This window comes from Anguilla rostrata, chromosome 7 (assembly GCF_018555375.3).
Source record: "Anguilla rostrata isolate EN2019 chromosome 7, ASM1855537v3, whole genome shotgun sequence".
NCBI lineage: Eukaryota > Metazoa > Chordata > Actinopteri > Anguilliformes > Anguillidae > Anguilla > Anguilla rostrata.
The window spans coordinates 42,688,096-42,909,820 of record NC_057939.1 but is presented as its reverse complement, the minus strand read 5'-3'; the positions used below and the strand labels follow the sequence as shown (position 1 = coordinate 42,909,820).

Below are 221,725 nucleotides of genomic sequence, written 5' to 3'. Positions count from 1 at the left end.
CCTGTGTCAGCCTCCTAATTACACCGTGCGTGGCTTGGAACCCCTCGACACGGCTCTCCACAGGCGGGAGGACCAGAAGTGAGGCGTGCTGATGGATGACTGGGGCCGCTGAACACCGCCGGGACGCCTTTAATCCATTAACGTTCTCCCTGAACATTTTCTTTTATGCACACAAATAAACAGCTGTGAATGTTCTAAAGGGTTCTTGCCTTGCTGTATTTTAATTGCTATATCTGTAAGACTGAAAAAAGATGTCACCTGTAGCGCCGGTTTCAGCTGAGCCGTGCATGACTTGGCCAGTTGTTTGTGTGGGACTTTGGTCAGGGAGTGGTTAACTGTATATCCATATAAGAAACACACGAATATGTGGCTGTTTTAAGGTTTAGAAGAGATTTATTTTTTTACACACAGGGAGAAGGTATTCATTCCCATCAGGTGCCTATTTTCACAATGTTTTTGAATAATGATGGCAGTGCTTGTGTTTTTTTGAGACTTTTCAAATCTTTCATTCAGAACATCAAATCTGACCTTTAGAAGTTATTTTTTATAATGCCAGAATCTACAATGTTTATTTATGCTTCTCTAATGACTACATACTGGCTGTCCATTTGCTAATTATTGAAATAAATCATACTTAATTAGCGAATCCACCATTTTGTCTCAAACAGCATAAACAGGCCATTTCAATAAAAACAAAAATGGGCACAGGATTTTGAAGGGGACAAACTACCTTTGTCAGGAAAAATGTAACGCTGTGTAAGCAGTAATGTAAGCCTGGGGAGTCCTTGCGTGGTTGTGTTTGTTTTCATTTTGTCTGCCTTTTTTTTTCTCTCAGAAGTGAAAACTGGGGCATGAGATCATTCCCGCAGATCATATGGATAACGCTTTGCTGTTCTGCACTAAAGGGCAGGGAGGCCCGCTCCATGCGTTAATATGCCTTCTCCGAGCTCTGTGGCAAAGCCATGGCTAATGGATTGGGCGAGGCGTGCGTGAGCCTCTCAAAACGAGGTGACGTTGGGAGTGCGGAGAGTTCCCGTGCTCGTGCCGCTGACCGCCGAGCGATACCCGACTGCTTTTCAAAGGCAGTTGGCGAGAGGGGGGTCCTGGGACCAGACGCACGGGGCCCCTGGCCCCTGGCCCCTGGCCCGGTATCCGGTTATTCCCCCGGGAATCGGGGGTTGGCCGTCGCCGTGACCGATGGGCCCTGCCGGGGGCCCCTCCTGGCCTCGGTGTGGGGTACGGCTCCCAGCAGGAGGAGGGTCTGTCTGCGCTGGAAAGGGTCGCGGGGCGACACGGGGAGCGCCGTGATTTACGCCGGGCCCCTCGTCTGCACCTCGCCGGCCCTGCGGAGCGAGACCACCGAATATGAAAGCAAACCGCAAGCCCCCCCTGTCTGGGAGCACCTGGGGGGGGGGGGGGTTGCAGGGTCAGATTGGGTCACTGCTACACCGTCTACACTGAGACACCCCCTTCTTCAGCAGTGAACGAGAAATATACCTTCAGATCATACCAAACTTGTAGCTATTACCTTCTCACTGTTCTACATTTATACAAGCTTTGATACAGCCCAGTGACCAAAAGCCAGAATCAGAATCTAGATGTTTAGAGGGGTGGAAATCTAGGTCGAGAGGCGTTTGGTATAAATGGACTAGATTAACCCCAAATATAGCTTAGGTTTTACCCGAGCCTTGCTACCTCCTATTTGGCTAGAACACTTTTCAACCACATATAGCCAGGTTCCGCATATAGCCAGGTTTTCGCCGAGATGGCATCTCACTGACAATGTGCTACTTGTACGAAACTGCTTCTCGGACCAGCATACATTTGGATGGCATAAAGCGGGGAGGTCCATTCTCTAAGTTTTGGAAGGACACTGGGTTTGGCTGTGCTGTATAGTGCGTCATTGGCACACTGCATCTGGAAGCTCCGGATGGCCCCTGGCGGCAGTTTGAGTTATTCTTCCAGGGGAAGCATACAAAAGGCCAAGTGCGGAATTCCGTCTGAGACGTGACCCTCGGTAACCCCGTGTCCCGCCGAATCGGACTGCATTTCGCTCCGGACCGGATTCTGCCTTTCGCGGTGCCCGGCCAGCCGGCCCGTTGGCCCGCGAACCGGCCAAGAACCCCAGGTGCGGCCCTAATCCCAGAGCCTGTGACCGGTGAAATGTTTTCAGTTAGCCAGGGCTAATGAGATTCAGGAGTCTGGAGTCTTTGATGGTCCTATTACCCCTTGCTTCACAGGGAGCTTTCAGAGTGAGGTATCAAACAATTAGGCCCCAGCCACAGATGTTGAGAGAACGCTGGGGCTTTCCTGTCCTGGTTTACACACTAATGGCTCCAATCTCCATGTGGCCCTCAGTTTCTCCGCTCAACATATCCACAGGCAGCAGATGCATATGGACTGCATTAATTGCTAATGTGAATATGATATATCCTGTCCTTTGAGGAGCCGATGGCCCATCGGATAAGGCTCCGCGGACTGAAAGCGGTTTATTATTAAGGTGTAAGATTAGCGCGAGTGTCAGCAAGTTACGGCCCCCTTATCGCCACGGTCTTTTAAACAGGAGGCTGAGTTACAGGCACGCACTGTTTTTCAGACTTAAGTTTTCAGCGAAAGTTTTCTGCCAGAGACATTCTGTCAACATGTTGTTCATACAGCACACAAGGAAAATTATTATCAACTGCAAATATGGAATGTCAGGGTATACACATAGCAATGTTTTTTTGTTTAGAACGATGTTGCAGTTCTGACCGGCCTGAACTTGCTCAATGAGCTGTTTGTTGTTAAGATACAAAAAGATGTATGTTTTAATCTACAGAACAGAATTTTTGTATTTTTTTGCGCTTTTTTTGCTTCTTTTTTGCCTGGTGAGTGACCCTGTGATACCCAGACCTCTCCAGGAAGTCTCACATATGCATAACCACACTGGACCTTCTCTGGCCATTTGGCTCCCTGCCAAGCGGGCAGACACAGTGGGGGAGCGACCCCTACCCTCCCACCCCCCAGCAGTGAGCTGAGAGGAGCTGGAGGTCACTGTCTGCCTGTCACTCAGAAACACATCGCCACCCCACCCCCGCCCCCCCAGACTTAATTTCCTATGACTTTACCCACTCTCACCCACATGCCCGTTCTCAGGGGGACACCAGCAGTAACGAGACTTTTACTGTCACTCAGTGTCAATCTCCCACCAGGCTTTGACAGGGAGCAGACTACTGTTTGTCCTGGCGCTTCCCCTACCGTGAAGCTTTAATTCCACCAGACCTCTTCTGTCTCAGCCCAAGTACTATCCCATGTGGAACTACTGCCACTATCCTGTTGCCTCTGCTCACATACCACTTCAACTCATTCACAACATCAACGTCTGGCTTGCCGACCTCCCTTAACATTCTTATGCCTGACCTTTCCTCATCTCCCTCCACTGGCTTCCATTTTGCTAACGGTGCAGCACTCTGTATTAGTGCATCAGATACGAAAATAAATAAGATGGTGAATATCATAATTTCTGGCAGTTTTCTTAAGGCGATGCTTCACTCCATTGTATTCAAAGAAGAAAAAAGTGGATTTACAGGTATAATATGTGCAGAAGCAGTTACAATCAATAAGTAGACCAAAAGGAACACAATGGGAAAGAGGGCTTTTTCTGGAATGTAAATTGATATATATCTCCAAACCATAAGGTTTTCTTCAGCCTATTCCAGTGAGTTAAACTAATGACTCATTGTCTTAGACAGCCTTAAAAGTAAATCTGACAGATTTAAAAGATCCATATGCATTCCAGTTGACCTACTTTGGAACTTTTCTGCTGCCAAAAATAAATAAATAAATAAATAAAAATAACTACAGCGGAAAGTAAAAAAAATAATAAAATGAAATCTGCATGGAATTAAATTGTTATTGTTAGTTTTTTTAAAATATAAAACCTATGATTATGTTTTTTCCATATGAATAATAATTTCAGGTATTTACAGGATTTTGTGATGATGACAATATCATGTCACTGACCATTGCAGATATAGGTGAAAACTGCTCAATCTATGATCCAGTCAAGGTCAAAGTTCAAAGCAATTAAGCAATTTAATGTTCTTCTCAGGCACATAGTGATCAGATTGATCCTCTGTTATAGGCTCCCTATGTCTAATGATAGCATATGTACTTTGTTACCAAATTGAAAAATGGGTACACAAATCCTAAAAACAAAAAAGAATGGTTTGAGTTGATTTTCTGTATCTGATTTCATGTACTGTACTGACAGGGCTCTTCAGTTCATAATTCCATGATATCTAGCTCACCAGTGGGAAAGGGGTTTAGGTATAGCATGTACTGAAATGTAGTATATCAATTACTGAGGTTCATAAGGCTTTATTTAAATGAATTTGTCAGATCTACACATCAAATGGAGTCCTCTGTGTTTTACGTGATCATAGTCTTTTTTCCATTGTAACAGCTGAAGGCTGTAGCTTGCTGTTTTTTTTTATTTATTGGGGGTGGGTGATGTCTGTTTTTCTGTATGTCACATCTAGCAATTCATCTGAGGTTTGTAAAAGCATTCCTGCCTTGGCAAAGAGTGCAACGGATGCCGTGTTATAGTTCAGCATGACATGTTCAGCACGGACTGGGTGTGGACTACATGGGTCATCCAGGGTCACTTCACAACCCCCCCGGTCACCTTGGCCTAAATTGAGCACTTTCTTTCAAGCCTTGCCTTCCCGAATGCAGGGCCACTCGAGATCGTATTTCATAGCAGTTTTCATTGAATCAGATGGCTCGAGGCGACAGTATATGGCTACAGTCATTTCGGCAGACAGCTGGAGCCGTTGGTTCCACCGCACAGAAATGTTCGCTCGTGTCTTTCCATGGCATGCAATCATTTGTTCTACGAAATGAAACAATATTCAGCAAAAAAAACAAAAATGCTGAACTGAGTTGGTTATCAAAGCAACCAATCTTAAAAAACAACGAAACTAAAAAACAAGGAAGCTTGTTTTTCCTTCATACTATGTAGTACTCTACCTATTTCAAGCACTCTGCCAAGAAAGCAGACTCCAGATCTCAGTGTTGATAATTTATCTATTGTATATGTGCAATGTTTCATTTTGGGATTATTTAGAGAGAGAAAAAAGTGCTGTAATATTGTTATCTTCTAAATTTTAAATAGAAAATATGCAGCAGGTTTCAAAAGTTTGAACATGATTCAGACTTCAGAGATATAAATAGCTAACAGCAAGGGAGAAATAGACATTGAAGATTGTATTCTGTATAATCTATTTACTGCAAACAGTCTGTATTTCCATAAATGTCAGTATTTAAGCAAACTTTTCTTCTGTTGTAATATTAAAGGCTGACAATCCCCGGTGGCCAAGCTCCAGCGGTACAATTTACCCCATTCATTTAGCATACACAAAGCCTTCTGCACCACACAGACATAGAGGCTCAGTCACTAGCACATGGTACAAAATGCTAAATTCACAAATCAATCCATAATTATATTTTTTTAATGAATTCATATTGGAAGTCTCTGCATTTACAAAAATACCTTTGAACTGACTGATTGGTGGGTATGATTATTGAATGATTGATTCATTGGCTCATTTACCGAATTTCCATAGAGCAAAGGGCAAAACAGAATTACAATGTATTCAACGTGGCCAGCTTGTCCCAGAAATACTTAACTTTGCTTTAATGAAGGCAGTCCATTCTGCAAATGCGTATGGGAGAATAGTCAAGTAGAATAGTTAAAACTAAAATAGGCGGAATCAGGCAACACAGTACAGATCGTGGCACCTGGAGCCACAGGAAACCTGGAAGCACTGAGTGTCTAACGTATACCGTTGGTTTGGTACTGTTTTGACCAGTCAGTCGAGCTTTGCAGTTGTCATGTCTGAAGGCAACAAAGACACAGACCTATTTTTCTGCTTGTTAAAGAGAAAGGAAACGCTCATGCTTGGCAGCATTTATTTTGATGGAAAAACGCCACTGGCAAACAAAGAAATAATGGAAATTCAAAACAGATCATATCGCGGGTGGAAGTCACCCTAACCGCACAGCAACAACCAAAGGAAAAAAAAAAGAATAAATAAATAAATAAACATAAGCAAGTATACCTATTTTGTTCTCAAGTTGTTTTCAACTTCAGAGTTCATGCAGCTGATTTTTAAATGCGCCAAGCCTGGTCCTGGTCTTACTGTATGCAATTTAAGAAAGAAAGCAATGCTTGTTTACAATGTGCGATTCAAAGTGAATGAGAAAGGGAGTTTTGTGGACCTTGGTCATGCTTGTCATTTGATAAGCTCTGTTCTAACCATAAAGCTGATCCAAGTGGACAAAACCAAAATAATGCATTATAGATGATCATGTGCAATTGGTTGGGACTTGAGAAACTGACAAGTAAATGCAAAAAAATAAATATAAAAAACCAATGCCACGCATATTGACATAAAGTAATAAATCACTGTTTGCCTCCTTACACTGCAGCGGTAGTCGAACAGGAACTCTAAACTTTGCCTAATTTATTGCTCTTTACTTGACTTTTGTCCTCGCATTTTATTGGGAATTTTAAAGTGATTTACGCAGAACGAGTTTGCCATGAGGCATGTTTTAAATGCACAGGTTCTCTCTGCTGGAGGTGGACGAAGTGGACATGATTTGTGCATTGAGCTCACTCCAAATGAACCAAATGCCATTCTTGTTCCATTGCATGTTTATCATTGTGCGGCATAATTACCGAACGTCAAAGGGACAAACAGGAAGAGGAAGTGCAAGACTGCCACACCACAAAGACACTGTGCACATCCACTGTCCTCTCTGTGAAGGGAAGCATCTTGTTAGGTCATTATTTTTTCTTCAACTTCTCAAGAAACAACTGGGAAGGAAAGGTCGCTGAAGGTGGGTATCATTTGGAGTAGACAACAGAAGCAGACCTAGGGTGGGTCCATCCTGCACGGTGCAGACGATCTGGACATGATGATTGACAGGTGGTGATCGCGGTCTTCAGAAACAATGGGTGCATCCATGCGCATGCATGCGTGTGCTGGCCAGAATTGTCTCACTCCACCCCCCCACCCCCAATCATTGAGGCAGATATGCTATAAGAATGGAGGTATTTCATACATTACAAAGTTAGGGTAATCTATTTGACTATCCTGAGCTTTAATTAGGCAAATAGGTTCTAGATGGCATGAGCGTCCATTGAAATGTCAGAGAGAGGACAGCAATCGATGTTAACGAGCTCATTAGGATCTGTATTTTTCTGTTCACTTCACTGTGTTTTTTCAACCATATACCTCTGCTCTGCTGGGGCCCCCTATGTCTCAAAGGCCTTCACGTCTTCAATAGTCAACTACTTTTTTATTATCTCATTCTGTTTAATCTTCTGCTTCTGACGGTAATTAGTTATTTAATTGACTAATACATTGTTAGCTGGCCTCAAGGGTGTACGCTCTGGGCTTCAAATTAAATTCAGGAGTCGTTTCTCTCTGCATCCAGCTGAAAACCTTTACAGATTTCAAAACAAAAATAAAACATAGAATGACGTGCAAATGTTCAGACCTTCTGAATGGTTTGAGAAATGGGTCACGAACCAGCTGAGCTGTCCCATAAGGCAAATTTGGAGTCATCCTAACATGACTGCTTTGTAGATCAGCATTGTCATGGATGGTTGTGAAAGAGATACATGTTGAACATAATTATGTACAAACACAAATAATTTCCCTAGCACTTGTTCCTTTCTGTATATAGATTATTAACTGCCACCATTATTAACTGGTACTGGTACTTAACTTCATCTTGACTATGTGTGTGGATCCCTAATGATAATTTAGCCCAGGTAATAATGTCTTTACTGAAATTTCATAAAATTGGTTCTATGGTTCATGCCTGCATTGTGTGGCCTACTTTGATGGTCAATGGAGAACAAAAAAACTATTATTCTTGACATGTGCATTACTGTAAATTACAGAGTGCATATGCATTTGTTAAAATGAGCTCTAAAGAACAACAAAAGTGGCTCTGAGCAGATGCAAACTGAATGTACCCCCAGTGTTCCCCTGTAGACTCCGGTTCTCTCACTGATTGGTTGTGACATTGTCGCCAGCCCAACTTCTCAACAAAGTGAAAAAGTCACTTGCCTGGAGTTGCAACCCCAGTCACACAATCTGCATGCTATTTTCACACATAAGCCTAATGGAAACCGGCTGCCCGTATGACGATTGTGGAGAACCGTTTATAAACCACGCTTTGTGCGTCTGACAGTAGAATTATTTTTCAGCTTTTGTCAGTTGCGTAGCTTTGTGGTCCAGACAGCCATCATTCTTCGTTCGAAAAAAAAAGAAAAAAAAACATTTTCTCTGAGACAGAGCGCTTGGTGACACAATATACCACAGGAAGGAGGCTGTTTAAAAGGCACAGCACATAAGCAATCTTCTAGTGAGATGTTTGTTTCACCTTTGTTCAGCTGGTCATATGTTATAAGTTCAAGAGTATAACATGATAATGGTGAGATCTAAGCAGTTTCAATGTATTGGGAGGGGGGTGGGGGGGCAATGTAGTATAATTGTAAGGAGCAGTGTAGTACAGTGTAGTGTAATGGGTAAGGAGTTGGTCTGGTAACCTAGAGGTTTGATTCCCTAGTAGGACACTGTACCCTTGAGCAAGGTACTTAAGCAGGATTACTTCAGTGTATATCCAGCTGTATAACTGGATACAATGTGAATGTAAAAAAAAAAAAAAAAGAGTTGTGTGAGTCGCTCTGGATAAGTGTGTCTGCTAAATGCCTGTAATGTAATGGGCAATATTTTATCTACAAGAATGGACTGAATAGAAATTACCATAGAAAAAAAAACTGAAATCACCATTTGTAAACATATCCCTTTAATACATTGCTGATAGTGTGATCTGTAGTCATTCTTCCTCACTGGAGGGACTGGCAGCTGTATACACTTTGTGCACCAAGCAAGCACTTTTTAAAAAGTGAGGTTCATTTTACTTTCAAACTAGGTCTAGCATTTTCACATTTATGACTGAAAACATCAGGCACAAGATGGCCCCCTGTTCTTCACAATCAACGTTGCATATTTCTTATCTCTGAAATTTTGAGGTCCTCTAGCGATTCCTCAGTGTGAGTTCCTTGATGCTCAGTGCTGTTTCATTTACAAAAAAGAAAGATATTTGGTGTCTGCATGTAATATACTGTAGGTCCATCAAAGCTGAATAAACAGCAACAATATTCTATCTGCTTTGACTTTCTTACCCTCTGTATCTGCAGACTAACAAGGCTGCGGCTTGGCTAACATCTGCGGATTATCTGTCAGCATCCCGTCAACAGTCGCTTCCATTCAGTGGATAAGCTTGGCAACACTTACAACCGCAGCCCACACTAAAGGAAGGACTTCTTTCTTTGGTTTTGTGAGAGAGAATAATGTCTACATTAAACCCAATAGTTCCACTAAGCTTTTTTTCTGACATGGGAGAAAGAGGCCAATTGGTGTCTCTGACAAGAAGCATTCGGCTGTTGCGGGCACTGGATTTCAACCAGCGTAATTAAACGGTGACACCCACGCTCGCAGCCAAAAGAAACTGCTGTTTATTCCATTCGATTCGACAGTGTGCATCACTCTCTTTTTGTCACTGGGGCTAAATTTCACCATATGGTTATTTCATCCTGAACAGCCGCTGTTGAAAGACTCTACCCTAATTATGATAAATGAATTGAGTGAATGAGATCATTAATATGGCCATAAAACAATCTTATATGTTAACGTAGTGCATCCTTGCAGACTGTGGTGAAATGTCCTTAGACTTGTAAAGGCTTTCTTTGTCTTATGTTTTGGTATTTTACACACAGGAAATCAACACATTTTTCAGTCATGGAAACCACAAGTGTCCTGTGATACTAATGATAAAATGAATTTAAGGAATTTGCACTGATGAGCACTTATGTGTATGTGCGTGTGCACGTGCGTGTGTGTGTGTGCATGCGTGCGTGCGTGCATGGTATTATTTATATGTGAGAAGAAAGAGAACCACACATATCCAAAAATCATATTCTTTTTAAACTGCCCCAAGGAATGCAAGCAACATGTTAAGGCATTAATCAGGGTCAGAGGTGAACACATTAATGATGATTAAACACTCGCTGGTGATTCATACTCAATGACCTACATTACCTGCAGACAACAACAGCTCAGTTTTAATGGAAAAGAGGCAACAGCACTTTCTCCAGTGAGGTTTATTTATTCAGGTGTACTTGCAATCAGAATGTTTCTTTAAATATAGGCTAGTGGGTATCATATCTATACCACCATCATAAATTAACACCATGGTAAGAAAAACACTAGATACATAGCATGGTGTTTAAGAGGTAGACCCATGCAATTTCCCAAGGTGTTTTATTTGGCCCTTTACAGTTAAAGAAATAGATCTGATTTCTCAGCTCTGTGTTTTCCTCGTGCGAGTACTCCCAAAGGATTTCTTCGACAAATGGGCCGTTCAGCCCCGGGATACTATGTTCACAGGGCTGCTGGTTAAATTTGTTATTGGTATAAGCGTTGATTAATTTTTAAAAATCCGATTTGGAAATTTAAATAGGAAACCTGGTCTCGCGACAAAATGCAAACGTTGAAGAACATCAGCGCTATATTAAATGATTCCTGAATAGCCTGAAGTATTTACAACACTTCAAATATTTTCAAGATGTCTAAGGCATGCAATAAATGTAGGCATTATTGTGAACCTGGCAACACTAACGTGTAGGTATGCTACTGTTTAGTGGAAAGGAAAATAAACTTATTTTCACAGCCCTTTCAACATCCTATGTTTTATTATATATGATACACACTGTTATGTACAAATGAGAAATTCATATTTTGAAGTGTATTATATTTTATAAAGCTAGTTTAAAAGACGGAACAGTCACGATCAGTTAAAATATGGCACACTGTTTCTATAGAATCAAGATCACTTCATCAGCCAGAGAACCAGATTTACCCTCAGCGATGACTCGACATGGAAGAATTTGAAACTACACTGTTCCGTCTACCTGGGGAAATTTGGCGAAAGACCATAAATCTCTCATTAATTTAATTCCCAATTAAGCGTGAAACGCTGCGTGTTTACATGAATGAGCACATGCAGAGTTAACCACAGAGCTTTAGCTTTAATCCCATATGCATCGTGCTTAAACATGGAAATTGGCGATATTCTCTGATCATGCAAATAAGTAAAATTCAGAGCGTAAGGTGAAAGATATGATGAACAACAATTTAGATCTTTATTATTTTGTCACAGAGCAATGTCCTGTGTTAAATAAACTCTATAAGAGTACTGTGGATGAATCTAATCGGGACAATATGCACCCTGTAAGGGATCATTTAACACCGAACATACTGTATAGAATTATGTGGATTTTGAGGGCATCGTGCAAATGAAGACCAGTAGGAATTTCAGATTCTGAAACATAGGGACTTACCTGAGAGATAGACAAGTGGGCAAAAACTTATGTTTCTTAATATAACTTAATTGAAGCTCGAGTTATTCGTCGTGCTGGTCCATGTTTCCAACATATTGCATCATATGAATTCCGCATAGTTCATGTCACCATTATTTTAATTAATTTAATTAGTGTAGCCTAATCCGCTTGGATTGTCACATTATTTTACAGCATGTAAAACGTGCGTGATACACATTAGTTAATATATAAATAGCCGTACATTATTAAATCAAAACATTTATGAATTACATTAAACTGAATCATCTGGAAAATTCTGTTAGCCAGTTTTATGGGTCGTTTATTTATTTGTTTCTTATTTTATCAGGCGAAAACATTTTTAGAGACCGTGTGAGATTATTCACGAGTATGGTGCTCTGGCTCTTGGGGCTGGTGCGAAGTAGCCTACAGTACCTGATTTTGCCTGAGATGATCCAATTAAATTGGACCAATCAAACGTGGCCTCTGAGTGGAACTCCTCCCTACTTCATGTAGAGTAAAAGAGACGTTCGGACAGTCCGCATCCGTAGCTGTTCTCAACGTAAAGGAACGCTATTTATGAAGACGAAACTTTCTATGGATGCCGTCAAAATAACACTATAGATGGGTTGTTAGACTTGCGTAAAAAGTAAACTATCAGGACAATTGCAATTTTTGATTATCAACATTATTAGTATCTTCATTTAGGTGACTTGCAATGAAGCGTGCCACATTCATAATATTTGCACTGGCATTACCTGGATGCCTGGAAGCGATTCATGGGATATACTCATTTGGTCAGTCCGAGTTATTTTACAAAAAGAACAACTGCAAACCCATCCCTGCAACTCTTCTGCTCTGTCACGATATAGAGTACACTGAGATGAGACTCCCTAACCTTCTTGGACACGAGACAATGAAAGAAGTGCTCCAGCAAGCATCCTCGTGGATTCCTCTGGTCCAGAAACAGTGTCACCCCGACACCAGGAAGTTCCTGTGCTCCCTGTTTGCTCCAGTGTGCCTGGACGATTTGGACGAGCCCATTCAACCATGCAGGTCGCTGTGCGAGACGGTCAAGCAGAGCTGTGCCCCGGTGATGTCGGCTTTTGGCTTCCCGTGGCCGGACATGCTGGACTGTAATCGCTTCCCACTGGATAATGATCTGTGCATCCCGCCAGCCAGCATAGATAATTTTGTGCCAGTTACCAGAGAAGGTAAAGTATTTGTTCCTCTCCGGAAAAGGCAGATATTGGTCCCATTATGCGATGCAATTAATAATCTGTGCTGTGTGCGAAAATAGTAATAAGCGTTATTTATAGGCCATGTCATAAACGTTGTTTATACGTCAGACTTGTTCATTTATTACTGTACCTCGCTCACCTGTTTGTCATTATATTTCCCATAACCAACGCATACAGCTAGACAGAAACATATAGTTATTTGCAAATAGCTTTGTTAATTATGCAGCAATTACTACTGTGTGTTTGGTATATTCGTTTTACTATGTTATATAAATTCTAAAAAGTATTCACAGTCAATATATTCGTTTACGTGCAACTCCATAATTAATAGAAATTGCTTTCTATTTCAGTGCCTAAGGTGTGTGACGCGTGCAGAGAGAAAGAGGAGAATGACAACGAAATTGTTGACAACCTTTGTAAAAATGACTTTGGTGAGATTTTATTTCTTGATAGTCAAAATTATTTTAATGACTCACTTTGCATGCATCATTTCGTGTCTCTTGGCAGACCTTTATCAATCTTTTGTACCTGTGGGGATGGAAAATGCTGTGGACTTCATATCATACAACCTAATAATGCAAAACAGATTTTCACTATGTTTTCCATTATGTACATATTTTAATATTCCTTAAGCCACCCAGTGGACCTATCCATAAAAATATATTCTTTTCATAAAGAAATGCCAGTTTATAATGTATAGAATAGAGAAATGTATTAATAATCAACAAAGGTTACTTTCTAAATTTTAAGATCAAAGGCTATGTACAGTATATTGCTCTTCTGTATTGCCTGTGTAAACACTGAGCCCGACTTTCCACTGAGGTTATCTGGCATTTATTCTGTTACTAAATGACCAGGTCATTGAAGGTGACCTTGTTATTGATATTGTGTAAGGGGATGATTTGAACCAACTGCCTTTTGGTAGCCTGGCTTTGTGTTTCCTATCATTTGCACTGAGCTGGTTCACTGGCAGTGCCCCCACCTTCAGTGTCTGACCTTCTCTTCATTTTTAATGAGAAGCACAGCCCACGGATCTGAGACCATGTGGTGTCTCTGGCTTACACGTGTTGTTGACTCTGCAGCGCTGAAGATCAAGGTGAAGGAGATCTCCTACATGAACGGAGACACCAAGATCGTCCCGGAGACCAAGAGCAAGACCATCTACAAGCTGAACGGCGTGACGGAGCGGGACCTGAGGAAGACGGTGCTCTGGCTGAAGGACGGCCTGCAGTGCACCTGCGACGAGATGAACGACATCCACGCCGCCTACCTGGTGATGGGCCAGAAGATGGGGGGGAACCTGGTCATCACCTCCCTGAAGCGGTGGCAACGCGGGCAGAGGGAGTTCAAGAGGATCTCGCGCAGCATCCGCAAGCTGCAGTGCTGATCAGGGCCCCTGCCCGCCTACCGCCCGACGCATATCGTTACCCCACCCCCCCCCCCCCCCCTTAGCACCGCAGGCCTTTCCACACCACGCACAACCCGCCAACAAAGTGCGTGACTCGAGAAGCCCGGGAGAATTTTTTTTTAAAAGGTTGAATTTCTAAAAGCTGCTTTTTATTCAGCGATGGAGGATAAAAGAGCTTTGGTTTTGTATCTTTAAGTTTCCATTCTGTCTGCAAAAGTGTCAGATTTCTCATATTAATGCAGCTATATTACTTTCTTGATAGAGCATGAATTAACCATGGTGCAATTGAGCCAGCAAAGATCTTTCACTCCAACTTTACGTACACAAAATCTATATTTTTTACATAAATATTTGCAAATATGAAATTCTTGTTTTTTTGTTGTTGATTTTCTGTCATAATACTGAATTTTTTATTGATGCAACACTTTTTATATGAACAACAGTAACTGTAAAAGCTATGCTTTGTATAAACATTTTAATAGCACTGATGATGTAATAAAAGGGTGAATCATTGGTTGTATTGTTGTGCACTGGCTCGTAGCTTAGCAATAGATTTTTTTACCAGTTAGCGCTTAACATGTGTGTTAAATCAGATTTAAATATATTTGAATGTTTAATATGAGATTACTTACCCTTGGTTTGCAGTCATTGATACATTGAGTAACAAATTTCATATAGTGCTACACTTTCATGTCTAAGAAACAAATTGGTTTAACACAATAAATGCCAGCATGTTGATTAAATGTATTACCATTCTTTCTTAAAACACATTACTCAAAGATCAAGAAAAAGCACATTTTGCCTGGATGGTTTTTTTTCTTTCAATTTCCTGTTTCAATATATAATTCAACCTGTTATGCATTTATGAATCATTTGAAAATATGTCAGTTTGTAATATAATGCTTTATGTATTACTCTGTAAATATTCTGAAAAACATCTTAAATGTGTAAATACCTGTTCTAAACAATTTACATATGTAATTGTTTTAAGGATCCTATTGTTCCCGCAGGAATTAATAACCTTGGACTGTGGCCATTAGGACCAAATGCTCCTTTTGTATTCTGGTTGAGGCTGTTGGCCTGTCTACTGCCAAAATAAGGCTCAAACTGAATATTTTGTCGTAACATTATGTCATTTTATACTTTGTAATTTTATATAATATCCATAAGTTTTCCCTTCCTTTCCTCTTCCTCGTTCTTTGTACAAGTATATGATACAATCTAAATAAATGTATGTGGATTAATGTGTCTTTAATGTACGTCTAAAATGAAAACATGTAACAGGATTCCTAATTCATAGTATGTCATCTAGTGGTAAAACTGGGTAGTGCAAGCCAGGGACATTATGAAATGGTTCCATTTCATTTCACTATGTTTATATACAGTGCATATATATATATATATACGCACATATTTGCTATCATTTATTTTCATTTGAGGGGCTCAAGAGTTACAGAAATGTGAAATAATCTCCCACACACTGCAGCCTGTGAAGGGGCTGAGGGAAGATACAACAATTGTTTCAAGACACAGCAGGTGTATGCACAAAATGAAATGATCAAAAAGTATGTGACTCACAATGTCAATGGAAACTGTAAGTGACAATGTAGAAAATTTAGCAAAAGCAACAGAACAGTAGCATTTCCCTTCTCAATTCCCTTTGGCTTATATCTAATCAATCAAATCAACAAACCCGCTCGGTTGAATTACAGTCAAGAAACATTATCTACACACCATGAAAGACTCAGCAACAAGCAAAAGCAACAAGGGTCTCCTGTACCTCCCACACTCCTGCAGGCACAAGATCAAAATCAAAATGAACACACTCATACAACACTGGTGAAACTACATATACAAGTTGTTTCAGTTCACAATAGCAGAATATCTATTGCATTTTCTGATCACGATTTCAGTCAAATTTTTACATTTTGTAAAGGTCATGGCAAATAAAATAAAATCCTGCCTTTAATCTGTTATTTATGTGAATGTCATTCCTAGTCCCTATGTTGGCACTAAGCCAACCCCAAACTCTCTCCCTGGTGTGTAGTGTCATCCCTGATGTCCTGTCTCTGCCCCTTAATATGCTATAAGGATGACACTACACAGAGCATCTGTCTAACATATTGTGAGTACGGCCTTTATTTGACAATGTTTGTTAGCCAACCGCCAAAAAAACAAAAACTCAAAGAAGAATTTCGAAATGAAATTAAAGGGGAGACTCCTGAAAACAGGATATGATTTGCATCCAGGATTCTTCAGCTTGAAGAAGTATAGGGTAGCCTACATGTTCTCCAAAATTAATTGGTGGTGGTGTAGGTTTCTGTAAATTCACAGTTTTTGTTTCCTGTGGATGTGATCAGCTGTTCGCTAATGTTGGTTTCCAATCGCTTTGACGGAGGTGTAATGAACAGGGCAGTCAGCTGATGAAACTGAGATGATAGGATTCCCATGCATTCCGTGAAACAAGTTTACATACAAATGTACAGACACCATCCATGTTTTTGTACACACTAATCAAAACTTTCAGAAACGTGAGAGATAATGGGTTAAACGAGTGAAGAGGCAAGCAGTGCGATTTAAAGCAATTTTTGTGGACCTCAGCTTGACAAAGTAAAGTCAGCGTTCACGTGGGCATGCTTTACGGTAGTTACGTTAAACTCCTAACACAGCTCAGTAAAAAAGAATCCCATTACGTTTAGAGCGCCACGTACATTCGTGAATAGTAGTTTTCTTGAAGGATGAATCAGCTGGCCGGTGTACGTAGACTACTGGAAGAAGAGGCATGGCTGCAGGACAGGCTCAGGTAGCAAGCTAGCTAGCTACCTCTTACAAATTGTTATTGAGCAGGCATACAATAACACAAGTGGGCGTTGATATATTGGTTGGTTTGCGCATTTAGTTATGTTTTTAGTGCATGCGTTGTAACGTCTGGTGTACGATCCTTAACCCTTGCCCTCTCTGCAAACGTGGCTTGCAGACAAGGGACTGTGTTAGCATGCATGGTACACAGCTAGCCAGTGTGGTATCGAAATAACTGCATGAAGAAAATACATATGGCTACGCACAAAGGCATGTCTCTGTTATGAAATAAACCGAGGGCTACTCAAACATTATACATCGACCGGAGAAGTCCGGGCGAATTTATGTAACCTTCCTCAGTTATGGTCAGGAATATTAACTAATGTTAGTGCTTTGAAACAGTCGTGACACATGTGTGGTTTGATTTCGTGAAGTGTGGTTTGATTTCGTGAAGGGGTTGCTTAACATCTGCTGGTTGGTTGTTATAGGGGTTCGTTTGATTAAGATGGGCCCTAGTTAGGTTGCTCGATATCTGTAACTTAATTAAATAGCCGAGGTTTATTTGTGATTGCTTCATGCTTTTCAGTACTTGACAATCTTGAAAAAGATCTGAATTGTACTAGCTTTAGCGGTGTTTGCTAACTTGTCATTGAGTTACACATGAGACCTCCACAATCGCTGAATTCGAAAATGGGAGAAAAAAGTCAAATTCTTGTTTCGTACACGTGAACATCATTTTTTAATAATAGTCTTTAAAGTATGATCAGTTATGTCCTGGGAAATATGAAACTCAGAAATGCTGTATGCTACTAACGTCAGTCTATTGATTATGTAATTGATTTTCTAGTCTCTCTCAAATGGTATGATTGGTTGTATGGAACAGCCATCGCTATTGATCATTGTATCGCTGGCCAACTGATATGCAATTCTTAAAGTTGAAAAAAAAAAAAAAAACATTCCGTGGTTGATACAAATACTGTGCTGTCAGTGTTGATTTTAGGGGGCGTGGTATACTAAACTGTGTAGGTAGGCAGGGTAGACGTTTGTTAATTGTTTCTTGCATCTTGGAAATATTAAATTCGACTTTTTAATGCTTGCATGATAGCCTAAATAAATTCTTTTGGCAAGCTCATCAGCACGTCCAGTGTTTCACCAAGGCCAACTGGAAGCTCCCCAATAGTTTGTGCGAGTTTCCTTTTCCCAAAACACATTTATACCAAAATATAGTTTTTTACCATTTACTGTTGTCAGGGTGGGAAGTGGAGTGAAAATTGACACTGTCTTAGATTTTATTAATGATAGTGTTTTTTTTTTCATTGGTCACTGCTCCAAGGTTACAAAGTTATGAGTGTCAAATATCAGAAACATCTGAGAGGTCAAGGTTAAAAATTGTCCAATTTCCCCAGAACAACCTGTCAGTTTTAATTTGTTGTGGAGCATGATCTGGGATGCCAAGGAACACACTGTGCCGGAATGCTGTGATTTCTGTACTTGTTCTTTCCTTGATTTTAGCTTTTCTTTTTCCTTCAGCAGGGTGATCTTTTGAATATGAACCACAGAGAAAACTGGAAGTAAGTACTGTATTTTATGAAGCATTCAGCTTTAGAAAATCCTGTCTTCTGTCTGGTCATATGCATTTGTTGTGTTATCAAAGTTTGTCATAAGGCTATCCACCAGAACATTTCTCATGCTAAATCATTCAATTATAACGTTCTGTCTTCATCCCATTCCTCACTCTGTTTGCTTTAAAATGTTCATTGCCCATTCCAGTTTCCAGTAACATAAATCTAAAGAAAAACACATTTTCAATATTCAAAAATGCCAAGATACTCATACACACAAAGCACTGTTCAGAAGTCATTCATTCAAACTTGCAAAATGTAGGCCTGCCATTAAAAGCGTTGAAATCAAAATCAGGCCATGTTACAAGAAACAATATTGGCTGTCAAACTGTATTCCAAAACTGTGCTACCCAATGTTTCCTAAATGATTCAAAGTAATTTGGCCCAGGGGTTTAAAAAAAAAAATCTTATCATCTTAAGAGAACTTGTAACTTGGCACCATCCCAATAAGTATGTGTCTTTTTAACTTTTTTTTTTATAGCTGTGAACATTAAAGTCCCCTGTTTATTGTATTTACCATAACCCTCCTGAGTTTCTCTCTGGCAAAATAGAATAAATATTTATGTCCGAGGAAGACAGGAAGCTTCAGAGTTTTTTTTCCCCTCCATGATTCCAGTTGAAATTGTCGGTCCCAATATGAGCTCATTGATAAGGTGAGGAAAGGGCCACTCCTCTGTAGTCCTCCAGTGACTCCATTCTCCTTCCCAGGGTGCAGCATGAGAAGCTCCACGTTAAGCATCGCGGTCACGAGGCCATGCACGCGGAGATGGTCCTCATTCTCATCGCCACCCTGCTGGTGGCGCAGATCGTCCTGGTGCAGTGGAAGCAGAGGCACTGCAGGTCCTACAACGTAAGTATAGTGGAGCTGGACTTGGGTTCGATTCCCAGGCTGGCTGTGGTCCTGTTTTTTTCCTTTCAGCAAGGTGCTTAATCCATATTGGTATATGTGTGTTTGTACAAATGGGCAATCTGTTAATATATGAATAGGTCCATCTTGAGGAATGTAATATTGGTACTCATAGCGTCTAATTTTTTGAGTTACTCATTGTTTTCTGTGCAGACTTCACTTTACAGAATGTCAAAAATAATTTAATAGCTTGGCCTTGTCAGCATAAAGAAAGATGAGTGTCGATTGTTTTTACTGTAAGTGCCTCTCAAATCAAAACGTCTCCTTCTATTCCTCTGTATTATACAGTATTGCAGTGCATATCTGTTTGTTGGCTCAATTCCACTGTTATTCTGAATTTAGACTCCTGCCAGAATTCTGCCCTTCTATCCCAGCAGTCTTTGTGGCTAAATTAGTCTTGCTCTTCTGCAAGGAGACAAAGGTTTAGAATACATTGTTTTCTCACTATTGTTGCACTTATTGTGCAATTAAGGATCCATTGGTTTTTTCATGCAGTTCGTGCTTGTCTGGATTGCCCTGAACTGGCGAAGTTGGTAGACAACATTGCCGTGGCTAGACAGTATACAGTTTATGGAGCCACAGGTTTAGGTCTACCTTTTCATATTGCTTAGCCTACTGGGGCACAAATAGATTTGCATAATGACAGATGTTTCAAGAATTCGAAAACATTGAAACATTAGCGCCGCATTTTCACTGATGCTGGAGTTTTTCTCTGTAATACTTCTTTCATTTTAGCTTTAAATTTGGGCAGAGGATGGTTGCTGATTGTGTCTCTAACATGCTCCTGATCTTTGCTTTGGCAGCTGGTCACCCTGGTACAAATGTGGGTGGTCCCTCTGTATTTCACTATAAAGCTGTACTGGTGGCGCTTTCTCTCCACGTGGGGGATGTTCTCCGTCATAACCAGCTACGTCATCTTCAGGGCCACCCGTAAGCCCCTCTCTGGCAGGACCCCTCGGTAGGTACTCTGCAGAAGTCCAAGTTACTCCTTCCCCTACGTCTCTGAGGCATTAACACAGAACCCAGGGTGGATGGACATACCAAGTGGTTTCATTTCAACACTGTTTGGACCTGTATGCTAGATGTGTCCAACTAAACCTTTGGTTTAATTCAGATTCTGACTACAAATGACTTTGCATTATTGTTTTTACCAACATTAATCATATTATTAAATGACAGTCATTTTTGGCACATTTCAGAGAAATAACAAAGTCCAGATACATTTCCTATTTTTCAATCAATACCTGGTGTGAATAATCTCCTAGTACAGTAGTAGTGTACAGGGTTACGGGTTTGAACCCCATGTGGAAAGCTCAATGCGTACATGTTAAAGGTGTATTGCATATAATGCTAAATTCAAGCCCATATCCTGAACAAAAGGACATGTTGGACTGAATGGCAAAATCCTAGCTGCATGTTTTTTTATGTTGATGCCTTGTACACTTCCATTTCTTTTTCAGGATGGTATACAAGTGGTTCCTCCTCATATACAAACTGAGTTATGCAGTTGGTGTCGTTGGATACCTGGCAATTATGTTCACAATGTTTGGGTTCAATGTGTTCTTCAGGTAGGAAAATTTCTTCTTTAATGGAAACTGTGTTAAGTGCCATATTTCAGAGAATAAGGATATTAACCTAACCGTTGTTCTTCTGTTGTTACACGGAGATAAGATCAGTTACACGTAAGTACAATCTTAGTCATATAATAATGGGGGAAAAATGATAATGTTCTGCCTGTTTTTTTTAGTTTTAAGGATCACATGAGTTTCTGCTCTTCAGTCCATGCACTGCTTCCTCTCTGGTGGTTTCTCTTTAAGAGAGCAAGCCTTGTTTGCCCACAGGATTAAAGCAGAGGATTCAATGGACGTGGGCGTGATTATGCTGTTTTATGGCCTGTACTACGGGGTCATGGGCCGGGACTTTGCCGAGATATGCTCGGATTACATGGCCTCGACTATCGGTGTAAGTGACCCACTTGACCCCTGAATGTGTTACGTACCATAACCGCAAGAGGAAGGCCGGGTCGATGGTGAAATATTGCTTTTATTGTTTCAGTATTACAATGTCGGGGGCATGCCTTCTAGAAGCCTCCGCGATGACATATGTGCTGTGTGCGGGCAGAAGATCTTCGTGGATGTGGACGAGGAAGGGATTATTGAAGACACATATCAGCTATCTTGCAACCACATGTATCCTTCTACCCTTCTGTCTCTGTGTGGAAGTGACGAGATGTGCAAGATCATTCAATATGTGTTAGGGTGGAACAGTTGTATGCACGTCTTTATCATACTGTCCCATATAGTGTCAAAGTATTTTCTTTGATATATACAGTATGTAATATTGCATATATTTTTGTAGCTTTTCAGGTTTTGTGCATGTCATAATATTAAGGTATGGCTCTCTGTCTCTCTCACTCACATTCTCTCTCTCACACACACACACACACACATATGTAATGTACTGTACATGCTCACTTTAACACATTTTCTTGTATATTCCTACATATGTATTTTTCTTTTGTTCCTTCCAGGGAAGTTTGTACTAAAATACACCTTGCATAACTTCATTGTAGAACTGCAGATGGGTCAGAATTGGTCTCCTTTTGCCTCACATTTGTCGTCTTTTAATTAAGTCCATTTCTATGGATCCAGTGACCTGAATTATACGATTATTAAACTTGCACACAGAGGAACTGCTTAGGTGGTGAAAACACAGCTAAAAATAAAGAAGGAGACAATCTCTTCTGTAAGTGTGTCAGAAATTATCCATCTTAGGCAAGACAGTTATAAGTTGCGCCTTAACTCGTCTCATCAACAGATTTCACGAATTCTGTATCCGGGGCTGGTGCATTGTGGGAAAAAAGCAGACCTGCCCCTACTGCAATGAGAAGGTGGACCTGAAGAGAATGCTGAATAATCCGTATCCTTATGTTTTCAACTCATTCTCAACTCCTCTACAAGTAAAGATTCCTTGTTTGTGAATACACATGATTCATAGACATGTGAATCAGGATGGCACATTTAATTATTAATAGTCACTATTTAATAGGGTGTATTTGTTTCCTGTTATGGAATCGTGGCCATTTTATATTTTTTGGAATAGATATTCAGGGTTGAGGGTAGCTTGTCTCTAGTGTTTCTTTTGCGCCTCTACATCTTGAAACCTATGCACTTGTTGTACGTCGCTCTGGATAAGAGCGTCTGCTAAATGCCTGTAATGTAATGTAATGTAATGTCTCTGAATATTCAGATAGTTCCAAAGTATTTATTCTAATTGCTGGCACATATTCACAGTTATCAGTAAATGGAAAGAGTAATTAAGAGACATTTTCCTCCTTAAATCAAGTTACTGCTTGAAAGGTTATGCAAGCTGTGAATTGATAATTAAAACTGAAAAAAGCCTTATTGTTTTGAAAATGGATTCAGTCATGCATTTCAGAAGTAAGAGCTACTTTGAATGTGAGCACCAATATTTGGAAAACTCACTCTGCAGCAGAAACTAATTTGTATGAATTTCCTTTACCATGGAAACCAGCTGGGAACGCACACATATGCTATACGGACAGTTATTGGACTGGCTGCGATACCTTGTTGCTTGGCAGCCTATAATTATTGGCATTGTTCATGGTATTAATTTCTCTTTGGGACTTGAATAGTACTTTGCAGCATTGCGTTTAGATTAATAATTTGCATGTATGTATTATTTGTAAATTCTGTATTTCATCATGTATAGGCAAAGGAAACTTTTATATGTTATAATTTATTGAAAGAAATGGTTTACAGCACTAAAAGCCTTGCAGTTTTGCACCTCACCATCTCCAACGTAAAAAAAAAAAAACTATCTGAACGTAAAACAGTAATTGCTTTGCTCTTTGTACATAAAGTACCCCCCAATTTCACATCTAATGAGATAATTTATTCAATAAAAATCAATATATAGTAGCAGGAAGCAAAGTTACATAAACCTGGATGCTGTTCTATGGCATGCTTCTAGAAAAATTTTCAAGCAGTTGCATTATAAATGCATTCAATGTTTTTTCAATTCAGTTTAATTTTAATTGTGCAGTGCATTTTACAGGGATGATGTCATATGCTTTGCTGGAAAATTGGGAAAGATGCCAGAATTCCATGAAAACTTGCTTGGTCATTACATTTAAAAGAACGTATTGTAATTTTGCTGTAATGTGATATAATGGGCTCATGGAACATTCAGTGGACTGCGACTTAAAATTAAACAAAGATAATACTCTTGTTTGTCAGAATTGCAAGATAGATAAGGAAACATTTTCATTTACAAAATGAATTTAGTAGGAAGTTTCTTTTGCATTACAATTTTGGTTTTGACAAAGGCAGTTGCCAAAGGTCAGTGTTTATTCAACTTCCTGAAATGTATTAACTCATTCATGAAGTTGTTTATCCAAGGACAATGTCAATAAAGTTTAGACCAAATAGAACCAAAAGCTAATAAATTAACGAGAATAAATGATCAATGCAGGTCAAGAATGTGTAAAATGTTCACTGATGTGAATTGCCTGTTGTTATTATAATGAGTAGCACATTTTTCCTCACAGCAAATCATTGCCAAACAGTAAGAATTTAACATAAGGTGCAAACAAAAATTTATATTTGTGTGCAAATTTTATATTTCTTTGCAAACTGTACATTTATGTGCATGTTTCTACTGGAAGATTATTTACAACGGTATTGATTTTTGCAGCCATTTAGCTTGAACTACTCATATTATGGTGTTAAGGAAATCTCATTTTTGATTAACTTACTCTAAATAAATACATTCATACAAATCACAATAAAGAAGTGTTTGAAAGCTAGTTTGAAATATGCATGAAAGGAGGAATACAGCATATACATAAACCTGAAAACCAAAAGGGAACTTGTTTTTAACATTCTAGAGCTAGATTATTGACATTATTGTGTGTATTTTATATTTGGTTGTTTAAAGGACACTTGCTTTATTGCTAATTTTTAACATGTCTTTTTTACAAAACAGGATAACCCATTGGCCACAGGGCAGCCTGAGGGTTGCAATGGTTTATTTTTATAGTGTGGAGTCTTCTAGAAACAAAGATTCTCAAGGGCTCTTTGAGCTTACTTTAACTGTTGAAGTTCCTGTCAGTATTGAATTATGGCCAGGAATCTAGAAATCCTCCAGTTGAGCTTCAGCTGTGTTCCGATGCCGTTGGAAGAAATAAAATGTTTTTCTGATTTGTTTTTCATGTTGTCTCTTCAGTGCTCCTTGGGGTTCTTTTGCCAATAGTCTGCTGGTATTCAGCATAATGACAAACACAATTGCCAAATAAAAGGTTGTTGCAATATATAAGAGTCTGTACAATAATACTATTATGTTTTAAAATTTCACCTCACCCATTGATATACCAACTGACTATTAACTGGGTATTTACATTCCACTCATTAGCATACCGACTTAATATGAATTGGTTTGTTGAAGTAAACCCCTCTCAATGTCTTGCAGTATCCTCCTGCTTGAATGATTCAGAAAATGTACTGGTATTCAAACAAAAGTCAATAATTAAGCCATATTATAACAACGGTGCAATTTCAGATTGAGTACTTGCCCAAAATAAGGCAAACACATTCACATGACATACACATTTTGGAAGTTCTTCCATGGATACAGTAATTTTAACAGCTGTTGACGCCTGTTTCAGGGAATGGTAAGAATCACCTGAATCCAGAATCATTATACAGGGCCGACAAGGTCAGAAGAAGTATCTGGAAAATGTCTCCAAACTTGGTTCAAATCTATTGTTACAGCTTGTTTTAGCAGTATGGGCGCCAGTACATGAATACTAGTGTTACTTGTACTCATACTGCTGTAATGGATTTCAGCAAGTGGACTGTGGAGAGAGCTAATGGAGGTATAACTTTAGTTAGCTTTCAGTCGTCTTCCACGTTCCTCTACAATAGTGTGAGTCTTTGCCCATATTAAGAGAGTAAACACATAAAATAGAATATAGGAAATATATAGGGCTGGAGGAAATGAATAATTATGAATAATGGATTTAAGTTTTAAAAATAAATGTTCAGGTTTCCAATCTCACACAAGTGTCAGCTTTGAAATGATGCCTTTTTTGCTGTTTAATTCTTTATTTATTATGTAAAAATTGGTATCCTTTACAATTATATTTTTAATAGTCGTGTTCCACAGCCACATTTGATTCAGAGGGCAGTGAACCAATGAGGTGAATAATGGGATTTCCTCCAGAGGGAAATAAACAATCACAGTTAAATTGCACAGAAAGGCCACTATCAGCTCTGTGCACTTGCCTCAGAATCACCATGTGCAATCCTGATTCTAACCTCACACAGAGGTGTCACTAGGGTGCGGGTGCGACGCACCGCACCGGTGACCCATCAGAGGTGACCCGAAATACTGCAATAAATTTTTTTGCAGTGTTGTGTAGCGCGTTGAACCCGTAAATCTGATGCAGTTTATTGCTGGTTGATTAATAGCGGTATAAGTGCAGAAGAGGTGTCGTTGAATGCATAACACGCAATTCCTTGCCCCCCCCACTGTCAACAACATTGGGTGACACCAACGGTCGACCGCACCGGGTGTCACCAACCCTAGTGACGCCACTGACCTCACACACACAGTGTAAAAGTTTATGCTGATCCAGGATCTGGTCCTGTCTGTACACATCCAGTAATCACTATGGGAGTGTGTCCCCATCATGAACGTCCCCCCAGAGGTTCATCTTCATAATGGTCATTATGGTCACGACATCCACTCATTTACCCACTTATTGTGAGGTAAGAGGTACTGTGTGAGTCAGGGCTTTTATCTTTTGAACACGGGGACTATTAAAGGCCACATTTTAATGATTACAAACAACTCTATCCTGAAATCAGATGTCTGGCAGCAGTGTTGTATGGGGTATAGTATGTAAAGCGGAAACATACACTTAGAAAATCATGAAACAAATATGAACAAGACAACTCAAACTGGAATAATGTACATTTAAAGATCCGTTTGGAAATCTCCAAATCCAAGCCAAGCTGGGAAAACTGAAGGGAAACTTCTCCAATATTTGCTGCTGGGCATCCAACTGAATTTGCCTCAAATCTGCTACACACCCCAGTTTTCAGTGGACAGAAGACTTTGAGTTACCCTAATAATGACATGTCTAATTATATGTCTTGTGTACAGTTGTTTGTGAAAGTCCAATAAAATCATTCCTATTTTTGTCAATCCTGTTTTTACATTTGCATTTCCATTAATTGAACAGAGATATCACAACCTTTTTTATAGAAGTACCTTTATTAATGTAGTAGGAATGAAATATTTTTATGAAAATTACAAAATAAAACAGGTTCACAATCAAGCAGAGGATATAACAGCAGCTATAGTAAACATCCACATCAATGTTATCTTTGGATTCATGAAGACAACTGCAACTTTAAAAATATTTAATATGATGCTAAAAAAGCTATTATTTGATCCAGTTAAAAGATGCACACAATAAAAATCAGTACACACAGTATCAAATCATATATAGCATGTAGATCTAATGCAATTCAAGTCAATTATGCGGGACCCTATGAGACTGAAGGTCTCAGACCATGGCACATACACCAGAACCCAGGATGGCTAGGATGAGCCACCTTACAGCCCCAACTAATGACACCTGTATGACCCGATAAATGCAAGTCTTTACATGCAAGTGTATTTCTCATTGTGTCAGTAAACATGCTATAGAATGCTATGCTATAAGACAGGAATCCAGAAGCAATAGAAGTGTGGGGAAATTAAGTATGAACGTGATGTCAAAATACAAATAGATAGAAAATAAATAAAATAAAGGTTAGTCTTATGTTATAGCTCTAAACAACACTTCCTTTGTTGACTTTTTGAAAGACACAAGGCTTTTTCAGTGATGCTGCTAGCTTTGACCTCTTCTGAAAACTGATTTTATAGTAGCTATTTTCTCTTTATCACCATTGGCTTTTCTTCATTGTGATATTTTGTGATACTGCTGTGGCTTCTCCCTTTCTCTAACATTCATAGCATGTGAAGTTTTATGTCAGTGGAATGTGTGACTCACTTCAGTTTAATGCTTGACATTTTGCATTAATAATTAAGAGCTTAATACAGACAAGGCCGATTTGGTTATGCCATTTCTGGTTACATACCTTTTGTTGTTGACTGGTCAGTGCTTAACTGTGAAGTTCATATCTCTGAGGTTAAATACTACTTACACAAGTTAAATGAGTCATGTTAGCAAATATAAAAAAGCCATTGAGACTAGTACTTTCTTTTTTTTCCAAAATATTTTTAGTGAAAAGACTAGTACTAGTACTTTCAAAGGCAAGTTATTCGCCTCTCTTAATTGCTACTTTAAGATTGTGCCAGAATAGAGGTCTTTGCTCCTCATCCTCTGGCCACTCCAAATAGGTTCTTGAGTTCATAAATTTACGCAGCTTACAGAACCTCTTTGGAATGGTCTCCTTGGCGATGGGCTCCAGCAGAATCAGGACAGCAGTGTCGTTGTTCTCATCAAACAGGCGAAAGTGGGAGAAATCAAGCTCATACTTGCACCATTCACTGCTGACAAAGTGCCGGGACAGGACAAAGAGAGTGGTGTGGCTTTTCTCCATAGCATTGATAATGTTGTCTACTATCCACTGCCCAGGAAGGAAGTCACGTTTGTGCAGGCAGAGCCGAAATGGCGGATGGGCTCCCTCCAGCTCTGGGACCAGGAACTCCTCAAGCCACTCAGAATCCCTCTCGCTGTAAGAAACAAAAGCATCATAGCAGATGTCGTTGTTTGCATTGACCTTTCGTTTCCTCTTAGCTTGAAGCCAAGCCCAGGTCATCTTTACGTACCAAACAACATGGAGCTTGTAGCAAAGGATCCCACAGATAAGCATTGCCAGAAAGACAATAGTGCACAGTCCAGACACAGCCACCATCATGTGGCACTCAAAGATGGAGAGGTGTGCATCTGCAACCAGCTGTCCTCTCAGAGTAACTGGTGAGTCACACACATAACTCTCAGGTCCATCACCAATCTTGACTAACTGACTGACCTTCTGCTGCATAAAAGCCAAGAATTCACACGAGCACACAAATTTGTTGTAGCCAGCTTCCAGATTTTGCAGGTTCTTATATTCCTTTAAATCATTTGCATCAAACATGTTGAGCACATTTTGTTGGATCAGCAGCAATTCCAGTCTTGGGAACCACCTTCCTGAGGGCAAACTTGTGAACTTGTTGCCTGAGATGTACAGCTCTTTGAGGTACGGTAGTTCTATGTCAAACACAGTCAGGTGATTGCCATTTAAATCTAAGACGTGCAAACTCTTTGGAAGACATTCTGTAATTTTCCCTAATTGGGTCAAGGACAGATTTAAGTATTGCAGACTTGTAGGCCAAGTGCACTCTTCCGGCATGACAGAAAATAGGTTTTGACTTAAATCCAAGGACTCAAGCTTGTTGAGATTGCTGACTAATTGGTTCATAAGAGCAAGAGACTTGAGAGAGTTCTTGCTCACATTAAGAAATCTGAGCTTTAACAATGTACCTCGTCCACCACACATGGACTCTCTCATGGCAAGATCAGTGAGTAAGTTCCCAGTGAAGTCCAGATACTCCAGCTTTTTCAAGAGCTTAGAGGTCGGGCAGGGCATGAGGAAGACTTCGCTGTTAATGATAGAGATGTTTTTGGGGTACTTTAGGATATTAGCAAGGTAAGTTAGAGAACTAAAGGCATAGAAATCTTGAATTGCTAGATTTTTTATGTACAATGTTTCGAGCTTGTCATGACGTGTGGCATTTACCTTGTCCCAAAAGCCACGTCCAAGTAACAGTGAATCCTCAGCCCCAAAAAACATCAATGGAGCATTATCCATTGCTTGCAGGAAGTGAATTATGGCTTCATCAGTTGTTGTCACATTCTTTAAAAGAATCTTCGTCACACCTTTCTTTATAGCTTGAACAAATGGCTGGATTGTGCGATTATTATTTAGCATCACGTCAGCAATAATCAGAAAAGTCTCTGGGCTACAGATATCCCTCAAGATGATTGTCAGAAGACCCAGATCTTTCTGAAATAGATGGTCAAGGCAAAGTGTAAGAGAACCATTGAGTTGGATTTTACTGAGGCTGCCATCCTCATAATGTACCAGGTTGTTGCCTGATAGAACCATCTCATCCAGATCTCTCAAGCCCACCAGGTCATTCTTGCCCATGGAGTAAAACGAGGGATTCCCAAACAGCAAGCTTCTCATCCTCCCCAGCCGGGCAAAAAGGAATCCTGTCCCTAATGTTTGGTAGGTATTTCCTAATAGGTTTAGATGCTGCAGTGAGATAAGCCAGTCAAACCAAGATGAGGATAAACTGCTGAGGCGGTTGTAGGACAGGTCAAGTCTTTCCAGGTTCCCGAGAGAAGAAAAAGCATTTTCGTGAATATCTGCGATCCAGTTACTTTGCAGGTAGAGAGTTTTCAAATGGTTATAGTCATGAAAGTCATTATTGGTTATTTTTTCAATATGGTTGAAGGAAAGATTGAGTCCCAGGGTGTCTTCAGGCACTTTGGGGACCTGAGGAAGGCCTTCATCAGAACAGTCACAAAAGAACTGCTTGTCACATCGCTGGCAATTTTGTCTTTCCAACTGTGTGCTCTGCCTTGTAAGAAGACACCCAAAGAGCAATGCAAATATCAGGGTTCCCATTCTGGAGGAGGAAAAAACCTGTAAAGAAGGCAGTTATGTTTTAGTACCCACAGTGTTGCTTTTCTGTGGAATTTTTATACAAAGCTAAATGTTTATAATAATATGCATAATAATAATTACAGTATAATAAGTTAAAGCATATGCTATGCAATAAAAAGTATGTGTACAGACTAGTTTTGTTAAAATTTGACTTTATAGCAAAGCTATATGTTTTGGCTTTAAAACCAGAAAAAAAAAAAATATATATATATATATATATATATATATATATAAATTAATAATATTGCATGAAAGCTGATGAAATATTGTATGTCAGAAGGAGATCTGGAATCCTTAGAAGGATCATTCACTTTCTGGAGTTTTTAAAAAGTTATTTCAGTTTTAGTGTATGTTTTCAAATGGCTGAGATAGTTTTGTGCACAGTGAAGGACATTTTAGATATTTTAAGAGGTTTCTGATGGGCTAACTGCTTGACAATGGCAGGTATACTGTATATCAGTTGGGGGTTGGTGGTCTAAAGGCAGAGAATACACTTCAAGTAACTTCAACTCAGCTTGTACAACAGTGTTATATTTCCTGAGGCAGTGCGTAAGGTTGTGTGTTCATTTTAGAGTGCTTATTCAATACTATAAATGCTATAAATCAGTTTATATCATGCTGATTTTCTTTCTTTGAGCATAACAATCTCATGTTGCAAGCACAAAAGGAAATAGTTCCATCAAAAAATAATATTAAATGTAGTGTTTTGAAGAATTATTTGGAAACATACATGTGTACAACCTCTCTAAGCATAACATGGCTGTACATTGAAAAAGAAAAAGCATGTGAAGGAAAGCTTTATCATGAAGTTAGTTTGGATAGAGTTAAATATGCCCAGATCACCAACGCAGTATGTAAAATATTAAAGGAAACTATTCGTGTAGTTGAAGATTATTCAAGCGAGAGCTATGCAAATGCAAAAGAGTCCTAAATACCTGCCAGAAATGTGGTTAAAAAAATCTGTGCCATATGCTAATGTAAACTTGCATTTGCAGAAGTGATTGTTCAATATTTTGGGGAACAGCTCATAAGCTTAAGAAATACGTTATTCTATGCTGTGGGGTTACATTCAAGCTCTATGAGACAGAAAATCAATAAACTGAACAATTCAGTAGTTCATCGCTATAAAATTAGTGGAAGAAGATTTTAATTTATTAGACAGTTTGAACAAACGTGTATGGAACAAGAATCCCAGTCGCCACTGTAGAAGGAAATTATTCTGTGGAGAACAACACATCACACAACAACCACAAGAAAAGAAGACAAAGACAGCATTTAGATACTTTCCCTAGAATTATGTTATAACTGTATATATACAAGCCAGCAGCATCTTAGAGGCACTTAAAAACACAAAAATTACACATAAGAAAAATGCAAAAAAGCACGGGAAAAGAGAGCAGAAAACAAAAGATGAACAGAAATCTGCTGTACAGAATTTGCACCGAGTGAACCATTACTTTGCCACATTTCAGTGAGGCATCCACGCTTTTGATATGAGCGATATATACATCTCATACAAAAGGGCCACCTATTAAGTCAAAGGCACTTATACTTAGCGCAGTGATGTGGTCTAGCCTGTATGGAGTCAACCGTGCAATGATGTGGTGCACAGCCAAATTGAATCTAGAGTGCACCAATGCCAGCTGTGGACCTCACAGCCCAGGGTTTCACTTGGCAGACATGACACATTATTGTGCAACAGGAACTATGGCCGATGCCTACCATGTTTAGTCTTGCTGTGAAATAGAGATAATAGTGAACATAAGTGCCAGTTGGCTGCACTTGAGCTGTCCTGAACTCATGTCGCAGTGATGAGATTAAGCTAACAGCTACGGTGTGGCACTCTGAATTAGAAGAATAAAGAAAATGGAATTGAAAAAGCACCCTAATCTGTACTCCTCATCTCCAAAATACTCTGGTTAGAGTGGTGTGAAGGCCCAGAACCTCCCCTCAGTAATAAAGGTCAGTGATTGATAAAGTCTTCTCAGATTTTGAAAAACAGAACTTCATTCCCCTCTACAGTAAAGCAAGGATTACACAACCATATAAATAATTGGTTGAGTAACATATATATGACTTTTTATGTAACAGATTATTAGGTTTATTGTTAGGATTTCGGCTTGAAATACACCAGGCAAATTTGGAAAAATTGAGTAAAATCTAGGCCATGTGAATTTGGCAATTGTGCAAAGTTCAAGTGTTGGCTACAGACATTTGCGTTACTCCTTAGTGAAAATCATTGAATAAGCATTTCTCATCTTCAACCATAGGAATAGTTTAAAATTGTAGTTTGAGTTTTGTACATATGATTTTGGAAGTTCTTGGAAATTTAGTGAACTTGAATTTCTGTTTAAATACTTAAATGTATATTTTATAATACTGTCCAGTCACTGTAACCATGAAGAAAATGAGAAGTTTCAAGACTTGCAAATGAAAGCCATGTTTTTCGTTCCAAAATGTTCCGAAAATTAAGTTTCACCCTGGTTCTGAAGCCTCAATCTCTCACTGTGAAGACAACCACTACCAAAGCAAAGTACAACCACAGTAAAAACAACAAAAATAATTTTGTGCAATTTTTGTTTACCTTCAAGGAGCTCCTCCGTACTGCTTACAGACTGCTTTGTTTCAGGGCTAATGAGGAAGTAAGTGATTGAAGGCAGCTCAGTTTCCGCAAGCAGGAACCTCTGCACTGAATTAAATTCCCCTAAGGGGATCCATTACCACCATCTTCTGCATTTGAGCAAGGAACGCGACACTACTCACATTTTGTTAAAATGAACAGACCTCAAACTCATTTGGTTGAACTTAAATTAAATTCTGCCTCATAAACCCTTTGAAGAGTAGGTTTTATTGAATGTTTATTTTTCTTTTTAATTCTACATCAGTGTTCTGGAACTCTCTTGCTTTCTATCACCAGTAGTGATTGTGACATCAGCATTAGAATGTTCAGTTCAGAACATTCTAATCCCATACAACGTGATCTTGTACCTTTGGTGCCCTCAACTAGATTAACACTTTATAATGATTTAACAGCTATTTAATTACTTCCACACCACTGTTGCCCACTCTAGCCTCTGAAAAACACTCATGAACTGTATAGGAAGGTTAGACATTTTTTAATTATTTCTTGCATCTTGGAAATATTAAACTTGAAATTTTTAAGCTTGCATGATAAATATATTCTTTTGGCAAGCTCATCAGCACATCCAGTGTTTCACCAAGGCCAGCTGGAAGCTCTCCAATAGTTTGTGCCAGTTTTCTTTTGCCAAAACACGTTTTACAGTGAACTGTCAGAAAACTCAAACTATGGTAACTGGCTGGAACAAAATCCAGGACTGGGACTGTGCACCCCCGTTTTAACGAGTCAATCACCCTTTGTAATCGTACCGAAAAATACTAAGATATCTCAGTCTGTAATTTTTTCTAATTTTTAAAAAAGTAGTTTTGATAATTCGATCATTCATTTTGATTTCTTAATTAATTCTTGCAACTAATAAAATACATGCAAATATATCCCATGTACAGCAAGCCTTTGTGATTACAATGAGAGCAAAATATTGTTTTTTTAATTTACTGTTGTCAGTGTGCAAATCTGAAGAAAGACACATTGTCAATGTTCAGAAATGCTAAAATACTCACACGTACACTACAAAGCACTGTCCAAAAGTCATTTATTCAAACTCTCAAAATTTAGGCCTATCATTAAAAGTGTTGATATCAAAATCAGGCCAAGTTACAAGAAATAATATTGGCTGTCAAACTGTATTCCAAAGCAATGCTACCCTATGTTTCCTAAATTATGTCATGTAACGGTCCTGGATTTTTTAAGATGTATCTTATCATTTGAAGAGAACCTGTATAACTTAGGGCCATCACAATAAGGTGTGGCTATAAGTGTCTTTATTAACATTTAAAAAAATAGCCATCATCAGTGCCCCCTGTTGTTTATTGCAGTAACACTCCTGAGTTTCTCTCTGGAAAAATAAGTATAAATAAATATTTTTATCCCAGGAAGACAGGTTTCCATATTACAATGTCGGGGGCATGCCTTCTAGAAGCCTCCGCGATGACTGTGCTGTGCTGTGTGCGGGCAGAAGATCTTCGTGGACGTGGATGAGGAAGGGATTATTGAAGACACATATCAGCTATTGTGCAATCACATGTATCCTTCTACCCTTCTGTCTCTGTGTGGACGAGATGTGCTTGATTATTGTACAATAGGGAAGAACTGCTGTATGCTTGTCTTTTTTTTAATCATACTGTCCCATATGTTGTAACAACATTTTCTTTGATATATACAGTATGTAATATTGCATATATTTATGTAGCTTTTCAGGTTTTGTGCATATCATAATATTAATGTATGGCTCTCTGTTTCTCTCACTCACATTCTCTCTCTCTCTCTGTCTCTCTCTCGCATACACACACACACGAATGTAATGTACTGTACATGCTCACTTTAACACATTTTCTTGTATATTCCTACATATTATGTATTTTTCTTTCGTTCCTTCCAGGGAAGTTTGTACTAAAATACACCTTGCATAACTGCATTGTAGAACTGTAGATGGGTCAGATTTGGTCTCCTTTTGCCTCACTTTTGTCCTCTTTTAATTGAGTCCATTCCCATGGATCCAGTGACCTGAATTATACGATTATTAAATTTGCTCACATGCACACAGAGGAACTGCTTAGGTGATGAAAACTCAGCTAAAAATAAAGTTGACAATCTCTCCTATAACTGTGTCAGAAATGATCCATCTTAGGCAAGACAGTTATAAGTTACCTGCCAGTTGCCCCTTAACTCGTCTCATTAACAGATTCCACAAATTCTGTATCCGGGGCTGGTGCATTGTGGGAAAAAAGCAGACCTGCCCCTACTGCAATGAGAAAGTGGACCTGAAGAGATTGCTGAATAATCCGTATCCTTATGTTTTCAATGGCACTACAAGTAAAGGAATGGGAGTATTTCTAATTCATAGACATGTACCATGAGACAGGACATCTGAACATAAAAGTCATTGTCCAAATGGGACCCCCAATTTCACATCTAAAAAGAGAACTTATTAAATAAATATCAATGCATTGTAGCAGGAATCAACGTTTCATGAGCCTGGATGCGGTTCTACGACATGCTTCTAGTAAATTCTTCAAGCAATTGCGTTAGAAATGCATTCAGAGTTTTTTTAATTCAATTTTAATTGTGTAGTGCTATTTACAGAGATGATGTCATATGCTTTACTGGAAATTTGGAAAATTGGGAAAGATGCCAGAATTCCCTGAAAACTTGCATTGTCATTACATTAAAAAGAATATATTGCAATTTTGCTGTAATGTGACTTAAAATTAAACAAAGATAATGCTTGTCATAATTGCAAGATAAATAGGAAGACATTTTCATTTGCAAAATACATTTAGTATACGTAGGAAGTTTCTTTTGCAATACAATTTTGGTTTTGACAGCAGCACTTGCAGTTAAGGTCAGTGTTTATTCAATGTCCTCTATTGAATAAACTCATTCATGATTTTTTTTATCCAAGGACAATGTCCATAAAGTTTAGACCAAATGGAACCCAAAGCTAATAAATTAAGGACAATAAATTATTTATGCGGGTCAAGAATGTCTAAAATGTTCACTGATGTGAATGACCTGTTATGCCAGTCTCTGAGGATGATTATATTGAGTAGCACATTTTTCCTCAAAGCAAGTCATTTCCAAACAGTAAGAATTTAACCTAAGGTGCAAAACAAATTTATATTAGTGTGCAAATTTTATATTTCTGTGCATGTTACAACTGGAAAATAAATTACAACGGTATTGATTTTTGCAGACATTTAGCTTGAACTACTCGTATTATGGTTAAGAAAATCTTGTTTTTGGTTAACTTACGCTGAACGAATACATTCATACAAATCACAGTAAAGAATTGTTTGAAAGCTAGTGTGAAATATGCATGAAAGGAGGAATACAGCATATATATAAACCTGAAAACCAAACGGGAACTTGTTTTTAACATTCTAGAGCTAGATTATTGACATTATTGTGTGTATTTTATATTTGGTTGTTTAAAGGACACTTGCTTTATTGCTGATTTTTAACATGTCTTTTTTACAAAACAGGATAACCCATTGGCCACAGGGCAGCCTGAGGGCTGCAATGGCTTATTTTTCATATCGTGGAGTCTTCTAGAAACAAAGATTCTCAAGGGCCCTTTGAGCTTACTTTAACTGTTGAAGTTCCTGTCTGTATTGGATTATGGTCAGGAATCTGGAAATCCTCCAGTTGAGCTTCAGCTGTGTTTCGATGCCGTTGGAAGAAATAAAATGTTTTTTTGGTTTGTTTTTCATGTTATCTCTTCAGTGCTCCTTGGGGTTCTTTTGCCAATAGTCTGCTGGTATTCGACATAATGACAAGGATAATTGCCAAATAAAAGGTTGTTGCAATATAAGAGTCTGTATAATAATACTTGGACAGTTATGTTTTAAAATTTCACCTCACCCATTGATATACCAACTGACTATTAACTGGTTAATTACATTGCACTCATTAGCATACCGACTTAATATTAATTGGTTTGTTAAAGTAAACCCCTCTCAATGCCTTGCAATATCGTCCTGCTTGAATGATTTAAAAAATATACTGGTAATCAAACAATACTCAATAATGAAGCCATATAATAACAATGGTGAAATTACTGATTGAGTACTTGCCCAAAAAAGGCAAATCCCAGATATGTGTTAACATAGCATGTTGACAAACACAATTTGGATGTTCTTTCATGGATACAGTAATTCTAACAGGCCTTAAAACCTGATTCAGGGAATGGTAAGAATCACCTGAATCAAGAATCATTATACAGGGCAGACAAGGTCAGAAGAAGTATCTGGAAAAAGTTTCCAAACTTGGTTCTACTCTATTGTTACAGCATGTTTTAGCAGCATGGGTGCCAGTGCATGAATAGAAGTGTTGCTTATACTCATACTGCTGTAAGGGATTTTAGCAAGTGGGCTATGGAGAGAGCTAATGGAGGTATAACTCCTTTTGTTAGTTATCAGTTGTCTTCCATTTTTGCTCTTCAGTAGTGTGAGTCTTTGCCCATCTTAAAAGAGAAAAGCTACAGTCAACACATAAAATAGAATATAGACTGGAGGAAATGAATAATTATGAATAATGGATTTCAGTGCAAAAATGAATGTTCAAGTTTCTAATCTCACACAAGTGTCAACCTTGAAATAATAATAATAATATTTTGTTCTTCATTTGTTTATTATGTAAAAATTAGTATCCTTTTTTTGACACTTTTGATAGTTGTGTTCCAAGCCACGTCACTCATGCCACGTTTGATTTGAATATAATTTCATTTTCTGTAGCTGTCCTCTCTTTCAGAGGCCAGTGAACCGATGACGTGAGTGATGGGATTTCCTCCAGAGGGCAATAAGCAATCAGTTAAGTTGCTCAGAAGGGCCACTATCAGCTCTGTGCGCTTGCCTCAGAATCACCATGTGCAATCCTGATTATAACCTCACGCACATAGTGTAAAGGTTCATGCTGATCCAGGATCAGGTCCTCTGTCTGCACACATCCTGTAATCCCTATGGGAGTGTGTCCCCATCATGAACGTCCCCCCAGAGGTTCCTCTTCATTATGGTCATGACGTCCACTCATTTACACACTTATTGTGACTGTGTAGTCAGATGTATCTTGAGGATATGGCGCTTGAAGATTAGAGAACAATCTATCTGAACATTTGGCGCAAGTGTAGGTAATGTATAAACAAAATATAATCTGTTACATCATGACAATTACAGCACTAGTGGAATCAACTTTGAGATCAATTGAGTTCAATCAAGCCAATGGGAAACAGAAATTCTATTGATCTGACATCAACGGAAATGGATTGCCCAAGCAGCTACCAGTTCAGCAGACGAACTTTGATTGACCCGAATAATTACATGTCTATTACATGTCATGTTGTTTCTGAAAATCCAATACAATCAGTCCTATTTCCACCCATCCTGTTTTTTTCATTTGCATTCATTTTACACAGATATTGAAACCCTTTTACAGTGTTAAGTATCTTTATTAATGTAGTAGGAATTAAAAATGTTAATAAAAATTACAAAATAAAACAGGTTCACAATCAAGCAGAGGATGTAACAGCAGAAATAGTCAACATTCGTATCAATGTTATTTTTGGATTCCGGAAGACAACTGCAACTTTAAAAATATTTTATATGATGTTGAAAAGCTATTATTTGATCCAGTTAAAAGGTACAAATAATGGAAAATAGGGAGCATCAAATCATGTGGCATGTAGATCTAATGCAATGCAAGTCAATTATGCAGGACCCTATTAGACTGAAGGGGCACTGAGGATTTGATACCAGACCATGGAACATGTCCATACACCAAAACCCAGGATGGCTAGGATGAGCCACCTTACAGCCCTAACTAATAACACCTGTATGACCTGATAAATGCAAGTCTTTTCATGCAAGTGAATTTCTCAATGTGTCAGTAAACATGCTATAGAATCTATAAGACAGGAATCCAGAAGCAATAGAAGTGTGGAGAAATTAAGTATGACAGTGATGTCAAAATACGAATAAATACAAAATAGATATGAAGGTTAGTCCCATGTTATAGCTTTAAACATTGGTATTTCTTTATTCACTTTTCTAAAGACAAGACATTTTCAGTGATGCTGCTAGCTTTGACCACTTTTGAAAACTGCAAAAAAATTATGCTACCCCTTTTCTTTACATCACCATTGGCTTTTCTTCATTGTGATATTTTGTGATACTGCTGTGACTTCTCCCTTTCTTTAACATTCATAGCATGTGAAGTTTTATGTCAGTGGAATGTGTGACTCACTTCAGTTTAATGCTTGACATTTTGCATTAATAATTAAGAGCTTAATACTGACAAGGCCTATTTGGTTATGCCATTTCTGGTTACATACCGTATGTTGTTGACTGGTCAATGCTTAACTGTAAAGTTCATGTCTCTGAGGTTAAATTCTACTTACACAAGTTAAATGAGTCATGTTTACAAACAGAAAATAGCCATTGAGACTAGTACTTTCAAAGGCAAGTTAGTCGCCTCTCTTAATTGCTACTTTAAGATTGTGCCAGAATAGAGGTCTTTGCTCCTCATCTTCTGGCCACTCCAAATAGGTTCTTGAGTTCATAAATTTACGCAGCTTACAGAACCTCTTTGGAATGGTTTCCTTGGCGATGGGCTCCAGCAGAATCAGGACAGCAGTGTCGTTATTCTCATCAAATAGGCGAAAGCGGGAGAAATCAAGCTCATACTTGCACCATTCACTGCTGACAAAGTGTCGGGACAGGACAAAGAGAGTGGTGTGGCTTTTCTCCATAGCATTGATAATGTTGTCTACTATCCACTGCCCAGGAAGGAAGTTATGCTTGTGCAGGCAGAGCCGAAATGGCAAATGGGCTCCCTCCAGTTCTGGGACTAGGAACTCCTCAACCCACTCAGAATCCCTCTCGCTGTAAGAAACAAAAGCATCATAGCAGATGTTGTTTGCATTGACCTTTGGTTTCCTCTTAGCTTGAAGCCAAGCCCAGGTCATCTTTACGTACCAAACAACATGGAGCTTGTAGCAAAGGATCCCACAGATGAGCGTTGCCAAAAACACAATACTGCACAGTCCAGACACAGCCACCATCATGTAACACTCAAAGATGGAGAGGTGTGCATCTGCAACCAGCTGTCCTCTTAGAGTAACTGGTGAGTCACACACATAACTCTCAGGTCGATCGCCAATCACGACTAACTGTCTGACCTTCTGCTGCATAAAAGCCAAGAATTCACACGAGCACACAAATTTGTTGTAGCCAGCTTCCAGATTTCGCAGGTTCTTGTACTCCATCAAATCGGTCGCATCAAACATGTTGAGCATGTTTCGCTGGATCAGCAGCAACTCCAGTCTTGGGAACAACCTTCCCGAAGGCAAACTTGTGAACTTGTTGCCTGAGATGTACAGCTCTTTGAGGTAAGGTAGTTCTATGTCAAACACAGTCAGGTGATTGCCATTTAAATCTAAGATGTGCAAACTCTTTGGAAGACATGCTGTAATTTTCCATAATTTGGTCAAGGACAGATTTAAGTATTGCAGACTTGTGGGCCAAGTGCACTCTTTTGGCATGACAGAAAATACATTTTGACTTAAATCCAAGGACTCAAGCTTGTTGAGGTTGCTGACTAATTGGCTCATAAGAGCAAGAGACTTGAGATTATTTTTGCTCACATTAAGAAATCTGAGTTTTAACAACGTACCTCGTCCACCACACATGGCCTCTCTCATGGCAAGATCAGTGAGCAAGTTCCCAGTGAAGTCCAGATACTCCAGCTTTTTCAAAAGCTTAGAGGTCGAGCAGGGCATGCGGAAGACTTCGCTGTTAATGACTGACATATTTTTAGGGTATTTAAGGATATTTTTAAGGTAACTAAGTAAACTAACGTCAAAGAAATCTTGAATTGCTAGATTTTTTATGTACAATGTTTCCAGCTTGTCATGGCGTGTGGCATTTACCTTGTCACAAAAGTCACGTCCAAGAAACAGTGAATCCTCAATCCCTAAAAACGTCAATGGAGCATTATTCATTGCTTGCAAGAAGTAAACTATGGCTTCGTCAATTGCTGTCACATTCTTTAAAAGAATCTTCGTCACACCCTTCTTCGTGGCTTCGACAAATGGCTGGATTGTGCGATTATTATTTAGCATCACCTCAGAAATAATCAGAAAAGTCTCTGGGCTGCAGATATCCCTCAAGATGATTGTCAGAAGACCCAGATCTCCCTGAAATAGACGGCGAAGGCAAAGTGTAAGAGAGCCATTTAGTCGGATTTCACTGAGACTGCCGACCTCATACTGTTTCAGGTGGTTGCCTGATAGAACCATCTCATCCAGATCTCTCAAGCCCACCAGGTCATTCTTACCTATGGAGTAAAAATAGGGACCCCCGAACTGCAAGCTTCTCATCCTCCTCAGCTGGGCAAAAAGGAAACCTGTCCCTAACTTGTGGTAGGTATTGCCTAATAGGTTCAGATGTTGAAGTGAGATAAGCCAGTCAAACCAACATGAGGATAACCTGGTGAGGCGGTTGTAGGACAGGTCAAGTCTTTCCAGGTTCCCGAGAGAAGAAAAAGCATTTTCGTGAATATTTGCGATCCAGTTAATTTGCAGGTAGAGAGTTTTCAAGTGGTTATACTCATGAAAGTCATTTTCGTTTATGATTTCAATATGGTTGAAGGAAAGATTGAGTCCCAGGGTGTCTTCAGGCACTTTGGGGACCTGAGGAAGGCCTTCATCAGAACAGTCACAAAAGAACTGCTTGTCACATCGCTGGCAATTTTGTCTTTCCAGCTGTGAGCTTTGCCTTGTGAGAAAACACCCAATGAGCAATGTAAATATCAGGGTTTCCATTTGGAGGAGGAAAAAACCTGTAAAGAAGGCAGTTATGTATTAGTACCCAGTGTTGCTTTTCTGTGGAATTTTTATACAAAGCTAAATGTTTACAATAATTAAATGAATACTAATAATAGAGTAAGTCTAAGACTTAAGTTGTGCAAGAAAAGTGTATAGTCTAGTTTAGCTAAAATAGACTTTATAGCAAAGCTATATGTTTTGGCTTCAACAAAAATATGAATTAATAATATTGCATAAAAGCTGATGAACTATTGAATGTCAGAAGGAGATCTGGAATCCTTAGAAGGATGGTTCACTTTCTGGATTTAAAAAAATATTATTTCAGTTTTAGCATATGTGTTCAACTGGCTGAGACAGTTTTATGCACAGTGAAGGATATTTTAGATATTTTTAGAAGTTTCTGATGAGCTAACTGCTTGACAATGGCAGGTATACTGTATATAAGTTGGGGATTGGTGGTCTAAAGCCAGAGAATACACTTCAAGTAACTTCAACTCAGCTTGTACAGCAGTGTTATATTGCCTGAGGCATTATTTACGGTTGTACGTTCATTTTAGAGCGCTTATTCAATATAAATGCAATCAGTTTTATGTCTTTCTGATTTTCTTTCTTTGAGCATAACAATCTCATGTTGCAACTACAAAAGGAAATAGTTCCATCCAAAATATGTTAATGTAAACTTGTATTTGCAGAAGTATTTTCAGTATTTTGGGGAACAGGTCATAAACTTAAGCAATATATTATTCTATGCTGTGGAGATAAATTCAAGCTCTATGAGACAGCAAATCAATAAACTGAACAATTCAGTAGTTCATCGCTATAAAATTAGTGGAAGAAGATTTTAATTTATTAGACAGTTTGAACAAACGTGTATGGAACAAGAATCCCAGTCTCCACTGAAGAAGGAAATTATTCTGTGGAGAACAACACATCACACAACAACCACAAGAAAAGAAGACAAAGACAGCATTTAGATACTTTCCCTAGAATTATGTTATAACTGTATATACACAAGCCAGCAGCGCCTTAGAGGAACTTAAAAAACACAAAAATGGCACATAAGAAAAATGCAAAAAAGCACGAGAAAAGAGAGCAGAAACAAAGATGAACAGAAATCTGCTGTACAGAATTTGCACGAGTGAACCATTACTTTGCCACATTTCAGCGAGACGTCCACGCTTTTGATATGAGCGATATATACATCTCATACAAAAGGGCCACCTATTAAGTCAAAGGCACTTATACTTAGCGCAGTGATGTGGTCTAGCCTGTATGGAGTCAACCGTGCAATGATGTGGTGCACAGCCAAATTGAATCTAGAGTGCACCAATGCCAGCTGTGGACCTCACAGCCCAGGGTTTCACTTGGCAGACATGACACATTATTGTGCAACAGGAACTATGGCCGATGCCTACCATGTTTAGTCTTGCTGTGAAATAGAGATAATAGTGAACATAAGTGCCAGTTGGCTGCACTTGAGCTGTCCTGAACTCATGTCGCAGTGATGAGATTAAGCTAACAGCTACGGTGTGGCACTCTGAATTAGAAGAATAAAGAAAATGGAGTTGAAAAAGCACCCTAAACTGTACTCCTCATCTCCAAAATACTCTTGGAGTCGTCCGCTTTAGGATAGAGTTAGAGTGGTGTGAAGGCCCAGAACCTCCCCTCAGTAATAAAGGTCAGTGACTGATAGTCTTCTCAGATTTTGAAAAACAGAACTTCATTCCCCTCTACAGGAAAGCAAGGATTACACAACCATATGAATGGTTGGTTGCGTAACACATATGTGACTTTTTATGTAACAGATGATTAGGTTTAATGTTAGGATTTAGGCTTGAAATACACCAAGCAAATTTGGAAAAATGGAGTAAAATCTAGCGTGTGTGAATTTGGCAATTGTGCAAAGTTCAAGTGTTGGCTACAGACATTTGCGTTACTCCTTAGTGAAAATCATTGAATAAGCATTTCTCATCTTCCAGCATAGGACTGGAGTAGGTCATGTGGGCAGTGCCAGTTGGCCAGTCATTTCATTTAGTCCACACTGCAACTTGACACCTTAATTTTGATTGGTGCATACACGTGTGTCTTTTTTCCCTATCGTACACAGAAAAATGATGCCAAAAGTATTTGTAATTTTGTGTGTCCACAGCTTGAGATTCGTAGTTTAAAATTGTAGTTCGAGTTTTGTACATATGATTTTGGAAGTTCTTGGAAATTTAATGAACTTGAATTTCTGTTTAAATACTTAAATATATATTTTATAATACTGTCCAGTCACTGTAACCATGAAGAAAATGAGAAGTTTCAAGACTTGCAAACGAAAGCCATGTTTTTTGTTCCAAAATGTTCCGAAAATTTCACCCTGGTTCTGAAACCTCAATCTCTCACTGTGAAGACAACCACTACCAAAGCAAAGTACAACCACAGTAAAAACAACAAAAATAATTTTGCACAATTTTCGTTTACCTTCAAGGAGCTCCTCCGTGCTGCTTACAGACTGCTTTGTTTCAGGGCTAATGAGGAAGTAAGTGGCTGAACGCAGCTCAGTTTACGCAAGCAGGAACCTCTGCACTGAATTAAATTCCTCTAAGGGGATCCATTTCCACCATCTTCTGCATTTGAGCAAGGAACGCGACACTACTCACATTTTGTTAAAATGAACAGACCTCAAAGTTGTCACCCAAAGCTTAAACTACAGCATTGCCAGCCAGTTCCAAATTTTGTATATTTGTAATGCGTTTAATGTCCCTGCTCCTCATTCATATATACAGTACAGATCTTGCCTAGTGAAGGTTCATCCCTACCAAGATCAAGCTACAACTTGCTTCTCACCTTCCCATGGTCAATAGCATGGACTGAGAGCCAAAATTCTACAGCATGCATTTTTTCCCATTCTCATCCTTTGAATAACCTTAAAGGGCATGCCAGTCTACATACAAAAAGTATTCCTCAGGATAGACCCAGAATTTACTCCATAATAACAAGGATCTTGCTGGTATTCAAAACTTTTTGAGATAGATTTTAATATATGAGAAATTGACAAAAGTACTGTAGATTGTGTCATTTCGTGAAAGGCACAGAGTACAAAAAATGGGGGAAAAAGTCAAGACTTAAATCTTAAGTCTTGTTATACTTCCAATTTATCCTGCCTGCAATGCCTTAGTGAATTTCTGCTGACCCACTGAAGAATACTAAGAAATGTTCTTAATTTTCATACTTAAGTAAAAATACACAATTTCTAAGAATTTTACTTCAGAACAATCCTTAATTGATTGTAATCCTACCACACTTATAGCCTCATATACAAATGGTTACTCTTACTTCTTAGCAGTAAACATTTACATCAATAACCAATATTCAAACTAGCAGAAATAAAGTTTTCATTACAAATCATTTTTTAAATATCTGCTTTCAGAATAATAAAACTTGTTTTCAGTGACCTGGTATCTATGTTATTTGTACTTATTTTATTTTAAACACTCTTGATTTCCCTCTCATATTATTTAGCAACAGTGCAAACTCACACCCCTGTCCACCCGCTTTTCCATTAGTGGTGAGGAGCTTGATATGACGCAATGTTGTCTGACACATCGGATTTCATCTCATTTGGTTGACCAGTCACTCTGTAACAGTTCATATCCCTTCAACTGTAATGCCGTTTTATTCGACTTGATCTCTCCAGTCTCCAACAATCGACTAACGACACTTATTAAACAGTTCAGACAGACGATGAAAAACCAACATCCTCAAGTACAAAACCATTTATTTTTCCTATAGTTAAATCTGTAAAACATCTATAAAAATATACAATAATGCTCCAACTTTGCACAACATTGAACTTTGGGGGAGGAGACGGAAAGAATAAAAAATAAAACATTCACATTTATTTCCTTTTATTGATAAAAGCACATTCTCGTTTACATATCGGCACAGTATCCGGAGTCGCTGGAGAGCTGGGAGTTTGAACTGCGGTTCGAGGAGGAGTTCCAAATGTCTAAGTTCATGTGGGGGCCGAAGGGGTTGAAGGTGGAGTACTGCTTTGGCCTGTGGGTGCCCCCCGGCTGCCTGCTGACGGAGGCCTGCGGGGGCGGGGGTACGGCGTGGTCCGGCTGGAGGTGGCTCTGGTACGGCTCGCTCTGTGGGGTCCAGATAGAGCCGAACAAGCCGGACATTGGAGACAGGCTTCTGGTGCCAAAGAAGGGCTGGAGGGGGAAGACAAACGCAAGGGAAATATCCCTTTAATCCAGTCCCACTTAAACTAAATTCTGCCTCATAAACCCTTTGAAGAGTAGGTTTTATGGAATGTTTTTTTTTTTTCCTTTTTAATTCAACATCAGTGTTCTGGAACGCTCTTGCTTTCTATCTCCAGTAGTGATTGTGACATCAGCATTAGAATGTTCAGTTCAGAACATTCTAATCCCATACAATGTGATCTTGTACCTTTGGTGTCCTCAACTTGCTTAACATGTTACAATGATTTAATAGCTATTTAATTACTTCCACACCACTGTTGCCCACTCTAGCCTCTGAAAAACACTCGTGAAATCATTTTGTGGTTGATGCACTGATCAGCTTCAATCTGGGAATAAAATGTTCTTAGTACCTGTAGCTTTATTTCAGCCTCAGATGCAAAACTGCATTTAGCAGAAGCCAGACAACATGTGAAACCAGCTGTGACCAAAGGGAAATGACTCAAAAAAAAAGAGACCTCAACACTGCACTTCTTATTTCCACACTCATTGTGGGACAGAAAATAGGTCTTAACCTTTCTACCACAGCGTCCATGCATCCTGCCTCACACAAACATTTGTGCTAAAATGTGGAAGACAGAGAAGAAAAAAGGAAAACTGAAAATGTTCCAGCGTTTCAGTCTACGTGCGATGACTGAAGGCGAATCGCGCTCCTCTGTATGGAACAGAAACAACCAAAAACAACATGGACAAATCTACTGTAGTAGGGTTAGTCACAGCTGAATGGTGCAATATTTGCAGATATCTCAGATATATGTTCTTCAGTTGCCAAGAGGTAAGGGCACAACTGGCCATTCATCTGAAGGATTTTACAGCAAATGGTTTTTCTATCCTAAAGCGGACGACTCCAAGTGAACTTTGAAGATTCTTACTTTTTACTTTATAGCCACACTTTGGATTTTCAACTTATGTCTGAGACATCTTAACTGCAAGTAGACCTGCTCTGAGCTCACCTTGGTGCCCATGGTACCAGTGCTGTCCCACACGGAGGGCATTTCTTGGGCACGATCTTCACTCCAGCAGGACTTGGGGCTGTATGACACATTTGGGTTTTCTTGGCACAGGAAACCATTCTGGAAATCTGAATGTGCTTTGTTCAAAAAAAAAAAAAAAGAAAAGGTTCAATTTCATTAAGTACAGAAATGATCACTTATTACATTACGTTATTTATTTGGCTGACGCTTTTATCTAAAGCAATGTATGATAAGTTCATACCGAAGGTCACTGGAAGAATTACAAACACAAGTCAAATGAAGTACCATTCAGTCTTGAAGTAGCAGCTATCCATAGGCACGAACAAACAGTAAAGCCTGGCCTGTGCCTTAAGGCTAAGTCAGTAAAGATATGGCTTAGTCAGATATAAGACGAAGTCTTAAGCCTAGTCTTAAGTCTGATCACATGTATGATGACACATTCCCGAATGGATTTCTGCCTTACCTCCCAACATGTAGCTGCTCGGCTCACAGTAAGGGTAGGCACTGGTGCACTTGCTGTTAACACTGTTCCAGGGAAAGCTTCAACGACACAAATGAGAGAAAATAATGAAAAAAGGCAAAACAAAGTTTTGATTCCAATTTTTAAAAGAAAGGAACCACTGAAATAAGCGTCCTGAAACGCAGTGCCTGGTGGAGCAGAATGGGATGCTGGGAGATATAGTGTACCTGTGGTAGAAACCTGAGGGGGATCCCGGAGGTAGGAGCGGTAGAGTCTGGGCTGCGTTGTGCCTGAGGTCAGTGTTCAGCGGCACGGAGGGGGGGGCCCACGTCTCTTCTGTCACACACGGCACGCCTGAAAGGAAAACAGGCAAAAAAATCAATTAAAAAATTTAAAGGGATGTCACGCAGTGCACCTGAGGATCCGGAGGCAAGATGGCTGCCCTCACCGAGCGGTCTCTCTCTGCAGGCGGCCATGGCGGCGAAGCTCGGCGCGGAGCCGGGTTCCGGGGCGGGGTCCGGGACTTGGTAGGGGTCCTTCTGGTACAGGTTTTGCATGCTGTGGGAACAGGCGGACAGGCGGTACGGTTACCAAGCGAGGTGCCACCGGAGGGCGCTTTGTGCCAAACGCCGGAGCGGAGCGCTCTCTCCGTCTCCGGGCCGGTAAGCTCACCTCTGGGCCCTGCCGCTACAGGTGGGCGCCAGGTCTCTTTCGATGGGGTACACGATTTGCTGAACACTTTCCCCTGTTGAAAGACAGAAGGAGCTGTTAAGTCTCCGACGCACAGTTTGGAGAGTCGGTTATTGTCCGCAAAGCAACTCCTATGCACTATAAGGAGATTAATGCGGTATGTTTCCTCTATCACAGTTTCCCCACATGACAGCATGAGTTCAACATGAGTTCAGCTCATATGAGGAGGGGTCATGTTCAATCACTATCTCACAGTCGAGCAGACTCTCTTTGAGTTTACATTTAACTCAGTGAAGAATAGGTTTATTGTAATGTTTTTTTTCAAAATTCTAAGTCAGTGTTCTAGAACTTCATTGCTTTCAATCACCAGTAGTGATTGTGACATCAGCATTAGATCGTTCAGTTAAGAACATTCTAATCACTTTAAACCTTAAAGGTTATTTACCACTACTGGTAATTTAAAGCAGTTCTAGAGTTCTAGATCATAGACTTGGTATTTCGAGAAAACAAAACAAACCTACTCTTCAAAGGGTTAAAGGAGGGAAAAAAGTCTATTTTGTGAGGTGCTGCACAGCAGAGGGGCCTACTTTTCTTGGGTGGGGCTGAGGTAGCGCAGGGGGCCCTGGCGCCGTGGTCCTTCTCGCCCTCCAGGCTGCTGGCGCTGCTCCAGCTGCCCCAGCTGCCCCGGCTGCCCCGCCCGGCGGGCGCGCTCCCGGAGGAGCTGCCCGAGTCGGAGCCCGACTCCCACTGCGGCCTGCGCTCCGCGCCCCTCCTCCGCGGCCGGCCCGGGCACGCGCCTGGAGGGAGGGAGGGAGGAGGACAGGCGCTTAGCGCAGGCGTGGCCGACGACGCCGTTCGCCCACCTTCGCCCCGCTCAGCTTCGCCTTCCTCGTCTCTCAGCCACCTGACTCTGTTTGCACGATAGCTTAGCGCCCCGTGGACTTACCGTACAGCACGGCTAACATTTACCATGTACACCGCCAGGCTCAGAGCTTTCGTACACAATTCACATGCAGTCTACCCACACAAGGCATTATGCAGCAGTGCACAAACTTTAGCGCATTAAAACCGCTCTCAAACTTCAAGAAACGGCACAGAAAATATTTGCCCTCTCCACGTTATATATTGAAAAGCACAGTTTTAGAAAGGTTTTTTTTTTTGAGGCGTGTGTTAATAATGCCGCATGTCTGCGTGAATCTTTCCACTCGTTCTGCTGGCCCCAGGCGTTTGAAGAGCGGAGAGCCGAACAGGGTTCACCCACCGTTCTGAAGCTGTGCGGGAGAGCAGTCCTGGTTAGCGCCCGTCGCTAACTTGGGCCCGTCGGCCTTCCTGCTGGAGCAGCGGTTTCGGGATCGGTTGGGGTTCCTGCTCTCCCTCCACTCCAGCGGCCGGTTCTTCTCCGGTAACATCACCACGGTGTGCTCGGGGACACTGGGAAAACCAAGGAAAAGCCATCCTTCTCATGCCGATGATTTAACAGAGATTCGTTGCTAGCTTACCGTGCTAATTTACCAATGCATTACCTACACGGATGCCATTTTAGATTCAATTAAATGATTTTCAATTGTTCCTTTAGATGGCAGTGAGATTTGCAAATCCTTCTGCAGAGAATTAAGGGGTTGAATACATTTCGATTTGTACACTCTGATGCATCCAACGCATTCAATTATGTCTGCCGTGATCTTTGTAGTTTTAATAAAGTTATTATGAACCTCAGGACTTCTGGGAATGGAATAGATGGTGCTACTGTACAAAAAAAAGTCAGTGCAGTCACAGACACTGACTACGAGAAATTATTTACCAAGCCATTCAAATGTACTCATTCACCTCTTACTGTGAATGTTTCCCTGAGAATAAGAAAGTTACTTCCGTACACTTCTAGACAGGGCTGCCCAACCCTTTTCCTTGAAATCTATTGTCCTGTCCAGGTTTTCACTCCAACCCAAACAAAGCACACCTCATTCAACAGCTAGAGATCTCATTGAGATAATTAGTGGAGTCAGGCGTGCCAAATTAGGGTGACCAGGGGAACAGTAGCTCTGCAGGAACAGGGCAGGGCTGACCCGCTTTAAGGTGTGAAACCTACCCAGCCACGCCCTCTTCAGGCTTCCTGCGGTTTTTGTTGCCGCTCTTCTTTCCCTTGTTGTTAGGGGCGGAGTCTCCCAGCTCCACTCTGCCCACGGGCCTCCTCTGAGCTTCGGAGTCCTCCCTCACCTGAGAGCAGACGAGCGCGAACGAGTTAGGCCACACCCTTCAGAACGACTGACACAAACGAGGGGGGCGGAATCACGGGCGGCACTGACCTCCGGCACGGGTCCTTCCCTCTTTTCCGGAAGCTTCCTTTCTGGGAGGCGGGAGAGGGGGCTTCGCAGCCAGGGCGCGGGGGCGTCCTCGCCGGCCGGCCCCGCGGCCCGACCGCACGTTACCGGGCCGACGTCCGGGACCGCCGCCGCCACCGCCGCCTCTTTGGGGAGCGCCGGGCGCGTTTCCACGGGAAACATAACCGCCGGCGGCTCCCCGTCGGACGCGCGGGCCTCTTCTTCAAAACGGACCTCCTTGTCGGGCGGGGTGGGGGGCTCGGCTGCGGCGGGGGGGCCGCCGTCGCCCCCGCTCCCGCAGGGGGCGGGCTCTTCCCTTTCCTCCTCGGCGGCGGCAGCGGCGGCGGCGGCAGCGGGGCTGGCCTTGTACTTGCCGTAGTAAACCGACACCTTGTGCTTCTTCTGAGGCTGCGCGGGGGCGGAGGGGCCCTTCTTCGACGACGCCGACGACGGCGGGGTTCGGGCGGGGCCCCCGGCGACGCTCGGAGACCCCTTTCCCTTGCCTTTGTCCGAGGCGTTGCAGGTGTCGGCGAAGGCTTTGCAGCTGCCTTTCGTTTTGCTGAAACGAAACGAACGAACGAACGAACGAACGTGAGGCGAACACGTCGCTAACCCGGGGACACGCCCGCACAGAAACACCGGCGATATCCACAGCCTCACGTCACGCGCGCCGTGACTAAAATGAAACTAGAATGAACACCCTGCGCTGGGCACTGAAAGCGCCTCACCTCGCGGTGTTGGGGCTGATGGTGTCCACGGAGCCGTTGTCCCGGTGCAGCGGGGGGCTGTGATTGGCTCTGGGGCTCGGGGTGCTGAAGTCCGCCAGGATGTACTGGGCCTGGCGGAAGGCCAGCAAGCAGACGCCGCTCAGGGAGAGACTGTTGGAATAGACCAAAGTGGGAGGGGCTTAAAAAACAGAAGCCACGCCTTTCTTAAAGGGCCGTACGCATCACCGGGAAATGCAGCAATATGTAGAAAGCAGCGAGTACAAAAAGTGGTAAAAATCTGCCTAATTGTCAATGCATGACTGTTGTACTTGTTTGTATGTAGAGGCGCGCTCTCGATTGCAGACAGCTCAATATCTGATAGAGTCCGGAAACCTTGATTAACATTTCTACCATAAGATTCTTGCAATCTGATTGGGTCAACAGATATCTGAGAAAGGACCTGATTGGCTGGAACAGTTTTTAATTTCCCATGAAGTGTACTTCCTTATTAATTTTTTTCCACTTGGCACCCCTAACATCGGTGGTTGACAATAACCATTGGCTTTGCCAATATGGAAATTTGTATTTACTGCATCCCTGTTTTGAAGCCATGGCAACACCTTTGTTTGAACTTAGAGGCCTTGCCTGCCTGCCAACAGAATAGTTTGTTTTGTTATCGAAGAATCCTCAAGCTATGCCAATAGAATAACATGCCCATATCAGTTTGGTTGTACGCCCTTTGATCTGTAACACAAAGCAGAATTTAATCTTTTATTAAGGGAAAGGGTTTATCTGCTGTGTACAGGAGTCAAAATACAGATGCAAACTGGACATACGGTATAATTCAGAATTTTAAGCTCACAGTCCATCCATCATCTATACCCGCTTGTCCAATTCGGGGTTGCGGGGGAGGGGGGGGTGGGTGTGCCTTCGTGCCTTCGGACTGTGGAAGGAAAGCGGACTACCCGGAGGAATTAAGCACAGTCAAAGCTAAAAAGCGTAAAATAAGAAATTTGAGAATCCTCCAGCTTCTTAAACGCTGTATGATGACACCGCGGTCTTCCTATTCGCCACGAGAACGGAAACGGGCGCCTGGGGGGGTGGGGGGGTGGGGGGACTTACCAGGTGAAGACGAGGGTGAAGAGCCAGAAGGCCTCCTCCCAGCTGGGCCCGGGCACCACCTGGGCGCAGAGGGGCAGCATGTGGTGGGGCAGGGTCACGTTGAGGGTGAAGGAGAAGGAGGAGCCGCGCCCCGTCACCAGCGTCAGGTCCCGGATCACCCAGGACGAGGTGAAGTCCGGCGTAAAGCTGGAGACAGGCAGCAGGGGGCAGCACCGAAACGGTCAGCTGACTGCATGTCCGTTAAAGAGTCACCAAGGTACACCGTATCGCACATTTACTTTCCTATGGACCATTTCCATTTTCCACTTTACATTTTTAACCGTTTGAAGAGTAGGTTTTTTTTAGAATGTTTTTTCTTCTTCAAAATTCTAAGTCACTGTCCTAGAATTCCATTGCTTTCAATTGCCAGTCATCATTGTTACATCAGCATTAGGATGTTCAGTTAAGAACACACTATCACATTTTTGTAATCTTACACCTAAAAGGGTAAAAAAGTTTTTTCCCTTTATGATCACTCCCATTTCACAATTGCCTCTTGTACAGTAATCTCCAGTTAGCACTACGCTACTTGCTCTCACAGGAAGCACTGCGTTCTGGTGTTCAGAAACTATTTCCTCACCACAAGCCCTACATGGCGGTTCATTCATTGGACCGTTCATCAAGTCTGGTCGGAATCACTCATTCAAAAGGACTCCATTTGCTTATCGTGAGCTGGTAAATACAGCCATAGTGCCTTTCCCTCAGCACGCAACTAGGAGCCCAACCAGACGAACCACTTCTGTGGAATGATTATTTAACTCCTCTCAATGACATGTTGAATAATATGTTGACTAGGCAACACGTTGATAATGTAATCGCATCTTGTTCACTGAAGTGTTGTAATTCATTTCATTCATTTGCCGCATTATATTAGCACATGAAAGTAATTCACTTGTCCTGATGCATTCATTTTGCAGGAATAATTATACTCTTTAGTGCGATTGCTGGCTGACACAGGCTCACCCTACCCTGGCAGGGGAAAGCCAATCGTGTTCCTCCATTCACAGGTGTCCAATCACAAAGCTCAGACTTGAACTTGGTCCAACAATGTACCAGCCTGTATTTGGTGCCTTTACATTAACACCCAACTAAACGCCTCCAGTGCGGTTTTCTGTGAAATGCTTATTAACACTGTCCAGCAAGCTCCAATTAATGCATTTTATAATAAAGACAGCAACGACAAATCCCTTCAACCACTGCAGACTGATAGGTAGAAAGATTCTGAAAAGCCCACATACGCAATGTTGATTTCTGAAGAGGAGTTGTAGTCCAGCTGGAAGGATCCGCACTCCAGCACCTCGAACCCGAAGCCCTGGCACTTGTAGCCGTTGATGTTCATGGATACGATGGTCAGCGGGAGCTCTCCCGCATTCTCCAGTTTAAAACTCTTTGTGATGGCAAACAGGGGCTTTGCGGGTCTGAGCCCTAAGAAAAGCAATGAGTCACAGTTTTCAGTTCTCCTTAACTTGCCAGGAAGTCTCAACCATACTGGACACTTTTAAGGAAGGAAAGAAAGGAAGTGTAGGGCCACAGTTGCAGTAAAACAAAAAACAAAAGCCTGTTATAAACATTAATGAATACTCTGTGTTTGTGTTACAAACATTAACAAGCACTCTCAGGGTTTGTGTGTTATAAACATTAACAAGCACTCCCAGTGTTTGTGTCTTATAAAAATTAATGACCATTCTCAGTGTTTGTGTGTTATAAACATTAACAAGCACTCTCAGTGTTTATGTGTTACAAACATTAACAAGCATTCTCCGTGTTTGAGCGTTATAAAGTTACGATAACTCTCAGTGTTCGTGTGTTATAAACATGAATGACCACTCTCAGTGTTACCAACGTTAGCAAGCACTCTCAGTGTTTGTATGGAATGAACAGGAAAGAGTGCTTTTAGCATGTCGTCTATGAAATAAAAGAGCGTGATACGGAAAAGCAAACTCTCGGACCTTCTCTCTCACCGTCTCTGCAGTCCATGAGCGTGGACTGGGGCACGCTGAAGCGGAGGGAGGCCCCGCCCCCGGGCAGCTTCCCGCCCACGCGCAGCATCTCCCTGGCCCCGTGGCCCTTCACCGTCACCATGTCCAACACGGTCAGGTTGTTCCTGAAACAGCCGGGGGGGTGCCACACTCAACTATCGACCGCAACGCGAGCTAAACTTAGCTAACAACTGCAAACCAGCGAGTACACGTAAAACTGGAAAACAAAACATTCTACCTTTCAACGAATATGAACATATGAATTCAGTAATTATTGTATTTACAAATACAGGCCACTCAGCTCATAATTATAGCAGGTTCTAAGCTATCTGTGTCCATTAAGTTCTCATCGGTCATTGCCGAGTACATTTTCTTCATAGGATACTATTCTGCTACTCATATACTCATCAAAGGGCCTACTGATTAGATATTAATGTCATAACCAGTTAAGACGACTTCCACAAAAAAAATCCAGATTTGGTAAACACGGTTCCCCTTTCCAAATCTGTGTAATCCCCCATGCCATTTTCATACAACTCTTCTGACATTGTTTCATGTTTCATGGGATGATTGCCTAACCAACAGCTACATTTACCAGACAAGGCTAATGGAACTGACACATTTACCTGATAATGGTAATAGATGTGCCACAGTTAACAAACAAGGGTAATGGATGTGACAGGTTAACCCATTAATGATAATATATGTGGCACATTTACCTGACAAGAGCAAGGGATGTGACAGATTTACCTGATAATGTAACAGATACGCTACATTTACCAGACAAGGGTAATGGATGTGGCAGATTTATCTGATAATGATAATAGACTCGCCACCTCTGCCAGACACGAGTAATGGATGCGGCAGATTTACCTGATGAGGATGAGGGACGTGACGGGCTTGTGCTCGGCCGGGGTGAACAGCACTCTGATCTCCCTGCTTTCCCACGGCCCGAGATGCACCCTCACGGATCCCGGTCCCCTCGCCTTGGCCCCCCTCCGCCCTTCCTGTATTTCAGAAGTGAAAGATTGAGCGCACGAGGGGCTTAAATAGTCTGTACGCCACCGGAGAAACGAGTCACCTCAAACAGACGACGAAACGGGCAGACATTACATTACATTACATTACAGGCATTTAGCAGACACTCTTATCCAGAGCGACTTACACAACTTTTTACATAGCATTTTACATTGTATCCATTTATACAGCTGGATATATACTGAAGCAATTCCAGTTAAGTACCTTGCTCAAGGGTACAACGGCAGTGTCCTTACCCGGGAATCGAACCTGCGACCTTTCGGTTACAAGCCCAGTTCCTTACCCACTGTGCTACACTCCGCTTTCAAAAGAACGATAGCTCGCCATGACCATGACTAAGCATGATAAAGATTATATATTCTTGACTTGGAGGAAGACCATACACCTGTAGTTTAACATGAGACATTTTTTTCCCCCCAAAAAGCAGAGCATGAGGCCGTTGGTGGTGCGTCCAGTTAATGCACTACCCCGAAAGGCAGTGATGTGCTCAGGGTTAGGCATCTGTGACAGAGAGCCTTGTGGAGCTTTAACACTAGCCTTGCACAGGAAGGGAGGGTTTCCAGTCTCTGAATGTAAGGCAGCTTGTGAACTCACCTGAGGCTTTACGGTCTGAAGAGTGAACTCTGCTGTAGAGACATTGACGGAGCGTGGGTTCATCTTAAACCTGTAACAGAGAGAGGACACGTTTATTACGCATGATGTGTGAACCTAAATGGAGGAGATGTATGAATAAAGCTGTGGCACGTCTTGACTGTTCGGACGCCCCCCTTTGGCCCCCACCATTTGGTCAGCAGGTCCAGAGCCTCCAGGGGGGCGGAGTAAGACGAGAGTGGCAGCAGCTCCACGGAAACGGGGGAGGCAGACGGGTTCTTCAGAGTGAAGTACTTTAACTGCGAACAGGACGGACGATAGAACAGTGGTGTCACCTTCAGTCGTCATAGTTATAATTAGCCAGATCACAGTATCTGGCCAGGCACATCATAACCCACTCTACCAGGGGTGTGAAGATGACACGGTCTCTATCTATATCTGTATCTGTTCAACCGGCAATATTGCCTGCACCAGTAGTCGTGTAACTGAGTGTAAACCAGATTCAGAGTCATAGAAGCAGCACTGTTGGCAGTCAGAGTGCACAAAGCCAACAGCAGCGATGACATCCTGCCTGCTCACCTTGCTCTCGTTGACAGGAGTCGCACCGAAGTCCAGAGGAGAGCCGGGATCTGCAGAGAGTCGCGGCCACCTGCAGGGACGGAGCAGCTGTGAGCAGAGCGGCCTGGCACATCTGTGTGTGTGTGTGTGTCTGTATGTGTGAGTGTGTTTGAGTGTGTGCGCGTGTGCATGTGTGTATGTGTATATGTGTGTGTGTGTGTGTGTGTGTGTGTGTGTGTGTGTGTGTGTGTGTGTGTGTGTGTGTGTGTGTGTGTGTGTGTGTGTGTGTGTGTGCCTGTGTGTGTGTGTCTGCGTCTGTGTGCGTATGTCTTACATGCAGGTGTGCTGGTCCTTGCTTTTCCTCCAGTGTGAGTAGAGCTCAGAAGCCAGGGTGCTGTCCACCCTCCAGGCGTCGTCATCCCTGCCTTCCAAGAGGCGGGACTCCTGCCACTGCACACGACCTGCTAGATCCACAACCACAACCACAGCCACGGTTAGCCATGCAGTATGCAGAACCACTGTCTTCCCCCTTTACTTTTCCCAGCCACAACACCAAGATAGATGCGGCATCCCCCGAAGGACATGCCAGAGATAGCCTTTAGCTAGCAGCATTAGCTAGCTAGATAGCCTAGCTCTTGCTTTACATTACATTAACATTACAGGCATTTAGCAGACGCTCTTATCCAGAGCGACGTACAACAAGTGCATTAGTTCAAGGTGCAGAGGTGCAAAAGAAACACACTAGAGTGAAGTAAAGATCGTAGTGCCAGAAGTGACCACATAGATCAGGACTCCAACCCTGTAGAGTAACCTGTTCAGCAAACAAACAAACAATCATGCCAAGTACAAACTAGCACTGAAATCACACTTGCCTAATCAGAATCAGACAAAAACAATCCTGCCAAATAAAAACTAACGTGATCGTATTAGCCTAACTAGGTACATTGAGCTAAACTATAGGCTAGGGAGGGGTGGGGAGAGGTGCAGCCTGAAGAGATGAGTCTTTAGTCTGCGTTTGAAGGTAGTCAGATTCTCTGCTGTTCTGACCGCCACGGGGAGGTCATTCCACCAGCGAGGGACGGGAGCGGGAAGTACAGACACGAAGAGGGGGAGGTGCCAAGCGTCCAGAGGTGGCAGAACGGAGAGGTCTGGCTGGTGTGTAGGGTCTGATGATCCTCTGGATGTATCCTGGTGCTGACCCCTTAGCTGCCTGGTATGCAAGCACCAAGGTCTTAAATTTGATGCGAGCCATAACAGGCAGCCAGTGGAGGTCAGTGAGCAGGGGGGTGACATGGGAATGTCTGGGGAGGTTGTCTGGGGAGGCTTTAGCCGCCACTACATGTATTTCAGAGCCCATTGTGTCCTGCCCTGACTGCAAATGGGCAGTTTAGTTGTGCGTGTGTGCGTGTGTGAATGCACGAACGCGTGAGTGTGCGCGTACGGTCATGTGACTCACCTGTGTCGGACAGTCTGAGCTGACAGGGACTTCCGCATTCCCCGCGAGCCTCAAAGGGCAGGTCACCCTGCAGGAGAGAGAACAGCACACACACTACAGCACCCACAGGGTAGAGAGAGGAGGAAGTACATATACACAAGAGCATCCACGGGGTAGAGAGAAGCAGGCAAGTAGCTCTGACACAGTGTGAATGTTCATACAGTAACAGAGGGAGGACTGGGCCTTTGAGATAAGAGTATGCTGTACTGTGCAGACACAGAGACTACTGCATTTAATATTTATTTCAACATGTGCCTTGAAAATGTAAATGAATATCCGTCATGCCGATATATCCAAATGCGCTGAGCTGAACTGAACCGAGGGTAAGCCTGAACGTGTGGTTGAGAACGTGCTGTACCTTTGAGACGGAGGAGTGCACGCGCAGAGGAATCTCCAGCGACACGCCCAGGTCGGTCAGCAGGACGGCGGTGGTGAGCGCGTTCGCGGGCGCCTTCCCGCCGGCGAGGTGCAGGGAGAGGAGCCTCCAGCAGCCCGAGGGCACGGTCGCCGGGCCGCTGAAATTCACAACCTGGAACAGCCGGGGTCGACAACGCAGTCGGTCAGTCGCCATCGCCCCATTTACACACGCTGTAGACCGCCAGCTGCATTACCAAAGACTGCTGCATTACCAAAGACTGCGTTTTTTTTACTGCTTTTGTTCCCAATTTTGCTTTTCCATCAATCCATCTATCCATCCATCCATCCAACTGCCCATCCATCCATTATCTAATCCACTTATTTCTGGCCGGAGTCACAGGAGGGGCTAGAGTCTATCCCAGCATGCACTGGGCAAGAGGCAGGAATACACCCTGGACAGGTTGCCAATCCATCGCAGGGCCCATACACCATTCACTCACACACTCATACCTAGGGGCAATTTAGACTTTCCTTATTAGCCTGATCTGCGTCTCTTTAGACTTTAGTTTTTGGAGGAAACTGGAGTACCTGGAGGAAAACCACGCAGACACAAGGAGAACATGCAAACTCCACACAGACAGACTGTCGACCGGGATTCAGACTTGGTACCTTTCTTGCTGCGAGGCGACAGTGCTACCCAATGCACCACCGTGTCGCCCCAATTTAGCTTCCCCCCCTCACAAATTTGAAAGACCCCTCCCACCTCTCAATTCAGGAGGGCACACACAACAATACAACCTGAGGCATGTTCACCTTTAACAGACCGTCCATGTCTGGAGAAACCGTAGCGTGATTCACGGTGAAGGCGAAGTCAAAGCCGCTGGTCAGCCACAGATCTGCATAGTTTCCTCCGCTCTGCCTTCGCGTCACGTGGAACGACAAGGGAGGGCTCTTTCCAAATCGCCTGCGAGACCGGAAGAATCAAAACGACATCACTTAATTACCTTTCAGCAGCCTCGGATTTCTGAGAGATGCAAAACAACATGCCGATTCGGCTGTGCTCACTTAAAATACGCAAATTAAAGGAAAGCGGTCCTGTTTGATAGGGCAATTCGCATTTTAATACGAATATCCTGAACAGAGATCAATATCGATTATGCACGCACACACAGTCAGAGCACACGTGCATCAGAACACACGCGCATTTGTCAATTATTTTATCATACTTATTTCAGGCGAAATGACCTGAACGAACAGAACACATGCCTGTGTGTTAAGTCGAAGGCGGGGTAGGTCTTTAAGGTCGATCTGTCCAATACGTGCACGCTGATGCGACTGGAGAACTCCGTCTTACGCTCGGGTAACGATCCTGAAACAAACGGGCAAAAACATCCTTCTTATTGGGGGGGGCTTTAAAAGTCAGAACCTTCTTCAAACATCCAAACATCTCTTCTGGTACACATTGCTTTGTAGCCTGTGTGTGTGTGTGTGTGTGTGGGTCTATGTGTGTGCATGTGTGTCTGTGTGCGTGTGTGTGCCTGTGTGTGTGTGTAAGTGTCAGTGTCTGTGAGTGAGAGAGAGTGTGTGTCTGTGTGTGTCTGTGTGTGTGTGTGCGTCCGTGAGAGTGTGTGTGTGCATGTGTGTCTGGGTGCGTGTGCGTGCCTGTGTGTGTGTGTGCGTGCGTGTGTCGGTGTCTGTGTGTGTGTGGGCGTGTGCGACTGCGTGTGTGTGCGTGTGCGACTGCGTGTGTGTGTGTGTGCGCGTGTGTCAGTGTCTGTGTGTGTGCAAGTGTGCAAGTGCGTGTGTGTGTGTGCGTGTGCGTGTGCGTGTGCGTCTGTGTGTGTGCATGCGTGTGTGTGTGTGAGTAGATGCATTTGGCTGCAGCTCCTCATTTCCTTCATTTTGTTTCTCGGGTCACGTCGCGCGCGGCACAGTGCACTCACCCCTGCACACCAGCGATGCCACCTGCGTGAAGTTGGAGGCCGAGGTGCTCAGCGGGGCTTGGCGAAATTCCACGCTGCCCTCCATTTCTGAAAGCACCTGAACGTCCTGAAATATAACGACAGATTAAAACGGCTGCAGAGGGACTATGTGGAGTTAGGTTTTGAGGCTTCTGGTATTTTCACAAAAACAATCCTTACCTTCACGTATAATTTTTTCCCTCCTGAATTCAACATGTATATATTCATCTTGGGCTCCCCTAAAAACAAACAAGAGAGTTTTGTGAATTTTTTTTTGAAAAAAATGTACAATGAGATGTAGCAGTGTTATCCAAACTCATGTTGTGTGTGACCTGGATTAAAATACAGACAATTACCCCTGCTTAACTGGAGCCTTGCACCTTTGTCAGTGAAATTCCCCAGCGCTGCACAATGCACTATTTTCCAACAAAAGAGAACGCAAAATCTTTAGTTATAACTAACCGTTTGTCAAATGTAACCCAATATCACGATGAGAAGCAACCGGAATGCCGCAAGCAGGATATCAATATCGAACGATTTTCTTTTGAAAAAAAACTTTACCTTACCTTGTTTATAATGCATTAATGAATTCTACACTTGATTCCTTTCCCTGGGTAACATACTCACTGAGTCCTAGGACTCCCCTGTCATAACATCAAAGTCTCTCAATTCCTCTGGCATTCAGCGCCTGCCTCTGTAATCCCCTGTCCTTTCTCCGTTTTGGCAATTTGAACTGTGGAACACTATAGAACCGGTTACACTAGATTTGCTGAGCAATTATCTGCATTCATGAACATTTTAATGAATCGGTCGTATCAGATTCGCAGACGCTGATTGCATTTGACGTATAAACAGTCAACCTGTCATCTCTCCGTGAATTTCACCCATCAGACACTCGATTCAGAATTATCAACTGTTGCGCTGCTTCACACAGCCTGCAGATGGCAGACTATCAACTATGACTTCCAGTCAGTGGCAATGATTGTAGGCCCATACATGCATAAAATAAAAAATAAAAAGAAACAAATAAAGTAATTAATGAATTAATTATGTGTGCATACAGATGCATAGCTCTGCAGTCTTTCAATTAGGAATGCACGAATATGAAGAGTTCTGCCCAACACTGATTCCGATTATTTGGGGGAAACATCGGCCGATGCCGATAGTTTGGGTGGTTCTGCTTCCATAAGTTTTATGAACAATTTAAAATCTTGCCATTCTAATAAACGCTATTTTACTTACGCAACTTTAAAGTAATGCAACAAAGTTAAACATTTATATTTTATGACATTTCTTCACATTCTTCCAACTGGAAGTGCATTTCTGAAATATCAGTGTTTCCCTTAAAATTTTATTTCAGGCCTGGTGGTACTCATTGAAAAACCCCTAACAGACATATGCCAGGTGGCAGTTTGACACGGTCAGAGGGTGCAGCAGGCAGTCTGCAATTCATATTTGCTTCCAAAATTCTGTTTGCTCTGTATATTCGAGGCTTAAATTGATCACAAGGAAAGAATAACTCAATTCACTGTGTTTATTGCATAGAAATAAGCTGTGTAGCCTCAGCCACATTACAGTTAAGACTCCACAACTGCATCCTAAAATTTCTTCTTACTGTGAAGAGTGCCTGACCCACAAGGGTAAAAAAAAAAAATGTTACCATGGCAACACAATTACATCCAGACATTCCAGTTTATATGCTGTCAGTGCATTTAGATCAAACCTTCCGGTGTTGCTTGTGTCAAAAGTGCCACGATGGGCAACAGCATTGGATTCGCTAGCAGTCACATCTGTCCAGAATGTGAACAAGTCAGGGATTCTTCACTGAAAGAAGACATTTTAAAACATTTAACAAAACCGACACAACGCGATAACATTGGGTTGACAGCGCAAACTAACATTCACTTTGCTCAGCAGGAATAAGTGAAGCAAAGTAAAGGGACTGACCACAGTTCAGTGGGACGGCAGCACAGAACACAATGAACTTCATAAGAACACGTTTCTATGCAGTTCACTGATAGAACACTCCGGTGACACTCTTGTTACGTCACGTTTCCCAGGCAACAACACAGCAGAGGTTGACTCATATTTTGGAACAGCGCCCCGCAGAGGCTCCCAAACCAAATGAGTCACTTTCAAATGAGTGCATATTTCACGTTATTTTCAGCATTTTAAAAAAGCATTTTGTTGCCTGGCAGCCCACCAGGTCTGCATAATTATAGGGGAAACACTGAATATGGAAAACAAAGTGCAATTATTTCGTATCTGACAGGCAAATGAAAGCCACCTCTTGAATTACACATAAACAACAGACTATTTTGACTGACAGGACATAACTGGAGCTGACCATCGGCTGCTTTCAAACTATTGGCCAGGCAGCATTATCAGCCAACGACGATCGATGGCTGATCTATTGGAGCATCCCTACTGTCAATATACTGAGACTTGGATTCACAGATGTGTAGAATTATTCCGACTGCATTGAATGTTTTTCAAATTCTCAGACAGAGAGGGTGTTTCAGTTTATAAAGAGGCCAACCCTGTTCCGGAAGGTGCGACCTTATGTTCAGAGGATAATGCTAAAGCTACTGGTAACCTTTAGCAAAGAAGTGTGTAGGTACAAATGTTGGAAGGTACGCTGCTCTATATCTCAACCTGGGCATCATCAGTCAATATCCGCCAGAACTGGACGAAATGGAACAGACGGCTGCAGTGCACGGTCGGGTCCTTGTGGGGAAACGGTGCGTGTGCAGAGCCTGTCGCGCGATGTGCTGTTCGGCACGTCGGCCTGCCCGTGCCCGCGCGCGGTATCGCAAAAAGGTGTCACGCGTGCATTCTGACACAAGCCAGCCTCTGCAGAAGCGACATGTGGTTAAGCAAGAGGTGCACTCACAAACTCACTTAACTCATTCACAGCAGGAGACAGTATTACATCTACTGAACTAAAAAAAAACTCATCATACCATAAATACAAAACTATCAAAATGCATTGAAATATATTTAACATGTTTAAACCTGCGTTTCAATTACAGAAACACCTATATACAATAAAACAACTAATTGTAGCGACTAGAACTCAGAATCCGCTAAACAACAACTTAAATATCAACTAGAACCTCCTCAGATTCAACTGAACTACAACTTAAATAACTGAAAGCCTTGACAGGGACGTAGGGGCAGGGTACACAGTCTCTGCAGGGAACCAACACTCTGCTTCAACGCTGAGGCCGTGAGCGCAGCGAGATTCATACCAGGCCTTAGCGTGCGCGTTCCAGCCCGCTCATGTCCCTGTTGACTAAGACCGGCGAAGGCAGAGCGCGGTACACTCGCCGCCTGCAGCTGTGCTCCACCCTCTGTCAGAGGCCACCTGTACCTGTCCAAACTTGGTATGCAGCGCGGCCCCGCCCTCCCCGGGACCCACGCGCCGGCGAGGCCTACTGACGAGGCCTGCTCAAGTCATGACCGACCCGAATCCCCCGAGAACCCGGTCAGCGCGCGCGACTCTCGAGACTGTTTCTGCACGATGGAATTTAACTGAGCGCGTTGCACTCCGATCATTATCATCAGCCTTTGTACTAGAGGATTGTTTAATGAAGAGAGAGAGAGGGAGAGAGGGAGAGAAAGATAAATAGAGAGAGGGAGAGAGAAAGAGAGGGAGGGAGGGAGAAAGAGAGAGGGAGGGAGAGAAATATAAAGAGAGAGGGAGGGAGGGAGAGAGAGGGAAGGAGGGAAAGAGAGAGAGAGGTAGAAAGGGAGGGAGGGAGGAAGGGAAAGACAGAGAGAGAAAAGGAGGGAAAGACAGAGAGATTTTTTTCTTTGTTCCACTAAACTACCATGGTTATTGTTGTGGCCTGGTGTATGCAATTTTAATTCACAGATCAAACACTGTGCAAAAGAACTGCCACAATATATTTCTACACCAACCTCACACAGACAAAGGGGAACTGGCCTCCAAGACTAAGATATGTTTCATCTTTTACTTTCACAATGATGCAAACCTTTATTAAACTGAAGCTCACATCTACTTCACACAGCCCTCTACACACAAGACAGACTTAAAAAAAGGTTGAAAAACTTTTCTTGAAAATCTCTCTCAAGAGTTTAAAAATTCCCAAATTATAATTTTTCTTATTTCAAAAATTTTCACAGGAAACACAAGGACTTGCCCAGTACAACCGTTTAAAAAGAATTTTGGCAATTTGTAGAAAGGTTATTTGTAACCCTCAAACGAGAAAGTTATTATCTTTCAAATGATTTTTTATGTCACGTCTTCTGACGAATGGCAACGAAGGGAGTACAGAGCGTCCACTTACATAACCTGCTCCGTCCTGATGTTATCTCGAACAGCACCACGATATTCTCGATTACATAAGGCTTGAACCTCTCCAGGCCGGTGTGCTTCTCTCCTCTCTCCGACAGGCTGATCTTCACCACCAGCTTCTCGTCCGTCAGGAGGCAGGAGGAGCCCTGGGAAATAACAGGAAGCCATTCCAGTCATGCGCAAAAAAAGAAGCCGCCCAGAAGCACGGAGCTCCATTAGAGCCGGAATGACTGCCGACTATTCAGCGACTACAGCTGGACACGAAATCCATCTGCTTTTTGGTAAACCCTGCCATGGGAGTTGCTCCTCCAGTCTTTGAAGAGGCTGCGTTACTAGGACAGGGATACTCCAGTTAGACTGGGCAGTCCATCAGTACACCCAACTAAAAAAGACCCAAAAAAAAGGCTTTTGTCCAAAATAGCACAGACGCATTTGACAAGATGGATGCTTTTAACCAAGGGTGTGTGTGTGTGTGTGTGTGTGTGTGTGACTGTGTGTGTGGGCAGGGGGGTTGGCACAGGGTTAGCTGGAGTTCACTTGGGTCTTCTAGTTGTAAAGCTGTTCCTAATTGAAACAGGAGTCCAACGCATTATGACCGAGGGCAAAACTAACCGCTCGGAGCTTCTCCAAACAAGACCATATGGTTTCTGACCACTGCACGCTTGACAAGCGTTCATGTGCCGTGATGACAAGAACCACAGCAGCGTTTTCCACTGAGGTTGTCTGAGGTCAGACATGAGTGTAGCATGGAAACGGCCCATTGCAAATGAAGCACCAAAGCAGTGTCTCTGTTAGACACTGTGAGGATCTCAAACCACGATGCTGCAACAAAAACAATAGTCCTCTTCCACACCTTACAATGCACAATTTTTTTGTGGCATTTAGCATTTAACTGCATTAACATTTTATATTTACGTCCCTGTCGGCTGAACTTTTTCAACGATGTCCAAACCCGTACCTGAGGATGCCCAAAGCTGGTTTTAGGTAGACTACATTCCAGCTGCAGCCCCAGAATAGTCATGTTCGAGGCCTCATCCTGGGGGGAAAAAAAAAAAAACTGTGGATGAGATTTGTGACTGATTATTCTGAAACCTGCACACATAATCTTAAATAAATTGTCTGAATCAATAATCAAATAAAAATATTTAAAAATGTTAATAAAACATTCATCTGTCAAGGACAGAAGATTCACATTTCACAGAAAGGACTGGATTAATGCAGTGCTTTCAGAAATAAACTTGACTCGTATTTGAATGTCAAATTGGTTAGCGTTGCACAACAATATACACTCAATCAGGAACAAGCAAAGACAGAACATCTGAACAGCATTTAAAGCAACTGGAGCTGGACTTATCAGTCTGTACTTGAACAGTGTTCCCAAAACTTTTAAAAGTAAACTGAGATCCACATGCTTTTAAAAGAGAAATGACCTCATCCGAAAAATGTCATCAGAAGTTATCGGCTGGAATCACATTTCTAAAGCTTTGGCAATAAGTAAGTAACCTCAGGAATTCAGAAGAACAGTGGATGGTTAGACAAGAAAAAAAAAAGTCTCATAGTTCATAAACCAACAGAAGTTAGAATCGTAAGCCCTAATATTTATTTATCAGGTTTTATAGCAGTTTCGCAGCTAAATAAACATTCCAACTTGATGCTGACAAATTATATGACAGAAAACCATACAGAACATTTGCCCTAGCTCGCATCTCTGATATAGCTATTTATAGAATTAAAGCCCCACTGTCTTCCTGTAGACAACCTCAGACAAATTTCCCTTTCGCTTACTCCCTTTCTTTTGACTCTTTTATTTTCACTCCTTTGCCTCTGTGAGAGACAGAGAAACCAAGAAAGGAAGAAAAGGTGAGAAAATGAAAGGAGCCAGAAAGTAAAAGACGGAGATGCTGTTTGATATCTGGCAGGGGATAGGAGTTATATGTTGGTGGTGGCAATGAGATACTAGGCCACAAAGAGAAAGATCTGTACTGTAGATTACCCTATAGGCCAGGCAAAGAAATAAATAAAACTGGGATACCTGAGTTTGTGTCAGTTTGATACTCTGTATATGAGGAAATATTAGCTGACTGTGTTTTATCTGTAGGTCCTTGTAGGGTCCATGGTGAACCCCAACTCCAAAAACCTGAAAAATAAAACAAAACTGCTGAGTGAAGTTATTTAAAGAGCTTTGTACTCATTAAATATTTAAAAATAAAATAGGCACTTCACAGCTGGTATTTTATAGCACAAAAACTCCTACAATAAAGGAGAATATTAATATTGAACAAAATAACAGGACATGCATACAAATCTAAAAGCAAAAAGTGATTGTTGTACATATTTATCGTTTAAATAAAAATCTTATTTACAGTTATGTAACGAGCATAGTATCCTGGACCAGCATAAATAATTCTCTCTGTGAGATACGTCCACCTATTCACCTGGCTTTCTCAGGTGAAGTCAGAACTGATAACGTTGGAAATGCATTACTGACCTGGTATGAGAGAACACCATGGGATGATGTATTTATAAATAACGTGTTTTCTACGTTTCCCTCTTCGGTGGGAAGGAATATGAGTTTAAACGAGGCCTTTCCCCGAGGTGGGATAACCTGGACCGAGAAGAGAAACAGTCAGAGAACCAGAAAAAAAAAAACATCCACCCATCAACCCTCCATTTACAAAGACAAATTCACTCCTAAGCCAACAAGAGACAGCAGTTCCACAGGAACTAATTCTGTTCATATTCAGAAAGAAACACATCTGTGACCACAGCATGTAGAGCTGAACCAATTTCTTTGCATGATGGCATTGGCTTTGAATTATATGATATGTAATAGGGCACAGTTATGGCATTTTCCTGGACTCAAGAGCTTGGGTAGCTTTTTAGAAAATTTCGAATTCGTCGTTAATATTCTTAAAAACCATGGTGATGTTATCATGTTCTACGGTGGTACATCTAATTTAATGTAATATATAGATAGCCTACATACATAATTATGTGGTAAACTGTGCGTCAACACTTCAGAAAAAATATGCCGTTTCTCATTTGCATGTGAATATTTTAGGCTTAAAAGCACCACATCCTGTGCTTATTTTCAGCAGTTCATTAAAAGAACCCACGTGGTTATGGTTTTGTGCCGTTTTCATTTTGAAAGTAAACTCAACTGAAACGGAAACTAAATGCTAAACGGCAAATGGAAACCAACTGAAAAAAAAACAGAATGCTTACTCCTCTGGAAGCCAAAATAAATTCTGACATTTAAACACTTGGCACATTCTCCCATTCCACCGAAAGTCTCACACGATGTTCTACAATTGGTTAACGTATAAAAAGTGTCATTCGAGTCATTCAAATGACAGGAACCTGCCGGATGGCTGAGGGCAATCAGAGTGCATTGTGGTTGGGGACTGAACCTGAGACCCTCACAGCCAGCCAAACCCAAAGCATGCAGCGAGAGCCCCCGTGCAGGTACACGGTACTCACCCTTCTGTGAAACGAAGGTATGTGAAAATGCCCGCTGCTCGTGAATATAGACAGCAGCGTGACCGGCTGGTCTTGGCTGGGGTTGTTTATGTATATGGTTTCGGCTCGCGGCAGTCCCAGGGGCCTAAGGACAGAAAAGGCCAGGTCTTTAAGAAGCCGCATCCAAAAAGGGAAAAAATATGTGAGCATTCTGTATTATAGCAGAAAACAGAGCAGAGTTTATTAGTAGCGCTCAGTCTTGGCTACGTAGTACGGTTACACAGTAGATGCCCTCAAATACATGCAACATAAATGCGTATTTACTCAGATGCGTATAAATGCACAGAACAGTACAGACACGGTTTTTTTTTTGCATTTTTACTTCTTCAGACAAAACCACGCTTTCAAGTTCTTTCTTCCACTGGATACGAGGCTTTTATGAACATATCCAAACCTTCCAACAACCCACCCTTCAAGACATCAAGAAGCCTCAAAATTCACTCGGGCAGCATGATGAACATCTGCTAAAAGCTGTAAAAATGGGGCAACGGATACAATGAAAGGGAGGGGGAAATGTAATCCACATGTACTGTGTGCAGACTGCATTCAAGGACACTGGAACCCTGAGCCCTGAACGCTGAAGCAAAGAGGTAGCAGAGCAGCCCAGTACTTCACAGTGCTGTCACTGCACTGACAAAAAGAAGCAACCAACCACACTTCTGGCGACGTGTTAGGCCAATGGCAACTTTGGCCTGCGTTAGACCAGATACCGAAAAAATATCACTGTTTATTTTAGGGAGCCGTATTCAACAGACTCCATCAAAAAAAAAGGATATTAACACTCAGCGCAATTCATTACCTGCGTAAACAAGAAGGAGAATACTGGCCTGGGGTGTGGTTGTTTGGTCAGAGGACTTCTAACTGAATGGCTGTGGGTATGACTCACGCCTGAGCAGATATAATCTGACCCAAATTGCTTCTGAAGATATCCGGCAGTGCACATGAACGACACCAAAACGTCACTTTGGATGCACATGAACTACTACTACTAAAAAACCACTACAGTACCCCTTCCCTTACCAGCATTAATAAACCCAAATTTGACTCTGTGTTCCGTATTGCAGAGTAACCCGCTTAATGTACCAGACGGATTTAAGGCTTAGGCTCCAGCCAAACATGGATAATTCACCTTTCGGAGTCGCCATACTCCGGCTGATGAGGGGGGAAAAAGAGCTCTGGCCATATTTGGCGAAAACCCCGCATCTGCAACGGGCAGCACTCCGCGGCCCTGGTACGCGGAGAGGCGTTTCTTTGTCCCAGCGCCTCGGGACTTAGTTTGTTATCCTTTCTCAATGGAAACTGTTTTCAGAAGCCGGAGCGTACTGCACGCGCTCAGCGCAAGGAACCCGATCTGTTCCAAACAAAGCTGTCCTCCCTAGGTCAGCGGCCCTGAACTACAACAGACGACGTCCACCTGCGTTTTTCCCCCCGCCATCGTAAACACAGCAGAACGGGGGGGGAAAAAAATCCCATCGCAAAAAGAATGTGAATGGCTGTCGAACCACATCACTTGTATTTAATCATGCCCACAGAACAGACAAAGTACTGGAATTAAACTGCCTGCCCACATACTGTAAGAACCACACAATCCCATTACACCTTTAGTCTTCTCCTACACACGTCTTTTGAGAACACCTTTTCATTATCTGCTCCCAAACCGCTGTACCATTCAAACCTCTTAAGGTTTTAGCATGACTCATATTTGCTAAGTCACTGAGGATCATTCCTCTAAAATTCCAAGTTATTGTCAGCTTTACACCTAGTCTTGTTTGATGCAGACCGCGACAACATATATCCCTCCTCCAGGAATGATGAAGCTTGTTAAAATATTGTCGATCCTACAGTAATTAGCTATATAGTGAGCCCCATTATGTTTAGGGCAACTGGGACATATTTCCTTCTTGATTTGGCTCTGTGCTCCACAATCTTAGATTTGTAATCAAACAATTCACATGTGGTTAAAGTGCACACTCAGCTTTTATCATAGGGTATTTTTATATAGTCAGTATCTGTGGCAGCCATACATGCCCAAGCCAAAATACCCCCACCACCATGTTTCACAGATGAAGGTGTGAAGAAAGGTGCTTTGGATCTGCGGTGGTTTCTTTTGGCCTCCATGCTTTGCACCCGCCATCACTCTGACACAAGTGAATCTTGGTCCCATGGGTCCACAAGACCTTTTCCATAACTCTGCAGGCACTTTTAATATTTCATAGCAAAATGTAACCTGGCCATCCTGTTTTTACACCTAAATAGTGGTTTGCATCTTGCAGTGTAGCCTCTGCATTTCTGTTTGTGAAGTCCAGAGCCAATTGGGCATTATCCTGTGGAGCTGCAGGTCGGTTGGCACTTGCATGGACCAGATTGGACACTGAACTGTGGGGCCTTGGACTGGAAAAGCATCTTAACAGAAAGAGTAGTTTTGAAGAGCAGTTTTTTTTGGAATTCTGAAGTCAGTGTTCTAGAACACCAATGCTTTCAAATTACCAGTAGTGATTGTTACATCAGCATTACAATGTTAAGTTAAGAACAGTTTAATCACGTTTCTGAGGTTAAGCAGAAACCCCTATTTGTTCTTTTAAAAGGTAATTATAATTTCTTAAGGGAATATATTATTCCAGACTGTGTTGTTACTGAGATTGACACGGTGAATGGTTGAGGGGAAAAGCGGAGCAGCATTTACTGGATGACAACCGGTAATGAAATCATCATCGTCATTGTTAGCGGCAATGACAGCTGGAACAAAGAGGACGACGTAGGCTGCACTCACTGCGTCCCGAACTCCAGAACGGACGGCTGAAAGCGAAGGGCCCTCCCACTCTCCTGCACATAGAAGGAGCTGAGAAAGAGGAGGGAAGACAATTACCGTCGCGCTTCACACGCAGAACTTCAACTCAGAACTCAAGAGTTCCCCCCAATGGCTTAGCGCTAATGCGCCTTATGTTGTTTAGCAAATAATTACCACCAGTTAGCCACAGTTTATATTTTCAAAATAAAGAAAAGCAATTTTACATTTCACATTTTATTTCATTTTTTGTCCTGTTGTACCAAAAAAGTCCCGAAACCCACAAGTCAAAACCGAGGAATTGTTTTTGCACAGCCAATATTTTTGCGTACCATCACACCCTAGCGGTTGTTGACAAAGAGAAACAGAAGGACAGGAAAGCCAGCGCTTGCCTGGACAATCTCGGAAGGCTAGGCCGGGCCTGCTTATTGTGAATGGATCTTTTGTGTATGCACACTGCACGTCCAGTGACTCGCTACTGCCGATGAAACGGCAGGCCAGGGCGAGCGTTAAAGGCAGTCGTGTCTGCCTCTCTCTCTCTCCGGGTTACCCAAGGCGTAGCACGACCGCCGTTGGCTCTCCGGCCCCGAGGTCGGCCCACGGTGCCAGCCACGCTGCCTTGGCCACTGCCTGCGGCGGTGCCTTAGCTGGCCGCGCCCGGGCCCCGCCCACCTATCTCCAGACGGGCCGGGCCCAGATTATACACCCCGACGGGAGAGCGGCGGATGGCCAGCGGCGGCGGGGGAGGGCGTGGCCCCTTTGTGCCCGTTGCCTTCGCGGGCCTGGAGCCGGTGACGAGGAGCACCGGCCCAAGGCGCGACACGAGCCGCTCCTTTGCACGGCAACCGCCAAAGTGGCGGCAAATTACCGGTACGAGACTGACTGGCCGCCACCGCCACAGGAAGGGAGGTACGAAAAATACCGGAGCGGGCGGTGCTGGGATCACGTTCTAGGTCGATGTTTCCTTCTTCGGCGCTATTATTTGCCGTGAAGGAGACGGCAAATGGGGGGGGTTGGCTCAGCTGGGGCTTGACATCGTATGCTGAATCAGAATGCCTCCACGAAAGCCATTAATCACACGTAAGTCATCAGGCCCCACTGGTCCAATCACAGACACGAGTGGGACATTTGCATACACAGAGCACTTTACAGATTACCCCTACAATTTCTGCGATGACGTCACTCCCCGTTATGTAAATAAGGCTTTCTGGCACTTTCCATGAGTAATATGATATGGGACCGCAGGCGAGTTCGATGTTTTTATACAGCGTTTTCACTCAAAGCACAGAAACTTTAAATTTTTCACAAACCTGCATTGTGCAGGCAGAGGAAGGAACAGTCCTAATCAACACAACTGGGCTAACTAAAGAGGACACGTGTAAATGGACACATCAATGAGCTCTCATAAGGCCTACCAAAAGATCATTCAAAACTGTCATTAATTTGCTGGGAATTCATCTGTACTACGCAGTTTGCTTCGCCGCGCTTCGCCAAGCAGACGCGGCGGTTCGAGGCGGTCGAGCCAACGGATCGGCAAACACCTCCGTCGATCCAAAACAAAGACGCTTCGCGCCAAAAACCTCCGCGGTGATGCAATAGCTGACAGAAGATGAAACGCTCGCACATGTTGCACAGAGAGGTTTATTAATAGCCTGCCATTTCCCATAACAGCATGGGAATGCTTTCGCTGCCACAAAAATTAGCAAGGCACTCTGCAGGCAGCGTTTTTCCCCTGAAAACCTAGGCCTGCTCCAGACATTCACCAGGACACCAAACCACGCAAATAACACACAAAGGCAAATAGCACAATTAGATTACACAGCAATATTACAACCGGCCAGCATACATTTTGGCCAACATGCATTAACAAAAGAGAGAAGGAAATAAGTACAGCAGTTGACTCAGGGATGCCATTATAAACACAGTAAAGAGGAATCTAATGTCATTGATCTAAAACGTAAAATCCAAATGCAAGATCTTGTCTAGTCACATATGCCTGAACATCATAAAAAGGTGATCGTGCCGTCTGGGTAGTGTAGAGGTATAATAACTCGCCTACCACCGCAGAGACCCGGGTTCAATCCCCGGCAGCAGTACTTCCGGCTTGTGTCAGACGTTCCTACGAACACAATTGGCAGTGCTCGCGGGTGGGAAGCTGGTGAGGAAATGAATCCTGATTGTTGCATTAGCGACTCCTACTGGTTGGCCGGGGCGCCTGTTCAGCAGGGAGGGGATCTGGGGAAGACTCCACATGTATCGGAGGAGGCATGTGGTAGTCTACACCCTCCCCAGACCGACAGAGGATAGCGCATTGACCAGGACTGTGATACACACAGGGAAATGGTATAACGACTAAATTTGGGAGAAAATAGCAAAAAAATTATTAAATAAATAAAAATAAATAAATAAGTACATACATAAATAAAAAGGTGACCGATGGGATTATTCATATTGCTTAATGTTGGCTTTACCACAACTTCTGTCGCAGGCTTAGCTCACGTAATGCAACAGCCAACGTGTGGGAAACATTTTCCAAGTCAAATGTAAGCTGGGCACAGTTGGAAGGGAACTCCCACTTGCACCATGAATGCAAAGCTATCCCAGCAGTTCACACTGACTGAACGCTTTTACTTCCAGCTCTGGGAGACTGTATAAAACAGGTAGCTAGCTAAAGCTAATCTGAATACCACTAGGGCTATGCACCAGATTTGCATTCCCTATCTGGCCCAATCCAGTTTCTTATATCATATGTTCTCCGGTGATGTAGAACAACACAAGGCAGGAATGCCTTAGAACAGCCTGCGGGTAAAAGAAGTTGGTCATAACAAAAGTTGAGTGCGTGTTTACTTTTGGTCTTTCAAAACTAGAAATATGTATGGAATGGCACAGTAAGATAGGGCAAACAGACTGCAACCAAACAAAACTGAACTGCCCTCCCCCTGGAAAAAACCTTTTGCCGCAATAGTGGCGCAACTTAGGGGAAATTCAACCTCTAGACGGCCGAGTTGCCGATGCAAGAACCTGGCTTTAGGACACGACTGTAAAAGCAGCGCAGTTGTGATCGGGGATTCGTGCGTGCGGATTCACGAACGAGCGTCGGTGGAGTACTGGAGATGCAGAGATACATAAAGAGCGAGCACGATTCGCGCTTGTGGCTAGGCATTTCCCCGCGCTGTCCCGCTTGAGTGAAAAGCAAAGCTCTCTCTGTCCCTGGCGATCAGAACAACAGAGCGCGGAGGGAGGGGCGCAGCAATGGGGAGGGGAGGGCGGCTGGAATTAGGATGATTCGAAGCGCCCTGACGGAAAGGAGTCCTCCAAAAAACTGCTGGAATTGTGCAGGGACAGGGTGGCCTGGGGTTGGGGGGCCCAGTGCGAGATCTTTCCGTAGGGCCCAAAATCCCTGGTGGAGGCCCTGTACGGAGCTACCTTTCGAGGCCTTGATGTCGATGGTGGTGAGGCTGAGGTGGAACAGGGCCACGGGAGGAGATAGCCTCAAGCTCACCAAGCACTGGAATCCCATGGATTCAGCAGACACGAGAAAACGCGTACGGTTAAATGCAAAAGTTCTGCCACAGTGGCACAATTGTTAGTTGTTTTATTCTCAAGTATAGCTAATTTGTCCCATTACTTTCACTCCCCCCAAAATGGCGGGATTCCAATATGGGTAGAAACACCCTCAAATAAAAGCTGACAGTCTGTACTTTAACCTCATATTCACTTTTTTTTTTTTTTTTAAATCCTGTGTGCTGGAATACAGAGCCAAAACAACAAAAACGGTGTCACTCCCCCAATACTTCTACATTTAACTGTATAAGTGGACATAGCCATTGGACTTGAAATGTCCCTTGGTGTTTGATCATGATTTCAGTTTAAGGCTGTGATCCGGGAGCTTCCTGAAATTCTATCCGCCATTCATAACGCCAACAGGTCAATGGGGTTGCCCAAGTAAAACGCTATGCGCAGTATGTTTTAGTGTTTTTCCCAAGCCTTTTTTTTCCCCACCCGTAAGCCAAGTGGTCTGGCACCTTCTTGGTCGACCTTTGAATATTTCCATTTGGACTGTATTGAATGAGTGCCCCGGAATAAAACACGCATGCAGCAGTTTAAGGCGAGGGCCGGGTGCATACTGAGCAGCAGCGTTCCTGATTTATGGAGTGGCAAGCCGCCGGTGTGGCTCAACGGCACGAGAAACGCTGCCGTCCTCTTTTTCGCGCGGCGCTTCCTAAACGCACGTTTTCCGGAACACTCTCAACTTCGCGGCTCGTGAAAAAGAACAGCCTCTCCCCTTCTTGCGCTCCAATATCACACAAGTCTTTCTTCTAGTGCCTTCTATTCTCCCGAAACTCTTAACTCCGAAGTGCCGTGCCACTTTGTACCGTTAAAATGAGCTGGTTGGATACTGGAGGTGATTAGTCCCGGTTGGGGGGGGGAGGGGGGCGGTGTTGCGCGCGTCTCAACTTGCACTGATAGTTCTGACTCAGCCACCACATTAGAAATTCATCCCACCAGCTTGCAGCGGTGAAAGCAAATCCTTCCTTCTCCCCTGGCTTTCACAGGCCCACATCTTGTCCCAGTGTGCTTTTGCCAGATTAACCCATTGAATTTTTTTTATTTTTATGTTTTTTCAAAATTCAACGCCAGTGTTGTAGAACTCTACTGTTTTTCATCACCAGTGATTGTGACATCAGCAAAAGAATGTTCAGTTAAGAACATTCTAATCAAATATTTTTGCGATATTACACCTTAAATTGTTAAGTGCTGGGTGTTCTCCCACACCTACATAGGCACATCTTTGGCCAAAGTCATCCACAATAAAAGGCCTGCCAGAGGTATGTGGTACACCTGTACTCGAAGCATGCCATCTGCTAAACACCTGGGGGGCTCTGGCCAGTGGAGACAAGCTTATCACTCATCTCAATCTTAATATCATCAAGGCAACGAGCTCTGAATCTGTCCATTAAAGCTACAGCAGGATGCTACTGCGTTCTGGATTGTTCCGAGGAACAGAAACGTTGCTCGACAGCTACGCAGGAATAACAATGAACTGTCATGGGATTACACCCACAACATTAGACAGTGCTGTAATTTGAATGACTGTCAAATAGTGGTGCTACGTGCTTGCATGCACTCAACCACAGAATGATATAATAAATAAGAATTTAAACATGGCCAAAGCGGCAGACTGAAACTTGTTTTGCTACCTCGCTAGCCAGTTGTATTTAGCCACATTATGCGCCTGCAGGCAAAGTATGGAAATGGAACTAAAGCATGGGAAAGGCACCTTAAAAAAAGACCATTTTGTTTCTGTTAAACGTGTACGAATGTGGCTTCAGTGGTGCCGTTGTAAAATTTACATCTCGTGCTGTATTGCGGTTCGCTCCAACGCCACCTGCACATCAAAGAAAACCAACTCATTAAAGATGGTGAAACCTTGCGACAAGATAAACGCTTTCAAAGATTCCTGTAGAGGCCTTTCGACCGATCGTACGCACAATATCGTCCTTATAGCCTCACAGCCGGTCCTACTGAATCATGATTTGTTTATCTCCAGCCGTCGACAGGCACATTCACCTCATCTTAGGGCCCGTCCCAGCCCTGCAGTCCCCCGATAACCTCCTCCCATGAGGAGGGCGTAGGAGGCTCCGCTCCTCTCTCCGCGAGATCTGAACTACCTCACAGCCCGAGCCCGTTCAGCGCTGCGCTTCTGCTGGGGCGAGATAGCGTCCGGCAGCGTTCTTTGCCCCGACGCAACCCCGCCGCGCTCCGCCACGCTGGCTCGGCGGCTGAGGGCGGCCTCCCGGACGAACCGGAACGTTCTGTTACACCGCAGTTCCGCCCGCCTCATTCGGGCCCTTCCGATGTTCAGAGGGCCACGTGTAAAGGGCAGACTCAGCTGCTGCACAGCTGGGATCAAGAGCGGGAAACACTGAAGTTGTACCAATGCTTCCTCAGACCACCGGGTGCAATGCCAAACCACTAGGAAAAAGACCGGCGCAACGTGCATATTATTCATTATGCACATGAAGGAAGAACGCTGTATCAGAATTAAGTATCATAATTGCCAACATTGTGACGTTCAACACACTGGACAGTTCCCATGTGCCAAATGAGAAAAATTAGAAGCGCACGTGATAGCAGTCTATCGAGTGCATAAGAAGTATTTGTACGCAGCTATGAGGCGTGTAACCCCAGCTTAAGCGAGTGTTCATGTTCGCCGGTAGGTAGTCACACATCACAAAAAAAAAAAAAAAAAAAATCTGAAAAAAATGTCTGTAAAAGACCGACCAACAATTACCATTCTGAAAGAATGTGCAAATTTTCAGTACAGTAAACACCACACCCCGAAGAAGTCTCAAGGGTCTACACATTTTCTGAGTTGTCCTAAACTTAGCAGGCAGGAATGCAAGGCTGTGCAATGAACAAGTCCTCGGCGAGTGACGTCAAAAGAAAAAAAAAAATTTACGTCGTTCGACTCTCCCGTTTTTCGACTTTCGGCGAGCGACGGCTTACCTCCCTTCTTGCGAAAAGCCTTCTCGGTGCCGCTCTTCTTCAGACTGAGGAAAAACAAGACCAAACGGCACATTAGGTTCAGCAGGAGGATAACGGTCTTGGTTCGCTAATATTACAATACATTATTTATCTGCCCGGCGGTTAGAATGCAGACCGCCAAAGCTTTGCGTTACGCATCTTATTTGCTTACACAGCTGGATACATTACTGAAGCAATCTGGGATAATTGCGTTGATCAGAGGCACTGCGGCACTGTTCTGCCCGGAATCACATTCCTGAAATTCTATGAATGCGTGCACAATGTTGTTTACTTGAACAATGCTCGCTTAAGTACTTGGAGACACCTGTTAAATACTATACGTGCCACCGTTCTAGTTTTTTTGTGTTCATACACAGCTTTTTAATAAAGGAGTGCATGCTGACGTAGGACAACACAGGCGTTTTTTTTTTTAAACTGTGGTATCAAGTTAGGTATCAAGAATCGTGGAATTTCACTGCTACTGGTATCGACTAATAAAATTATGGCATTGTGACATTGCTATATTTAACTGTCCAGCTCAGTTTGCTTATCGCTATTGTGTGATGCCACCTGCTAACACCTGAATCATACACACAGGCCATAGTGAGAGACTGAACAGCTTGATGTGAGGGGGCATCAGTAAAACTGTGGATCACATCTAGGCCTACATCTCACAGTGGAAACTTGTTCCTCAAAGTGTGTACGTGTGTGTGTGTGTGGGGGGTGTGTGTCTGTAGGGAAGGATTCTCTTCTCTGTTAAAGGGACTAAAAACCTGGATCCCCTTCTTTGATGAATCACCTCGACTTTTCAACAAAGTGTAGCTATAACATATAGGCCACACACAGACCTTCTCAGAAGATCCTGCCCCCCCCCCAGTGCAAGAACCATTCGGAAGCAACAGATAAACCCAACAGGATGAGGGTAGCATTCTAACTAGCAAATAGATAGCATTATCTAGCCACCAGGTCACAAGCTTGCTGGCTCTGATGACGAAAGGGCAGACTAGTTCATCTACAGGCCCTATGGGCACCACCCACACAAATGAGCTTGCTCTCTGACCGAACTGACTCTCCATGATTGGATCAACCTCATCCTCCTGTACGAAGATCCACATTACAAACCCCGCATCTGGAAGCAAGGTTTCAGTTTGTTTCATCTTTATAAATAAAGCATGGTATGCACACCTGTATGGGTGGGGTGGGGGAGGTACCACCTTTTGTGCAGGAAACTACTTTTACAGAACCTTTCTTGCCAAGGTTGAAATGTTTAAACCAATTGTTTGGTTCATAGTTTACTACCTCTCAACCCCACGTGAATTTGTCTTTCTAATAGGTAATCTTCACAGATAAAGCTATGGCCTAGTTCTGGTCATTCTCCCATTCAAAAACATTGCTATGCTGATTGATGGAAGACCATTTAAAATCATACTTTTCTTTCTTGTTTATTAAAAATCAATCATGTGATCCTCCATTATCTGTGCACAGATAGTCTGCTTTCCTGTTCCAGTGAAAGGACAGGTCTAATATGGAACGATCCCTCTGCCAATCTCTACAACACACACACACACACACACACACACACACACACCGCCAACAGCAGGAATCCCAAACTGAGAACCTGCCAGTCAGGTAGAGCGCAGAACGAGACAGGGGGCGGTACAGGGTCCGCTAAAACTGCTGCATATGTTCAAGTCTGTTCTGGTGAGAACTGTTCATTTACAGGCCGCAACAAATATTCAAATTGGATCTTTGTTCTGGTCTCAGCCTTTCATTATTAAAATCATATGCAAAATATATACCCTGCAATGTCCAGGGGAAAAAAAAATCAAAAATAGGTTTTCATTTTCATAATTGGGCTTCGAAGAGAGAGATTATATCCCCGTACTTCAAGGGTTTTCAAACTTGATCCGGGGGACCCACTGACTGCGTATTCTGATTTCTTGTTCTACCCACAATGGCAACTTCTGTATTGTAAAGAGCTATTAAATGAGCGTATTCATAGACTTAATATCTATTAAAGTAATGAGCAAAACCTAGTTCCACTGTGCAGGAAAAAGTGAAAGTCAAAAACATTATTCTGAAATAAAAATTAACTGATCTAAAGGATCACAACATGCCTACAATTTTTTAAGTTAATTTCTGAGGAAACAATCTTTAACTTACATTATGATTCATTATGTTTATATGTTTGTATTTTATTGCATGAATGCTTGTATCAGCGATTGTGGATCATTTTTAGACGCAACTAACAACACACACCTGACAGTTAAACCGACACAAAAATATGGAAATTTACGATGTGAAAACGTCTTTGGTTAAAACGTCTATTGCGTGTATCTGGAAGATCAATTCATCCAACAAGCTGCATACATTCCTTCAGTACAAATAAAATAGCTGGTATTCTCACAAAAACATCACACATGAAATGGAAAGCAAACCGATAGTTTAAATAAGACATGTCACAGCAAAGGCTCAGCTGGTGCTAAATACAACTCTTACGCAATCAGAAGGCGGCTCAACAACACGAACGTTTTCATACGACATAGGTAAGTTGACGACCTACAAACTGGATACCGTAGCCATCACGCCCTAACAATCCCCTTGGTGAGTAAAATATTCAAATACCAGGAAAATGAAATACACTATGTGCATTGAAATTCCAAAAAAATTGTAGTCACCCCAAACTTCATGATGAGGTGACAGTTATTGACTAGATGGTTACCACGGATAAACTGGAGTTGGTCAGCAATGAATATAGCTATAGTTATTCATTAATATACACGTAGTTACTGATTTTAGATAACGTTATCATACCTGAGTGGGGAAAATGACGTCAGCTTCTTCAGCCTGCCAAACCTCCACCACGCTGGACATCTGAGCTAGAGCTTCGTTAACAACACAAGAAACAAGAGAAGGTCGCTTGGGTTAGGTCATAAAGTGCAGCAGATGGATAGTAAACACAGCTACCTAAGTAACGTCAAGTTAACGACAAACGGAACTTGATTAAAGAGCGACAGGAGCTAACAAATGCCAACTACTTTCATATAAAGAACCAGGCAGCAAGCTAGCATGCTAGCTACATTACTTTCAAATGTGTCTGTGTTCAAAATTGATAATATTAGCAAGCCAGCTAAGTCCAAACAAATTAAATTTAGCAAGATATTGTCAGGTTTATCATGTTACTAATCGAACTTTGTAAGTTAGCAAGCTAACTGCTGCACCCTTCACATGCTGAAGCTAGCTAACTAACCTGCCTCGTATGACAACAGTGCCTGTTTTTTGGTAAATAAATAGTGAGCCAACAACTAGCTGACCAAATCTCAGCTGAAATAGAGCTGAATCGACATGCATTGGCTACGTAACTGAAAAGGTTTCTCACATTTAGGGAGCAATTAAAAAAATAACGTTAACATTAGACCGATGTGCAAATAAGTAGCTATCGATAGTTCTTTAGGAAGGTTAAATGGACCTGACCGTACTTCAGCTAACGTTAGCTAGCCAGCACATCAAAGTGACCTGACTGACAAGTAGCTAGCTATTTAGAAATATATATATATTTAAAATAACACAGTTAGCTAGACAACTACATGGATACTTTTCCTGGCAGCTATTAGCTAGTTTGTTAGCAACAAGCTAATATAAATATTCCAAGACTGCAGTTAGCTACCTAGCTACGTCAACGTTCCAATAATCGCGGCTACGACTTGTCTTCACTTCAGCCTGTCAGGCAAAACATTACAATATTTAGCTAGCAACACAGTTGCTTTCCCGCATATGTGTTCCTACTAACCTTGTGACTGTGCCCTTCCTTGACGGACGCAGGGCAAAAGAAGGTGCAAAATTCCAAATAGAAGATTTATCCATGTTTTCCTGTGGCGGTGGCTGCCTTGTTGGGTGTCCCTCAGCCCCGCCATGCTGCTCTGCTCCGCTTGCTTGTTATGCTGTGCGATCTGTCGTTCTTCCCCCTCCCTCTCTCTTACACGCCCTCCTCGCCCTCAGCAGTGTCGACAGCGTGACAACAGGCAAGTAGTTTACCCGCTATTGGCACGTGCATGTACAGTTGTCAAGAATACAGTATATCATCATTGAAGAATGAATGATTATGAGTAATGAATAATGAATTAATTAATTAAATGCAAAGGGACTCTCTCGTGCGATCCACCTATTCTGTGCCCCATTTACTTGAAATGTCATGAAACAGCTGACACAATTTCACAGTTTGGGCCAACCATTCTGTTTGCTTCTATAAAACTGAAATTTTCCAAATAAATAAATAAATTCAATGTTGTGTATTATTATTATTATTATTATTATTATTATTATTATTACAATAAACTGGGAGGCATATGTACACAGTCCTAGAAAACAGCATTGAGGGGGGTTGCAGTATTTGGGAATTCCTTTGTGTTTTTCTCATGAACTCTTGCCTTACACAACCATATGACTTTTGCTTTTCTGAAACAAACCACCATTTACAGGCACTTTGGAGATTCAAGCACTCTGCTAATGAGAGCAAATTTGCTTTCTGAAAAGATAATTGCCTCGCATCTTTATAATGCCATGGTTAATGTACTAGACAACACTAATCTAGCAATCCGATGCCTCTCATAATCCTTTAGTCAAGAACAGCTACAAGTGCATACACCCAGTTGGTAAACCCAGAAAATTAGAGTCTTGCATTGTCTTTTCCTTCTGCGTACAGTATTCGTAATGTACATCAAGCACATTTCCACTATGAACCACATACAGCAACAAGTAAAACAGGAACAGCAACTAATATACTGAGCAGTCTTAAGCTACAGAGCAATGGCATTTGCTGAAACTCGCAGTTTCCCATAGATCAAACCTGTCCTCTTAAAGGGAAAAAACAGGGGCTTAATTAGGGATTGATCTTTTTTTTTTTTTTGCAATAAATAATACAACTGAGCAGATCTTGTTCCCAGTCACATGCAATGAAGACGGTTTGGTACGAGTTAATTACAATACTCTGAGCAACTGCAAAATATTGATTTACAATGTGTGTTTTCGTAATTGTGCTTTAAGGCAACGACACAGCTACTTCAGCTGACAAGAAAACATTTCCATACAACGGACTCTAGTACATATTCAATATGTGATGCTATCTGTATTACGGAAAATCAATGTTCTTCCACATATCCTGACCTTTTTGTTTGTAAGTGGTGGTGAATTGATTTTCAGTAATTGTTTCTTCTTCCAGCGGTGTACATTTTGTAATGTGACCAACAGAGACAGTGTGTGCGCAGATTGCCCTTTCTGATACTTGTGTATACATATGCTAAAAATAAAACACTCTTACATTTCCTCGCGAGGTTACTTCCCTATGAATATTATTAAACTGCAGATGGGAAATATGAATGTGAAATTGAGGTTTCACACACCCACAGCCAAAGCAATGCACAGTTGTGACTAGTGGCTCACTGGTTGCCATGTAGAGGCTGGTTTCTATTCATTCATGTACAGTACAGGACTGCATGTAGTGCTTTTACAAACTGGAATGTTTGCCTTGGGCCTGTTATGAGCAGTGCAATGGCAACAAGACTCATTGAGACATTTGATTACATAAGGATCATTTGCACACAAGTACTATACCTTATGGTGGGTTGGCAATCGGTCTCCTTCCACAAACACCAAAACAAGTACACCCATGGAGGAAATGTCTTGTCAAAAGTCAATGGCTTTTAATTTTTAATATGTTCTGTTCCTGCAATCTGATGAAAACTCAGAAAACAATAGTGGCTCCTATGGTGGATCAAGCACCTGTACGGTTTATGGTTTCCCAGTCGTGGTGCAACTTTGGTTAATCATGGCGCACAATAACACCACCCTGTAGCATTCTCCTGTCAAAGACCTGAGGGTAATTGCCTTTGAACCTAGTCAGCATTTGGATGGAAGACCTTGGAAAGGTCGGGTTTCAGGTGGCCAGTGGGGTGGCACTCCATCTTCTGAACCAAGTAAGTCCAATGCGCCAGAACAAGGACAGAGGGGCTGTGTCATCCTTTGGATAAGCTGTTAAACCAAGGCCCTGACATTAACGATCCTGAGGTGCTTCAGTGTGGTATTGAACCTTGTATTCTTTTCAAATTCTAAAATGAATAATTTCTGTTTTGTGACAGAATTTCTTAAAGCAAGTAGGGTGAACTGGATAGTTTCATTTCTCATTTCTTCATAACGGAAGACTCAAAGTGGAAGCCCCCTTATTAAGTAAATGAGTAACAGATTACAAATACCTATCTTAAAGGGATAGTAATAGACTTTATCAAACTCCAAAAGCCACACAGTACTCTGGCTAAAATCTATAATGTATAGACCAGTGGACTGCAACCCTGGTCCTGGGGAAGCACAGGGTCTGCTGGTTTTTGTTTTCACCTTAAAATCAGCACCCAAGAGAGACCCAAGACACCAGGTGAGTTGAGTTAACTGTGTAATCAACTGCTCTAATTGATTCATGAAGTGCAGAGTCACTATGAAAACCAGTGGACCCTGTAGCTCTCCAGGACCAGGGTTGGAGACCACTGGTATAGACTATATGGTCCAGCTTGGTTTGTGGGGACTGCCTTTACTGACTAAACCACTTAGGAGTGCCCCAGTCAGTTTTTAAATCACCCTAGACTAAATGCATGTACTTTTTGCATCACATATGCAGGATGATCTTACAGAAGGAAAAGCTAGTCTTTAGAACACACCCACTTTTCATAGAGGTATAATTACTAAATACCATATCATGACAAAATTATCCTTTCATATGCAATTAAATGCATATATTACACAATGTGTATTATATTTTCATTATACAATACATGCACGTATTACAAACACAAATCTATAATTGATACAAAAAAATATTTCTCATGAGATCATTTTCAAATTTGAACATTTATAAGGACATGCACCAAGGAGGATAGACTATGTAAATAATTGTTTTAAACAAACACTGTAAATACAAATACATGACACTACCCATTACTTCAGCTTTTTATTTTACAATATTTAAACTTTGCGAAGCACTGCGCTCACAGTCTTACAGTATGTACATTCCAAGTGAAGCACTGTTCCCCTATCCTTGTAAAGATCTCAGTTACAGCAGCTCTTGCGTCATTCAGTGGAAAAACCTTCTCCTTTACCATCCAGTCAGGAGCATATCAGTGCATCTCTGGGATGTTCATGTGGTCGTCATAGACCCATTCACCCCCCACAGGCCTCTTAAGGTGGTATATATTTTTAAATCAACAAATAAAAATAAAATTCAAATTTGTAGGTGATTAGAATTGGGTCTGATGGGGAAAACACTCTCAAACTGCAGAATTTTTTTTAATGAACTATATACAGTTTCTATACATTGTCAAATAAATAAAACACACAGTCCTTTGTATGTACTTATGTTGTGTAGTGTGCATCCCAGGAAGGGAGGGGAATCTGTTAGTCCATGTAGTCGAACTCTTCTGGTATTCCAAAGGCTTTGTTAATGCGGCTGTCCTCAAACCCAAACTTCCTCTTGGCCCAGGATTTCATGGCAAAAACATTGTCTGCAAAAAAGACAAAAAGACCGTGCCCGACAAGATGGAAACTGTACACAATGCCTAATGTGCCTAAACTGAGTATCTTGAGAGCTGAAGTGAGAATGTTTTATGGATGCTGTGAAAGAACATCCAAATTATCACCCCTACCCCCCACGGCTTTATGGAGCTGAAGTGTGAAACTAGTGAAAACACAAAAATACCTTCGGGGAGTTATGCTTTCACTCACACTTACTGTTCCCTCATCCAATACCTGATTTTCCAGCTTTTGGGGCAGGATTTTTATAGAAAAATATGACTGTTATGGAAATACACGTGGGATTGTACTTCGGGTTTGTCAGATGGCACTTCTCCATGAAGCTAAACAGTGGAAAACCTAGAGGTTAGGGAGGAGGGCCTTTAATCACATGCAACACTGTGTTTTTGAGGGTACTCATCTGTACAGTACGTATACTGTATGCTGGATTATGTTGTTTAGTTATACTTTGACACTTAAATGGTGACAAAGTCATACTGAGAGCTTTGTTTATAAGGCAGCCTAATCGAGCCAAGTTCTGAGTTCTGCTGGAAATCATTTTTTTTTATAGTTATGTCTCGAGGCCTATAACCTACGTACGCTATATAAAGAGCTTCAACAGAAAACACATTGTACCAGGCTTCACGTAGTTATCTGGACAATGTTGCAAGCTTTCTCTTTTATTCAATTTTGTCTTGGTACACTGCTGTAGTAGTACACTTTGTATTCTTTTGAGAACAAACAAAAAAAGTCACTTGCTTTTAGTGCTCCAATCCAGAGCAAATATAATGAATTCAGATCTAATGGCTGAGTATATGGATACTCAGTTAATTCCAAATTGTAGCATCCACTTCACTGCTACAATGCACAGTATCATTTCAAACTGTACCTGAGGTAGCAACTAATCCAGATAGCATATAGTTTGCAAAAAGCTTCTTGTAATTACACTCATTTACTGACTTTGGCCTAAATGGAGGTTTGTGGGCTCTATGTAAAGAGACACTGAAGATTAAGTAGTTATCTGCTGGGACAAGACAGCTGAAAGATTCAGACAAACACTACCCATGCTAAACACCTACTCCACAAACAACACGAGTCATGCTGTGCAATATGCTGTTATGAAACTATTACATAAATGCATTTTCTGCATTAAGGTGGCTACTGCCGTGAGGTTTGTTTTACGCTGTTTGTTTGTTAGTCATGCGCTGTGAAGTGCTCTGTGGCACTGTACTGCATAAAATCTGACCGATTGACTGCGCTACCACACTGTTCATTTCCATAGCGCAATACCGAGCGCAATTCCGAGCACTGAGCAGATCACACAATCAGCAACTGCCCGCCACGTGACAGGGGTCAATTCCGCACTGGGGCGAGGTGAAGAGGTTGTTTCTGCTTTCATAGATTTTCTCATCTCTCCCATGGCAGAACCTATCTATCAAGCTGTCCTCAAGTGTATGTCTGCTGGAAGTCCTTTAAACTGAACTGGGGGGGGGGGCAGTTGGAGGAAAAGAAAATGTCTGATGTCTTCCTGGATAAAATGGAATGTTCCACAATGACTGTAAACATAAGCTGTATTTAAACTGTCGCTGTGGAGCACAATATGTTAATGTCACCGTGCAATGACTGTGTGGTTCACATCCGGCTCAGTAATTACAATAATAAGCAGTCAAATGAAAACAAAAATGACTGCAGGAGGTTGCTATGTGACATTCCCCCTGTGTCAATGCTATCTGAGAGTGGCACTGTCTCGCTGTTCGCAATATAAAACATAAATAGCTTTATAGAATTTATTTTTTAAATGTTATTTTATGCAGCGCATTAGGATTACTAAAAAACAGACTCCTTCGTTTCTCTGATGGTTTCAGTGGACAGATACGTCAAATTAGTTATCTCTTCAGAATCCTTCTCACCATTTCTCACATGGTTTGACGAAATTCAGACTTTAAAATGGGATGGACAGAAATGTACAGCAGCAAAAAACAGCAGCTATGAATGATGGGCTCACCTGTCCACCGGTTGACGGCTTCTTTGGCAGTTCCACTGGACTTCCCTGCGTGACAGAGGGGAATAGCATGTAAGACAGTGTGAGGATATAAAAATGAGGGACGACATTACTAAAGTTAGCACTTACAGGTGACAAACAATGGTGGCTAATGAACTTTGACATTAAGCAATATATAAACTTCACCAAGTGAACTGAACAAGACTGCACTGCTTATGGGTTTTGGCGTTCAGGGGATTAAGTCTTGTATCAGTGCTAAATGATGGCTAGTTTAGGTTTATTGGAGAAACTATACAAACTGCCTTTGCTTCAGGCTGATCGTTTATTGAAACCAGAATAACAGGGCTGCAAAAATTCTCACATTAAGGTATTAATTATCCATTCACATCAAAAAAGGAACTGTCTTTGTAATTGCCCTAGATAATCGCACTTGGGCACAATGTCATCATAAATCTGCCATTCATTGTTACCATACAATTTAAATAACTGAAAAGAAAACTTGGCTTCTGGTAATAAGGTTAGGTACTGAACTGAAAAGTAGTTAAGTTTTTTATGTAAAGGCTGTAACACTGTGGTTGCCTTGCATTTATAAGCTCTTCAGAATCCAGCTCTAAATAACACTGTAAAATGTGAATGTAATTTTGCCAAATGAATTGCGTGGTCTCAACTTAAGAATGGATTAACTCATTACTACTCAATTAAAGGGAGTTTCATTTTAACTTTAAACTTAGACCAGAGAAGATCCAAAGATTAAGTTGTCCTAATAAAACAGTTCATGCCAATCAGTTTCCTAAATCTACTTGAGTAAGCACACAGCTTTTTGTTTTACTGAAAACATTCCCACTGGATTAGTTCTCACCGATATGCCAGCAAAGTTTAGAGATTTGGCTAAAACTGAAGCAATTTTTTTCTTGCCTGGGGTTAAACTGTTCCTACACTAAAACTGACAGGTAAATGTAAAAAAATGTCACCCTTACCCCACTACATTCTAATTAACTGAGAGCAAGGAAAGTGGGATAGAGAGAAGGCCTGACAGACTAATGACAACTCATGTCTCTGACATCTGTAGGGCGATAGGGCATAACTCTAAGATTGCACAAAGACTATTCACAGTGGCTGTCGAAGATCAAAGCTCATCTCTCACTCAGAACGTAATTGAAAAGGATTCAAACATCTCAAGATCCCAATGGCAGAAGATGCAGGTTTCACAAGGTGAAGAATTTTGAATTCTAGTAGGTTCCTAGCACTCTTATACCAATGTATTTTTACTTCCCACAGAAATAGACAAAGTCCAATCTAATAACAGGTTAGTATCCAGAGGCTTCAAGGCTGGTTGACGAGAAGCACCGTTTACTCTTGTCTACCTTTCACTGCAGTCTAGGGATGCAGCTAGAGGCATGCAAATCGATCAAATAGCTTGGGACTGAGCAGACCTTACTGATGAATCGCAAATCATGGAGACCGCGACCACTCACACACGAGTGTTTCACAAGAGAACAACCAGCATGGCTAATATTAGCCTCAACCATAATTACCTTGGTATCCTCCCACATTCAGACATCACACGTACTCATCTTTTGTCAGTGGAGAGCCAAGCAGTGCACGGAACTGTTGGAAAACAGACTTGGAACCAGACAGTCCGAAGTTCTACTTGCTGGTGGCATATGGCCGAGAGCCGTTCAGCCGATTTGTTGCGTAAGCGACCTTGGGTAAGGACACCCGCTAAGTGAATGAATAATTATTCTGCAGGCCAATGGGCGGTTCTGCGCCTGATATATTGCACTTACTCCAGACCTCCTCGGATTACGTATCCATCAGCATGATTGCCAGCGAACGTTATGCATATTCAGGGCGCCCTTTGTAAACTGGGAGGGGGAGGTTCGTCCACACCAGAAAAGGCTTTCAGATTCTTTATGGTAATCAATCGTCCATCGACTATATACTGAAACATTTTTTTGAGTCCATCAGAAAAAAAGATCCTTGGGCTAGAATGTCTGTCAATCTACAGAAACATATCACACCCAAAACATGCAAAGAATCCACATCCTTCAAGCCATAGGCTGGGTGTATCGTTTCACATTTATGAACAACAATAATAAAAACCCTACAGTGGAATCTGAGGACCCACAAGTCCAATGTAAGTTGTGCCTGAAACATCTGATGGAGGGATTACAGCAGAGACAGTCGGGGCTATCAGATGTCAAGGCATCTGTTAGGGTTAAGACACCACAGGGTTATCCCTTTATACCCGACGACAGTGTCGTCATCATAGATACCGATGAAAGGAAGATACATATGCAAACACAAGGCAGACTCAAGGTCGACTGAGTATTGACAGGGTATTCTCAGGGCTTGTCTTACATGCAGCCAATACAGTATGTGGACCCTTTAATATAGGAATGCATGCAAATAACTGAGAAGTGTAAAATGAAATATGTCATTTTTTAGCCTTATCCTTACGCATTTCCATGGTTACCTACAGACTGTAATATAATCATATAAAGTCTTGTGTGAGTGTTTGTACACTTTTCAAAGTGCATTTAAATCTGTAGCTCCACCCAGTGACAATCCTCAGGCTGCTCTCTAAAGGGGCCCAAAGCCAGCGACATCAGTTCCATGTGTGGAGCACAGACCGCGGATTTGGCTCGGGCGCGTCCCGTCAGCAGAGCCGGTACTCACGGATCTCCTCCAGCACCTCCGGGTCGCACTCCCTGTACCTGTCCACCTCGGCCTTCAGCTGGGCCCTCTGCTCCCTCAGGGACCGGAGCTCCTTCAGCAGGGCGGCCCTCTCCTCCTGCGGGAGAGCGGGTCTTTGGAGCGTTAAGCGAAAAGGGGGGGCCTGTTTCCGCTGGAGAGCTAACGTCCGCCGTACGTCAGCTGAGTCAGCGGCCAGGGTGAGAGAGCTTTGAGTTCTATCTGGATCACCGTCACACCACAGCACAGCAGGGTCTGTCATAATCATAGTGAGTCAAGACCAGTCATTAACCATTAGAAGCCAAATAACACAACGTGTCCAAAAGCCCTCCCTTTAATCTGTTCTGAACATGGAAATTTTTATTTATTTTTCTGTTATTCAGGAGAGACTTGTGTGACTCTCAAATATGTCAAACAGACCGCTAGAAAACCACGCCTACATTTTGCTGAATATCAGTGGTTTCATCACCAGCAGTAGTATGTACCAAAAACACAAGCAGAGCGCCGATAAGCGTTTCACTGGAGCATTATACTTCAGAAACGAGCCTCCAAAAAAACCCTTATCACTAAGAAAGGCAGTTCAAGCCATACTTCATTCTATTGAGGAAGATGACGTCGAGGACGGTGTAAATCCGATGCGAATACCGCTATTCTAACAGGTTACGCGTTTTCACAGGTATAAACATCCTCCCATAAGAAACTATTGTTCTTCTATGCTCGATACATTATCCACTGCTCTACACCATCTCCCAGCTGATGAAACGCAAACAAACGTCATTATACCGCCAGCAACAAAAGAAAAGGAAAAACAATAAGGAAAATGGTGACTCACAAACACACGCCTGACACTTACAGAAAATAAATCAATGCGCATTGCTGGATCCAAACACCGGCACTGGCTTTGATGGCACGGATCAAAACAAGCGATGCCTCGCAAAGCGTTTCGATTTGAAGAAAGCCTTGTTCGTGCGGCTCTCTCCTGTTCGCCAAAGAACCGCTCGAGTTACCAGGAAAGCCCGCAAAGAAAGGGCCTTCGAATTTGGCAAGAAGCTCAATTTTTGCTCAAGTTACGTGGCTGCGTTCGTCGGCCAAAAAAAACAACGCTGGAAAAAACGGTTACAGCACATGTACTTCAGTTTCACCATCTTTATTGTGCAAGCCATTGTTTTCAAATTCAAGTTTTTTGAATTTATTACCACTCCCACTTATTGCCATTTTCCCCCCTTGTTTTTAAAAAAATTATTTATTTTTTATAAAGTCTGTCACTACTTTGCTTAGGAGTCCTTGGAGAAGACGCAGAGCGATTGTGACTGTGAAGAGAAAGGCACAGAAAGTCCCAGTCACATTCCCCATGAGCCTGACTGAGCACAGCAGGAGAAACACTCATCCATCATGCTGCCAGTCCCACATTAAATCCTCATATCCAATGCTCACATCTTTCATGGCACTTACAGCGCAAGAAAACTGTCCCCTCGTCAACTATTAAAAAGAAATCCTTGGGCACTTGCAGCTCCTCGGAAAGGAAACGACTAGCGTGGAGGAACAAGGGCAATTACTTTCCGGCGATTCCTACAGGAAAACGACACTCGTTTTCAAGAAATCCTCGCTTGTACGTGGAGAAAAAGAACCTCTTCTGAAACATACACAAAGCTTTTTACAATAAACCAGCTGACCATCTATAATACAATACCGAAACCAAAAGTCTTCAAATTACTGTTCCATCTGAAAATAGATATTTGTGTGTTTAGCAAATTTGTGTGAGTGTGCGTAAAAAAAAAAAGAAAAATTAAGAACTTACTGTATCTTGACGTCCCACTTTAGCCTTTTCAACAGCCTGCTGTAAAGTTGCTTTGCGTTTCTTGGCTTCAGACAGCTGCAATATCGTAAAAAAAAAGGAATGTTAGACCAAATAACTGCAGGGCATTCCAGTATTCATTAAAAACACCTTTAATCCGCAGTTTCACTGCAGCGTCAATGACGCATCCAAGAGCGAGACACTGGCACTGCCGGTGTGTTTTGGCGAGCCTGAAAGGCCAGTTTTGTCATCGTGTTCTCATGAGATAAAACACATGGTGCCCGGGGCTTGCCAGTCATCGGAAAGGAGGAATACGATTTGGGATTAAAAAGTTTTTAAAAGGGCAGTTTTCCTGATGTTCATGCAACTCAGGCCAATCCCACAGAAGATGGAGTTCCCACAATGTGTGCACGCTCAATGCCGTAATTCAGAGAAGATCCCTAGTGAAACTTAAGAAAGATGATTACCAGTGTGTACATTGGACAGGGTGTACACTGCCTCGGGCATAATCTACACAGCAAGGCCAAACAAACCTTGTTTCAGATTCCTTGATTTTAATCAGCAGTCTAAGTCTATTGTTCAACACAGAAGCCTAGTCAAAAGATTGTTGCATATTTTCTGGGGAAATTTTTATCCTGTTTATCAGATAAAAAACAGTTATGGATTTTTATTTTTTAAATGGAACTGGATGTTATGGAACTGGACGTGCCACAACCTGTATAAGGATATCTTCCATGCTAATAAAATGTATACAGGAATTTGAACATTTCCTCTTTTCTAATCTTTCCTCATTACTTATAAGACTGTGACTTGTGAGTTTCAACAATGAAATTCCACATACACATTTGACTAAAAAAAAAATTAATAAAAAGTTTTTAAATTGTCCTACATCCTCACTACAGTACAAATGAAATGGTACGCACAATATCTGCAGATATAAGAATTACTGGAAGCAAAACAAGCTAAAAGAAAGCGAAACAATCTTTCTCTGCAACTTCCTGTTAGCTGAATTTCTGTAAAATACAATCTCCCGAAGCACATTTCGTGCTCTTGTACTGATATCAATGGAAAAAACCTGCATTGTGCAATAACTCATATTACATCCAGAACATGCAAACACACACGCTTATTAGACTACGCAACTTACTCAACATCAGTTTTAAAAATAGTTTCATCTCTCCTCACCGACCGATTTCCCCAAATGATGTAATTTGTGAGAAACACACTTAATTCACAGAACAAGACCCAGGCTGCCTCAAAATTGTGCAGTAATTTATCTGTATTGCACAAAACATTGTGGAAACATGGACAAAAGAGAAAACAGTTTTTTCAGTGAGGCTGCCTGTGAGTTGGCAGGTTTAGGCTGCTACAGTTTTCTACCCGAATGAACATTTTCACAGGAAACAGCTGATAAAATCTCAATTCTGGGCTGGTTGCACAGACAGAGAATCATGTGCAAGACAGTGACAATGAAAGTGGGTTACAGTGGAAGTTCATGAGATAGATAACTGTTGGCTAGCCACCTCGCCTTAAAGCTGTTTACACTTCCTGCACGTGAAAGAACTCACGATGAAGAAATTCTGAACAAAGAACAATACATTTAGCATTTGAATAAAAGCCCCCATCTCTCTCCTGGTCCATGAAGACTGATCACGTGCACTTACAGATAGTGCACCCCACCTAACAGAGCACTACAAAGCACAGCGCAACTTCCTGTTTTGTTTAAACTGGTCATGCACGGACATAGTCTGCACCACCTGTCACCCCTAAAAGCTATTGTTCCTATTAGTATGGGTAGTCAATGTAGGAAAGGAAGTGTGTTAGCATCAGTACACTCCCCAAAAGGAAGTTTCTCACATGGACTTGCTGTTGAGACAAAGTGAAACAGGAAGTAAAAGGAACAAGTTTTTTTGGGTAGGCTACATTGAAGAATACCAAAAAAGGCATTCGCTACCGTACACACTGACACTGAATGGGAGGTGGACCTCTGGCTTCACAAAACCTCCATTAATCGCGTAACCGTTTCTCTTCTTATGTTTTTTCCCTTTTTCCGCCCAAACTGGAACGCACACTCATGCGCACACCGGACCGTTCATCGCGACCTCCGCCATCGCTTTTGGGAGAGCGTAGACGAGCATGCGCTCCCCTCCGAGGCCCACCGTACCAGCCACCGCTTCTCCCTGCACCGCGGTTCCCAAGTCCGGTTCGAGCGGACACAAGTCAGAGGAGGACTCCTTGTAGGCGGCCTCGCAAGGGCCACCGGTGCGGGGCAAGGCGCTGCAATCCTAGCCAAACTAAGCCGTCCCCCATCCCCGGGCATAGCCAGGGCTGGTTCTGCGCAGGCCCGCGGTGGTACCTGCTTCTCCAGCTCCTCCAGCCTGCGCTTCCGGCCGTGGAGGGCCTTGCTGGGGAAGGCCCAGTAGTAGTTAGACGTGCCGACCCTCTCGCAGTCCACCATGTTGTCGTCCACCAGGCTCTGCAGCACCTCCTTCACCGACATGGGGGCTGTGCAAAAGAGGAACAGAGCAGTTAAGCTCCCACACCCCCGTCCACTATCAATGCAGAACATACATCGCAGTCTTCACATGTTGAATGCAAGCGCAATAACCTGGTGAATGTTTGCCATATTTCCAAAACTGTAAAATACAAACTCCAATACTGTACCATATTCCCTTTATTCCAAGTGAAATACTGAAGATGCATATAAAAATATGGTGTGTGCATGTAGACGTGTGCGATTAGTAAGAGTCACAGACAGTACTCTCAAGTGCTGACCAATCCAACGGTTTTTTTACCCCCTGAATTCCGGTGTTTGAGAGCATCCTGCAAACGTCTACTCAACTTCAAATACCCTATGCACTCAAACTTATCAAGCAGCAAGCATATCGAGGACAACCAATTAGTTCCTTGCTTGCTGCCTCAGGATTGCTTCCAATTGCAATCCTGAGCCCTGAGTAACAACAAAAACCCGGCTCATAGATCTGACCCGATATAGCCTAGCTCTCAGAGACCTAACCACCGCGTATGACGCAGTGAGGCGGACAGACCACGAGCCCCGGTATTGGTACCGAACCCTGTATTTACTGACAGACTGGTGGTTCGGGTCTCTCTTAAAACAGTATCAATTGTTTGTTGTACGCGGTGTTGAGCAAAGAGGAAGCAAAACCACAGGGAGAAGATGACAGTGTGCTTATCTGTCTGCCATATCACTCTCTCGGAAGCCATCTCCCCCCCCCCCCACGTTGCCACACGGTGCTGTTGACAGACCACCTGTGCCGCTTTCACGTTATAGATTACGGTTCTAAACAGTTGTGACAGATGGCCTATCAGCGGATTCTCTGCATTCAAGATCACGCGCTCCAACTAAAAATGAACGCCAAATAATGATCTTTAACATCTGTGCATCGATCCCATATGAAACAAAACAAACAGCATTTAAAGCAGTTGCACTGGGTAATTAAAGCAAAGCCTATAAAGAAGGCATCGTGCTAAGATTAACTGCATGTTACCAGCGAGGAAATTTGGAACACAAAAAAAATAATGAAATAATGAACCTACGCTGTGAATGCATTATAAACACGTGAACCTAGGAGATGCATGCATTGTAAATATGTTAACCTCAGACATTAACGCATTTTAAAAATGCATTGTACACCAACGCGTAATAGATATGAGCATCTACAACAAGAATCCGTAACAAAAATAAGAACACAAATGCGCAAAAACATTTAAAAACTATAATAGGCCACACCAGGTGATGAATCATAGCCTTGTGCAATGTTGTCAGAATGTGAGTTTTATAATGTAGAAGGAACTGTCTGAGAAGACACAGGTGGTGTTTGCGTGTGCTGCCACCAATGGAAGAGCGCCTTAACATCTGAATAAAATCAGAGGTGTCTCTTAACAATAGTGTTGCAGCTGTCCTCCAGGTCCACTCACAGCAAGAGCAAAGGCCTTATACCCCCAGAACCGATGGAAACGTCCCTCTTACCTGCATAAAACAGGACTCCACACTGCTGTCTGTGAACACGTTGTACCATAATTTAGGTCCATTGCCTGCTGTTAGCAAATCTCGGTCTTCTGTTCTAGTCTTTATCAACACGGAGGTTATTTCACTCCGCTCTGTAATATGGACATAATGAACGACGTGTGTAAAATGTGCAGTGCGTGTTTGTGTGTGCAAACAAGTCTGACAGAGGGCATCCGTGTCAAAACAAGGTCACTACATTTCAGTACTCACTGATTCCTTTGGTCTTCGGAGCGATCTTCTCAATATCCTTTAGCTGAAACACATCTTTCTGAATGGAAACAACAGCAATGAAAACACTTTCAGAATTACTGCTACGCATTCAAGTGCAAGTAAATCATACATATCTAAGATCAGTAAAAAAAAAGTAAAAGGAAAAAGGAAATCTGAAATAAGACAACGGCCTGGAAACAATCAACATCTTCCTGTAATTTAGTCAAATGCAAGTGTTATTTTTCCTCTTCTTTACAGTTTGGAATGACTGGCTAAGTATTCGCAAACTTTTGCCTCAGAATTAAATTCCTATTACGTTGCTTTGTATTAAATGAAGTAACGATGTGGCGATGGTAAATACATTTCTGAACCTTTACTTGAAGGCATTTAAAAATACTTTCTTCATATCCAACCACAGTTCATAAAATATGCTTTCTTAAATGAGTTAACCCAACATATTTTGTTGGTACAATCTACGGCTTTGCAGAAAAATAACAATATTTTACTAGCAGTAATTTAGTTCCAATGGTGTCCTATAAGGAACAAAATTACTGCTGGTAAAATATTGACATTTTTCTGCAACCCTAACAAAGCACACCTCATTCAAGAGCTAGAGATCTCATAGAGCTGCTAAGTAGTATAATCAGCTGCGCCAAATTAGTGTTGAAATGAAAACCTACAGGACGGTAGATCGCCAGGAACAGGGTTGGTTACCACTGGCATCGGACAAACAGTGAGTATGACCTATTTATATGCAAAATCCAGCTTTAACCTGCCATGTAATTGCAATGCAAAAGGTTTATTTTGGTGAGACAGTCGTTCCACTGCTCGGTGAGTGAAGACAGAAGAGGTTTCACGGCCCATGTCCTAACCGAAATTAAGAGTCAGCAGACCTTCTCAGGGCGGCAATGACGACAAACCGCGAGTCGCAGCCAAGCCGTGTTATTTAGGTCATATCACTGTTACATGCCCGCAATTAAAATCCCACCCACACCCCCTTCATCCCCCACCATTCACACTGCAGCTGAGAACCACGACAAATTATTCCACCCACGGGCCGGGGGGCTGGGAGGAAATGAGCATTTGCAATAAAAACCCCCCACCCCACCGTCATAATGCAAGCATCCTTCACGCGCTAGACAATTCCCAGCATCCACGGCTTCTGTTCAAGACCAGCTCTGAAGCTTGTGAAGTTTTTGCGGCGAGACAAAATAGCCTTTCTATGCCATAGAAAAGTGTAATTATCTGCACAGATTGTTTATGAGCGAGTCGGTCTGTCGTTGTTCACACAGCAACGGGCTCTAAACGCCACCTGCTGGTTCACGGCGGCGTTGAATAATTAGCTCCATAGCACTGGGAACCTGGCCTCATGCTAACCAGGGTAAGGTGGAGTTAAAGTTGGCTGGCAAAAGAGACAACAAATGAATAAATAAAAGACAAATGCTCTTTTTTGGGGCCCAAATTTAGCTGAAGTTCAGTCATTCAAATGACACAAAGACAAAGCAACAAATTAATTTTATGCTCACAGCACAAAGATGAAGTAACCGTGTAAGAATGATAGAGTACAAAAAGAATAATTCCGTGTCTGGTACTGAAAGAAAATTTTACAGCCAAAAATTCTGTTTGATTCTTTTTTTTTTAGTTCAGTAGATACAGGGTAGATACGTGAATTACCCATGGGTAATTCATTTGTCTGAAGCCCTGGTGAGAATTATTGTTCTTGACTGCTTTATTAGATTTCATTAGGATCACTCCTTTGAAATAACACTGCAGTAAGGGAATATAAATCACAAATATCACACTGCTCTGCATTCAAAAGAGTAGACTGCCCTACCATAGAACTTGAGCCAGAAAACTGTGGTGCCATTTTATGAAGCAGGATGACCCAGTAAGCTGGATAACTGCACTGAGTAAAACACGGAAACCTGCCCAAGTCTGGAACATGGACTGAAGTACATGGTTTTACTAGTACTATTTAGTGCAGTTATCCAGCTAACTCAGTAATCCTGCTTCATGGAATGCCCTCCAGGACACCGCTTTTTCAGAGTACTGCCTTTCACTCAGTTTCACTGAATACATTACACAGATCAGCAGTGACCCCATCAGGTAGGTCTCCCTATTACAGTGAACAATTAAGGCAGATTCAAGCTGCCTACAAATAGGCTTATTGCTCCCATGTCGTTATAAATCATTTAATCAAAAACGCTGTGAATAAATCACTGAGAAATTATACATAACCAATACGTAAATTTTGAGAACTTAAAAAAGCAAGAGTTCAACAGACACATCAGCTGTGAAACAGCTGGCCACAGTAACACAGCTGGTCACAGTAACACAGCTTAGGGTGACTACTCACCGTCTCAAAGAATATGTCCATCATGCGACTGCGCTTTTCCTCAAGACTCAGACCTTTCTTCTTTGACTGCAAAAAACAGCAAACAATTACAACATAAAGGTCAGGTGACCACCTCAACTGCCCCCTCCCAACCATTTTATGTTACAAAAAAAAAAACGTTAAAAGGCCAAAGAAATTCTAACTTAGTACAATGGAATGTCTTGTAAATGTAGAAAAATCTTCATTTCTGTGACCTGGACATTAAAAGCATGTCATCCATACAGCAAACGTCAAATCCTTTGATTTTAGAAAGGACAGCCACGGCCAGCATGCCTAAAACTGGAATTTGCAAAGATCCCATATGCAATGTTTATGTTCTATCATTTTAACATGGCACATTGCAAAATATACGACGGCAATGGCACAGTACTGTAACAAGGTCATTACTTTTGGTTTTACGATACTCTTGGTTACTAGTATTGGAGACCCTCATGACATGAATACTGGAGGGTCATGTGGAAAGCACTGTTGCTAGTTACTATCTACTTTGTGTAGATATATTAGAATAAAGTTTTCACTAAATGCAACGGCAAAATCAAAACTCACCCTGCAGCAGAAATGCAATAGTTGCGAGATGTAGGCAAGTTCTTGCCTTTTGTTTTCTTAATCTTTTTTACAATATTTAACGCTATATCAGCCTATGTAGGTCACTAACTAGCAACATATATTTAATCAAACATCACTGATCAACCATTAAAAGTGTAATCGGTCGTGTGACCATCGCAAATAAAGAAATAGATATGGGAAACATATTTGTTTATACCTGCCTCCAGTCAATATTTACAAATGTCAACAAAGATTGCATGCTGCAATCGTTGACTTGTACACAGCTAATTACATGACTTTACGGATTAGCTACCTAGCTAACTAACGGAAGTAAGCCACAAATGTTGCCTGAAGTTACACATTGTCATTATGCACTATCCAGTGATATAGATTCAGCAAACTATTTGGATACAGCTAGCTATTAAATCGTATTTTTGGTTTCATCTATGTCGTATATATTTTTTAAGTTCTCGTTAGGTGCTCGCTCATTTAGCCAGCTTGTTAGCACTTACCTAGATCTAGCTCAGAACATCTTAAAGTTAGCTAATCATGTTCGCGTCCGTGCAAGCTAGTTTTAACATTAGTTACATGGTTAGTACCTATACAACAATCACAAGTCGGATCTGGGATGACTTACCATAATGTACTTTGATGTTTATCGCTTAAAAATAACTGAAGGTTTCCCTTGACGTTAGAATGCACAAGCACCCTTGATTTACCCGCGTCGCTTAGGTAGGCGGCTCCTATGCTCTGACGCAATCGAAAACTTCCTTTCAGTGGACTCAGTACGCCCTCTGCCATAATAACACAGTACATGCACTCGTCCAGGGGTTCCCAAACGCGGTCTTGGGGCCTTTCTGTGTATGCCACAATATCAGCATGGGGAATGAAATACAATTTCTGACATAATAGAGCTTAAGAAGATAAACAATCCTTCTACTAGACACGAAACACCTAATTAAGAAACTATAGCAGCTTGTTAAAATTATGGGATTGCAATTGTGGTTGGAAAGAAAACCAGCATGCATAGAGGGACCCTAAGACTGAGTTTGCAAACCACAGCACTTGTCTGTAATCAAAGTTTTTGGCAGAATAGGCTTCAGTACATCGACACTTGGTGTGTATAATGACAAATGCTAAATAACTCACGTTTGCGGCTTTATGGTGTAGCTGATAAAGTTTTTTTTCTGTGTATGGTGATTAAGCAGCATAAAAACAAAGGTAGGCTAAAAGCTAAATATCCAAAGTAAATCGGTTGTAAAAATCTGTTGTTATTTCTGTAGGAAGCCCAGCGACAAACCCTTGAAGGTGTAAATGACCAGTTACCCTAAAAAACCTGTCATTCTAAAGTTAGCAGTTAATGTAGTTGTCCTTCTGTCATGATGTGTAGGCTAAGTAGTATTATGTAAATAATCATATATAATTAAGATGACATTTGTTGTTATTCAGTGAAGAAATAGAGCTTGAAATGAAACAAACAGGCTACTCAATGGCCTTCTGGTTGCCTCAATAAATTTGCATTTTCTATTATTTCATTTATCATGGACCAGTAGCTAATGAGACACAGATTTGAATGAAAACTGATAATATGAATTAAATGAATTGAATGATTAATGAGTAGCCTATTTACCAAATACAACAAATTTGTATTACGATAAGAATCTTTGCTGTTTTTCCTCATTTCAACAAAAACAATTTTCATATCAATATAAAAAAGGAACAACTTTTTCAAACAATGCAACATTTTTTATTTTTTTATTAATGTGCAGCACATACATGTGATTAAATTAAGGTCAGTGATGGAATGCTCAAACCGTAGAATAGTTTACACCCGCAACAAGCACATTTTGCGGTTTGTAAAGCTATTTCAATAAATGTGAACAGAGAGTAAAAAAGAAATGCACTTCATGTAGTTGGCAGATTCACATTGGTAAGAAAACATTCCCATGTTTAAATTTATGAGATATGATCATTTAAGGCTGCATTTTGACATTACTTTGTGTTGGACTTTCAGAACAATCACAATCTATCAAATACTCTGTATCAAACAAATCCATTCTGTACAGACATTAAAAAAATACAACACAGTCAAATTAACCAAGGACATATCTCAATACAAAACGTACCCACAAGTAGTTTATAATTTCTTTTTTTAAATAAATATGTAACACCACTTTGTGAAAATCATACAAACATACCATGGTCACTTAGCCTTAAAATTGGCATCACACAAACATAAAAGATGAAAACAATAAGTTAAGGATATAAGAAAATAAAACAGAATGAACAATTACTCTCATAGAATATACTAATGTATTGTACCTAATTTGAATAATTTATCGTGAGAAGTAAATATTAAATATTAACTTTTTTTTTAAATGAAAAATTCCCTTATTCAGAATCCTTGACCAGAGATCTACATCCAAGTCAATGGTGTGCACTAGCATGACTAACAGTATACTGTCTATTCTGATTTTCATCTATGTGGAATTTCTAATCTCATTTGTTACCTTTTTGGTGAATAAAGAATGAGTTCACTGCATAAATGATGCACATTTCCAGAAGTTCTCATAATTTTAGGAAGTAACAGGTTGACTAGCACATCAGGACTTAACAGTTGAGGTAAGTTTCCACCCTCACTTTAAAGTGCTCTGAAATCTTTGAAAGGAACGGGAGGCGCTATTTTAATGTATAAACCAGAGTAAAGGATAAAAACAATTTTGTTAAATACGTTCCTTTTTAAATACATTTCAAATAATTTTTCAAGCAGATATTACACTGCTGCTTCTATGATGGGCTAAGTGCCACAAATACCTAATATCCATTATTAACCACGTGGCAAAATAAATTGTTTATTTCAGGTCTAAAAAAAATAGTTACTACAATCTGTAATGCCATATAATGTACACTGTACAACATCCAACATTTCTTTAAGAAACAAACCATCTCATTCACCAAAAACAGAATAACTGTGATGGCTGTGGAGTAACAGGTACCATTTTCGGTTGCACTCTACTTTAAAGCTCAGGATGGAGGGGCACTGTTGCAAAATTTTGATAACACTGTATGACAAGTTGACGAGTCCAACACTTCCCCAAGAGTCTGTGGCTCACTCTGCTATAGCAGAAATTATAGCGCAAATTAACGAGCAGTTATATGGAATGAATTTGGTACTGGAGTTTAAAAGTAAAGTGCTACCTTTTTTTTTGTTATAAACGTCAGATACGTCAGAGTGTGGTGTTGAAGTTTGGGTTAATAGTCAAGCGGTAACTGAGAAGAGTGCATTCAACATGGTCAAAGACGTTTCATGATGGGCAGACAGTTTGTACAACCTAGTTGCGATTAAACATATAAATGGCCTGCAATGGAGGAAACTACACATTTACATCCTCCAAATGTTTTCCACTACAGAATAAAGATGTTTTTTTTTTCTCAAAGCAAGCATGTCAATATTTTCTAGCTGCTACAACTGTATAACTCTAAAACCATGCATTGAAAGTACCCTGCTATATTGAGTCATGTGATAAGTATTGTATTGGTGCCATCAAAAAATAGTACACAATATATACAAGACTTATACTCTTCAGTCCTTACCATGAAGATTAACATTTTAGAGAAGATTGCAAGTCTCTTTTAACAGTTTGTTAGTTAAGTGTCGAACCACAAGAAAATAGAACGTGATTACAAGTGCAGTGCACACACAGAATTTTCCTTCAAATATTATTGGTTATTAAAGGTAATTTCACAAATATATAGTTGTTTTCTTATGAACAAAATAGATTGCTTTAAATTTAGCCGAACTTCAAAGCTGCCATACCATTTTATTTTTCAAGTCAGGGTTGTTAACCATGAACAAAATAGCAAACTATTAAATTACTGTGTTAATATATATATAGAGAGAGATATTCAGCTTTACACAAAATATTATATTTTCAACTGTCAAGGGCAATAAATAGTGAAAACAGAGAGAATGGTGCAATTAAATAAATGTAAATATATCAGGCATTAACTTTTTTTTTCCTAATAAGAGCAATTAGCAAACATTTCATGACATGAGCACACAGGCATTGAGGAGAGCTGACTACCATGGTCACCAGGGTCATCACCACACTAAAGGGATCAAACGATAACATTAAATTATGGTGGCTACTATTCATCTTTCAGGGCCAGGTTAATTTCTTGGCTTGACTTCTTGCTAGAATGTGAGTGCAAAAATACTGAAGAAGAGATAAGGTGGGGAGAGGGCTGTTGGGTTTTTGGGAGTAAAGTTTAAAGGTTACAACAAGGCCACAAAGATGAAAATGGAAAGGCTGTGCAGACTTTTCAAGTTTGTAAACACAAGGCTTTACGTCTTGCAAGGATAAGCAAAAATCTGAAGATGAACTAACATAGTTCTCAGCAAATTTTCTGACAAATATTTGGTGTAGTTTAATATGATATTATTTGTAGTATGATTGCAAGCAGACATTCCAGAGTAACTGCTAGTTATAGTTTCAGTAATTAAAGTTGTTGTTAAAATCAATATTGTTGCACTAGTAAACAAGCTTCCATTCTCAGTACAGCTTATAACCACTAACCAGTTATGTAACTAAATCAATCATCATTGCTGTGGTCATTTCGAATGAACTAGCTTGGTAGCACAAGCTATGCTACAACAGCTCTGCAGCTGAGATTCTGGACTGAAAGCGGAATCATAAGTAGCTGAAAAGTCTGCATAGTCTGTCCCAGATGAAGAGCCTCAGGTGAAGATGGCCATCTTCTCATGTGCAAGGATGTGAAAGTGTGAGGTCAGGTGGGAAGCCCTGGTCACTGTAGGTAGCGGTACACTTTGAAGCAGTGGTTCCCAGAGTCCGCCACCACAACATGGCCGTCCGAGGTCAGTGCCAGGCCCTGGGGTCCGTACAAAGGGTCCACTGATGTGTTAATGTAGGACAAGAAGGAACCACTGCCATCGAATACCTGTTCAATGGGAGAGGAGACAGAGGGAACCATTTTCAGACCCAAGCCCTGGGTTCATCTGCGTGATTGTGCCAATGGCATCATCACGATTGTCATCATTAATCACCAGAACTGTGAAAGATGCGTATGCTGGGTTTCAGGCGTTGAGTTTAAATCGAAACATTCACCAAAGTACCAATTGAAGCTGAACAAGTAATACATTTAGGGGTTACATTTTATGGTTTAGAACACATTAAAGTTCAGTTAGCACAGAATGAAAAATGTAAAAAAAAAAAAATAGTCATAGTGAACATTTGCAGCATTTGCTGCGTGGGATATTGACATTTCTCTACTCATAGTTAAGGACAAATAATACTAGTAAAAACTAAATTCTGTGTATTGTTCACCTTATAGGTGCACTCACGAGAATGTGGAACACATCACTCCCTTAGGTCTTACCTGTATTCGGCTGTTTCCCCAATCTGCCACAATGATATTGCCATTTACGTCTACTGCCACTCCTGTAGGGGCATTGAACTGGCCATTTCCTTCTCCATTAGACCCAAACTTCAACAGGAACTCCCCATCTGTGTTGAAAACCTGCATTCAACAAATATTTCCCATTAATATGCCATTAAAAAATTGGTTCACGTTTACTACATTTTTTAATACATTTACAGGTACACTGTGCACCTTAATTTTCACCCTAGTGGCAATGGGGGTGAATTGCGAATTGTATTTATTTGATCACTTATTCATTTGTTTACAATAATACATTTTTTAAACATAAGAAGCACTAACTTAATTCTCTGTTTTTGCTGCCTGTGTCTTGTTAAGAGATGCATCAAAGAGAAGTGCCCGTACCTTGACAGAATGATTGTGGAAGTCCGTAATAATGATTTCATTATTGCTGTTCACTGCTGCAAAGTGAGGGCCTTGAAAGGGAGATGAAACGAGAAACTAACGTTATATTCATAACGTGGTTTCATAACTATCATAATCACATACGGTCACCTATCACCATATAACATGTCTCCAATGAACAAGATAAAAATGATTACAAAAAATGGCCATATTCTTTTTAATACAGAGATTATCATCATTAAAATGCAAAAGTACATTCTGTCAAATAAAATTTTTTATCAAAAGCTTCTAATACTGATTCATCTTTGTGTTTGGCAAGAACTCAGCTGGAGAAGAGTACAGTACTGAATGCGATCCGGAAAAAGCATACCTCAAGGAATAGGATACAATGGCAAAGAAATGAATTTGAGATTCTGTTACAGATTTGCGCGACTCCCCCCCTGGGATGAAAAATTGCAGATTGGAACATGGATGAGTCTATAACTTCATAATTCAAGAAAGGAAGGGGTTCCAACATGTTTAGTTTACAGGCATTTAGCAGATGCTCTTATCCACCCTAAATCCAGAATCATTTCCTGATCCAGCCTACTGTGGGAACTTCAACAATGACAGTCGATGACTGGAAAAACGCAATGTCATTACATGCACAACAAGACTCCACTTAATACTCTTGCCAAGCGTACCTGCGAACTGTTTGTCCCCGTTTCCACGGTTACCAAACTTGGTGACGAGCTTGCCGGTGGGCTGGAAGATGAAGACAGAGCAGGCTTTGTTGTCCACCACAATGACATGTCCGTTGCGATCCACAGACACACCCTTGGGCCCCATCAGACGACCAGAGCCTATCTTTGTCTATCAAGGGGAGAGAAAACCAAAATACAGTTCCATCCTAAGTTTAAATTCAGAATTATTTAAAGTTACATTTTTTATTTGAATGATGTTTACTGTACAAACACATATGCTTTGATTTGAACATGTAAGCAGCTTGGTAAAGAAGAGAAAGGCAGAATCAACCAACCAGTCGATAATATTTGGCTGTAATATTTGGTCAATTGATTAATAATGTCTTGCAGTTGTTGGGAATCTTCTCCCATGTGGAACCAAGTTGAGAAGGGTGAAGTAACACACTGAGGACCACTTTCCAATTGAAAAGGTTTTAATTCGATGCGTAAAGGGAGACTCGTCATGATGCCATGACAAGCGTTCCATACAAATCTCAACGAGGCAGCCACAAGTGAGGGTTTTATGTATACTGTTGAGAGGTGTGGTTATTGCCTAGTGTGAACGTTCCCAGGTAGGAATATTCATTGCAACAGACTTCCTGGGGACACCCAAATGGCCTGCTGCCGGTGACACCCCTTTGATCTGTGGCTATTATATATCCTAACAAACAGTGATTTAACTCTATTTGTAGCCATTTGTCTCTAACAATGGGAATCAGTTACAGAATGTGAGTGTGGGAAGTCACAGAGTGTGAGGGTGGGAATGTGTGTTCAGATGAAGTTAAGACACGTGAAGGAACTTAACTGTTCAAACCACAGTAAAAAAAAGTGCCACAAACACATAATCTAATCACGGACACATCGTCAGCGAAGACACACAGGCCGAGATGCCAAATGCTGGGCGAGGTGTACTCGACAAGCCCACCTTGAACTTTCCCTCGCTGGAGAAAATGCTGACCCACTTGTTGTCGTAGTCGGCGATGATGATGTCACCATTGGGGTGGACAGCCACACCCGTGGGCCGCTGGAGCTGCCCGGGGGACCGTCCCCTCACCCCAAACCGGCTCTGGAACTGTCCATCATTGGCGAAGATCTGCCAGAAGGTACATTAGCTCAGCTATTCCTCCTTAACATCAAACATGTCACTTATTAAAAACACTTTTCGATATATTTTTTTGGCAGTATCTACATTTATAGTCTAGTCTATAGTCATTGTCTTTGGGGGTTTTACCAAGCATTAATAACAAGCTTGAAGAGGAGGTAACAAAACCCTTGTCTACACATTTCTAACTGCCCTGAACCTGTTTATTTGATTTGTGCAATTGGTCAACAAGCGTACCAGAAGAAATAAGGATTATCTACTTGAGCCAGGCTCTCCTTTTGACTCTGTTGCATCCAATGTGGCAGAATTACCTTTGTAGTTCTTAAATCTGCACAGGCTCATATGAATGTGGATGGAAAAGCCTCATGAATATTAAACTGACCCTTACAGTTTCTCCCCCAACAACCTTCAGTCCTGTCATGCAGACCTCATGAGGGAAATCATCCTGAAGTCCAAATCCCACTCTAATTTGGAATGGCCATCTGTCTGTAACTGCCGCCACAGTCATGAGAAAACACCACTGCTGATTCTGGAGAGTGTAGACAACCATGATTCTCCTCTGAGACATGTGGTGTTGCCAGATACTTCTTTTCACACCGCAGACTACAGCTAAGCTCTCATAGATTGGACTCAGATGAAGACCTTTCATGTGACTTCAACATGCAGTCCACAGGCAGCCAATAAGCTAAGGGGGGGGGGGGGTGTAATTTAATGAACCCCCCTCGTACCCTGGGCGATGCAATCAGCAATAGCGCATTGCCCTGTGGAGCTACTGACTACAGTCGGCTACCCAGCAGCCTAGGTCACAATTTTTAATAAACTTTCAGGCTGAATATTTTCACAGGTTTGGATGCACTGGCATGTCAGTGTGCTTACCTGAACACACTGGTTGTTGCTGTCTGCTATCAAAATCTTGTCATTTGGAGATGCTGCCACACCCTGCACATTGGTGAACTCGCCTTTATTCCTTCCTTTTGTACCTGGAGCACATGCAAATCAACTATTGCCTGTTATTCTGACAGTACATCCAGCCATTCAGTGTCAATTTGTTGTAAAACATATTCAACTACTGGCATCCCAATTAATTAGAATATTAAGCACATCGCCAAAGTGCACATTGTGTTGATGTGGTCCCTTATACTGCTCATAGATCAATATTTGTCTTGAATAATTAACGTTGGAAGGCCGTGTTGTGCTGAAGGAGATTTGAATGTGTTGTTCTGTTGGATCTGTACTGTTTGATTATGAAATTATGGACTGTTTGAATGTGAGGTGAGTCGATTTCAATTTCAACTATTATCACAGCATAGAACAAATTGGATTTCTTCCACACGTGAGAGTCAGAGGTGAAAATGAGATAAACTAAATTCTAAAGCATTTCTGAATGAATAATCATTTTCTTTTTTTACATTTTTAAAAATATTTTCCCCACAGAGTTACAGGCCGATAATGAAAACTGCACTGAAATAAAGATGTCTCTCAAGAATATCTTTACAATTAAATACCCCAGAAAGAATTCAGCAGAATCATGAAGTTCATAACAAATCATAAAAGTCTGCATTAATATGAGGTACAAAAACATATTAAAATAAAGTTATTAAGAAATATTGACCTTATATTTTAGCAGTTGTCTCAAGACAAGCAGCCGCTTACCGACTCTGAAGATGAGGTCATCCTCCACGGGATTCTCTTTCCTCTTGGCGGTGCTGAACATGCTACCCGTGCGCTTCACGCCCTTCTGCTTGATGCGCCCGCTGCCGGGGGATTTGACCCGCTTCTTGGCGCCGTCGGCGGTGGGCAGGGCTTCGACGGACTTGGCGACCCTCAGCTTGAAGGGGCTGCCCTTGATGTGCTGGTCGTAGAGGCGCAGGGCGAGGGTGAAGTGGCCCTCCTTCTGCACCGTGTACAGGAACTCGTAGGTGCCGTTCTTGTTGTCCAGGATCTCGCCGTCCGCCACGCTCCCGTCGGGCGTGCAGATCTCCGCCGTCAGGCCGGCGTTGCCCGTCTTGCACAGCTCGCCGTCCTTGCCCTTGGTCGTTATGGTGACGGAGGTGGGGTGGCCCACCACGCACTGGCGCAGGCCCTCGCCGCTGGCCACCGTCTCGTAGGCCACGGCGTTGGTGGTGACGATGGTGCCCAGGTTGTGGATGGACTTCTTCAGCCCCTCGGTCTCCACGAGGAAGTCCAGCTGGTCGTTCTCCTCGGGCTGCAGGGGGTACTCCCGCCCGGCCAGCTCGCCCAGGCGCTCGCTCATCTGCTTCTTGACCAGCAGCACCTCCGCTTCCGAGTCCCGGCTCAAAGCCTGCTCCGTGAAGTTGCAGCTGCTCTTGATGCTCTCCTGGTCCTGCAGCAGAGAGTCCAGCTGGGCCTGGAGCACCTACAATACACGCAAAGACAGCTAAAAGATACAAAGCACCTATGGCATTCACAGCACGTCCAAGCGCACATGCTATAGCACCTACAGCACACAAAAAGAGAGCTTACACACAAAATGCCACAAACAGAGACTGGACTCAATATGACACACAGAGACTGCTTTTACACACCTGAGTGAAACAACTTTACCAAAGTGCTCTCACACTGGGCTACATACAAATGGCTCACAGACTCTCACTAGAAAGATTGAACCACCAGAGTCACGCTCAGAATCAAAATACATGACATTATGGCATTTGCATCTATTCATAGCTACAGGATTCATAATTCATAACTACATTTCCCAGAGGCAGCCAGAAGACCGACAGAACCTCACCTTCTGTTTGAGCCCATAGGTGACCTCCAGCTCCATCAGCAACACACTCTTGCGCACGTTCAGCGTCTTCTGCAGCTCCTCGAATGTGGCGTGGATGTCCTCCTCGATGGACGACCGCTGCCCGCCGAGCTGTTGCAGGATGTCTGACAGAGCCCTCATGGCCGTGTCAATCTCCGGAAGCCTGGGGACCCCAGGGGAAGGGGTACGGGGGAGGGCAAGAAAAGACTCTGCTTACTGTACTGGGAAAACTCAGTTGTACCCTTCCCTTGTGCCTCTGCAATAATGTAGAATCTATATAGGCTGTGTTCCTTGTAAGTATAAACTGTGTACTGTAGTGAAAGTCTATGGCTCAGATAGTTGCCGTAAGAGTATTATGAGTCACAGGAACCAGGATGGTGTATCCAGCTAAAGCACTGAGTCTCAGAGCAGTGAAGTACCCAGTGGCCTGGAATGGGATCCTGACTTCAGTAAGGCAGGAGTCACATGGAGCAGCACATTATTGACCATAGTGTCACCAATAAGGGAGGGCTTCTGTTGCTGGGGTCATGCTTGCTTCAATGCACAATAACAACTCGGTGAGTCATCCGCTGGTTGCATAAAACATACAGTCCTCTGGTGTAACAGCTACAGAGTTCAGTAAGTGGAATAAGTGGCTTTGCGTGTTCCAGAGGGAACGTATCCTTGTCGCGCGCTAGACACAGTAGCAATGCGACAGGCCTACAAATGCAAACGTGTTTAAATGGGCTTCCACAAAAGCAATGCAGGAAAGGCGCAGGGTTAAGGGGGCGGTACCTTTTCTTGACAGCGTTAAGCTGGTCCTGCAGAGAGGTCTTGTGCTGCTCCGCCGCGTCCTTGAGCGGGACGGTGGGGTGTTCGGCGTGCTCCCCGCTGGCGCAGTCCTCGCACACGGCCGTCTCGCACGGGGGGCAGTAGAACTCCTTCACCTGGGGACGGTGCCACAGCCCCACCCACACCGGGCCAGTCAGTACCAGCCTCGCATGGCCTGTCTGTCCTACCTGTGTATTGACTATGAGCTCCTCCCATTGTCAGCCTGTCAACCAATGCTTGTGCGCAGGCTGTCAACCCCACCGCATACTGCATGTCAGCCCCGCCCCCAAAAAAGGCCTGTCAACCCCACTCACACACCGCCTGTCAGTCCTGCGCACATTCTACCTGCCTGAAACATGAATAGAAACAGACCCATCTAATATACAGTATATTACTACAGGACTCTCTTTTCGGCTTTGCGCATGTATGCGCTCATGAAAGCCTCTGTCTCGCCATCTCTCCCTCTCTCTCTCTCTTGCACACACACTCACACGCGTGCACACGCATAAATGCACACACGCACATACACACATTAATGCATGCATGCACACACATACACACACATGTACGTACATGCACACACACGCGCATGCACACACAAAAACACACACACCCACACGCACAGGACAGACCATAGCACAAGAGAAAACAACTCCAGACAATCACATGGTGCATTATCCAACCCCTCTGTGAGATGTCTCTTTTGTTTACTCCATAACAATGCACCCTATTGCTATATGCCACACTGGCAGTCTGGGGTTAAGTTACCATGGCAACATGGTCAGAGCCATCGCATCCCAGCTCTTTTCACGCTACCACACTCATTTAGCTCTGAGTGGTAAAATGTTCCGGAAAATGCGTTCCTGGAGTTCTGTTAGCTGATTTCGTTCCAATTTGTTAAACAAATCCATTCTAGCAGTCCCCATTCCCTTTCCAGTTATGAATGTGTTCCACAGATAACTCATTGGTCTTGATTTAACAGATTAGGCAGGATACTGGAAACGGTCCAATGAGAGAGAATATTGCTAACCCCCTGTCCAATTAAAAAAATGCTTGGACGGAGGCCATGCATACTTGCATAGCGCCCACGTACAGCAGCCCGTGCTTTACGGCGGAGCTAATGCTGAGCCCAGAGAGGGACATATTGGGCCAGATGGTCTTCACTGCCATCCTGGCTCAGAATCCAGAAACCCAACAGTGACTGTGCATATAGCAGAGGCCACATATGAGGCTATACCCCAACACATGACTATACTGTATGCAGATGTCCTACACAAGCATCTTAAATATATCAGCAGCATATCAGTATAACACACGCTTGCACAGGGTGGGTGTGACATACTGATCAATACAATAGATTGTCAGACACCTTAGTAACTGGACATATTAAAAGTGGAGTGGTTACTCTCTGGATGTGTGTGTGTGTGATTTTTGAGTAGGTAATTACATTACAGGCATTGAGCTCTTATGCTCTTATCCAGAGCAACGTACACATTATTCTTAGTTTCACTTAACAAATCCATTTATACAGCAGAGTATATTTTTTACTGAAGCAATTCAGGTTAAACACCCAGCTCAAGGGAACAATAGTAGTCTAGTAGTCTCCTACCTGGGGATCAAACCTGCAGACTTCAGGTTAACTGCCCAGTTCCCCAACCATTGCACCACACCACCACCATTCAGCAATGCAACAAAATGAAGAATGCGAGTATAATATCTTGGACCTAATGCACGAGATCTTGTGTTGAACTCCACAATGTTGCTAGCTTAGCATGTTGGCATGCGGCGGGAGGAGAGATGGGGGGGGGGGTGGGGAGGGGTGCTCACCTTCCCCTCGTGGTTGGAGCAGGATAGCGGCGGGGTGGTCGCCACGGCGTTGATGGCCTCCACCACGGTGCAGGCCTCGCTGCTGCTGTCCGGAGACCTCTGCAGGACGTCCATCAGGCCGGTGACGAAGAAGTTGCTCTGCAGCGCGGACACGCCCCTCTCGGGCAGGATGGACGTCTGCCGGCACACGGGGCAGGAGACGGTGAGGCTGTGGGCAGGTATGTAGTTCTGTAGGCACCTGCGATAGGGACGCAACGCAGTCAGGCGAGCAGGCATTGCCGCACGCTACTAAATGTCCAGGCTAACATTCTGATACTGTGCTTCTTATTGGCCTCTTAGGGCTGGCTTCTCGGACATGGATTAAACCGACCTAGACTTAAAATGTTTTTCAATAGAGATCTTCATTTAATTTTTCTTTTATTCTTGGATTAGGCTTAATCCATGTCTGGGAAACCGGCCCTTGTTGTAGTTGATTTAACAGAGAGTGTCAGGCACTGAGCAGGTGTTTTTCCATTGCTAGACATGTGTACACTAATCAGGAGGCAGCAGACTGAACTGAACATACAGCACCAAGATAAACTACAATAATACATTTGTGTTAATGTGAATTTATTCTTAATGTCACTTATAGTACTAGGTTAGGCTTACCTCTGGTATATCACTGTTGCCATGATGCTATCACTTTATGATTTTATGTAATGAATCAAATAACTATCTAATAGGTAAACAGCAGTGGCTAGAACAGGGAACCAAACCATCTATTACTTTAACAAATTTGTAAAATATCTGTTGTCAGCTGGGGGCAGGTAACCTGCATAGGATTCACAGTCACATCAGTGACCACAGTATTCACTCCCTCACAGTCTCTGTCCCCTCAGTAATGTTTCTAATAAATTCTCTTCCTGCGCAATTAATTAGCATTATATTGTTTCTTGGAAAGGTAATCATGCCAAAAACCTGTTCCTTTTTACTATGGCGTTAGCATTAGAACTCTTATGACAGGCCACAAACAAATTTAATCAGAAATTCAAGGAAATACATTCACCATTACTGGACCATATTTATTAATGTCAACACTGCTATGAATAATACCAAAAAACATCCTAGCCAAAACTAAAGGCGAAGGAGGAAAAGCATTTCTTATTACTGTACAATAGCCACACCTACTGAACATCTGCTGTGCATATGCTGTACAAATCAGATTTACCACTAAGTCGAATTTGAGCTGAGTAGACCATATGCAGAGCATTTTTTTTTTGCTGTTTCATTCTTCACTCACGGCTCTCAAAATCTGGATTTTGAGGGGAAGGCTTCTTGCTTCTGAAAGCAGCGTGGCTCTCACCTCTCACAGAAGGTATGCAGACACGGGAGGACTTTGGGGTTGTCGTAGCGATCAAGGCAGATGCTGCAGATCAGGAACTGTTTGTCAATCTGCCGCACCACAGGGCTGGGGAGGCTGGGGTCTTCACTGGCCATGCTAACACTCTGACACAGGGGCCCCTCTCCCTCTCACCCTGCACCCTAGAGAGAGAGAGAGATAGGGATGGAGGGAGGGAGGGAGAGAGAGAGAGGGGGGGGGAGGGAGGGAGGGAGAGAGAGAGAGAGCTTGATTTGAGATGCACGTGCATGCGCAGTGCACACAAACACACACACTCACACACGCACATGAACACACACACACACTCAAGAGACAATCACTCAGAAATGCATGTATTCACACACAACCTATCGCAAAAATTCACACATACATACGCACAGAAATACTGCAGACATCCTTACATAAATAGACATCCCACACATTCATAATACAGAAATGCATATGCAACACAATCTATCTTCATATTGTCTCAATGGCACATAAGGAACACATGCACATAACTAATACACGCCCACTGCATTAATCTTATCCTGAACGTTTAATTTATATTATGATAATGAGCAACTTCCTGTGCTTCCGTAGCTTCTGTGACAGAGCACAGCAAACTTGTGACATTTGCACTTCATGTATGCCTGATTACGCAGACTTCACAATTCCTTCTCATCAACAACATCGTGTTATTCTCCTCCAAATCCTTATCCATATATTGCACTAATGAAGCTCACCCACTCTAATGTTTATCTAATAGAAGTCTCCAGTATGACATCACTGCTGGCCTGCAGTAAATGCTCAAACACTTCAGTGCCTCAAAGAAGGATGGAAGAGGCTTTTATTCACTGATGATAGAGCTTTTAGCTTAGAATGACTGAGAAGGCTATTGCTTCAGTCTATAAATATTAGATGATTTCACATTAAGTACACTCTGGGTAGCTTGTTGATGCCCAAACCTTTTCTCCCGTGACAGGCCACCGTAGTACCAAGACACTGGACACACTGGAGACTGCAGTTTCAATCACTGTCCCTTTGCAACCGAACACAGCTTCAAATCGATGAGGAGGACAGAGTCAAATCTTCAGTGATAAATCAAGTTTTACAGAGTACATATGGTCCCTATTGGACCCCATATGTACTCTTTTAGAGTTGAATTTACACTGGACATTTTACTGTGCAGTTAATAAATTCTACAGTCAAAACTTTACTAAATGTTCTTCTGATTCTCAACTTGTGGAATGCAGCCCAGGCTAACAAGATTTTTTTTAAAACCAGGAAAAACTACAATCAGTGCTAACTGTGACCTAAAAAGGGAAGAGATTAGACATTCTACTCAACTCAGATTTAGCCTGTAATACATATCTGTTGTGAATGTGAAATTTGAAAAATCACATTTCTGGCAGAATGCATGCACTAACCAGTTCAAGTTTCTGCCTCAAAAAACTTACATAGTGAAAATGGCAGGTGCAACCCTCTAAAGCTAAACCTGAGTAGTGTAAAACAAAAGTGCAGCACTTAACCGAAGCATTAAATGCTTCACTAAAAAGTAATATTCTCTAGATACTACCCACATCAATCATTTCAGTCTTTTGGTGAATATGTTCTGAGCATTCTTCATTTACCCAAAATAAAATAATTGGGACCATCTGTACATTACAATAACCTAAATTCAAAGAAGGGAAAGATATGATATTATTTCCAAGTAAATGAAAACAGCTTGAGCATTTTAAGCCACTGACATAAATTTTGTGGCAGAAAATATCATGACGAAAAGAGCTTGTTGCCAATAGCAACTAAGGAAGAGGGAAGGTTGTTCTCACAAATCTCATATAACCAGTTCTAAGTGGTGCATACCACATAATTCAGTCACAGGTACAAACAAAATGCTAATAATAAATGAATGTCAGGTGACTTGTGTGTTTGGAAGCATTAAAATATAAACAGGCAGCTTTGATATATTCCATATTTTTTTGAGTGAAACTTTTCTCAGACCTCGTATAATTCATTTTAGAGTAAAGGGTCGTACTACAAACACCTCCTGACACAGAAGAATGAAAGTCTAAAAGATCCTTGGAATAATTTAGGATGAATGGAATTACATTTGTAGTTTGCTTATGTAACGGACCAGTGTGTATTTAGACATCAACAAACCACAGGGATCGAACATGATTCATACAGTAACCCAAACCAGACTGTTTTGAAAGCCCTCTTGCCATTAAGGAAGCTGTAAGTACTGTTTTACACCCTGGGCTAAGTGGGGCCATAAATTAAAGGTCAGCACAGGCTAACCCGAACACCCTTAAAGGAAGTGCTATGCCCACCTGTCACTACCTAAAGCAGAACAGAGGTGGGAAGGGGCATTAATACTACACGGGTATTCTTTGGACGGGATTCAGAACACAAAACATAATTAACATCCAAGCTTATTGTGGCAGTATTTTTTGGTTATTCCCATTAAGAGAAAGCGAGGAGAGGAGAGGTGTCCGGCTCACAGCACACAGCAAAGAGCCAAAAACAGATTTGGAGCTGACTATCCATCAGCGCTAATATATACAGTATGAAAATGACAAGCACTTGCATAGCCATGCCTTCATTACAATGATGATGTAACATTTAGTATGAGGCTGGTTGGCATCAGTGGAAAAAAAAATTGACCGAGGATGGTTTTGGTGGTTTTGGATCTGTGATACTAGCTTATATTTTTGTGTAGCAGACTGTAAGGGTTATATTTGACATACTAATGTTTTGTTACCTACAGCTGATTCCATTCTTAAAGTTAACATTCAGAGTATTTAGGTTAAAAAAAACTGTAAACAATGAACTTGTTATCCTCTAGGAAACTATTAAACATAGTTTCACTCTTCTATATACAGTAATAGAATTGTTTTGGAAAGGTTCTTGAAATAAAGAAATAAAGTACATGCAAAAGAATAAACAGTAAATAGCACTATACTATGTACCTTTCACTGGCCTGATATGATATGAGCCATTACTACAGATTCAGTAGACAACATCTCAAAGTCCAGCACAATCACACACAATCGATACAAATCTAATATGCTAGCTTTTTTTTTTTTTTTCAAAGAGCAGCATCATGCATTGCGTTTGACAGAACCCTACCATAGCCAAGCCATCCTCAGATTTCAGGCATATCCCCTTACTTGCTGTCATCTAGCGATACTCCACAGCTCCAGAGTGACTGATACACAACCAGGCTCAAAATGGATATCAGAACATTGAATTATCGAAAATAAATAAATAAAAAACATACATACAAAAATGCTTGTGGAAGATACCCTACATCGTTATTTGAAGGCAATCAATTTTTACTGAGCCTGTTTCCCCGCCCCCTGGCCTCTCTCTCTCTCTCTCTCTCTCTCGCTCTCTCTCTCTCTCCCTCCCTCCCTCCCTCCCTCACTCTCTCTGTGCTGGCTGGTGGTTCACTGCAGCAAACCCCTGCAAGGGATTCTGGGATAGGGATGCAGTAGCAAGCAGTGGAGAGATTTGCTGCCGGCTCGAAGATCAGCCAATGAGCACGCGGATGGCAGCGCGCATCAGAGAGGCTGTCTGCGCAGATCGGAGACGTAGCCAGTAGGATGCAGCCTAACAGGATTAGACGGAGCAGCAGCGAGGAATCAGGGCCACTGTCGCAGCACGTCCTGCTGCCTTGCTGTCTCAGGAGAGTCCCCAGGCAACGTGCTATGTGGAAGGCATCAGACCCATTCCCATCACCACACGCACTAACGCTTACATTTGACTGCATGCACATATGAACAGAGTATTTGCAGATATACCCAGATATACAGTATTATAACAGGTGCCTTGCCATCTGCAATTATACAATGTGAATATTGTGTGAATATATACATAATATTCACACACACACACACACACACACACACCATTCATTTTACAACACAAAATACACACAGGCAGGAATGCACACATGTACAACTGCCTACAAATCAATCAATCAATCAATCTTTATTCCGGACTGAATGTCCATATATATACAAACATATGTACGCCTTATATATTTGCATGACATAAAAAATTATCATTTCGCATTTATCAGGAACCGAGCGCAATAAAAAATGTATTACAGACATTTGTGTGTGTGTGTTTGTGTGAGTGTGTGCCCACACTCAAGTGTGAATTAATCTTCGAAGATTCACTGTGGTTTGGATTGTACACTGTAGCTATGTGTGACATAACCCTATAGAGCTGCACAAATGAGAGAGGCATTTTCTGTCTATTGAGTTTTCCCCTTTTGACTTCAGCACACACCAATGTCTTCACCTTGGAAGATTACAATAAAGGCAGCATTCCATCTGAAATATGAAATGAAACTCAGTCTCATGCCATGACATTGAATAGCGCACATTTTAATTTTTAATTATGCTGCTGTGTTGCTGTCCGGAGAGGACTGCAGTGCGCACATGGTAGATCTAAAAGAAACAATGCTGCACAGCTGAAGTAAACCATAGCCACACTGTTGGCATTAGCGAGGTCTGGATTTGATTGATTTGACTGATTTGTGAGTAGCAACATACAGTTAAGCTTTCCATTTTTACTGACACAAAAAAATGATGAGTCAGGACGAACTAATGGCCTGTTCTTGTGATTTATAAGGGTTCTTGGGAACTGGGAAACTGACCATTTACTGATTACTCATAATCGGTTTATGCAGAAAGTAAATGGCTCACCGTGTTTTGCACACCACAGACTCCTTCACTGATTGAGAGCTTTGAGCTCCAGTGAAATGCTGAGGGGGAGATTAGCTGCACCAGTCTCACACAGAACTGTTAAGATGAACAAGACCAACATCTGTACTAAATATGCCTTGCCTGGCTTGCATAAGCAGCTGACTGTAGCCTGAGGGTGACTCAGAATTCAAGAGAGGGTGTGATATATGATGATTCAGAACTTGAGTGCACTTCTGTATGCACGCAACAGACAGTATAAGACGTCCTGTGCCTGTCTTTCCCACATCTAAAGGGCCACTTCACTTACTTTTGCTAAGTATTAACTTACATTCGGTCACTGTCCCTTAAACCTATATATTCCAATACAGGCAGTTCTGAACAACAGCCAAAGGGACGAGGAGATTCAACAGGCTCCAGGCTTGAGTCCCTTTGGGAAACCTTCGAGCTACAGGTAGGACGTGGTGTTTCCCTTCTGAAGGGCCCTGTTAGACAGCTGAGAAAGAGTACTCCGGTACAAGGTCCCCATTATTTCACAAAAATCCATAAACATGCTCGCCAACTCCTGCTGAACTCAGGACAGCCACCAGTTTGGCTACACTATACAGACCAATAAAGTATGATCTCCATCTGTAAAACCATACCAATGACAAACATTCATAAGTTTTGTTTGGGACTCCAACGTTAAGGGGTGTCTAAGATATCTTTTATCTGTCGGGTACTGGAGAACCAAATAGTCCCAATATTTAACACAAATGAATGCCAGCTTGACCATTATATTGCATCACATTGCTTTTCTGTTACATTGCAACAGACTTTTGGAACAATACTTCACACTGCCCCCTTGCAGTATTGTTCTTTTTTCCAAAGTGGAAACAGATATCAATAGATCAGTCATTTGCAACTGCCATTTGCCAAAAAAAAAAGAATTTGCATGTTGACCTACCCACAAATTTCACCATATTTATTTGTTTAACTCATTCATGTGTCACACACTGCACAGGACTTGAAGAATAGTCAGATGTTGCATGATCTGTTGCAAGACGAGATGAGATGCAGTGCAGAGAAAAACAAAAATATCTGCAAGCAGGCTAACTGACCTGGAAAGAATTCACATTCACATTCGCCTCCACGTATCACGCAAACAGAATTACAATTCTCCCTCTGACTGTCAGCTGGCAAATGACAATGGAAAACACACAAATGGCTATCGAGACATTCACTCTGATTGAGGGGGTGATCACACAAACCAGATTTGCCTAAAAATGCAATGCTGTAAAGCCAAAAAAATAAACTGCGGCTGAAAGATCATTTTCTTACCAAACTGTAAAGACAGACTGTTCACACTGCAGACAGCCAGGATCCCAGCACTACTCTCCTGCATCCAGGCTGTGTTTCACACCATCAGGGTCCCTTACCAACCACCCCGACCCCCACCCCCTAGTATACTTTTCCTTCCCGCCGTATGTTCCAGAGCACCCAGGTCAGCTGAAAATTGACCGCGGTGGTTCCCCGCACCAGCAAATGGCAGCGCGACACCGATGGCCTTTAGTATAGTAAACTGAAAAAAATGAAAACCGGGACGCGCGTGACGGAGACAGGGAGAGACGGCGGCGCTGCCCCCGGGCAGCCCTCCCTGCAGTTCCGTCACCGGCCCTGTTTATATAAGCGGCTACCGGGCTAGCGCTTCTGATCACATGCGTCTGTGTGTGCGGGCTCAGCGCTCTGCAGGAAGTCACCCACATTCCCTTTACTTTGTATGTATCTTGGATTTATCTTGACTCCTTGAGGCAAATGACGCATGAAGCCTTTTTTTTCAAAACACCACAGGGTCTCTCCCAGCTTAGATCGATGTCCGAACACCAAGTTATTGGTATTTTGCTCACAACCTCCTGCACACTCAAACACATACAGAACCGTGCCATACGTGCACACGCAATCATTCCCATCGCTTTAATCAGAAAGCCTTTGTAGCATGCAACCTAACTATTTAGGATAATACATTTGATGGTTTCATACAGGCCATAGTTTTAACATTTCTGTATTTTGCAACAAATTGCCCAACATAATTGCCTCAAAGGAAGTTTGGCGAGACCGCTATCTAATCACGATATATTTATTTCAAAGACTGCAGGAGAAGCAAAGAGGGTTAAAAACATTTGCTGAATACTGATACCATAGAGTTGCAGACTGCTGACAAGGTCTCAGGCCTAAAGGATCCTTCATCATGCATTAAAAAAGGTCACATGATTTGATCACCCCCACAGATCGTAATTGTAATGAAAATTAATTTCTTAAGAGATATTTATTTTCTCAGATACTCCACATGACTAAAATGTATACATATTACTAGTTTTCACAGGTTATCAGCTGAAGAATTTCAAGTGAATGTCAGTAATAACAAAAACATGTGTGGTAACATATCCTGCTCCACAACCACTTATGCCACATTGGCACAATACCAGCCAGTCTTCAGTTCTGGAGTTAGAATATTACATAAATACATATCAGCATTTATGTGCCTCATAATCCTGATTGAGTAACATGCCAAGCCACAGTGGTCAGATATTGCACATTTGTCATTGAAGAGACGAACAGACACCGAGAGGCAGTCTTAAACTTCCCACAGGAAATCCCTCTGAATATGAAATAGGTTCACATGGATTTCTGGCACAGTCTCAACTGATCAGCATCATTCTTTACACCCCTGTTAACAAGAGGTGCCAGAGGGTGAGAGTACAGGTACAAAGGTACCAGTTGATGTATGTTTAGCTATAAACATCTGAGAGGGGTTTCAACTCAGCAGCCCTATATAATTTTAAAATCCATTAGGCCCTAGATTATTGGTATTATCCCATCCGACTACCAGTACAGAAACAGGCAGGCAGTTGCATTTGCGGGAGCTCAGGAAGTCATAATAAGACCAAAAGGAAGATAAATCTTCTTAAATCTGCTTTGGACATGGATGTCTTTCCACAACAGAACAACTGGCAAACATCAGAAGGGACCAGCCAATCAGCTAACACGCTTCACATTTCAGTTACTGTAAATGCAACCGCACTTGATGTAGGCATCAGATAGGCCTTCTGGCAGTAGTGATCATGGCCAAGATTGAAGCAGAGAAGACATTTTTAAATTTATTTCTTCCCCCAATTTGTAAGTGTCAGTTTCAAACTAGTATATGGCTGGACCTAACACACAGCCGACCAATGGTGTAACTTCATCACTCGCTCAGTCACTCACTCAGTCACTCAGTCACAGACATTCGCGTTTGTAGGGCTGGCCCCGCTGTTGCGGTCCAGCCAAAAATATTCCTGGCCTGGCACAAAGATCATATTACTCAATTTAATGAAATTTTTCATTTGTGATTTTTTTAGTGGTTTTTCTAAAATAAATAAATAAATAAATAATCTAGCGTAATTTTTGGTTCAGCACAATGCATGGGCATTCATTTCTAAGTTAAAAAAGTGAAGAGTTATGCCTTTTCATTCTTGGTACATGACATCCACCCCTATAAACCTGCAGTTCTGTAATTTTACTCTGTAATCATACTACTGGCTATGAGATAGCGCCATTCAAAAAAAGGGAGAATCGTACAAATCAATATGGTAGCTTTGCTTACCTCATCTTCACAGGCAACAGGTTTGAGTGTGGACCTTCTATGAATGTAGTCACTCCATGCAACTGCCAAAATGAAAGAAAATGTAATAATGTAGTCAATCATTCATAAATATATGACAGTGGGCCCTATTTTGCAGTTTAATAATATTGTACAGCACTATTGGTAATGGAGGTAGCAGTGGTAAATGGCAGCAGCAGCATAAATGGCAGCAGATTTGCAAAGAATTTGAGTTAAGTGAATAGTAGGTCACCTGTAGATGGCTGTGTCCCATTGTGATTAAGTCATCTTGCTTTTTTAAAACCACTGGATGAATCATGAATGAGCTGAATCACGATGCATTTTGGTTAGAGTCCTGTGAGGTAGGAGATTTAGCTCAGTAAACTTTGGTTGTTTGCCCTGCATGTCCAGTGAGGCTTATGCTGTACATGTGCATATATAACGCCTACATAATAGCCCTAAATCACTACTCTTAGTGCCAAGAGGTGGCTATCATGGTTTATGGCACAACCATTTTACCTCTGCCACACGTATGATGATGATAGCAGGTTTTCTGTAGACGTGAAATAAACAATCCACTAGTGTTAACTAGTGTATCACCATTGCACCAAAATATCTATTTCCCTACTGACCATGCACATTACCGCTACCAGCAAATGCAAACCATACTTCTACTACAGACCTGTCAAGGCCCTGCTACTGTTACAGAGATAGGGGGAAATAATGACCCAGCATTAGCAGATTAAGCTATGATGCTAATGTGATACACCTGGGGGACACAAAAGAAATGGAAAGTGCCCTGCTATAGAAACATGAGGCAAAGGAAATATGAGACCGTAGACTTTCCTTGAGATATTCAAGGAGTTCCCTGTATCACTATTATCACATTTCCAATAAGGGCCCTTAAGGAAGATTTAGAAAGACTAAATCATTGCATGGATACTTGAAATTAAATCTAAAATAAATACCATTGACATTTTGGTAGTTTAGATTAATAAAGGAAATTTTGTAAAAAAAAAAAAAAAAAAGATTTTTTTAAAAGTAAATAAATAATTCTGAATGCACTTCAGACCAACTAATAAAAGATGACAAAATAGGTGCTTCACAGCTAGGACAGTCCAAGGTTCACAAGGAAGGTCTTTACTCAAACAACTTCACAGAGACTAATCAAGTTCAAAAGATTTTATATACTTCAAAGCCCTACAAACCCAAAAGCTGGACCCTGAGAACAGTCCCCTTAGTCAGCTGATGGTGAAGCTTATTAACTAAGCAGCCATCAGCACTGCTTCAATCCAATACAACAGAACAAAACAAATTATCAACCAGTCAAAAGGACTTCATCTGCAACATTGGAAAAATGAAAGTAAACAGAATTGCAATTTTTGACCCTGGACAGAAAATATGAATATGCTGACTATCTGTACCTTATCAGAAATAAGAAGCAGAAACAACATGTTTCATAAAACAAAGTGACTGACGTTTCGACATCTGGACGTCTTCCCCAGAGTGAACAGAAAAACGCTCTTGCTTTTCTGTTGACCACGAGGGAGACATCCTAAATGTCAAAACATCAGTCATCCAGTTTTATTATACATGTTCTGCTTCTGATGTTCTGCTTCTGAGATTTGAGAGCTCCAACTCTCCTTATTCAGGTTAGTCCCTATGAAGTAATTCTGGTAAGGCTCCTTCTTTTCATGCATCAAAAGTAATTTAGTATTAGAAAAAGTCATTAAATACACATTAAATAAATAACAGGGAATGATAATATGGAATTATATGAAAAAACATACAAAAGGCAACTTCATTTTACTTCACGCTTTTTCTACAGACGTTATTCTGCATCAAGCATGACTTTGAATCACCCACTGCCTTAGTGCCAGGGGAACATTACACTGTATAATGCTGCACAGAGCATCTCTGTAATATCCAGACTTTGCTTATGAATAAATTAAATACAGCCAACAAGAAATATTTGTAAAGAATCAACTACATTTGTTCTGAGCCAGACTGGTTGGAAAACTGCTGTGTCCTGAGATATTCCATGTAAAATAGTGCATGTGTGACAGCATAACTACTGTGAACCTGTACAGCAATCAGTGTGATTCAGATCTCATATGTGTGACATTAGACCTAATGTTATATGCATAGTCAATCCAATGGGTAGTTCCTTAAGATTTTGGAAATGGCATGCAGATTTGTCAGCTAAAATGCCAAAATTCACAACAACATTCAAATCTCGCTTTAGTCAAGCCATAAACTAAATTATTTTTGTATACAATTGGCAATGAATGCATCTTATCACAGCTCATAATGTTAATACCCAAGTTAGGCACACTATGGGTAAGTGGTTCAGTAATCAGATCACCTGTGAGTATTTAGACTGTGAATCAGGATACCTATCACCCACAATGCCTTCACAATACATCACTAGTTCAGTAGAGGGTGCAGCATCATAAAAACCTGACAGTATCAGGCCAACAACATGCTTACAATAGGATTGTATTGTATACATTGCACAAAGACGGGGATCTCCTATCTCTTGGACCAACTGCGAAGCAGCCTTTATCCTCTCCAGGATCACCTCCCCCTCCCCTCCCTGCACAGAACCACATCCTGCAGATGCTCTTAGCCTCTCTCTCCCTCCGTCTTTCTCCACACAAGAAATCAAGGATTAACTTACTTGTGCTCCATGGTTGTTCTCAGTCACAGACAGGTAAGAATAGGGGAGTTCCAAAGCTGCAGTGTCTATCTGGCGATCAGCTCCATTTCTTGCCATTAACGGTCTGTTTATGAGAGAGGTCTGAGTGTCGCGTTACAACAACAGAAACAGACAGCCAGCAGCTCTAGCACAGGCACGGGAGGGGCTATGCTGTCAGAGGAAAGCCCTGACCAATCAGAGCATAGCTCATAGGCTCGAGGGCGGGCTTCATGAGACTGACGGTGCTGAAGTGAACAGCTGATAGAGCCTTGTGCAGGAGCAGCAGGGAACAGGAACAGGGTGACAGAGCAAGAGCAACGGGGATGGAGGGATAGAGATGGCATGAAAAATAAGAAAAAATTGAGATGAAGGTAGTGTAGTGTAGTTGCAGGGATCATTTCACTGAACTTCAATTACCTCATCCACCGATAAGTCACCAAGCAACCACAGTAGACCCGCAGAAAATGTACTAACTGCCTTAGACTTAATTTTAGGTCAAAATTAGCAATTTAATTTTTGACCTTTTTTGTTAAATTTAAGCAATTCTGTTTTTAATTTCCCCTGGAACTTGTCTTCAGCTTAAGAACCATGGTGATGTAAAAAAAAAAAAAATTAGATGTCTATAAATAAATGTCACTTAATTAGTATGTTATGAACAGCTACGTCCATTCATCACAGTAGTCACACTTCCATCAACCCAGAGACAGTTTTTATGATGACTCAGCTCAGAGTTAGGATGGAAAGCAGCATCTGAGTGAAGAAATACTCATAAAAGCCCAGAGTAATACACTCAAGCATATACTAAACACCCAACCTGAAGAAGATTCCAGTAATTCCTATGTTATGTAATAAGAAACATATTCAACTGCAACATTACGAAACTCCCAAAATAAATTCAATTGAACCTCGCTGGACTTTTTTTCATTCTGTTTTCTGTGGAGACCTGTCACATGGACAACCACTGATGCCCCAGAATTCACTTCAACTTGATGAGTCTCCCTGCTCTGGGGCCTTTCAAAATGGATGCTCTTACTGCAGACTCCTTCAACAGTCACATTACAGCAACACCTGCTCAGCTAATCTGCTACTTCCACAATCCTTAGCCCATAATGCTCTTCACCAAACAAACATGGAAGGCCAGTGCTTCCACGGCAATTACAGCAGCTTACAGCAGCAGGTGAGATTCACAAACTGCTAACTGCCGTTTGAGAATAGCATGATTGTATGGATTGTCTCTGGTTTCCAGCATGGCCAGTGCAGAGCAAAATTATTGCAAGATCTTGAGAGTCACATGAGTGTATTTCCCCCACAAATACCATTAAATCGATACAAATGTGCGTAGGATACCCTGAAAGCACAACACATATTTACTGCCCTGGAGGTAGAGAAACAGCATACAAAACTGCTCTGGAGAGAGATAAATAGTTCACATTAGATATATTGTGACCAACGGTGGCTGCAGCCACAGGGAATAAACAGGAAATGGAAACCCAGAGGGAAGCATGCGTCCAATAAATCTTTTGAGGGACATAAAGAAACAGTCTTGAATCTACGCTACTGTCGTCTTCCTGTTTAGGCAGTCGGAAGACACTGATCAACGGGAAGTATAAGTCAGATAAAGTGTGTTTGTATGCTTACATATAGGAGAGGGTACTTCTTCCAATGAAGAGCAAGACAGTCCCTCCCTAATTCCAGATTGCGCGTTGTGTTTCTGTCTTGTTTGGGGCTGGTCCTGTTGGAGCCTGGTACATCGTCCCGTCACAGTTTTGCCGACAAACAGCATAAGTTACCCAATCACAAAAGATCCCTTATACTGGTACAGAGACTTCACAGTCGCAATAGGGACATAGGTTTGTTTGTTTGTAATATAATGTTTTTTTTTTTTCAAACAGGAGTTTTTGTGTTTGCCTGTGAGAAACAGCTCGTCATTGTACCAAAAAAAGACTAAGAATAAGTCACACTGATTTGTTTTCCAACTTTATCCACTGTGAGTGTGAATGACAACTACTCTTAGACATGGTTTGATACATACAGCTCAACATGTGATAAAATGGCTGACTTCAATGTACTGCAAGTCAAGACTTAGTAGCTAGAATTAGCTTGAATTGGTCCAGCTGGGGACTTATTGTTGATTAAAAAAAGAGAAACTACACCTTCCACGACAAGAATGGCATTACAAAAAGAACATCCTCTATAAATATATACGTTTGCTCGGCTATTATGCAGGGGGAGTTATGTAAGTTATATTTTATACTGTATACATTCTTTCAGCATGGATCTACAGCATATGGGGGTTACAACAGAAGGGATAACCAAAAAGTTAGAAATTGTAACTACCGGGCTAACGTTTTTTTTTTAATTTTTATTTATTTATCCTAAATTGGAATCTGAGCACATTTAGCTATAATAAATGAAACAACGAATATGCGGTTAAAGTACCATACTTTGAGGTTATTTTCATCCATATTGGGCGATCCTGCATGACTTACAGCCCCTTTTATACTTAGTCCACCATTTTAGGGTAGCAAAATTAATTTAACAATTGAACATACGATGTAATAAATAGAATAGAATAGAAATAACCTACAAAACAATCACAACTGAACTGTGTGTCAGCTATTGCACTTTAAATAACAGATATCCACTGCGGGTAAGACCAGGAAAAGCAGCATTTCCAGGAAATATATTTCTGTACACGCTTCCAAATCGGGAAGACTTGCTCATTGGACAAAAGAGCGAACAAAGCAAAAAGGTGATAAATCAGCCATTTCCTGACACAAAAGCAGGCGTGATCTGAGAAGGGAAGGGGAAAACACAGCAAGGCCGGCCACACATATTGGGCTTTAGCTGCAGGGCTACTCTGTGGCTGAGGCAACAGTAATAATGATCCGCACCATTGGCACGGTCACACACTACAGCTGTCTGCAGTCATCCACTACAGATTCTATGAGCATTCTGAGAAAAGCTGTCTAATTTACCAAAAGAAAGTTGGTTACTACAAATGGATGCATACTTTTATCTGACTGGTAGGCCATCATGATAAAACAGGTTAATTCATTGGTGTTATACTTTGGGAACCATGAGCATTGTCACATTTACTTCACTGTGGTGTGGTAGACATCTATATTTTCGACGATACTAAAATTTAAGAAATCAGCAAATGGCTTTGTTTAAGCAAAGACTGATTGTACACATTCAGCAGAACTTTCTGCTTCACAAAAAAGTGAACTCTACTTGACTGACAATTCAGGCAATTCTTGACCTGAATCTGAACTTGAATATAAACAAGACGTTGACATGCCTCTGCATTACTGTTGTGCCGGTGGTTATGTCAAGATCAAAGTAAAGACCAGCGTTCAGGTTTCATAGTGAAGGCATCAAGTTCAGTTAATCTGGGTGTCAATGTCATCCTGGTTCCCACCCCATCCACATAACCGCATGTACCGACATGCTGTGCAGCTACCTTTCAGGGCAGGTGTCTCCTCATGTGCTAGGAAGAAAAAATTCACCCCTACATCATATAAGAAATGTGTTGTCACTTGTGTCTATAGCAAACTTAATATGAAAATGGACAATCAAATATAGCTTCATTTAATTTCCTAAGCTTTACATTGAAAAATTTTAAAAACCTGTCACAAAACCTGTCTTCAGATTTGGCATTGAAATACAGTTCCCACCAGGCAATTCACCATTACCTCATAAATATCATAGACTGACTCATAGACTGAGTCTAATAAACAATGCACGCAGCCAGCTTAAGCCGCTCAATCAAACCAGACTTAAATTGTTTCAGATAGAACAAGCCTTAATGCTCAAAAACAAATGAACAAGAAGCGGTGAGGCCCGATAATGGTGGCGAACACACCCTCTGCAAAAATCTGTCTGCCTGTATCCAACATCAGAACGCTCCCTGTTTCAGTAGAATTATCATATTATACAGAGGAGGAGAATCATATTCTATTCATACAAAAATGTTATGAATAAAGATAAATAAAATAAATAATAAAAAATGTAACTATGTGGTCCTTTCTCAGTGCTCTCTTTAATATTATGGTCACATGGCATGCAAAATTGTTTTTATGTGATAATGAAGAGGAAACATATTAGAAAATCAAATATTGATTGAATACAGGCTTAAGTGCTTTTTATTGAATGAACTGTGCAAGACTGGGAGTCTGAGGGAGGGGAATCACAGAGATGGTTGCATATACTCTTTCAAGATAAAGTTGAAAAGCAGGAACATGGCTGGGTTTACTGACAGAGGAGAGTTAAGATTAATTAAGATTATCTTGTCAAACTTTTCAAAGAGCAGTCTTATTTAACAGAACATTCCACATTCTGGGCTCTGGGTGTTTTTATTTGAATCTGTGGGTATTAATGCTGCCATGTTTTTTTTCTTTAGGTGACTTTTCAGGTGATTTTTTCAAATGATCACTACTTTATAATCTCAAGCATGAACTGCAGATTTGTGAATGCAATTCCTTTGGAGGGAATCGCCTCTTCACGTGGTGTGCCTTCCCAAGTGTCTACAGTCATTATTTTACATCAAAGAAAGCTGTTGCCATAGTAACTGAGCTTAACGTCATGACTTTGTAATTTTAGGCAAAAACATCTTTGCATTTCTAATACTGCCAGAATTGAGAGCATACTGTAGCATTGTCAAAGCAACATAATTATATCAAACTCACAGACTGAGTCTAATAAACAATGCACTTAGCTAGCTTCAGCAGCTCAATCAAACCAGACTTAAACTGAACTAAATAAATGACATGGACATTTACAAATTAACATGAACTAAATAAATGCTTTCAACATCATTCAAAATCATACTCAAATCAGTTGAATTCTTCCCTTGAATTTGAAACATTAAATTGTTTTCTAGGCCCAATGAGACATGGACAACCCCCCCCCCCCCGCACCCCCCACCCCCTCTTGATAACACTATGGCCAATCATACACCACTGTGCTGGGCTGTCGGACCAATTCAGCACTGACAGAGCCAGGCGCAGCACACCATAGAGTGACACTGCCACCTAGCAGCTGCAACGTTCTGTGGTAGATGTCTAATCTTTTAAATCTTTTTTTTTTAATTCCTGAAAAGCTATGGACTGAGCAGTGTATTATTACAAAACTATTTGTGCTGTATGTTTAATGGTCCCAGTGGTGATTTCCTGGGCTTAGAAGTGAGACAAATGAAAAACGATGTGACCGGCAATGCAATACCACCAGCACTTAAAGTGCAGCTGCTCTGAGGACACCTGGATAATAACTGTATAAATGCAGGTTGACAGAGCGTAAAATCACCTGCTTGGTTATTTCTCTGGGCCATAAGTATGAATGTACTTGTTACGCACTCTAACTGGAACACAAGTAGAGACTAATATGTTGTTTCCAATAAACCTTGCCAAACAAAGAGACGGTAAATCTTTTAGAATCTTTATTTAAACACCTTATTTAAATCCTGTGGCAAAGAGTCCATTTAAAATGTATGTAACTGTAAAAAAAAAAGTCACATTGACGGGGACTGTTGCATTTGAAAGTGTACTTTTGGTATACTCCTTACATATTAATTTAGAAGAAAAAAAACGTTTATATCTTTTCACCGATAAAAGAATGTCTGCTGCCTTACTTAACTTACTTTCCCACTAGATGTCACCCTTGCAATTAGGTTCTTGAATATTTCAATTCAAAATTTTGCAGCAGCGTTAAGACATACAGTGGAAAACGAACAAAAAAATTGATTAGATTATTCAAACATATCTTCCTTTGGAACACACAAAAATAAATAAAATTACTATTATAATGCCAATCATTCCAGCCTCTTACACTTAAAAAAGAAAATAAAATTAGACAAATCTGGCTGTTGAAAATGCACTGAAATGACATATTTTACAGTAATACATAAAGTGAAGGACATATCTGAGCACCAGCAATGTACAGAACCAGTGCTGCACACAAAGGCATAATGGAACGAAGGTCTGGATTTACTAAGACCATTACCATGTGCGACCTTTTAGCACACACAAAACTAATAACACAACCAATCATTGGTGCAAAACAAATACCATGACCAATCATTAGTCGTGTAATTTAGCTAAAAGGTCTTGTACATGCTAAAGGTCTTAGTAAATCAAGCCTCAAGTGCATTATACCTCAGCAAGAGTTTAAAAGCACAGGAAAACGGGCTTAGTCTAGGGACTACACAAAGGACAGAAGGTCAGGAGTAACAGTATAAGAAAGGCATCATGGGAAGAGGAAAGAAGATCTTATTTAATTACAGTAAATAAAAGTTTCTGGCTTGGCACCAAATGCATGGCTTCGTCACTCTTACTAAGCCCTACTAATAGCCCATATCATAACCTAATCTGAACCGTTAATGTCCAGGACATGCTAATGGCATGGCGTGCCAGCCAAAGACAAGGTCACACCCGGCTTTGTCTTGAGGCAAACAGCAGTCAGGAAGTGAGATGCAATTCACTGGGGGATTGAAGTTCAGCTTAAAGGTGATACCTCACACAGGTATTTATGTGTATGATTGTGTGTTATTAGTGGGGTGCACAGCAAAGTTGAGTTTCCCCTTGATTTTATAATGGGTGCACATAAAAATTTTAACTTATTTGTAATTATATGCTTAGTATCATGGTGCACTACATGGTAAATAGCACCAACAAACAATGCACACTAAACCACGGAGATGGTTTTAACGCAGTTTGCAAAACATTATGATTTATTTGACTTTTCACTTGGACATTACTTGGCTTGTCTAACTTCTTGCCCAAAATGTCTTTCTAAGCTTATATATTGCTTGTCCCACCAGTGTTAGTTGAATTAAAAACGGATAACTCAATTTTAGGACCATTAATATGCAAGCCTGCAAAAAATTTATGAAGAAAGACAAATGAATCCCAAAAATTCAAGCCTTGAAAGTATACAGTATATGTATAATCCATTGTGAGGTCCATTATGTTTTTTCATTTTTTTATTTAAATGCGCTAAGATCAATCATGAGCAAGCTGCTCAACACCGTAATAATAATATTGTAATACTGTATTTAAATAATAACTAGGCAAGCACAATGCAAAACGGAATAAACTATAATATATTACCAATGTATATTTCAAAATACATGGAAGATAACTGGCCCTGAATAACAGAAAAATATATAGAAAACTGTTTTATAAAAGAAACCATGGAGAGAAATGTTTATGTGATGCAAATAACACAGGCAAATGTGTTATTTCATTCCCAAAAAAAAGAACACACATGTATTCATCAATTTATTCCATATGCACGAAAATATGTTTTGTTTCAATGTGTGTACAAGTCCTGTCGATATTACAATGAATGTGCTTCTAAATATGTAAGACTGCTCAATTCTGAACACAGGACACTATGGTTCTATTCATAAAAATGATAAAAATACAGTCACCTAACAACAGCGATGTAGGTATTTTGAGCATTCTGAATAGTGCTTGGTGTTTGAGTGGGAACGGTTGGTTTATGGCTTTGCAAAGTAAGACTCTGCAACAGTGACAAACAGGTTTTATAAAATATTTAAACATGAACAAGTACCCTGAATAAACACACTCAACTTGAGTTAACCCAGCTTATCAGCAGCATTACAATATGCTCAGTAGTTTCCTACTTCATCACAAACAAGACAAAGCAGTGTGACGCCTTGGAAAAGGTTAGTCATTTGTCTACTCTCTTCATAGGAAGATCGTCTGAAAAAGGATTTGAGGAAAAAACCCCTGGTCGATATAATGTGTACTCTCCAAAGTATAGAGTGGTTGCCTGTTAGTGTTTTTCATTTCAAAATGATCAAATTGATTTTAATAACAACATTGGAAAATACTCCAAACAGGAAGAGATATAGTACATTTAAAAATCCTGCAAAAATTACCCATTCATAGACAAGAGCAAAGGACGCAACATTGAAAAACCACGATAGATTGAACCTAAAGAGGGACAAAGTTAAATAAAGACATTTATTCAATGGAGCAATTCTAAACTTTGTGAAGTTCATCTTTTTTCACAAATGGAATGGTCTTTTATCTGTCAGTCATTTCCATGTGGGTTTGAGGGTGTTGCTGGAGGCGGAGTCTTTAGAATGGACGGACTTATCAGAGAGGCCGCTGCTGAACTTGCGGGAGTGGTCTCTGGGAGAGGGCGGAGTTTCACTTGGACTGACAGTCCGGCTGTAGACCCTCGTGCTAGGGCTCCTCCTCAGAGGCCCCTGAGTCGTCTCCCCGTCCCCGGGTGCGAGCTGGCCCCCCGCGGGTGCCACCCTGTTTGGCGCGTGCCTGAGGGACCCGGTCCGGGCGAGGGCGGCGGTTTTTGAGGGTGTGGACGGGGTGGAGCTGGGGCCGGAGTCCTTCTTCATCCACCGGGAGGACGAGGCCACCGTGTTGCGGGCGAAGCCGGGGAGGGCGGCCTTGGGGGCGTGGGCGGGCGTGGGCGGGGCGCTGCCGCCGCCCTGGGCCAGAGCCAAGGCGCGCATGGTGGAGCGGCACATCTTCTCCTCGGGCGGGGGCCTGGGGGCGGTCCGACCGGGTTTGACGGCAGGCTTCCTGAAGGACGGACCGCGCGGGGTCTGGTCCCCCGCCTGCGGGGCCTTCCGAGCCTTCTGGTCTTCCAGGGGGAGGCTGGGGCGGGGGGACATCACGCGCAGCGACTCAGTCCTCCTGGCGGGGGCGCCATGGTCCTGCGGTGACCGCCGTGCGTTTTCCTGACCGCCCGCTCTCTCCGCCCTTCCGGCCGCACCACCCGAGCGGTTCACCTTCGAGATGGGCACCACCTTGCGCATGCTCTGGTTCTCAGAGGTGGTCAACGTTCTTATTGACCGGGTTTTACTGCCATTCCCAGGGTTCTTAGTGGCAGGCTTGTGGTGTTTCTCACCCACCTGTTTGCCCTTGTTTGTGTTGTCTTTGGAGGACGATTGAACAGACTCAGGGTCGTCATTGGTGGATTGAGGTTCAGCCTGATCATTAGTGGGTGCAGACGCTGAGAGCTTATTTATGGAAGGAGAAGCTGACTGGTCATTGGTTAACGTAGATGCAGGCTTCTCTTTGGTTGATGACATCACCAAGTCCTTGCTGGAGGAGGCAGAGGCAGGGTGTTCATAGGTGGATATAGATACTACATGGTCATTGGAGGGAGGGGATGTTGCCTTCTCATTGATGGATGTAGACACTGATTGCTCATTGGCGGATGAGGACACTGATTGGTCATTGGTGAATGCAGGCACTAATTGCTCATTGGTGGATTCAGACACTGATTTCTCATTGGTGGAGGCAGACACTGATTTCTCATTGGTGGATGCAGACACTGAATGCTCATTGGTGGACACGGATGAAGCTGAGTTCTGGGCGTTAAGGTTACTGCGACTGTCGTTCACCAGAGTCCGCATGTCAGCAGCGGTACCCCCCCTGGAAACAGGAGAGTCCGTTTCAGAGTAGTCCAGGATCACGGAGCAGTCCGTGTCGGTGCAGTCCAGGAAGTGGGGGGCAGGCTGTTTGTTTGACACTGAAGGGTCTAGTGCTGGAGGGGGGTTATGGGCCATCGAGGAGGATGTGCTGCTCCCCTCCTGCTCCGGACCTGTGGACGTGTCCGTTTTATCGTCCCGCCCTGCTGTTGACCCTCTGCTCGGGCCTGAACCCGTCCCGGAAGGAGGAGAGTCCAAGGTCTCCAAATCGGTGACGACCACATCTCCCCTGTCGGCCGAGCGCGCGTTACTGTTACCGTCGTTGCCAGGGGCGACGAAGTCAAACGGCTGGAGCCCGGGTACCAGGGTGTGCTTTTCGACGCTCACGTTCATCTGTCCCCGACCGCCAGCCGCCGCCTTCAGGAAGACGTTCCTCTCCAGGTCGTCGCCGAGCACGAACGAGGGCCTGGAGAAGGCGCTGCGGCGGTCGCCGTCTACGCGACGGTCGGGGCCTTCCCGCGGCGAGCCCGGGGTGCCCTTGACCGGGGAGCGGGCGGGGCGGGCCAGGCTGAGGAACCTCCCGTCGGCGTCGCCGTTGGCGTCGGCGGCGAGCTCCAGGAAGCTGCGCAGCTCGCGGTCGGCAGCGGCGGCGGTGGTGGTGCTCCGGTGGCGGCGGGCGCTGGACGAGCGGCCCTGCGGGCTGTTGGGGCTCCGGGGCCGCTGCTGCAGGAAGTCCAGCAGCCCCTCCCTGGTCAGCGTCTCCACGTCGTTCTCGCTGCTGCTGCGGCCGAAGCCGCCGCCCTGGTCGGCGTTGCCCGCCCACGAGTGCCGCTTCTCCTCCAGCTCCCGCAAACGCCGCTGCTTGGTCGCCTCCTTCAGCTCCCGCTCCCAGTTGTCCTACACAAGTCACACCAGCAGAGGGCGTTACTAACATTAACTCAGAGCCTGAGTTTCAGCATGTGTGGTGTGGTTACCTTATGGCCAGATTCAAGACCTTTAGCATGTGCAAAACCTTTTAGCACACACAAAACAAATAACATGGCCAATGACTGGTCATGGTATTTGTTTTGCACCAATCATTGGTTTTGTTATTAGTTTTACGTGAGCTAAAACGTTTTGCATCTGCTACAGGTCTTAAATCAGGCCATAAGATGACCACACCACACATGTTGCAACTGACACGAGACCAGCATCAGAACTTACAATTATATCATTACCCAATTAGACAACATAAAGATATTATCTCATCGAAAGATACATGCATACGTTTCCTGTTTACAGATGCAGCAAGTCATAATAATGCAAATCGAATCACACGAATCATAAAAATCAGATTAGAAGCAGTCATAATCGGATCAGAGGCAGCCATTTACTCACTGACTGCAGTGATCGCATTTGCACCAGATTGTACCACAGAAATACCTGGATGGCAGGACAATCAAACCCACACAGCGGTTTAATGTTTTAACATGACCGCTGTGCAAGAAATCAAAGTTCATTTCTAACTCCGGGAAAGAAGCGGAAGAGTGATTTAATGGCACATCACGGCCTGTTTCCTCCACGCAAGCGCCACACGATACCAGCAAGACAAACTTGTTTATGGAACATTCCGGGCACCGATCGCACACTTATTAACTTGTTGGTGACAGTCGACACGAAATCGTGCTCTGACCTGGACGGCCTTTTTGAATTTGAGGCAGAAGTCTTGGAATATCCTGAAGCAGTCGTCCAGTTTGACGGTGTCTTTGTCCTCGCAGAAGAAGTCGATGAGCGCGTTTCCTTCCTGCCGGAGGTCCGTCCGGCGCTTCTTCAGGTCCTCCAGGACTCTCGACCAGCTCTGAGGGGTCAAAGGTCACCAAGCGCAGTCAGATATTGCAACTGCGAATGTGAACACATTCCCACTCACACCAAATTTCACCCACCCCCATCACCCCTAATACATAAATATAAGTCAAACACCACCAAATAAACCATGACAAAAATGACATAAAAATATGTTTCAACATTTATCACACCAACGCACACTACCACTGCACCTACCTGTAACTACCACTGCACCAACATGCAGAAATATTTACCATCAAATTAAGAACACACAAATTCACTTTAACATGAACACACCAAGGTACACATAAGCAACTACTTTACTGGGGCACACACCCACCCACACCCACTGTCATACGCACACTTCCACACCCACTGCCACAGCATTCACTCGACCTTCTCCTTCAGCCATGACCCATAAGCCAGTCTCACCTGCAGGAACTCATCCAGCTGCAGCTTCAGCTCGCCGTCCTTCTGGACCTTGGCCTCCACGGACTGCGTCCGGCTGTGCAGGGACTGGAACTCGGCTTCCACGCTCTCCAAGGACATCCTGAGGAGGGGACAGGACGCAAAATTAAAGCGCCGGCGGCAAGCTGGCCGGCACGGGACCGAGGCACTTTGCGCGGCTCGCACCTGTCACTCAGACACAGCCCCGCAGAGCACAGATAAGCTCACGGACAACACCGTGCTCTTAAAGGCAACCAATGGGAAATAAGAACATTTGATGGGGAATTGACTGTTCCTGGTATCCAGGGGAGTGGTCTTCACTGTTGTTGATTTATACTGTATTAACATGCTTGCATTCGATCAAACACCCTGGTTTCAGATCAAATCAGTTACTGTTAAAAGACATGTCTGGATACTGAGAACAAATATGCCCCAGCATAAAGGAATATTTTGGATCCAGAGAGTCAGCACTCCCATAATCCATTGCTCAATTGTGTTTATAAATAAAGATTTAATTCTTATTAAATTAAAATACAATTAAGCAGTCTTAATCGTTATTTACTTACTTTCATTGTCTGCATTTCAGGTCATGTTTTTCCCTTCCAGAGGAGCCTGCCTTCAAGATGTATGACAGGTATACTTACACCTGTCTGTATTAATGCGAGTGGAGTCTATGCAGAGGTGCTAAATAAAATGGTGGAACCAGTTTACTGAGTGAAAGTGGGGAACGTACCGAGCTGCACTCTGAACGTGCACGAGCTTCTCAGGGAATTTCAGCAGATGCTTGTCCTTCTTCTGGGCTTCCTGTTTGCAGGACACCAGCATTTAGAAATCACAAACACACAACAAAACACTCAAGCACATATACTATACAGGACCGATAATCACAAATACACAACAAAACACTCAGGCACATATACTATACATTACCGATAATCACATACACACAACAAAACACATCAGACACATACTATACTGTACATAGCAGCTAAAAAATATGCATGCATGCAACTATAACACACCACATTCTTAAAGCCTACACTCATGAGGATATACTGATTTTGTATGCAGGCTCCAAATTAAAATAGGCCATTATTTTAAACCAATCATAATGCTGCCCTGGATAACAAGAGAATAGGGTTCAATTACAACTGCAATAAGGGGAACAGGTGGAACTTATTTTAGCTACTGTTGCCAGAAATAATAAACCCAGAAAGCAAACAGCAATTTGAAAACTGCTGTCTCACTGGAGTGGGGAACACTATGGCATGAGCTACTGATTGCAGGGTAAGTACCGGGGAAGAATAAACCAATCCCAGGTCTGTTTTAAGGGGACCGAGAGAAATGCTATGTTATTCGGGTTTATTGTCTTGCTCTTGAAAGCCAGCCGGTGGCTAGCAGCAATATTATGTTCATGTTACCTAAGCGGACAAAGAGAAACAAAACTCAGAGATCAAATCAAAGGTTTCTCTTTCACAGAATAAGCCATGGCTCATCTGTGAACAATATTGCTTACACGTGTAAAATTGAGCATGTGTAAAACCCATTTCTTGCTCAGTAATCTTCCCTATAAGATTTGTGCAGATTTGTTTTTGCGGTAAGACACTGAACCCTTGGATTGTTTTTAATCTGGAAATGCACACATTGCGAACAGTCGCTCTCTGATGTATTCAACTGTGACTACAAAGGAATATCCATAAGAAAATAAGGGGAATAGCAGACATTACGTGCAGTTAGTGTTTGGCATACTGGATATTTTATGAATACTGCTACAGGCTTGTTAACATTTAATGCGTTTCCACTGTGTTTTCCACGCCATTTCCACATTCGAAATTCATTAAATTATTTAAATGTACCAACAGATGGAGGAAAATGCAAGCAGAATCATGAAAGGCCTTGTCATTTTAAACCCTGTGCTTAAGTGCCTTGCTAATTAAAAGGCCCACAAATATGCCTAGCTAGCACGCACACTCGCGCACACCCGCACACACACAATATTAATAATTAGTTCATTTCTTCAGCTCACTCTCTTCCTGTCCACCATATTTATCACTCAGGCATTTACATCTCACCATAATCCATCCTTTGCTCTTTCTCCCTTCTTCTCTTTTTCCCTTCCTACCTCACACACTCATTCACTCTAACTTCTCCCTGCACTCACTGATTCAGTTCTTCCCCCACTCATGCACCCATTCCCTCCTACCCCAATTCACTCAGTCACTTACGTATTTTTACACACTCACTACTTTGCTTCTTTATACTCACTTGCTAAGTCCCTCCCTCCTTCCCATAGCCACTCATTCATTCGCTGCATTGCTCGGTCACTCCCCCGCTCCATTGGCCATTTGCTTGGTCACTCACCAGAGCCACGAAGTGCAGCAGGTTCATTCCCGGCTTGTTTGCCTTGGTGTCTGCCAGCGAGAGGAGGGAGGACAGCTTGAAGCCCACCGCGTTGCCAGCGTAACCGCCCTGGAAAAGCCGTTAGCGAAGCTAGCGTTAGAGAGAGAGCCAGCGCCGTGGCACGGACAGAGCGTGCGGATAGAGCGGTCGGGGCACTCACCGCGTTCATGATGTTCCCCGCCTGCAGCACCAGGTGCAGGATGGCGTGTAGCTCTTCACAGCTCATCAGCTCTGTGGGGAATCACAGAGTCCATCACTGTTTCCACTTCTTACAAAAGCACCTTCTGTAGTGATGATTAATACTAATAATAATACTACTACCACCACTAGTACTACTACTACTATTAGTACTACTACTACTACTACCACCACTAGTACTAGTACTTCTACGTCTACTACTGCCTTACAAACTCTCACAACTGGATCTCAGCTGTGATCAGGGAATCATTTAAGGACTTAAGTGCTGAAACGCACAAAAAAAAAACACTGCAGCCCTACAGGATTTGAGTTTGAAATCGCTGCTCTAACATTTTTATTGTCCTTATGCTGCAACTCTGTTTTGATGGATCACTGCAAGGAACACTACCTGCAATTGTGTACATAACTGAAGAATGTGCATAATCACTCACACGTTCTCAAATAACATAAACGCAGAGGCGATATCAAAAAAGAAATACACATCCACACGCATGCATGCAACCCACACATATACAAGTTATTCCAAGTAACTTTGCATATAGTTAGTGCCCCTGTAATTCACAGCAGCGTTGAAACGTTTTCTAGACTGCTGAATGCTGTGTGTGTGTGTGTGTGTGTGTGTGTGTGTGTGTGCATGCACATGTGTGTGTATGTGTGTGCGCACTGATTTGTCAACATTGCATGCTGTTAAACAGGCTGTGCAGCAGCAGAAGATCTCGGGGAAAAAACTCATATAATATAAAAGTGAGACTCAGCAGGATGAGATGAAACATAAGGTGCGAATTAAAGCGTTATGCTGTTTTTTGAAGCTGTCAGTTTGAAAAGCTCCAAATCTGCTGAAACACATTGCGACAGCTTGCACTTCCAATTTACAGTCATACCAGGATAAGGCCCAAACCTGCTTTATTCAGACTACAAAGGTCAGAGAACACACCCTGGGTTACAGTTTGCCAGCCATATTCAATAAAAGAATCATTCTGCCAGTCAAGAAATCAAATAGACTGTGCTGTCAGCATGTTTGCATATGTTTGAATAAGAAAATAAGAAGTAGACCGAATCATAAGATAAGATACCGTGGTGTTTCTTATTTTCCTTAGATCTGACTGCAACTGGTGGAAGCTGCAACAGCGTCCCTCACTCACTCAAAGACTGGCAGGTATGACGGCCATCTTGTTTTACCACAAGACACAACCATAATCACAGCCTTATAGTTGCTTCTGAGAGTCTGACAACACTTTAGCAGCACAGATGGTGAAGTGCATCAGGTGGCAGGAGTAAGAGACTATGCTGGTGGTGGCGGAGGTGGAAGGAGGGGTGGGGGCTTGGGGGTTTGTTGGTTACCTTTCATTGCCGTGCGCATGATATCGATTTCCTTGCTCATTACGGAAGAGAGTGGGACAAACTCCTCCTTCAGCACCATGGCTTCGATGCGCAGGTCAAAGCTGAAACAGACGGACATGTCAGATCAACCACGTGTTTGCTTGGGGATGGCGGATGTGGATGTGCCTGCATTCGAGCAGGAAGGCGGGGGGCGGGGGCAGACGCCTCTTACCTCGGCACCTGGATTAAAAGGTACACGAAGGAGTCTGCGAGAGAGAGGGAGTCGGCGTCTCCCTGGAACGCTCGGAGCTTCTTCAGCTGAGGAGAGGAGAGCGATGATCAGAACACGTCTGTCTCACACACACACACACACGCACACATGCACACACAACTATGCACACACACACACACACACACAAACACACGCACACACACATTTACACACACATATATGAAGGCACACACAACTATGCACACACACATACACACATGTACACACACACGGGACAGACACCTCCATCCCAGACACCTCCATCCAGGAAAAAAGCTTGACTATTCAGATAATCATTATCTTGATTCTCCTTAATTTCCCTTCACTCTCTTTCAGCTTTTTTGCATGTACACACACACACGCTCACACTCACAGTGCAGATGCACGCACACACACACCTCTGGACAGGCATACGCAAACCAAGGGTCTTTTGCAAACACAGCCTCCTGTTCGCACCATAGGGCATGGCAGTGCAGCTTCTGCGTACTGACAGGACGAACACCCTGAAGGCTGGGCAGGTTTGGGACTCAGACTATGGGGCACTTACAGAGATGCAGAAACAGAGAGCATTCTGCTCCTGCAGCTAAGAAAGGCCTCGCTCTCACCTCATCCTCGTCCGGAAGCAGCTTCAGCAGGTCTCTCAGGGGCTCTGGGCCGAACGGGGCACTCTTTCCAAAGCGAATGGCTTCGACAATGGCCTGGTTAGACCTGAAAAACAACAAATGTGAAAGTAGCCTCTCAATATCTGCAAAATGCATGCATCAGGCAGCAAAAGGCACATTTGGCGTTGGTGGAGATTTGTAACAAGTCAAAAAGAACACCAAGACCATGGAACAGGCCTCAACAAAGCATGTCTAGAGCTGCTGACCTTTTTACCAGAACTGTAAGCCCCTACTGCGACATTCACACAACAGAGCAGATTTACTTGACCAAGGGAGCTTATTCAACACATGCGTGTATGGAGTAAGTTAAACACAAAGATCTCTCCCTCTCCTGCTATGTCACAGATGAAACTGAGGCACTGCAGATCCTCTATGGTAACCAGATGGTTATGTCCTGCAGTCCTTCTGTTCTCTTATCTTATTTACTCTCAGAGGTTAGTAACTGGAGGTTCCTTTGGCATACTGTAGTTTATGGATATTCATGAGTAGGCGTGCCTAAGGTACACACAGCTATAGGTACAACTGTGCCTATTCATAAAAATTCATTGTTTAAAGGTTTCAAAAGTCAAAGACCTAGAATGCCATCATGGAGTACGCATATCAGATGCACATGCGTGTCATGCAAATACTGTATTACTGTATGTGATTGTCAGAACAGATTAAATAACAAAATGTGCATGTACTGTAGCGACCATGCCTGTCAGACAGGCTCAAGTTACTAATGAGGGCATTTCAGCAAGACATTTCACCTCAATTGGCAAAGTGGCAATGGTGCTACTGTATACTGCAGGGCGGGTGACCAGGGTTCGGTTCCCACATCCGGCAAGGAAGCTCCACTAAAATGTCCACTTTAATGACATAGCAGCTACCACATTTAATAGAGAAAAGTATATACATGTGTACTGCAGGAAAGGGAGTCGGTGGCGTTCTTGTTGTTCAAAATAACATCTGTGTTGAGCCCCTATTGCCCCGTGCTGAGGAAATTCCGGGGCGGACAGGCTGTTGAAAGAAGCACTCATTCAGTGTTATGTAAATCTCTGAGCTCCGTAAGACCTTCAGCGGGATTAGCTGGCCACATTTCGTACAGTGCGTGTCATGCAAATATTGAGTAATAGCAGTGCCTACCTCGAATACATCCGCCCACAGTTCAAGAGAACATCAAACATTAAATCCGGACTGCCTGAGTAATATCTGTGGCTTTAATACGACACCTATATTTATGAACAGCCACCGGTTAAGTTTTAAATTCTATTTAAATAGACACTAATTATGTAGCTGGTCAGCTGTGATTTATCCATCTACTTCGATATTGGGCAGTTTAGTAGTTTCTTGGGATAACTCAGTGAAATGAGAGCCATAAGGCACAAGATATCTCTAGCCATTTGGGCGCATGAATATCCACTGTAGCTCTGTCGCATACAGAATTGCAATAGAGAGCACACTAGAGCGAATGAACTGTGTCAGATGGGAGAGCCACGTAGCCTTAGTACCCAGCTAACACAAACTATTTCAAGAGCACCAGGGAACGGACCAGGTAGATTTCCATTTTATCTGCGAGAGAGCAGGATGAGAACATTCCCCGAGCAGTCTGAGAAAATATTTACTGTCCAAGTACGTTCAGTTACAGAAAACATGCCAGGAATGTTGCGTGCAAACTGACAACATCCTCTCATAGTCATCATGACATCATGAAGAGCAAGGAGAAAATGTAATAGAAGCATTTTTTTTTTAAATTAACATTCCTCAGTTACATCTACAATTCCATTTTTTTCAATAAAAATGTAAATGTTTAACGCTGTTCCAGTAATGTGACTTAATGATGACATCCAATGGACACCCAGGAAACTGTAGGTATGCAAGTTCTGGGAACACTTGTCGTAAAATTCTGGGCTTTGCCTGTGACCTTTCACTAACCTTTTCAGAATACATGCCACACTTTGTAAGGACTATTTGGCTTTCTGAAATAGTAATAGTCCTTTGGACTATTAGTATACTTTAAAGATGAGCTTGCAGAGGAAACACTATCTGAAACACATCACAAGAAATCAAGACATAAATATTGAAAAATAGATTGAAAAATGAAATTCACGGTACAAGAACTTAGTAAAAACAGAACTGACTGGACTAATTAGGCATTGATCTGCTTTGTTGCTTCCAGGAAAGTGCAGAATAATGGTTATGGAACGGGGCTTATAACTCAAAGGTTGGGAGTTCAGTTCAATTCCCAGCTTGGACTTAAGGGGCTAAAGGTAAGATAAATGTTCAAGGCATACAGGATGACAAGCCTGGGAACTGAGGTCTACAATATCTATTGTCTTTGAAGATAATTTGGTTTGACTGTCATCCAGAGTAGGCCATGACCCAAATCCCTATCAGCTACAAGAAGAGAACACTTTCTTTGCTCTTGGAAGTACCGTAGTTCAATTTAAAATGATCACAAGGAAAAAAGGCCTCATAGACTATCATTTAGGTGTGGTTTTATGAAGCAATCATTTTGGTTGCCTGCATTAAAAATGCAATAAAGACATCACCACAGGGAAGTAAACCTTTAAACAAAATCAAAGCGTGGAGTTCAGCTGCAGTAAGTGTAATTTACAGTCAGCCAACAGCGTGTGCATTATGTTGCCTCTCTATTTTGAGAGTGCCAGACTGAATGGTGAGAAAATGTCAGGCTGAACTTCCACTTCCCTGCTGTACAGATAGGGTTAGGCAGAGTGGGTTACCACAAACCGATTTGCTGTTCCCGCGGTAGCGGGTTGTGGGGTCAGGGACAGGGCCTTCCACCAAACACAACCCCCCATCTGGGGTTGCCCTGTTTGGGGGTGTACAGGTCGTGGCACACATATGTATGCTAGCACAGTCCTGAAGGACTGGTTTTTGTTTCAACCTTGGTTTTAGCTTTCTGACAGATCTATAAACAACATTGGTTCACACCCCTACTTGACCACAGTAAAATGTTTAGGATACGCTTGCAGTCTGCGACTGTATCTGGTGCTTATACAAATATTAGATCAAGATATGATTGAGCCAATTCAGCAACAAAGAGCTGAAGTTGGCACAAAATCCTGAAACGGATCAGGCCTTGCTGTGCACATCCGGTCTAGCAGTACGCCTGTGCCCTGGCGAATCTGGAGACTGTGTGGCACCGAACGCGGCTCGGAACAAACAAGCGGGACGGTCCAGGGCCAGGCCCCGGTGTCCATGCCCGCATTTACAAAGAGCGCCGGAGATGCAGGTACGGGCGAGAGAACCTTCCCTGGGTCAACACGGGCCGGCCAGCCCACACAAAGCCTCACACGCGCATCTCGCGTCTCCTGGCAGTACACCCTGTTACGCAACGGTATCGGGTTTCCAAGGATACGCTCGGCATTTCTATTGGCAAGCCTTTCGTCAGTATAAAATAAGACACTTCATTTGTTTTTTTTTGTTTTTTTTTTTTTGTTTTACCAACTGGGAAATCTGGGAATTGGGAGGAGGCTTACTTTCGGAACTGCTTGAGGAAAATGCCAACGTTCATGCCTCTCTTGGAGTCCAGGATACAGATCTGAAAAAAACAATAGAGGAAAGAGCATAGTTCAACAGGATTTAGGGGATTTTTTTCAGAGCTTTAAAATTGCAGCTCTGGTTATCTATTTAAAGCTATGACTGAATACACACGACAACAGCTATCGTACCATCCCTGGTACAGGGGAGGAGGTAATGACGTTTGTCAGACGTATAAATCAGCTGTTGTATTCCTCCATAGCGCAACACTGATAGAAACAGAACTGAAACAAACCTGTGGGACCAAAATGACTTCAGTTGTCACAGGGTAAACCTGATCATCGAGTATTGTAAACCACCTAAAAATTTGGTGCTGTTCAGCCCTGGAGAGTGACTTTGGGTGACGAGTTAAAGTGGACACACAAGATGGTGCTTGCTGTTGTGTACTGTCATGGGTGCAGGCCTCAAGTTCCATGAGGGCCCCTCGTCCTCTGCATTTGTATTAGCAGAACGGACAACACTGCTGGAGCATCTCAGCACACTCATACTCATTGTACCTGCAGCTACATATAGACCTAGATATAGACAAATAAATATATATATATATATACACATAGACATAGAGTCCCTATAACAGAGACTCCTTCAAGACAGCTGGCTTAAACAGTATTATGCCTAAAAAAAAAAGAAAAAAAAAGAAAGCAAATTAAAACAGGGCCCATACCATATTTTGTCTGGGTGCTATAAACTATATTCCTTCCCATTCCCAAATGTGTGTATTATTTCTGTGTATGAGTATGGTTGTTTTTCGTGTTTGTGTTTGTGCTGGTGGTGTTTGTGTGCATGTGCGTGTGCGTGTGCTTGTGTGTGTGTGTGCAGTACAACAGAGCACTTTAATTCTTGGTCAAAATAATTAAATTTCTGTGAAAAAAGAGAAGAATCCAATTTTTAAATAAATAAGGTTGATTTTCTATTTTAAAACTTGGTTCTGCAATGTGTACATATAACATACATTTGATAAAACATTTTGTGTGTGAGGTGGACCACAGCAAAACAAAACAGAACTCAAGACTAAACATGTCAGGTTTAGTCTGGGAACTGAAAAACTATCCATTTCCATCATCAGGATTTTGGAAACTTCACAAAAATGTTGTTTCCCCCATCAGTGCAATGGAGGAAACATTCTCTGTAGCTCCTCTGGGCAGAGAGTCTTTATTAATATTTGATCTGATGTGAAATGTCACTCTGTTTGCCTGTGATTCAGTTTCAGTTCCTTTAAAATACTGGATTACTGCAACCACTTTTTCTAAAAGCTAGTGCAGATGACCTGACTTTATCCGCAGAACTGTTCCATATCAGTTTGAAGGTTTGTAGGTGTCTGAAACATAGGTGCTCTTCTGATCGGTCTGGTGATGTCAGTGGCTGGTGTTGTGAGAGTTGCAGGGGAGTCACACAATGACTCTCCCTCAGAGAGAGGTGCCTTTACAGCACAAGAGCTGCTATCATCTGACTGAAAGCTGGCCCTATACCACAACAAGGATGCACTTCCATTAAATATCCTCCCATATGTTTTCACAGTGATGTCGTGCACACAATAAGCTTTTGTGTGGTGCACATTGACCCCCCCCCCTCCCCCCACCCGGAACACAGCAAATATTGTTTGTTGTTAGTTGTGAGTGGTAGGAGGAACTGTCCTATGAATACGCCTCCCAAAACTGCTCCAGCAGTGCCTTCATCCATGGCGCAGTTCGATCCCTTTCCCTCTCGCGTACCTCTTTTTTGGTCTCCTTGATGGAATCTTTGGACCTGTCTCCCCGGCTGAGCCCGCCGCCGGACCGGGCCTCCTCCTGCTGGCCGAAGAGCTCCTCGATGGTGCGCACGTCGATCTGGTACTGCTGCTGCTGGCGCGTGGCCAGGGTCCAGATGTTCGGCTTGGCGCGCACCTTCTCCTCCGGAATGGTCTTCCAGAAGAAGCTGCGCACTCGCTTCTTCTTGCGTTGCCCGGGAACAGGGTTCCCCGCTCCCGGCGGAGGGGGCGGTGGGGGCGGGGGGACGCTGGGAGGGGGCGGGGGAGGGGGAGGGGGAGGGGGAGGGGGAGGCGGAGCAGGAGCGGGCGGGCCGCAAAGGACGCTCACGGGCGGGGGCGCGGGCATGGAATCGGCCGCCCTGCTCCCGCCATTGCAGTTCTGTTTCTCATTGGCCAGGGACGGGCTATTCATAACACGCATCACTAAGGCCTCGTGGGCCGGGGGGGAGGGACTGGGGCCTGGGGCAGCGGGAGAGGGCGGAGCAACAGACAGGTGTCTGAGTGTTGGGTTAAAACGGGACCGCGGTGCTCGCTGGGCTGCGTCGACTTCATCTCACTGTGTGGCTCTCAGTGGGCTCCGAGCTTCATCGCTGCATCGTTCCATGGGTCAGGGATCAGGGGTCAGAGGTCAAACAACAAGCTGCAATGAAGATAAAACACAACATGCAGATGTTGAGGCTTCATCAAGCATGACTTGCAGACTCAGGAAAACACTGAGGGTCCTTGTGACATCAAAGACAAGAGCACAAACGAAATGCAAAATAAAAAGAAGTACATGCTCCCAATTTTTAATCACTAGAGTGAGACCATTGACATTAGACCACCTGTGTGGTCTTTGGTCAAACGTCAACACAGGTATAATAAACAATACCTTGGTTCAATACATTTTTATAGTTATACACAACCATAGCATAGCATGTAAATAAATAATAAGTTAGATTAAAGCCCATAAAAACCCAGCCAGCTTATGAAAGTGAATGGCCTTTTCTCAGATATCATAATCCATAAACTCTTTTGCATCAGAAGCTTCTTTGGATTTGAAAACAACTACATCAAATCTATCCTGTTAACATACTCTTAATCCCTCTTGAGGGATTATGCTTTAAAAACAAAACATTGTTGTTTGTTTCCCCTTTTACACACACTTATTGCACACATTCCCAAGCATAAATTAATGTGACAGAGATTTCTGTTAAAACTTTGACATACTTATTGAACAATTATGATTAAGTTTGAGTCTCTACTGAGACATGATTCAATATTTGGTGGCTGGTAGAAACGTGCTATTTTTTTATACAATGTTTCCGCAATGTTGCTGACAGCAGAGCACATACACGCTGAGACTAAGCTAGCTTTCACATCCCCTTTGTTTACTAAAGTCCAAACATTTGTCAATAGCGTTTATATTCTTTTCCTCCTTTACCAGTTTGGTTTTACTGTGCACAAATTCAACCAAACCATGCTGCCATTGTGCAATACAATTTCACGTCCTCAATATTGTGCATGTCTTCTAACTGCTTGTTATAGAGCTTCCCTAATGATTAGTAATCTCACCCTTGTCCAGCATCCACCATATTAATTCCTAGAATTAGTGTAGATTGGTGCAGATTGCTTTCTCACCCGTCCGTGAAATGGAGCAAAGTTCATTAGCAAGCAACATGAGACCAACCTACAAATTGGCTTGGTTTTTTTGGTTCACTCTGGCTTTTAACATAACATAACATAACAAACCAAGAGTGAGAACTGCCAAAATGAATTGTCTATGAAGTAAAATCCACCCTTAAATCTAAATCTTTTCATTTTCTATTGTCAAGTAATCTATGCCTTTACACATGCTCACACTAGCATTTCACTTGTAATTACATAAAATGGCAGCTGCAAAAATTGAAATTCAAGAGAAAGACATTTAATAGATAAATGTCAGAAATACTACTAAGAGACAAACGATTATAAACAACAAATTAATTAGAGCAGTACCGAGTATCTGGAGTATCTGATTAATATCAGGAGTATCTGATTAACAGGATATATTTGAGAGAACAATCCACTCTGATAGCTCCTGGCAAATTATATAATTTATTTTCCAATCAAGGTATTACATTTCTGACTAAAGTCCTGGTCACACCCTAGGAGAGAGGGAGAGAGAGGGTGGAGGGAAAGAAGGAGGGAGAGAGATTGTGCACAAGGCTCATGCTTTGGCAACAGAAATGTTTGTAATGACAATAAAGTGAAATGAACTGAATTGAACTGAGAGAACGAAAGACTGAGAGAGTGACAGAGAATAATGGAGAGAGACAGAGAGAGAGAGATTACTAGCATAATGCTTCCATGGCAAACGCTTGGCTGACATAATTGTCCATCTAACCTGATCTAACAGCTTTTTACTTATTCAACAGAATTGAGACACTCCACCGACGCTGAGGACACAGCTGTGGGCAAGACTCAGCTTATATCTAATTCATCTACTGGAAGCGGATCTGACTAGGTTCACGGAAAGAATCCAAGCTTCCTGTTCCTTCCTCGCGCTCAGCTTTGATATAACGTCTGTAAGTACTGCAGGCCCAGATAAAAGCACGCGTATTGTACGTGTCATAGAAGCCACAGCTTCACAAAACAGACCTCAGTTTGGTTTGCAGTTAGGGTTCCAGAGAAACACTTCATAACTGTAACTGGACAGTTAATCTCCAAGAGGAATGACCTTAAACCCTCCATCTGTCCTTTACTCCACATGTATATACACTCTAAATCGCACCCAATACAGCTGTACACAATAGTTATAATTAGGAAATATAATTGGTGCTATCATCAAGACAATGGATGAGGTCTAAAATAGGTCATTATAAAAATCAAACTCAAAATCCTGGATTAATTATAGTATTGTATGAATATTTGAATGCCTGTTAACCAATTAGAAAAGGAAGAAAATTCCAAGGCTGTATTATTCTTTTCACTTCCTGGAGATGAGTCAATCAACATCTCTGGAATTAAAAAAAAAATTACTGGGGGTGATGAAAACAATGGTGAAATATCTGAATATTAAATCTTGCAAGCCACAGAATATTTTAGGGCAAAATATATTCAAAAAAAAATATTCAAAACCAACAGCCCTAAACAAAACAAATTATTTGAATTGACTAATTATTTGAAATGTTACTAGAAAGCTTGTCTGCTCTGACAAATTGTTAGAGAACCAAGTTTTCAACACACTTGTCCCTGGGTACGGTTAGACACTTTGTTGTACGTCGCTCTGGATAAGGGCGTCTGCCAAATGCCTGCAATGTAATGTAATGTAATGTTAATTCCATTACTCCACTCCCGCAGTTTCACTCCAGCCATAAAACAGTGGCCTTTGAACTTTCTGCATGATATATTCTGCTGGTACTGCAGAAGCGCAACTTCAGAGGCTGAAACACTAATGAAACTAACAGCATGCCTTACCTCCTGAAGAAAACAAGCAAACCGGTGGTCGGATTAGGCACCTTAATTACGAGCCAAATCAGACCTCGTAGCCTAGTCTGTACCCACCGCAGCTCACAATCTGACTGAGGGTCTAAAACCGGTGTGCACAATAGTGACTGCATATCACATTCACAGATGAATTCTACTCAGTTATAGAAAATTATGTATATGGGGCTCACAAACTAAATACGTGAGAAGGCTCGGGGATAAGAAGCAAACAGTAAAGAAATAATAGCAGGCTTAGGTGGTTATGTAAATTATGGATTTTCGTCGTGTTTTCCTGCGGCTGACCGTGTGGTATTGGCATGTTCCAGGTACTGTACTGACTTTCACCAGCAATCTCAATAAGCTGCATGCTGAGCACTCCAAAACTCCTATCCTCAGTGTGACGTAACCACGGCCAAAGACACACTATTTCCCCACAGGCTGAACCACTATACCAGCATACACACACACACACACACACACACACACAAAGACAGAGACATACACACACACACTCACGCACACACAGACAAACACACACGCATACAGTACATACACACACACAGACAGAGATACACACAGACACACACACACATACAGTACATACACACGCAGACAGAGATACGCACAGACACACGCACACACACACACATGCACACACACACACACGCACACACGCCCGCAGTGCGGTCCGTGCGGCCTCCTCGAGGGTCTCATTAATGTCCTTCGGGGGCCCCTAAAGCCCAGAGACCCGCGGGGACACTTCCTGAGCGGGATCACAGGCTCCGCGCTAATCCCCACCCAGCGTCGGCTTCCCGCCGGGACCCCGGCTCTCGTTAGCCCCGCCGCGGCTCCGCGCCCATTCACAGCCAGGTCGGGCCTCCGCCGGCGGGGATTAACTCCGTCCCCACGTCTTCATTGTTGTGCGGGAAAGTCTTTCCGCCGGTTAGCGTTCAGAGGGGCCGCCTTTGTTCCATTCGGTCGGGGAGTCGGTGCCTTGGCGACCAGTTTTTTTTTTTACACCCCTCCCCCCTTTAAATCCATGATGTTTTTCATTTTTCCTGCTTCTCAGGGAGCTAAGACATATTTGTGCCAATCAGAACAAATGTAATACTGCGAGCCCCGAAAATCGCTATATTTGTTGATAAAATAACAAATACCTCAAAAGCTTGAGTGCCAATGTCCAGTACTAGACCAGTGACCAATGCTTGTGGATTTCCTCAAATAGTAGATAGTATTCGCACACACTGTGGAAACACTGCATTTATAAACAGTTTGACAATTTATGTAATATTTGGCAACAATTTCTCCTCTCGGCATAATAATTAAAAAGATAGGCTAACTGTTTCATCGTCACAGATGCAAATGGCTCCAAGAAACAACAAAAAAAAGACAAAAGATGAAAGTTTTCAAAGTATTAAACAACTTCTTGAAGCACAGCATTTCCATAATTATATTATATAAATGTATATATAAATATGCTTTGAAATGTTGCAATGATTCATTCGATTATGTACTTTCATCACCAGCCGTATAGAATTACAGTTAACTAGCTTGCTAAACTCTTTGGAGACCTTGCAGAGATCTTGCCAGCTTAAGCCAAGAATCTAAAACTAAAGCCACCTGACATGTGCAGTTAACAATGGCAGATGATGGAGCCACAAACACTTTGGAAAAACTCTACCTGGTTCAACGGAAATATACAGTAAGGTGTCTGGCCACAATTAGGCCATGCAATGTCATATTAATTCACGGAAGCACACAGGTGTGGCATCTTCTGGGATACTAAGCCTCACTAAATAATCAAGCGCATGTGTGTATCTGCCAGGAAGGTTTGAATGAATAATTGTATCAGCTACTCTGACTGACTGACAGGGAACCCTGTGCACAAGGCAAAATGACACTGCTTTCCTTAGGCCTTATCCAACGCTTGACATACTCAAATTGCCAGTGGCCAGGCATGACAGCGTTTGCCGAACTACGCATCCTCCTAGGGTACATTTTACTGCTCTACCCCACATGGTGCTGCACTTGGAGACTTCCATTATAAATTAAATCGCCACAGGGCAAAACGAAAATCTCACTGCGAAGAAAAAAAAACCAAGCATGTTCATGATGAGCTATGGCTACATCATCATCTCCATATCATAGAAATACAACAGTAGGAGCCTCCAATACCCTTTCCTTTCCACATAAAGTAAGTGGCTCCAGCAGTCAGTCACACATTGCCCTTGAATGTTATGCTCAGTGGGCTTCACTGACAGGCATCGTTTCTCGACAGCAACTGAGCGTGTCAGTTTTGCTCTGGGCACAAAACTTCACCCAGCAGTGGGTAAAACAAAAGCGATTGGCGATGACATTACAAGTTATGCAATAGTGCAGCGTTGCTAAAGAGCATTAAGCAGCTTATGGGATGAAATCTTGTACAAATTCTTGAGGGAAACAAAGGCTTATTAAACGCTTTAAAAGCTCCTGGATTTGCCTTGCTGTAAAAGAGTGGCTGGATAAAGATTTTGCATTATCTGATGAAAACCTAACATGAGGGGCTCTGATAACAAATATTCACATATTCCTGCACACCAGAAAGGGTGCAATCTCAATCACATTAATCAGCTGAGGTCCACACATCCAGGGGTCCACACCCTGTGAGAGCAAATTACTCACAGCCATGAGACTGAAGGTTAGCCCACAAATGTAAACCCCCTATCAGTAAATAAGCATTGACAGAGAGATCTGTCTTCAGACTAAATGAATTAATGAAATTCATTTCTTATACATTTAAATTACAGTCAAAAGACACAAATTACGTTGAATTTTAATTTAATCACCATAGTTGATAATCAGTTGGTACTGACATGCTTTTTTAATCACAATCTTGAGAGGAAATATGCATTGCATAAGACCTTGGTGACCAATAGTACTCAGTACACAATATGGAATTTAATTTATTTTTTAATATTATTTTTGCTATAGCAGTCATCTTGCTATTTCTTTCCTCTCAGAAACTAAATGAAACGCATTTAGCCGCAACACAACCCAAGAGCGTTGTTTGCAGATCTCCCCGACATAATGAGAATCCCCCCCCCCAGTCGTTGACGCAGTTATTTTTCCCATGGCTTGACTGAAGCCGGTGCTCCCTGAATAGGAAGCTCCACAAACTGACCTAATCTATCGCCGCCGCCGCCGGACTGGGGCGGTCCGTCGGGCCATCGCCGCGGTGACCGCCGCTGCGCCGCCACAATGGCCGCTTGTTTGAGGGACGCGCTACAAAGGGGCTCGAGGCCTGCGGCTGACCCGGCTGACAAACACGCGTCCTTTCATCCCCCCGACCATCTCTCTCAGTCGAGCGCCCTGATTGGTGGAGGCCAGGCCCGGTAAACAAAGGTATGTAAATAGGGGAACCTGACAATGACATCACACAATGCACATGCAGAAACTAGGCTGAGCTCCCGGCGCGGCAGAAATGCCAGCTGACTTCGCGCTGGAATAACTCCCCGCGAAGCTGCTGCCCGTGCCGCCTCGCTGAACGTACCGCTACACTGCTGATTTACGCCGAAATGTTTTTCTGACGGTACGCCTCCGTGGAGCCGCCACTCAAACGAGGCACGCGCCGTACGCAGGCTGAGGCCTTTCAACGCCATCTGCGCGGTGTTATTTTTGGTCACGGTTCGCCGGAATGCAAAAGCACGTTTCAGATACGTTTGGCTTTCTTCAACCACTTTTCATAGGGTTCAGTTAGACTTGCTTCAGACATAAATCAAATGGACATTCTACATTCAGTTCATCAACTAAAAAGCCATATTTGGTTCTAAGCTATTCACCAGTCTCTTTAAATCCTCTCATCTCAACATCTTCATGAAAAAGAAGGGACAGCACTGGAGATTTAGCTCCCATGGGATATTACAGAGATAAAAGATGACCAAATTCATGCCGCTGTATGGGGCACACCTCCCCACTGAGATGATGCAGCTGGTGCTCATGCTCCTGCGTTGGTTCTAAAAAATGATTTGACATAATTTTCCCCTATCTGAGTAGGCTGGCTGCGTGGAGTCTGACCTACATTCATTCTCTGCTTGCGAAGGAGTGGAGTGGAAGAATACATCATAGAGCATCCATGGCTGCTCTTTCAAACTGTCCAAAATGCTTTACCTCTGTATTACTGTTTGGCGTATGGTATTTATTGAAATATGATCTGGTCAAGACCCCAGGGGTGTATTCCTCTGGCCCTGGTGAGGGTTCAAGGCTACAGTTCATGCACACACGTGTGGAGGCGTAGGGTAGGTCAGCGCACACGTGTGGAAGCGTAGGGCAGGTCAGCACACACGTGAACACACCTGACAAGCTCGCCTGGTCCACACACACAATGAACACACCTGACAAGCCTGCCTGGTCCACACACACGATGAACACACCTGACAAGCCTGCCTGGTCCACACACATGATGAACACACCTGACAAGCTCGTCTGGTGCACGCACGCACGCACTACGGGATCTCCGCGCGTGTCATCAGATACTCATGAAAACGAGGCGGTGTACTTCCACAGTTCTCACATTTCCAGCCGCTCCTGGGAACGACGGCTCAAAACATTTGCCTTACATTCAGGCCGGTCCCTCAGAAGCAACTGGCGGGGGCCGCGTTAGCCCGAAATGGATTCCCTACAGCAACGCTGGGGACCGTTCTCACAGTCAAGTTCACCTGTCTTCCCACAAACAAACAGCATGGTTGAAAGACAGGATCCCAGGAGACATTGTACACCTTCGCACTGTTAAAATTGATAGAATAAAAGCTAAGCATTGGGCTAAAAATAAAATTTAAAAAGTACACTACCCCCAAAAACCATTTTGGGAATGAAGCTAATTGGTTCTGGCAGCTTCAATGGCCACTGGGACTCTATAAATATTTGACCGATGTTAATAAGCATGTCACCCTCCTGGTAGGACACTGAGCTGGGGAGAGAGAGCCAGCTGGAGTTCTGCACATGCGCAAGCACCATCAGACATTCAGACGGTCTTACTTTTGTCGAACTGACCTCAGGTCAGTGCCACTCAATCTCCGTTTCACAGAGGAGCCATCTTGAAAGGCACTGAGGGCTGACCTCAGTTCATCTACCAATCATCCTTTAATGTGAGCTTACACTAGAGCTCGAAATGTGTTTTCATTTTTCAGTGGGACCCCTTTCAGTAGGAAAAAGAAAGCAGTAACAAAAGAATAGCAGAAGCCCCCTCCAAGGCGTGACAAAGAACTTTGTTATTTGTCACACTACAGTAACACTCATTGAAATGATGACAGTCTTACAGACAAGGATGCCACCCATTTTACTGTTGCAGTCTTACCAGGCGAGACATTTTTTTCTGCTGACAGTTGTTGAGGCAAGGATAACAACATAAATGCATGAGGAAATCAAACAGATAAAAGATCAAAGAGAAATCTCAGATGCTATCTATGAAAATAATATCACCTCGAACTTTCATAAAATAAAATTATAAATAAGTGTAAATGCAGTTAAATATGTACACATCCGGGTGTCCCTCACAAATAGGAATATTCTATGCATTTATTCTGAGGCCTGACTGAGTTCTTGCTCTCATTCTACAGAACCCCAAGCACAAACACAAGTACAGTGTATGTTGACTAAAAATACAGACCAATTTTTGCATTCTGCTATCTGAAACACAGGATATACCTATAAACGTCAGAGAAGAAGGGGTGGATTTCAAAATGCTGCACTTGAAAATATTTATAGCTCTAATTCACACCGTCCTCTCCTTTGTAAAAACACAAAGCACACATGCGTTTAACAAAGAACCGCCATGATTGTCTGTTTAAGCCTTACGCAAACAAAACTCATAGTGAGAAAAACATAGTGGGGTTCATGTGATTTCAAGGTGTGGCCCTTACTAAAATGACTGCAAAATGTTCTTACAGTAGATGAAACTTGATATTAGTCTACAGTAACAACACACTAAAAAGGTTTCTTTAATCATCCTACTTGTAAATCAGAGGAGTTCTAAGAATCTTGCTCAAATCCTTACTTCTCACTTTACACTCCCCAAATAAAATGTTGTTGTCAATGCAATTTAGCCTTAAGCGTTTTTTGTATCTGTTTGAGTCCAATTACACCTTTGCTTATCATAATTTGAACAGAGCTTGTGGTTTCAGGCACCAGGTTTGGGCCCCTTACAATGTTTGTGGCACAGTCACATATTATTCCAGTTGTCTCATCGATGATTATATTCTGAAAGTGATATGAATGTTTTTATAACATCTAGGTTCTTGACTGTGTTTTCCTCAGATCAAACAGTTACTTGGCAACCTTCTGAACAGCCGGCATCATTAGTGCATGGCACAACAAAAGAACTGCTGAAAAATCACCTGTTGATCAAGGTTTTTCTGGGCATTATGTCTTCCGCAAAATGTCAATTCAACTTTTGGAAACTGAATTGTTAACAACTGGAATTACATTAGCTAAATATTTAAGCTTAAGAACTTTATTGTCATATACAAGAATGATATGATATACAGTGTTCAAGGAAGATGACAATCATAGAATCATAGTGTAGCATAGTGTATAGTGCAGTGTGGCCATATTATAATTGCCTTGGCTTATGGAAAAATGTCAACAAATTTAAAATGAAAGCTATACAATAAATACTTACTTTCATTAAACTACGGGCAAAGGCAGAATTGTTGGGATTGACAGTAACATTTAAGGGAAGGAAAAGTATTTTCTTTCTTGTTACATAACATAACATAAAGGTCAGCAGTTTTTCCCTATAGTGCTGAACATAATGTAAATTATTTTCATTTCTTAAATATTGAGGTGCCTCCTCTTTTGATTAAATTAAATAGATGGCACAATATGACAAATGTGGTTATAAAACATTGTGCTTTCTCATTAACACACATTTCACATTGCAAGATAGTCTCTCGTTGTTTTTACTTAATTTCTGCAAAGCTCTACCCACTGGGCTTCTGGTTTCAACTCAAATTCAACAGCAGCAACAACCTTGTGAACAATGAATGTCGATGACTCAACAGCTTAGTCTGTTTGAAGACTGCTTGAGTTCAAATCACACGTTCAGCTCTCCCATTCGCCGCCCCGGATCTCCACTTTAATTTGAGGTGCCCCACAGAGTGTGGCATTGCCTCTCTGTCTGTGAAGCCAGCCATCACCGAACAGCGGCATGACCGTGTCAGTTAGACTATCCCCTGCCCACGGCCACCGCACAATAATCAAAATTCACACTAAGGGTTTTCACTGCAGGTCCCTGGATGAAACCACTGAAACATCACCAAAGCTTATATCAGACAGCTAATAATTTTCTATCTGGGAGCACTTTCAGAATCTTGTCTTGACATGCAACTTTATACCCAGGCAGACAAAGAGAACTTGTGGACTAGAAATATAGCCTAAACAAAGTGCATTGTGCTCTTTGAACATCATGTTCCTAAAGAACGACAACTTTATACAGTATTTCATTCTTCAAAGGGATTTTCAGTGCATGTCACTGGCACTCCCTGTGTGTTTAATTGACTTCCATTGAAGGCTCTCTATTTCTCTACTGGTTTCCCGCTAAGCTCTGAGCTGCTCGTTTTGACCTTCATCACTCTGTCTGCACAATGCCTTCCTTCACACCAGACTATCTCTCAAGCTCATACAATCCTAATTCTTACTCAGAAAACCACTCCTCCTTATTACACCAAGTCTTTTCTTAAGCAATTGAGACATAAGCACATTTTCACCATTTTTAGCGTAGTTCAGTTTTTATACTGGGTTTCATTTAAAATTCAATGCGAGTGGTGTAAAGTATTTTAGATCTCATAACTAATGAGCAATTAAGAAAAACAATGTAACAGCGGTAACAGTTCCCAGTTAAAAATGCCAGACTGGGCATACTTTAACAGTCACATGAGGAAACATGCTGATCCGTGCTCGACAACAGCAGCGATCGTTGTTCAGTTTATAAAGAATTATTCCCATGGAGTTTAGAATTTCATAAACATAAAAGTTCAAACCATACAGTCTAAAAGATGGTCCTTTGGCTAATAAAGGAAACACCTACACAGCTTTGTAACTAGTGTTGCATTTAAGATAAAAGTCCCTCCAAGGCCCTCCCTTTAAATTTTTATATAAATCCAAGGCAAGTTTTGGCACAGGTAAGTGGACTTACTTAATATAACACTGCAGTTCAATTGATGATCTACTAAATGCATGCATGCAATAACCAAAAATATGAAATATGCATAATATACAAGTGTATAAATAATGTGAGGAACTGATGAGTAAGCCCTGAAAAAAAAAGCTTTATGCTGAATCTTACATTTTCACTTGGCCCTTTGGATGGAAGCTTTACTACAGTGGTGTGAGGAACAATCATCAGAGGAATAGGAACATAACAACAGTAGCCGAAGGAGGACCGTTTCTTTGGCTGGAGTTCTGAATCTCCCATAGACAAATACGCAGTACGGTTGGGGTAGTAGCGCTCTGGAACACGATCCAAGGAGAGGTGCCAAGGGCTCGTGCATCAGTCGCCAAGGGAACCGCAGCGCTCTCTGGGATTGGTTGTGCTGCATTTGACTAAAATAAGCGGCAATAAATAAAGAGAGAGGGCCTTCTGGCGCTGCCGGGCAGGGAAAAAAGGACGGACTCGGACGGGAACGTCCTCCCTGACGTCAGAACCAGCGACCTGCCCTTATTACACAGGCCAGCGACATCTTTTCACCAGCGCCTGCCGAACAAGAGAAGCACCTGTATAAATCGTTTGATAAAAAAAAAGAAATTAATGAAAGCAGTCCCTAACAATGGGTTTCGCTGGCCTTCATTAAGGGCCTGTGTGCATGCGGTTATGAGGCAGATAACAAACGTGTCGCTACCAGCGTGGTAGCATTTTCAAATGCGCTTATCATTATGTTCAGATTTGTTCTGTAGTCATGCTTTGTTTTTGCTACACTTAAATACAGTTTTTGTCATCCACTAACATGTAAAGCCTCAATGGATATCTCGTTACTCTATCACACATAACTGATTACGTAAAATGACAACTGCTTACTATTGTCCAACTACTTTGTACATTACATTACATTTATTTAGCAGACACTTTTATCCAACTTTGTAGTTTCAGTTTTCCTTTCATATGTTTCATTTGGAGAGCTTGGGCAGCACAGCACTGATAATTAAGTGATGACAACAGCCACTGACCACAAGTGAATGGCTCAATAATTTTATCACAGAGGACATTTAGCCGAGTTGAAGTACCAGGAGTATGTGGATTGTGAATACAATACAAAACAGGATGTCACCCCCCAAAGATTTAATGAGAGGGCAATATGTTCCTTCATCTTGGGGGCTTGGCCTTTAGCTCAGTGAGATAATCCTATTACTTTCTGCGTTATGTGGACATCAAGGGAATGAATTTGAAGCCAAATCTAGAACTACCCATATCTTGGAACAAGTGCCTGTGCATTATATTTTATTTGTCAACCCCAGCAGTTTGGATTGTTCTCACAATTTGTGTGTGAAGCGGAGAGATGTCCAAGAAAGCATGTGGAGAAGAGGTAAACCGAGGCACTTTGGTTGACTTGAATTTACTGCATACCTGATGCGAGCAAGCCAAATATCAGTTATATTCAGCTAATAACACAAATGCAGGGGATTACCATAGATGCTGGGGATATTTTATTATTCACTATTCCGGAAAGATCTAAAGTGTTGTAGCTCTTCAGTAAGAGAGGTACCTAGTTAGGCGTTAAGGCATTTGCGGACTGAATCCACTCTGGCAAGCACATGGACACTGCTAATTGCTGCTTAGTCACAGTGTCTTCACCTGAATCAGTCACATTCAATCTATCATGCAAAATGCCACTGTAAGAGCTGGAATTAGCAAAAGAGAGAGGATTATCAAAAAAAGTCCTAAGATTAAGTGGAATTCCACAATATAAAGTAATAAAAACATTTAGCCTATTTTATATACTGTGCTTATTCACAAACCAAAAACTGGTTTGCACGAATGCCCTTAAAGGAGCCAATAACACTTAAATGGCTTTGTCTTTTGTTTGTTCACAGGTTGAGGTACCTGTGCTATTATGAGATCCAGAATAGTTTGCGTGAAAATTGAAAAGGGTTATTAGATTTGAAATTCCCATGCAGGTGTTTCCATGTTATAACATATGAATTGAATGAAGAAAGTAGTGAGAATAAGGTTTTATTGCTCCATGTTGAAGTCTCACGTGTTTTCCCTCATTGTTCCATCCTTCATTTCAGTTAAAATGGCTGTGTCTGGAGTTCAGGAATAATTATTCCCTGCGGAAATAATCTTATAAAGGGGCATCACACCTAATGACACAAGAGGCCAAAAAATAAAAGTGTGAGAACTGAACACAGAAAAACAAAACAAAAACAAACTGTTGTATCGCTGCCAAACAATTGTGTAATCTTGATAATACCCAGGAGCCCCTTGGCATCGTGGGAGGGATGCAGTTTGGCTGCCATGGTGACAAACAGGTGGGACGCCGAGAGAGGGAGCCAAAAAAAATTATGTTTACAAGCAGTAGAAACCCAGTGAGGGATCCATTTCCCCTTTGTAATTTCAAAATACTAAAACCACACCAGAAGATTACCATAAAACTACATAGATTTGCTGGTGAAAAAAATATTATAATTGATAAGTAGAAATTAATAACCTATATCACACAGTGCTAAACCCCAAGACTTCCACAATTCTGCCACTTAGTTTGTCTCCAATGAGTTGATTTTTTAATGTCAGCATGGGCAGAATAAACTGTACTTGCAAAACCCTGTAACATATTTTAATATGGTGCTATTATGTTTAGATACCACCTGATTTGTGATGCATGTTTGACATTTACATTTTCTATCTGCTATCTGTCCAAAGTTCAACGTTCAAAACTGCCCCATGCCCAGTACACTTTGAAGACTAGCCAATTTACAGTAAGATTTGGATAGGCAGATAGGGACAAGAGTACCTGGTCAGTTTACGCTTCCCTTACCCATTTCGCTTATCACTCACCCTGTTACGGTCTGTCCCTAGACCGGCTCATAACAACAGGCGATGTCTATTTCTGATTTTTCACCTCATTAAATGGTCGGCCTATAAGATATTCATTGATGTTCCTCTGGTATCCTTTATAAAATAAGACTTAACACCGGCTTTAATAACAAAGTAGACAATCTTTGCAGAATGGATATGGTCTATAACTGTGGGAAGCAAAAAGATATGGCAACTTGTGAAACTCACTACAAAAGGTAAATATAGCCTATGTTCACGTTGTATGTCAATTGAAATTTAAGGTCATTTGCAAAGTTTTGATGAAACACAAAGATTTGTCTGCCCACCATTTGTAGTAGGCCTAAGCCAGGCAATTAACCGACATGCATCTCTCACTGTAACAGTGAAGGAAAACCTGATGACCTTGGCTACAGGATACCGCTGAATTACACTGCCAGCAAGTCATTTTCTTATTTTATTCCACCATTTTAATTTGTTGAAACTCCACAACTATTTTTTCAACTGCTCTCTCACACAAATCAATCAAGTGTTTCAAATGGCTTCAACGTTAGAACGGAGCTGACATTTCCCCAGTTAGTCTTTGTTTCCATGACAACGTGGAGAGCGAATCCTCCCCCCTGACCTGACCCAAGCTTTGCCCCTAAACGCTTAAATGCATTGCTTGTAATTCATGTCAGCATGAGAAATGGCACTGAAAGGCCAAGCAAACTGAGGGTTTTTGGAGACCGGACCAAACCGGGTCAGCTCGGCACGACCCTGGGAGACAGGAAAACTCGACTGAACATATGCCTACAGTAGCAACTTACAATCAGCAAGGAATGTAATTTAGTGTAGGAGAACTAAATACTATTTCACGAAGTGTGGAACGTTACCAACTTGCTAAGCTACATACATTTAATAATAAGCGCATATGGCTACTGTTGTTATTCAGGATTTTCCTTTCATTTAATGATCATTTTCTCCGGCCCCATTTATGACCCTGCCAAAACCATCTCAAGGCGGCACGGCTTTGTTACCTGAGCGCTCCAGGCAATAGCTCAACTTTCAAATGAAAACGTTTCAGCGTGTGCACCCTGTAAAGATACCCGTTATCAAGTTTCATCGTTGGTATATTTTACACACAACGGAAAAGTGACGCTCACCACCACCCAGCTGTCCCTTCCGTAAAAACAAACAAAGCAGGCTAATGGGTAGCCAACGGAACCGCAGCCAACCGGGGTCTCAAAATTGAAGTTGGTTTGTGGCATCTTGACAGAAACGCGCATAATTGCTTTCTTGGGGTCTCCTTTGAGAATGCACTGTTCTAAAATTTTACCACCGCAATATAACTATTTTCTTAATAAACTAATGAATTATTACAATAATAAAAATAAATAAATAGATAAAAATGTAACGTGTTTATCATGGAAACACAGTAGCCTAATTATATATACGGAGCAAAAATATGGATAATAACGTCAATTGTCCTACAGTAACCGATTACACTAAAAACGTTGAAGAAAGTACCTCCCATTAGGTTATTTATTCTTTGTGCAAATCAGTTAACCTAAATGAAGGTACTACATTTTATGAATAACATTAGCTAATTATACCCGTAGGCTATATTTGCAGGCTATATAGGCTATGCCGTGGACATTTTTCTTTACCGATTTCTGATGACAATCCATAGAGCGAGGCTACACTGGTAGAACCGACACAAACGGGCTACATTAACCACCCAACCTATACTGCGTAAAATACCAGATTAAAAAATGGTAACCTATGTTTATTCCCCATAACAACTTGAACAATCATGTTTGAGAGGAATGTTAAGACTAGAATAACCAAGATCTCTACAAAATTAAAACCATGTGTAGATATATTGGTTACTTTAGTATCAATATTTTCTCTGGTGAACATTAACGCGATTAGTCTTTAGGTGTGCCAATTAAGATTGTCCACATAAGCGTAGGCATCAATTTTACGGAGATTGCACCTTTTTGGTTGGTGACCCAAATGATGTGTCAAACCCACTCATCGCTGCAGTGGTACAGAAAACAATAAAAATATACACGTATATAGGGCGAAAAAATGGGTATCCATTTCAAATGGGTAACTTACCATAAATATTACGATGGTATGCAATTAGAATTTATAGTCCCAATGTTTCAAACCAATGAGAATGAGAAGGGTCCTTATCCTCTGGTCGCGAACGGACACACACCTACTGTGAGCAGCTCTGTCAGGGAAATGTGAAAATCAAGCAGCTTCAGGCGGAGCATCTGCGCCTGCGCTGATTACTGGGACCAGCACAGGTGAAAGCATGGAACAAGTTTGTCTCTGAAAACTTCCCTACAAAAGTTGAAGCCGGCGAAGCCACAGATCTATTACTTACATGACAGCTGAAAAACTACTAGGTGACGTCACGAACGATTTTGGCGACTGCGCTATAACTTTTCTGAACCTTTAGCCTAAATCTGAAATCAGCGTGGGACAAAATTGTGGGTTATTCCACCGTATTCTACAGGTTATGTTGTTGCGCGTGGACAGAGAAAACAACAGTCTTCTGTCCTTATTTAAAGGGACCATTTGCTGTGCTGGATGCCCTTGTGCAACGAAATATACGCAGTACAGGAACAGTGCAAGAAGCAGAATGATTCAAACCAGTCCTCTCCCTGAATTTCTGCACGGATGCCGCACAGATTGTTCAATTTCACTGTTTAAGGCTACTGCGTATAGGATTATGCTAGATTTAGGCGCAACCATGCTCACCGGTTTGCCATACAATCAGTAAATACGTTTTGTGGGACTAGCGCAAGGGTTTAGCATACATCATGATTGTGTAAACCACCGTGGGGAATGTCCCTAACTAGTGCAAACTGAACGCATCACAGATTGCCATGACAGCATAGGACGCAGTTGTTACATGACGTAACAGTGCAGAACGATTTCCGTGGCTTCCCTACTATGACGCAATAACGCAATATTGGTCAGTCTATATATTCCAGTACAATTATAACGTAGTTTATTGGTTGGCAAGTTTCGTTGGAAAGTCTTTCTGATGGATCGTTTTCGGATGAAAATACAGTAGGCACGTTTTATTCTTCAATTTTTTTTATACCTTTATTTTTTTTGGTTTTCTCTATTGAAACTTCTTAGGTTAATTTCTCTTGTCGCCTATTTTAAGACTCAAAACATGGGCTGAATAAGATATCTGACGGCGAAGCTCGGTACTCGTTTGCATTGTTGCTTACTGGATTTTGTAATGGTATAGCAATTTTGAGCAATTTTATGTTGGTGAGCTAGACAATGTTGCCAAACTTTCATATCAACTAAGGGCATGGTTGAGAAGTGCTATGATATCCAGGAAAACCTGCAGCATCAGGCAGTGTTCACCCAGTTGATTTCTCTAGCTGACAGGCTAAAGCACTGGACCCACTTTCTGGCAACATTAACCACCAGAGGGCAGGGGTTTAAACATCAGACAGATCGGTTTTGCCCAGCTGTCATCTTCCAATGAAATTGGAATTGATCTGCCTGAAACTTAGCCTGCCCTCTAGTAATATCATATGTAATGTAAGCAGTAATTTGTTTTTTGGTTAAACTTTCTGTGTCTTTTATATTCCATCCCAGCCTTCTGCGAATCAACATCAACAAGGTCAGTGCATGGTCTCCCTCAGCCAGATCACCGTCAGCTTACCTGCCCAAATTTCATATTCCCGGGAAGAGCTCCTACAGCTCCAATATATCTGGTCACCACATCACCGGATATCTGATGGCAGAGGAGCTGTTCATGTACAGGTGAGGCAGTGTGAGATGAGTGATATCACTAAGGCAGTGTGAGATGAGTCATATCACTGAGGCAGTGTGAGATGAGTCATATTACTGAGGCAGTGTGAGATTTTGGCTTGAGGGATATCACTGAGGCAGTGTGAGATGAGTCATATCAGGCACTGTGAGATGAGTGATATCACTGAGGCAGTGTGAGATGAGTCATATCACTAAGGCAGTGTGAGATGAGTCATATCACTGAGGCAGTGTGAGATGAGTGATGTCACTGAGGCAGTGTGAGATTTTGGCTCTGTGAGGCAGTGTGAGATTTTGGCTTCAGTGATATCACTGAGGCAGTGACTGCTCCTTTCTGCAGTAATAGTCTAGCCGGGACCATTTTGAATGGAGAGGTTGCTGCTGCTGCCCAGACACACAGACTTCTCTCTATGACCCTATTGTGCATGTATGCAAATTAAATAAACAAAGGAAATGAACCAGAAGAATCCTGTTTTGAGTACTGCTAGGCCCTGCTCTAGTTCTAGCTTTCAAAGAGTGCAATCAATGTCTCTCTGCAACCCTATTCCTACATTTATTTGCTGCCACACCTGCAGTATGAATCCCTCTTAGGCCAATTTATAGAGCAAAGTTCATGCATATAAAATACATGTATACACAAGTGGCAAGCATACACGTGACAAGCTTATAACCATGTACAGTGCCCTGCTAAATTATTCACAAAATATATCATAAAGAGTGCCAGTAATGAGCTATATTGTATGCAAAAAAAAAAAATCAAAACTTATTTTGCTTATACAATAAATGAATTAAATTTCTTGGTAAGAAAATATTTTGTTTATCAAGTAATACTTTTAATTAATATTGTTTAATTAAACCAGGCAGTTTATAGCTCCAGGACGCATAGCTGTGGAGGCTAAGAGAGAAGTAATTCTTAATACAATGGGTGGATGTCATGTAAATATTAGCCTGATATGAATGTGCCCGCTAAAATATGTTACACGATCAATGCTAAAGATCGAGCTAGAATCAGGGAAGGTCAGTAGAATCTTCTGGTTTTCCCTTCTGTCTGATAGTCCATAGTCCAATAATGTCACCAATTGGCCAGAGATTACACACACCTGGTGCATCAGGCTTAAATGAGGCCCTACTGGCCCAGCACTACTGGCCCACAAGGGCCAGATTTGAGTGTCCCTGTACTAGCCTTTTATGATTTATACATCACACACCATACTGCATGCAGCAGGATGTTTGTGCTGAGACCATAAATGGCGGGTAATGCAGAATCCAGAAGGTTATTCTGAGATTGTGCAGGCCCATGCCTGCCTGTGGGTCTCTGAGCTTCATGCAGGGCCTTAGCCATCAGCGTGGTGCAGGTGTCAACTGGAGGGGGCTCATTATAAAATGGGGCTGGGGAAGAGCTGTGAAGAGCTGGAAGCTGAGCTGAGAACATGAGGGCAGAGGAACAATGACCAACATGTTCCCATAAAACCACAGTACGGCAGGCGTATTTCACCCAGCAGAGGCAAGCGGGACAGAGGCTCCTGACAATCATTAACGAGGCAGCAGCCCCAGGGTAAGGCCGGCCACACACTGAATCTGACATTAATTGGCTTCCCTCCCGACCTCTGCAGATAAGCCAAGGTGTGTTCTCAGAGCTCGAGATTTCGGTGAATGACAGGAAAGGCCATAGCAAAAAGACAAAAGAGAAACCAAAAGCCGGGCACTCATTCTTTTTCCATTTGCTCCAAAGAGCAGCATACATTGTTAACAAGATCCACAGTCTTGCAGGGAATAGTACTATAAAACAAGAGCATTGCAATATTTATAAAGGCCTGCAATGAAAGAAAGCCGTGGCATTAGTATTGCACATATAATTTAACATTTTATCTATAGTCTCCCAGAAGAAACACTTGACTTACCAAAGTCAAAGAATATCTTTATTATCATCGGTGAGTAGATGACCTTTCTTCCTACTGTTGCATACCATGTTGTGAAGCATATGAACAGATACAAAATGAAAACAGTATGTGTAGCTACAGTGCAAAAAATGTGCACACAGACACAGTAGATACAAAAAATTATATGGTAGTGCAGAGAAAATAAAGCCAGTGACAAGTAGTAGTACAGAAATACCACATAAAATGCATTTAAAAAACACAGAAACGAGTCTGTTGTAATTTGTAGTTACTTGCACCACAGTACCAGTTACCTTCACCCAATGTTCTGTTAATTACAGCTAAAACCGTCAAACATAATTGCACAAATGTTCCTTCAGAAACGTACAAATTTTAAATATATAAGAGATTTCACAACATTTCAGATGCTGGATTTGTTCCCCATAATTAGTCTTTAAATAACATCTGTAATTAGCATGGTATCAGGGGGATGTTCAGCTGATGTCGTTACTGAAAAATTTCACAAAATGAAGTGATTATGCAAATACAAGAAATTATTCATTCTGTTGGTTCTGTTTATAGATGATGACACTCAGTGTGGCAGTACAAATGTTACAAAGTTATTATTTTCTGGACAAGTAAAATAAAAATTTGGTCACATGCACCTTCAGTACCTCTTGAGAAAACAAATAAATAAGGCAGTTTTCAGCATCCAAAAGATTTCAAAACATAGTAATGAAATAATGTAATTTTCTGTTTTTTTGTGTGAATACATATTTATACATTTATACATTTTTTTTTTGAAAACGCGAGACATGTAAACGATAGACCTGTGGATCTACCTCTCCCCATCTGTAATTAATGTGACTTCAAACTGACTGAACAAGGACATTTGATTTGCCTATTACACATTTGCAAAGTGGAGAACTTTTAAAAACAACTTTTTTAAAACTTACAACCTAGCAAAAACAAGTAAAGGTAATGACTTATTGATTCAAAAGGTCTCCAATTCTTTTCATTTAGATTGAATCACTGCCTTGGGATAGAGAATAATTTTACTTAGCTATCAACTTGGGGGCCAGGCAATGTCCTGGATTAGAATGAGAAGGACAAATTCACATAGACATGTTACACTTAAACTGATCACTATCATTTATCCCCCACAAAAGATCTTAGAGGATACTTTATGGCTACTTAATATGCATGCAGTATTTCGCATACCCTGCCAAAATGGGCTGTGCCAACATACATGTTCATTCATGGCCAGAATGTAGTTCTACTTCTGTTTGTTTAACGATCTGAAAAGCACATATTGTGTTTTATTAGTAAGGCAAATCAGCTGTTTCCATACTGATTGTGTTTTAATAGTACAGCAAGTTCCCTCTTGTTCTATCAGGAAGATGTAGTTCTCACTATAGTCTTCATTCAAGTATGACACTCAGATCCACTTGATTATCTTAATGAAAAGCACTTTAATACTGTGTACAGAAGCATAGAAAAAAAAGCCTTCGCTTTTTTAAACTTCCATTCATTTAAACTTTTGAACGCATAATACACACAACAAACTTCCTGTCTATGCACAAAATAGGCTCTTGCAGGTGACCCATTTGGATCTCCACACTTGCCTTGCTCTCCTTCTTCCACTTTGCTGTAAAAGATATAATATTTCAGATAAGAGGTTAAATGGAGATTGTGATTCAGTGCAGTCAGTAAAGAGCCTGTGGCATGGTGGAAAGCGTGCAAGCGATCTCTGAGAGCTGTCGCCTCATGTTACAAGTCAAATTACACAATCAAACTAATGAGCCGCGCTTAGAAAATCAGAGTTTAATTAAAGCGTCCCACCCGTTTTCCCCGACAGGAAAGAAGCGAGCCAAAATGACCAAGAAGTCATTTTGAGATACAAATGCCTCCACACATTCTGCTCAGAGTTCAATAGTTTGAAACCACTGCGTTTCAGCATACAGCCTTCCTCGGGGTTTCCGTTCGCTGACAATTTGCTGTATGCCAAAATGTGTTGGTTTTAGCAATAAAGGATTAATTTCTTCCATTGGACATCAACTGCAGCTGGAGGTTTTAATGCACCCTGCTACTTCCTGCACCTTGAGAGATTATCAAAATGGTGCCCCAGAAAAGCCTTAGTCAGGATTTTAATATGATCACTGCTCCATGACTACTCTAAATCAAATAGCAGCTGAAAGAACACTTACACACCAGCTCAAAGATGTTGACAAACAATTAAAAGCAAGAATTAATTTTTCTTTTTCTTCACAAACAGTTTGGCAAATTCAGAAATCACTAAAACGAAACTGGGTGTCAAGAAACAAATAACATTCTGCTTTGGACATAATTTATATTCAAATCATCTGCATCATCACCCCCTAACTTGTAATTGAGAGATTGGCAGTCATGTCAGTGATACCATGAACCTAGTTACAGCTGGGTCTCTTTTAGGCTAAAGTCGATAAGGGTTGCATCGTGCAGTTGCTTCTGGACCCAAGCCATTTGTAAAAGCCGTAGTACCAGGAAAATCCTATGTGCTAATCATCAAAAATGAATCGCACAGTATGAAACTCCATATGCGTGAGTGACAATTGCGTTGATTACAATCTATTAGAAAATTAATAGCTCTATGACTAGGATTATGTAAGTTCCTCATATCTCAGCTGTCAATTATCAATCTCTGTATTATCCTGCCAAGATTGTTAACATCATTTGTGCCAAGCAACTGTAGGGGATAATAATGCTGCTATTGATAGTGATACCACTGACAATGATGGTGATTTCAAAATGTGTGGAACTTAAACAAAGGGCTGGGAAAGAGATGTGCCTGGCAACGGCTTTAAAAACACACTAAGCAAAATGTGGCTGCATTAACCACAGGCAGCAACTACCATCTGTTCCCCTGTCTACTGGAAGAGACCGAAGAATTAATGAGTTTCACTGCAGAACAGGGAAGGGCAGAGCAAGCCAGCACATCGTCTGGCATTTTCACAACTTTCCAATAATGTTGCGTGAACATTCATACACTACCAATTAGTCAGATATTGAGAATGCATTTACTCGTAATTAGCACACTGAATATTGTATCTTGTTTGAATTAAGGTGTCGTGGTTGGAGAAACTGACCTGGGACTAAACATTGCTGGTCTGAATTCTGAATGTGGAACTACACTTAAGCATAGTGCTTAACCTATATTGCTTCAAATGTGCTGAAGATTAAATGTACAATGTAAAAATACACCAAGTCACAGATAAATACATACACAAACCAAATTAATTATTTAAAAAGTCATGCTGTATCCCTTCTCTTTCTATGTGTGTGTTTGTTTGTTTTTTTTGTTTTTTTTTTGTGAGATTGGCCTTATTGATTTGAGCTGATGTCAGTGTTCACTCGGTTAGGTCTGTATGCAAGACACTGAGGACCGGCCAGTATTTGGTGGCATAGTCACTGAAGACACAGTCAGACACAAATTCCCACACCTGGTTCACACTTTGAATTTGAGTAGTCACAGTGTTCATATAGGCTACTGTCACAAAACAGTTAAAAGTATTAACAGTACACATGTCAGTGTGAATTTCATTAAAATGTTAATTTAATGGTTTTCTGCCTGCACAATGAGCATGCTTTTCAGCTTAATCTGAAATAATTAGAGGAAGGGTACAGCTATAATACCATTGATGGCTTATTTTAAAGAATACATCAACAGTAAATTATGTTTCTGCTATGTTGGTTATAGTGGTGGTTTTTAACAATGAACCAAGAGCTGAAATGGTTTTTCAAGGCACAGGAAATTAGTTTCAGTGCCCTAAATTATAGGAATAGCTTACTTCATCTGGATTCAGCAACCATTCCCTACACAGAAATATCAGTTTGCTTCATTGCAACTTAATCATTGGATGCTTTTGTTTTTATCTTCTTCATAAATAAAACAGTGCATATTTCCATAAGACCATTGCTTGAAACAGAGGCCTATACAGTTTGTCCGCAATATTTAAAAAAAAACAATTACAAAAACGCTGCTTTTTGTTATTCACGCCACATCGTGAGGGTAGTAGACTGTTGAAAATTGAAACTTAAGGCAAGGAAAGAAGGATTTTAAAATGATTAGCATATCTGACCAATGAACAGAGAGGACTGAAAATGAATACATTTAAAACGCAATGTCACACACCATTTGTTTTCCATATTTCAAAAGGGATGTTTTCATCTTTACTATGTCCCCATTAGTGGTATGTGATGAATACAAATAAATTCCCTTCTCTGAGAGTCCACTACAGCAGTGCCTACACTATTCATTCATTAATGAATTCAATCAATGTATTGAAGATGCAACCATAGAAATAAGGGAAACTCAGGAAGAAGCATAAACCATTAATTTGCTTCTTTATCCATATCATCCCCCCCCCCTTTCTTTGTTAAAATAAGCTCTGAAGGGGAAAAAACAGAACTCACAGACAGATCTGAAATGAAAAACATGAGTCTGAGCCAATGACAGTGTACAATGCAATGAGGACTGTGCTGGTGAATAGTCTTTCCAAGTATCATATATTGTAACCCATGTCATTTATCACAATGGGGTGGGGGGTGGGGGGGGGCGGGTGAAGCAAACAGAACCAAGGGAGGCCAGTTCATTAAGCGTGGAATAATGCTGCAGTACTGATGGTACTGAAATGCGTACAGCGGTGCATCCAAACTGCCCATTGATATAGCACGAGGTAGGAATTCTCTGGGGTCTCAGTAACATTCAGCACTGAAATACATTTCTAAACTACAAAAATAATAAGGCAGCAATAACCATTTATAACCGGCTAATTCAAATGATTGCTTCCGTCTGTGAAAAACAGAATAGAACGTGCGCAGCAAGCTCAGTATACAGAGATTCCAGATGAACATATTCCATGACAAATCCAAACCGTTCTATATGGCTAGTTCTGTGGTACACATTTACACAAACAGATTACAATATGAATATTACAGTATGATGATTCCACAGTGCATTGATGTATCAGCACTCTTAGAATCCTCCCCTGCTTGATAACTACAGTCAGCACACTGATTCACAGACCCTGGTAAGGAGACTCTACAGTTTACTAAAACAATATATGAAGATGAGCAATCATGTTCCAGGAATAATCAATACTATGAATCAGGGCTATATTCAACTCTTTTTAAAAATGTTACGCATAGACCAAACTTTTCCACATATTACTTATAAAGCATTGTATGAATAGCATGTATTGTGCATTTGTGTATATAAAGTAGATGTCTTCTTAAAATATGCAAAATATATTATACCTTATTATTCTGTCGCTAGTGGGAAGCATGCTATCACTATGCAGGAGCAGAATTTCTATCATCGTTTTATTTTTCTTCTTAATGACCAAAGGGGCTAATTGCATCTATGGCAGTCTGCAATTGATTCCAGGCCACTAGTTGAATTATTCAAGCTCCTATTCAATTAGCAGAAGCTAACTACACTGAGACAGAGAAGCAGGTCTGTCAGTAAGGTAAGAAAATTTATAATGGTTTGTGGCAGTCATGAAATGAATAATTGCTTATCTTGAATATAATTTATCCCTTGATATGTACTCATAAGTATGTATTTAGCACTTTACATTTTTTCTTGGATCCTTCAATAATGCTCAGCATTAGAACAAATTCATGCTTTTCTGTCTCAAAAAACTGAGGACAACAAGTCATCCAAAGGAGTGAAATCAGTATATTATTATATTGTTATATTCAGTCATGCCAATAAAGAATTATTGAAATGAATTGAAACTGACATCATTCGTTGCTAACTGAGAGGGAAATTCAAAGACTCAGCCACTCAGTCATTTTTTCATGGCACGAGTAGTCCATTCAGAGACTAAATCCAAAATGGCAGTTGGGAAGACGATTATGCGTCCGGCTCCTCTCCCCCTTCCCTGGTGACAACATGTCCCTGGTTTCCTGAGAAAGCATAGGGACCCTTGAGTTACCGCCAGGAGTGGGATCAGGCTGGATTTTTGACGTCACACACTCATTAAAGCAGCAAATTAATTTCTCTGCTGACAGGGGCCCTTGTATCTGGTGCGGTCGGCTCCCTCTGTTCTCTCCGACAGCCAGGCCACACCCTCAGCCGCTGCATCACAAGGCATTAGCCTGGTCCAATCAAAGAGGCCCGGGCAGCTCAGCCGGGTCTCGGTTAGTTAAAGTAATTCATATCAAAGTCATGGTTGCACGTTTCACCCAATTAGTTACCCCTTCATCATCACTCCAGCTACCCCTGCGTCCAACGTTTTCACTGCATTCGCCACGCTGCTTTGACTCCAAACTCAGAGGAAATTAAGGGCATTCAGCTGCGTGTCCCCTTCTGGAAGCTTCTGGTTGTTTTCCAGATCCCAGCATTCTCCATGAGTCACCTTGGAGACCTAACATCTGCCCTTGCTTCCTGTGCAACTGTGTTGTAAAAATAAGTGCACGTATATGCATGAAAGACCATTTTTGTAACTGTGAAAAAGTAAAACACCAGGCCTACTCTTGAATAGTATTAGTCATTGACTAGATAATTAACTGCATTAATTGTTTGCATGTTACTATTACGGACAGAAAGAACACAATTGTAAAAACTTTTGAAAACGCAAAGGGGCAATAGATGTCCAGTGATTTTGTTCGAGAAAAATTATTTTACTGAAGAAGTGTCCCCCTGCTTTCCAGTGGGTAAGCACTGTAAATCTGGGTGGGAAGAAAAAAATTGTTTTCTTAAATGTCCTTCTAAATAAGACTAAAGCCAGAGTTATTTAAAAAACCATTCACCTTTTGGGGTTGCGTGCAAAATGAGCATATTTACCGTAAGGGTGCACATGGCTATCACATTTCCATCAAGTAACCAAATAACATCATATGTGGCCTTACTCATACCTCGCTGTCGCTGAGTCACTGTTGCTATGTTACACAGCCCTTATCTGGCTGCGCACGCGATTGTCACTTACGTCATCGTTGGCAAATAGATTAGAGAGTTCACGCAGATCCGTATAAATGGAACTGCATGCGTGCACTCTGCTTTCTCCCAAATCATTTAACTGTCACTCTTAGTGGCACACAATAGCCTTCTTATCATAGAGAAAAAAATGCACTGTGTTTGATTCCAGTTTGTCACGTCGAAAATGGGAATGGTGACTGTGAGGACACAAAGAATTATCGTTCATTACAAATTGGCAACAGATGTGCAAACGTGGACGGCCTATGTAATGGGTAAGTTTTGTCAAAACAACGATTTCAAGACCTTAGGTTAGTGGTGTGACCTCCACTTCCAGGAGTTCACCTGTCTGCTGTTCAAACATAAGTGCTACCATTTCCACAAATGACTTAATACAGTACACTGTATAATCCTGTCGCATCCCATTCAATGAAATCATCCTTGTGCTTAAAAGCTGCTCTGTTCAAACAAGTTTATTAGGTACGAAAGGACACAAAAGAGTCAACTGCAGCTGTGCAAAAGAAAATATAAACTAACAGGCACTCAAACTTACAGAGGGCTTCATATATGTTAAGACATACTTTTGTTGAAGCCAGGATTAACTGAACAATGTCCTGTGGAAGCCTACAGGACAAAACTTTTAAAAGTATAATAGAGCTTAATGTCAGAAAGTTATCTCCAATCTGAAAAGCAGAAATCAGAGCTCTCATTGAATTAAGAATCAAGACTTATCAAGATTGAATAGCAGTGAAACCACAAAGAACAGGGTGATTATTGGCTGCAAGGAACCAACCTGGAAAATTCTGAGTCAACAGGCTTTCCAACATGATAGGCTTTCAAAACTCTTTATGATGTCTTAAATGAGGAGGGAAGGCATGAATGAGTTTTTCAGGCATTTGCCATTTAGATTTCTCTTACAAATGTATGCCTAGGTTTGCTTTTGTGTAATTACCACAGATCTATTGGCTTCCATCGAAGGGGATGGCTCCAAATGAATGCTTCCGAATGAGACAAGATCACCCTGCTTCTTTCTTTTTGACATTTTTTTGAGGTATAATAATAAATAAATAATGAAGCGTTGTTTTGCATTTTAGTGGAAAGTGTCAGGTTTAGGTGTCTCCAGTGCGTGTGTGTGTGTGCGTGTGTGTTTGTGCGTGTGTATGTGTGTGTGTGTGTGTGTGTGTTGTGCGTGTGTATGTGTGTGTGTGTGTGTGTGTGTCAATGGGATGTTAATATGAAGACTCTGAAAAGCCCACTTGCTCTTTCAAAATGTTATTTGATGGAAAAAGGTCCCATTTTGATTCCTGCCATGTTTCTTAAAAATTACATTTAATTTATGATCTGCAGTCTGCTGTGACAAATGCCTCGACACCACTTTTGAGAGAGTGGTGCAAGAATGTTGTTGCCTGACACACTCTTCAGTCGATACTTAGTAGTCAAGCACATCAACTTAGGAGTCGAGCACTACTGGCTGTGAACATCCCAGATTGTAAATAAATGACTTTGTTGAGCCTACAAACACACTGAGGTACTCTCAGATAAGCAGGGTGTCACTTGTTTGGGCAAGTGTGTTTATTTCATGATTTTTATTTATTTTTTACCATGCAGGTTTGATATTCAATAGGTTAAATCACTTCCTCACCCGTGCTCAGCCACTTATTTGGCAAATCTGGTGATACGGTACTTTGCACCAGATTAGTCAGTCATGAATGATCAAACAATCTGATATCAAATACATTATTAAATACCTAAACAAAATCAATATCCAAAAAATCCGAATTGTTGTGTTAATCAGAAAACATTAGAGGTTTGACAGAATGCTACAAGCAAAAAAGGATTTCCTATTTTTCCTGTTTTTATTTTTAACATTTTATTTAAAATGTTGCTTAAAAAACTAAAAGAAGGGGTCTTACCTACAATTTAAATTTGTGAACATAAACAAATGGCATTTATAGTAAAGATCATTTTTAATATTTACTATTCATTTTATGACTATAAATACCATTGCATGTTAAATTTATTAAGCAGTCACACAAGCTAAATCCAAGGTATAGTTGAATGACTACTCAAGTAAAACAAATGCTCACTAGTTTCAAGGTTTGGAGAGCAGGGAACGCATTACGTATATGCATTTAGCTTGCTATGATAATATGCTGCTGTTCTTGTTTCTGCGCCAATCATGTTGAATTGTACATGAACACTACCTGCACTCAGTTCTCTCTGGAATGATTATCACCTTTCTGGTCTCTGTTTTCTTGCATTACAGTTCAAATGAATAGGCTCTGCATACACCACACATCATCATCTTCTTCTTTCGGCTGTTCCCATTAGGGGTCGCCACAGCAGATCAGATCCGCATATTTGATTTGGCATATGTTTTTATGCCGGATGCCCTTCCTGACGCAACCCTCCCCATTTATCCAGGCTTGGGACCGGCACTGGAAATGCACTGGCTCGATACACCACACATCAACATGAAGTAAAATATTGATGAATTGCTGGATTTGTGCTGCCACCTACTGGTCACTGGTGGTTTATTACACAAATGTCTTCGTATTGGGGCTGTAACTTAGGACACAACGATAATTGACAATTTATTCATGCAAGGCCATGTTTTATTATTGTTCAATCCACTATGGTAGAGTACATTTTACTCTGATAGAGTACACATGCTCCCTATTGGACCTGTACTGTATAAGCTCTGCTAGAGCTGAAGTAAAACTGTACTGAGTATTTTACTGTACTTCTTTCTTTCTTTTTTTTATTTCTTTCTTACTTTTCGTTTCCTTTTCAGAAAACATTTTTGGCTTTTAATGAGTATGTTATACTAGTCTCACTCTGAACATCAACTTCAGGTATGTCGAGAAACAATCTACTGTATGGAGTAAAAGGAACCTTATAGCTTCTCATGAAGTGAACATCATAACATCCATTTTGCTGAAAAAGTCAATATTTCTTCCTCATAATTTTGAGCCACCAAGAAGAAAAACCACATACAGTAGCTTGAACTACAATTGCCCTGTAAAATGATTTGTTATTTCATTCGTTATTTCATAATTGTTCTGTTTACATCAACAGAAATTAGTGGGCTAATTCTACACTGCATGAAGTCAAAGAAAGTTCTCTACCTTGTTGGTTGAAAACTAGGATTTAGACCATTTAGATTTTTAATTTGTATTTCTCAGTATTAGGATTTATACAAAGTAGTAAGAAATGTATGATGGTTTATGCCCCAATAACTCACAAATTCCTGCCACCTGAACACATAACAGTTGGGATTCAACATTTGTTCTTAACTTTGACTCCTTATTTCAACCCATAAATATTTTTTCATCAAACGCGCAATTTGGCATGTTTAGCAATGACTAAAATGAGCTCTTAAAACTTGTGAGGAAAAAGTGTAATGCTTGTGTTTACTCATAAGTGAAATTTAAAGACACATGCTAATTGAATGCAGGCCAATTAAGACCAAATAAATGTTTCAATAATCTGTATGTTACATGTCCAGTAGGTGGAGCTAATCATTACCACTTTGACAACATGCTTCCATTTGATCTATATAGGACTTCAGGGATTCATATTTGTAATGCAATCCAACAGCTCTCCTTTGTTCTTGATTTGACTATGAGGGCATAAGGATGATACAGAATATGACATCCAAAAACATATTTGACAAACAGCACCTAATGGTTTTAAGAGTGAGACTTTGTCTTACAGCCTTTTTGAGGTTTCAATGAAAGGGGAAAAAAATTGGAAGTGGTCCAATTTAAAAATGGTCTTTTTAAACCTTTCTAAAGACAGGTGTCTGAACCTCGAGCAACCTGTCGGTACACAAGCAGTTTGATTACAAAATAGAACCAAGAAGTTCTGCCAAGACAGGTCACCGAAAAGGTAACTTTCAATCTGACTTTGCGCAGGAAGCCATTAGGTGATGTAAAGGTGGAGAAATAAAATGACATTGATTCCCTCAAGCATATGAACCATGTGCAAACTGGATCAATAATCTTGATCTTTCAGCACAGCCAGAGAGGACTACAAACATGAAACCACATCGGTCTGGTTGACTACATTCCATGCAGCTTGTGAGATATTGTGTTGCTAATCAAAAGACAGCCCCAATGTATTTGCAGTGAAGATGTAAGTTTCATTTCTGAAAAAAAGCCTTCTTTTGGCTTACGCTTCAAGAGTTCGGCCACTCAAGTTTCCAAATAGTTACAGTAAAATTTCCAAAAGTCTAATATGGAACTCAAACTCAGCAGCCTGGCAGGTATTGATTGAGGATGAGATGGCAGCAGCTGTGTGTGTGTGTGTGTGTGTGTGTACATACTGATATAAGCATCTTAGATGCAAATATTTCATAACGGGAGTCGTAACCAAATATCTTTTTCAAATTCTAATTTGGTTATCAGTAGGGTCGGTAGTTTGTTTCCCCCTGATTTCTCACGTGGTACTTCACCCTGAAGCCACACATTAATTTCAAAGGGAGCTGATTTTTATTGTCCGCAAGGCATGCTGGGATAGCTGACGACATGAGGCAAGCTGGCAAAGCGACTGGAGGAACAGGGAACATGGTGCGATGACCAATCATTACATCACGGACTAAAGATCTGACGTGTAAAATGCCCGGGATTGCAGATTTTGTTTCCCCATTTCAGGAGGACTCCTTAAATCCCTGCAGGTCACATGGTGGAGACAAACTGGTGGCCCTAGTTATCAGGTACAGTAAAGCTGGCCTTACAAGAGACAATATTTTAAGTGATTTCACAGTCTTTGGAGTCAGAGTATGAATTTTCCGGTCTTAAGACTGTCACAAACTCAGTCAAAGCCATCTTACAATCTCACACAAATCGTGAGTTGTCACGGGGTACGCGGTGAGGTAAGACTGGAAAGATTTTCCTATGATACCTAAGATTGTGAAATCGCTTAAAATATTGTCCAGTGTAAGGTCAACGTAAGACCAAAAACAAGATCTCCAGAATAATCCTGTTGGAATCTTATAATGTGTGAAGCTGCATGATTCCCAGTCTTTGCTAAATCTTAAAATGTGTGCCCCCCTAGGACAAAAAATCCATGATTTTGGACAGATTTTTCTTAAATGTGAATGTGTCAGATTTTAGTTGTCTAGAAGTTGTCTAGTGTATGGGAGGCATAAGAGGCCAATATCAGAATGAACTTGACCGTCTGCTACCAATGTCAGCTGCATGCTTTGCATTTAATCTGATGGAGTGTTGTGTACATGTAGGATCTGACTCTGACATTAAAATGAGCACTGTGCTCTGCTTTGTCTATTCATCACAATGTCTTTCTTTTGACAGGAAGTACTGTGCTCCACATCCACATTCATGCTTCGAGGCTGGCCCACTGTGACTTCGAGTCACTCATGACTTAATGAAAGAAGACCAAGAACTCGCCAGGTTTAGTAATGCTGCCCAACCCTTATGGATGCGTGACGGACTTTGCGGGTCTGACCTGCATGGCGTATCCGTGACTAACTTGCAGTTGTTTCTGCCAGCTGTGACAAACTCATTCTAAGCTGCTGAGTTTGTCTATCAGGCCCAAACATGCAAGCACGGACGACCAGGTCAGATTACTAATGCAAAATAAGCTCAGTGATGTGTCAGGTGAACCTGTTAGTTGGGTCCTCTTGTCTTTTTTCTGTTCTAGGGTGAGTGAAGTGTATAATTGTTCTTCCTTCTCCGATTATGACACAGTACGAAGGAAAGGAGCCATAACATATTTGAGAACTCCCTCAGCCAACTAGGTGATTCTCACTTCCTCTATTCAACAAATTCTGCATTTTTGCCCCCTCTTTTTTTTTGGCGTGCCGTCATACAGCACTTCCACCAGAAGAGTTTATCTGAACATCTTGCATGAGCAAAGGCATCCAGACTTGTGACTACAGGCTGATTGCATAATATCCGGCAGATTCATTATACCACCACAAGAAAAAAAAAAAAAAAAAAAACCTTTAGGTAAATCAAACCCCCAACCAGGAAACAGGAAGTCTAGAACTTGATGACAGCGGGGGAGGAAGTCAGAGAGCAATGGCAATGCGGTCGCTTGTGTGAGGTGCTGCGAGGACCAGAGGAGAAACTGTGAGATGAGCTCGTTACTGTTGGCAGGGTTGCTGGTGGTCTTTCTGGCTGGACGATGCACAGGTGAGAGCGGCTAGATTTTTTCAATCTCTGGAGAATCACGGTAGTCAGTCTTATTGACTGAGAAAAAAAGAAAAGCAGCCAAAACTTTTATCAACTGTTGACTGCTGAAAATATATTTTTTGAAGTTTTCAGTGATACAACTTTTGAACTTCTATTTGCATGATTTTGTCAGGAGCTGTCCCATGTTCCAAGTGTGAAACTGCTATTTATCAATTCCAGTAGTTCTGAATAGAAACTGTGCCAGTGCTTTAACGGGAAACAATCTTTGAAAGACTTAGGACCGTAGTCTTAAATGTCCAATGCAATTAACTTGTTCAGCTGTTGCAAGCCTTTAAGCAAATAGCATTTCTGTAGCTAAGATAATTATATCTTACACCTTCAAGTTCTTTAAGATTGTGTGTGGATGGGAGATGGCGATGGGTCTGATGTTGTTCCTTTATCAGTGAAATGTGCTCTTCTCTTCTACTGACCTGCCATTGAGGTCACTTGGGTGGAACTTTGTTTCACTAGAAAAATAAGCTACCATGCAAACTCCAGCAGCAAATCACTTTTTTTGCACTGGCCTGTCATCACAATGTTTCTTTTTTATTTTATGAATGAATATGTCCAACAGATGTCTGACTGGAGTAACTGGCTCTATTGATTTTTAATTTGTGTTTCAGAAAGCGTTTACTCAGCACAGTTTAATTAAAAAAAAACAATTTTTTTAATTTTTTTTTTTTAGATTTGGTATGACCAGCCTTTTTATCCTTTGCTATAAAAAAGTCCAGGACTATTTTTTGACTTAAACTGTTGTTTATTTATGCCCTTGGTAGCTAAGCACTACAACACTCCTTGGTCATATGATTCAGAAATGTCCCCTTTTTCATTTTCTCCTGTTGTACTAATAGAGACTTGCCTGTCTTATTCTAGTGTTAGCAGATGTCACTGAGAAACCAGTACTTCAGGAAAACCCAGATGGTAAAAACAGCTCATTCCTCCTTGCAATCTTCACACTCTTTTTTCTTTTTCTTGCTAATTGTTTTCATCCCCGGCTGATCGATCTGCTGCTGTTTCCTGGTCACGCCCAAATCCCCAACGGAGTTTTCAGTGCACTGCATTGTGGGGATGAAACCATCTGAACATTTCACCACAGAATATTGTCATTTTTAAACCTTTTAGACCTGAGGCAGAATTGCAGAACCAGTAAATTTTCTATGAATAATTATATGCATTTTCACACCCTAAGCACCGTTTCACTGCGATAGTGTGATCATGTTGCTCAATGAGCTATACACTCCTGTGGTACTGAAATAGTCACATCTATCTAATTTTAGTGAGTACAAAAACCCCAGAGGAATCCCTGTCTACTCAAGAATACCCAGAAGGTAAAAGAATCCTTTTAATTTCACCCCTCTTTCTTCTTGCTCCTTTCTTTTCTTCTGAAGTTTTTTTTATTCATCCCTGCTGATCAATCTGCATTTTTTCCTGTATTTGTCTCCAGAAGATTATGATGATGATGAGGCAGACGGTACTGATTCCCCAAACAATGAGTCCTCAGGTGAAGTGCACTATGGGAATAAAACCAACTGGATATTTTATTTATTTATTTATTTATTTATTTATTTATTTATTTATTTATTTATTTATTTATCTCAGGCCTAGGGTAGCTAAACAAATGGGTATTTGATGTCCATGAAGTTTTCTGTCATACTCAACTATCTTTGTAATGGAGACACACTTTTATTCGAGTATCTTCCATATTTTTTTGAAAAGGTTATTCTTCCTGTTGTCAAATCTGTACAGCTGTAAGGTTAATATCAAAATGTATTCAATTGCAGGAGACGGGGAAGCAGGGAATGCGACACGGCCAGGTTCGTTCAGACAAAGAAAAATCCTTATCTGCTGTCCTGACTCCCGCTGTCAAGTTGCTGCGTCCCTCAGATTTTCTGGGGGCATTTCCAAAGCCGCTCTTTAAAATGAAACCACGCTGTGCTAGCAGTGACAAATGAACAGACATGAGATTCTGCGCTGTTTCTTTTAAAATGCCTCTCACAAAACTCTGAACTCCTGTGACATGCTATTTCCTTCTCTTTATAGACACACGTTCAAACCGAGCGTGCGACACAGATCTTCATGACGTCGAGAAGCCGGCCGAATGCAAAGCCGGACTCACACATTCAGTCATCATCTCAATAGTTCTAGTGACTCTGCTTATAGTAGTTGTAGTCATCGTTGTGATTTTTCTCTGCCAAAGAAGGAAGAGAAAGACCATTCCTTGTGGTAAGCAATGCAGAGTTTACACGACAGGGTCGACTTCCCTTCATGCATATCTGTGGTAACGTCCCTTACTACTGTAATGAGAAGAGGCCACACGTTACATAAACGTGCTCCGAAAATACTTTGAGAGAACTCTTTATAAATCCTTAATGCAGCAAATATTTTGGATTATATTTTTATTTCCTCATTTCAGCTCACTGTACATTTTACTGCAAAGCAGTATGTGGGTGGTTAAAAAGTAGCTACTGACTCAATTCACTATTCAAGGTTACTGGTAATGGATATTGTTGTTTGATTGACCTTCCAGGCAAAACACCCCTGCATTTATTTCAAGCTCATATTTAGAACACTTGGGTTTCCTTTTTAAACTGATTTATGATTGTTTGTCTTTTTTCAGATGTAAAAGAAGAGGAAGCTTTGGCTGCTTGTGATGCTGGAACACTGCCAGTGTAAGCACTTTCCACATTAATAGACAGATTAATAAGGGGAACTGGCTCTTCTGGTAAATGAAAGCCAGAACCTTCAACTGAATTACCATTGGGTTGAGCATTGGCTATGTCATTAGTCAGATATTACCAGGAATCAACACTGATGGGACGATTGGTGAGCTACACTCAGGTAGTGGTAGGGTGAGGTATTTGAGTCAGTCAGGACTTCTTTGGTTATGACTGTAATAGCTCACAAAAACTTCAAGACTAGGTTTCTTGTAGTACTGGAACATTTGTAGTGTGGTAATTTCATGTTTTCTTGCATGGGTGCTTATTGCACCATGGTATTGCAGGAAATATTATATTATATATATATATTATATATAATAATTTTGGACTGCTTGGTTACTGATCCAGTGTATGGACAAGCTCTATGGTCTAGTATTAAATTCAGCTGTGCCAATGTCCTTGCCTTAATAATGACCCAAGGGATCCTTTTGACAATGTGACTCATCAGTGCTCGGTTAGCAAGCCTACTAGCGATGATGAAGAATGAAAGCAACATTTAAATAATGATGGATGCCATTCAACTCTTGTAACGTTTTTCTGTCGGTTGAGTTTCTGAATAAGTAGGACAGAGCATGATGTACTTTCCATTGTGGGTGTGTGGGGCATCGGGTGGCTTTATGAAAATGGGGAAATTATTCAGGTAGTAAACTATCCACCGAGTTGCACTTTCATTGGTGGTGCAGAGAAGTGGCATGCAGGCTCTTACTTTCACTAAGGGCACACGGAAACTTTCCCTCAAGAATAAGGCTTGAGTAGTTGGGTTTTAGATGTTAAATATAGGGAAACTCCCAGAACTATCCCAGAGAAGCGTTTATCTTCGATGTTACTGCTATGATCCAGTTTGTGGTTGTTTGACTACGGGATGCGGCTTAATCCCTTTCTAAATTTATCTAGAAAATTCTGTTAACATGCTACCCCCCCCCCCCCCCCCAACCCCCACCTCCACAGACCCATGTTTGATGATGACATCCCCTCAGTTCTCGAGCTGGAGATGGAGGATCTGCAGAAACTGGATGGGGAGACAGACAGTAAGTTCTTTGATTCTCTGCTGGCAGTTTTTGAATGCCGTTAATAAAATGTATTCTCATAATTTCATGTTTAATCATGGACAGTTGGATTTTCATGTCACGTCACCTGCAATGGAAGTGCAGTACTCTTGTAATAATGGATAGAGTTCTGGGTACCTTTTCGCATTACGAGGGCTGCCTTTTACCGCCTTTTGCCTGATGACTAACCATCTGCAAATGTTTTCCGCTAACCAGAGTTGAGGAATACATTCCTGTGTCACATGTTTCCTAAAATCACATATGTAGCTTCAGGATCATACTGTAGGCTATGTATGTCGAAAAGTATGAAAGCAAGATTTTTGTTTTTTACAAGTCAGATTTAGTAATTGTTTTCTCAGGCTTTTTGGTTCGACTCATGTTCCTATGCATACATTTTGAAGGGACTAAGAAAGCCTGGAATTGGATGTAAATCTCTCTCTCGCTCTCTTTCCCTCTGTCTGTGTGTGTGTGTGTGTGGGTTTGGCAGCTGGAGAAACAGCTTCAGCTTCTGGGATGGAAAGTTAAATGTGACTCCAGGTAAGAATGTCTTGGTAATATTCGTTCTGCTCTAGTTGGTAAATCTAATCAATTTCACCGATGAATAATTGCCATTGAGGGGTAGCATTCTTTCAGTATTTGTTTAACCTTTTTCCTACTCCTTACAGCGAACAGCGAGGTTTTAAATGAGACCCCATTATGCCTTCATCAATGAGTGTCCTCAGTACGCAGTACACAATCCACAAGCTGGCATCTGCGACCATTGAGGCTGAATTATTACCACTGATCTGCCACAAGCCAATATTGAGGAGGGTGACCACAATATCATCACAGATTTAAGACTTTGGGGAACTTAGTATTTCTGGTAGCATGGTTTTACATACCATGCAGGCATCTTCATGAGAAAGAAAAGTATCAAATGTGCCTGGTTTTATTTGCAAATGCAGTTATTTGTACATTTTTGTTTATATAACTTTTTTACAATTGCAGTTAGATCTTCTGGTTTATAAAATATCTCATACTTACAAAAATATATTCCCAATATTATAAAATTAGCTTTAAAATCATGTTTAGTTTTCAATTGTGGCATAAACGGGGGGGGGAATCTGATAGTAATTGTGTATCTGCCTTTAAATTCTGTTTGAATCAGTAGAATGTAATATTTATGCTCACCATCAAATTTTGCTTTTATTTTTAATAAAGTATATTTTCTTATAATCTGTCCCCCAGAAGTCTGTATATTAAACTGAGAAGAGGGCAGCGGCTAGCTCTGTAACCGATTTAAACCTGTAATCTTTTTTCAAGTCTATAAAAAACCCAGTTTCCAAACAACTTCCCTACCCCATCCAAATCACATTTGTGTATCTACTCCACCACATATTACTGAGGTAATCCACATATATTTATATGGCCTGTGTATATTGATGGATGTTACTCCAGCCCAAAAGTGATTGATATCCCTGCTGAAAATTCCAGTTTAAACCAGCCTAAACTGGTCACGCTGGTTTAAGTTGCGTTTTTTACACTGGTGAAACAACTGTTCACCTGCTGACCAGCCTATATAGTCAGCTAGTCCACCACTTTAACCACTAGTTTACTCTACCAGCTTAACCTGCTTTGACCAGCTTTGTACAGCTAGATAACAGCTTTGACCAGTCATCAGACCAGATTTTAAACCAGTTTAGAATCCCACTTGGTCTTGGCTGAAATTTTCAGGAGGGATATGAAAATAGTATCATATACGTACACCACCATGCATACTGAATGTCTCAAATGTTGAGAAAAAGGGATTGTGTGTGGCTTCCAAGGTATTAAATACCTTGTAATGTATTAAATACAATCCCTGATTGCTCTACCTTGGCATGAGTTAAATCTCAAGAGCCCTCTGCTATTTTTTAACCCATCTGTTTGTCATTACAGGGAGAGCTCAACCTTACTCATAATTGCATGGTTCATTTGCAGGAAATATGTCATTTTCTTTTCTTTTGTCGACCAGATGCCTTTAACCATGGCTACTTCACATTTTGTACATATCCTCTTAGAAAAAGGAGTTCAATTTCAGTATGTTGCTGCTCAAGGACACATCATGCTCCATTCTACAGTTGAACTTTTAGCTGCCTATAAAACTATATACCACACTGCCAGGAGTGCTGGGGTACTAGGACAATGGTTGAATATGAGATGATAACTAAGAGTGATAAATTACAGGTGACATAGACATTGCCCATCAGAAAGCAACTGTGACAGCATATGTTAATGCAATATTTTCCCTAAAGATTATATGTCTCGGTCAGGGTTTGGGACAGAAGCACCCTTAAGGAATTTGTTCATTTGTTTTCTGTTGAATTTGTTTTCTGTGACTGAATCCAGATCAAAGCAGTTAAGTCTGCCCTAGAGGCAAATAGACAAATATGTATGCCTTCAGGCCAGAACCAAGCTCTAAGTTATCACACATTCATATCTTGATGCTGCTGACTTCTGGATGTGACATGAATAACATTTTTGAATCACTCACCCTCTCATTGCCACCTTGTGGCTGAGTTTGTCATCATCTGGGTATGAGGGAATTACTTTCCCTTATTAAAAAGTGATTATGAAAAATAATGTTAGATACATTTGCTGTTTTTTAAAGATATTTTAGCTTCCTTTCTTTTGGAGGATTTTATGCTAACATGCCAGTATTTTACTCCAAAATGCAACCTCTGTCCAACATGATCATTTTCAATATAGCACATTACAGAAAATGAAAGCATACGTTTTCATATATGTTTTTATCAGACTAATTTAAAACATTGTTACATTCTTCATGGCATGCATTGCTACACTACTTCAGACATAATGTGATTAATAATTCAATCGACATAAAATGTGTCTTATTAGGAAAAATTGCATGTCGTCACAATTCAGGAGCTGAAGTGGCTTCGGGAACAAAACAGGAGTTATGTCATACACTTATGTCAAAGAACGGCAGCATGGGATTAGTAGTTCTCGCCAGACAGAGGCTTATGACGCTTGTGTGTAGGGTTGGTTTGTGGAGGCTCGTGCTGCAACTGTATGAAAATGGCGGATACACTGACAGACGGACTAGCACAGCAAAAGGAGGCGGCCAATGATGAGGAGAGAGGGAAATATCTTCGGAATAGGACTGCAAGGTCGGGGAATAGCAGCAGCACTCCAGACATGACCGAAACGTTGGGGTTTTGCGGAAGAAATGCTGTCAAAAAGGAGAGAGAGAATCACTCAGGTGTGTAAAACTCTCCCAACGAAGTACGGAGCCGAGTAGAGAACACAGCTAAGTTAGCTAACTAACTTAGATAATTGGCTAGTTAACTAAGGTATATGACATTGTATGTACTACAGTTTCTGCTTGTGTTAAATTATTTTTGAAGGTTTACTTTTAAACATGTAAGTTACACTTTTCGATCTTTGGCATAAAACACGGACGCCTGAATCGGGGAGCAGCTCGCATGGTACAACTGATTTATTGACTACTGTAACTGTTAGGTTTCATGTAACGTAGGCGGCTAAAATTAAAATTTGACTACAGTACCATGTATTCTGGTTAACGCGATACATGTTTTGCTAGCCAGCTAACTGACTTATTGAACGATTTTGTCAACTGAATATGAGGTATAGTGTGGTTAGTTACTATATGCATCCAATTTGCCATGGTTAGCTAGAATTATTTATGCGCCGACACCCATGGAGTAGGCGAAGTTCAGCGAGGAAGAGGAAACGCTGGGAGACTGGCCTAATTTTACCTAACTACTCGTTGCAAAGGAATCTTCTGGTCCACTTGGCTATATATATAAGCCCTTCTCAGAAATATGTGATAGCTAGGTAACGGTAAATCTGGCAGGTTTTCCGTACGTAGCAACAAGCATGTAATCCAGCACAGCCGTACACACTGATAACGTAAAGCGTTGGTGGCTGCTCATATAACGGTAATACATTTCAGGCAGGGTTAGCTAGCTGCAGACAAATTAGAGTGTCATCTCGCTTAATGTCGAAAGGTATTGTTTAGTGACTACCTTGAAGGCTGCATCATAAACCATTTAAGATGGAAGTGACAGTGACTGTTGTGTGGGGTCATGTAAGGTAAGAAGCAGCATCAACACGAAAATGGGCGGGATTAAGATGTTTTCCTGTCTTCTCTAATCCTGATTGGATCTCATCAACTCGAGCTTGTAGACGTCACATTGTGGTCTAGCAACATGTAAACACAGAGAGAAACGGAACTGTGGCTGCCGATGTGAACCATTTTGCAGTTGCATTGTTGTGTTGGATTTTTGTGTTGGATATTTTAGCCAGTGCGTCTATAATGTTAAATCAACTGAACTCCGTGTAATATCTGTATACAAGGAATATGGGTGTGAAGTGGACATAGATTAATCTTTAATAATAGCTGGCATTGATAAGCTTTTACTTCGAACTCTCTAGTTTTTCCGATTTTCTTTTAACTGGACTACTGTTAATTTGCACTGTATAATAAACTGTACTGTTCGTTGGTAGTCAGCATAAAAGGATGCAGTCGGATACATGTCTCGCTGGTCATGCGACATGGTACCTTAACAAGGGTATAATTATATGATACAGACGTCGCCTCAGTATAGCTCTAGTGGTGCTGGCTAATTATGTGAAAGTACCTTTTGTACGTCGCTTTAGCTAACACTTTGTGCCAAATGACTAAGCTGTAAATTGTGGAGTATTTGAAGCGTTATTAACCTATGCTGACAAGCCTTTTATAATTAATCCCCTGGCATATATTTTTTTCTGGGATTACTGCTATACTGAATTTTAAACTCATGATTTCAAGAGCACAGAAAAGAAGACCATTACGCCACATTTCTTAAATTTGGTTCCCCAACTGAAGGGCAAAAGCACATCACATTTAGACTTCTCACTTTTCCTCCCAGTGCGATTTTTGACACGTTTTGACATATTGTTTCTCCTCGTCAGACCTGGGCCATAAAAACCACACCTTTAAATTTCCAATATTTGTGGCAGTATTCTGTGTAGCTATTTCCTGTTGAGATGTTTAAAGATATTTCATTTTCTGTCATGTGATACAGTGTGTTACCTACATAGATCACCTGCTCACCTGACGCCTGGCATGTTATTTTTTCGCTGTCCATATCATCTGTGTAAATACGTTCTTCATGTTGGTGAGAAGAGCCATGCTGAAAGTCAGTTGAATACAGATAATCTGTCGTTGTCTGTTCCAAGGAATAATCTTTCCAACACAGTTCCCAGACTCAGACAAACACAGTTATAAAAATGAATAATACAACCAATCATTGGTGCAAAACAAATACTATGACCAATCACTAGTCATGTTACAGGTTTTGCACGTGGTAAAGGTACTGCACATGCTAAAGGTAAGTCAAGCCCTTAGTGTGAAGTATATTTGGCATTCTAATGATTTAATGAAGAGTTTAGGCAAGAACTACACTTTCAGTGTGTTTTGTGTTTTCCCATAACTCAGCCTTTGGCATTATGGGAACTCACCCAGACTGTGCCACTAGACACAGTTCAAGAAAAGCTCATTCAAAGCCTCCATGGGATATTATGACTGTACGGCAAGACTGAAAAATTTTGCACTGAAAGAACGCATCTTTCCTTTTATTGCATGAATGTATGTTTGTCCACAAAAGAACAGACAGTTATGCTTTCTCTTGTTATGTGCAACCAATACAAAATTTGCAGTGAGTCTCAGTGTGTGGTGGGGCAGTGCAGTCTAGTCCACAGAGAGACCAGAGGTGAGTGTTTTAGGAAGACTGTGATGGAAAGGGGCTTCGAGCTGAAACGGCTGTTGTACTGTTTCCTTATTGCGCTCAGATCTTTCACTGGTGCGGTTCATACGGAAGGAGCTGACGCGGGGGTACTTCCTGGAACACAACGAGGCGAAGTACAAGGAGCGCAGGGAGAGGGTGTACACCTGCATGAAGATCCCCCTCGAGCTGGAGAAGGTAGGGTCCAACCCCAACCCCCTAGAGCAGAGTGCGGCACGCGTGCTCACACGTACACATACACACACACACACACTCAAACAGACACACACACACACACGCACGCACTCACACACACACATGCACTCACACACACACACACACACTCAGGCACACACACACTCATGCGCTCACACTCACACACACATGCGCTCACACACACTCACACATACGCTCACATGCAAGCAGACACACACACATGCACTCACATACGCTCACATACACACGCACACTGAGGACATACACAAAGACATTTCATTATCTGACACTGATTAGATTAATATGTTGACATGGCATAATTTATTTAACGGTATTCAGAGAGGCATTCCAAACATAATGTTTGATGTTATATTAGCTTATGCTAACAAATGTTAATATTCTGCTTGTGAAACTATTCCTTAATTCTTTGCTGCAGAAGTAGTTTGCAAACATGACATAAATGTTTGTATAAAATAAGCCAATTCCGTATCATGGGTCATGTATAACTGACTCTGAAATACAGTATAGTCTAAATAAGCTGCATCTGGATGCAGTAAGGATGTAAGGATATTTAAAAAAGGATCACCAGACCCTAATAAGCATTACTGTAGGTATATGTAGTATAATTTTCATTATTATTTCATATCTTTAAATGTGTTTCATTTTAACAATCAGGAGTGTAATTATAAACAAGAGTTGATGCCATATGTTTTCTCTGTTGTTTTCAGTCTTCTTGAATGAACAGGCCAGACCTGGGTCAAATACGTATTTGTTTTGGATTCAAATACTTTTCTGTGCTCTGTTGATGTTGCCTGGTGTAATTGAGCCTGCCAAAATGACCAGGAGCTGGGGTTTTCACTTCTTGAGAGTACTTAATTGGTTTCAGTGCACCAGACAAGATCAGTAAAGCGTAGAAAGGTATTTGAATTTAAAACAAATACATATTGGACCCAGGTCCAGAACAGACTTTGTGAGTACTCAGGTGTTGCTTGCACTAAATTCCAGCTCTGTAGCTGAATGCCAAGTCTTTCAAGCTGTATAATGATCCATGCCACGAACATGCCGTCACTAATTCCACAGAAAGGGTCGTAGCGCCTGCTGGTACAGCATTGTCTCAAGCGTTTCGTTAGCGTTCACGCTACGTCAGGCACGGGGCCCCCATAAACCCCAGCTGGGGTTTTTTTAATGCTGCTCAGAGTCTAGCTGTCGAGGTGCATCAACCTCCACCGGTACAGGATCCCCGCAGTGACCCGGGAGCTGTCGCCTTTTCCGCTCATTGAGAGCCGCTGCGGGAGCCTGTCGTCCAGCAGGACGCGAAGTTGGCCTGGCGACGGTGACACTTTCCCCCAGAGCCAAAGACACTGCACACGTCACAGGGTTTCAGTTATAGCCGCATCTTCTCCACACGAGCATTTTTGCCCTCAGCGGACATCTTGCTTTTAACACCAATGCTTTGGGCTGTGGCCTTCTTTAGTGGTCTCATCAGAACCTTGCGGGTGTGCCTGGTTAATGTAGTCCTCTTTTGTTGGTTTCACATTCTGTTTGACGTTTCTAGTACTTCATGTTCAGACTGCTTCTGACCATTGAATTTAACAGTTTTATCCCATTCTCCACCAGAGGGAGCTAAAGCCCGTAGTACATTTAATTCAGATCAATGAAAAAAGGAAATGATTTTACACGTGACACTAAAAATACCCATGTTTTAGTCTAGAAGACAAACCAGGAAGCGCAGGACTGTTGGTACTTTGGATAATCCCACCTGCTAAATGTAAATATATAAAAAAATTTAAAAATCGAAATCCTGCATGAAATTTGCAATACGTGTAAGTAATACTGCAGGTATGGCAGAAGGCTTTATGTCAGGTGTAAACCAAACATGGCGCATCGCCCAGGTAACGCGTCGCTAAGCGCGGTGGCAGAAGTAAGCTGTAGGGTTTTCAGCAGCAGGGACTGGGAGTCCTGTCACGATTAGTTATGGGGAAACAGATGGAGCAGTGCACATGCAAATCCTACAGGAAGAACCTACTGCAGACTGCTGAATATCCAAAACTTGGCTGAATATTCAAGTCCCAGCAGAACAGTGATGCAAAGTGCCAAAGCTTAACAAGAAGAAAGTGAATGTCTCTCAGTGACCGAGTAAAATTTAGATAATTTAACTTGATGCAAAGCATGCGACATTGGTTGTGACTAATCCAAAAACCGAATAATGTAGTAATGTAAAAAGACTCATGGCTTAAATTGCTGCCAACTTCTACGAAGTATCAACTCTGCAACTGGACAGTGAACATATTTGTTTTTGAGGATCCTTTTCCGGTTCCTTTATCTGATATTTCACTTCTTTCAGCCATATAAGTGTTCAGTTTGTGCCTTCAGGTTTTGAGTAAAATATTCCCTTTAAAAAGATGTGTGTTCATTATTTTTTGTTCAATGAATTGGAACCACGTTGGAAGGCATCAAACATAAGCCGTTGAAATCTCCCTGGATCAGAACGTCCAGAAAAACAAAAAGTACAGAGCTTCAGGGGGATTTCAGCCATTTTTCCGTTGCTGTCCTTTGAATTTCATCAAGCACTGAATATTAAGGTTCGTGGGAAACTGAATATTTCAGAATCGACGGACTGGAAAATAAGCCTTTTGTGTTTTTTTAATCAGGAAGCCGTTGCTTCGAGTTAAAATATTAAGCCTTGTTCTTCAGTAGATTCTTTGAAACCATACTGCGGCTACGCTATCCTCATTTTTTCTCAGGATGTGGGTACATATTAATAAGGAAGTGGCTCCATTCACCTGGTTGAGCAGCTAGCATCGGTGGAGCTCAAAGCAGACATGGCAGGGAGCCGATGAGCACGCAGGCCACATCCTGAGAACAGAGCAGCAAACCAGTGCAGTGCAGCTAAGCTTTCACCATCTGTATTATATTTGAATAGGGGTGCGTGCAAGTGTGTTTCTGGCTGTGTTTGTCCGTCTGTCTATCTGTGGGCCTGTTTTTGGTACAGAGCTCCAGACCAGACCAGACACAGCATAGATAAATCTTTGCCGTGCACCAGAGCAAAATTTTCAAGCAACAAAGTGGTAAAATGGAAACAAGACATAACAGGAACTAGTTCAATGCAAATAATGTGGCATGACCCTATGTGCGACCGTTAGCACTAGCCCAGTGATGGGGAGCTCCAAAGACCCATTTCATGCCAGGAAAAACCCTGCCAGATATTGCAGTCTGCCATTTGGTTATGTCTTAAGTAACTGTAAAATAGTGTCTGCACAGCAAACATTAGCTTCCTGCTGCTGGTATCAACAGCTTAAATAAATTTGTCTCCCATTTTCATCTCTTCCTGTCTCATATCTGATCTGACCGTTACAACGATTGGTGATAAAACAGTTTCCTGTCCAGTAGCTGACATTTTAACCCTTTACAGTGCAGTATTAATGTGTGGCCAGTATATTGGTGCACTTTTCTTAGCATCTTTTGTTTCCCACCTTCCTGCACTCTGTGGGGAACCATCTGGCGGAGCTGGTGTGACATCACTGTAGCTGCACTGCGCAGTCCGTCATAATAGCCGCGCAGTCTGTCGTCATAGTTGCGCAGGCCGTTGTCATAGCTTCACAGTCCATCATCGTAGCTGCTGCTGTGGATTGATTCTCTGACAGCTTGTAGTTTGAAAAGGAAGCAGTTTTATTAAATTACATACATTTGCATCTGTGTAGCGTGCACTGCCGCCACAACAATTTACTCTGCTCCTGTTTAAGAAAAGGCCAAAACTCCTGAATGGGCTGTTGGAAAAATATGCTAATTTCACTTGTTTGTTAGAGTGCAAGGGGTCACACTGGTTATCACATGACCCGGATAAGAAATTCAATATTGTGACCAAATTGCGAAACAGAATCTAATAAATCAGTCTTATGGTGCAGACATTCTGCGTACAGGTTCTTCTTAACAAAGCACAGCCTGTCTCTGCTATCTCTCAGCTGTTTGAGCCAGTTGGAGTTTCTGTCATTTTGAAAAGTGAGCACATCCACAGAAACAATTGGCCTTTCAAAGCACTACTCTGATATATACAAAGCAAAAAACGTACGTGAAGTGACATGATGGCCACTGGGCTAGACCCTCCTTCAAGTTTTTTAATGTACTATTTCCATTTTGGTGTATGTTTTCGATTGGCCCTGACAGTTTTCAAGTGCAGTTAAGGATATTTCTTTATATTTAGAGACTTTTTCGACAGCCAAGGGGTCGTGCATGAAAACAGATCATTTTTGTATAGAAGTTCTTTGCAATTATTATCATGCTTATCAGTGTTAATATTGTGCCGGTTCTGCTCAGTTCTAAGCAGCGCATACTCTTCACTATTGTGACCCCATTTATTAATGTTGATATGGAATACCAGGCATCAATTTTCTTGAGCCACAGGATAATGACAGCTGTGACTTGATTTACTGTTGAATTCTCGCTGCATTCAGTGCTCATTTCAGACTTTATCCACAACCAAGTTCAGGGACCACAGCTTGCGAAATATTGCACATGCCTGGATCGTTTTTTGAATTGTGTTGCATGCTCGTCGTAACGTCTCAAGACAGAAAGTTGGCCAACCTTTGGCCCTTATCTGTCCGAAGAGGCGTCTTGCTGTTGCGAAACCCGCTGGTTTGGCTGTACCGCCGCGGACGCAGAGCGAGAGAGGAGGAGAGGAGACGGCGTCTCGGCCGCCGGTGGCTCTTTCCCCCGCGTCCCGTCCGCCATGCTTTACCCGCCGGCGCTGCGCTTTCTCTTTCAGCTGATGATTTTCGGATTCTTCCTGTGCCTGGACGCCTTCCTGTACATCTTCACCCTGCTGCCCCTCCGGGTCCTGCTGGCCCTCACCAGGCTCCTCACCCTGCCCTGCTGGGGGCTGCGGTAAGTGCTGCTCGAACCTCCCGCCACCCCACCCCTCCCAACCCTGCCGCACCGCGTACACACCTGCCCGTCCGTAAGCCGCGAGGGAATGCAAAACAAGGCCCGATCCGTCTCAGGATTTTGCTCCAGCCTCTGCTCTTAATTATTTAATTAGCTCAATTATATCCTGATCTGGCATTTAGGCGTAAGCACCAGCTACGGCTGCGGACTGCAAGTGTATCATAAAGAGTTTATTTTACAGGAGTGTACCAGTGTAGCTTATATAGCTGGGAGAACTAAAACTAAGGTAGTTGGCTGGAACTAAAACCAGAACACGGATCAGCCATCCTGCTCCGCTCTCTGAGTGGTGGAAGATGGGAATGATTTGGAGAAGGGTTCTGTGCGTGATTACAGTCTCCGCTACTTAATGCAATCCTTTTAACCTCCTAATTAAAGCTGTATTTGTTATGGGTATGTGAGCAGAATTACAACAGTATTCAGTTGGAATAGCCCGTTGTTCACAGATGGCTGTGTCTCACAATTACCATTTTGCTGTATTCTTTTTGAATAGTGTAACATCTCTGCACATGGCTGCGTGGTGCTTCTCATAAAAGTATGACTGTAGTACAAAACACAATAGATGCCTTCTCTGTGTCAGAGGTCATTATCCCCGAGGCCATTGCATGATGCTGTAGTTTAGAAACGCACTATTGTGCATGGAAAAGGCAACTTTAAGGTTAAGTCATTAGCATTTTGTGATAGCCTGAGGTACAAAGAGCACCCAAACCTAAGGGGCCACGGAAGTATTTTTCGAACCGATATGCAGGTTGTCAACCTTCCTGAAATCTATCTGTCTATCTGTCTGCCTGTCCGTCCATTCATCCATTTCCGTTTTGGTTTCTCAACTTTCAGGCAAACTTTGCGAACTGCCTCAGGCTGGTCGTGCTGAGACAGTGTGCTAGATGTACAGTAGCTTAGCATCCCTGGAGTAGCCGCGCTGCTCTGCTTTCCTTTTTGGGCAGAGTCCAAGGCCTTTTGTCTCCCAGAAAAATTACACAGTGGAGTCACCACGCTTCCCAAGCCAGCTTGGATATGGATTTTCACAGCTGCTGTACATCTTAAATGCACAGTTGTAATTGTACGCTGTTGTACAGTATATGGCCTGCGCATTGTAATAAGATTTTCCCATCGGAGTAATGGCTGGTTCGATATTCAGTATTTTCAGATGGACATTTGATTGCTTCACTTTGGTATCTGTGCTTGGACAACAGAAACCCCGAACAGCTTGCTCTCGGGGTACCTGGCCTGCTATGGTGGAGAGGGCCATTCCTTAGCACCGCTATTAGCAACACAACGGGTGTGTGTGTGACCCACCAATAAGACGCGTGGGGCTTGATTTGACAAATCCCTACCTCTGATGCGACAAACCATGCTGGTTACCAAAATATTCGGCAACACAGTCTTCTGAAATAAGTAACAGCCTTTGCTGAAGGACACAAGGTGACCACTGTCTGCTGCTACTGTAGTTTATGTACTTGGTGTACAGCAGCTGTGTTCTTTACCTGTGTCCCTATAGCTGTATATGTTAGTACATTTTCCTGCCGCTGTGTACTTCAGCTATGCATTCGTCAACTGTAGTTGTGGACTTTATCCATGCATTAATAGATATATCTGTGTCATGCTATTTGTTCATAGTGATATACTTCATTTATGCATTCATAAACTGTAGCCGTGCATTTTAGACATACATATAATTTAGTTTTGTGCTCCTGGACTGTAGCCGTCCAGTTATTTTTGTGTTCCTGTAGCAGCGGTGTACTTGTTGTTCTGTAGCTGAAAACAGAGCTGTGTTCTGTAGCTGTTCGAGATGATGCTATCGGGGCACCTTAGAACCAGAGAAGTGTGCTCAGGACAGATAAGCCATCTGTGTAGGCAGCTCATCATGGATGCATACAAAGGCATGGTACACATGTTCGGTGTTAAATCAACTCTTAACAGTGTACCTGCTGTCCCTATCTGGCTCATATGTACTCTGTAGGAGTTGATTTAACACCAGGCATTTTACTGCGTGCCCCTGTACTGTGTGGCAAAACCTGCACTCATTTATTTTCTTTACACTCACTGTCACTTTTCAGAGGGTACATTTTCTCCCACAGAACATAGAGCTAAAAGTAATTTATATCCGGTAGCAACAAGACTGAAAATAAAGAAATACATAATTTAAAAAAAGGAATTTTAGAAGCATTTACAGAACAAAACTATCCTTCAATTTTCCAAAATATTCCATACAACCAGTATTTCTCTTGTTTTGAGTTTGAATAATTTTTTATACCCTTGAGCCATTTGCATTGCCTGAAATGGTGCATTTAAAACCCAGCAATAAAAACGGTTTGATTAATGTAGGTTTCCCTGGATACAGGAGCCTGCTGAGCCAATTAATAATGCAGCCCAATAAAGATTTTGCATACTACAGCAAAAAACCCCAGGAAACGTAGCGCACCTGCTGATGCGGTCGATCCGTGCCGTGATGCTGCAGTACGCGGCCTGAATACGTTAGTTTCCTATCTGTGCGCCGTAATCTCCAAGGGAACCTAGAGGCATTTTAAGACCAGCCTTTTCAAAAAATAAATAAATAAAAAATATAAAAAATGCACCAGTCTGATTTGAACTGCGGCATCTCTCAAACTGACACGAGATCAGTTTCAGTTGATTTTTCTGGACCGCACAACACATCCCAAAAATGCAAATGCCGTTTGATTTATTTATTTACTACGTCTTTCGTCAGTGCATCCATCTGATCACGGAATCGCTAATTGCGTCGTGCTTGGTTCCTCTGCTGCTCGCGCGGTTGTGGATTATGACTTCGGTAGCGAGAGACCGCGCAGGGGAATGCACTGGGAGGCGTCTCCACCAAGCAGTAAAAATGATCTGTGGCGCCCATCCTGTAACGATCCCGCACAATCACATATTTCTTGCTTTTGGGGTGTTCATTAATCCGCCAAACAAAGATAACGTGTAACGTGTAAAATTTGTAAGCAGAGAAATAATGCTTATTCCTTTTGAAGTAGGCTGTCCTTTCTGGACACCAGAATTTAAGGTCCGATGTGGCATGTCCAGTCTGTACTACATATTAGTTTCTGATTGGTCACACATTAACTAGTCTCACCTGATTGGTGAATATATAAACAGCCTGGCAATTGTGCTGTGAACTTGGTCTCCAAATGACCCATATCAAATCCTCCTCCCAGTGGGCAAGATGTCACTTACAATCTGAACTGAATATAATACTCTAAGTAGCATAGCTTTCCGTTATTTCTATTTATTATTATTGATAGATTAACTTTAATAAATGATGGCAGGGTCTCTCCGAGCCATCGGTTCCCCATGAAGCCGTCAAGTGTGTGTGCTGCTCAGTACTTTCAGAGTGTAAGATTTCTTTGAGTACCTGCTCATTCAGTTTGATGAAGCTCTGATACCGGGTTGTGAGGTGCAACGGCAGCTGAAATCCCCTCCGTGTAGCTAATGGTGTCCTGAATGCACTGTAACTCAGTCCTAATAGTCAGACGGGTTCAGCAGCCTGTGTATTGCGTCGAGCGCAGGGGAGATCTCCAGGGACGCTCTTTTCTCCGCTCTCTGTCTTTTTGTTCCTGTGGCCGCTGCAGCTGGGATGCAGGCAGGAGGGGTTGTAATTGGAGAGGCAAGAAGGAAAGAAAGCCGCTCTTAGGACAACGCATGAAAACAGACTTCATTATTTCCCCGATAATGATGCGGGGGCCGTGGTCAGACAGTGTCTGCAGCTAAATTCAATTTTTTTTTTTTTTAAAGTCAAAATAACTAGAAAAAATTGTTGCGTGTACTTTCCACCATTGTTTGCTTAAAATGTCTGGAACTGACTTGTCTTAAGCTGCCAGAATCCACAGGAGCTTCGAAGGCCCCGTGCAATCATATACTAACACTAACTAAAACATAAACTTTTAACAGTTATATATTTATAAAGAACCAAATAAGACATTAAACATTAAATATATTTTATTCAGTTGAGATTTCAAATGAGTTGTTTTCAGGTTGAAACCTATGAAGTTCTCTGTACTTCTGGCCACAGAAAGGTTTGATATTGGTTATTTTGAGACCGTGCTTATCACAGAATTAACCCCCTCGCACACATGCCAAATCTGGCCTCGAGGTGCCCCTGTCCCCCGCGGGCGTCCCCCCGGAGCCGCCATTTCCGCTACGATTCCGGAAGCGAACAACAAACGATGCTCCGCGGAAGCGGTTGGCGGATCGCCGCACGTCCTCGGTGAAGGACACCGCACAGCGGGGCTGCCAAACCCCGTTCCCGGAGATCTTCAGGATGGTAGACCTCACGCCTCATTTAACACACCTCATTTAACAGCTAGGCATTCCTATGAGCTGGCGGTTGGTAGAGTCGGGTGTGCCAAATTAGGGTTGAAATGAAAACCTGCAGGATGGTAAATCTCCAGGAACAGGGTTGGGCAGCTCTGCTGTGGAACATGGATACTCCAATCCGGCCCTCGAGTCCAAATCCAGCCCAGGTTTTCTTTTCTCACAGGTAATTAACTGAAGTCAGTGGTACTGATTGACCAAACTGTCATCACGCCTGACTCCCAGGTGAAGGCAGGGTGGAAAACCAGCAGTTCTCCAGGCCCTCGAGGGGCGTGATTTGAGCAACGAGGTCGTAGAGCGAGACAGCATTCCGTATGTATTTGTTAGAGTATCTCACCACCAGATGGCGCCGCTATGCTTATACAATGCAGATGAGCGCTGTTATTTTCTCATTTATTGTCATTGAGCCCAGTAAAATTGCAGAGCCAAGGAGTATGGACACAGAAATTTAAACAGAAACTGATTAAAGTCAATATGCCGGTGCTGTGCGTGACATGGTTTTGTGCAGTCTCTCGTTGCCTTCTGTAAAAGCACAGCGTATGCTGCAGCTTCAGCACCAATGATGAAGTGTTTTCTGTGCATGGATGATAATGGCAAAATACCAATGCATTCTGCTCATGTTGTACTTTCTGTGCTATATATTGCACCACTGTGCCTGATTCTCCCATCAGCAGGAGCTGTGCTGTAGCTGAGTTATAACCAGATGAGTTGAGCTTAAAGCTGACTGTATTTTCAGTAATTAAAGTGTCATTAGTCATTTGTGGACACACTCCTTTGACTGTTTAAGTTGCTCTTTATATCCTCCTAAGACACGGCAGAAAAAAAAAAAAGTTTTAAGTATTTTAATATTTGTGTCTTGGACGTCAAAAACGTTTCAGTGAAAATATTTTCAAAAAATATTTCTATTATTGTGTAGGTTTCAGCATAGTAGAATACATGATTCTGTAGATTTAAGACCAGCGACTCATGTCCTATACAGGGGACAAGAAGGAATTTTCGGGTCTTATGAGGATATGGTGTTTGTTCATTTGACACTACTGTCATCATTTTACAAGTTGCATAAATTTTCATTATTAAAATACTAGCAAATCTGACCCGAGGAACGTTTTTAGTCAGTCGCCCTGAACACAAACCAAGTCAGCGGCTCGCAAAGCTGACTCATAAGTGCTCGGTACATTCACCAGTAGTTGTCCTCCTTCTTGCGCCTTACATCAGCGAAGAAGCAGGCTCTTAAAATACCCACGCAGGATGTTAACCCTGTCAGTTCTTCGAGGAGGTGTGTGTACAGCAGGGCTGCCCGACCCTGTTCCTGGAGATCTGCTGTACTCTAGCTTTTCACTTTGACCCTAATTTGGCACACCCGACTCTACTAATTAGCAGCTCAAAGAGAGCTCTAGCTGTCGAATGCGGTGTGCTTTGTTAGGGTTAGAGTTAAAGCCGGCAGGACGGTAGATCTCCAGGAACACGGATGGGCAGCCCTGATGTACGATATGTGACGGAGCGTCGCAAAGGTGCAGGTGGCGTACACTTGCCCGCTCGGTCACGTGCCCCGCCCATCTGTTGATGTTAGCAAACGGAGCCCCTCCCCCCCTGCTCCACGCGGAGCAGATTGGATGACACCATCGCTCGCATCGCTGACGGATGATGCCGCCCGACGGCGGGCAGTCTGTGCCTTCGCCGTCCGGAGAACGCGAAAACACGCGCTCTCCGCTCTTTGCGCTCATCAGAGTCAATCGATGTTTTCACTGTTTGAATGCATTCGCTTTCTTTTCTTTTTTTTTGATGGTTTTGTATGGTTGTAGATTTTTCTAGCTTTAGGTTTTTTCTGATTTGTGATAATAAATCTCTCTCTTTCTCTCTCTCTCCCGTGTGTGCATGTGTATACATGCGTGTGTGCGTATGTGGGCGTGTTCATTTACGAATGCTCGTGTGTGCATATTTGCGTGCTCATTTGTGAATGTGCATACATGTGTACGCATGCTTGCATACTTGTGAATGCTTGTGTGTGTGTGCGCGCATGTGTATGTGTGTGTGTGTATATGTATGTGTGTGTGTGTGTATATATATGTGTGTGTGTGTGTGTGTGTGTGTGTATGTATGTATGTGTGTGTGTTTATATATATGTGTGTGTGTGTGTGTGTATATATGTGTGTGTGTGTGTGTGTGTATGTGTGTGTGTACGCATGCGCATTTGCAGTGGGTCTCGGCTCCTGCAGCCTGCCCAGGTGTGCGACATCCTGAAGGGCTTCATCCTGGTCCTCTGCTACTTCATGATGCACTACGTGGACTACTCCATGATGTACCACCTGATCCGGGGTCAGTCCGTCATCAAACTCTACCTCATCTACAACATGCTGGAGGTACTGCAGTCACCGGCACCCGCTCCGTCCCAACCTGCGGAGGCGTACGCGGTTTAGGTCACACCCACAGAGACAGTCGCGCCTCCCCAGAGCACGGGGGCAGCCCCAGCACACCGCAAAACCCCGCGGCTGTAGCTTTCACTAATGAACCGAACGCTGTACTGTGAATTACGCAAAAGATGTGGTTTGTTTTAGACCGAAGAAGCAATTGAAAGAATATGTAATTACGACGTCCCTCAGGTTTAAATTTGATATTGAATGTTATGACCAGACCTCTTGACGTTATAATTGAATGAACACCGCTGTTTAAGTCTAGCCCTCTTTCTAAAATGTATATTTGACTTATCTTATTGTAATACGGTTGAAATGAAAGACGACCGTGATTTAAACGCGTCCCTTTTTAACGGGGCTCGGTGTGACGCGGCTTTGGGGCGCGAAGGCGAAGCAGACGGCGGTTCTGTTCGGTGAATCACGCGGTCTGCGCTCCCCGGCGCAGGTGGCGGATCGTCTGTTCTCGTCCTTCGGGCAGGACATACTGGACGCTCTGTACTGGACCGCCACGGAGCCCAAGCAGAGGAAGCGCTCCCGCATAAGGGTGATCCCTCACTTCCTGATGGCCGTGCTCTACGTGTGTATCCTTTGACTGCAAAGCATTGTGGGGAAGGGGCATCACCTTTTTGCATATAGGCTACACATTGATACAGGGCAATGGAATGCTCCCATTTTAGGAATATTTGCTCCTAAAAATTGACGTGCACTAAATGGAAAAATAATTTAGGGGGGTATCTACTAATTGGGATGCATTAATGTGCTGAAAAAAGTTTTCAACTTCAGTTGTAGTTGTGGACACAAGTCACGAGTTGTAGTTGTAGACACATTGAGTTTTAGTTGTAGACACAAGTCAACTTGTAGTTGGAGACATGAGCTGAGTTGTAGTTGGACACGCATGTTGAGTTGCATCTTTCCTCAACTGCCATTTCCCAGTCCTCCATGCCATTCTAATTATGGTCCAGGCCACAACGCTCAACGTGGCCTTCAACTCCCACAACAAGTCGCTGCTCACCATCATGATGTCCAACAACGTGAGTATCCTGTTCTGCGGCGAAGGGACGCTGTGCTCTTTCGGCTGGCAAAATATTTGCGGATGCGTATTTTTGTTGAATTATGGGAGGAAATCTCTCAATAATTTATGAGCCCTGCAGCGTTGGAGTCCACTGTACCATTAGACATTCAGAGCGTGCAGCTAAAAATAGTCTGTGTTATGCGGTGTGTTTGGAAGGGTTGGCTATGTGGGAGGACGGCGCTCTGTTGCATAAGGCTGGAATTACACCAGGAGCGGAGTGAACGCGTACCGGACTCCACGCACGCACACACACACACACACACACACACACACGCATAGGCAAAGTTTTGTTTCGCTTACCATGGGGGAAGTTTGATCGCAAAGTTTGGGGGCGGGAGGTGGAGGAGAGTCATGATGTGTTCTGATGAAGGCTAGCCAAAACGTGTACACTGCCGGATGAAATATTTATTCCTGGAGCGGCATGTGTGGGAGTCTCCCTCTTGTCCTGGCTGCTCAGAAACATGGTTAACAGTCCTTGCACATTATTATTCATGAACGTCAACATCATAATTACTCACATTTTAGTTCTTTTTATTTGTATTATTGTTAACACTACATTTGCTGCCTGCATTTTATTAAACACCATAAGGTACTTTTTCTAAGTATCATTAATGAACAAAAGTATTTCTCTTAAAGGTGGTTTATTAACTGTACTTTAATACTTTTCAAGGTGAAGTAACTTGTTCTTTGTGAAACCACTCTTTAAATTAGATTGGCCCCACTATTGGCAGATTTCAGTGTATAGACAAAGACTTTTGGGGTTGGGGGGGGACATTATTTACATCTGATAACCTCTGTTCACTTCGCAGTAATGGCTAAGAGCATATATACACAGCAAAGTCTATATTGGCAACATCTTTAGTTTTAGCACAGATCTCCCTGAGAGAATAAAGCTAGGAGGTGCAGTGCCCCGTTCATTCATTAAATAGCCTCCATCAGGCAATAGGTGTTCCAATAGCCATGGCAACGTCATCACAAGGCCTTTTTTGTTCTTGTGAAAGGTGTTTGCTGGGGGTCATGCAGCTCCCTGTGCTTATGCACCTTGACAATTAACTTTCTGTCGTCCATCTTGTCGGCTTTTTCGAAAGACTCTTTCGCAACATGTGCTTACTTTGGATTTTTTAGGGTTGTTTAGTGGCTTGTGATTGGCTAATATTTTGTCTAGCCTAGAGGACCTGTTTATGTCTATCCCATTATTAGGTTATCTGTGGAAATGGCTGCCTAAACATTTACTAAACATTTTACTATTTTGGTGATAATTCAGAGAACCCAATGTTCATTTGGAAAGGGATATTTCAAAAGCAGGTTGGACATTCATTATTGCTGTGCCTATTAGGCTAATAAACTTCATTAGCAATTGAGACATGAGATTAGGTTGCACGTCAAATTTAAAGTGTAGGACTATGATTCTGTGGTGATATGCTGCAAATATGACCAGCAACATTGCATTTCCACAGTGTATTCCTGTGAAATGAGCATGTCAGGCGCCAAAAAATTTGACTTGGCACTGAAGCTGTCCTACAGCGTGCCGAGCCACAGCTTCTATAAAATCCACTAGCACCGGGGCTAGCGGTCCGCTTCATGTCCGCTCTGCTTCTGGTGCATTTCTGACTCGAGTCAGATCGATATGGCTGCTCCTAAATGTAAAACCGGAAGATATTCGTCCCAGAACGGAACGTACCCAATACTTGTTGCGGGACCAAAGTGCCCCGTTCATTGCTATTCTGTCCGAAGATTTGATATTGTAAAATGTCATCGAAGTGCACACATGGGAAGCGTGGAGTGATTTCAGCCTTTTGTAACCACCCCAATTAGAACAGCCTAAGTGTTCATTTTGTCCCATTCAGCCTGGCTGAATGGATGCTATCTGTATAAATAAAGATCCCTTTGTTTTGAAACGTTTCGACACCGCAGCTAAACAGCTGTGATAGCATGATGATCTATTTCCGCGAAACAAGTTTCCTAAGTGCTTTGTTGTTCTGTTTACAGTAATTGCTTACATGTCCTTCCCCTCGCTTCAGTTCAAAAGACTACAATTTGGGAAAATTAATTCCACTTTGCTCATGTTACAGTATTTTGTTCATAGCTGTACCAATCGTGTTCAGCTGTATGAAAGACAAGGGCCTTTTTATTCTTTTATTTTCATGTAAAAATCGTGCCAAGAAATAATGGCTAATTGGCCCATTTTTTATTTAATCATTGTTTGATTTTTTTTCACAGTTTGTGGAGATTAAAGGAAGTGTTTTCAAGAAGTTTGGGAAAAACAATCTGTTTCAGATGTCAAATAGTGGTATGTAAACGCATGTATGATTTAAACAGTGTATTGAATATTGGAACGTATTTCTGTTTCACTGTGTTATAATTTCATTTGGAACATTTTATGAGGTGGTATAATTCAGATGTACAAGCAGTACATTCATTTCAGAAGCATTCCTTCTGTAAAAATGACAATCTATAACAGTCTATACTTTTTAAAAGAGCCTATTGAAATTGTCCATTTGCAAGGTACAGTAGTTCTTTTGAAATGCTAATCCTTGCTGCTTTGTGTGCTCTTAAAACACATTGAAGCGCAAAAGGAATATCTGAATTTAAAAGCACGTTAACAACATCAACCAGCTGCGTCCAGCTTTTTTTTTTGCCGGCAATCTCTTTCAATAAAAGGAATTCAAATGCACTTTAATCAACCCGTTGCTCATTTTAATTCATGAAATGTATGGCCGCTTCCTGAGACAAGCGACTGATGAAGCAGCTCATCTTTGTATTGGGAGCTTTTCAATAAGGGGCCGTGACAAATTTCTCGTTACGTGCATTGACGTAAAATGAGTTCAAGGGGTCTGTTTTTTTTAATGCATGCTGTCACATTCAGACGTTGTGAACCGTTGGCTTGGCATGGCCTCTTGGTTTCTGTACATACAGTAACCGGATCAAATGTTTTGCTTTTATTTCAGATATCAAGGAAAGATTTACCAACTACGTGCTTCTGGTCATAGTGTGTCTGCGGAACATGGAGCAGTTCTCCTGGAACCCAGGTGACGGTCCTCGCCGCTGCAGAACACCAGGGTCTAAAATGGCGTCATGTGCTGTTCTGTCATCAGCTGCCATTTTGTGGCAGGTCCCTGGATGCAGACGTTGTTTACGACCGCCAAAATGGATTTCTGTCCGTTCGTGCACTGTAAATCACAGACGTGAGCTGGACTGAAGCTTTAAAGCTGGGCTGCCCAGCCCCTGTTCCTGGAGATCAACGATCCAGTCGGTTTTCATTACAACCCTAATGTGACACACCGGATTTTCCCCCGGGGTCAATGAAGTATAACTTAACTTTACTGCATGCAGTTATGCACTTTCCATAGGGGTCATTTTTCAAGACTTGATATAAAACATTTGGCCCAATGATTGCATAAACAAGGTGAATTTTTATTTGACAATAGCCTTGGAGCCACATAAGCACTTTATTCCATGAGTATTATTTCCTGCCATTTGTTACATCTTTCATGGATTAGATTGTATCATCCCAGTGGCTGGGATAAGGGATGTATTGGGGGGGGAACTGTCAGCACAGGGTTGAAGCCAGATAATCGCCCCGCATTGTGTGTCCTCCGTAGACTAGTCTTAAAAAAAACAGAGAATCGTTTAAAGATCTCCAATCTGAAAGCCGTCGAGTGTAACCTCTCCATTACGGGCTGCGCGCCTTGCCCCGCTGAGAAGGCGAAGGCTTTGCAAACACGTCGTTCCGAGTGATGGATCCTCCGTCTCCGCTCGTCCTCAGATCACCTCTGGGTCCTGTTTCCCGACGTCTGCATGGTGGTGGCCTCGGAGATCGCCGTCGACATCGTCAAGCACGCCTTCATCACCAAGTTCAACGACATCGCGGCCGAGGTGAGTGCCCGACGTCGCCTCCTGCGCTTTGTTTGATAGGTATGCGTCGGGATCCGTGCATTTCGCCGGCTGCAGTAGACGTGTGACCTGAACAGACTCTAAAGAGCAGCATTGTCTGGTTCAGTGGGGTAAACACATTTCCCGGGAATCATGGGGGTGGGGTGAAGAGCACTGCCGCCTCAGAGCAAGAAGGTACCCAGTTTGATTCCTGACCGAGAGCCTTTCTGTGTGCAGTTTGCGTGTGGCCCCGTGGGTGTCCACTGGGTACTCCGGTCTTCTCCTACAGTCCAAAGACATGCAGTAGGCTAATTGGGAGGCTAAATTGCCCACAGGTATGAATGTGTGAGTGAATCGTGCGTAGGCCCTGTGATGGATTAGCAACCTTTTCAGGGTACATTCCCGCCTCTTGCCCATTGCATGCTGGGATAGGCTCCAGCACCCCCCCACCCTCCCCCCCACAAGCCTGACCAGCCATAAGCAGTTTATAAAATGGATGGATGGGACACAGTTCCCTGCATTCAGCATTTCTGTGTCAGAATTGTTGTGTACAGTGCGCCTTGCTGCTTCAAGACCAGGTTAACTAAAGAATTGCTTATAAAATATTGGTTTCATAAGCAGTCGCGATGGGACATAATCTCCATTGGGATGCGATTTGCAGGGATTACGTCACTGCAACTTTCCTTTTGATACTGTTCATGCATATGCATGCCTGGGGTGAGCACGCTAAAACAGGGTGGAGATTTAGTAAATCAGGTCAATTGCATATTCTGTCTAATTTACTAATTAAGGCTTAATTGCGAGGCTCCTCCTCTGCGTGTGGATTTGGAGAACTCCTGAAGTCAGGCGGTAGTTTGCTGAGCTCTGATATAGCCCACTTCCTGTAAAAACTATATCGATAAGGCCTCTCTTCCAAACATGGCAGCAGTCATCGGAGCCAGGAGAAGACACAGAGTACAATGGCAAGACGAAATGAGGCAGATGGGCTTTTGTCCAAGAATTGAACTCGTTTAATTAACTGAACAGCAGATAGGGAAGCAATGCAGCGAAACGGCAAATAGTGAGGCTGTTTTCTTGGCCAGGTTTCTCTTGAAAAAGAGATTCCGGATTTCACTGAGAGTTCCTGGTAAAATAAAGGTAAAATAAATTAATATAAGAACTGCAATCGCACTATTTGAGGACATAAAACAAGAACCTAAGCTACAAACTCAAAGACCAGATTCCCTGCTGGCTATGGTGAACGTTATGTTTCCTTGTACCTGTTCTGAAAACTGTAGCATTGGTTGTTATTAATATTTTATTTGCCATTTGCATGTAGTGAACAGAAAAACACCTGCGTAAAAGAGGGACTGTAATTACTTGCAGAGCGGAAGCTATTACACTGGTGTGGTTTATCCATTAATTAAGCAGATTTTCCATGACCCTACAAAGCGGAAAAATGCTGGACGGGCCTGATTTACTATAATTATGGCTAGCACGGCTACTGGAGGCACTGGTAGATGCTTTTAGTTACATATTGGTTGCACAGAAGTTTAGTTCCATGCCACCAGTTCCAGCAAATCCCATATGAATCATAATTCCAAGCCGCTGATTGCCTGCTCGTAAGCAGGCTATTAAGGCACTTCAGCGGCTAATCTGTTAGCAGCCCAGTCAGCTGTGTCCGAGCAGGCAGATGGATTCTGGGTAGACCCACACTGGGTCATCTCAGGTGTTTAGTTTGAGGGGAGATACGCTGGCTCCCCTTGTTAATTGTGCAGTTGAATTCGAACCGTCTCTGCAGGCAGTTCAGCCTCTTAGCTGAACGTGATAACGAGGGGAAAGGTATGTGGCGTTGCCATGGCTGCGGAAGGGAGACGAACGCGACACCCTGTTCACACATTAGTGGGGGGGGGGGGGGGGGAGAGAACGTTAGCGACGCGCTAATCAAAGCAGAAGTTTTCATCGACTGTCTTAGGAATAGTTCTAAAAATTCCTGTCGCCGTGCTACTTTTCCCGACGAGGCGGATTCGACTGCCGCAGCGGGGCGGGGAAAAAAACCGGGGCTCCGCCTCGTCCAACCAGACGCAGGATGCGCCCATCGCATACCTCAACACATTAGATTTCAAATCGCGCATTGCAAATCTCCCTGAAACAGACCCAACCCCGTGATAGGTGTAGATTAGATTTTCGGCGTGGGAAAGGGTGGGACGTTGTCTGTGAAACGTTTACAGCTTCACTTGCGCGGTCAGATTTTTTTTTCGCTAGCATGTGAACACAGGTCAGTGGGACTGACCTCTCGAGGTCGGGGTCAGGTCGCACCAGGGTGTTTACGCAGAGCCGACGTTTGTTTTCACAACACGTAGGCTACACGCATTCCTCCGTCTGCAAATACGGCCCAACCCTGAGGTCACTGGCGTCCGAGAGCCCGGACAAGGCAGGCGGTTCCCAACCCCCTCGGTGCGCCACGACACCGCGTTTCCCGCGGTAACCTACAACCTGCCGCTCATCGCGCAGGTCCCGCCCAGGTGTCGCCGTCTCCGGCTCTGTCTCTGGCTCATCCCGGCGTCAGTCTCTGAAAAGGCGGGCTTTCTGATGCACGCTTTCTCATCACCATCCCCTCCACTTCCTGCTGAGGGACCGCGCTCCGTTTCACGCATCGCGTATCTATCCGAGCAGCTAAAATGGAAGGTGTGGATACTGTATAATTATCTCTATCCGGCTCCTCACCCCGAGTGTTTTCAGTAGCGTTCCGCGTTTAAAGGGGTCAACGTTCCTCTTAGAAACTGGGTCACTTTTTCTATTTCTCGCTTGCAGAATCTGTGTAATTTCAGAAGCTCCGAACACTTTGTATTTAGCTGCATGCATGTAGGACACAGGATGCCATTTCACAATGAGGCTGTGTGAATTCCTGCCTGGCCTAATTCTGCATAAACGACACGGGGGCCTTGGCGATTTCCTTACAGGGAGTCTGTTGTCATGGTGTGCGGTCGGCATAACAACGGCACAGCCTGCTGTAAAGCGGGGAAGTAACCGTAAAACCGGTTTCTCCTTAGTTTGATCGAATGACGGAAAGAATGGGAGGTTTCTACACGAACACGTTGACGGCCTTCGAAATCACTTGTCATTGTTCCTGATCGTCCACACCCGGACCCATAAAAGCCTAATATCTTTTGGATACGTGATGAATATAATTACTATATTACCCTGTCATATTATATAATAATGTAACTTTATCATGTTATTATTTCTCACTTACAAAATAGAGAGAAGCTCCAATCTAGCTGTAAAATAAGGATTGTGCCTCTATTTTAAGTGATTCTGCTAACCTGGGAAAGTATCTCTTTCACGGTGCAAAATCTGGTGATTTTTGAGAGCTGTTCTGTGCTCGACGTATCCCTTCAGGCTCTAGGTGAAGGGGTCCTTGTTCACCAAAAATACAGAGCTGTCTTACTGACCTAAAGCGGCCTCTGTCTTGTCAGGACTCTCAAAGCTTCGGCAGATCTTGCATCTGTTTTTGCACGTGCCTTTTTTTTTTTTGTAAAGCCCAGTTTAAATGTTTTCATCTGAGTGCTTCGGGATATTACGGATGGGAGTGTTTTCTCAGTTTCTGTGCCCAGAGTAAGTGCATCCCACTGCGATTTCTGTGTGTGTTTCCCTGACTAAAAAAAAGGAGAGAATTTCAGCTGCACTCTTTCATTACAGAAGGTCAAATTGGAACACTTCGTTTTACGAAGTCTGGCTGGGCAGCCAAGGCCAGCTACAGCATACAAAACTGCAGAGGTACACTGTGTACATGCTGTAGGAGAATCAGAATGGACCCTCCTTATTTTTTGCAGGCTGTTTCTCTGGTCCAGCTCCTAGGTAGCTTACCTGTGCAGTATGATCAGCAGAATTTACAGACTAGCAGATTGGGATGGGCAATATCTTTTTTCTTTCAATAATCACTTTTACCCAATTCAGTAGTTTAATTATGTGCACAGGATAGGCTAATTATTGTGATTAGTTCAGGCCAGACATCGCAAGTTCCAGTGCGCTAACTGCATTCATGTACAGTTAGTATTTTTCTTCACCCAGTGATAAACTGATCTGCTGTTGCTGTGGTAATGATTTTGTAATTCTTTTTGTGCATGCTGGTGGACTTAAACACTTGCATTTATTATCTGTCTTGCTTGACGTCTCTGAACCGGTCCACTTTGTGTCACATTAGCATAATTTACGTAAATTAAACAAACAGTGCTGTGATATAATATTTTAATAATAAACACAGTATTTTTCATTATAATGACATTATTATTGTTTGGAGTGACCTACGTGATGCACCTCATGGCTAAAAGTATGTGGACACCTGACACCCAACGTCTCATGCCAAATTATGGGCATTAATATAGACTTGGTCCACCATTTGCTGCTATAACAACCTCCACTCTTCTGGGAAAGGTTTATACTGGATGTTGGAACATTGCTTCTGGGATTTGCTTCCATTCAGCCAGAAGAGCATTAGTGAGGTTGGGCACTGATTGGGCGATTAGGCCTGGCTCACAGTTGGCTTTCCAGTTGATCCCAAAGATGTTGGATGAGGTTGAGCCCAAGGCTCTGTGCAGGCCAGTCAAGTTCTTTCACACCGATCTCGACAAAACCACTTCTACATGGATCTCGCTATGTGCCTGGGGGCATTGTCATGCTGAAACAGGAAAGGGCCTTCCCAAAACTGTTGCCACAAATTTGGTAGCACAGAATCATCTAAGATTTGCCTTCGCTGGAACTGAAGGGCCTACCCCAAACCATGATAAACAGCCCCATACCAAGGGGTGTCCAGTTACTTTTCGTCAAATAGTGTATTTTGGACTATAGAAAAAGAGTCTTGAATTCATTGTGAACAGCCATAAACAATTTTGTGGTTAATCAAGGAGAAGGAGTACAGTTTCATAACATAATTTGTATATGTGCTTGCATTTTGCTTTTGGGCATGGAATTTACACGTCAGGCCCCTGACCCTTACGCAGTTTAAATGACAGTAATAAAGATAAAATATGAAAACATATATTATTCTAGACAGGGAACCAATGATATTTTTGTCTTTTCCTGAATTAGAAGGGCGACATCACCAACTGTGACATGCTCACATCGCCCTTGTGAGCTTCATAACCTTAGCCCCAGGCACCCATTAAAGCACATACACAGTAGCAATATGAACAGAGCTGCTGGGCCTAATGTGCAGCTCCAGCTCTTTAAGTAATAATGCAGTCCCTAAGGCTCAATGAGCCATGCAGCTGTCTTTATGGCTCGCGTGACCCAACGAGCCCGAAAGACAACTCTCTCCCAACCGTCTGCGGCGCTGACACCCAACGAAAGGTCGCCGCGTCCCGTGACCCGCACCGCGCGTGACCATTATGGCGGAGAGGTTCGGGACGATAGCGGGGGGGGTCCCCGATAGAACAGCTTTTCAATTTAAGCACCCCCCGCACCCGTCCGTACGCTCGCCGAAACGGCCCGTCGCTTTTTTTAAGCGGAGCTGTCGGTCTGAAAAGAGGGGGGGCCACCGTAACGACGCGGTGTCAGCCGGCTCTCCCCAGTCTGGTCACGTCTCGGTTTAAAGCCTTCGCAAAATAGCTTTCTCCAGCGGAGTGACATTTACAACGTCTGTCATCGCGCTGAATAAACTGCCGCCCTGAAGTGTTTGTGGGGACCTGTTGTGCTTAATTTAGGGAAAAAAAAGCCATGAAAGACCTTCAGCACTTGTCTCCATGTTAATCACTGTGTTATAGAATCGCTCGATCCGACGCCTGTAATATATCGTTCATGACAGGTTTTGACGTGCATCGCGAAGGAGAGATGAACATTCATTTAAAAAGGCAACCCGGGGAGCTCTATCCAACCAATTGAAAGTGATGATTCAGAGAGGACATTGTGGTCCACACTCCCTCTCTTGTCAGTACGGCGGTAACCTGTATCCGTCGCAATGACTACGTCGATGACGACTTCCTAACATCATCGTGGGATCACGCTTCTCTTCGGCGAACCAGCCTTGGCGTGACTGATGTTGCCTATTGACTTGATTTCGCTCTTTTGTTTCCCCATTCCTGCAGGTGTACAGCGAATACAGAGCGAGCCTGGCCTTCGACCTCGTCAGCAGTCGGCAAAAGAACGTAAGTCGCACGGACGAGTTGGCGCCAAAGTTGGCCTTTCTTCCGCCGCGCGTGGGCACGCTTTATCAATTCATGGCCTTGTCTTTCATTCCAGGCATACACGGACTACAGCGATTCGGTGTCCAGGAGAATGGGCTTTATTCCTCTGCCTCTGGCTGTTCTCGTAAGTCTGTTCTTCGTCTGAGGATCGGTTTGATCCCTCGCACGGTTTAACTTTGCCTACCCTAACGTCTCCTTGCCAACGAATCGGGCCTGTTTCCAGAGGAGCGTATTAAATTTAGCTTGCTTTCTGTTTGTCAGCACAGTGAGGCCGGTGCATTGATTTTATTCTGAGAAATTAGAACAATCCGGTAATCCAGAAGGCATTCATCGCGTCTTTCAATGCCTTTCATTCGCTCTCGCTGTTTCGTGCATCAGCCAAAGCCGCAAATGATTTTCACTCGGATGTCAATCACACAGGCCGAGAACACTTCATTTCCTCTGAAGGGAGTCACGTTTTTCTTTTTCATAAAACAATTGGATGATTGGCGTGACTCACGTCATACCAGTAGCTGTGCTACTGTAATGGCCTTTCTATGTGAGGTTTGCATGTTCTCCCCGTGTTCGCATGGGTTTCCTCCGGGCACTCCGGTTTCCTCCCAGTCCAAAGACGTGCAGATTAGAATAATTGGAGAGTGGAGTGAGCGAGCGTGTGCCCTGCAATGGTTTGGCGACCAGTCCAGGGTGTGTTCCTGCCTCTCGCCCATTGCATGCTGGGATAGGCTCCAACACCCCCAACGGCCTTCACCAGGAATAAGCGGGTTGGATAATGGACGGATGGATGTTGCTATCATTTTTGCCCTCGTTGTGAGTTTCAGGTTGGCTGAACTTTTAAACAAATGGCATGTCCTGCAAAGGGCACTGTTTCTGCTGAAAAGTTCAGGCGTTACGTTGGTAATTGAAAGTTACAAAGAGCAAAACATCGACTCAGCGGGGTGGATGAATGCATTGAGTTTAATAAGGTCTGAAAGTTTTAAGAATTTGAGAATTTGCTTGCTCAGGTGTTTTAAATGATGTCCTGAAATTCATGTGTTTGACAGCAGTCTTGTGATTGTATTCTCAGCTAATCCGGGTGGTGACGAGCTCTGTGACAATCCAGGGATCCCTTTCTTATGTGTGCTTACTGCTCTTCTACCTGGGGTAAGACTTTTTAAATTATGCAAAAGAAATCTCCACTGGGGAAAAAAACCATGAACTACACATGCAGAATGGTAAATTGGTATCTCTCATTTGGTTCCTATTGTTTTGTAATTTGCTGCTAAAAAACTGAGGCTTTTGTTAATAGGCATGATGGAGGAATGCACTCTGGGATTGCTCCATAGGGGTGGTTCACTGTTCATAGTATCTAAGGTTGTGGTTTTCACGGTTGTAGATGTGCAGAAAAATATATGCGTACAACTGAATGCCATGATTTCAAATTAAATCAGAGACCATAAAAGCAATCAATTGTGAAATGGAAAATAAACAATTTTTATTCCCCTTTATCTACAATGATTTTATGTGTAGATTCATGTTTGCAAATACCAATGTTTATGAAGATGCTGTGGCATTAGTGAACCAAAGGTTAATTCCCTGAGGACGTTATACAAATTGTTACATGCAGAGAATTCTTAAGTAAGTAGAGCAAATGTAGCTTCAAGTAAGCATAGGTTTAGATTACATTCGCTTGCATATTATTGTTTTAAATAGAAATAAAAAATGTAATGTCTGCTCGTTGGTTTCCAAACGGTCATAAAGCACATTACCGTTTTTTGGTGTATTTGGTTAGTGCTTTAATTATGGGTTTCTTTTTATTACTTTCCTTTTTTGTCTTTTTTACTGTCCCTCTGGTGGTGTAAATCGGAAGACATTTCCCGGGGCCAAAGCCGGCCTTGTCGCGTTCGGTAGCGTCTCCCTGGCTTTCCGTGTAAAAATAGCCGCTCGCGAAACGGGCGCCGGTGTTTGTGCCGCTGGAGTGAGCCGAGCGAATCCTCCGGGAACGTCGGCGACGAGGCCCGCTCGCAGCTGTCCGTCTCGATCTCCCGCCTGATGCATCGCGCGTGCCGACAAGCGCACGAAAGGGTCGAAAGAGAACGAGGATTCTCGTGAGCGCCGCGGATCTCAGCTCCTTGTTGCTAAGGCCGTTGAGGTTTATCTAAGACGAGATTGTCCTTGAAATCCTTGAACCCGCGCGGTTTGGTAAGTGGTTACAGAAACATGCAGAAGTCATGTTTGCAGGAGCTTAATTAATATTTTCTACTGGGGACATATCCATAAAATATCCATAAATCCAACAAGCAGTACAAGGATAATACCCGCGGTCCTGAAGACACATCATGCAGCGTTGCATCACAAAGGAGGCCATTTTATGTTAATCTGTGTTACAAGACCTTGTTCTAGAAACAAAAAAAGTGATTTTTTTTACCATTATTATTTATTTATCTACATTCTCCAGTATTGAATATGATCCATTCGCAGTGCTGGATTTCTCTGAAATGATTCTGCTTGAGTACCCAGGTCAAGGGTACAGCTTGTGGAGCCCCCTTCAGTCTAGAACCTTTAACCCCAGTTCCCTAGCAACTGTTCTGAGTGGCTGCAGTGTCACAGCGGACGTGAGATTAGACGTGTGGCATGACAGAGACAGGATCAGACACAGAGAATCTGACACCCCATTGGTGCACATGTTTATGGCTTAAATAGGATACATCTGAGGTACATAGATGCCCATGGGAGCGAATGCCATTTGGCGGCATCTCCAGATAACTGTTACCGATGCTGTTCGGGAGCTCGGAATGCTCTCTCTACGTAAACTGATTAAGATAATTACCGGCCTAGGGAGACAGGCTTTCACGGAGCTAAATACCACTCAGTTGACTGGCTAATTGAGTAAGTGCTACATTTGAATTTTTCCCTCTTCGCAATTTGAAGCCAATGGATGTCAGCGGTCTACGGCGAGGGGGGGGGGGGCGGGGGATTTTGTGGTCTGCGGGTAGGACGCCGCTCCTCGTAGCGTACTCTCGCTGGTAATGATACCGACGCTCTGGTACGCTAGCAGTGAGTTACTGCGTACGAGTCAGCCGTTTAGAATTACTGTGCTGTCCCAAGCGCAGGCGCTGCTGAGCGAAACGGCCATTCAGAGACACCGCTGCCGGTTCACTGTGCCGTAGACACAGTCTACAGGGAGCCCAGGTTGCATTCTCTCAATGTACGGTACCTGTGTTCTGGAATACTCCACTACAGTTAGCCATACACTGAATGAGAGATGGTGACAGTAATGGTATGGCATGCATTGCATTAAATATTGCAGTCAGAATTGAAACTCCATGAATATTCACTCTTGGAATGGTGATTTTTGGGTTTGGATTTACTCAGTTGTAATTAAATTGGAGGCCACAGTTGAATGGACTTTGTATTGAAGGATTTTTATCTCTGCAGTAGTAGCAATGTTGTCCAATCAAACTTTTTTCCCCTGTTCTGGTGTAGTGACTCAATGATAGAGAACAGGGAAGCACATCCTTTTCAGAAAGCTTTTGGCTAGTACTCCATACATACATCCTTTTCGTGTTCTACTTATCCCTTTTATTATGATGAACAGAATGAATGGTACGCATCCACCCTTGATAATTAAAATCAGCAATTTGATTAGAGTTTTTAACTTCCACTGTCATTCTTGTTTTGCATTTCAGACAATGGGTATGAGAAGTGTTTATGTAATCACGGAGAGAAGCGCTTGAAAATTTCCCAAACGCAGAGACAGACGTAATATTCCGAGCATACAGCACAAAAATTGAGACATGTATCGTGCACTTTATCTGGGGAAAGAAAGTGCGACACTCAAAGTATTACATGCCCGAGTTCGCCATAACCCCTCAGACTGATTCTCCTGAACATGCAAACGTCTTCTCAAGCTATTCTCCGTGTCCGCAGGATGATAACCCTGAAAGTGCTGAACAGCATCATTCTGCTGGGGACGTCCTGTCTGTACGTGAAGGAGGCCGGCATGGAGGAGAAGCTGTTTGAGAGGCCCCCCACTGCGCCCCCCAGCAGAGCAGGCAGCAGGGCGAAGAGCACACCCGTTGCCCCCTCAGGTAAGTTCAGTTTTGGCGGTGTCCAAAATAATTCAGTGAGCCCTTGGGTAAAGGGTATATCAATGCATGTTAAAAGGCATACTATGCAGGATTTATTCCCTTGCTGCGGTCCTGTGGTCATGCCTAGAAACATCTTGAACACATTTTAGAAGAATGAATACCGGTAGAGGAGCACGGATTCGGCAAATGTGTGCAAAGACAAAGAGTGCATCGTAGACATGACTGAACATGGTTATTGTATAATATTTTCAAGGTAAATATCCTGCACAGTATGCAGGATTAATGATTTGTAATGAGCTTCATTTTTTATCTTTATGAAGCAAAACTTTAAGCGGATCGTTGATTTATTTAAACTTTTCACATGCTGTGCTAATAGAATGGAATTAGATTTTATTTCTTTCCTTGCTTGTTATGTTAAGTACATTTCAGGAACATTTTTGGCATAATGTGCAAACAATCTGTTCACCTCTATAAAATCTAGCGCAGATATGGCTGCAACAAACAATTAAGGGATTCAGTTAAGGCCCCGACAAGCAACTCGTCTACAGATACCTTTTCCAAATATGTTGTTGCTTGGACACCAGATTTGGACACAAGAAGTGTCTTGAAAGCTAGGGCTCATTCTACACATTTGCATTTCAGGTTAAGTGACTTCTGTAAGATCTTGCTGACATCATTTGGAAACTATGTATTTCAGTGGAGAGGGGAGTCTACTTTATATAAGCATTGGACAGTGGTCAGGAATCCCCTAGAAACCTTTGTGTAATGCAGCGCTGTCATGGAAACATATTTGAAGAGCGGCGCGTTTGGGGGCACGTCCCCGAGGCCTGCCGGAAACGAACGGCGTTTCCGTGCCACGGTACGCGCGCGAGACGCGGCCATTCCGAGCCGAACACCCGAGGCAAAGACAAGGCGGAGCTTAGTGAGGTGGGAAGAGCCTTCTGGTGTGGGCCCAATGAGGAGCTCGTTATCTGCTGCTTATCAACATCGGTGACTGGGCAGGGGCAAGGCTGGCCCGCAAAATGCTCATCCGGGGGGGACGATTCGGCAGTACGCAGCGGGGTGTACCCCACCGCGTACCCCAGGCCTGTTGGGCACGCTGTCCGCACAGCAGACTCACTCCACGGTGACCACAGACGAGCTGCTCTCCCACCCTCCAGTTCAAATTCTGGCGAAACTGCAGGACAATATCTGCCGTCAATTCCGATCAGACTGCCCTCTCGTCAATGGGAAACCAAAGTGCTTTTCAGGGCAATGGGCCAATTTAGCCAAATTAAAAATGAAGGCACCACCGTCAGTACAACAGTCTTTCATTAAGCGGCAGCCAGAATTTTATTCAAAATACGGGAGAGAAAGTGAGCACCATTTCAAAAATCAATGGGATACAACATTGGAGCCTGAATGATCGCATTAATTTCATTATCGCACCCTGTAATTTCAGAATAAATGGGTCAGATTGCTATCTGAATTGATGGAGCCGATCATTTCTCTGGGGGCTTTTAGGTAATGCCTCAGCTTGTAAATTACTAATTAATTTGATAGGATACTAATTGAAAAACTGTCTGTTTAGGTTCTTAATTGAGGACAAAATCGGCTTCATGAGCTCCCTTTTGGTTCTCTCTCCCTGTTTGGTATCTGTCAGGAAAAATCCATGGGCTCCAGAATTTATCTTTCTTTTAGAATTGCTATTTATCATTCCCTCTCCTGCAAAGATCCCAGTTAAGTAAAGTTTAACTGTATAAACCTTATTATTATTATTATTATTATTATTATTATTATTATTCCAAGAACTGCTCTTAAAATTCTTCTTCTACAAAACTTTTCCAATTCCACAAAACAGGTATGGTACATCTGTAGACCTACATCTAACCAGGTATTACTGTTCTTGTGGTTTTGTTAAAAGATGGCCGAATGAAGAACCAATTAACTTTTAGCGGGTGCGGCTTATCACAAAAATGCTAAAGTAGTGGAATTTGGGATATATATTGGCATACATATTAAGACTGTCCCTAAAGTACTGTCCTAATCGCTTAAAACCAATCTCAAAAGATCCCACTCCTCTTATAAACAAATCTGCTCAGTGACTCATGTCCACTGTATTGGATTTCTGCCTGGACCCTGGGAATTGCTTCGGGTAGCTGCTATTATTATTATTATTATTATTATTATTATTATTATGATTATTATTATTATGATAGAATTTGCTGTTGTTGTTAATAATAATGTGTTATTTGAATTATTAAGAGCTATCTTGGAGCGGTATGCTTTAGATCAGCTCTCCACCCGATTAACTAAGCCGCTGGCCCATGTCTCAGACGTCCATCAGCTCAATTAAAATTCCTGTCACTCACTGGACTGGGGGTCGGGCGGCCGGGCCGGTCCATTAAAACCGAAACGAGCGCACGGAGCAGCGGCGATTCCGAAGGCGTTGAACACCGAGCGCCGCCGTCGGAGCGGGAGCCGGAGGATGCGGCGGGACAACGCCGCGCGAACCTTTAGCGTTTATCTGCGCAACAGGCCCCACGCGCCCTCTGCAGCTCTGCCGGCGCTGCGCATCTGGTCACCCGGCTTTAGCCGTCTTTCCCTGGATCTGTCTGCTCGCTATAGCTCTCTTTTTCACTCCTTCCAACGTGACACCAAGTCTTCCGGCTCTCCAGATGCCGCCATTTTGGCTCGTGGCCTGCTGTCCCAACCCCCCTCTCGCACACGGGCCAAGAACGCTTCATCCCCTCTGAAGGAGTCGCCGTTGTTGTTTTCCAGGAGGGCACGAAAGTGGACTAGAACAACAGGAAGTGTGCAGTGCTTTCGTCAAAACCAAGTTTCTTTCACAAGAACAGCTTCGATCCACGCCCGAAGTGCTTGTTACGTTTTTCACACACTGTGCAGATGGAACTGAAACTGCTTTCGCTGCCGTTCGTTTCCTGTCGGTTATTTTCCAGCTGTGCCTCGCAGTAAAATGGCGGAGGAATTTGCATGCTGCGGATGTGCTGCCTGAGGTTTTTTTCCCCTCTGTTATTGTCGCAAAATCATTATTTTTATGAAATACTCCATTCGTACCACTCATGAACATAATCCCACGGTGAAACTGTTGCACGCGAAGCATCTTAACATAACTAGGCCAACTGGACAGCGTTTGACACGCGGTACCGAATCAACTTGGCAAATAGACTAGAATTAAACTGCTTTATCCTTACAGCGTTGATGTCCTTTCCCAGACAAGCTTGTCGGACACTCACAGCATAACCGGCAACTCGATGCGCTTTTAAGTCACTGTGACCGCCAGGTGCCTGACCGTGACTGTCTTCCTAGGGACATCAGTGTGGTATCAGAACCTCACCAGCAGGCAATGAGGTTTAATTGACTTGTTTAGAAACAAGTCATCCGTTTCATAGTCGTTCATTCGGTGTGTGAATTTACAAGGACGCTCTTCTGGGCCAGTGCGCTGGCGTAGGACGAACGGCCGCGTTTATCTTTTATTGTCTTTTATACATTTTCCGTTAGATATTATCTGTCTGAAGCTACTGTAAAACTGATAAAATGCAACAATAATTGCATTCACTGCTGCGCTGTATGTAAGCGTTAGAGATTTTATGGATGAAAGGTTTGAATATTATACATGCAGTGTTATATATTGCAGTTTTTTTGTTTAGCTGTATGTTCGCATGGCACCACAGTCTATCTGGTGCTGGCATATTTTCCATAAGGCTGGGGGTGCAGTCAACCAACAAGTTCAATGCAAAAACCAAAAATGAGTCAGACTTTAAAAGTATTTTAGTCCCATATTTAGACTCAAAATTTATTTCTGTTACTTTTTTTACTATATGAGACAAACAGATTTCCTGCGAGGTGAGACAGTTTCTCATTTCAAGATTTTCCAGTGGGGTAAATCAGTTTCACTTGAAAAACAAAAAGTTAACTTGAAACAAGCTAAGCATTTTCTAAGATTTCTAAGATTTTACATCTCATTACAAGAGTGTTGCGGTGTTATACATATTACATGACTAAAATACTTACTTGCTTTGCAGTGTTAAACATATTACTTTAGCAGGAACTTATTCCACTGAATTAAGTTGGTGTATATAATTTAAAAATCGTCAGAATTAGTTTTTATTCTTGCGCGAGAGATTGTGTAAAAGGTCCTCACGGGTCTCAGCGCTAGTGAAACACTAGTGGCGTTCCACCTGCAGTCTGAAGGCCTGTGGGCTAACCTCCCTCCTCCTTTCTCCCAGCTATCCCAGCCTCCCCCGCTAAAGACCAGAGCCCCACCCCCTCCGGCACCAGCCAACCGGCCGGCAGCGCTGAGGACCCCGCCCCCCAGCACCCCGTCGGCGACCCCGGCGAGCTCCGGACGGCCCCCGGCGAGACGGAGGAGGAGCCCGGGACGCAGGAGGGGGCGGAGCTCAAGCACAGGCCCCCGAAAAAGGACCTGCTGGAGATAGACCGCTTCACCATATGCGGGAACCGCATCGACTGACGTTCGCGGCGTCACCGCCCCCCGCCCCTCCTTTTTCGGGACGGTTCTGGGTTTGGTCGCGGCACGCCTAGGACGGGCCGCCAGGGGCCCGTCAGCCAAAGACAGCGGCGCTGGGGTATTTATTGAGACCCGGGTAATTTATTGTTCACTGGAAGCGTGACCGGTAGCTTTTCCACTGGGCGGACCCGTTCGGCCGGGCCTCCGGCGAGCGATGGCGGGAAGAGTCGCGGTAACCAGGGTACGCCGCAGGACTCCTCGAACAGGAAGGAGCGAGCCGTCAGACGGCGTGGGCTCAAGAGCCCGGACTCAACAGGGTTTCTGACGAAAAAAAGCGGCCTTTGGTCCAAATATGTGCCTAGAGCGGTTTTTTGTTTTGCTTTAAATAAATTTTAAAAAACGTCAGCTGTATAAATATAACAGGATACCAACAGGATATGCATTTTATTTAATAACCTTCCCCCATCAGCCTACTACCACTAAATCCAATTTAATTGACAGTGTGTTCACCTGCTAAGAGTTCACTCAATAATTCCAGCAATAGTACTGACCGCCAAATTGGTCTCAATTGTAATAAGTTATCCGGTGGTGCTTCTTCACAGTCAAAGTGTGGGACTCCTTCACAGCTGGGTAATCAGGCTTTATTGTCATGTTACATTTGGACAAAGTCTGAATACAACTTCCACTGGTACCGGATGCCTTAGTTCTGTGCTGGCGATTTAAACAATCTTTGTGTTTTGACTTCTACAGATGAGACTAATATTTAAATTTATTTTAAGTTATATATTTAAAGTGTAGTAATATATTAATAAAATCTCGCCTTGGGCAAGCGTGTTTCTGAAGTATGACTCCACGCCGTGGGTAGCAGTGACAGCATATGGGCTTTGGCATACTTTGTGTTTCAGCCAGTGAAAGGCTTGCGGCCGTCGCTGTGAATTCTACCTTACCGCTGTCATCACTGTAGCAGTCGTTTGACCCTTTCTTATAGCACGGACCAGGGGCTGCTCAGCTCCAGGCCCTGCAGGCCACAGCGCCTGCAGGTATTTGCTCCAACCATGCGCTACACCACCAGATTTCACTCCTGAACCACGGAGGTAAAGTAATTAGTGAAATCAGGGGGTGTATTGCTCGGTTGGGCTGCAGAACCTGGCGTTGAGTCGCACTGGTATTCACAGATTCCTTTAGCTTCCTGTTTTCTTTAGACTCAAAGTGTAAAAGACTCCGTCCGATGTTGCAGCATAAAATTCCTCAGATGTGTAATAAATTTGTATTAAATATTTTTTTATACAATAAAATTCAGTACCGGCTCTCATGAAATTGCTACTCAACGGATTTTCACTTCTAATGCTCATCGGCTTCACAGTTTCTCAACTTTATGGCACTATGGCTTTGCTTCACGGAGCTTCAGTTCTAGTTTATGGTGCTTCAGATTTGCGGAGCTTCTGTTTTATGATGCTTCAGTATTAGTTTATGGTGCTTAAGATTTACAATGCTTCTGCTTCAGTACTAGTTTATAGTGCTTCACATTTACCGTGCTTCTGCTTCACGGT

General features: G+C 42.3%; 10 protein-coding genes across 24 annotated transcripts; 4 read left to right on the top strand and 6 right to left on the bottom strand.

The window, feature by feature from the left end:
- The first annotated feature begins 11,979 nt into the window (after positions 1-11,979).
- LOC135259748 (secreted frizzled-related protein 2-like) lies at positions 11,980-15,351 on the top strand. Its single transcript, XM_064344457.1, has 3 exons — positions 11,980-12,672; positions 13,050-13,130; positions 13,782-15,351. The coding sequence occupies exons 1-3, from the start codon at positions 12,177-12,179 to the stop codon at positions 14,084-14,086; spliced, it is 882 nt and encodes a 293-aa protein (XP_064200527.1). The 5' UTR covers positions 11,980-12,176; the 3' UTR covers positions 14,087-15,351.
- A 1,435-nt stretch (positions 15,352-16,786) lies between these two features.
- On the top strand, positions 16,787-24,657 carry rnf175 (ring finger protein 175). Of its 3 annotated transcripts, none has more exons than XM_064344454.1 (9): positions 16,787-16,910; positions 18,437-18,477; positions 19,237-19,378; positions 20,239-20,393; positions 20,896-21,003; positions 21,277-21,397; positions 21,491-21,624; positions 22,253-22,354; positions 22,970-24,657. In XM_064344454.1, the coding sequence occupies exons 1-9, from the start codon at positions 16,890-16,892 to the stop codon at positions 23,088-23,090; spliced, it is 945 nt and encodes a 314-aa protein (XP_064200524.1). In that variant the 5' UTR covers positions 16,787-16,889; the 3' UTR covers positions 23,091-24,657. The 3 variants fall into 3 exon arrangements, with proteins under 3 accessions (XP_064200524.1, XP_064200525.1, XP_064200526.1); XM_064344455.1 differs by having other exon boundaries at positions 16,795-16,910; positions 18,440-18,477; XM_064344456.1 differs by lacking the exon at positions 16,787-16,910 and adding an exon at positions 16,970-16,988.
- Positions 24,658-26,742: 2,085 nt separating this feature from the next.
- LOC135259744 (toll-like receptor 2 type-2) lies at positions 26,743-44,166 on the bottom strand. 3 transcript variants are annotated; one of them, XM_064344447.1, is made up of 3 exons: positions 44,109-44,166; positions 28,301-30,165; positions 26,743-28,204 (listed from the first exon to the last, which is right to left on the bottom strand). In XM_064344447.1, exons 2-3 carry the CDS (start codon positions 30,145-30,147, stop codon positions 27,787-27,789), a joined length of 2,265 nt encoding a protein of 754 aa, XP_064200517.1. In that variant the 5' UTR covers positions 30,148-30,165; positions 44,109-44,166; the 3' UTR covers positions 26,743-27,786. The 3 variants fall into 3 exon arrangements, with proteins under 3 accessions (XP_064200517.1, XP_064200515.1, XP_064200516.1); XM_064344445.1 differs by having other exon boundaries at positions 26,743-30,165; positions 44,109-44,163; XM_064344446.1 differs by lacking the exon at positions 44,109-44,166 and adding an exon at positions 32,771-32,966 and having other exon boundaries at positions 26,743-30,165.
- LOC135259745 (toll-like receptor 2 type-2) lies at positions 38,247-44,196 on the bottom strand. The gene is made up of 2 exons (XM_064344448.1): positions 44,109-44,196; positions 38,247-41,656 (listed from the first exon to the last, which is right to left on the bottom strand). The coding sequence occupies exon 2, from the start codon at positions 41,637-41,639 to the stop codon at positions 39,282-39,284; it is 2,358 nt and encodes a 785-aa protein (XP_064200518.1). The 5' UTR covers positions 41,640-41,656; positions 44,109-44,196; the 3' UTR covers positions 38,247-39,281.
- A 1,192-nt stretch (positions 44,197-45,388) lies between these two features.
- On the bottom strand, positions 45,389-81,284 carry LOC135259742 (transmembrane protein 131-like). Of its 5 annotated transcripts, none has more exons than XM_064344438.1 (34): positions 81,125-81,284; positions 80,149-80,219; positions 77,317-77,360; positions 70,792-70,860; positions 67,983-68,106; positions 66,991-67,107; positions 66,535-66,639; positions 65,461-65,538; positions 64,495-64,648; positions 60,362-60,420; positions 60,164-60,269; positions 59,487-59,589; positions 59,034-59,184; positions 58,222-58,392; positions 57,825-57,891; positions 56,703-56,832; positions 56,390-56,459; positions 56,000-56,109; positions 55,814-55,883; positions 55,055-55,188; positions 54,152-54,306; positions 53,441-53,627; positions 52,164-52,349; positions 51,063-51,212; positions 50,320-50,893; positions 50,103-50,230; positions 49,278-49,447; positions 48,604-48,813; positions 47,999-48,071; positions 47,775-47,884; positions 47,554-47,680; positions 47,330-47,406; positions 46,846-46,982; positions 45,389-45,844 (listed from the first exon to the last, which is right to left on the bottom strand). In XM_064344438.1, the coding sequence occupies exons 1-34, from the start codon at positions 81,246-81,248 to the stop codon at positions 45,560-45,562; spliced, it is 4,626 nt and encodes a 1,541-aa protein (XP_064200508.1). In that variant the 5' UTR covers positions 81,249-81,284; the 3' UTR covers positions 45,389-45,559. The 5 variants fall into 5 exon arrangements, with proteins under 5 accessions (XP_064200508.1, XP_064200511.1, XP_064200509.1 ...); XM_064344441.1 differs by having other exon boundaries at positions 54,164-54,306; XM_064344439.1 differs by having other exon boundaries at positions 56,703-56,829.
- A 3,031-nt stretch (positions 81,285-84,315) lies between these two features.
- mnd1 (meiotic nuclear divisions 1 homolog (S. cerevisiae)) lies at positions 84,316-99,353 on the bottom strand. Of its 2 annotated transcripts, XM_064344458.1 has the most exons (8): positions 99,195-99,352; positions 97,973-98,038; positions 95,617-95,674; positions 93,733-93,881; positions 91,380-91,454; positions 89,567-89,681; positions 86,891-86,935; positions 84,316-84,878 (listed from the first exon to the last, which is right to left on the bottom strand). In XM_064344458.1, the coding sequence occupies exons 1-8, from the start codon at positions 99,195-99,197 to the stop codon at positions 84,772-84,774; spliced, it is 618 nt and encodes a 205-aa protein (XP_064200528.1). In that variant the 5' UTR covers positions 99,198-99,352; the 3' UTR covers positions 84,316-84,771. The 2 variants fall into 2 exon arrangements, with proteins under 2 accessions (XP_064200528.1, XP_064200529.1); XM_064344459.1 differs by lacking the exon at positions 89,567-89,681 and having other exon boundaries at positions 99,195-99,353.
- Positions 99,354-100,445: 1,092 nt separating this feature from the next.
- trim2b (tripartite motif containing 2b) lies at positions 100,446-124,128 on the bottom strand. Of its 4 annotated transcripts, XM_064344450.1 has the most exons (13): positions 123,962-124,128; positions 121,285-121,346; positions 112,933-113,111; positions 111,591-111,828; positions 109,728-109,879; positions 108,936-109,116; positions 107,837-108,560; positions 107,060-107,163; positions 106,007-106,174; positions 105,043-105,211; positions 104,360-104,430; positions 103,955-104,095; positions 100,446-103,516 (listed from the first exon to the last, which is right to left on the bottom strand). In XM_064344450.1, the coding sequence occupies exons 3-13, from the start codon at positions 113,064-113,066 to the stop codon at positions 103,364-103,366; spliced, it is 2,235 nt and encodes a 744-aa protein (XP_064200520.1). In that variant the 5' UTR covers positions 113,067-113,111; positions 121,285-121,346; positions 123,962-124,128; the 3' UTR covers positions 100,446-103,363. The 4 variants fall into 4 exon arrangements, with proteins under 4 accessions (XP_064200520.1, XP_064200522.1, XP_064200521.1 ...); XM_064344452.1 differs by lacking the exons at positions 121,285-121,346; positions 123,962-124,128 and adding an exon at positions 118,983-119,070; XM_064344451.1 differs by lacking the exons at positions 121,285-121,346; positions 123,962-124,128 and adding an exon at positions 116,080-116,276.
- A 5,271-nt stretch (positions 124,129-129,399) lies between these two features.
- Positions 129,400-162,529, bottom strand: LOC135259743 (FH2 domain-containing protein 1-like). Of its 2 annotated transcripts, XR_010331361.1 has the most exons (13): positions 162,389-162,529; positions 145,781-146,455; positions 144,008-144,069; positions 140,469-140,571; positions 139,825-139,910; positions 139,614-139,714; positions 138,235-138,305; positions 138,036-138,143; positions 136,408-136,478; positions 135,660-135,777; positions 135,076-135,240; positions 131,364-134,300; positions 129,400-131,328 (listed from the first exon to the last, which is right to left on the bottom strand). XR_010331361.1 is itself a non-coding variant. In XM_064344444.1 (12 exons), exons 2-12 carry the CDS (start codon positions 146,234-146,236, stop codon positions 132,042-132,044), a joined length of 3,600 nt encoding a protein of 1,199 aa, XP_064200514.1. In that variant the 5' UTR covers positions 146,237-146,455; positions 162,389-162,529; the 3' UTR covers positions 129,400-132,041. The 2 variants fall into 2 exon arrangements, 1 of the variants encoding a protein (XP_064200514.1); XM_064344444.1 differs by having other exon boundaries at positions 129,400-134,300.
- Positions 162,530-178,741: 16,212 nt separating this feature from the next.
- On the top strand, positions 178,742-184,084 carry LOC135259741 (transmembrane protein 154-like). Of its 2 annotated transcripts, none has more exons than XM_064344436.1 (10): positions 178,742-179,067; positions 179,980-180,027; positions 180,384-180,434; positions 180,551-180,607; positions 180,888-180,920; positions 181,147-181,329; positions 181,724-181,775; positions 182,772-182,851; positions 183,357-183,406; positions 183,535-184,084. In XM_064344436.1, exons 1-9 carry the CDS (start codon positions 179,010-179,012, stop codon positions 183,392-183,394), a joined length of 600 nt encoding a protein of 199 aa, XP_064200506.1. In that variant the 5' UTR covers positions 178,742-179,009; the 3' UTR covers positions 183,395-183,406; positions 183,535-184,084. The 2 variants fall into 2 exon arrangements, with proteins under 2 accessions (XP_064200506.1, XP_064200507.1); XM_064344437.1 differs by having other exon boundaries at positions 178,743-179,067; positions 180,554-180,607.
- A 1,772-nt stretch (positions 184,085-185,856) lies between these two features.
- On the top strand, positions 185,857-220,565 carry tapt1a (transmembrane anterior posterior transformation 1a). The gene is made up of 14 exons (XM_064344435.1): positions 185,857-186,110; positions 188,705-188,835; positions 193,616-193,734; positions 200,315-200,477; positions 200,974-201,109; positions 201,462-201,559; positions 203,821-203,890; positions 204,549-204,629; positions 205,367-205,476; positions 211,539-211,598; positions 211,693-211,761; positions 212,701-212,777; positions 215,544-215,704; positions 219,934-220,565. Exons 1-14 carry the CDS (start codon positions 185,921-185,923, stop codon positions 220,176-220,178), a joined length of 1,710 nt encoding a protein of 569 aa, XP_064200505.1. The 5' UTR covers positions 185,857-185,920; the 3' UTR covers positions 220,179-220,565.
- The last annotated feature ends 1,160 nt before the right edge of the window (positions 220,566-221,725 follow it).

What these genes read in the sequence shown, in the direction of transcription:
- LOC135259748 (XM_064344457.1), top strand. Translation starts at nt 12,177, where the DNA reads ATGAAGCGTGCCACATTCATAATATTTGCACTGGCATTACCTGGATGC. An exon ending in TGTGCCAGTTACCAGAGAAG is followed by an intron (nt 12,673 to 13,049) that starts GTAAAGTATTTG and finishes TTTCTATTTCAG; the next exon opens with TGCCTAAGGTGTGTGACGCG. An exon ending in CCTTTGTAAAAATGACTTTG is followed by an intron (nt 13,131 to 13,781) that starts GTGAGATTTTAT and finishes TTGACTCTGCAG; the next exon opens with CGCTGAAGATCAAGGTGAAG.
- rnf175 (XM_064344454.1), top strand. Translation starts at nt 16,890, where the DNA reads ATGGCTGCAGGACAGGCTCAG. An exon ending in AACCACAGAGAAAACTGGAA is followed by an intron (nt 18,478 to 19,236) that starts GTAAGTACTGTA and finishes TCTCCTTCCCAG; the next exon opens with GGTGCAGCATGAGAAGCTCC. An exon ending in ACATGGCCTCGACTATCGGT is followed by an intron (nt 21,398 to 21,490) that starts GTAAGTGACCCA and finishes TTATTGTTTCAG; the next exon opens with TATTACAATGTCGGGGGCAT.
- LOC135259744 (XM_064344445.1), bottom strand. Translation starts at nt 30,147, where the DNA reads ATGGGAACCCTGATATTTGCATTGCTCTTTGGGTGTCTTCTTACAAGG.
- LOC135259745 (XM_064344448.1), bottom strand. Translation starts at nt 41,639, where the DNA reads ATGGAAACCCTGATATTTACATTGCTCATTGGGTGTTTTCTCACAAGG.
- LOC135259742 (XM_064344438.1), bottom strand. Translation starts at nt 81,248, where the DNA reads ATGGCGGGGCTGAGGGACACCCAACAAGGCAGCCACCGCCACAGGAAA. An exon ending in CAGAGACGGTGAGAGAGAAG is followed by an intron (nt 53,628 to 54,151) that starts GTCCGAGAGTTT and finishes TGCTTTTCTTAG; the next exon opens with GGCTCAGACCCGCAAAGCCC. An exon ending in TCCCGCACAGCTTCAGAACG is followed by an intron (nt 48,814 to 49,277) that starts GTGGGTGAACCC and finishes CCCTCCCTCCAG; the next exon opens with GCGCGTGCCCGGGCCGGCCG.
- mnd1 (XM_064344458.1), bottom strand. An exon ending in AAGTGGGACGTCAAGATACA is followed by an intron (nt 89,682 to 91,379) that starts GTAAGTTCTTAA and finishes GCTCTCCCGCAG; the next exon opens with GAGGAGAGGGCCGCCCTGCT. An exon ending in AGCCGTCAACCGGTGGACAG is followed by an intron (nt 84,879 to 86,890) that starts GTGAGCCCATCA and finishes TCTTTTTTGCAG; the next exon opens with ACAATGTTTTTGCCATGAAA.
- trim2b (XM_064344450.1), bottom strand. Translation starts at nt 113,066, where the DNA reads ATGGCCAGTGAAGACCCCAGCCTCCCCAGCCCTGTGGTGCGGCAGATT. An exon ending in CCAGCGAGGGAAAGTTCAAG is followed by an intron (nt 105,212 to 106,006) that starts GTGGGCTTGTCG and finishes TCCCCTTGATAG; the next exon opens with ACAAAGATAGGCTCTGGTCG. An exon ending in CGGGGACAAACAGTTCGCAG is followed by an intron (nt 104,431 to 105,042) that starts GTACGCTTGGCA and finishes CTCCCTTTCAAG; the next exon opens with GCCCTCACTTTGCAGCAGTG.
- LOC135259743 (XM_064344444.1), bottom strand. Translation starts at nt 146,236, where the DNA reads ATGCGTGTTATGAATAGCCCGTCCCTGGCCAATGAGAAACAGAACTGC. An exon ending in CGGGGAACATCATGAACGCG is followed by an intron (nt 138,144 to 138,234) that starts GTGAGTGCCCCG and finishes CGGCTTTTCCAG; the next exon opens with GGCGGTTACGCTGGCAACGC. An exon ending in TGCTGCACTTCGTGGCTCTG is followed by an intron (nt 136,479 to 138,035) that starts GTGAGTGACCAA and finishes TCCTGCAAACAG; the next exon opens with GAAGCCCAGAAGAAGGACAA.
- LOC135259741 (XM_064344436.1), top strand. Translation starts at nt 179,010, where the DNA reads ATGAGCTCGTTACTGTTGGCAGGGTTGCTGGTGGTCTTTCTGGCTGGA. An exon ending in TCTGGCTGGACGATGCACAG is followed by an intron (nt 179,068 to 179,979) that starts GTGAGAGCGGCT and finishes GTCTTATTCTAG; the next exon opens with TGTTAGCAGATGTCACTGAG. An exon ending in CCCAAACAATGAGTCCTCAG is followed by an intron (nt 180,608 to 180,887) that starts GTGAAGTGCACT and finishes ATTCAATTGCAG; the next exon opens with GAGACGGGGAAGCAGGGAAT.
- tapt1a (XM_064344435.1), top strand. Translation starts at nt 185,921, where the DNA reads ATGAAAATGGCGGATACACTGACAGACGGACTAGCACAGCAAAAGGAG. An exon ending in GCAGTTCTCCTGGAACCCAG is followed by an intron (nt 204,630 to 205,366) that starts GTGACGGTCCTC and finishes GCTCGTCCTCAG; the next exon opens with ATCACCTCTGGGTCCTGTTT. An exon ending in CTCTGCCTCTGGCTGTTCTC is followed by an intron (nt 211,762 to 212,700) that starts GTAAGTCTGTTC and finishes TTGTATTCTCAG; the next exon opens with CTAATCCGGGTGGTGACGAG.